Raw genomic sequence first — 260,222 nt, 5'->3', positions numbered from 1 at the left:
GAGAAAATAACTAATTGCACTTCTGATAAGGACTAATACAATAATCTTAAAAGTCATTGAAAACTGATTGTACAAAGGTCAAACACTGAAAGAAAACCAGTAACAATAAACTAACGTAAGAGCAGATTTTGCAATAGCATCATTAAAAGAGCCGGGGGGGGGGGGGGGGGCGACAGGTTCCCCCCCCCCCCATCTGCAACTGGTAGCGGTAGGCCTATATCAGACTATTCAGTCTACTTAGTATTCCTGAAGAGAGCTGCAGTAGACGTACATCGCAGTTTAGAAACAAACGCCATCTGCGGTGTGATCGATGCAGCACAGACTTAGCGTTGTCTTTGTCATTACTCGTCATGTACTGTTTTGGGGTGTCTTTTGCAGTGGCGGGTCCAGAATGGGGCACTCCAGGCGCGCCCCCTCTTTATCTTTTGTTAAAACAAAAGAAATAAGAAAAAGAAAAAAAAATGGGGGGGGGGGAGGGGGACGTGCGCCCTCTTTAATTTTGTAAAGGCGCCTCCCCTTTACGGAATTCCTGGATCCGCCCCTGTTTTGTATGTGTATTATGTGCATGGGTGTGTGTGTGTGTTTTGTGTGTGTGAGTTTGTGCGCGCGCGCGTGTGTGTTTGTGTTTTAATCTGTTCTCTTTTTGTTTGTTTGTTATTTTTAATTGAGCCATTCCCGTGTCATGCACGTTGTATTGAAAAAAGAGAGACGCTATGCTGCATCGAGAATCTTCTCAGAATCCTTATAGTTGCAATATTTACAATAACAATATTTTGAAGAATCCTTTACATTTTCTTAGTATCTTTAACAGTCAGCCATCAGAATGAGTGCAGTGTATACTGACTTAAATCATTTAAAGAAAATAGAACCTCGTAATTACAGGTCCTATATACCTAAGGCATTACGACCCGAAAAAGCTCCACAGGTCAGATAGAAAATTATCTCCACCGGACGTTATGAATTCGGCTGTTTCATTTCACAAAATACCTGCCTAAAGTTAAATTTGGTAAATTATCCTATACGAACGTTAGGATTGCCTTATTACAAGTCCTTGAGACCACCCAAAACAGGCACAATGGAACAGAGATGAAAAAAAGAGGCAATAAAAAGAAAGCAATAAGGTGGAAGAGGAAAACGAAGGAGGCTGTGGTGAAGAATAAGAAGAATAAAAGTAATGGTAATCATAAGGAATCAAACTATTGACGAATGATTTGCATGATTAAAGTAATAACATCACAGAACATCAAAAATAACGTTAGTGGAGGAAAAAATAAGATTAAAGTGAGAAAGAAAAAAAAAGTAGAAACCACAAAAAAAAAAATCCTACCCTGAATTGAATTGAATTGATACTGACAACATGCAAGAAAAGAATAAAGGTACATTGTAGGAGAATCAAAGACAAGGTGAAAGTACGGATTTGACATGGGTTATCTATGAACTATTAACTCTTTATGTGCCATGGTGGAAACCCCCTGTGTGCCACGTTATTCTGAGACACGAAGGTAGTCATGCTTTGAGAAAGAATTCTGTGTTTCCAATTTGTATAACTTCTTCAAATTTCTGTTAAGCTGTACATAATAGTGAGCAAAGTGTTTAATAGAGGAATGCCAAACTTTGCTTCGATATACATTGTATGACAAATCTATTTTCAATATTTCTTTTAAATGACCAGTTGCTACATTACTGTAAAGGCATGACTTTTGCACATAAAACCATGACAGAAACTTAGAATGTAAACGCAAATCTAGTTAGGAACACCGCTTGATAGTTAATCACCACATAGACTGCAAGCCGTAAGTGAGAGGAACAAAAGTGCCAGAAACGCTTTCATTGTACCGGGGGATTAGCGATTTATCGATCGGTTTCGGCGGCTTTGTTTATTGAGCAGAATATGCGAAGTTGGCACGCCGTCGACTGAGTCGGACGTGCGAACGTGGCACACAAAGAGTTAAGAATGGTTTAGAGGAAAATGAAGACTGAAAAAGCGGGGGGGGGGGGGGTGGACCAAGAAGAACAAGACAACAGGGACCTCCCTTTGCCAATTTGGCTAGAATGACTATGACGCACTTGTGACTCGAACATTACATCTATACACTATGAAAATATTATGCACAAAGACGACAATGACATCACCTTCTACAATGCGGTGTGCATGTTATGTCAAAATCTACCATAGAGGTAAATATTGGGATTCCCGCCTCTTTACACTTTGATGGGATGAAGCCAAATTGATATAACTCAGACTTTCTGCTCAGATACTTCCTTTCTTGTGCCAATGAGTCAAAAAATAAAAGGAAATTTGCAAAAATTTCACACACAAACCTGCTACAGACAGTGATGAACAGGTGTATAATAATCTGTGGCACACAATAGGTTAATATACTCGTAGGTTATGCCTACAGGGCGGGTTTGGGCGCCCATCGAGCAAATCACAAGGACAATACCCTGTTTTCCGAAGCCATGCACATCCAGACACTAACACATCGCAATAAACGCTAGAGTGTAAGCACGGACGACAGGGTAATTTGGTATCCCAAACGATTTCAGCGTCGCTGTGTCTGTGTGTATGGAAAAGTCAGGCCTACAGTTTCCGTGATCAACAATAATGGCATTGAATTTGTAAAGGAATGTGTATTTCAAACTCTGCTGAATAATGCTGTCGATGTTCATGCATGACATATCCGAATGTTTGCTAATTGCAGAAATGCTTCTAGCATATTTAGCACGATTGAAAGATCATAATCTACTCAGTTGCAATGATTGCCGACATTTCTCTATACTTTGCAACACAAAAGCCCCGTATAGTTAAGTCATCATCTTTTCAGAACGTGTTTTGATAGTGTTCGGTATAGAAATTTACATGACATATACCCTGAAATGATAAAAATGACAATATTTTCTTTAACACGTCCTCCCTCGGCAAGTTTTCTTTCACATTTTGAATGATTTTCGTCCTTTGCCACACCATACAGTATGATAGACCCGGCATATTATTGTATGGGGAAGCAATGTAATCATCTTTAACCCTTTCTCTCCCATTAACTTGAGACAACTGTAGGTAAATTTCACACACAAACCCAAGGGATATTCATCGCAATGTGGCACGCAGTGGGTTAATGACGATATGAGAATATCATTGTCTTTCTTAACGTGAATTTGAGCGACTTTATTCTCATTCTAATTCTTATTCTATATTGTTACGTTTTTGTGTTCATCAATTCCCCCGTGTGTCGGGCCCCTTGTGCCACCACCGTCTAGTTGCAGGGGATACCCTGATGTATGAGGAACGGATACACTACGACTGTATTGCTAAAAGCAATGCCATTTCCGTGTTCAACCCTGCTTGCAAAATGCAATCAGAAATATAACATATTATGATATGAACGATCACGGCAGAAAACGACGACGTGAAGTATAAAGAAGGATGCGCCTAGCTGCGAAACTAAAACTCGGAGACCGTCGCACGACGATCTGGCCCCACAATCTGAGTCACGTTCCATATGGAAGCCGGTTGCAGGAAGAACCATTTTACCCTCACCTCAAACCCCTCGCAGGAATCGAAGCCCCCTCCTTCCACGGGCCAGACTCCAGCGCGAGTTCGAAACAAGGGGAGGTCAGAAGGGGGGAATCCCCCCTTAGCCGGTAGACAGTGATCCTCCTACAGTGTGACACGTTCTGTGTACAGCTTTTAAGTCACAAAATGTTTACTCTGGCACCTAACAACTTTGCGTATACACGTTAGACCGCTGGATTACAAGAAAACACTCTTGATTCATCTTCAGCAACCATCTATTAGGTACCTTACGTTTGTACAGGGCATGCAGTTCCGGACCAGTTAAAAAGGATAGTTTAAAAAGAAAGAAAGAAGCAAAAAAAAAAAAACAAAACAAAACAAAACAAAATACAAAAAACAAAAACAAAAACAAAAACAAAAACAAAAACAATCCTATAGACAAAGCGATGAAAATTTGATCAAAAACGCATAAAAATGAGAAAGCTATGCATTGTGAACACACTGGTGAAGTTTCGCTGATTTTCGCAAAATAGTTCTCGAAAATAGTTCATCATTTGCATATTCATATGATTATGTAAATGAATGAACTGATGATGCCATCTTTTGATCAATTCTTCATTTATTGCGTATGCAACAACAACAACAACAACAACAACAACAACAACAACGACAACAACAACAACAACAACAACAACAAAGAAAATTTAATTTTTAGGTCATAAAAGTGTAACACATCATCATAATCCCGGCCGAATAACTTCAAAATATTGATCAGTCAGACAACATAATTAGGATTTGACACTAGGACGTAATTGTCTTTGAGCAAAATAAGTGTAGATTGTGTCTACAAACTATTACTGAAAGTCAGCGAAAGTACGGTCGTCAACGCTCGTTACAATCTCATTGCGGAATTCAACTCAATACTGGAATGAATGAAACACTATGGCGGGCACAAATTTCTTGTCAATAACAATTATTATTGGCCATTATTTTGCTGATAGAAAGATATAGTCCTAACAGTCTGGTTAAAGTTATCTTGCGCCCTACGCCATACGATGTTTTAAGATGTAACCATTTAAACGTTTTCAGACCTTTCTCCGCCAAATACCCTTCAAAATGCTTCACAAATGAATCATCTGCAAAATATTGTAAGTCGAAACCAGCAATTTCACACGACATGCAGATCAACTGAAAACACATTATCGAAATTCCAAAGAGAGAGAGAAAAAATCTGTAGCAACACTTTGATTAGACTCCGCTTGATTTTCTTCATATTAGACGTACCTATGATGTCTCGATTGGAAATTCTGGTACAAACTTGTATTTCTGATTGCTTCTTCTTACGACATGCCATACTTTGCTTTTATGTAGGTTTTGCACCCCACGCCCAAAGAAAAACACCAAAAACATTTAGCGTAAGTAGGCCTATGTGCATGCAATGAAACGTAGCATGCACTTCTCTGTACAGAAGACGGAATGTATTTGCGGAAGTTCTCCACTTCTCGTTTAATTGTTTACAATTCTATTACGGCGGGAGTGATAACCAAACTTTTCTGAAAATCATGTAGGCTGTAACTTGTATCATACCGGTAATTATACCGACTAGTAAAAAATATGACTCCAAAGCAAAAAAAAAAAAAAAAAAAAAACGTGAGAAGAAATGCCTTCTGAAGGTTATCATTTTAAATGCGCATCGCGCATGCGCTCGTAGAAATGAATATAAATATAGGCCTATTCATGCAATATGAATAAGACAGTATTGTATACAAAAGCAAAACAACGAACGATGTAGATCATAAATTATGCTTGATGGAAGTATGTGACTCATCCCATGCTCTAACAATGTTATCGAGATCGCTAATTGATTTTGGTCATAATCGTAAGAGTGATATTTGGAGACAGTGATAAGAAAAAAAAAAAGAAAATGAAAAAAGAAAAAAGTTTTGTATCCTGGTCTGAAATATAAGACTAATGACCCGACCAACCAGGAAATGTCGACTTAGAGCCTTTGGTTAACCCCCTCCCTTACACCCCGGCTCCCCCCTCTCCCATCGGCGGAAGCTGCCTGTCTTGCTTCACCCCGAAGAACACAAGTCTCGCTTTTTTTCGCGTCAATACGTTCATGCACCACCCTCAGACGAACTGCGTACATGTTTCAGTTGCCTTCACTGTGCATTGTTTGCAGCCAATGAGAGGATATATACATTGACTTCCATCCTGATTGTGTGAAATGTTCCACCCTGTCTTATTGGACTTAACAGATTGCCCAAAACCATGGCCGATTCCTCTAGAAAGTGGAGTACTTACGGGATCTTACTTCTTTCTCTGGCCGTCCTCCAAGGTAAGGACCAGTAAAAACTTAAATTCCTATAAATGCGAATAAACGCTACAATCATTATTTTATGAATGTCTCCTGTAATCTAATAGTAACTTTATGGAGTGAAGTGACAAGATTCATTGCTTGTTCGTGGGAGATTTTTCGCTTAAATTTATATCACAGAGGTTTAAAAAACACAAACACGTTGTTTTGCTAGTCATTCAGGTGGCTTCCTCTGTTGTATTCGCAAACAATAGATTAATCACATCATATTATAAGCAGCAGTAACAACGAAAATCGGAGCAGAAAATGTCACCGACAGAATAATATGGGCAAAGAAAATGAAAAGCCATTGTTACTTGGCAGTTATCTTTCACTTTGAAAACAAAACAAAACGAAACAGAAAACGCGTGCAGACATTCCTCATAGCCTTATATTCTACACTGATTTGTAGTTTTATGAGCATTATTTCATTGGTATTTTATAAGTCCTTAGCTGTGAATAAGATAGTTAACTGTTGATCAGATAGAAAATGCGAAAACTCCGAGTTCAAACCCTTCACTCTTTGTAACCAGCTCTTTGTGTTCAAAGCTACTATACATAGATAGTTCATATGACCAGCAGAGACCATGGTAGCTCATCGCACACGGTATGGACAAACCCTCTACATAATACAGGAAAAGGCCAATTGCAGAAACTAAATCCAGCTCCCTTATTTATTTCCAACGTATCCACTTGCCGATCAGTGACAGTGTTAGCCCACGCAGTATCATGTGGTCATCACCGTGTAATCTCATAGGCGACAAGACCAGAACGCATATATGGAAACTAATACGCGGTATCATTTCAGAACACTATCAATATCTCGACTTTCCGCTCAAATTACTCGCAGAGATAGCCCAACACACCAAGACGTTTGTCGATATTTATCTTGAAGAAGAAGTGTAGAGAAATAACACTGTAAAAACATCGGTGTTAGATTTAACACCACGGGTGTTAAATCTAACACCGATCAAACTTCAATAAAGGACCACACCCACAGGTGTTAAAAATGCACTGTGATGGTGTTGAAAAGTGTTCACCTGACACTTCGTGGTGTTAGTTTGACACTGTACCTTGTGTTATTTTGACACTGTACTGGTGTTAATTCAAAAATGACACCACATGGTGTTGATTTGATATTTATTGGTGTTAATATCAGTGGTTTAACACCCGTCCAGCTTCAATAAGAGACCACACCAGCTGGTGTTACTTTGGTGTAAATTTATTTTCACATTTTTTCAAAAATCTAATATTTTAATGTAAAATTCTTGATCGTCTTGTTTAAATTAAAAATCAACAAGAAGTGCAGTTACTAAGAAACTCTTCAAAAAACAGTTTAAAATTTGGAAATGACACCCGGAGGTGTTAATTTAACACCATAAATGAGCACCGAAAATTTAACACCAGCTCGGTGTTCACTATTTAACACCGGACTTTTTGTAGTGAAGGCAAAATATAAGTAGGATATACTTTATCTCGACGGCAATCACAGGTTTTAATTCACAGTAGTTCTTTCATACGTATGTTGCAACATACATCCCAATAAAGAAGATTACAGTCACGAAAGTAAAATTTCCAGAAAAAGAAAATTAGGCGCAGGATGGAAATTTTTCTTACCCCTCCATCCCTCCCTATGAAAAAAAAAAATGATATTTGAATAGGTAACTTTTAAGAACGACCAGCCCTGTCTATTCATTATATTGCGCGTGCTTTCTACAGGGTGTGACAAATGACGCAGCCTCTTACGTGTCTTATATCAAATAGTAACCGTCGACTCACTTAAACGTGACCTCATGGCACGCTGCTGTCCAGCAGATCAAGTCATGTGATCTGGAACAAGGCCATGTTGTCCGAGAGCTAGGACCCTGACATATGGACTGGCCACGGCTGGAATCTGGGTCGAAATCCAATTTTGTTAGTTGAAACGTAACTGCGTTATAAGCTTTACGGAGGGCGCCGCGGTGTAGTGGTAACGACCCTGATCTTGGTCTTAGGTTCTATAATTCCATCCCGTAAGTTTATCCTCGCAATATTGGGGTTTGTATACTAGTATATGGCAGGGGCCTTTGGGAAGGCAGTGCTGTCACCGAAGAAGTGTTCCGAGATATTTGACCATATTATCATGATAGTATTGTGGTTTATTGTGCCTTTATTATCAGAATGATTATCAGTATTATCAAAAGATGACGGGATCATCCTAGGAGACCGACACCCATGAGTCATACAGCCCACGAGTTCGACACTAGGTGGAAACAGCCCACGAGTTCGACATTACAGCACGGGGCTAAATGTGTCGGTCTCGTGGGCCTTGTTTGCTTTAAATTTCTTAATTCATTATAATGTTTTTACGAATTCTCAATTTGGGTTTCGTCAGAAACATAGCACCATTCATGCTCTTTTGAAGTTTATTGATAACGCCGCACATACTATAGATGACCATTCCCATCTTGTTGGTATCTTCCTGGACTTCTCCAAGGCCTTCGATACAATTAATCACGAAATTTTACTTCATAAATTGTCTCATTATGGTATACGAGGGAAGGCCTTGGAGTGGTTCAGGAGTTACCTGCAAAACCGAAAACAACATGTATCTTTGAACGAGCACAGCTCTAGTCTTGAAGTTATTAAATGTGGCGTCCCTCAGGGTAGTATATTAGGACCTTTACTTTTCATCATTTACATAAATGATTTTTGCAGATCATTCGATATACTTTCTTTTATACTTTTTGCCGATGATTCAAATTTTTTTTCTCCCACCAAAATCCAGTCACTCTTGTCGATACTGTTAATTCTGAATTTAAAAAAGTGACTCAATGGATAAGAGCCAATAAATTATCACTGAATCTTCAGAAAACTAACTATATGTTATTCAGTAAGTCTATAGAAGTTTTACGCACAGATATCATCTTTGATGACGTTCACTTAGACCGTGTATCTCATACAAAGTTTCTCGGTATTACAGTGGACGATAAACTTTCGTGGAAGCCTCATATTATTAATATTAGTAAAATAATTTCGCGTAATATTGGTATTATTAATAGACTTAAATCTCATATCCCGTTGTCTTCTTTGCTGACGTTGTATTTTTCATTAATATTACCTTATCTAAATTATGGAATCTTAGCATGGGGTAGTGCCCATCAAACTTTATTAGATAGATTATTGTTATTACAAAAAAAAGGCACTTCGTATTATTTGTGGCGTTTCTCCATGTTCCCATGCAGATCCATTATTTGTTAGATATAAGATTTTAAAAATCAAAGATTTGTTTTTCTTTCAGCTGGGTCAGTTTATGTTTAATTATAACACAAATGCACTTCCCAGCATTTTTGATTCAATGTTTCCACGAAATCAATCTTTTCATAATTATCCCACCAGGCGATCAAATGAGTTTCATTTACCCCTTCTGAGAACGTTATTGGCTCAAAATACATTTATATACACTGGCCCTAGATTTTGGAATTCTTTAAGTTGTGATATAAGACATTCTTTATCTTTGAATTCGTTTAAGCGTAAGTTAAATTTTTTTTTTGTTGAACTCATATTAAGATATATACGATTCATTACTTAGCTGGTCTTTACAGCCAAGGGTTCATCGTCAATCATTGATTTCATCATTGTGTACTTTTTACACTATCTTATTTGTATAAACTTTGCTCGGCTGATCGAGCTGAAACACCTCAATTCCCTCTTCCGATCCCGATGTTCAGCACCTCAATTCCCTCTTCTGATCCCGATGTTCAGCGTGTTGGCTTTTCCTTTCATTTCCTTTTTCTTTCTCTCCTTTCTTTCCATTATTCTTTTGTGTTTTATTACTGTCATGGTATACCCTACTGTAAAGTCATGTAATGTTGTTGTGTTTCTACTGTCTTGTTCTGTCCTGTCTTGTTCTCTCCTGTCTTTGTAAAAAAAAAAAAAAAAAAGTTTAATGTATTCACAAGAATCCTTTGAGTGGTTCACAATTTACAAGCATGCTTTTCAGTGAACCTCTCAGTTCTTTCTTTTTTTTATCCTCCAAACATAACTTTGTATTTTGCCGGTATGCATGTATAATTTCGTATTTGTTAAACATTATCTACCATGTAAAGTCGAATACATGCCTATGTTATATCTTCTGATTCATTTCGTGTTATGTTTGACGAAAAAGAAAGAAAGAATGAAATAAATGAAATGAAAAAATGAAAAATGCTTACTGTCGAACTCATGGGCTGTTTGACTCGTGTGCTGTATAACTCGTGGGCTGTATGACACATGGGCTACTCGTGGGCTGTGTGATTCGTGGTCGTCGAACTCGTGACGGGCACCAAAAATAGCTTCCACTGTTATATTCATTGTTGTTATCATCATACTGTTATTGTTATCTCTGTTGGTACTAACACAGTCACACAGATATCAAATCCAACATTGACTGTTTCCATGACAAAACAACAACGAAATAAATCGGGATCCTTTCCCTCCTTGTTAAAGCCTTTGCTATGCAAAGAAAAAAAAATGAATTAAATAGACAAAAAATGTTCATAACATAACATTACTTACACCGGATTGAAGACATTGCAAACAACATCACAAATTTTATTGTTGGATCGGGAATCGTTTGAACTATTACCTATTGCAAACAGGTATTGAAAACTAGAGACACAAATGAACATGTAACGCAATTGAATTAAAATTTTAATTAGTGTAGTTTTATATAGAAAGGAATAGGTAAATTGTACATGCCTTTGTGAAAGTGGTTAGTGTAAAAAAAAATAAAATAAATAAACACGTTCATTGAAACTATGATGTAAGTTATTCAACTTTTCGTCCCCGCGCGGTTCCCCTCTGTAATTTTTACCAACATGTACACGAGTTGTCACCTTCTAGAGAAAAGTGTTAATATTGGAGAGGCTGAACCCTAGGTGGCTAAGGCCACATCAAAGTGCTATTACTGCATGTTCTTGTTTTCGTTATCATTGTTATCATCACTATTATCTTTAGTTATATCATACTGACGATAACCTTCACAACTATCAGATGTAGTAATACAGTTGTTGACGCACAAGGCTAAAAATAGTTGTAATCGTGCGAAAGGGTAAAGAGACCTCATAACTTGAACCCCAGGTGAGGAATACGTTTGTTTCAATGACGTCAAAGAGAACATAATGCTATAGTCATAATTGAGATCCCGTATTCCACTGGTAACACCATTTTCAACCTTTTACACTACAGAGAAACTTCCAAGTGTTCAATTAGTGCATAAGCTGGGAAAAGAACGGAAAACACCTCTTAGCTTCGGCATATCTGAGCAATGGTATCAGCAAACCTTTGGCGCGAAACCGCCAATTGTTTTATCGTGCACTTAATCACAGTATGTCTGGAAGTACCTGGGTATTTTGTTTTGTGGAAAAAAAAAATCATCCCTGGATGTATTGTCATGTTGCCAAGCTGTGTTACGTTGGAGCTAACGATTACGAATATAGGGGGGAACCAGAGCAGAAAAGATAGCCCCTTGTTACAGCTCGTGTCGGAAACTTGAAAGAGAGAGAGAGGGAGACAGACAGACAGGTAGACAGACAGACAGACAGACAGACAGACAGAGGATGTATACCACTAAGCTGCCTTATCATACACTACCAAGGAGGAAATATGTTACTTACATTTCAATTCTTCCGATACTGTTGTCGCTGGCACTTTTAACATTAGGTATGATTGTATGGCATATGCAGACATGTGTGCCCTCCATCATAATCCTAAATGAATGATATCAACGAAGACCTCAGTTAGGAAAGAAGGAAACACATTGTTTTCTACTATATTGTGTATATATTTTACATGTTATTCTATTGATATCTTAGTTTTCTCAATACATATCTCTGAAATTGAATTGATGTTTTTCATTGGCATGATAATGTAAACCAGCCGAGAGATGCATAGACACAAGTCACACACACACACACACACACACACACATCCTTAGTCTCTCTGACCTGACAATTCGCTTCTTCGTTAGTAATATTATGACGATGTTTATGATGAAAGTTAATGTCATATTTTCCCCTGCAATTACTAAACCTATGGTTAAAAATTCCCGTGAGGTTAATCTCATTCATTTTCCATTGTGCCATTAGCGTTGCAGTCATAGTAGCATATTAAGCGTCCTTTTGATATCATTGTGTTGAATGTAATGCTTATGAGTATGAATTTACATGCATATATAATAATGTATGCATACATACGCATAATTATATTCATAAATAATCTCTTTTCAACGATATATATATATATATATATATATATATTATATAGATATAGATATCATATATACCCCGTTTGTAGTAGCTGTGTTGTCATTAACCTTCATTGTCAATTCTTTCCTGATGTTAAATGTTAAAAAAATCCTCACTCCGTACTTCATTTGACTTTTGTAAGTAGAGAATTCTAAAACAGACTACACCGAAACAATAGTCTTATGAAAATCCTTCAAGGGTCACTCCCTCAACCCTTAATATAGATATTGCTCATAACACACACAGCTTCAATAAAAAGATGATATCATCTAGGACCTAATGCCTTGCACAGTTAACTGTTTCGTCGAGAAGATTCCGCGATTTAATGCGTTGTACCGTATGTCCCAAAAAATTACGAGAACGTTTGCAATGATAACTTTAAAGAGAGAAAATAAATCCAAATACGATTTCAGGGTATGAAATTGTGGCTTATTACCAACATCTTTAATACAGAAAACCCCATCCGATGTGCTTCAATGGTCAACGAGAAATGAGGAATTTTGTAGAGCATGTCAGGAATCCCTTCCCTAAGTTCCGTCCATTGTGTTCACACATTACTCAGTTCCAAGAGTATCCAAGTGCTAAACTTGGAAGAATCAGACCCATGACATTCTGCATAACAGTCCTCATTTCTCTGTATTAACCACATGACCAAACTGAATGGGTTTTTCTGCGAAATATAGCAAAGATGTTATACTTTAAGACCCTAAAGTAGCATTTAGATAGTTTGATCATATTGATAGTTATCAATACAAAAATCTGATTGTAATTTTTTTTTGGACATACTGTACATACAGTTGTAAAAATCAAGCATTAATACGTAATTTTACTTTTTACAGTGGTGCTTCCGTTTAATGATTATTGACAGAAATGTCAGTAATTATACAGAGATGGGGATCGGTTACATCAGTGCATCATCTAGTTGCCATGTTGCGACCGTGCCCGCTATCACTAATTCGCAAAACGACATGTTTTATCATTATTGCTATTTTTACTTTTCGGTCGAATCTGTACGTAGTTTCACTTGGTCTGTTCTTTTGATTTTACTTTTTCTATCAAGGTCCTCCTTGACATTGAGTGGAGTTTCCATGATAATGAGCATTATGACTACCGTCCTGCGTCTAAAGTTTTACAATATCCGTTGAGACATTACTTCTGTTTGTCTGCGACAACGACTTACTTTGAGCTTAGATAGACAGTGGCAAGGCCTTATAACATTTTAATGCATTTTGAAGCTCTTCACAAATACAAATGTAATTTACTTGTGCCAATTCGCCATTGTGAAGACAGGAAGTTTGCTTTAATTTACAGTAGGACCTATCCAAAGATTGGAAGTTTTCCAAGGAATTGTTTAGGTTTGTGTCACTATGAATTGCCCTTTTTGTATACATTGGGAAAGGCAAATAAAGATGCTGAGCAGTTTTATTTCTTATTTTTTTATATTTTATTTTATACCGTTTCTCATCTATCGTTTGAAATTAAAGATATGCTTTGGTCTGGAAGACAATTAATTCTATATTCTGTTTCAAGGCACTTATAACCATTTCGTCTCTGTGGGTTCGTTTCAAAGATCATAATTTCAACTAGTAATGATTTGAATTTTCGGTTTTTCTTTAATTTGAAGTCAAGAATGACAAACCCTATTGATTATTGAATAACGTGTGATACGAGGAACTTACTTAAAAGCAGAAGTTTGTAGAATTTAGGCTCCATAATTTTGATTTTTTGGGGGGTATATTTTGCAATGTATTAATGACGAAAAATGAAAACATGTCGAAATCAACATGTCGGTAATGTAATATGATAAGGTCACGCAATGTACTAAAATATCATAGAGTGTTCATTATGTTCATAATCTAACATATAGGTTACGAAACTTAGTAACTATCAACTTTGTCAAACAAATTTAGTAGCCTCATAGAGACTTATTGTGAACACACTTCTTTGAAAGGATAGTACAGTTTCGGTGGAGATTGGGCTTCAGGTTTTGGCAGCGTTTTTTTTTTATGATGGTTTTTGAAATGATGAAAAAGCTTTTTGAAATATAAAGCATACTTTTCCAAAAAGGAATTCAAATAAATGTTTATTTGATGAAAACTTGGATTTAACGGCTAAAATATCCAACACAACGCGATCCTAATACAAGATGGGACCCGCTTTTATAAGATTGCTTTGTTTTAATTTGTTTTTGGATATCTCAGTCATTTCAAAACCTATTTTCATTTAAAAAAAAAAGCCCTGTAAATTTCTCTTAGAATTGTATGCTCTTCAGCATTTCATAAAGTGATTTGTAAGTATTTCGCACAAAGTTAAAAGCTGAATACTCTCTCTAACCAATACCATACCATTCCTTCAAAGATAATGACATGGAGCTATGCAGTATATAATTATGACATGTTGGTAGGCTATTCTGCCAGCTTTAATGCACGTAGGGACACCAGTCCTCATAGCATACTAGTCCTACAGTAACCTATTTCTAGATGTTTCGTTAGTTTTTTTTTTCTTCATGTTATTAGATGATGTTGCAAATATAATCAGTATAAACGTATCACTTACCACCATCAAAGATAAAGGATGACGAGAACATTGTTGGATGAATATTTACATTATTTTGATTGATTTTTATTTCCATGGGCTTATTTGATTAAAACAAAAATGTTCACAATTTCTCCGACGAGATGAATGATAATCATCGTTCGAACTTGTTTTCTTCTTTCTTAATAGATTGGATGAATTTGAAATTATGTTTGAAATTTCTGTTTATGTTAGAATTCCAAAAACGACCTATAAAGAAGACTTGTTTAGTGCTTATGATACGTTGACAGTAGTAGCAGTAATAATTATCATCATTACTATTATTATTCTCATATATTATTCTTATATAGATATCTCGTTTTATTCTAGTTTAATTATCAGTTTTATTGATATACCGCAAAAAAAATTAAGAATAGATTTTTGTTTACTGTTATGATAATGATGGTGGTGATGGAATTTATTTGATATCTTTATCATTTTCATCATTTTTAATTGTTTCCCCGTTACCAAGAAGGTCTATCCCGATTTACCCACTGGGTATGATTGAATGACTTCGATGACGTGATATCTTGTCTGAGATTATCAATACCGGACAGGATTTGAATTCCGGATCTCCCGCACTTCTGTGCGCCAAAGCATATAACTAGCCATCATACCACATTTTTCTCCCTCGTACTATTATACTCCATGTATACGTTTAGTGACTCCAAACGACCTGGCACCAATTATAGGTTCCAGAGGCTCTCAATTCACCTGATCCAGAGCCTGCCAAAGTTTGCTGTACAAGCTAATCTATAATAGTTACCATTGCATTTTGAGGGAACCGAATTTAGCTCTGGCTGTAACACGTGTTGGATGACTTGACTGGATACTTGTTCCCAACGTTGGCTGGTTTTTGGCAGGGTTAAAATCCTCCAGCTTTCAAGTGATAAGATGTATAAATCTCTGGTACAGTGGACTACACACTACGATTTCAATCAGGTCATACCGATTGTACAAAATTGATACTGTATTGTTAATGTGATAAAAACCGGACTTACAAAACAAACTTAGCTAAGACATGGAAACATATTATCACTAACGCTTAAAGAATACACCCTATAGACAAGTCCCTACACTAAGTCGTCGTCACGCAGTAGAGAAGGAAGAAAAAAAGAGTGAGAACTGAACTGATTACGTGATGTGAAGATAAAAATATTCAATTAATAATCGGAGCCGCTGAGCAATTGCTTAATTTTAAAAGAAAATAAGTTTTATGAACAGGTTCTTTTTTCGATCATAGAAGAATCTTAATTGAGATTTCATAATGTTCATATTATATAAAACATTAGCTCTGATGATGATGATGATGATGATATATATATATATATATATATATATATATATATATATATATATATTCATATATATATAGGTGATCTTTCACTTGGTCTACTCCTACTTCGTCTAACATCCATTTTATAGTGTCAACCCACATGGTTTAATCTCTTTCCGTCTACAACCAGTTCGTTTAATGACCACTTAGCCTCATTACCAGTTGGTGCACTTCCAGATGGGCTATCAAATACCCACAGTTTAAAAAACAAACTGGGAAAAAAATCCAAGGAGGCAAAATCGCACGATCGCACGAGGCACGATCTGGCCATTAGACGAATTTGATATTAGACCAAATGAGTTTAACCGTAGTGATGGTAGACGAACTTGGAAGTAGGCCATCTGATATTAGACCAAGTGGCAATATATATATATAAATATATATATATATATATATATATATATATATATATATATATATATATATATAACATATATATATATATATATATATATATGTATAACACATATATATATATATATATATATATATATATATATATACAATATGTATTTATTAGACCAGTTCTTCGAATTATTTTCAAAAATTGACATTTTTAACTATCACAGAGACTATTCCGAAATTTGAGCCCAGCAAATGTAACTGTAGATAGAGTGAAAATTATCCTAGTTTGGCGCAAATGGTATTCATTAGAGTGACGATTTTGGTATTTATGGAAGGAATACCTTTTTTTTCGCAAAAATGCTAGCGACTTTGGATGGTAATGAGGAATTGCTGAGTCTGTACACGTAGTGACCAATTTGATAATGATTATTAAAGATCAGTCATCTGTAACATCTTGTTCATAGAGAATAACACATCAGTATAAATTCTTCAGGATACGTTGCAATTCATATGAATTAAGGGTTTAAAAAATAACTAGAATGAGTGTTTCCTTAAGCTGATATAATACCACAATCAAAAAAGCTTAGGGTTAAAGCTGATTATAACATTAAGAGTGTAAAATAGAACTCAACTTTGTTGATAAAAGTAATGTCACGAGATATTGTATGAGAAACATTACATATCAACAAAAGCCACGAAAGTTTATCATCGATTATCAAACCTAGGAACTTCATTGATGTAAATTCATCTGTAAATATATCGTCTTATACCACAAAGCATTAGTGGGGAGACTATCTAAAGTGTTACTACTCAAATAACGTACACTTAATACTGATAACTTTTCGAGACAAATTCTTTAGTCTTATTCAAAAGAACAAATCTTAAAGTTCAGAAGTTTCGGTATATCCAACTTAGTGTGGAGATCCTGATACAAAAAAAAAAGGAAAAGAAAAAAAAAACACCTTTGAGTAATCTGCAAGCAGTAGAAAAGATAAAATATTGGAAGCATTTTTTTCAGATCATTTATGTACGATATGTACAAAAGAGATCACAGTAAACTGCCTTCAGGAACATCGCAGTTGACAGATTGTCTGCTAGAATTCTGACCATTTAAAGAAACATATTTTTGCGATCGGAAAGGTATAGATCCTGAACCACGGATACCATGGCGACACTATCTATGAAATGTTATTTTATGGTCAATAGTGTCGAAGGCCTTGAGAAGTCCAGGAAGACGGCTACCATGCTGTATGATGAAACCTGTGTACTAGCTGCTTTAGCGACTTTTTTAACAAACACAAAGTAGAGAAGTTTATTGCTTGAGACGTGCTGTAATCTTTGCACAGTCCAAATTGCGAAATCAGGGAAGGATAGGGGTACAATAGGGACTTCATCCCCCTTTTGGCCTGCAGCTTTTAACACCCCTCTGATAAGTGATACAGTAGTAGAATTAAAACATATTTACTGTAGCCTAGAAATAGAAAGGTTGTCATCATTATGGGCATAGGCCTAACTGTTTACCCCTTGGCATCTTATAGTGCAAACCCATCCAGCAGTTTAGCTTATTATAACATTTCCGCACAATTTTGCATTAAAATTTACTTCAAGGATTTCATAAACTCACTTTAAAAAATACAACTTTTATTTTTCTTAAAGCCTTGAAACAATACATGATGTTGTTTTTCGACATCACATTTGTGTCACTGTTTGCATGCAGCATGTCATGGAATGCAAGGAAACGAACAATTTGGACACCCCCCCCCCATCGCACGCACGCGCGCGCGCACACACACACTTGCTCATGTACACATGCACACATACCGCAAAACACTCGTAAAATGCGTCATAATGTGCAGGGTCTAATACGCAAAGCGGAAGTTGTAGTAAAGTTAGCCAAAGAGATTATAATCCATATTCGCAGAATATCACCTCAAGTATACGTTATATACTATTAAAACTATAAAATGAATATTTCGTTGAATTAATTCCAGGTTGTCTAATTATTGTTTTCCCAGCGTCTGAGTCGTGCAGTGACTACTTCCTTCAGACACGTCGATTATCGTGCGATTCATGTAATGGCGGTGACTAGGAAGAGCCCTGATATAGTGCCACACACGAATTGTATACGGGCTGTCGAATAGCGAATCATATCCTGCTTTGCTTTAAATAGCGTCATCCCTCCCTATTTTCAAAAGCTCGCGGGGCCTCTCTAGAAATCCAAGGGTCTCTCCCTTCACTCCGAGCATCGAAAGTTCGACCTCGCTTATTTTGTGCCGGTTAATCGCCCAGAAATATCGTGTCTTCTCGCGGAAACCGAGCTTCGTTCCTTTGCCAAGGTGTACTAAGTATTCCAACACCACGAATTATTATTTTCGGGAAATATCTAGCGATCAATTTCCAATATAAACTTGCTCTTAAGGAAATGAATTCATGACTAATTAAAATTTCTACAGAAAAAAAAGCCTGTATTCTTACATTATTATTTAGTGTTATCGCACATCCTAACTGTAACATTTAATAAAAAAAAAAAAGGAAATGACCTCAGAGTGTCATGGATGCCTGTAATGGTGCTTAAAGCATCAATGTTAATAATAATAATAATAATGATAATAATAATAATAATAATAATAATAATAATAATAATGATAGTAATAATGATAATAATAATAATAATAATAATAATAATAATAACAATAATAATAATAATAAAATCAATGCATTGCATTACCTCGTGTGGTACACGGAGCTCTGGTGTATAATCACGTGAAGGACGCCTATATATTCCTCTTCAAATTTACATTTTCATGAATGCAAATCTCTTGCCACGTCCGGGAGATTTGTATTAAACTTAGGATGATTCTTCAGTTGTGAGCTTCTTCAATTTGTCTCCCTCTTTCTTTCTTTCATTTAGGATAATTCTTGTTTGACTTTGCCAATAGAATGAAACAGCTGATATAAAACAAAATAAAACCAAAACAAAACCAAAACAAATCCTGTAAGTCTGATCCTAAGTACAAAACTTATATTCACTTCGTTGATTTGCAGTTCGGCGGAGGTAATTATTTCACATTAAAGGTATTCATATTTACCATTGGGAGCAGTGATTTTAAATATGTTCAAGTTATTACATTTGATGCATATTATGTGTAGGTCATTTGTATCGCAAAACATCTTAACATTTAAAGATTTCGCAATAACGACTTAAATATAGGGAGGTATCACTTTTTTTTTTCCTCAACAAACTATAACTGTAGACCGTTTATTCTAGAAACAATGTTATCATAACTATGGATAACATTTTGCATGTTTGACAATACTTAATATTGATTATACTGAATACAAATTTTACATTGGTTGTTTCTATCCCTAACTGACATTTTAGAACTATTTTGAAGCACTCAAGCTGGATTTTTTTATTCATCTGCAAACGGTAAACAATGCCTTTGATGAAGTGATATTGGTTATTGGCACACAGTTTGGAATGCAAGGCTTTCAGAACTTATTAAATAACAAGATTTTTTTTTCACCCTTCAAAATGTTTGCGTGTGTGTATGGGTGTGTGTATGTCTGCGTCTGTGTGTGAGTTTTGTTTTTGCGTAGGCCCTATTATATATTTTAAGTCATTCTCATGGAGGTGTAGCTCAGGGATTCATTCAGCAAGACGAAGCCTTTGCCTTTGTATATCAGCTGACTAACACTACATAACCTCTGTATCTTGCGGGGAAACAGGACAGGTGTCCCTCGATACCCGTTCATGTTATTCAGGTCGCACCCTCGGGGGAGATATATTAGTCATATGACCGCCTGCCAGTCATTAATGCCATATCCATTGTAGCGGCAGGAAGTATTATTTCCATGTAAATCAGTTACCAAATAGGGGTCCTACCCCTTGGTCGCCCTCAAGAAAAGTACTGTGTTTAAATAGGTATGGCACCCCCAAATCCATTAGATAATCCCTCTGAGGAGAGGGGTAACATTGTGCCACACCAGCAGTTGGCACATCATCCTTTGTGAGGCAAGGACCACTTGCACCCCAGCAGAGATGTGTAGTGAAAAAGTCTGTGAAGTCAGGGACGGATAACAGTCGGTAAGTTATAACTCTGTCCAAATTTTTATATATTTGAGATGTGGCTGATCAAAGGCAGTTGCACGAAACATCAAATGTTATATTTTAGTCAATATTATTGTCTGTATATAGTATCTGTGTTCCTCATGCACAGAAAGGTTACATAGCAGAGGAGAGAATAAGAAGAAAGACATCTCGCAGATTGGTATGATTCGTTCAACCTTTCTCTAGTAAATATTGGTTGAGTATATGAGTGATTTAGCTGCTATATCTGTTTGCAGATATATAGGCAGAATCAAAAGATATGTTATGTCTTATATTGTTGCAATGAAGTGTCCTACTGTAGATGTAAGTTTGCTCCGGATACTATATGAAATGTGAATTGGCTTGCAGGAGCAGAGTGTAGTATATAACAAGTGCTGTGTGAACAGCTCCTAGCTGTAATCTCAGCTTTTAACCTTGTGTGTGAACATGACAGTATGAGTCACAGTGTATTGTATATAGCATGCTGTAAGAACAAAGAGAATACGATGCCCAAAGTTTGATACAAGTTCAGGTGTATGGGGCAGTGTAGGTGGACAATGTCATTGTCCAGCCAAGTGGCAGTAAAACCCTCTGTACATAAATCGAGATTAGTTTAGCTTTTCAGACCCAGTTGCAGCATACTTTGCTTGTGGAGTTGGGTAGATGGCATATATCTTACAATTTAACTTACGACGTAGTTGTGGTATAATGAAAGGATTCTTCATTATGCACTGTTTATTTTCTATGAGCATATAAGCTCAGATGTAGTGAAGAAAAAGGCGAATTTTACCATTCTATCGTGTTATGGGTCTGTGGTGTAGAATAGTTCACCTCCTACAGAAGTTGTGTAGGAGCATCTTAATTGTATGTGCCTCTTCCAATGTTTGGGTTTGTAGCAGAGCAGGAAGGGATTAGCTCACTACGAAAAGAGGGCTGAACGAACAGGCTCTTTGTTTTATCACAGTTTTGCCTCTCCTCCTATGTTCTGTACCTTGCTTCAGCCTTCTCTCTCTCTCTCTCTCTCTCTTCCAATTAATCCTCCATTTCCTTCTTTATTGCACTAAATGTAGTGTACTGTAGAAGTTGTTATCTAATTCATGCAATGCTGGAAGAAGCTTGCAAGTTTCGATGTTAGTGAAAGAATACACTGACTCAGTTGAGCCAGGAGTATTTAGGCTATGTATATACTGAGCAAATTGTATGTGTACTGTTGAATAAGGTAACAGAATTAGTTGAATTGAAGAAGAAACAAAGAATTGTAGCAAAGTACAAAGAATGCAAACGTTATTATGTATTTGTATTGTATTTTTTCTGTTCACTTGCAGTGAACCACGCTTATGTGCAGCCGATGCTTACACATGCCAGCTCGACGCTGCTAAAGAAGAACGCCAATAAAGATGCTATTAGTGTTTGAATAGTAAAGAAATTGGTGCCTGTGATCATTGGGCTCGTCGAGTGGAGAGTCTGATTGGTGCACGCGTGCGTTTGGACTGAATCTTAACCACTTCTGTGTAGAAGGCTCGCTTGAGTGCGAGATAACGCTACATAGAATAAGTTCACGACTTGCTGTTTACGACTACGAGATGGATGATGCGGCAACTCAATCGCTGAAACAGTCATGGTCAGCACACCAGGGATGGCTGTCGAGGCTATACAAGGAGCTCGAAGTGTTGATGGCTGACTTTGGAAATAAAGATGCGGTGAATAGAAAGTACCAGAAGTTGATAGGGGTATTTGTGCAGTATGAAGAAAAGTACCGCCAATATCGTAGCATACTGTCTGGAGCTGAAGCAGAAACCGCAGAAGCAAAGTTCAGTGCCAGCGTCAACAATAAAGAAGAGTTCAACGCTAGGTTACAAGGTTGGCTGGAGAAGGCGGCAGGACATGGAAGTGCTGACAAGGATGACGACAGGGCATCGGTCCATTCATCTGCGACATCGGTCCGCTCATCGACGTCATCGAGCATCAGGTCGTCGAAGAGGTCGAACTCCAGTTCATCGTCGGCAAGGCTGAAGGAAGCTAGGGCCAAGGCAGCTGTAGCACGACTGAAAAGAGAGCAGCTTCAGCGAGCTCAACAGCTGAGGGAACAGGAGCTGAAACTTCAGCAGCAGATAGCGGCGATGGAGGCTGACAATGACATTGAGGCTGCCGAGGTGGAGCTGCAGATTCTCGAGGAGGAGAGTGATGACGACGTACCTCAGGTGGACTCAGTACAATTTAAATGTGACATGTCTCATAGTAGCCCTGTGAGGGAAGTAAAGGTAGACCAATCAGGGGGTCATGACGTAAAGAGGGAGACAGTTGGTCATGTTAGGGAAACATCTAATCTTGAGAACGCTAACGAAGTCAGTGCTAGCTCGGGCTTGAATCCCACTGCTCCTGAATGGTTTCAGAAAGATAGAAACGATGATGTAACTGGGGCCGGTATTGCTCCTGTAAACCAAATGTTCCAGGCAATTGATTTGGCTTTAAACATGCCTAAGCCAGAAATAGCAGTGTTTGACGGTAATCCACTAGAGTACTGGGGATTTATCAATCAGTTTGAGACTACCGTTGCATCCAAAACGAGCGATGAGAGAGTCAAGTTGACATATTTGATTCAGTACTGTAGAGGAAAGGCCAAGGATAGCATTGAAAACTGTACTTTCTTGGGTAAGGATGGGTACCAGAAGGCTAGGGAAATACTAGCAGATCAGTTTGGGCAGTCGTACCAAGTGAGCCACGCCCACATGAAAAAGGTGCTGTCTCGGCAACAAATCAGGCCGAATGACGGCAATGCACTGTGGGATTTGGCACGTGACATGAAACGGTGTCACATGGTGTTGTCTCGAAGGGGGTATGGGGCTGACATGAATAGCTCAGACAACCTTCTAAGCATACAACAGTTGCTCCCACTACACCTACAAGCAGAGTGGGCAAAGAGGGCGCACTCAATGATGTGTAGGGGGGTTGTGCCCAACTTTGAAGTCATGACTACATTTGTAGAAGAGTCTGCAAAGCTTGCCACGAACATGTTTGGTCAGAATATTGGAAAGGCATTAAAGCCAAACGCAAACATCAAATCTCCAAAACCAAAGATGGGCAATAAGATGATGTCATTTGCTACACAGGGATCTGGTAGCAAATTTACACCTCCATCCTCAACTAGGAGTGAAAAGAAATTTGAGAGAAAATGTCAGTGTTGCCAGGGCAGTCATGACATACCTTTCTGCCCAGTGTTCAAGAAGAAGTCCTTTGAAGAAAGGAAGGCATTTACTAGACAGGCAAAGTTGTGTGATAATTGCATGCATCCAATGCACATGGCCGTTGGCTGTCTTGCAAAGCCAGCATGCCAGATCAAGGGATGTGGGAAAAGGCACATCTCACTGCTTCATCCTCCTGACAGAGAAATGAGACAAAGCCAGGCTAATAGGCAGAATGTTATTGAGCCTCAAAACGCTGCTCACGACAATCAGGGTGTCCAGAAACAGGATGGTCCGGTTGCTGCGGACGAAGTAGGGAACAGGGGCGGTCAGACATACAGCGCTCATGCTTTCAGACAGAAGGTATGTTTGCGAGTAGTGCCTGTTAGGGTAGAAGGTAATGGGCGAAGCGCAACAACGTGGGCATTGCTAGATGAGGGTAGTGATGTCACATTATGTAGCAAAGGTCTAGCAGATGAGTTAGGGTTAGCTGGGAAGGAACTGGATTTTCAGTTAACTACAGTCAATCAGCAGGCTTCGTCAAAGAAAGGGATGGAAGTAAGTCTCTCTGTAAATGGTGTTGACGATGATGATGTTATTCACTTACCTCATGTATGGACTGTTGATTGCTTACCCATATCTACCTCCTCATTCCCATGTAGTCAAGATGTGAAGCAGTGGCCGCATCTTGAAGATTTACACTTGCCATCAATCGAAAGAAAACAGGTGCAGATTCTGATAGGAGCAGATATTCCTGAAGCATTCTGGGTACTGGAGCAGAGGCGTGGAGAAAGGAAAGAGCCGTATGCTGTTCGCACTCCACTTGGTTGGACTCTCTTCGGGCCAACATCTTCTCAGCAGAGATCCCCACATGTGAGTGTAAACTTCACTCAGCTGCAGCCAGACCCACTGCAAGATCAGCTCAAGCAGTTTTGGGAGGCAGACTTTGGTGCATATCTTATAGACAATAAGGTGGGTGACTCTGTAGAAGATAAGAGAGCTCTCTCTATGATGCAGAATAGTGCCATGCTCAGTGATGGCCACTATGAGATTGGTTTGCCATGGCGATCTTGTCCTCCGAGTCTTCCGAACAACAGGGGCCTTGCAGAGGCTAGACTCAGGTATCTTAAGAGGAAGCTTGAGAAAGATGATGTCCTCCGTGAAAAATACACGTCTACTATGTCAGAGTACATAGACAAGGGTTACGCTGAGATTGTTGAGACTGAGGCAACATCGTCAGAGTTTGAAGTAGAGGCAGAAGATGTGGTGTGGTATCTTCCACACCATCCAGTTTTTCACCCACACAAACCGGGTAAGGCTAGAGTGGTGTTTGATTGTGCGGCTCGGTTTGGTGGTACATCTCTCAATGAGCAGTTGCTACAAGGTCCTGACTTAACTAACAATCTTGCAGGTGTTTTGATGAGATTTCGACAGGATCACATTGCTGTCATGGGTGACATAGAATCCATGTTTCATCAGGTCAAGGTGTCGACGAAGGACAGAAATGCCCTTCGATTTCTGTGGTGGACAGACGGTGATCTAAGACAGGATCCCCAGGAATATCGCATGACTGTGCACACCTTTGGTGCGACATCATCACCAAGCTGTGCTGGCTTTGCGTTGAGAAAGACTGCTGCTGATAACAAGGGTGATTACGATGAAGAGGTAATCAATACTATTCAGAGAAACTTCTATGTCGATGATTGCCTGAAATCTGTCGACTCAAAGGAGGCTGCTGTGAGTCTTGTGCAAGGTTTGAGAAGTTTGCTTGCCAAGGGTGGATTTCACTTGAGAAAGTGGATTAGTAATGATCGTGACGTGTTGACCACAATTCCAGAGGCTGATAGGGCAGCTTCAGTCTTGAGTCTAGACTTGGAAGAGATGCCTGTAGAGCGTACATTAGGCATTCTGTGGGATGTGCAAACAGACTCCTTCAAGTTCGAGGTTCAGGTAAAGGAGAAGCCTGCGACAAGACGTGGGATCTTGTCTGTCGCGAGCTCTCTTTATGATCCTTTGGGTTTTCTAGCTCCGTTCGTGCTTCCGGCAAAAATACTCCTTCAGAACCTATGCAGGCGAGATTTGAGTTGGGATGCGAAGGTTTCCCCAGAGGAAGAAAAACAGTGGCGTGAGTGGTTGGATGACTTGTCTTTGCTGACCCAAGTTCAGATAAGTAGGTGTCTAAAGCCTGAGGGATTTCAGGAAGTTGAATCTGTTCAACTCCACCACTTCTGCGACGCATCGGAGGTTGGCTATGCTGCTGTGTCTTACTTGCGCCTGACAGACAAATCAGGCGAAGTACATTGTGCGTTTGTTCTAGGGAAGGCAAGACTAGCTCCCATGAAGGTGGTGTCGATTCCAAGACTGGAGCTGATGGCTGCCGTCCTTGCAGTGACTATGGACCAATGCATTAAGGGGGAACTCGAAATCAAAATCGACGAGACTGTCTTTTGGACTGACTCTACGGCCGTGCTGCAGTATATACGCAGCGAAAGCAGACGGTTTAAGACATTCGTCGCCAACAGAGTCGCTCAGATTCACAATGCATCAACACCTGAGCAATGGAGGCACGTTGACACGAAATCGAATCCGGCAGATGACGGATCTCGAGGTCTGAGAGCATCAGAGCTTCTCAGCAATCAACGGTGGATCACAGGACCAGACTTCCTCATGAAGGAAGAGAAGTTCTGGCCTGCGCCTCCAAAAGTGCTAGAGCTTGCGCGAGATGATTCTGAAGTGAAGAAGGAAATCTTTGTGTTTGCTACTTCACTCAGAGGTACCATGCAAGATCTCCTTGGTCGATATTCCTCATGGAATAAATTGAAGCGGGTTGTGGCATGGCTTCTCCGCTACAAGAGGTGGCTTCTTGCCAAAGCTAAGGGCGAGCAGATTGGAGAGCTGAGGTCTTCCTTGTCAGCAGAGGAGCTGATGCAATCTGAGGAAGAAGTCATCAAAATTGTGCAAAGAGGTGCGTTTGGTGATAATCTTGATGGCGAAGAACTGAAGGGCTGTGCCATGAAAAAGCTCAATCCAGTTGTAGTTGACGGTATCCTTCGAATCGGTGGCAGGCTCGGTAATTCTCCCCTAGATTATGATGCGAAACATCCAATTATCTTGCCTCATGAACATCATGTTACAAGACTCCTCATCACGCACCACCATCATTTGGTAGGACACTGTGGGTCAGGTTTGACATGGTCGTCCCTAAGAACAAAGTACTGGGTGATGAAAGGAGGTGTAGCAGTAAGGAAGGTAGTAGGGAAGTGTTTCAGGTGTAAGAGGAGGAATGCACCGAGAGCGGAACAAATGATGGCAGAGCTCCCATCCCACAGAGTAACGCCAGACAAGCCTCCCTTTTCGTATGTTGGAGTTGACTACTTCGGGCCAATTCTAGTCAAACAAGGCCGTAGCAGGGTGAAAAGGTATGGTTGTTTGTTTACCTGTATGAACAGCAGAGCTATTCATATTGAGGTTGCCCATTCACTTGACACAGATTCCTTCATCAATGCACTGCGACGATTCATCGCCAGGAGGGGCAAGCCAGAGAGAATTGTGAGTGATAACGGGACGAACTTCAGAGGCGCAGAGCGCGAGTTGCGAGAGAGCATAAAGACACTCAATCAGTCCAAGGTGAGTAACTACCTTCTCGATCAAGGTATAAACTGGGCTTTTAACACCCCAACGGCAAGTCACATGGGTGGGGTGTGGGAGAGAATGGTGAGGTCGATTCGGAAAATTCTCGGCAGTCTCCTTGGTCAACAGACAGTGCATGACGAAGTCTTGTCTACTGTGTTGGTAGAAGTTGAAGGCATTCTGAATTCACGCCCCCTCACTCAGTTGAGTATGGATCCGCAGGACAGCGAACCCCTGACTCCCAATCACTTGTTGATGATGAGACAGAGTCCCAGTCTTTCACCTGGCGAGTTTGATAAGGATGATTGCTACGGGAGGCGCAGGTGGAAACAAGTCCAGTACTTGGCGTCGGTCTTTTGGCGGAGATGGCAAGCAGAGTACTTGCCTTTGCTACAAGAAAGACAGAAATGGCTGACTCCACGTAGGAATTTGGCCATAAATGACTTAGTCCTCGTGGCAGATGACAATGCTCCGAGGGGACAGTGGCAGCTTGGAAAGGTAGTCGAGGTGTTCCCAGGGAAGGACGGGTTAGTCCGCCAGGTAGAAATCAAGGTTGGATGTAGATTCCTGAAAAGACCAATCTCCAAGCTTTGCCTGCTAGAAGCTGTAGATGGGAAATAAATCTACATCACTTTTTATTTGAGATCTCAGTTGAACATGAGTGTAGTATATTGTTTATCTTGCGTGTTCGACCTGAGGTATTGTTATAATGTAAGTATGAATGATTGTTAGAATGCCGCTCCTAAGTAATATTGAAAATGACCCCTCTGTAGTAGGCTCATTGGGGCCGGTATGTAGCGGCAGGAAGTATTATTTCCATGTAAATCAGTTACCAAATAGGGGTCCTACCCCTTGGTCGCCCTCAAGAAAAGTACTGTGTTTAAATAGGTATGGCACCCCCAAATCCATTAGATAATCCCTCTGAGGAGAGGGGTAACATTGTGCCACACCAGCAGTTGGCACATCATCCTTTGTGAGGCAAGGACCACTTGCACCCCAGCAGAGATGTGTAGTGAAAAAGTCTGTGAAGTCAGGGACGGATAACAGTCGGTAAGTTATAACTCTGTCCAAATTTTTATATATTTGAGATGTGGCTGATCAAAGGCAGTTGCACGAAACATCAAATGTTATATTTTAGTCAATATTATTGTCTGTATATAGTATCTGTGTTCCTCATGCACAGAAAGGTTACATAGCAGAGGAGAGAATAAGAAGAAAGACATCTCGCAGATTGGTATGATTCGTTCAACCTTTCTCTAGTAAATATTGGTTGAGTATATGAGTGATTTAGCTGCTATATCTGTTTGCAGATATATAGGCAGAATCAAAAGATATGTTATGTCTTATATTGTTGCAATGAAGTGTCCTACTGTAGATGTAAGTTTGCTCCGGATACTATATGAAATGTGAATTGGCTTGCAGGAGCAGAGTGTAGTATATAACAAGTGCTGTGTGAACAGCTCCTAGCTGTAATCTCAGCTTTTAACCTTGTGTGTGAACATGACAGTATGAGTCACAGTGTATTGTATATAGCATGCTGTAAGAACAAAGAGAATACGATGCCCAAAGTTTGATACAAGTTCAGGTGTATGGGGCAGTGTAGGTGGACAATGTCATTGTCCAGCCAAGTGGCAGTAAAACCCTCTGTACATAAATCGAGATTAGTTTAGCTTTTCAGACCCAGTTGCAGCATACTTTGCTTGTGGAGTTGGGTAGATGGCATATATCTTACAATTTAACTTACGACGTAGTTGTGGTATAATGAAAGGATTCTTCATTATGCACTGTTTATTTTCTATGAGCATATAAGCTCAGATGTAGTGAAGAAAAAGGCGAATTTTACCATTCTATCGTGTTATGGGTCTGTGGTGTAGAATAGTTCACCTCCTACAGAAGTTGTGTAGGAGCATCTTAATTGTATGTGCCTCTTCCAATGTTTGGGTTTGTAGCAGAGCAGGAAGGGATTAGCTCACTACGAAAAGAGGGCTGAACGAACAGGCTCTTTGTTTTATCACAGTTTTGCCTCTCCTCCTATGTTCTGTACCTTGCTTCAGCCTTCTCTCTCTCTCTCTCTCTCTCTTCCAATTAATCCTCCATTTCCTTCTTTATTGCACTAAATGTAGTGTACTGTAGAAGTTGTTATCTAATTCATGCAATGCTGGAAGAAGCTTGCAAGTTTCGATGTTAGTGAAAGAATACACTGACTCAGTTGAGCCAGGAGTATTTAGGCTATGTATATACTGAGCAAATTGTATGTGTACTGTTGAATAAGGTAACAGAATTAGTTGAATTGAAGAAGAAACAAAGAATTGTAGCAAAGTACAAAGAATGCAAACGTTATTATGTATTTGTATTGTATTTTTTCTGTTCACTTGCAGTGAACCACGCTTATGTGCAGCCGATGCTTACACATGCCAGCTCGACGCTGCTAAAGAAGAACGCCAATAAAGATGCTATTAGTGTTTGAATAGTAAAGAAATTGGTGCCTGTGATCATTGGGCTCGTCGAGTGGAGAGTCTGATTGGTGCACGCGTGCGTTTGGACTGAATCTTAACCACTTCTGTGTAGAAGGCTCGCTTGAGTGCGAGATAACGCTACATCCATCATATAATACAAAGAGAAACCATGTCCGTCCTCGACATTTGCGTCATTTACATTAAACAGGTCGGATTTGTTGATGTTTATGATACGATACTGATACCAATATTACATGAAGAACGATGCAATTGTAATCCCTTCTTTATTGCTGCCATTTTTACCTCTCATGGGGATTTATTCCCATACTATAATGACATGAACAGAATGCACATAATGGACTATAAAAATGAATTACAATGAATACAATGGAAATCTACGATGATATTTCCTGGTGGATTTGGTGTATCTTACTTGATATCATATCATATAACTTCAAAGCACAGTATAGCCTTTTCAAACTATAATATACTTGTGTATAGACACGGGACAAAAACACCTGCCCTCTGCCCTAGTCCCACCTGTTGAGTTTCAGTGGGGGCAGATTGGGATTTTAATTGGATTAAGCACTGACTTCCTAAGTTCAACTCAACTCATACCCTATATGTGTAGGCTTGGTCCGTCTTCCGCTCGGAAGAGCCTCTTCGTTAATGAATTACTCAAAAGAGTGTGGTTGAAGGGACCCGTGGCGAGGCAGCTCCCATCATTTCAAATTGGGTTATTTATGTCACACAGCCAGCAGCGTGCCATAAATAACATGTCCGCCATGATTATTCGCTTCTTACCATCGTCATAAAGTGCAATTATGCTATTGCTTCTGATTCTATTTCGGTATTACGATGCTGATTTATAACGTGAGGACGTAATATTGGTAGCAACCGATTGCAATTAAGAACGCATCATAATAATTTATGCTCGAAGAAGTATCACTCGCCTACCTTTAGCTTTGTCTGTTAATTTTTTCTTTTTCTTTGAGCCATCACTCGTGATTCTCCTTTTTTTTATTAGACTCATCGAATCATGATATCTGTCTGTCCTTTTATCTTTTTAATCTTCCTGTCTGAATTAATTATTGAAATCCAAGAACTTTGATACGAGAGAAGAAAATACTTAATAGATAAAAGGGCCACGCGAAACGCTTCATATCTAGTTGCATAATCTTGAAGCCACAAATATTATGCTCCAAGAAGGTTTGCGCTTAGAAACTCGCAGGGCCCACATGTCCCTATTCGAGCATATTCTATTATGTAGCTGGAAAGACTTCGTTATGGCATGTGTAAAGTTATCAAGCATAAGTATCAGCTATTGGTGAAAGCTGTCTAGCTTATTTTGTTTCTGTTCTTGCTTGTAATGTTTAAATGGCGGGATTGAAAGTCACGTGTGGTCTGCATGTTATTTGAGTAGTATACGATGTATGATATACAAGGTATAGAACGGTCTTTTAAGATATATAAGCTTTCATCGTTCATAATAGAACTGTAATCATGAATAAAATGCGATGGAAATATAAGGTGTGAACTAGTTGCAACGCTTGATATGTTGCAGGCTCATCTAAACTTGGATACACTTTCAACTTCTTGGAAAAGTGTTGCTATGAAAGTAACTACTGTTGTATTGTAATCAGAGGTACTTATGTTTTTCCCTAAGCTTTAATGTGGTGGCGTTGCGTTACGACAGTTCTACTCTTACGTCATGAACTTAACCCGGACAACACAAATGACACTTTTATCCAAGCGAAACAATTCTTTTTGTGTACATGTGTTTGTTTTCTTCCATGTTTTTATTTTTGTTCTTCAGTGATAAACTCTCTTTTAAAATACACTAAGTCATTTTTGCTTCTTTCTTCAAAACGAATGGCAACCATTAAGTCAGGTTGTCCTTTTATACTGCACTCTTTCAAGAAGGAAAATATTTGTGTTCTTATAATTGTTTGCAATACACTGTTGCCATATTGGGTAGGTGCTATATGTATTTATTAGTTATCAGCCTTTAATATAAAGAGTTGCAGCAAACATGGTAGTGATATACGAGTGGGATCTGCATTAGCAAAAGTTCATAAAAAGTGTGCGAGCACGTTTGAGCGTGTGGGTATGTGTGTGTGTGTGTGACAGAGAAAGAGGGTGATGTGGGAGAGATTTACTTACAGACTATTCGAACGTGATGATTGTTTTATTCTTTATGCTTATAAAAAGTGTGTCAGGAAGTTATCTACATAACTCAGATGCCACGCTGACACATAGATCATCGGAGTCATCGTGAAATCCATACCCTTCCTCCCCACCCCCACACACACTCCCCTCCCCCTCTCGCCTCCCTCTTCCCCTACCCATCCTCCAGTTTTTGCCTTCTCCCAAGGTAACGTGATTGTGCATGGTTTTCATGTGTTCCGGGGAGGGGTGTCTGCTTCCCCATAATGTATCACACATCTCGACTTCCTCGTTCCTATATTCAACTCTTTCTGTGCGTGCATCTAGGACTAAAACTATAAAACATTAAAAACGGCTCTCTGATGTCGTTTAGTTCAATCCTGAAGTGAAGGGGATGGTTACTATACATTAAATAAAATGGGCTAACCTTCCTTGGGTATAGCCCTATAAGGTTGATTATACAGTACAGTATGTCCCTCCAAAAAATTGCAATCAGATTTTCGCATTGATAACACCCAATATAATAAAACTGTCTAAATGCTACTTCAGAATTTTAAGATATTCCATTTTAGCTCTATTTTGCAGAAAACCCAATTCAGTTGGTTAAGCGGTCACAGAGAAATGTGGATTGTTGTAAAGCATGTTATGAGTCTGATTCTTCCATGCTCTGTGTGTGAATACAATAGACAGAACTTGGAGGGAAGAGATTTCTGACATCCTCTACAAAACTCCTCATTTCTCTTCGACCACTGGAGCAAATCGATCGGGGTTTTCTGTAAGATGTGGGCAATGAGTTATAGTTTCATACCCTGGATTTGTATTTTAGATTTATTCCCTATTCTTAAAGGTAGGGAATCCCATTTGCATGCCTTAAATGAAGAGTTGTATAAATACAGTGGTATGTTGAAGAGAGTATCATTTTAGAAACTCCCATAAAGTATTGAAAGTGGAAGGTAACATTTAGTACATTTTTATTGACCGTTAGATTTTGAATTGATTTTTTTTTCGGGGCTCACCGTAAATTCCAGTACATTGCTAGGCTACCTTTGCAGACCCATGCACTGCATGTGTGTCCATCATGTATATTTTGTGAAGAAAGTTCATCAAAACTTACAAACATTTCTATATACATTCTTGCCACACACTCTATTATGCTATTACATCAGCTCTTATACTTTTAGATTTGTGTTTATAGATTAAAAAATACAGAAGACTGCAACAAAAAGGCTAAGTGTGGCTGACACACAGAACTACTGAGTAGAGTTTTGTGCATTATTCAAATTGTAGATAACTGTTGACTTCCAAATTTCTCAGCAGTGGCCTAAACAAGTCCCCTGAGGTTCATATTTAATGTTTTGCTGCATTTTGGGAGGTCTGTAAAAGGTATCCCCTACCTTTAAAGATATCATTGCGGAGGGTCCCGTTGTAATTTTTTTTTTTTTTTTTGGACATACGGTAGAGCGGTTGTCCTAGAACTGCTCACAGAGAGAGAGACAGCATGAACCAAAACAACAAAATCTGGTATCCAGTGAAATTGCCCACATAAACATAAGACAACAAAATAAGTTCTTATGAGGAATATGTAATCACGTATTTCTTCTTCTCCTTCCCTTCCTCTTCCTCCTCCTCCTCCTCCTCCTCCTCCTTCTTCTTCCTCCTCATCTTCTTCTTCTTCTTCTTCCTCCTCCTCCTCCTCTTCTTCTTTGGTAACTTGTTACTTCAGCTCAACATTTATTTTTTTTTCTCTCTCCCTCTCTCCCTCGTATCTTCATCTCTCTCTCTCTCTCTCTCTCTCTCTCAAAATTTCTTTGTATCACTTACTGTAACATCTCTACAAAGCTACGAGAAGCTAATCTCTTCAGGCTTTGGTCAATATTTTAAGCTGAGAGATCATAATAATCATTATGATTTCAATTAATGTTCAAGTAAGTGCCGGACATAGCCCTTAGGCTACCATGGTCAAAAACGGGGAAAGGATGTATTTGTGACGGCTAATCAACATTCATGACGTAATCTCTTTATCCGTTCGATGTTTATGGGGTAAAAATGAATCGCAAGAAGGAAATTGATGATTTGATGAACATGATATTCACCATAAGATAAAACCAAAGTTTGTTTCTGTCCTTGTTATCTAGTTTTATCTTTTAAAATGACAGTTAGGCATGCTGATTAAATACTTTTACAACAACTTGCTTTAGACGCTGTGCACTGCACTTATCTCAATTTTTTGTATCATTCTGTGTACTAGCTGTAGATTTGGGTTCCTTCTTCTTGGTTCGTCAACGGCAGAAAACATGAAGTATATGCTAAATGAACTCTCTCTCCCTCGAATGGTGCAGAGTACTTATCGAGGCAGATATTCAGAAGGGGAATACTAAACTCACACTCTTAAAAGCTGAGAAGCCAGAACTTGACTTCAAGATTGTGTTATTTTAATCTTTTCATATGAGGAAGTGATGGATAATTTGGAATCTGCAGTCGAGAAACCATCAATTCCTTGTGGTTATACACACTTCCACCCAAGCTATTAAGATTCATTTAAGATTAAAGAGCAAATCGTTTTTTTTTTTCAATCTTACAATGCTTAATCGAATGTGGGACGTAATTACTTGTTTATAATCTTTTTTAAGGCCCTTGGTCGAATAATATTCAGCAAGATAAAATTCAAATAACTCAGAGATAATTTGATTACATGTTGTTGGTTTTTTTGTCATTACAAATTTAACAGCAGTTGTCATGTGAAAAGGGGAGAGCGTTGCTTTTCTTCATATCTATACTCTCCTTTTTGTTTGTTTTGTTCTTCTGCTTTTCATTAAGGGTAGCGATATTTTGATCTTTTTCTTTAGTGATAATTTCCGTTAATCCTTATCATCCATCCGTATTTCAGTTATGCTGAAAATGATCTACAGCCTCACTTGTGTGATGTCGTGAGTTAAGGTCGTTGAACCGTTCCAATGGGAAATTATCATTGGAGCAATACATAAATTAGTGTAAGGAGGGCTCTGCTAAATTGCTACTTCCAATACATCCTAAATCATTCTTTTTATGAGTCACATGGACAAAATTATATATAGATCAAACGTCGTCACAACCGGAAACTCGTATTTTACGTCCGGGTTAAATAGATCTGCTTGTACCGAAGCCATCTTGGAAGGGTAGGGAGAGACAAAACAAAACAACAAGAACGTCTTTAGTTCTGCATGCGTTACGTTGCAGCCCGCGTACTCCCCATGCATGCTTTGCACGCTCTACTATCACTGACTATGTATGTTCTGTGGTTTGCGCCCTGCTGCAGATAGATACAGGGAGGGATGGATGGAGGACTTAGAGAGAGAAAGCTTTTAACAGAAAGACGGACTGACAGACAGACAGACAGACAGACAGACGAAGAGAGACAATTTCATAGACAGACAGACAGGGCCATTAGGATCAGATTGAAAAGAATGATACCATGAATCCATGTCCCCTAGATAGAAAGGGGGAGGTAGAGAGCGAAGCCAATTTCCTCCGGCTACATCATGGAGACAGGAATTACAACAGGTACGGCCTAATGGCCCAATGGGATAGCGGGGGAAGGGGGAGGGGAGGGGTCTATGGAAGCTGATGGCTCTGGAAAGGAGAGGGGCAGTGGCGTATCTAGGGAAAACGGCGCCCGAGGCAAGCACGAAAATTGCGCCCCTAATTTCTGAAAAGTGTTCAACCCCAACCCCATCCCGGTAGGGACTTTAAACAAAGTACAAAGTCCATATGATGCTTTTTCAAGCACTTAAAAGGGATCTTTTTGAGGGTGATTTAAATGTAATGAATTTTGAAAATTTTTGTATTTCAGCTTACAAAACATGGAATTCTTGTCATTTTTTGCTTACCAAATCTTACAATTTTAATCAAGATATAGTGACAGCCTTATAGATATCGATTTATACCAAAAAACTGAGGACTTTAAAAAATACTCTAAATTAGTGCGCGCGAGTGAGCTGAAATTTGTAAATGTTCTCGTCATCATCACGTATTGTTCTTATATTCTTTTATATAAATTTTGGCGAGCGAGCGCAGCGAGCGAGCCGAAAATTTTTGTATTTCAGCTTACAAAACATGGAATTCTTGTAATTTTTTGCTTATTAAATCTCACAATTATAGTGACGACCTTATAGATAACGATTTATACCAACAAACTGAGGACTTGAAAAAATACTCTAAATTAGTACGAGCGAGTGAGCCGAAATTTGTATATTTCTGCGTCATCATTACGTTTTTTTCTTATCTTTTTTGATTTTTTTCTTGCGCCCCCTTCCCCGTATGTTCGAAACCGTTGGCGTCCTATTTTGATCCAATCGGCGATCGCTTCAGAACGAATAAAATTGCAGTCGCTGCTCCGTGTAACATTTTTCCTGCTAAATATAAAATGACATGAGTGAACACAATAGATATTATCATTTTGTCCGCGTCATCGTCACGTTTTGTTCTTCTCTTTTTTATACAAATTTTGGAGAGCGAGCGTAGCGAGCGAGCCGAAAATTTTTGTATTTCAGCTTACAAATCATGAAACTCTTGTCATTTTTTGCTTATTAAATCCTACAATTCTAATCAAGATATAGTGACGGCCTTATAGATAACGATTTATACCAACTAAGTGAGGACTTGAAAAAATACTCTAAATTAGTACGAGCGAGTGAGCCGAAATTTGTATATTTCCGCATCATCATTACGTTTTGTTCTTATCTTGTTTGATTTGTTGGTGTTTTTTTGCGCCCCCCCCCCCGTATGTTCAAAACCGTTGACAATGGTCTTTTGATCCAATGGGCGATCGCTTCAGAACGAATGAAATTGCAGCCGCTGCTCCGTGAAACATTTTGCCTGCTGAATATAAAATGATATGTGTGAACACAATACACACTGCCATTTTGTCATCATCACGTTTTGTTCTTACCTTCTTTTTTATACAAATTTTGGCGAGCGAGCGCAGCGAGCGAGCCGAAAATTTTTGTATTTCAGCTCACAGAACATAGAATTTTTGTGTGAACATAATAAACATTGTCATTTTGTCCGCGTCATCATCATGTTTTGTTTTTATCTTGTTTGATTTGGTTTTCTGCCCCCCCCCCCCCCACCATTCTCCCTCCCCCTTCCCGGCGAGTTTTTTTTTTTTTTCTTCTTCTTCTTCTTTTTCTTCTTCTTTTCTTTTTTTCTTCTTCTTCTTCGTTTTTTTTTTCTTTTTTTCTTCTTCTTCTTCGTTTTTTTTTTCGTTTTTTTTTTTGCGCCCCCAAGGAGTGGCGCCCGGGGCACGTGCCCCCCTTGCCCCCCTCCCCCCTAGATACGCCACTGGAGAGGGGTAGGGTCATTTTGGAGCTTCGTGGCTCCAGTAAGCTCACTCCGCAAAAATCTTGCCCGTATGGATGCATCATACTGCTTTAACAACCACCCAAGTATGCTATAGCAGAAAGTTATAATAACTATATTATTACGTAAATGTGTCTTCAATTTATTTACTGTCACGCGGTGTCTGGTGATGGAAACATGAATACAATGAGAACAAAGGGCAAGATGTGCACTTTTTGTCATGTGTTTACCCATGAATGTGTATCTAGACATTGTTACTATATATATATATATATATATATATACGTCGCCGGGTCAGAGTATATAATTATGATAGTATTGACTTTTGAGTCTGAAACAGCGGAGAGGTTTAGATAGAGGGGCCCACATTCTACTAGCTCTGTCTCCATTTTTCGCGCTTTAAGCAAGGTTATGCATGTGCTTCACTTCGACCACTTCTGTTTCTTTTTTACTACAATGTATAATTACTGTAAGGTCCTCAAATATTGTACAGTCGTTGCATTTCAAAATGATCTGTTTACCGTATTCTCTGTCATCAAATGAAGTGAAACATATATGTTTTGTCGAAAAATGAAATAAACTTTGAATTGAATAGAACCTTTGTTGTATGATTAATATAAAGTGCAGATTTTAATTAAAAATTGAAGTGGTAGAAGACACAACATATATACAGAATATCATTTTCACGAAAAGAAATTCAAGGATGAGCGTTCATTCACTCAATATTGATTTTGTGCACAGTAATTAAGCAACATTAAATCATCCTGAAAGTTTGAAAACTAGGTATTAACACTTTATCATACAGAAAAATATCAATAATACTACTGATTTTACTTTTAAAGTTTTCATGTCCGTTGCTCTTTGTCTCATTGCTAAAAAAACAAAGAGATAATACAGAAACATATTGTATGTATGTATGTATGTATGTATGTATTTCTATATAAATTTCTATAATTTCATAAATATTTGTAGGCCTACCCTTTTCATGTTTTTTACATCTCCCTATCAGAAATGTCCTTTGCCTCTGACAAGGAATAGAAAAGCTCTGAGTATGTGTATCACATGATATATTTCAATGAGTATTATGATAAAAAAAAGTTAAAGACTAAAACATGCACCGTCACAGATACACAAAGATACACAAAATATTTCGATTTAATATAAGAACTAATGAAAAATATCGAAATTTCATATTCATTGTGAGTGTAAAGAGATAAATACCAATTTATGTATTTTACTGTTTTATTTTTCATATAAAGTGAAAATGATGGTCACGTGATTTTTGAAAAAAATGTAAGTTTCAATTATGTCAACAATGAAATTTCTCTGCTTTCTCCTTCTCCTTGCATACGGATATCTATGATAGTTATCTTTTATGCGCATATTGTAGATGAATCAACAGTGATAATCATGATAATGGAAAGAAATAATACATATAAAAAATAGGGGGAAATATTTGAATGCGCCTGTGAGTTCGAAAAGAAACACGAACAGTTTGCCAAAATGTAATTAATCCGACAAATTGATGAGTGGCTGGAATACCGAAGTGCACCATTCAAGTTTTCCGCTGTATTTCCTGAATCGGTAATAATTTACACAGTTGAGAGATAAAAAACAACAACAACCAAACAGTCATGCGCTTTTGGCAATAAAATCTTCAGTGGACAGTAAAACCTTATCAGATTTATTTTTGTGTGGCGCGTTTGACAGGGAACTTAAATATTCGATTAATGCGTACGTCAATCATTAATTGGATAATGAAATCATGGAACGTGAGGACGAATGATACGCCTTACTTGGCAATAAAAATAAAAATGGTTCCAAACAATTTATTCAAATATTTATGGACATATGGATCGCGCATCTAATCTTTGAGTTCCTGATTAAGCAACAGGTCCAATAGCCCGCCTTACTCCATCATAGTCTCATAAATCTATTCTATTTTTAATTTCATATGTTTTTTTTAATAGCTATAGTGTTGCATGAATCCTGGTGAATCGGGAGTCATTCTCCAATGCAACTGAAATCTTTAACCAGACAGGACTTTCGTATTTCGCTTTTTTCGTTTTTCACTTTGTAAAACAGTTTCTTTTGTCACTGCAACATACACTCACCGAATTTACCTTCTGTTTTGTATGATATATATATATATATATATACACTCAGCAAAAAAAATATATATTTTTTTTAGTTCATAATTTTCTAAGAAGATTTTGACGAAAATCAATGTATCATATACCTTATTCAAGGTAATCTAATTGCCTATCAAATTACTATGTCAATATAATAATAGGGAAATTTTACGCATGAGTGAGTACTTGTTTTTGTTCTCCAAAGCACAAAGGTAAAAGTTGCAAAATTGACATATTGTCTTTCATTTGCAAATGCCCTTCAAGATAACCATGATAAGAAAAAAAAAAAAAACAGTTTAACACAATGAGAGACTTGAATGAAATAGCAAAAAATAAGTTTTCGTACTGTTTATCTCTTTATAACCTCAAACAAAATCAAAGCGGGAAACCTAAGGGGGAAATAAAAATTTTCTGTCAACTTAAACTTCAAATGACATAGGGAGTAAGGGAACAAAGATGATTAAATGAAGAGGACATCTTTATTTCATTCATGTAATTTAGTAATTTAAGAATTCGTGAGACAAACCCAACAACCAAATATGATTTACGATTTTCCTAATTTGAGAAATCAGTTCAGAATCCTACTATTTTGTTAGTATTGTTTCTTCTCTCATTTGAATTTGGATTTGACAGAAAATTCTTCATTTTCCTCCACTATTTTTAGCCTTTATTGATCTTTTGAGCTTCAAAGATATTATAGAGATCATAGGTATATTTTTGCCACTGAATTCATGCTTTTTATTGTTTTAAAGTTGTCTGTTGTTCTTATCGTAAGATGAAAGAGCATTTACGCATGAATGACAACTTGTTCACTTGCAACTGATTGACAAATTGCCCTACATCGACGTAAATAAGCACTGAATTGATCAGTGTTTTAGTAGTAGCCATGATAAAAAATCATGGGCGTACATACTCGAGCAGGATTCGAACCTACGACCTCCTGATCAGCGGACAGGCGTCATCTCCACTAGACCACCGAGCTTTCGCCCGACAGCAAGTGTTGGTCGGTGGTCTAGTGGAGATGACGCCTGTCCGGTGATCAGGAGGTCGTAGGTTCGAATCCTGCTCGAGTATGTACGCCCATGATTTTTTATCATGGCTACTACTAAAACACTGATCAATTCAGTGCTTATTTACGTCGATGTAGGGCAATTTGTCAATCAGTTGCAAAGAAAACATCTCGACGGAAGAATTTCATGAATTTGAATAACTCGTTCATTTTTGCAATTTTTGCTCTTGTGCCTTGGAAGAGAAAAACAAAAGTGTTCACTCATTAAAGTTTCTCTTTTGAGTGACTTACTACGTTGATAGCCAATTACCTTTCATATGGTTTATAATACATTGATATGTAGCCAAAAAGTCTATGAGAAATATAATCTTGAAAAAGTGTTTACTTTCTTTTTTGCTGAGTGTATATGTGCCACGTATGCGTACGCTGTGGTGAGAACGAGAAAGCAGAGAAACTAACATTTTGTTTAAAAAATCGAGAACTTTTCATCAATCCTTAACAAACTATGTATTCCCGACGGATACATACTCAACGTATATATATATATATATATATATATATATATATATATATACAATTATGATTTATACGAATAGACAGTCAATGGTGTACCTGCATCTTGATGAAATATATATGACGGTACTATTCAATAGAAAAAAATTTCAGGGAGGAAATGCAATTTTAAATTTCATCATTAACGTATGTTGAAGTAGGATTTTAAAGAAACGCAAGTACTTGCGCGTGCTTGCTTCAGGCTTCCTTTTTATGATAAAAACACAGTTAAAATATGGATTTAACAGACACTTGATAAAGGGCGCTTTCAAATCTTGACACCCAAGAGATAGATAGCGTACCATAAAAGTTTTCTATTTGCACCATTAAAAGGTTAAATATCTATTTCATTCCAAGTCTCTGCTGTGTGCTGTTATCTATCGCATCTTCTAACATTGGCTGGCATTGGACAGGCAGATGACGTAATTTACAGGCCAAAAAGTTGTTATTTCCTCTGATCTCAGCTTGATTATGCTTTGGACTGGTTTGTTTTTCTTTCTTTCTTCGAAGCCGAAAGGGAAAATTTAAATTATTTACTATTTTGTAAATGAAACAAAAACCTAGCTATAAAATACTTTCAAAATACTTTTTAAATGTGAGTTAGGGATAGAAACAACCAATGTAAAAATTTGAATCAGTATAATTAATGTTAAGTATTGTTGAAGATATATAATGTGAACAATATAATAGTTATAATAAAAAGGTTATCTATAGAATAAATCGTCTACAGTTATGGTTTAATGAAAAAGAAATGTGATATCTATCTATATTTGCGAAACTTTTACATGGAGGCTGTTTTGTGATACAACTGACCTACACATATGCATCAAAATAAATGTGATATCTCGATCACTTTTTAAATGTAAACTGCTCCAAATGGTAAACAGTATACCGTTAGTGATTTATCCGTACCCACTCTCTTGGCACAAGCAGTGAAATTCAAGGTGGGAGAATTCTCTTTCTAATGTCATTAATGACTTCTGAATATAAAATCACATATCTTACAATATCTGATGGATGTTTGTCTGAGTGTGCGTATATGTGTTTTGCTTATGTTTTGACCACTAACTTTGAGAAAACGTGTACTAAGAATCTTGTCACTCTCTAACCTAATGAATTTATTGTATAGATATAAGTCGTGATCATGCGTGTGAAAATTATGTCATCTCCATTCTTTGATTTTGCTATCAATTCACAGCTTCTTATCCTTTTTCAAGTACTTATTTTTCTCCTTTTTTTCCAGCTACATTATTTTCTACACCGTGAGGAAGTATGAGTTGTGTGTGCTCTCTATAGATACCAATTTAGATAAAGCGAAACAAGTACTTGAGATAATATGTTCTTTTTTTTCTTTTTCTCCTTTATTTTCCTTTACCTCTCATTCTTGTGTTGTTGCTTTTCATTCTCTATGTTTTACTTGTATGTAGAATGATTGTAAGAACATTTTGTATCGCATTCGATTTGAAGAAAAAATGTTGGAATGAAATAAAGAAATACAAATGTAATTAAATGGTAAGTTGTTCTGACTTATACTATTCTCCTTCTTTATGTAATACTTGTAGAACGCCTGCAGAAACATACAGCTTCGCATTCCATTTAAAAACAATTTTTTTGTACTAAATTAAGTGGTTTTGTTCTGACCTTTTTCCCATAGTACATGGAACAGTCGTCGTGACTACAGCGCCCTCGAGCGAGGCGTTGCCGATAGGGGCCGATGTCCTCCTCTCCTGCCGCGACACAGTGACAGTGGCCGAGCCGTCTGCTTTCTCGTGGTACCACGACGATGCTCCTATGGTTGAGGGCGGGGTAAGTCTTTTTATGTAACCGCACTTCCGGAACGAACACTCAAAGATCATCAAACAATATACTTGATAATTAACTGACCTATAATACTCTTGGTCAGAGAGAGAAAGAGAGAGAGAGAGAGAGAGAGAGAAAGAGACAGAGTGTGTCTGTGTGTGTGTGTGTGTGTTGGGGGGGGGGGAGGACGAATATGAGGTTTCCTGATTATACAAGATCCTTAAAGATTTGTGTCCGTGTAGGTAAGCTCTTTGCTTATCAGGCGACTCGTACCTAACCTTGCAAAGGCTTACCTATAAACGCACACGCACAAACATCCACACACTCTCACACACACACACAAGCTCATTATGAGTGTGATTGTAGTGTGACTAAAGACCTCATATAATGTATATACATGATAAGTCACACAGCAAGTCTTGGTCATAGACCAGCACGGAATGCTAATGAGAAAATTTAGCCATGACATTGCTCTCAGGCTCTGGAAGAGTGTTCACTCGTGAAGTCATTCGATGACTTTGATTGGGAGCTGTGAATATCAGTTTGGATCCTATATTAGGGGAAAAAAAATCCAATAAGGCATTTGAAACTCAATGTAAATCTGCAGAAAATCAGAGAGATACTTGCAACAATTTTAATATTCTAATTACCATGCCAAAGATTATTTTACTTACTACCTTGTGAGAATATACTGATTGTTTATATAATGTGTGTGTGTATTTGCGTGCGCACATGTAATATGCATATGATAAATGTTTTTCCGGCCAGTTTTGCAAGAGTGTCATTTATTTTCATTTTATCTGTATTCAAATTCGTATGTTTGAAGCGGTGCAGTGACTTTGATCAAACGATTTCATGTTTAATGCTTTTATATTCGTTTTTAGGCTCCCAAATTAGTGGTCACAAGTTCAAATTCTGATATGAGCATTTACTTTCGTGTTTTGGCATGGATTTCCAAGTTTGTGCATTCAAATTAGTGCGATGGGCTCGATAAGCACTTAACATCACTGTCAATTTCGTTTTAAAGCGAGCGATTTTCACATCGATTGTGAACATTCATTTTCGACTATGTTACTTGAAGTCATTTCAAGAAACAAACTTTGAAATAAAAAAAGTAATTCGTCTAATTACATGTAGTAAGTATAAATATCAAATGTAGCATTAATAATGAGGTGGACACAAAGGATTATGAGTCTTACACCCTATGATTTTTTAACTTCATTAGCTTGTTTTAGGTCAGCAATCGTCATCAAACAAGAATTGCACACTGGATAGTCTTTCAAATTTCTAGAATATTCATTCTTACAATGGATTGTGTGTGTATGTTTATTTTTCTACGTGCCACTTTTTCTTGTCCACATTAGGGGAAAAAATTAACATGAGTTTCACCAGAAATATAATTCGAAACTACTGGGTTTGAAGCACAAAGTTATTTCATTTTTATCTCTAGTACACATTTGCAGTATGACAGTATGAAATCATTACGATAGTATGCTCAATTATTTCTATATTTGAATCTGAAGTGTGGGGAATCTCTTAAGTATTGTAGAAATATCATTGTAAGTTATGAGTTTGTGTTTGTGTTTAATACATTTCGATACAGTCACTCACAAGTCGGTCTATGGCTGGTCTTCAGTGAATCCGTGAAGTGACAAAAAAACAAAATAGTATAATGCACAACTTGTAAAGAGTATATACATAAAGCAAGAGCAAAATAGTAATAAAATGCCATAGTATTATCAAAAATACATCCATTAGTAAGTAGAACATAGTGCGAATTAATTGTTTATTTTTTAACAGATAAGAATCACCAACCATAATAAAATTCATATCAGAATAATTTCATTAACTTAAAACAATTACGCGTAAAAAAAAAAAAAAATCTGTCAGGAAAGTTAATAGCAAGCCATGTGAAAACAAATGTGGTAAGCACTGGAACCATTTAAACGTTAAACTAAGAACGAAAGCAAACAGCATTAAAAAAGAATAATTAATGATTATCTTAAAATCATAGCTTAGTGTATTATATATTATATTATTTCATGAACCATTGCACATTCGAATTCAGCCAAAGAAGAACTTTGTTTGACATCACGTGGACAGAGTGTTGTATATTTTTGCGGCACGATTCCAAAGACTTTTTTTTTTCTAATTGGTGGTTGGTTTGGGTACATCTAAAGCAGGGTCTTTTTCCACAAACCATACAATTATTGTCATTGATTGAATGATTAGTTTATAGATATAGGCAAGTTTCATATACTTTTTTTTTTATACAATCTACATTAAAATGTTTATTGCGTCAATCTGAGAATCGGTCGATACTGATGTCATTACAATTTGTTTGTATCATCGGACAAAATATGGCTTCCCACTAAATGTCTATTTCAAGATATCCATATATGGATTATGTATATATATATATATATATATATATATATATATGTGGTATCTTGCACTTGGATGTTGGATGTACAATAATTTTCTGTCGACCATAAACAGGTGTTTTCTACACTCAATAAAGTACCTTCATGATCCGAGAAAGAACACACTGTTCTACCATCTCAACGTGGATTGTACAGTTGGACATTTTCATAGAAATAGAACCAACATTAATTTGCCTGTTACGTTTTACTTCTTCAGTTGAGTATCGGGAGAGTTTGATAACAGGAAATCCGCGATTATGAAGCACAAGTGAGCCATCGCTCGTAATCAGTACGAAGTCGCAGTGACTCGTTCACCAGCGTCACAATGCGCCGAGCGTAGCGATTTGATTTCACCACGTTAGCTGCTTCAGATCACGGCTTTATTTTTCTTGCTCAGATGTATTTTTGATGATGATAGATTACGAGCGCTTCTTAAAATAGATGTTTGGTGCTAAAAAATCTTCGAAGGGGAAAAAGGGCATTTTAGGTACTGATGCTTAGGCTTCTATTAATCGTTCTTCCAGAAATCTACTGCATTTTTCTGTCGAGATGGTGGCTTTTTCAAAGCGTCTGAATATCATTAAGTGATTCTCGACAGGTTTACGTGTCCAAGATGACTCTGTTTCAACCAAAAATTGGAATCACTGCCAACTTATACAAAACAAATCCACTTCCAAAGGTTTATCTCTGAAAAAGAGTCAAATTGAGAAGGTTAATTCCTCGACCTAGTATTTTATATCTTGCTTTTCTAAGTTGCCAAGTTTTCCGATATTTCCAGCATGCTTAATTCTTGCCTAGCGCTGTTAACATGTTGTACATCATATTCTTATGCTTGCAATTATGTCATGTTTACGGGGGATTTAACCCGTCAGCTATGAAAAACTGATGAAGAACTGAACGTAGAAATCCTTAGCGAGTGTTTCAAAAATTTCCAGTCGCCATAGAAACTTCCCAATGATGTACACTTTCCAAACGTTTCCCCTCAGTACCCCCCCCCCCCGCCTCTTCGAAACATATAAACTTGGCTTCTAGACTGCAACAGTTTAATGAAAATGAACTGAATTTAAAACGGATGATTGCGTGGGAGATGTCATCTAAACAAAATATGTTTGGCTTATATATATATACTTATATATATTCGACTTTTCCTCCACCGAGTACAACGTATTTGGCACCTTTTCACCTTACGTATTTTATTCTTCATCGGGACTAATAAAATGACGGATTGACTCACATTCTCAACTTGCTCGTCAAATCTGTAATGGTCCGTTAAGATTATCCGTATGATAAGAGCATGCCGTTCGTTCCTTGAAGGAGCTTGGTTCCCTGTTTCCACCTAATCAATTCAAAAGGATATTCCATTATGATAAAATGTTGCTCCATGTGAAAATAGAAATATCAGAGAAGTAGATCTGTGAGAGGTTTTGGGGGAAATCAGACACACACACACACACACTCACACTCACACACACACACACACACACAGTTATGATTTGTCAAGCAAATAACATTTGACAACTCTACGTGATGTAGGAGTTCTAGAACACGATTGATTCTGCCCGTGCCCAAATATTTGAGAAAAGAGAAACTTACCGAAATTTTGTATAAAAAAAAAAAATAGAGAGCTTCTCATCCCCTATACGTTACACATAGTTACCAATATGTCTTACTCTCTTAAACTTTGAAAAGCTTATATCTTATGTTAGTGGGTTTGAGTTGTCTTTTTTTACACAGTTTCTTTGATCTACTTCTCTGATTTTCCCGTTTCCCAGAAAGCAAAGGATGTATTTTCCCTCTAAAAGACCAATATCCCCATCCCTGTCCACTTGTTACACAGGTCAAAACGAAGAAGGCAGAGGCTAGAGATCGATATTCGATGGACACATCAGTCAAGGGTCAAGTGACCCTTGAAATAGTCAACGCGCAGGTAGAGGACGCCGGGGTGTGGCGATGTCAGGTCCAGACATCGACCGCCACCAAGCAGGCGGTCGCCCAGCTTAGAGTAGGGGGTGCGTATAAACACACGTTTTGTTATTTTGATTTGATTTGATTTGATTTGATTTGATTTATTCCCTGTATGGCATCGCTTTGCAATTACATTAATTATCAGCAATTTCATTGACATGTAGATTTAGACATTCGACAGTAATACGGCTATTGTGTACAATTTCATCAAGTTTCGTGATATCTTTGAATGTAACAACATCCGCACGCGTTTCATCTTAATTTCCATACAGAACGATTGCCAAGACAATACACAAGGCTGAACTGTTTGGCAACTGATAGTGAACAGCATCAATACAATTAAACAAATCAAGGAGGTCGAACACGAAGCTGCTTCCAGTTTTCCTTTCTACCCCTTATCCCTAATGGCTTACAATAAATATGTTAATTGGGATGACGGTGTGGTACCGTATAATCCCGAAAATGTTGAAAACGAATTGAAAATGATTGTTGTTCCGAATTTCAAAATGTGCATATTGTGATTTATGTTGCATGGTCGCTGATCCGGCTTTCGAAACACATAAATCTACTATACTCATTGTTAATGCACAAAGTCGCAAGACATTGTGTGGGACGGTTACATGCACTTAATAATGTAACTGGGAAAGGTTTTACTGTTTAGTGTAACGTTTCAGTCTATTCCATTCGGTCGGTTTGACTACTAGATGTGAAAATTAATATCAATATGGCCTGGCCGTCATGTGAACCGTATAGTCAATACTCAATCCTAATCAAATGGTTACAAGGGGAATCAATGTGTAAATATGCCATCTACTTGGTTCATAGACGAATTAGTCAGTTTAAAGCCTTCAATTTTCCCTACAACAGTTTCTAATTGATCGATTATCAAGCATCGTCATAGCAAAACGCAGCTGTAGACATATGCTGTCCACTTTATGTAAGCTGGGCACCGATTTACAAAACGGATATTCTATCAACACATCGTGGCGAGTAACCCTGCAACAGAGCTATGCGATGATCATTAGTCATACACTAGCGGTCTATTCCTTACCAATTATCTTTGCTGTTCGAATAGTTACACAAGGTATGACAGCAGTTCATTGTAAATTTTGGCCGAAGGACGTAGGCATACTAAATATCATTCAGAAACCTTGCAAACGTATTTCATGCCCATGTAGTAATCATCTTGATGCTTCATTTTCATTGTTTCCCTCAAACACAAATTTCCTTTGAATAGAGATATTCCTCTCAGAGCCACTGCACATAAGCCAATCAATTTCACTGCTTCTAAATTTATAACCAAAACCATTCGGCTTCCAGGTGAATATTTGCGGTTTTGACTTCGGTGCTGGGTTAACTATTCACGGCGTATTTAATCATGGGGAACTAATTAACCTTCGCGAGGATCTATTTAATCTGCACAAATGAGGCCACTCATCCACAACCTAGCGTATCACGTGGCATTGAGCATGCGCACAAAATGTAATTGATTCATTGTTCTTTATACATGTTTTTCTCCGTCTGTATTTTGTAGCTGGTGTTACTGCTAGGTAGCTATAGCGTTAAGTTGCTGCTGTTCACGGGTAGGCCCTACCGCAGGGTTAGAACTACAACTCAGAAAATATTTGTAGGAGAATTGTTATTATATAAAAAAATAGAAATATCAGATCACATACTTTGATACTTACCAATCCGTTGAGAGATGGAATATGAGCAAGTTACAAAACACCGCACGGTAGCGAAAAGTGTGAGATGTATAAAGTGATATGCAACAGACTGCCGTTGGTCAAAACTCAGTACAGCTGAGAATATTGGATATAAGTTATTGAGAAAGCAACAAATGTCTTTTTGGTGGACAATGTTGTTTTCATCAGATTATTTAATTTGATTGTACCTATATTTGTTTGGGTGGAGGAGGAGGAGGAGGAGGAGGAGGAGGAGGAAAAAAGTTTGTGCTGTTCAGAAGACTATATCAACGACCCAAATATTATCTTATTTTAAATCAAATGTAAAACTTTTTATATGAAAAAAAATCGTAATCTGTAAGTTATAACTGGTATCTAATTTTGATAAGTTGTACATTATTGCAGAAATGTAATGTGGCATGTAATGTCACAAAAAAGGGTTATTGGCAGTGAGTGATAGAGTACGTGTTTTACCTTCATAGTTATAATGAAATTGGATTATGATAACAGGCAATTGCAATGGTTGACAAATATTTTGGTCTTTCTTTTTCACGTGTCTGAATTGATGACGCTGAGCAGCCCCCACCATAAGCTTCATCACACAGACAGTCACGACGAATGTCGGCTCCACAGTGAGTCTGGAGTGCAATGCCACGGGCGAGCCAGAACCCAGGGTGTCATGGCGGAGAGCACTTCCGGGTCAACTTCTGCCTGGCGGCCGTCGGAGAGTGGATGGCCAGCAGCTGCATCTGTCCATCCAAAGCGTGTCTCAGGGAGGCACGTATATCTGTGACGCCACCAACGCTCTGGGCAAGGCGTCGAAATCGCTTGGTGTGAACGTGAGACGTAAGTGATCATTCATCGTAATAAACTTATTCACGCACTGTTCACGCTGGGATGGATTCTACTGATTTTATAATTTCAGAGATTGCTTTATTGACTATTAGCTACCATCAGATTCCATCACATTCAAGACTTAATTGAGTATAAAGTGGTAGCAGAGACATACGAACAAAATGCTAATTCATAGACTTTACTCTGTCACAAACGTTAACCATTTCGTCGAAACTGATAATCGATTTTAAGTCCCGGGAAATCAATGATAACTCTCCTAAATCAATCATAAGTCCATACAATCAATGGTAACTTGCAATTAACTATAATGTTATATCCATTTTATCAAGAGACCTATAGAACCTAATTGATGAAATCAATTACTGAGTATAACTTCCTCCCCGAATCAACTACAACTTTGCAAAATCAACATTATAACTTATCATTTAAAATCCAAAATCAACTATGAATAGAGACCGTATGGGTAAAATCAGTTGTACGGCAATTTACCGACAAAAGTTTGCTGTGAGTTAAAGTAAAAGTTTCTAGTCTTATCACAAACGTACGTCGGTCTAACAGCTAATTTTCTGTATCGTCTAGTTTTATTTCTAGCCCCTAATACGGTTGGTTCCTCCGATAAAGAAGCATTCCAGACAATTTTCAATTTTTATTTCACATCATGTAGTACATAAATCAACAGCTCCATGTATAGACTTGTTGAATTTATTGTTTTTCTTCAGCAGAGAAACCAATAATGAACAACGTTGATGGCATAGGAGCCTCACATATTTCATAAAGCATGTAGCAATGTATAATGCCAATACAATACCGCTTGCTTAACAAGTTCACCAGTGTAGAATCTTGCATGCTTTTTTCTTTTGTTCTGCTTCCTTGAGCCCCAACTCATGCATTCTTATGGTGAGGCTGCCATGTCATTATCCTTGCGGACACAACGCGGGCAGCCCAGCAAGCCAGTAAATGCCGGCAATCGACCACTTTGTTAGATCAGCGTGTACGTGTGTATAGTGCTATTAACATGCGAAGAAAACATTATGAGAACGTGTTACAAGTTTACGTAGTTTGACATTGTTTGTCATTTTTACTCTCATAAACGATAAAGGCTTAAAACAATGCATGCACGACTTTCATCTTTAGGTACACTGCAGATATCCTCTATTACTCATGCATTGTATCAGTTGGCAAATGTGCACGCATGCCCGCTGCGCTCCATGCAAGCTGTGCCTGTGCGAGCGCTTTGTGTTGTATACGTTTGTTTTGTTTTGTTTTGTGTGTACTGTATCGTTGGTTTTTTTTTTTTTTAAGCAAACCGCGGAGTTCTTTTTGATTTCTCAAATCAACGATAGCTCTTGCTTGATAAAACGGGGCCCAGGCGATCTTATAATTCTGATGTATCTAGACAACTTTCTTGCATACTATCATCAGTTCTACCAAGGAAATAGCTCCATGGTTTACCATGGTGTTGGGTTTTGGGTGTTGGGCGTTGGGTGTTGGGCGTTGGGTGTTGGGTGTTGGGTGTTGGGTATTGGGTGTTGGGTGTTGGGTGTTGGGTGTTGGGTGTTGGGTGTTGGGTGTTGGGTGTTGGGTGTTGGGTGTTGGGTGTTGGGTGTTGGGTGTTGGGTGTTGGGTGTTGGGTGTTGGGTGTTGGGTATTGGGTATTGGGTATTGGGTATTGGGTATTGGGTATTAGGTATTAGGTATTGGATATTGGGTATTGGGTATTGGGTATTGGATATTGGGTTTTGGATCGCAATCAGTTTGTTTTGAATATTTATGCTAGACTATGAATAATCCTTATTTTCACCCATAATTGATTTGAATAACAGTTGCCTAGGACTTTGGCAACTGTTAGTTCTTCAAGTTCAGATCGCGGTTGGTGCACGCAACCACCTGCGTGCAGACAGCTATATACAGTACACACACGATTTGCACACGCGTACACCTACACACACATACACATAACACACAGTATCGCTGTGTGATCACACACAGACAATTCGAAGCAGCACGTAACTAACTGCCGAATACATATTCAGGAGATAATCTCTCTCTTGGTTACGAAAAAAAAAAAAAAAAGAGGCGCACTCCGGTCGATTCTGACCCCCATTGGGGTGCTGTTTACCCTCTCTCGTTTCTTCTTCTTCTTCTTCTTCTTCTTCTTCTTCTTCTTCATTATTTTGTTCTTTTATCGCCCTCCCTCCTTCTCTCTCTCTCTCTTTTTTTCTCTCTCTGCCTCTTCCGTTGATTCCTTGCCTGTCTCTCAGCACTTAAACTTCGTGAACATTATTAACAAGAATTGAATTCCGTCACGTTTCACAGTCATGATAACAAGCATGAGGTCGAAATAGTTTGAATGGTCTTCTTCAGTTCATTTCCTGTCGAGTGTGCAACACTATACCCAGTCTGTCTGATTTCACGAGGAAGCTAATCGTGACAGGAGTTATCTTCCATCAGTTTGGTTTATATTTTCACCCGCAGCTTCTGTAAATCATAGACAAAGCCTGCAAAAGTTATTGGGGGTCAAACCTGCCGCCGTGAAACAGCGTTCTTGTCATCAATTACAAATGAATTTGAAGTTAGAATTCCCACGAAATAGTCTTATTTGGCTAGCTACCCGATAATTTGGCAAAGAATCCGATAGCTGTTGTTGAATCATCATTCTCACTTTTCACAGACTTTTTTGCGAGATAATGCTAGGCGCGTGCTTTAAGTCATTATGTCGTGGGGTAGTATTGAAGGGGAAATTGCCATCATACTCTCACTGAATGGCAAGTTAAGATGTATACTGTAATCTATGTGAAACTGGTTACATTCATTGTTTTAATTGATTAATAGGGAGGTTTTTTTATGATAATATACACAAATCTTTCACTTTCAGGGAATAGCTTTATTATTCTGAATCGGGCTGTCAATTAAAGGATCAGTTATTTTCTTAGCGATTTATATAAATTCTGATAATTCTACAATTGAAACAAACATAATTATGAGACGAGGATATTGCTCAAATGACAAAAGATTGTACTATGTTATACCTTATGCCATGTTTGAAATGAATAGCGCAAATCATAACAAAACGATACACAAACCACACTATTCCCGAAAGTTTCTGTTTTTTGTATACATTGTAGTTACAAAGTGAATTTACGTAAACATCCCGAAATATTAAAATGCGAATAAACGAGTATACATACTAACAGAATGGAGATGTAACTAACAACGGCAGATCATGAGATGTAAAATGTTTGTGATGGAAGAAGGAATACATTTCCTCAGTGCACTAGGCCTATATTTAAATTGTGGACATTTCGCAAAGTCACACTGCTTCGATAAAGCCAAGAGCTGAACCGAATGGGAGGAAGTTGCAGCTTATAATTCCATTGTATGCCTACAGCCGCATTTTCTCCGCCCTTCCCCCTCCCCCTCCCCCTCCCCTCCTCCTCCGCCTCTCTTAATGTCGACTCAGGAGCTATTGGTCAATTGTTTTCTATAGCTTTATAGCATAAATCTGAAAAGTCACGCCAGTTGTAATCAGTTCTGTTTATGCGGGAAGACTATGATTACGTGCCACTGCGGGATACGTTTAAACAAACAAACAAACAAACAAACAAACAAACAAACAACAACACAGTTATGGGTTAACCATCAAGCGCCTACCTCCATTACACTGTCGTTATTGACGCACATGTTAATAAGCGAAAGATTATAAAGAGTTACATAAGATATAATTTATCTGTTTCACAAGAGGTGTTATCTCATTCACGTAGATTCATCGCAAAAAACCAAGACAACACATGCATTTGAAGATACTCTCACTGGGGGAAATACATATGGGCAAAGTTATTCATTGAGCTGCATTAAGTTATGTCTGCTTGATTGAAGTTTTTGTTCTATCTTAATATGTATGTCTATATTATACATGTATAAATAAATAATAACCATATATGTTTTTTTATAGGGGGCAATTTGTACACATATCAACACTGTATTTGAAATGATTTGGCATTAAGGTTTATTCTTCATGATGAGGAATACGGTTTTTCTTTCTTTCTTTTTTTCTTTCTTTTTGGATCTGCACCTACATTATTATCGGTATCGCCTGGATTTCAGATGGTTTCAAGCCTCTAAATTAGTGTAAATCATATCGAGGAGTTTAAACTGTGTTTTTTTTTTTCAGTGTGCGTGTAATACCGACACTGCACGCCATGCAATTATCATAGCTATGTTAATAAGTATACTCCTGAAAAAAAAAAATATTTATGCTGTTTTTTCCTTCAAGGGATGAATCAATTTGATGGAAGATTTAGTTTATACAACGCGTTACACAGACTAATAAACGAATAGGAAAGAATCTATATCCATCTTCCTTGGGCATGTCCGGCAGATTCCTCATTTCCACCCCATTATGCAGTTCTCCTCCTTTCTGGGGGTTTGGGAGGGGATAACGTTAACGTTATTTTTAGCTTGCATTTACGGTCAATATCAGACCTGTTACCCACGGGTCCAGCGAGTCCTGACTGAGCTTTGAACTGGTTTTCTGCAGTCGCACAAATAAACATCTAGCTACCTACACCGGACTATGAGACTCTTCTTGGTCATTATTATGCACATATGTGATACTAGTTTATCCTTATGCTTTGTTTCGTAGGGATGACATTTCTTTTTTGAGATTATGTAATAATAATTTACATGGCGACGCATCTGAGGGATTTGATAAAACATGTACTCGCAAAAATGCATAATATACACTCACACCCTAACAATTCCTATTCACACAAAATATATCAAACCTAATTATTGTAGCTAGAAGAGAAGCTATATTAAACTCTTACAACCTGTCCGGACTCGGACCTAGCAGTAACTCGTCGTATGCATCTTTGCATAAACTATTTAATTCAATTAAATAAACTATTGAATTGAATTGAATTGAATTGAATTGAATTGAATTGAATTGAATATGCATCCATCCATATGTATAAAAGTATCTAAGATATTGCCTTCTCACAATATGTGTGGGATGAAGATTGGATTTCATGCTTGCCATTCTTTGAAAATGAAGTTTAATAAAGGGAAAGGGTTTCTTTTAAAAGGGGTGATATTAAAATACCAATTGTCAGTCTTACCACAGTATACTCTCGCAAAATGAGGAAGAAGTAGGGCCTTGATAGCGTTAATGAACTGAGGACAGCCATCCTAGATAGACAGGTTTAGATTATGCAACTTTATGGACCCGAGATGGCATAGGCAGAAGCTAATTCATTCCCTCGAATTATCATTATTATTATTATCATTGTTATTATTATTATTATTATTAGTAGTAGTAGTAGTAGAAGTAGTAGTAGTAATAGTAGTGGTATAGTAGTAGTAATGTTCGTGTATCTAATTTGAATGATTTGAGTGTACTATACGCAAGTTTGGTGTATACTTGAATAACTTTATAAAGACGAGATGTTCTTTTGTAATCCATGCTCTATATTCGCACTAAGAGTCCAAAGTTTTCTTCATTCGTTATTTTCTATCATCATGCCACTTTGTTCTTGTCCACGCAGATGCTCCGTTCCTCAACCCAACACTGTCAGACAGCCAGGTATATGGCTTGCAGACTCGTGCCGTCAACTTGACGTGCGCTTGGAGCGGCTTTCCCCCTCCCTTTATTACCTGGACGCTGAACGGAAGATCTGTGACCCGCCGGGCGAAGCGGAAGTATTTGGATGGGATCAGCACACTGTCGGTAAACAACAAACCACAAACAACAAACAAAATATAAAATTAATAAATCAACAAGCAGACAGACAGACACACAGACAAAGAAACAGGCAAAAACTTGAATCACTCCGGAGTCTGTAGACATTCCTGTCTTTTAAAAATCTGTTAATCATAGTGATTCTGATACGAATTCGGAGAAAAAGGTCCTTCTCAATCGACCAATCAATCAATCAATTAACCAATCAATCAATCAATCAATCAATTAATCATCACTCATTCACTCACTAACTCACTCAATCACTCAATCAATTAATCAATCACAATTATAGCTTAGCAATTGTTTCCTTGACCATAGTAATAATATGTCAATGATTTATTTGAATCTGATTGCCACTGAAAAGGACGAAATGACAGGCAACCAATGACATACCTGTATTATGTCACACCTTTCTTATGAATGCCAATGACACAATAGCAAGCCGCTTATTACACCCCTCTTTACAAGAAGGAGATAACAGCTGAAGATGACACCAATCAGGCCTATTTCACTCAGGGTTTTTTTTCTGTCTCATTTCCACTGGGGGTCTGAGGAGATACTGTTCAGTTGTGCCAGATTTTGTTTGTTTTGTTTCTGTCTCCCTTACAATCCTCTTGAATTTTCTGAGCAACATAGGGAAACACTCCAGTGAAAAGAAAACATCATGTTCATCTTAATGTCCTATATACAAAATTTATGATTTGTGATTTGTAATTATACGTTTGGATCAATTTTATTTACAGGTGGAGATGATTGGCTAAACTTAGTAGCATTGGCAAAAATGGACGGAGTACCATCATTGATGAAGTCAACTTCAGTAAAAATACTTCTTTGGTTGACTTACACTCGTCTTTTTGTTATTGGTTTATTGATTTATTTTGTTATGTGTATGTATGTGCATATGTATATTTAATCATTATTTAATTTATCTATTCATAGTACATTTATTTCTTTATTCATTTATTTGCAAATGCGAGCAGCTAACTCCACTTGCCACAGACTTTGGGACGTACCGTTGCCACGCCTCTAACAAGCTTGGAAGGAGCAGTCACGCCATCACTTTAAGAAGAGCACGTGAGTCGCTTATCACATATTTACTAGACAACAAACTTGTCTTCCCGATATGACTCTCAGTTACATACACATCATGCAGCACGTGGCAGATGATAATTGCAGGCTGAGAGACACTGAATTACATGCACATGAACATTAAAAAAATATCATTATTTAAGTCCACTGCCTATATGGTAATACAAGTGCTGACGTGCGGGATTAATGGTGTTAAACCAGAATCTCACGGAAGACGTGTTGATGAAACGGTTACTTAGTATTGAAATTCAAGAGTAGGGTTGCAACTAGAACATTCTTCGTCAACATTATAAAAGGGTCGTTGCGAACATGACAGGATGCGTGCCGTGTAAGAACTTTTTTGTATTGCCACACTTTGATGTTTGTATCATTCCGTATTGATGTTCCGTGCAAATTGAAGGGATTGTTGATGAAAACACGAAATCCAACGCGAAAATCATGAGCGAAAGAAAATCTATGCTAGCCACAAAGTAGTTCATAAAAAGGCGGTATTTCCGATCATGCCAATATCTTTATAATCTCTTCATCCTGAAAATGAAAAAAAAAGAAGAAGAAGAAACACCGTTATAAATGCAAAATCCTTTCGGCAGGGCCACCATCAGCTCCACTGCGCGTGCGCACGGGGGCCATTTCCCAGACCTCAGTACAGATCATCGTGGAACCACCATCCACTGAGATTCGGGGATTTCCCGTGCTCTTCTATCACGTGGTATACCAAGAGACCGCCCCAGTAAATCTACGGACGGATTCGCCGCTCCAAGGGGGACAGCAGCGCCAGCCGGGGCATAGAGAGCGGCAGCCGGCTTCGTCGGGAAATACATTCCAAGAGCAACAACTGAGGCAACAAAATCAACAACCTTACGTCGCACGGCAGGAAAATTCTCGACGTTTTAATATAGGTACTCAGACTATGAAAGCATGAGAAATTGATTCCGACCTGAACATGCGCAGCGTCCTATGTTAAAGTGTAGGCCTACAAGTGAAAGAAATGAGAAGTGAGGCAGACGTAGCTCTCAATGATACTAGTCCCTTTTTATAAATTATGATAGGCTGCCTATATAATTATGATAATATGATGATGTTATAATCATTGACATAAGGGAGCAAAAATATAGAGCTACGTCCGTCTCATACCTCATATCTTTAGCATGTATAATCAAAATTCATATACACACAAAATATGATCTTACACGTATGTGAGTATGCACATGCATTGTTGCCGTAGTCCTTATAGTATATGTGACCCTGCACCTCAAAACAAACAAAAAGTCGCCAGACATGAATTTTTAGTTAAGACCATCTTCTGACAAAGCAGACTTTAAGCTTTAAAATGATGTATAACTCAAATCAAATGGACTCTCCTAACCTATCTAAATATTGGAAAGAAAGCACAAACTCAGGAAAAGTGTGAACTGAGAAAAGAGGCTCTGAAGTACAGTGTCTATTCAAGCGCTTAATCTTTACCAAACCGTGCTGGCTTTGCGATGAATGGGACAAAAAACAGGAAGTAAACCACCAGAGTAACAACAATGAAGGGATTATTAAATTAAACTGAAATTAAGCATGCCTCATTAACACATTCTGTCAATAATTTATGCCAACTGTCAAAGCAGTAGCACTATCCTTTCAAAAGTTATTAGAGTTGAAAGTGAAGAGTGTCGACAAGGTTTTTCAGAAATGAAAAAAAGGATTCTAAAGACACACATAATCACACTATTCTACCAAAAATGTTCGAGATAAACTGCTAAAAAAAACCACTTTCCTGCCCGTTTTATGATACCAAATTTTAGTATAATGTAAAAGAAGACCCGCTCTTTCAGAAAATATGAAAAAGTCAAGTTCGGCTAGGTTGACCCATTTCACTTTTTTCAGTCCTCACGCAAAATTACTGTGTGCGACTTTATGTTCGTTTTGAGGTGCACAGTCACATATGGTTTACTTTGACCCAGAAGGCTACTGTTTGCCCAATCTCACTGAACATTATTTCCTTCTGGCAAGTTCAATAACGGACACGTATAGAAATGCAAGCAAACCATGATGTGGACTGCTCGGTACAGTAGATGCATGTAAAACAATACTATTAATAATCACACAAACTTTTATATTATTCAAAGAAACTGACACTACATATATTTTACACATTTTAGTGGATTGTGAATGCAAATATCAATATAAACATTCGGAGCTGCAACAATGCACTCACATACCACAGAGAAAATATCATATCATTCGTGTATTTCAGTGTGTGAGTGTTAGCGCGCGCGCGCGCGCGTGTGTAATTCTGTGCTGATAACAAACTTTAAAGTGTACCACATACTTAGGGTTTGTGCAAAGACGAAACAGCAGATTTCGATGAAAAGCAATATGGCCTAAACTCACTCTTATTAAAACCGTCATGCCTTGCAGGGTCAAATATCGAGCTTACGGGGTTACACCCTGGGAAGACTTATGCCGTCCGCGTGGCTGCAGGAAACGAAGTCGGAGTAGGCAATTTCTCAGAAATTCAAGTCAGTACAGGTGAGTTTACAGGAAATAACAGATGTAACCCGTTGTTCTAATTCTTTTCCGATTCCCAGCTTTGTTCATATCTTTGTCTTCATATAATTCACTTTACACTTTATCCCTGCCTCAGCTTTGTTCTTTAATTCGCCTTCTAATGTTTTCTAAAGTTGTCGTACTGCTCTGAGCTATGAAACATCTCGCATGGTGTTCCAAAGAAACAAAGACACAATCGGTGTTCGTTTCTGTGTGTCCTTGTCTCAATATGGAGAGGAAGAAAAGATATTCAGATAGATGTATAATATGATATAAAGGGTTTGGTCGCAAAACGAGTTAGCTCCATTCTCGATATAGGTTGAAGCATTTGCTATTAAAGCTGCTAAAAACAAATTAAGAAAAACAAAGAGAGTGTGAAATGTTTCTCATCATAATTTAAAGCTTATTCCTTGTTGTGTAAAAAGTGAGGCATCACTTGAAAGCTTTTATTTTGCTCTATCGGACTTCCTTTAAGATATTTGAGAATGGGTTAGCCCAATTTGCGATTACACTCTTCATATATGTTGTTCTGCATGCCTACCGTTTGGTTCTACTCTTTGAACTAATCTTCTTACAGCATGCTAATGTAGACTGTGAACCCTAAATTTCTTATAGTATAGAGTTTTGAGGTCGTAGACATGGTAATAGAAGACGAAAGTATTACAAGATTAGTAATAATCCCCTCAAATTACCTGCATAATTCTATGTTTTCGATTGATTAAAGCCCTCAACGTTGTCAGCTCTCTTTGAATAAAATACGTACAAATATAGATTCACTTCATTATAACCCGAATTCATCAACATTGAGTTTGAATCTGTAATGGCACTGAATGTGAAATGTATACATGCCCTTCCCATTTCTTTAGAAAATTAAGGATACAACCACCACCCAATGTGTTCCATTGTCTTGTGTTTGTGACAATGTTTAACGATCTCCTGATTTATATGATCTCGTAATAGCATGCTAATAGAAAACCTAATCCTGTCTCACTTTACTCCGGTGAATGGATTGTTTTGTTTCGTTCTGTTTTTTTTTTTTTCATGTTTGTATGTTTTGATCATGTTTGGATCAAAACGAGAAAGAATTTCATTGAAATCGCCGAGGCCTTTATTGATGCGGCAAAGACAAGTGTAGGACGCGGCCTTTAATGTAATCACCGTGAGAACTTTGAATTTGATATCTGTGAATCTCCTTTGTTCTTTTCTCTAGCTTCATCACAAAGTGTCAGCAAGATACAGCGACGCACTAAGCCATTAGCCGTCCCCCTCCTCTCTACGGGTATATTCCTCTCCTCGATCTTTGTATACAGTATTCTCCTTTCGCGCGGATTACACGAACGCGGCACCATTTTTTGTTTGTTCTGTTTGAGTAAAATTATTTTGCATTTATGTGCAGTCTAAGAGGGTTGAAACCGGAAGCATATTCTTTTGAAAAAAAAAAGGAAATCTCCCAGTCGACTTAGGTAGAGGATGAGAAAACAAGCAAATGACTTGCTTAAATCAGTTGTATTTTTAACTCAGGCTGCAACAGATGGCCTTCATTTTTTTTTTTTTTAAGATATCAAGAAATTATTATTTTTTTCCATTTCATGGACCGCAGACGGATCTTAACATACTTACATTATGTCATCAATCAGAATGTTTCAATCACAGAAAGCGGTGGACGAGTAGCCAAGGTTCACCAGAAATGAATGTTGGGCCAACTATTTTTTTTTTTTTTTTTTGCAGTCATGTAGTCCAATTGGGCCATGAGATATTTGTGAGTGTGGACATTGTTTTCATGTCTTTTTCTCATAGAAATTACAGGCGAATAACTGGCTGCTTGATGCTTGATAACTGCGGTGGCGGATCCAGCGAGGGCCCACCGGGTGCGCGCCACCTTTAACCTTTTTTTTTTTTTTTAAATTAAAACAAAAGTAATAAAAAAAAATCGAGGGGGGGGGGCGCATATACCCCCTCTTTACGGAATTCCTGGATCCGCCCCTGTAACTGCATGCGTTTCGTCTAGCTGCTGCGACCAGGGTTGCCTGATCGCTGCTAGTCTTTTTGTGCAAAATTCGGTCGAACTGTTCTGATTTTTGCTCACGGCAATTTTTTTTTTCTGTCCAATGATAAAACTAGAAGTAAAGCTATGTTAAATATAATGTTTATATCATGTTCATGTTTATATCTCGATTAATTATTGGATACTATAATCGAGTAAACCTAGTCACAGTATAAAGTGCGGTATTTGAAGCCCCGCCAATTCTCACATAAAATGTATATCTTAATGTTTAATGAAATGTTTTTATTTCCTTATGGGTTTTCTGACTTCTTAGTCAGAGTACGTGATATTTGAAGCACTTTAGTATTATATCTGCCATTTTTTTTTTTTTTGGTAGGATTATCATGATTTATTTGATTATTCTAATGTTATTTAAATTAGTTTTTCCTTTTTTCGGGGCACCAAATTTTATTGTTAGGCCACTAAAGACATGAAATTCGGTAATTGTCCTGGCCCAAGTGAGCCTCAAGTCAACAACCACAACAAAGATATAATGTCGAACCTTGGTATAGATAATAGACGCACTACAGCAGTAACTCGTTTTGTCTACAATTGACTATAGAAGACAACAGCATACTTTGTCGTTTACTAAAACAAAAATAGTAATGACTTTATTTGCCATCTTCTCAGAATTATGATAAGAAAACCAGTATTTATAGCCAGGGGTCCCGGTAAACGCCTAGATATTGGTTAAAGAAAGAAAGAAAGAAAGAAAATACAAATCGTTCAATAGACGTGTACAGGTCAGTCAGCAATTAGATCTGTGGATGTATTCATATATCATATCAAAGATAATCTAAATACAATGTGAATGCTTTAGGTGCATTTCACAGAGTGAAACCATGTTTCAAAGTTTCTTGATATAACTAATAGTCAGTATGATGCTTAGAGAGCATTATAACTCAGAGAGTCAATTAAGATTAGAACTGCAGCATCGACTCAGCGTTTAATAGTGACAAACAGATTCGCGCCTACCTTATGTGACGCACAGACAAAAATGCAAAATCTATACAAAGATGTCCAGACCACTGTTTTGGTTTGTGTGCTTTAATATTTCTGGTCAAAATTATGGAGCACGAAAACACGCAATCGTCCTGGAATGTTGCACTTCTACACGCAGAAGGCAAGAAGAAAACACAACATGATTTTTCAAATGGAAGAGATTATTTCGAACGCGCTAATGTGACTGCGCGTACCTGTGTTTGTGTGCATGCGTGTGCGTGCGTGTGCGTGTGCTTAAGTGCCAATGTATTTTGGATTTGATTGTGTTTCTGTGCTTTGACGCTTCAAGCTCCTGACAGAACTACCTGCCTGCGTTATGCCCATGTCCAGCTTGTATCAAATCGCTTCAATCTTTACATTTTGCGTTCGCCACCCTGCATGCAAGTTTACGAACCATTTTTTTTTTTTTGGTGCACTTGCTAACATCTTTCTGTTTATGTATCTAACAACTTAAATCAAGTTTCCCATCCATTTCCGTAACTTTTCCGGGTTGCCTCTTCCGTTCACATGTTATAAGTGTGTGTAGTCATGAACATCAGTTCCATCATCAACTAAAACATAACTCGATTAAAGACGCCAAATGAATAGTGCCAGGAACAAACTAAAGGAAATTATTGCGCACGGTTACCATCCAAAACTGCTTCAAGTTAAAACCAATCAATAATGTGTGAAGATGATGGCGCTTGTAAGTGCAAAAATGCTTAAACGCTGCCCAATAATATCCATCAATTTTAAGGAATCGATTTTCGTATTTCCTGTTCAGCAGCAGGTCCCAGTGCACCTGTTAAGCCCACAGGGACCTCGACTCCCGCCTTAAGCCCCGCCCGCCCAGCTCGAACGTCAATTGCTCCGGCCTCTTTCCCTAGCCCTGGTACATATTTTTGGGTCACTTTCTCAATTTCATTTTATTTACTATTTGACAATAACCATTATTCTCCTAAGAAAAACAAAAGCCTATATATTGTTTATGTCTAGAATAATCTTTTGTTTGTTTAATGTACACCTCTGACTGGAGAGCCATTGGAATTTTGTAAGACTTCTTTTATGCAAGTTTAGCGTCAATATACAGAGTAACAATTAGGTGACTATCACATGCTGAGATTGTGTCCTGTTTTCAGTGTTCGTGAAATTCCAGGTCTTTCACGTATTTACTTTTGAATGCGTGTTTGATTGGGATATATCAAAATTTATGTATTCTTCATAATCACTGTCACAGGTTTACACCCTTTGTCCTCCAGCAAAGAGTCAAGTGAATTCTAGCTGATTAAAGGGATAATACAGTATTGGTGGAGATGAGATTTGGGCTTTAAACTTTTTGCGAGATACCAAGAAAGTACTTATGATGTAGTACAGAGCATACCATTTTAAGAGGAATTCAAAGTTTATTTGATGAAAATCGGGTTTGGAATGACTGAAACATCCAAAAACAAAGTAAAACAGAGCGATCGTAATAAAGTGTGGGTGCCACACTTTATTAGAATTGCTCTTTTTTGGATATCTCAGCCATTTGAAAACCAATTTTCATCAAATAAACGTTGAATTCGTCATTAAATTACATCCTCTTTCATATTTCATAAGAGGTTTCTCATTATCTCACCAAAAAATGTTAGAAACCTGAAATTAGGTTTCAACCAAAACTGTACGATCCCTTTAATGTCTGTATCTTCATTGGTAGATGCATGTTTCGCACTAGATAATATAGCAAGTAGAAGTAACCAACTCTTAATGTGCCGACCATCCGCTTTTAGGGAATTGCTTTAAGAAAATAACACACGTCAATACCCATTTATTTCTCGCTGTCCAATTTTGCACCTTTTTGAACTTAATCAACTAGCTGAAGCATGACGAATTCCTTAAACGTAGTGCACAGGAAGAAATGTGTGATATCTTTAGCAACAGAGAAAATGGTCCTATATTGTACGCTGCGCACATATCTAAAAACAAATGAAATAGGAGAGAAAAAGAAGAAGTGTCAGATTTTCTTAAATGTTTTCCACCATATTGTAATTTTACCACTCTCTAGCGCGTGCACCGGTCAACCCGTCTACTCCACCCACGCCCAACATGGACCCAGGAGTGCGTGCAAGGCGGCCCGAGAGCTCTCGTCCGTCCACCCCGTTTCCGACCTTGCCCGAGGGTGGTAAGAAGAAGAAGAAAGGCATGTCACCGTTCCCAATCATCGTCGGCGCCATTCTAGCTATGTTCCTGGGAGGCCTTCTCATTTTCTTCGCGTCGTCCATGCCACTTTTTCGCTGGCAGAAAAGGCGACAGCGCAACCCACCAGACGTAAGTGTGTATCGTCCTCGTTCTGGCCTTTTTCCATGTATCCTCTAGCGAGACAAACCAATGCCTTGCTGTGACTGAGAATATGATAATCCTTTATTAATGAGCTTATCCAGCGCATCACTGCTCCTGAAAAAAGAAATAATAATCATTCAGGCATTTTCTACCAATGGAATTCCTACCTTTGCCCACTGGTCGTCCTAGCGACCTTTATATCCATGAATTTGATTGACTGGATCTCTTTTGATTTTATACGATTTTTTAAACTACATTTTAAACTACATTTTGGCTAGGAATTTCAGTGGTGAGATAATGGAACAGGACCCTAAAGGTCTTCCTACTTAGGCTTGACCCATTTAGCATTACGATTACATCGAATATACGTTAAAAGATTTATGATTGCGATGAGGTGAAGCTGGACACTGTTACATTTTCAATTTCTAACATTAAGTAACAATCTTTCTTTCTTACGCCATCCGAAATATCTGCCCTGACAAGTTGTCAGTCTCTTACAATTTCAGTAAAATAATTGGTTTTGACTGGCTTAGCAGCTCTGGTCACTGACTGTAACTCTGGTAAGTGTCAGAGACTGACAACTTCTCAGGGCTGACAACTTTCATGAAACGGTGCCCTGAATGACGAATAAGACCAAACCTGCTGGAAGAGTCCGACTGTGATATTCATATCTATACAAGCACAGAAAAAAAAAATTGCATGTAAGCATATGGTTTAGATTAGCCTTGCTTCGTTTAAATGCGCAATGAAGTTAAGATTTCTTTTTTTTGGGGGGTCTATTTCTAACATGCCCTGAAACCCTCACAATAGAACCGTCGACTCTATGTGAGCAATTGACTTATTTCGTCTCTCTCTGTCTCTCTTCTCTGTCTCTACACACACGCAGGAAATGGAGGAGGAGTTATACAGGTTCAGTGGCTCCATCTACAGCGAGTCTTCGTCTTTGCAAATGAGACCAGTCAGTGTGGTAATAATGGTGGACTGTCCATCCAGTGGGTCTGTCACGCCAGTCTCTTTTAACCCTCTCTGTGCCATCCACTCAAATACGTACGACTTTCATACACATACTTATTGAAAGAAAGTGAATGTGGCACACAGAAGGTTAATATTCAAGGGATGGTACAGTTGGGGTTGATTTATGTCTTGATGTTTTCAACGTTTTTTATGCCTTTTTTTTCTAGATAAAGAGAAACCTCTTATGAAATATGACCTAGCATAATGATTCTATAAGGAATTCAAATTTATTAAATGAAAATCGGTTTTGAACTGACTTGAATATCCAAACCAAAGCAATCCACAGGATTGCTGTGTTTCACTTCGTGTTTAAAATTGGCGGCCATTTCAAAATCGATTGTCATAAAAAACACACTGAATTCCTCTTAGAATTGTGTGTTTTTTCAATTTCATACAGTGGTTTCTAAGTATCTCGCAAAAAGTTAAAAGCTGAATTCTCACCCCACCCAATACTATACCATCCCTTTAACTGCATGTTCATGACGAGAATATCAATACTCCCATTTAGAATTGAAAAACGAATCAATTAGAATATAATCATGCAGAGTTTAAGAATATACTTGGATAAATAAGTAACTTTTGATCATTTTTTTTTCTCTATAAGTCAGGTAACGTTAAGCAAGCATTTCAGACTGTTCTTGATGACTAACTGGTTAAGAGGAATCACTTTAAATACTTGTTTAATATGCTAATAAAAGATCTACGTATGTACCTTCGTTTCTTTTCCCTATTACGACTTCCCTCAACTTGGAATACTTTGCTTAATATGTAGATGAATCCTGTAAGTTGCTTGATTCTAGCGAGTTGGTTTCTTGATACCCTGCATGCCAGAACAAGATTATCATCATAATTGTCACCATGATTAAGAATTCTATGGCAGGTAATAAGAACACATGTTATATAGAATATTGTCGAGGATGGGATTATGTGTTTTTTCTTTTTTTTTTTATAATAGCACCTGAAATGTAAAATAGTGTTGAGTATGGATTTCTTTTTCTTCTTCACTTTCTATATTCATACTTTCCTATATCCTGCAGAAAACATCAAAGTTGTACTGAAGCTGATCTCAATGTCTTTGTATGCTAATGTACATCGACTGTTGAATAGTATCATATTCATATCTTTATACACGAATATTACAGTAACAATCGAAAAAAGAAAGAAAAAGAGCCAAAGCATTACCTGTCATTAACATTTTTCGTTTTTACATGCAGCACTACGACTCGGGTATTCACTCTGGATCCATGGGCAAGGAATTCGAGTTCCCGCGGGAACGCCTGGTGATCGGGGCGGTAATCGGTACGGGTTCCTTCGGGAAAGTCGTCCGCGGAGATGCAGAAGGGATTATCAAACCGTCGGCGAAAACGGTCGTGGCTATCAAAATGTTAAAAGGTAAAAGTGAAAAATAATTCAGTGTTTTGTTAAGGAAATAACAACTACAAAATAAGTTATAATGAATTATAAGATCTTGGTTTTTTTTTTCTGTAAGGAAGAAAAACATAACGTGTATATTTGACAGCTATAATTCAACATAACATAATCAAACATTGTAATAACTTGCCAACAGCAAACCCAGATGAAACTGCCGAATCATTGATGGTGCATTTAGTTTCTGTATTTAGTTTATTTTTTTGTTTATATATATATATATATATATATATATATATATATATATAAGCGTATTCATTTTAATCAAAACATCTACATTTCGAGTACATTTTCTCCAATTGAATATCAGGACATTTTAATAAATGTATATATATATATATATATATATACATACACACACACACATATATATATATATATATATATATATATATATATTTCCTGATGAAAATAAAATAGAATTAAGAATATTTTTTTTTTGGATTAAGAAAAAATGGAAATGTAAGTGAACTTCAATCTCGCACTGAAACTGCGTCATTATGTTTTTTTTTCTGTTTTTAATTTTATTTGGATACCTTTAAAATGTTACCTTTTGAAACCAATTTCAAAAATTTTGTAAATTAAACTGTGTAAGGAAACGTATCCTTCTCTTGGACACGCGAAATATAAAGGTTAAGTCCACAGATGCTATGTGTCGTTATTTTACGAGAAATGATTCGTCAAAATTTAACGAGCAATCATATCTCTCCTCATATTATTCAGATACCGCGTGATCTCGAATGATTCGTTTTAAATGTATGTAAAGAGCTTTCCATTTTTATATTCGTTTTATTCAGCGGAGCCAATCCAGTCTCCAAGAATGTATTCTTTTTTAAAATTATTTCTGTAAACGATTCATTTCAAAAGAATTATTATGGTTCATATTGACGGGAAGATACAGAACTTAAAATTTGGGAAAGATATGTCATCCAGCATCTTCACGAACGTCATTATGATTTAAAGAGACAGGTAGCATGCTCCACGCAGTGAAAAATTCTGCTCCGATTTCTAACGTGAAGTAACAATACTTCTTTCTCACGTCATTCGAAATATCTGTCCCCGTTGAAGAGGACGCTACCGGGCTAGACCACCAGGATCTGTTGAAGGAACTTGCAGTGATGAAGCTTTTGAAGCCACATCCAAATATTGTTACTCTCTTCGGCTGCTGCACCAAGGATGGATGTGAGTACTCAAGCGGTGGGACCCGTGGCTTCTTGTTCAGTGTCACGCTAAAACGAAGCGAGGAACTGGCGAAATCCCTCGCTAAAAACACAATGTATTTAGATTTGATTTAAAAAAAAGAGTCACAATGTCTTAAAAACACATAGGCCTATGTGTGTTTGTTTGTGTGTGTGCGTTGTGTGTGATTGCATCGTCAGGGTCATCATATTGATTATAGATTATCTATGATTATGATCACAATTGCTTTACCTTAATCACTTAGACATACTTCTGACCCACCAATGTCATATTTGGTGACATGATGGGGTTGTCCACCCGGGTCGTTCTCGAATTATCTTTTCCTTTCATAGATGACGAAAATTTGAATATTCGTTATTTCAGAAAATCATGACATAAGTAAATAAACACTCAGTTTTGCTATTCTTACTTCTTAGACGAATCTCCTCTCATCATTATGGAATATCTTCCAAACGGCAACCTTCTCTCGCATCTGCGCAGTAGCAGACAACGTGTGGAGGACTTTGAGATGCACAGAACGAGCATGCGCACAACCCTGTCGCCGACGGACCTTATTCGATATGCTTACGAGATAGCCAATGGAATGGCGTATCTCGCTTCAATGATGGTGACTATCACGTTTCGGCTTCTATTCTCATAGCGATTGTCTTTCACCAATAATTACTGTAACAAGACATACGCAAACGCGATTGGTTGAACTTTTATGAATGGTTGATTGAGAAGGTCTAAAAAAAAAACCCAACAACAACAACAAAAACTCTTGCAGGACTTTAGTAGAACGCCTTCTTTGCGCTTCACCTCTAGAGTTGGTGTGACACCAGCCCCGTTAAGGCCCGTGGATGCTAGAATGGGTATATATAACAGTCCAACTATACTCGTACGAACAAATGAACGTACAAACACACAACAAAGCACGCCCTTTCCACAGCTATAAGATGTCCCCTCAAACCCAGCTAACTATACTTACCTGTACCCATAAACTTCGTCTGTCGGTGATAGGATATATAAATTATATCCGTACCATAGTAACAAAATAGGAAATACCTCACATACCAGCCTACACCCACAGTATCTAGTCTGAGAAAGCCGCGTGTACGTTGAGGAATAATGATGATGAAAGTGTAGTTTGTTTGTTCAAATTTCCATCTGAGAAAATGGCAAGATAGCCAACATTCAGCTGCCCTACCTGATCGTCTACCAGTGTCCATGGGGTCCAGTTGGCTGTATAGAGGTGAGGCCACTTCACCGGGTTATGTACCCTGCTCTCTACGATGGGTGAATGAATGAAGGAGGATCTTTCACGAGCATGAGTTGTGACTCTCACACACACGGCACCTCCATTTCATGTCCTATCCGAGGGACAGAATGTTTTAATTGCCTCTTACTATAGGGGACGCTACAATTACACACAGCATTGCTCAGTTGTACTCGTGAATCGAACCCGGGGCCCTTTGATATGGAGGCAGACATGTCACAGATTGAGCCAGATCACCGTCATTAGTTCTGCAAACAAGATCTTATTTTTCTCTCATCTCCACAGTGCATCCACAGAGATTTGGCAGCCAGAAACATCTTGCTGTCCAGAGATGGCGTCTGTAAGCTGTCCGATTTCGGCTTAGCGCGTGACGTCATGAATGGTGGAGTGTACCAAAGAAAAACACAGGTAATACCCTAACATGTCGGTATTTTAACGCTACTCATGAACTGTATTCAGTATTCGGAGAATGAGCATTTTGCATTTCCTATGTTATACTATAAGTGAAGTGGCAAGAACGGATTTCACAAGTAATTATATCATACATTTCTTGGTATTCTTCTTTTTTTTTTTCTAGGGAAGGGTTCCTATTCGGTGGATGGCACTAGAGTCATTATTAGACAATGTCTACACAATCCAGAGCGATATCTGGTCGTTTGGAGTTCTTATGTGGGAGATTGTCACGATTGGTAAGTTCAGCTAAAAGTAAGCAGGCAACACTTTTGCAGTCAAAACTACAATGTTTTAGAAAAGGCACTTCGCTCGGATACTCAGTGCCAGTTTGTTATGGTTTTGTGACGTAAAACAGTCAGTTGTTACGAAAGTGTTTTGAATGATATACGTATGTGGCAATGGATTCAGCATAGTTCACAATACCAGTACAGGCAATACAGCAACCTGTACAGTACACCGTATTGCTATGTGTCAAAACGAGTACATTGTCATTTCTAAACAAATTTTACTCACATTATTTTGATATCGTTTTCTTTTCATTTATTTCATTTCCAATTAACAAAAGTACAATCACAGGAAGACATTTGAACCTATATGATTACACAAAATCAATATATCATTGTAATGAGAGAAAATACAATGAATTTAAATACAATGAATATTGATTGTTAATGAGTTATCTACGAACTACAAGCTGTGCTCTATAGCAGCTTCTTCTATTCCCCACAATTTTCATTCGTATTGTCAGAAAAATCACATAAACTGTATTTCAGTTTATTACACTTTCCTTTATTACAATGTTGCATTGATTTTGTTCCAGGAATTGTACACTTGCTTGTTGGAAATTGAATGAATGAAATGAACTCTAAGAAGAATCATGCCGTCTACAAGATAACAGAGTGTCAAAATGGAAATGCTTTTATTCCAGGAAGACGACAGGATACAAAATTAGGAAACATTGCAGCAGTCCACCTAGCCCCAGTTTTATCAAGAGATGAAATTACAGTTGAAATCAATATTATAGATAATTCTAACTCTTCATAAAATGGGACCAAGGTGTGATAATATAGTTACTGCACATTCGTTGATAGTCCTGTGTGTAGTTGGTAATATCAATCATGCAACTATGATTGTTGCAAAACTTGTATTTTAGTCATCTCTACCTATGCCGCCTCCAAAGCTGAAAACCAAATTATTTAGTGCATGCTAAAATATCTCATCACGCAGGCCTACATTCCTGTAGCCAACAACTGCGCAATCCTTCAAATCACGTAGGTATGATAATCGTGTGTTTTCTTCTTTCCAGGTTCGTACCCTTACCCGGGTGTTCCCAGTAAGAAGCTTATCAAGGATTTGCAGAAGGGCTTCAGAATGCCCCGGCCAGAGCACTGCAGCGAAGACATGTAAGTCCACATTATATCTTACCATTTGCGTGTCATATTGATTTTACTGTTTCCTGGGAATGTGCGTGAAATTCGTGAACACATCTACTCATTAATTGGCATAGATTGAGCTGACATAGGTGTACAGTCGTGTCATATTTCATATGTGTGTAACACATTAATTACGTATATATATATATTTATTATATAAGTGCGCGGGCAGTTTTATTGTGTGTGTGCGTGTGTGTGTGTGTGTGTGTTTCTGTTGTTACGGTTGTTGCTGTTTACTCTTCTTTTGCCTCCACTGATACATTCAGAAACTCGCCAATGGAAGAAAAAAATATCTTACTTGACTTTTGTTGAGAGGAAGGACAAATGCCAAGAACGGTAAAATTGTCACAAATTTTGGATAGAAATTAGACAATATTGTGGAAGTTTGAAATGATGTCCGTTTCTTTTAGCATGCAAATCTGTCACACTGACGTCATACCTTAACATTATCATTCTGAGTACAAAATATGTTGAATGGAACTTAAATTATCTTTTTACTACCATACAACCCCATACTTCTGACAAAGTACAATTGTAATTTTCATTTACTGTGGGATCATGTAAAACATAAAAAAGAAAGAAAGAATAAAATGTGAACAGGAAACTTTTAAGGTCTATTCTTTTATTATGATATTAGTTTGGCCTATTGTAATGTTTAAAGAGAGCATTTGGAATGTCATTGATACTTTGTACAAAGTTAAGTAAAATATCATAGGTTTGTCTCAATCTATATTGAAATTGTCATCCATTTTCATTTTACAAGCATTCAATGTCGCATGATTGAAACAGTAGAGTGGTTTTGGTCAATTTCAAGTTTATTGCTTTTAACTTTGATTTTAAAGGCACCAAAATCAATGCTCACAAGTTCACATTCGAATGTACGCACTCGCTCAATTTCATGTTTGATCATACTTTTTGTATTTGAACATTGAAATAAATGAGCTGAGTGAGCACTTCAGAGCATTTGCAATTTCGTTTTAGAGCCATCAAGTAATCATACAATCAAGTACCAATTTTCGTTAGGTAAATGTTGTTTGCTAAGTGTACTGATAATTATATTATATTTTCATTTGGTATGTGCTTTCTCATGTCTTTCAAGAAAATACAAGCTTTCAAAGAACATACACCTACCATTAAATTAGGGAGGATGGAAATCTAGTGGCTAAGTGGTTCTAAAATTTATTTGAAGTAAATTCGAAATATAGAGAAGTTTTGCATCCCGCAGTAATATGTTACTAACATTTTTGAGATGTGGTGGGTTTTTTAGATGGAGCAGAGTTGTTCGAACTGTCTCCCACCTCCAATGAGTGAATGTATATTGAAGTTACAAAGCATGTATCTCATTTGACCAATTGTGCCTATTTTCCAGTATGTCATTATTATTTTTTTTTTTTTTTTGGTTTTGGGGAAACTAAACCGAAATGTAAAATGAAGTTGTTGTGCTCGCAGATAAAAGCAAAAACAAACACATCAATAACATCAAACAGGACGCGTTTCAATCTGTTGCATCTGTGACAACGATTATGTGCTTAGTTTCATATCATCTCTATATCTCTCTCTGGTAGCTACACCATAATGTTGGAGTGCTGGAGGGAGGAACAGAGTCAGCGGCCGACCTTCGAACAGCTACGGACGAGACTCGAAACTATTCTCATCGAGTCCGGGGTTAGTGTCCATTGTCGCGGATGGGATGTCTGTGTATATATTATCAACCTATGACTTTTTGACAAAATCCTGCAGGTCAATGACCCTTCTTGCTGCTTCATCCCACGACGTGCCGTTTAATCAATCTTCAATTTTATTTTTTAATCAGATCATCATGTTTGAACAATTATGTCATAATTCCTATGTGGTAAGTGGTCACGCACACAGACACACACACACACACACACACACACATATATATATATATATTTATATATACATAGAAATAGATATAGATAAATATAGATATATGATAGTACACGTTTTGGTGCAATGATATAAATCAATATTACAGAACTCATGCTGTCAATTCCAACAGTCTATTTTGACACACAATTTTTTGGGCGATTGGCCCTTTCTCAAAATAATGTTCTTGATTCTGAGAGAATATATCAGAGTAATGTATAAATGCATATCACATATAAGGGTAAACTATGCATTTTTGGCATTCTTCTACTTTAAATGAACTGACACATCGACCGTTACGTACTATGTTCTCTCTTTTTTTTACGGTGCATATATCTACAATGAGCATTACGTATTATCATATTTGGATATATTCTATGTATTTTCCATCGAGAAATACGAAAATAAAATTGAAATATGAAATACATTAACATACACTTCTATTGCAACTAACCGACAAATACCATTATTGTTTTCTTCGTCGATGTAAATGAGTACCGATCCTTCAGTATCTCAGTAAAAGCCATGATTAAAAATCACTAGCATACATGCATACTTGCGTTTGACTCGAACCAACGCCCTCCGAATTGCTAGATAGGCGTCATTTTCACCAGACTTCCGAACTGCTTGTTATGCTTATGTTTCATTTTTATCTTATTGATAAATTAGTAATTGATAGATTAGCCTTCATCATTGCGCTATTTCATCTTGTCTCTTTCATGTTTTTAGGAATTTTCTTGTTGTTTTTCTTCAGCTCAAATTTAAGATGCAAAAGTCCAGATGTCATGCGTCAAATATGCGTAACATTATATACATGCATTGCGGAAATCTATCCGATTTTCTACAGCTCACACTTTCTTATTTCTCTGTGCTGCAGAACTACCTTGTCCTGGATGACTTCGACGAGCGCCTGTACGAGTACACGTACGATGGAAATTCCACACCCGACGAGTGACGGATCAGCGATGCCTGCCGGTAGTTCTAGCAAGTCCCCTTGGATGGCACACGAAAACAAGCTAGACAGAATTGGATAACTCAGTAGAACACCTATTACGCCAATAGTCTTTCACAGCTCATTTTCAAACTTACCCTTATTTGACAGTGATCGAATGCGAGGGTCTCTGCCCTTGACAGTCTGCAAGGGTGCTAGGTGAAGCGAGCAAGTCCACCAAACTGTCAGTAAAAGAGCTGCTTTTATGTCATCCCATCTCCACATTCTGTATATCATCTGGCAACACACAGAGCTCCCCAGTGCCCTTCCTTCATTCTCTGTCTTTCTTCGGGGCTTTTCATGTTTATTTGTCAACGATGTGCCTGAGTGATGTGTCTCTTAGTGGAATATTGCGATTTGGACGAACCGCGAGAGATCGGCATGTTCTAACAGCTGTTCCAGACTATCCACAGTAATTAAACTTTATATTACATGTAGTCCTGATAGTTCTCTAAATAAAGTTTTCATAAGTGAACAAGGACACATCTGCAAATGGAGCACTGGTGGACACCCAACAGTAGAAGCGCCTGCTCTTTTGCTTTGCCAGTTGCCTCTTTAGATCGTCCCTCCAATTTTGATACGCGGACGTGTTGTTATTCACTTTAATAGACAGTGTTGTATCACACAAAATTTAATGTGTATTTTAATAATGTCGATGGCTTTTGGATGCCGTGATTGGTTCGGATCTGGTGAATTATGTAGGAAAATATATACGATTTAGCCATGGGTATTATTTCCTCAATGTGTTTGTTTGTTTGTTTGTTTGTTTTAAAAGAAAACGTGCGTATGCTTGTATGTTAGTTGCGAATCTTTAATGCTTAAACCAAAGAGGTCCTCACTTTGACAAGACAGCACTGGACTGTACTCAAACGCACTCAGTCTCCCTGGTACAAGGTCAAAGGCTACATCTGTTCGGCTAACGCGTTTTTCTTTTCCTTGTCTTTCTTTCCTTTTTTCTATCTATGTTTCTTCTCATTTTTCTCATTTTTCTCTCTTTTGTATCCTTTGTCATTTCATGTTTCTTTCCTCCTTCGTTTGTTACGTAAAATGATGATAGCAACTTGGATCCAACGGTCGACATTCTGACTGAGATTTTATCTAAACCGGTTAAGCAACTGTGAAGGTAATTGATGCGTATACTCTTGATGTTTTGTGGAAATTGTTATCAAACTTTATTGACATTAGATGAGGCATCATCATTATAACACGTTGTATTCCCGCCAAACGTGTTGTAGCGTTTGGTTGAATAGTAAAAAGAAGTATTCAGATGCTATATATCTGTGATGTACTTTGTCCCTTTTTTCCCCCGATGGATTTAAGCCTTACATAGTAACACCAACATTAATGAATCCTGTATAGCTGTCTTAATGTTGTCTGCTCCAGAAAGAAAGTCTTTTATTTCGATATAAACACTGTCTTGATGGATAATACTGACGGTTATGAAAGCGATGATAATAATGATGATAGTAACATGTTAGTTAAAAAGATATTCTTAAAGTAAAACGTTAGAAAAACAAAAGAGTCGAAACTGTTCATTGTACTTCAGTAGTCTTTTTGCGTGATAGGCATTATCCTTTCAAACTATTGAAATTCTTGCGTCGAGTTGTTTTTGTTGCAACAAATATGTCTAATTCGTCTTTAATCTACAAAAGAAAAAATGTAAATTTCGAATCCTGCTCTACATTTGAAACCGTCATGTCGGGGAAATAAGAACCAGTAGCAATCAAACCTGTCATCTGCTGGGTAAAAAACAGTTAGTTAAACTGACCCATCACTGCGGACTTGAATAGAGCAAGTCATGTTGGACGTCGCTACATTTTAGTAGTCCAAATGTTCTTCAAATTTTGTTTAAGCTATTCACTGAATTGCTTTTTTTTTCGGCGTAGTGGTATTCTTATCGATGAAAAAGCACACTACACATTCATCACCCTCCTCTGACTCGAAAGAAAGCCGATTTGTATTGCAAGTGTCATGCTGGCGGCAGCTGTGGGATATCCAGGAAAGCCCGTTTTGAGTACATTGAAGACGCAGTGAAAGATAATCTCTACCACATTTCCCCACTATTAGGATTCAAGACTGCTCTATGTTTTCCAGCAATTTACGTTGAATAAACTGCACCAAATTTTGGAATTATGTTTATCTTCGATAACTATTCTCATTATTGCGATCTACTGTCTTTAAAACGAGAAAAAATATCAAGTGTTTTTTTTTTTTTTTTTTTTTTTTTTTTTTTTTTTTTATAGCTCTGATGGTAATTAAAGGGCAAGAATGTAAGGTGTCTGACGAGTGTACTCTTTAAATGTGTACAGTTTCTTATGTATTTATCGGAATATAATTATGTAAACTGTTGTAAATATAGACGTTGGGAAATGCCGCTGCCGAAACCGGTGTAAGAGTGAAATGTTTAATATGAGATGTAAATATTATTTGTAGAATCATAAAAAATTGTAATGTAGAGTTATAATGCCAATTTTCATCAGCCTTCAGTATTCGATAAGTGCCTCATGATTTTTGTAGATAGTGACAGATGCAGATAGTGGAGGGTAATAGGGGAAACAACCAACTCCTGAATAAAATCATATTTTCGTATGAAGGATTTCATTGAAGATCCGCTGTCTCTGGATACCGCGGAATGACGAATATAGTTTTCTTATTAAAAGACAAAAAAGCAAAATGAAATCCGAGGCTCACTATGTGTACAATGTATCAATTTTCAAGCAATAAAATTCCTCTCAAGTTACATTTGTCTTGTATTGTTTTCGGTCTTCCTGAAAAAAAAAGACGAACATATTTTAATATAGCAATCGCGCTAAATGTCTTCTTATGTTTTTTTTTTTACGTAGTAGAAAACGTATTCAAAATAAAAAATTTATATTCTACTGCGACTATTAAACTAAAGAATGCCAGTGCTGAAATAAAATGCTAGTGAAATCATTGAGCTTCTTAAATGCACAGTAAACTAATATGAGTTTGCCCGCTTTCCCTTTTACGCCATAGTAATTTCTGCTATTATACCTTTTTTTCCGTTTTCACAGGACACAGACACATTTTACAGAGATTGTATAAATGAAAACAATGAAAACAGAATTGATACAAGCGTTGCAAGGGGTAGGGTAACTACGACCAGAAAAACTCTATGCATACAATTTCTCTCGATGACAAATCTTAAATTTGTGTCTGTTGCATTGTTGTGAAGTGCTCCTTGGAGCTTTATAATAAATGCAAACGTACATTCAATTTTAATGAAAAGCCGTTATGCATTAAAGGGATGATATAATTTTCGACGAGTTTGGTGTTCAAGATTTTACTTTTTGCGAGATGATTAGAAACCACTAATATGAAATATTCTAATATGAAATATCAAGGAGCATACAATTCTATGCGGAAATATGAGTCGGTTTTGAAATGGCTGAGATAATCACAAACATGGAGCTCCTAATGAAGGTTGGACCCACCTTTTATTAGGGACAGCTTTTATTAGGATCGATTTTGATCAAATGAACTTTGAATTCCTCTGTATGCTCTGTAATATTTCACAAAGGTCGTTCTAATCATCTCGCAAAACGTGAAAACCTGAACACCTAACCCAACCAAAAGTATACCGTCCATTTAAACCAAGATGCATGTAGGAAAAAAACAACGACACATATATAATATGCTGCGACTGATCAACTCTGGGAAAAACAGATAGCCTTGGTAACTATCTCGCAGTCAAGACTTTTTTTTTTTTCGGATGGACAGTGTCAAAATTACTACGGCTTCGTGCTAAGATATCCTTGAAGATTTCGACACACTTTTGTAGCATTTCGATTAGTTGCTTCCATCGTATCGTAAGGTTTTGTTTTTGTTAGTGCTGTGATACATGGAAACATCATTCTGACGTTTTTCTTCCTAATATTTTGGGATACGAAATATTCAAAAGAAAGTGAATCGCAAACAAGAATAAAAAAACAAACAAAGCAAAAAAGAAATATATTACAGGTCAACATGAAAATATTCAATTAAATATACAATTGAGTTAAATAAACATATTGTCAGAATATGGAAAGGTGTTCTACACTTACGCTTTCAAAAGGGATATTGTTTGTCACCACATAATTTAGTGTATATATATAAGAAAGTTATGAAAGAAAGGTATTATTCAGAGGGATGAAGGTCCAGGTGCGTGTTTCTTCACCTTGTCTCCCTCTAAAAATTAGATTTGTTAAGATCGCAACTGCTGATCTGTAAATGAACAAACATGTCGGAAAAAGTGAACCAGCGGGACTCGAACCTGTCATCTACTGCTTTCCGGGCAGCGACACTACCACCAGGCTGTCCCTGGTTGCCGGCAGCGACACGATGAACATGGAACAAATACTCAAGCTCCGAAATTCCGACATTGTAATGTTAAGTGGTCCAAGGTGAAAGAAAGATATCAGGGGTGAAGGTTCAGGTGCGAGTTTCTTCACCCTGTCTCCCTCTACAGCCTGGTCGTAGTGTCGCTGCCCGGAAAGCAGTAGATGACAGGTTCGAGTCCCACTGGTTCCCTTTTATCTGACATGTTTGTTAATTTACAGATCAGCACTTGCGATCTTAACAAATTTAATTTGTACAGGGAGACAGAGTGGAGAAACTCGCACCTGAAAGAAAGTAATGTTAGTCATTATGATAATTAACCATAAGCCTTTCTGACTGAATGTCATCATTACTGGATGATTGCAAGATGATAACTTGATGAATAGGACCAAAATTCGATACATGAATTCACGTTCAAAATTGAAATTAAGAGATCATTGTGTAAAGGTCATTAGGATAACTGTGATATCATAGTACCATCACGTCACCTTTGATACTTCAACGTACAACTTACACCTTCAGAACGTTATTTAATAGCACAATGTATCTGTGAAACTGTGATTTTTTTGTCTTTTTTTTCCAATGTCTATTACGAACTGTGCACTTTATCTCTTTCGTTGAAGCTAATGTCCAAATTACGTAACTTCGTACATTAAAAATGGTTTCGGGAATGGAAAATAAGGCATTACCGATAGGCGATCCTGTAGTTCGTGAAAATGGTGACGATTTCCCTCCTTCATGACCTTAATACTCGCCGCGGATGTAGCCGTTATTGTTCAGAGCAACAACAACCCTATGACGGAACAGGTGCATGCACCTTAGCTTTTAAGCGGGAAAATACTTCTGCAGGTTTTCCCGTTGTTTTCAAGACAGGCTTGAGCCGTCAGGTGTAGTGATTGATTGATCTCTTCAACACAGAACCGCAGATCGCTACCACGAGTCGCATGTCACAGGTTCGTATGTCGTGTGGGACGTACAGTACCTCATTACAAACCCCACCCATGGACATGGAAGCCTATAGACAAAGACGGACGCACGCACCGGGGAGGCAGACAACGTGACATTATACACCGAATAATGAGGTTCCTTTTTTTACTTTTTTACTTTTATTCAGATTTTGATGCGCGAGGCATGAAGAAATAAAATGTGAACAATACTCGCACTAATATAACATTGGTGTTCTGTATTTGAAACGACACATGTTAGATTTGTTTTGTTTTGTTTTGTTTTGTTTTCGGTACTTCGATCTTCTCCAAGTAGGCCTACAGTGACAAATTGGTGCAAATTTTGTAAAGAAAAAAAAAAGGTGCTATTTTTGATGCGCTTTCCCAATTTCTAGCGAGAAGTTGGACAGGATGTAAGTTTTCCCCCTTTTCTTCCTCGCTTCATTAATCAAGTAGGCCTTATTAGATATCCCAGCGGCATGCTAAAAACTTCTTGAGTTCAATTTGTATTACAGTGTATCTCTGTAGCTATGATGTATGACATTCAATGGATACAAACGATTTGTATCGCAGTGATTAACCTCGATTTTTGGCTTGTTTGTAAAATCATTATCCTGAAACTGTACATTTTTTTTTCCATGAAACAGAATGTCAACTGTTACAAATAAAACTTTAACTCGCAGCAACTGTTACGTACCAACTGGTACGGAGTGAGACTCTGAACTGGTAACAACTGGCCACCAGTAGAATTTTACTGGTTTCAACTGGGAAGCAGTGCAACTTCAACTGGTATAAACTATAGTACCAGTATGACTTAAACTGTGTTCATAAACACAACAGGACGTGACATTATACACCAAATAACAAGGTTCCTTTTTTACCTTTTTTTCCTTTCATTCAGATCTTGATGCACGAAGCATGAAGAAATAAATTATGAACAATACATGCACTCTTACAATATTGGTATTCTGTATTTTTGAAACGACACATGTTAGATTTGTTTTGTTTTGTTTTGTTTGGGGTACTTTGATCTCATCCAGGTAGGCATACAGTGACAAATTGGTGCAAATTTTGCAAAGAAAAAGAAAAGTGTTATTTTTGATAGGCTTTCCCAATTTGTAGGTAAAAGATGGACAGGATGTAAGTTTTCCCCCTTTTCTTTTTCGCTTCACTAAAGAAGTAGGCCTTATAAGATATCCCAGCCGCATACTAAGACTTTTGAGTTCAATTTGTATTATCTCAGTAAGCATAATGTATGTACATTTTTTTTTTCATGAATCAGAATACCTGTTTTCATGGATGCATTTTCTTTTTTTTTTCCGAATCCTGAACGGTATACCTTTATAGACGATCACGTTATTTTCTGTGAATTTATACTAGCTCAACACCATCGCAGATCTACGCCCCTCCAGATCATGTAAAGCAGGTGTACACGGCAACATTGACCATTTTGTGAAATACATGTATTTCCATGTAAACTTTATCTTACTGCGGGGTATTTTTCTAGTTGGTTATCTGATTAGCTGCATCATTTTATTAATCTATTTTTCTAAGTAGGTGTATTATGTGTTTTTGCGGAAAGGGAAACGAGTGTGTTTGGGCATTTTTGAAATCAATTCCAAGGTCGAAAGACCAGGCGGCAACTGGTACTGTTACCAGTTAATTTTAGTTTAGGCAACTTGCTTCAATTTGAAAACTGAACATGTGACTAGTATCATCTGGTATAAACTGGTATTTATTCAACTGGTAGCAACTGGTATTCGTCCAACCCAACTGGTGCCAATTAGAATCATCTGGTGTCAACTCGAATCATGTAGAATCCAACAGACTTCAGCTGGTATCAACTGGTACCAAGTACGACTCAACCTGGCATCAGCTGACACCAGTAAGACCTCAACTGGTGTCAACAGGCACACATTAAAACGTGTACTGTTATCACCTGGTTCCAGTAAGACTTCGCCTCAACTAGCTGGTATCAACTTACATTTTGTAAACTAGTACCTTGCAAATGGTATCAACTGGTACACAATGAAACTTGAGCTGGTATCAACTGGTACCAGTAAGACTTCAACTGGTATCAACGTATACCAGTATATTGTAATTGGTATCAATTGGTACACATTGAGACTTGAACTGGTATCAACTGGTACCAATAAAACTTCAACTCGTATCAGCTCTACTTCGATTCGTATCAACTAGCTGATACATAATGAGAAGTGAACTGGTATCAGTTGGTACCAGTAAAACTTCAACTCGCAGCAACTGTAACGTACCAACTGGTACAGAGTGAGACTCCATTGAACTGATATCAACTGGCCACCACAAGAATTTTGCTGGTTTCAACTGGGAAGCAGTGCAACTTCAACTGGTATAAACTAGTAGCAGTATGACTTAAATTGGTATCAACTGGTACCAGTACGACTTCAGCTGGTTTAAATTTAATACAAAGGCTTATTTTGTTACTGGAAAGTTGGAGTAATGTTGCCTTCTGGTTTCAACTGGTACCATTTCAAACCAGTTAAGACCAGTTAAAACCAGTAAAGACCAGTTAGAATGCTTATACTGGTTTCTACTGGTACTTCGACCTTGGAATGTGGACAGATTAATGGATACTTTTACTGAATTTCCATTATTTTTTTTTTCACAAACACTCACATGCACGCAAACAAAACTAAAGGGACTGTACACTTCTTGTTGAGGTGAAGATGTAGCTCTGAACGTTTTGCAAGATATTCAGAAACCACTCTATGAGATATCAAAGATCATGCAATTCTAAGGCGTATCAAATCTTATTCATGAAAACCGGTTTTTAAATGGCTGAGATATCCAAAAACAAGGTGAAACAAAGACATCCTAATAAAAGGAGTTGCCTGTCGCCTTTTATAATTTTCACTTTCTTGGCTATCTCAGCCATTTGAACTCAGCCATTTGAAAATTAATTTTCATCACATAAACGCTGAATCTTTCTTAAAACTACATGCTCTTTTCACATTTCATAAAAAGTTTCTAATTATCTCTTTTATTAACCCGTTCCATACTGGATTCTGAAATGCCCATAGACTTAATACGCAGGTCACCAGGTTCCCGTACTTAAGAGAGAGATGAGATTTTTTTTTTTTTAATTTCATATTTCATATTTCCATTTCTCAGTGATGGGATTACAAAATGATTGACAATAAAACAAAAGTACAAAACATATACAACCATATCTTATGTTTGAAGAAAAAAAAAGACAAACAAACATTACAAACAAATATAAATGGTCATTTTCATCTGAGTATATCACAAATAAATGTCAGAAATATGATGGGGCCTACATAAAAGCAATGATGCTTGTAAAAACTGTGATGCTTGTAAAAACAATGATGCTTGTAAAAACTTAACAGGTTAATGTTATAAGCCTGAATTCCCACCTCAACCAGTACTGTACAGTCCCTTTAACTCAGTCATGCATGGATTATTAAAATTGGGTTATGCATCAAATGAAAGAGGAGAAATTTATATTTGTATTCATGTACATCTCATAAGCACGTTCATGATTGTGACCGCAAAGAATCGCAAATCCGGTTTAGTTCTTTTTTTTTTCTGGGACACGCTGTAGATCAGGCTTTATTGCAAAACCTTCAATATGGTACGATTTTGTTTTATACAACGGATATACTGATGATGATGATGATGATGACTAAAATAAAAAAAAATATATATATATAAATTTTGATATCACTGGGGACTTGGCTTTTTGAAGGCTGCTCATTCATTACTTTTCCTTAATGTCTTTAACTTTGTCCATTTTTTTTCACAATCTTTATAATATATTATTCATATAATTATAGTCCACATCTCGATAACACTAAAGTACCATGTGCCTTGGCATCGACCCTCGAACTCTTCCTCTTTGCTTCTACCTCTGTCCACTTGCTGTCCCTCTTCTGGCCTTTGAACTCCTGTTTAGTCTTTCCACGCGTATGTAAGAGAGCTGTGTCTGTGTGTGCGTTTGTGTTCATATTTGTTTTATATTCTACTTCCCAAGGATTATGTCTAATCGTTCCGTTTGATAATTACGACAATTTACTACTCACAACGGGACTGCATTCTACAAGCTAGGCTTTTTAGCGTCCCCTCTGTTTCCGACTTTTTCTTTGTTACGATTCAGTTGCACTTTATCAATGCGTTTCTTCATCGAAAGTATGTTTTGTCTAAATGTAATCATAGTGACGTGCATTTAAATCTCATTTAAATATGCAAAACTTACATTGTACTTTACTGTGTTACATGCAATTGTCATATTGTATACTTGCGTCGGAAATTAAATAAAATGAAATGATATACACATATGCATCAAATGTGATAACTCAAATATTCTTCGAAAATAACTGCTCTCTATGGTAAACAATACCTTCAAAGTCTCATATTAAGGCAAAAATGCTGAGGCAGAAAGTTGTATGGATCGAAAACAACAAATATTTATTAGGAAGCTTCGTCATTCATTATCGAAACAGTCATACATAAATTCAACTTGACTATATAGAGCATTATCCCAGCGACTTACAAAGGCTATTTCATGTCAAATAGATGACAAGACTGTTAATTTAAAGGGAGGAATCATACCCCCCAAAATAATTCTTACACCTTATTCTATCTCCCATAAACGTAGAGTAAATTACCACGCATGGCTCTCAAGTATATCATGCGTTCAGTCACTTGTGAAGAATATAAATTGTCTGCTGACATGATTATAACAAAAATATGACTATTGTCAAAAAGGACTGAAAGAGTGATTAGCACAAGAAACACAGCAAGAAAGAGATATATATTGTAAATTTGAATGCTAATCGAATAAACTATAGAAACAGCACCTTCGCTTCAGCACATGCAAAAATACAATGAAATTTAATGAAACACTGTACTACAAAACGCGTTTGCAAGAGACCTTTTCATCTAACTACTTATTATAATTCAAGACTATAATCCTTAAATTGATACAGGAACTTTCGCCAAAATTCATGAATTATGTCACTGTTTATGCTTTATAAAAAAACCCCACAAGAGATACAAAGAGAAAATACAGCACCCATCATCACGCTGGAGGTAAAATAAGAGTTCTATACAGTTGTTGAAACAGCCATGATTTTGTAACAGTAAAATGCGCCTTAATAGTTACTACACTTCTTGCGTCTTAATAGGAAAATGATCAATATTTCACTGATGTACCTTCCAATAGTAGGTAGGTACTGCAACCAAAGCAAAAACTCTCATCAACAGTGTCAAGAACACACGTTCAGAAAGAGATCCAGACTTGAGTTTGCATGTCAGACCACATAGGCACATTCTGAATTATGATGATATAAGACGCAGTTCTCAACTTTCTGATGCTCTTACTCTAGCGCATGGAGACGCCACACACCACTCACTGGTAGGCCTCTAACATGCACTGTTGTTGACTGACAGCGTATAACCTGTAATAACGTACCAACTTATAGTAAATAATTATACTTTGTCCCTTCGAAAACGCGTAGCGTACTTCTGTATGAACACTGGAATCGTGGTGTTCATGACATTGACCCACGTAAAGTTATTGTTATTACTTTTTCAGTATATTTTGTTGCTAATTGCTATCATGAATATGCATAATTGATTATTATTGTCAATGACTGGAGTCGATAATTTGAAGAGGTTCACGACATACCAATCTTGAAAAGCAACAAAAAAAAAACCCACAAAAAACAAACAAACAAACAAACACACAAACAGACACAAAAACCCCAGAAATTACGGCTTAATACTGATTATCTCACAAAGGGTACAAGTCTTGTCGTGAGAAAAAAAAATGGGAAAAGTACCCTAAAGAAATTAACCTCACTTTCCCCAGATGAAACGACATGTTCAGACCTTAAAACTTCTGAATTATTACTTGATAACATTATTGCGAAGAGAAATTGGGTTTATCAGCTGTGTATAAAGAATTGTAGCAAATCATGATAACAATTTCGAAAAGATTAGTTGTGAAGAAGTCTCTAGTTGTGCAGTCAATATCCACTGACACAATTATTACAAGTAACAGTTATTCAAAATTTAATTACTAAACTGATTTTAATTCTACGAGAAAGGCTAAGAAATTGGAATGTAAGTTGCAAACTTCAAAGAATAGGATCCCGCCATTCTACACCATTGAACACAAATTATGAAAGTCACCAAAATATTTCATAATGAGCACCAAAGAAAAGGTGGGGGAAGAAAATGAATAGGTTTTTGTAATTGCATGTTACACAAAAGTATTGGGCAACCATTAACATTTATATTATATATATATATATATATATATATATATATATATATATATATAATATATATATATATATATATATATATATATATATAATATATATATATATATATATATATATAGATGCAAATTCATTTGTTTCACTTTGTTTTTTTCCCCGATATACCAAGATGGATGTGTGGTGCCATTGTTTTATTGTGTAGTTCCTCCACTGTCAGTGGTTACTTCCCAGTGAGAATCAAAAGGGGAAGCTATCCCAAAGATCTGTAGTGGTACCCCAAAACAAATTACTCGCACCGCCTCCGACAGCAGCTGTTTTTCGTAGAGTCGGGGTTGGTTCGCCGTGCAATCGCTTTGAGCAGAAGTATGCTGATCAGCAACAGAGGGCGTTCTCGATGTATGTTGACCTTCTTTAACGGATAACTACAGATCTTCACTTCAGAATTCACTCAAGGAGAAGGAGAGTGATTCTGAGTTTGAATAGTCGTTGATCCTTTCTACTTCTTCACCCTCGGGCAAACCTTCGTCACAAAACACGTATTTTGACAAAAAGCATAAGGAGTATTTTTGAATAAGAACGATAGCTCAAAATGAAGCAAATATTCGGACATATTATGATTGTCCCGAGTGATTCATGACTTCTAATATCAAATCAGTTTCAATAAGTTTTATTTCTCCACCTGTATAAAACAAAGATAACCATGATAGTATCAAGCACATTAACAAGTCATGGACATATTAACAGGAGTTCTCAGTACAAAATCATATGGATAATACAAATATTTCATGACGAGGAGAGGGGGAAAAGGGTGGCGCTGTATCACTACTCAATGTTATCTTCTCTTTATAGACACAGAATTTAATGAAAATAAATAACATCATAAATTCATAATGCATAAATATCATGAAAACAAAAGGCAGGCAAGCGGACTTTTGAGGGAAAACATGTTGATTCTAAACGAACAAGAACTTACATAATGGTTCTCTGCTTGGGATGAACAAGATACTATGAGAAATATCCATAAACATACCTTTTTTGTCTTTATTTACAGTAAAAATAGGAAAATTACACATTCTAACTGTTAAGTCACACTCTGTGGCAAATATGATTCACACTGAAATACATTGACAAGCATAAGCAGGTTCATGTCAAACAAAATGAATGACAGCAATCTTTTGTTAGAGAGATCTTTGTTAAGAGAAATCAGAAAGCAAAATTTTAAAGTTTCACATGTTTTACTGAATGGTCACAATGTTCGCAACTGCCTAATATATGCAATTAAGCCTATCTGTTGTATGATGATATCAAGTTAGACTCTCGCACTGGTTTGTGCGTAAAATGTATCATAAAAATCAAGACAGTCGATTCTGAGCAACATATAATCTTTCCAACCTTATGGTAATTGCCAAGTGATTGCGAAAGATGAAACTTTGATGCAATGGACAACGCTTCATTCATCTTAATCCAAAAATCTATCGATAGATTTTTTTTTCTCTCTATATCAGTGGGACACGTGTGTAGCTATGATATCATGCTGCCATGTGATCTGACATGCGTTTGCTATAACAGGGAGGTTAGACACCTGCCTTGATAGAATTTGTAATCGCCGTTGTAAGAACGTTACGTAAACTATAAAGGTCCGATCTTTACTATGTAAAGTTCGCTTTGGTGAAGCTTAAAGGGATCATACATTTTGGTTGGGACCTAATTTCAGGTTTCTAACATTTCTGGAGAGATAATGAGAAACCTCTTTTGAAAAATGAAAGAGTATGTAATTTTATGAAGAATTCAACATTTATTTGATGAAAATTGGTTTTAGTTGGCTGAGATATCCAAAAAAGAGCGATTCTAATAAAGTGTGGGACCCACACTTTATTACGATCCATTTGTTTTACCTTGTTTTTTCGATGTTTCAGTTATTCCAAACCCGATTTTCATCAAGTAAACTTTGAATTCCTCCTAAAATGGTATGCTCTGTACAATATTATAAATGTTTTCTTGGTATCTCGCAAAAAGTTAAAAGCCCAATATTCTAATCTCCACCGATACTGTACTATCCCTTTAAACCACTCTGTCGGAGTGAGATTATTGACGTCGATTTAAACATTGTGCTGACTGTACCTCAATGTCGGTTTAAACAAGCTTTGGTATGAAAATTGGTATGAAATGGATTCTAGACATACAGACACTTGTATAATTGTTTTTTATGGTTCTAGATAAAAATTTACGTTTGATGACGTTAAAACAGCAAGGGGATGGAGAAATGAAAAGGGATACAGTAACTAACTTTCCAACAATTCGTGAGAGAGCAATGGTTTCTCTTTCAGACTTACCATAAACACAGACCGCATTGTCAGCAGCAACTTCAACAATGAGACGGAGCAGGCACGCCCTGGCTTTCAGTTGGCAAACACTGGTGTAGTTCCTACCGTCTGTTCCACAAATTATGCCAGCGTCAGGCTCGTACGGACAATCAAATGGATTGATACACGTGCATGCGGCCTCTCCCGAGTACAGAACCCTGCACCTCTTCCATGACTCCTCGCACCTCACAGATTCGCATGGCGAGTGAGGACGAACCGGTTCAGCTAAAAATCAAACGTGCATGCACACGCACACGATATAAACAAGTCATAAACACGCGACAAAAAGTAACAAAAATCAATGAGATACATAAGAAAGCTTTCTCTTTATATAATGCTTTGAATCACTAATTGATGTGAGGAAAGAATGGAGCGCAAATATCAGTATAAGCTTCACGTGTATCATTTCTGCGTGTTAAATGAAGACTTGTTTGCATGAAAATTGGATTAGAAGACAAATCTTTGGTGTATTGTTCTATTTTGGTAATCTCAGTATCCTGATCGCACTATCGTTCTCACTGGGAAGGCGGGGGGGGGGGGGTCACCTCGTCACCTGTTCCAATGTACATGCTATAATTATGATATACACACAGTGTATAATGTATAATTCATGACAAATCTAAACGGATTTTGCGATGTACGCCATGCCCATAATTAGGTGATCCGAGTATCCTTCGGACCACCTTCTGTATCTGTACGGATTCTTTGTTGGTTCTTCTTCTTCTTCTTCTTTATTTCTGGACAAAATTTGTGTAGAGGTTAGCTCAGAAAGTCCTCTTGCTATCAATTTCAAAATTATACCATATATGTATCATGTCCCAAAGACGACAGATGTAATGTATAATACTGATCAGTCGACCGTGACGTCACTATGACGTCATTATATGAAAACACATTCTCAATCATATCTCATTAATGGAATGGAATTTTTCAATAAAATTTATGTCACATATATTTCAAGTTATACGCATTCTACTCATATTCTAAAAATTCATATTTTCTCTTAAAACGTGCGCGTACGCGCGCGTTGAAATATTTGTATGCTCAAATCGAGCTCAAATTTTTTTTGCACACGTTTCAGACCAATTGGAGCATTTTTTGAAAAATTGAAAAAATTGGACGGACGCGTACGCGCGCGCACACATACGCACGCACACCTCATATGCAATAGAAATTTCCCGTTTTTTCACACTTATCGGATGCCTGAAATGTCAAGGAATATTTCTACCAAGTTTCAAGTCAATCTGACTCAATATGACGTCACACGGGCCCGTCAAAGTTGAAATTCCGCGCGCGCGTCAATGGCGATATACAGCGCAACAATGCAAAAAACCGCCAATTTTGAATCCGATTTTACTCGTCAGGATGGACGGTGACCCCCCATTTTTTTACATATTCTGATTCTGAAAGCTGATGAATTGTACATGTCATTTCATGGGTTGGCGATGCTGGAAAAATGATGAAAAGATATCAAATTTCTTAATAAAGTAAAAAAGAGTAAATTTTCAAAATGACGTCATCGAATTTTAAGTTCACTTAAGCATATCTCACTTATTCTTTTGTTGATTTTCGTCCAAATTTCAATATGTTGTAGCTCATTAAATGATCTTTCAGTCATATGATAACAACATTTTGATTGGATGACGGCATCACCTCGTAAAAAGGGATTAAAAGTAACATTGTCAAATTTGACCAGTTTACGTGTTATCTCTATGGGAGTGCAGTTTTCCTGGAAATGAAAACTGACATGACTATCTTTATCGAGCACTAGCTCACTTATGCTTCGGTGAATTTCTCCCATATTTTAATATGTTGTAGCTGAGACTTTGGGCTATCGTGAATGTGTCCTTCGTTTTTTCATACGACGTCGGCATCACGTCAAAAAAAAAAAAAAATGGTTGAAATTAAAGCTTATCTTCGATGTATTGAGATATTTCTTTCTTTCTGCAACTTTCTTTGCAATAACTCGAGAAAGACAGCCCCTATCACCCCCATATTTTGCACATGTTTAGTTCATGTTACGTACATTATTTCATGAAATAACAACTACTTGATCGGACACCATCTTGGGTATGTAAATTAGGGTCAAAGGTCATAAATATTTCATCCGGTATCTTAGTAAATACATGTCCTATCTTTCCCATATTTTGCACACGTAAAGACCATGTTACAAGAATCATTTCACAAAATAACTACTTTTTGCTCAGATGCCATCTTGTCTGTGCAAAGTGGGGTCAAAGGTCATATGTACTTTTTTTCTGTACCTTCGTTATGACGTTTTATCTCTATGGGAGGGAATTTTTCTAGATGTGAAAGTTGACATGATTGTCTTGTTCGAGCACTAGCTCACTTACCCTTCGGTGAATTTCTCCCAGATTTTAATATGTTGTAGCTGAGACTTTGCGCTATCGTCATTGTTCTTTTTGTTTTTTTCATACGATGTCGGGATCATGCTAAAAAACTTGGTTGAAATTAAAGCTTATCTTCGATGTATTAAGATATTTCTTTCTTTTTGCAACTTTCTTTGCAATAACTCAATAAAAACAGCCTCTATCACCCCCATATTTTGCACATGTTTAGTTCATGTCACGTACATTATTTCATAATTCACAACTACTTGATCGGACACCATCTTGGGTATGTAAATTAGGGTCAAAGGTCATATATGTTTCATCCTGTATCTTGGTGAATACATGTCCTATCTTTCCCATGTTTTGCACACGCAAAGACCATGTTACAAGAATCATTTCACAAAATAACCACTTTTTGCTCAGATGCCATCTTTAGTGTGCAAAATGGGGTCAAAGGTCAAATATACTTCTGTATCTTCGTTAGTGCATACGGAATTCGGTACCAAAGATGGTAGGTCTGACTCCCTTTTCTAACTGAGACTCCAAACATCACATGGCCAATGTCCCCTCAACACAGATGAAACCTGTATGGTCATGCCTATTGGGATCAGGACTCAAATCATTGATTTCCCAATAGATCGGATCACCTAATTTGTCAGTGTTGACAAATTCCGAGTCTAGTTTCCTTTGAAATTATACGTCATTTCTTGTAAATAAAGGAACACTACTGAGTCATCGTCGCTGGTTGACAACAAGGCTAGTTTAGTATTCGCACCATTTTTATCAAGAAAGTATATATATATATATGTGTGTGTGTGTGTGTGTGTGTGTGCGTATCACCAAAGTAAAATTGAAACCAAGTTCATGCTGTATTCACTACCAACATTTTGTTTCGGCACACGTACAAATTTTCGAGCTATTCGCTCTCCCGCAAGTGTTCTTGATACACTTCAGTAGGCGAACTTGAGAAAGAGCGAATCGCTCAAAAATTTGTTGGTGATTATAGCATAAACTTAATTGGTTTCAGTTTTATCTTTTGACGATATTATTACACCGATGCGTGGACAACCTACCCAATAAATATATAACATATATATGTATATATATATATATATATATATATATACATATGCATATATTAGTTAATTTAGAACTGTGAAATGATGACGTCGCAAATTACAACACGCATGGCAAATACTGCAGTTTCTGTGTTTATATAATATATACATATATATATATATATATATATATATATGTATATATATTGGTTTCAGTTTTATTTTTTGACGATATTATTAATATAAATAATATATATATATATATATATATATATATATATACATATATAGTTCGATTAGTCCGATGTAGGTCAGAAATAACAAACTCTTCAGGCCAGGATTTGTTGAGCAGAAATCGTATACGACAATAAATGTCAATATATATATATATATATATATATATATATATATGTTGATAAGGTAGTCCACGTGTTGGCAAGATAAAAAGATAAGTAACAAAGCTGCAACAAAGTTCATGCTGTATTCACCAACGGTTTATTTCTTCACACAAATTTTCGAGCGTCTCGCCGCCCTTTCTCAAGTGTTGATACTGAGAGCAACACTTGAGAAAGGGCGGCGAGACGCTCGAAAATTTGTGTGAAGAAATAAACCGTTGGTGAATACAGCATGAACTTTGTTGCAGCTTTGTTACTTATCTTTATATATATATATATATATATATATATATATATATATATATATATACATATAGTGTGATATCTACATTGTCTCAACTATATATATATATATACATATATATATATATATATGAAAATGGCAGACTTCCAATGATATTCAGCGATTTCCTCTTTGCTATTTTGATCACGCCTATACCTTCACAAGTTGGAAAATCGTCCGACCACTGAGCGTTACTTTCACATTCTCGCTCGTTGCTTAGGCCGACCAGATTGTAGCCCGCGTTACAAAAGAATTCCAGTCGTGCGCCAATTGCTCGTCTGCTGCTCGTCACTACGTGTACGCGCCCATTAGAGGGTACCTCCGGCTCGGGACACAAATAGGCTGTGATATGGAAATCGGAAGACCAACAATGCAGAATTCGCGTTTAATGATGGCAGAAAGCTTGTAACTACAAGAAAGTGTCATTAAACAATACAATCGTTCTAAACAAGATTAATGTGCGTCTGTTTGTGTAAAGACAGTTATATACAATTAATGAACAGCTTTCAAGTCTTTTTGAAGATAATTTGTTTGTTTTTTGTTTGTTTTTTACTCTTCGAGACATGAAATGAGTCTAGGGAACGAACTTTTCACTTTGTTTTACATGTGTCACATATACAATTTTCTTATTTATCATTTTGGCTTTAATTGTTGAATTAAACTAATGGAATTACTGAGATGATGACACTGAGAGACTACTACGCATTACGGAGACTGGGATTAGAGCTGGTAAACACTATCATTTTACAGTGCACAGTATGATGTAGACTTAATTGACATTCAGAGAAACTGCTACAAGAAATGGTTTCCTGGAGAAGGGGACGAATGTGGCTATCAAATTGAGCGAGCTTTAGTAACGTTTTGTTTTGAAAAGGAGGACGAGATTAGATTATGTCATTTCGTTACTTGATGTCAATTGTAATGTGTTATTTTTTGTCTCTTTTCTCCTCTACTTGTGGTTTGGTGAGGGCGGGCTTTATTACGCTAGGATTAGGGCTAGGGTAGTCACAATATCTCACTTATCATGTATGTTATTTTCTGTAATTCCGATTCAAGGTCGTGTATTGGCTTTAGACTATGTCATCTCGGACTACATGTTACATCTTTACACCTGTTTATCTTGCATGACAGACTGTCCTCAATTTACCAATGCATGAGCCTGCATCGTTCTTCAGTACATTATACACTGATGTAGTAATGAATGTGGCCAGACTTCTCTATCACCTTGTCTGAGTATATTGTTTTGGCTACCTGAGATTAGTAGACCTAGGAAGGATATCGGCCACTTTCCCTGCATGACTAAGTCTCGCTCTTCTCCCATTCCTGTGTCTCATTTCGCATGTTTATAGACGCACTCTAAAACAATGTCATTTATTTAAAAAAAAATCCAATCATGCGAAGTCCTGAAGAACAAAACTATATTTTGTACATGTAAACATGTTGACTGCCAGTACTCCATAACACATACTGGTCGATCGGTGTACTCCGTACACTCTATTCGTCTGTGCCGATGACAGTCCTTTTCACGCTATTATAAGATTTCCTTATTACTTTACAACACTGAAAAATGGGTCACCTCAACCACATGCAATAAGAATGCCTTCTTCTTTGCGTGGTTAAAATCGGGGCAGGGTTAAAGGGATTGTATAGTATTGGTGGAGATGAGAATTGGGCTTTTTTTGTGACATACCAAGAAATCACTTATGAAAGAGTACAGAGCATACCATGTCAAAGTTTTTCAGATGAAAAGCGGTTTTGGAATCGCTGAGACATCAAAAAAAAAGTAAAACAAAAACATTCTAATAAAAATTGGGTCACGCGTTTCATTAGGATTTTTTTTTATATATATATCTCAGCCATTTTAAAACGGATTTTCATGAAATAAACGTTGAATCCGTCTTGGAATAAGATGCTCTTTCATATTCTATTAAAGGTTTCTCATTATCTCATTAAAATAATAGAAACCTGAAGTTAGGGCTCAACCAAAACTATACGCTCCCTTTAATAGGGACAAGACGGTTCGTTACACTATGCGTTAGATATCAATAATCATGTACTAATATTTTAACCGGTCTTTAATATTTGTTTAAATTTGCATCTTATGTAAGCAGTATTGCTGAGGAGGATACTTTTGTATGTGTGTATGTGTGTGTGTGTGTGTGTGTGTAATTGGCTCATTGTGAGTCTCATTTGCACAATTATCATTGAATAAAATTAGAATAACAGAGTTAAGAAGTCTATAAACAAAAATACCTGTGTGTTTGTGTGTTCCAGTAATGTTACCCAAGCCCCCAACTTTGCATTCATGGAGTAAATTCCACATCTAACTACCTCACCATGAAGACACCATGGAAATGAAAATGATGCTCTTAATGGGCCGGATGCATAAACGCTAGCAATTGCTTGTACTAGCCTTTTACTGGAATCTGTATGCATAAAAACAAGCAATTGCTTGCGAGCAGAAGCTTTTGCTAGGAAGCACAAGCATTTGCTTAAAAACGCATGCATAAAGCATACCTCTTGCTTGTTCTTGCTGGCAATTGCTTACGATTTTCCAAGCTCTGTAAAATGAGCTTGAGCTTTTGCTTAACTGGGACGTTCCCTTTTAAGTATCATTTTTCATATTGAAAAAAGAAAGACCACACTTGTGCAGAAGTGGTATAAATCTAGAAGAAATTACTCCTAAGTAGTTTAAGAAACTTTTTGTTTCAACAACGGGAATGTCCAGTGGTTAGCACGCAAAATGTGATGAAAAACAGGTAGGATGTCTGACTTCGGTGGAGAACAAGGAGACCTCGCTCCACGTGCGATCTGGAACATCCGGGCTACTATAAGCAGTGATGGGAATCAGCGCCAGTATGTGTGTGTGTATAGATGTGTGTGTGGGTCTGGGTGCGCATTTATGAGTGTCATTTCATAGCTCCTTTGCTATGTCAGGAAATGTTTCCGTACACACATGCACTTTCAAATACATGCTGTCACACTCGCCTTTGTTCTTGTGTTCGCACAGGCGCGACGTCCTTTAAGTTGAAAACGCAAGCAATTGCTTGTGCGGGACAAGCAAAAGTTACAAGCAAAAGTTTATGCATATGGATTTAAGCAGTTGCTTGAGCTAGACCTTTTGCTAGACGAGCTTGTGCTTTTGCTTGAAGCAATTGCTTACAAGCAATTGCTTGTTTTATGCATTCAGCCCAATGTACTGAGTTAACAGTCTTGATAGATATCTCCCTACAACTGCAAATAAGGAACCAGATGCTCACGTTCACATCGAGGAATACTATTCTCATCCGACCATCGGCCCAGGACACACGTATGATAAGCCGTGTAGACCTGAGGTGGTGTTAAGCGGTGTTCGTCGTCACACTCAAACGTGATTCGCTGCATGATAGGGTACCGACCAGGAATCCACTCGAATGATTTCACTACACGGCCATGATCAATAACTGGTTCAGGACAGTACAGCTCTGTAGGAAGAAATGCAGTGAAAAAAAGTAATGTACATGTAAAAATATTTAGCATAATGATGTCAGGTTTCATGACATGACATTGTCTCAACACGAATCATTGTTAACTTTTTCAGATGATGTCAAATTTGTTATCCTGCTCAGTTTCGATGAATATTTCAAATTGTTGTGAAATTCCCGTAAAAAAAAAAACTCACTTGTCACTTGCTTTATTTTAATACATGCCTGGCTGCATGAAAAGGTAACCAAAAAGTAATACCCATTCGAGATAAGAACTGAGCACATACGTGGTATACAATAATATAAAGTTGACCTTCATGTTAAGATCATCATAAATCCTTTTTGAAAACAAACATTACCGTATGAGGACGTAATAATAATTATACAAATACAGGATGTTAATACGAGCAAGTACATTTCTTTCTTTAACTGTTTAAATGCCATAATATAAAAGCTGTATATCTTTCAAAAGGTAACGACAACCTCACATTCCTCACCAGATATTGTCAAAAAAAATAATGTACGAACACTTTTAAGAAATTGATCAAAATCATATAATTTAGTAATCTATACACAACAGTTTTAGACCCCTCTCAATGGGAAGCGACTGTAAGAAATATGACTAGGGCTTATAACTGTAGTATCAAAACAACTGCGCAAGATGATACATACGCGCATAGTCTCACACTTCGCCTCGGTTCTTGCAAAAAAAAAAAAAAAAAAAAAGGTGAAAGTTATTATGAAAGATGCATACCATTAAAGAGTACTTCGACTGTATGGGAACTGCCATCGAGCGTACATGTGAAGTTTCCAGAATCGTTCCAAGTTGGCGAATTCAGTGTGATGTCTCCTTGACCCTACATAAACACGTGGGGATATTGGAAAAGAGGAAGGAGGATTCCAATTAGTGGTGAAAATAGACAAGAGATCTTCATTCTCTCAAACTATGCAGTGAATGGATAAAATTCACACTTGCTCAAAAAAAAAAATGCTGAAAATCATAATTCATGCATTCAGAATATTGTGCTAAACTGTTAGAGCGTAGGACCTACATACTTATCTAAGCAAACTTGAACTGAGATGGGTCTGCAAACTACTATGAAGATTGTTATGGCTCTTGTTCAGAACAAACGTGTTGTGAAACACATTATTCGACCCATAACTTTGAGAACTTTATAAAAATCATGACATGAAGCTTACAATAGGGTGCTAAGACCATGTTTCATGAATTCATAAAGGAAAAAAGCATCATCGATTTTACGTTATAGGCCTTATTTAATTTGATAATGAGGTTACACTGGTACTATAGGTAGGTCACACAGAAGCTCCTTGGAGTAAAAGATTGAAATACACATGTTGTTTATGAGTTCCTTCCTCCAAAATGTATTTTTACCGTATGCCGTGTGCGTTCTCAATGGTTACTGGTCTTTACCAATCGGATCTATAGTTGTATTAAAATTGAATGACGGTTTACTAGGTCATCCGTACAGTTATCAATCACCTGAACATTTCGAAGGAGAGAAAAGACTACGTTGCTACTTGATTCAATTAAATTTGATTTGATTTATTGGTTCCTGCATTATATCATTGCTCATGCCGATACATACACATGTATCATAAACATTGTTGGCGCCATACACACACACACATATATAATTATGCACTATATGAATAAACATTGATTGTTAACAAAGTAAGTTTCTTCACTGCCTTTACAAAATACAACAAAACATATCAGCGATGCAATGAATACTGAAGGGCTACAGCTTAATCATTGCTTGATTTGCATGCAGCCCTCGTACATAATACATAACAAATAGGACAATAGGAGGGCGGGATGACTTGCAAAGAGATAGGATAGAAGAAAGGGGAAAGGGAGAGGTCTGTCTGCTTTCGCTAAAGTTTAATTACACAAAGTTAGATTACCTGGATTACTGAATAGTAAGGCATGGCAAAGTATTTTTCTCACCGAGGTACAGGTGAACAGTTACAGGTCGATCACGGTCAAGTACATACTTTACCTGAGATGTAGTACCACTTGATGCTGTGATAACTGGTTGTGACCATGACCTCATCTGATTCCGGCAAAAGACCCTCAGTCTGTTACCCCAACTACTGCCAGGCCTGTTGATAGGGAATACTACCACAGTCCCGTTTGATGCCACCTCGCTACGTAAACCGCGCATAAGGACAGCAGCCGCAACTCTCTCTGACGACATGAACGAGTTGAGAAAAAGAAAATCGCTACAAACTCCGTTTTCAATGATCAGGGAACAAAAGAATCACAGGTGCTGTGGTACACAGATTGTAGTAGAAACCCGCAATCGCACATATTATGAAGTGCCACGTTGGTTTAGGAAGCAGGGGCGGATCCAGGAATTCTGTAAAGGGAGGCGTGACTAATATTTCTGGTGCCACTTCCGGGTTTCATTTCAATTTTTTCTTTTTATTTCTTTTGTTTTTAACGAAAAATAAACTGGGAAGTGTCACACCTTTCCGAGCAAGCCTTGCGTGCGACTTGCGAAGAACAATTTTTTACTACCCGGAGGTTCCCGCAGATGAACCTGCACATGACAATACCTAGCACGTGTCTCACTGTAGTTGCCAGGAGGTGCGCATACAAATCCCTTTACCTGCAACCTTATTTTGGCCCTGTCACATCTTTCCGGGCAAGCTTGTTGCGTGTGGGGATTTTCCAGCATACCAGAAAATTTCTGAGGGCGGACAAGAATTATGGATAGTTTTGCATGTGTCTTACTTGATAGACGCGTTCCACTTAAGTTCTACTTGCGGGTATTCTGTCTGACCTGCGTGCCAGGCGCGTGGAGGCTGACAACTCAGTGAAGGAGTACCTCTGAAGGAATGACAGAATTCCAACAGAATGTCATTATCTTGGCCGCATACAATACGGGGACTGCGAAGTACCTGGGAGTTGCCTGCGAGGTGCTGCTGCTAAGGACCTCCTACTGGCGTTCTCCCTGGACCTCTGCGGGCAATCCCCGCGACTCACTCGGAAAAAAGTTTCGGCCATGCTCAAAACTTGGCTGCGGGTAAATCCGACTTGCATGACCAAAACTTTTTTTTTTTTTTTTTTTTTTTTTTGCCGGTTCATCTGCATAGAACTCCGGGTAGAAACACGGCAAGTGCCATAACGTGTCTCGCCCATTCGCGTAAAAGAAATTGTACGCGAATGGGATATAACAGATAAAAAAGATATAACAGATTAAAAAAAAAAAGGTATAACAGATAAAAAGAGATATACAAGGGTAAAAATCTATGGCAAAAAAGAAACGTGCCATAAAAATTCAATATTGGGCTCTAAAAGTTCGTTGAACCCTGCTTGTGACCGTTGACCTTGTGGTGATCATCCACTCCCCAAGGGACATCTACCATCCAAGTTTGGTTGCAAACGGACCGATGGATCAAAGTTATGACCCATAATAGAAACGCGCCATAAAAACTAAAAGTTCGTTGACCCATGCTTGCGACCATTGACCTTGTGGTGACCATTCCCTCCCCAAGGGACATCTTCCATCCAAGTTTAGTCACAAACGGACCTATGGATCGAAAGTTATGACCCATAATAGAAACGCGCCATAAAAACATTGGGCGTTAAAAGTTCATTGACCCCTGCCTGTGAGCTTTGACCTTGAGATGACCTTCATATATGATAACATTTGAAACTTTGTATGACTTCCCTCGAAGTTTGATTGCAATTGAAGCCCAGAGTAAAGAGTTATTGAAGTTTTTGTGGCGTTACGGACAGACGACGGACGGACGGACGGACGGACGGAGGGACGGCGGACGGACAGACGCCGCAGGCGATCCCTTTAAGTCTCCCCTCACCTCCGTTGGGCTCGACAAAAAATTGTTTCCCCGCAAGTCAATCAGCAAAACTTCCCCAGATACGTATGACAAGGCCTTGAGCATACAAAATATGCTCAAAACTTGTTTCGAGAGGGTCTCATGGGTTTGCCCTTAGAGGTACACGCAGAACACAAGTAGGAGACACTTACCGGCAGCACCTCGCAGCCAACTCCAACGCAGGTACTTCGCAGTACCCGTGAGTCGCTCGTAACAGGAAATGGATCGGTGCCAAAGCTCTCACGCAAGTCACACGAAATACACGCAAGTTGAAGGTAAGTAACACGTGTTTAGCAGGTTAAAGACACAAGTGCGAAACTCGCAAACATTTTTGTCCGCCCGCAGAAAATTATCTTTCTTGCTAAAAAAGAAGAAGAAAAAATCCTACTCGCGGCAGGCCCGCGTAGCTTGCCCGGAAAGGTGTGACACGGCCTGTACGGGCTTTACTTATCGTCGGTTTGGCGCCATGTATCATATCAGAACTATTGCCACATGATATCAGTGAGGTATTTTTCAAAGTTGTAACTATCAAAATACATATCAAGCAGCTACAGTACAAATCCATCTAAATAAAAATTAGCAACGGCAAGAAGCTACTCGAGTTTATGTTCTTAGAATTAATGAGGGGAATTATGGAGAAATACATGGCAATTCACGAATCAATATAAAAGGTTTTGCGTTAAAACGAAAGAAGCAAAAGTAAAACTTGACTATTGGATGGTGAGGAGAAGCCCTGGAAAATATTTCATGAACAAAGCAAAACATAGTCTAATAATTCAGTAGACATGAAATGGAAAGAGGTGAGTTAAACGCCCATAAATGAAATGTACAAAAGGAAGCCCTGTCGGGCATAGCCCAGAAAATATGTGAATGTTTTCCAAAATCCATTTGGATGTATAGAAAAATGCTTCTTTTTTATGGGTTTTTTGTTTGCTTGTTTGTTTGTTTGTTTGTTGTTTGGTTGTTGTTGTTGTTGGTGGTGGTTTTTTCTTCTGCTTCTTCTTCTTTTTTTTTTTGTGGAGGGGGCAATTCAAGTCACCACAACATCTTGTCTTCACTGTAACTCGCATAGAATATTTCCTGCAATTAAGTTACCACATCTCGGTGCTTCCCCGAGCCACTCTCCAAAGTCGCATTGCCTGCGGGAGTCACCGAGCAGTCGAGCTTTTCCTGGGTCAATGCACCGGGCCACCAGGAAGGATCCACCGGGGACCAAATCACGTGGGTGGAGCTCTCTTGTCTCTTCACCATTCAGGAAGAATCTCATTGGGATATTGCCTTCACTCTCCGGCACCGAGCAGGGTTCCTGTTGTCTCACTGTTGATGGAGAGAGAGAGAGTCTTCCCTTTGATACAATCAGTCATGTTAATAATGTGACCCTAACATCAATTATTAAGACGTGTTATCATGAAGATGTAACATAAGTCTCTAACCGTAGATCTTTTTAAACTCAAATATCTTGTGCTAATTTACTCTAAAATTAAAAAAAAAAGTTCCGGAAATGAAACTATGTTTCGATTATTTGGAACGAAAAGAAAAGAGGAGCACGGAAAATGTCCACCATGAAGATACAATTGATTAGTGAATGCAGTCAAGTTGTATTTCATTTTTGAATTCTAGGCCATTTTGCATTATTTAGCTAAATCAAAACATCAAAGTATCATGGCTAGGAACAATAAAAAAGAACAAAACACAGCCGCACAATTTGAGATTCAAATAGCAAGAATTGTGTTCTTATAAAGGTTTGCCATGATATCTATATTGCTTCAAATAGTATTTTCTTGGCCTTTTCTGAATGTTATTTTTTTCCAGAATAACACGGTGTCAGCTCACAAATATTGCCTTGTAGACTTTACAACCCGTAAAAACATAGAGATATTTTGACAATAACCCCTTTTCACATAGTAGACGAAGGAAAACTATTTCGAACAACTCGACGTGATTTTTCAACTGCCAGTCAATCGGAATGTTCCTAAAAAGTAACACAAGTTTGAAGACTTAATTTTATTGGATCTCAATGCCTTGCCGAGGGCGAAAAGAACAGAATCAAAGGATATTTCCTTCGTTTTCGTAGTCTCACCACAAGCCGGCCATGGTTGGTTCCACTTGCCGTTCTCACACGTCGGTCTCACGAATGGTTCTGCAAGATAGTGGTCATTGCACGTGACGGACACTCTCAGCCTGGTGTTGTGCGCGTAGTTCCCTTCCCAGACGCCGCCAATAGTTCCCCGTAGAATATCAATGGAGTACTCCCCGTTCTCAGTAGTTACTGGAATACACCGTCTCACATCCACTACGGGAATAATTGGCAGCCAGTAAAAGAATGAGGTAACCTAATACCAAATCATGTTATTATAAATATTTCATGTTCTTGTCCCTGTTCTTCTTGTGTTTCCAGTATTCCATACTATCATATGACCATGCCATACTTAGTTTTGCCGATCACCGTATCAGGGCAGGTACCCCACCCACCCTGACAGTTACCTCCGGCTATTATAATGGTTGGTGATGAGGTTAGAATAAAGATTGGGTTAGGGTTAGGTTTAGGGTTAGAATTTTGGGTTAGGGTTAGGATTCGGGGATCAGGATTAAAATAAGGGTTAGGGTTAGAGGACGGGTCTCGATTGCCCAGAGGGTAATTGCCTCAGGACCATGAATGACAATCAGATACGTTATACGAGCATCAATAACTTCTATGTTTTTCTTTCTTTCTTTCTTTCTTTCTTTCTTTCTTTCTTTCATTCTTTCTTTCTTTCTTTCTTTCTTTCTTTTTTTTTCTCTCTCTCAAATTTGAGTCCCCTGTAATAGTCTAGCATACCAACATGTAAGAGAGAGAGAGAGAGAGAGAGAGGAGAAAAAAAATACCCAGGCCATCACTAATGCTATCGGCTCATACGGGGCTTATAAGGGGTCATACAGAACCCCTATATGATCCATTACAGCTCTAGATACATATTCCTCAATGTACAAGATACAAGATTCGCTAAATTTTGCAAAACAGTTCTTGATCAATATAGATTTGAATATGTAAGCATAAAGTTTAATGAGTGAGCTACTGATGATGTCATCACCTCACAATTCAACATTGATCACGCTAAACAATATGAAATTCATTTTTCCTGCTATAAAGGTTTTAAACAATGTTATTCCTACATGGTTGAATAACTTCAAAGTAAATGTCAGCCAGATACTCTATCAGAATTTTTTGAGTGGGACATAATTGCTTTTGGAATTTAAAATGGTATATGCCAACTGTGTGGCAAGTTGTAAGGGTATGATATCATCAGTTCACCACTTGCATATTCATATCGACTTTTCCAGATATGAACATTAGCAAAAATTGACAATTATATGACTTTCTAAGATTCCTTCAATTTTGATCAACCTTTATGGTTTATATTGTTGAGCTCAGTGATTTTCACGCTTTCTTTAAGACTAACTTAAAACTGATTTACTAGTTTTCTTGTGAACAAATGGATGTTACTCATCCCCCTCCCCCTAAAAAAAAAAAAAAAAAGAATCTATTAGATAACCTCCATACCAAGACACCATGCAATGTTTTCTTCGCTAAAGGGGGAAGTTATTGACAGTGGCTTAACACTTAAAACGTTTTATATAACAGCCTATATTAACCCTTTCTGTACCGGGGAAAGAGCAAAATGTGCACAAATTCCACACACAAACCTTTGGACATAAAGAAATAAATGTGGCACAGAAAGGAGTAAAGATTTATTCTACACGTTTACATTCGATTTGATTATTTCGAGCGTCATCTGAGTAAAACTGCAAAATGATCTAAGCTGCATTGTAGTTGAGCACGGAGCTAATTTTTCTCAGCTCTGAGGTTAAAGTTATCGTGTTATAGTTATCGTTCCACACCATGTACACAATGAAGTTTCTTTGTTTTCGAGTCCTCTATCACTGCAGAAAAATAAAAACAACATCAAAACCCCATTTCGGGATTACCTATATATGAATGGCTTGAAAATTTCATGACGGAAGCCACTTGGTCTAGTACGCTCGCGTAGCCAGGTGACGGATTTTTTTCCCACCGTTTTTAATCGTTTTCCAAGACTTGTAAGTGAATAATAAATTAGAATGTTCATGTTATTGTCGCAATCAACTTCTATCCAACGTTCTGAAGAACATCTCCAATCGCAAGCAGAAGCTTGCAAATCCCATTTTATGTTATCATACATCTAGTTGCTTTTTTTTTTCAATTATTTTGCGGATCTGTATAGTTCTGAAATTATCATTATTTTTTATTTCATGTTTACCGTGTCGTCTTTTCCATTTCCATATACGTAACAAGAAACGCTAACGATGTTACCGTAGACCTGAGATTGGAAATACATTTCATATGGTATATCTTTTTGTATACGGTTTCTACACAGGCCATCCCCATAGTAGAATACAATATAAAAGAGATCAACAATGAACATTCTTTTTTTTTTCAGTTCTGTATATCGATATAATTACCACACTGAGGCCAGGAAACAGACCAGTCGCCATTTCTGCAAACTATGTTCACCGGCCGAGGAGGGTTTGGGCGATATCCATCGTCACATGTCACTGAAACGTTGACATTCGTTCCATGGGGGTAACCGTCCTCCGGAACCGGGTTCACCGTGTAGCTACCCCATCGAACGACTCGTGATGAACATGATCTAGCCTCAACTGTTGAAGGAGACAAATAAGAAAGTGAATCGGAAATACCTGCATAACAACTTAGCATGCTATCTGATAAGTAGTGACAGACACGCAAAATTTGATAACCATAATCACATAGTTATATATCAAACCTTGATTCCTGTTCTTTTGATGAATTCATCTTCACTCTTGTATTTATGAAATTTCCTTTTTTTTTTCTCCACCCTGTTTTTTTACCCTTTGTTTTCTTTGAGTTTCGGTTACAAAAACAACAACAACAACAACAACAACAACAACAACAACAACAACAACAACAACAACAACAACAACAACCCAAAAGGTTATCCAAAGTCCCCGGCACAGAAATGACTAAGCTGAATTACCACATGTTGGCCAGGACTCAGACCACTGCCCATCACTACACCTCGTCCTCACAGGTTCCTCGCGAAGAAAGCCCGATGGGCAGGTGACTTCGATCTCGCTGCCGTGCGGATAGTCCTCATCGTTACCAGAGTGAGAAGAAGCTATGTTATTCAGTGGCTGCACAGTGACGCCACTCTGTCGCGAACATCGTGCTCGCTCAACTGAAAGAGAGAAAGAAAGATAGCATTAATATGAACTAGAAATTATGATCATTTTAGTATCTACAATACTGTTCGAAGATGTGTGTTTGTGAACACCTTAATAATGGTTTTGACGGTTGGGACCTGTGCTGATCTTTGCTACCAGGGGTTCTATCGGAGCTCTCTTCATCCTTGTATCCTTGATATTCTGACACTCTGCCTCAGCTCAAAGGATAACGGAAATCTCGTAGGATAGAGGATAAATCTAGCTTAAAGGGGAAGGCTAGTAACTGATCAGTGGGAAATCAGTGGGAATGCTGGGGGATAATTGTTCCAATCCTTGTGGGATTCATTTAAGAGTACATTGTATATCTATTATTGTGTGAAAATTATTTGCTTCAGAATGGTCTCATAGTCAAGAAATGTGCAGTTTAATGTTTCCAGGCTAGCATGCCTGTACAGTGACGGGGTATGAAACTGCACATTACTGGAATATGAGACCGTTCTGAAGCAAATAATTTTCACACAACAATAGATATATAATGTACTCTTAAACGAATCTCACAAGAATTGGAACAATATCATCCCCCAGCATTCCCACTGATTCCCACTGATCAGTGACTATAATAGTCATCCCCTTTAAGGGACAAGCTCAATCAGATATATGTTGCCTCTTGAATGTAGCTATGACTACCGATATGTAATTGGTGAGCTGTTGATGTCATCACCTTACAATTTTTCATTACAACATCAAGCATGAGAAAATGATGAAAATTCTTTTTTTTTTCTTTTTTTTTTGGGGGGGGGGGGGGCTATAAAAGTGGAAAACGTAATGTTTTAATATAATTGATTATGACCCGCCTCTTTCAGACAGCAGGGAGAACAAAATTACCATCAACATATATATGTCAGTAACAAGTCGTGAGAATGTGTACCTTTCCTTACTATACAGGGCGTATCAAAAAAAAATCGTCTAAATTACATTTCAAAATATTTGGAAGATTTTTTTCATATTTATGGATGCCCAAAAGTCTCATCTATCAAGTGCAATCAACAAAACAAATTTTTGTTCACGCTTGGCTGAACACTGACGCTCTTTGTCCAGAGTGTGAAAAATGACTTGCACCAAACTGAAAGAAAATGGAAAATTCAGCCAGAAGTACAAATAAGTGTTCTCATTCAAACAAATTGCTCTTTCGTTCACAGTTTTGATTATGTTATGATAGTTTAGGAATTTTCTGGCGATTTTCTGTTACATTTTAAATGATTCCATTGTGTTATGGAAGGTTGATTAACAACATCCAGATCTTTTAAGCACAGTTATCACGTCACAAATCATGCACAGACATATCAAAGACCACATTCATTTAATCAACCCACCACGACGTTAGTTATATACAAAACGTTACCAGTGGCGTATCTTGGGGGGGGGGGGGGGCACGTGCCCCGGGCGCCACTCCTTGGGAGCGCCAAAAACGAACATGATGATGACGCGGACAAAATAACAATGTTTATTGTGTTCACACAAGAATTCCATGTATTGCAAGCTGAAATACAACAATTTTCGTCTCGCTCGCCAAAAATTTATATATAAAAAGAAGATAACAACAAAACGTGATGACGACGCGGACAAAATGATACTGTCTCTTGTGTTCACACATGTCATTTTATATGTAGCAGGCATGATGTTATATGGAGCAGCGGCTGCAATAAGCCAGTTCGGGGTTAGCTCATGTACAGGATGGGTACAAATGACCTTTCTTCTTTCTCAGTCGATTAGGCACTCCACTCGTCTTCAAGCAACAGAATGCATTGCTTACCCAAAGTAACAATACATGGAATTCATCAGTCATGTTCAAACAAAGGATGAACTCGCATAGACCAGGTGACCAGAATGATCCATCAATTGACACTTTGGAAAGCATCCATTTCATTATTTTGCATTGAATTTAATGACAATAATTTTCTATTGATAATGCCAAATACCACTTTTGCTGTCAAGTGGATGTGATGGCAAGCACCACTTACAAGGATTACTTGAAATAACAATTACATCACAGATGCTCATCTCATACTTGCCAACTCTACCGCTTTGGGCCGTAGACTACCGCTTTTTAGAGGTTTTGAAAGGCTACCAATTTTCTCTTCTGATCTACCGATTTTGTAGCAAACCTACCATAAAATGAAATTAAAGTCATATTTTCCCTTCATTGTGCGTTGATTCCCTAAAATAAGCTAGTAATTAGAATACTAATGATAATTTCAAGGAACTCGTTCCTCAAAAACGCCGTATTCAGTCTTCTAATATGCACACATGTATGCACACTGCAGTGGCGCACTAGTCTCTATCATACGTGCGTGCAAGACTTACTGTACACGTGTGTAGCTAGAACCCCTATTTATATCTGTGCTAGAACCACGCATAATACTCTAGTACATGTACGTGTAGTAATGTTTTGGTAGCTCACGTGTGCGTGGTGCGGCCGATGCGGCATACGGCGTGGCATGATCCCGCTAAAAGCCGGCCGTGTACGTACGAACGTGATTGTATCATATCTAACTTGGATCGCATGTCGTATACTATTGACTTCGGTTTTTATGTAGACGTACGTACGCATAGTGGCTGACTGTTCTAGTTGTAGGTCTGTAAACAATACTGCAACAACTTTGTGGAGCTAGTTTGTATTGCCTATGAAAGTGCTTAGATTATTAGTTTTGCTCAATTTCGCGATCGTCATGGCGGCCTGCGAGTCATCTGGACACAAAAAGAAGAAAGCTAGGTATGAAAACACCTTCAAAAGTGAGTGGAGCTCTCAGTTTGATTGTATCAAATTGTCAAGGCTGAGTGAGTCCCATGCGTGTTGTACTGTGTGTGTGGCTGATTTCAAAGTGACTCATGGAGGGATTAACGATGTGAAAAAACATTTGCATACAGAGAAGCACCTGAAGACTGTCAAAAGTTTGGAAAGCACATCAAGAGGTGTATTTGACAAGTTCAAGGTATCAACTGACCGTACAGAAAAAGTGAAAAACGCTGAACTATTGTTGCAAGGATTTGTTATTGAGCATAACCTTCCAATTGCTGTGAGTGGACATTTCACAAAACTGGTAAAACACGTTTCCAGATAGCAATATTGCCAAGGATTTCGCATGCGGCAGAACAAAGTCAACCCATTTGATTTCCGAAATTGCTGCAACTTCCTGTGAAAGCATTTGCAAACAGCTTGAAAGGCCAGCATCAGAAATGGGATCATCATCAGATTCTAGTTCCAAACCTTCCACATCCAGTAGTACTGCGTCAGTTCCCAATGCAAAAGATGATCCGGAAAAGTGGTATTCACTTGCAACTGATAGCTCTAGTGATGAGGAGGACAAATTCTTTCCAGTTTTGTTAACTCATTGGAACCAAGGAGAGGTGGTCACATCATTTCTTGACATGCCTGTTGCAAACAATGCGGATGCAAAGAACATTTTCCAGGCTGTCAAGAATTCTCTTTCAGCAAAGAACATTGGATTCGATTCATGTGTGGCGTTTGCCTCAGACAATGCCTCCGTGATGATAGGAAGAGACAAGGGTGTACTTACACTTTTGAAGAAGGAGAATTCATTAGTGTATGGTATGGGCTGTCCATGTCACCTAGCAAATCTGGCTGCTAAACGTGGTGCAAAAGAACTCCACTTCAGTCCCGAGGATTTTGTACTGGATTTGTACTACCACTTTGACAAAAGGTAATTGTTTTGAATTTGATCTTTCCTTTTATTTAACTTTAAAAAGTAATCAATTTAAAGAGCTTTTTTTTTTTAAATTTTGCCATAATTTAGATGTCATTATTATCTCGATCTCCATATAATTGAAAAAAAAAATTCATTGATATCTATAAACAGTTGTGGAACGATAAAAATTTGTCATATAGGTAAAAAGAGAGACTTTATATAGGACAATTGGTTCAAAATTTTTGATAAGCAATAGATTATGAATACTCAATAAAATCACACAACTCTTAATTTCTTTTTTCCCCATCACGTTTTTTCTTAAATGTTTAGCACCAAGCGAAAACAACAACTGAGGGACGAAATAGGTTTCAATGATCTGGAAACCCTAAAAGTACTCAAGCATGTGCCAACAAGGTGGCTGAGTCTCTCGCGGTGCATGGAAAGGGCTCTTAAGCTATGGGATGGCTTGAGGTCCTATTTCTTGACAGAGTTCTATGATGATGATGTTCCTGAAGTAGCTTCCGGGAGTAGAAAAAGGCAAAGGTGAGTTTGTGCTTCAACTTGACTGCATGAAAGAAAAACTATAATATTCATTCATGTATGTGTGCATTATCCCGCCTTGCATATGATACATGTTTTCCCCTTTTTCTCCAGAAAATAAATTGAACCCATGTTTCATATGATGATCACTTCAGATACATGTATGTTGAATAACTGATGTGATAATCATGCATACATTGTGACATATGACTGAAAAGACTATATATTTGGTGAAAGGGCTATTTTTGAAGTCTTTCTAACTTCTCATACATCATGTACACTGTTGTGACTGTGTTAGTGTAGGGGTTCACATATTTTGCTTTGTTTATTTTTCATATCAATTATTTATTTTAAGGTTGGTTTCCATTATCTTGTTCAAGGTTTCAATCATCATCATGTCACTATAATAAAAAAAAAAAAAATGGCTAGGGTTTTCTAAGATCTGTTAGCTCATTTATTCATAATTAATTTGTTCAAGATAGTATCATGTGCATTAAATTTATTCAAATTTTTCAGCAAGAAGATGCAGCCACGTGAGGAACGCCTGGTAGAAGCCTTCACAAAGCCAGAAACCAAGCTGTATGTGCAGTTCCTCCATGCTGTCTTGCCGTGCTTCGACATGTTCAACATTCTCCTGCAGACTGAGGCGCCCGTCATCCACAAACTACATCCATCTGCAATGAAACTCTACAAGGTGGGTTAAGAAAAAGAAAACAAATCGTGTTATACTTGGGGAAAATGAATTGAATCTGAAAAACCATGTGTAATTTACAAATGTTCCGCTGCATTAGACTGAAATATAGACAAATTATTTTTTTTTCCAGTAACAGGATACAGGTTTATCTTTAAATCTAGACTGAAATATAAATAATAAATTTCAATATGATTTTTTTATCTGATACAGCTTTATCTTTCACTCTATTATTCTATCATAAAACAAAAAGCATGATTTTATTTCATACTGCATACAGTAAATTTCAGGAACCAATGCATATACAATTTCTTTCATTAATTCCTTCTACACCTGTAGACTCTGATGAGCTACTTGATTCTACCTGAAGTCATGCATTCAGACGCTGCTGACCTTCTGAGGGTGGATGTAGCAGACAGAGAGCTTCATAAGCCTGACAAACACCTGCACATTGGCTTCACTGCTAGCCAGCAGATAATAAGAGAAGACCTTGAAGGTACACACACAGTATCAGCACTGAGGAGAGATGTTCGGGCCTTCTACATTGCTTCTCTTCAATACATGAAGGAAAAGTTTAACTTGAAGGACCCTGTCGTGCAAGATGCGAAGTTTCTTGACCCCAACAATCGAGCTGCAATAACACCAGAGTTCCTCACAAGGTTCACAACCAGATTTCCTGGAATTTTCACAGACGACCAACTTGACTTGTTGTCATCTGAACTATGTGATTTTCAGTGTGCCACTGACTTGCCAGAAGTAAAGGATGACCGCATAGACAAGTTCTGGCATGAGCTTAGCCTACTCAGGAATGTAGAGGATAATTCCCTAAGGTTCCCTAAGCTGTCAAAACTAGCGAAGTACCTTCTTCTCATTCCTCATTCAAATGCCAGATGCGAGACCATTGTCAATATGGTCAACAAAACGGCAACGAGCATGAGATCGCAACTTCGTAAGGGTAAAGAAGGACACTCAAGAGATGGTGTGTATGCATCAACGACAGGAATCCGCAACACTCTCTGTGCAATCTTGGCAGCTAAGATCAATATATTCTGCAAGAGTGAATGCTATGAATGGGAACCGTCACACGCACTGCAGAAGAGAGCAAAATCTGCCACATACAGGAATCTGACAGCCAGGTCATCTGTTAATTAATTTAGATTTGGTGAGTGCAACATTATGTCTTATTCATCAAACTAGCTCCACAATAGAAAGTACACTATAAGGGGATAAATTATTTGCCAATATGTTTGATCACTTTTTCACATATGCTTAGCCTACAAAAATTATTTACCAATGTCTGATTTTATTTCTATATGCATAATCTACAAAATAGTTCATAGATTTACATGGATTATATTCTTTTTATCAATATCAAGAACCCTTTAAAAAGGTTAAAAAACATGCACCAAATCTCATATTTTGATATTGAAAAACAAAAAAAGTCCACACCGTGGGAGGGGGGACACCCCCCTCCCACACCCCCCCCCCCCCCTCGCGCGCAAACGCGCTCGGGCTCGGTCGCTTCGCTCCCTCGCAAAATCTACCTCTTCAGGATTCCAAAATGTTGGCAAGTATGTCATCTCAGTGAATTTAAAAACTGACATGCTCTCCTGGTACAAATGACCTTTTTCTGCTCATGGGCAAAGTGGAACCCCGAACTGGCTTATTTCTTTCGTTCTGAGGCGATCGCCGATTGGATCAAAAGAGGGCGACAGCGGTTTCGAACATGGGGGGGGGGCGCAAAAGCCAAATCAAACAAGATAAAAACAAAACGTAATGATATCGCGGACATATTAAAATTTCGGCTCACTCGCTCGTACTAATTAAGAGTATTTTTTCAAGTCCTCGGTTTGTTGGTATAAATTGTAATCTATAAGGCCGTCACTCTATCTTGATTCGAACTGTAAGATTTAATAACCAAAAAATGACAAGAATTCCATGTTTTGTAAGCTAAAATACAAACATTTCCGGCTCGCTTGCTGCGTTTGCTCGCCAAAATTTATCCAAAAAAAAAAAGAACAAAGATAAGAATAAAACGTGATGATGACGCGGAAATATACAAATTTCGGCTCACTCGCACCTACTAATTCAGAGTATTTTTTTCAAATCCTAAGTTTGTTGGTACAAATCATTATCTATAAGGCCATCATTATATCTTGATTAAAATTGTAAGATTTATTCAGCAAAAAAAAATATCAAGAACTCGATGTTTTGTAAGCTGAAAGACAAAAATTTTCGGCTCGCTCGCCAAAAATTATCAAAATGTATTACATTTAAATCACCCTCAAAAGACCCCTTTTAAGTGCTTGATAAAGCATATCATGTGGACTGTTTTTAAAGTCCCTACTTGGAAATGGGTTTGGGGTTGAACACTTTTTCAGAAATTAGTGGCGCAATTTTCGTTATTGCCCCGGGCAACGTTTCCCCTATAGATACGCCACTGAACGTTACTTACGTTAATTCTCTGTAAAGACCGATCTAATGTTGCAACATAAGACCACAAAATGCAACTAATTAGTGACGGTGGAAAATATCATCCCGTTCCCTGCGAATGAAGTTATCAGTTCATCCTGCAAATTGGCCGATTCTTCTGCAATTGCTACCTCCACTAGCCGTGTTATTATGAGTGATGTTCAAGGAAATGGCTTCCTAATCATTTCAATTAAGAAAATACAACTACTATAACAACAAAAGAAAATTGAGTAATTATTTCTTTCTTGACTCTTTTTAAGGGGATCATTGAAAGGCAGCAAGATTATAAAAAAAAAAAACACACACACACACACACACCATTTAACGACTATTGCTTTGAATTTCTCAGAAATTTTCCATTTTCTGTGAACACTCTACATGAAAACCTCACGTGATCTCTGTCACTTCCCGCGCTTGGCAACACACTGCTTCTCTTGAGCAAATTGAAAAACAAGTATTGCATGCTGGCCCTTTTCCACTCAACTCTTGCATAAACCTGAAGTCATTTGTCACAAGACAAATTTATGAAACATCGCGTGGTTGGGCACGACGGAATGCCTGATTATTAAAGACAGGTTAATAACCGACTATAGTAAATGTGTCCATTTTGGTCATTCATACAATTACAACCCTCTCTGCTACCTGAAGACAAGTGCGAGCACATTTCCATATCTCGGAAACATTTTATTAAGTCTGGCATTCGGTAAAACACAGTTAAGCATCTCTCTATAGTCTTACCGCACGTCGGCCACGGTCGCGACCAATTACCGTCTTGACATGACACCCACGTGTACTGACTTTGGGTGGATCGAGAGCGATAACCTGCGTTGCACTCGATGCTCACCCAGAAGTCTTCGCTATGTGTGTACCCTTGATCCGAAGGTGCACGTTGGTATGGATATGTCGAGAATGAAGCCCTGTACTTTCCAGCGGGTGTTGTGGGAGGCATGCATTTCAAAATCTCTGCAAAACATACAGAAACAAAAGGTGTACCACAAATGACAAGAAATTACTGAAATAAACATGAAAGGATCCTTCCATAACATCAAACATGAATATTTGGAATTGATTTCTTTTTTTCTTGTTGCTTGCTTGCTTGCTTGTTTGTTTGCCAAACATTTTCGTTAAAGTGCTTCAAGGACCGAGTGGGAAAGAACAAAGGTGGAAGGTTGAGAAAATCCAATCTTTTACTAGAAATTAGAAAAATAAATGCAAATGATGAAGAAGGTGGAGAGAGAAAGAGAGAAAGAGTGTGTGTGTGTGTGTGTGTGTGTATGTATTTGAATGACAGCAATTATGCTCTGTAGATACTTCTTTCGAAAATTAATGTGTAGTTCAGAATTCGGTTCTCTACTTGTCGAGGTTATTCTAGATGACATTCTCCATGATAAATTATTGTTTGTAATTTGGTTTATGTTTTTAGACCATTCCTGTCACTATTAAAGAGCTGTAAATTCTCAAACGCAGTAAGTTTTAGAATTCATCCTAGTTTTGTGAGCACATCAGAAGCATTGGTGATGAAAATATGTTAAGAGGATTTTATAGTTGTGGTTGAGACCTAACATTAGGTTTCTTTATAGTTTTTGTTAGATAATGAGAAAACTCGTATAAAATTTGAAAGAGCATGTAATTCCGAAGGAATTCAACGTTTATTTGATGAAAATTTGTTTTGCAATGGCTGAGAAAAAAAACAGAGCAATCCTAATTAAAGGTGGACGCATCTATTACTATACGATCGCTTTGTTTACCAAGGAAAGGTAAAAAACAAAGACAAGAACAAAACAAAAAAACAAAGCAAAATGCAAAGTAAAATACAAAGCAAAACCAAAGTAAAAACAAAGTAAAACAAACGATCATGTACACACACGCAAAAAGATTCTTGAGTTTCTACTGTTGTACTTTATTTCTGGATATCTCAGTTATTCAAAAAAAAAAGAAGATTTTCGTCGAATAAACTTTGAATTCCTCTAAGAATAGTATGCTTTTCATAAGAAGTTTCTTGGTATCTCACAAAACTTACCTTTCCAATCCTCATTTCCATCAATACTATACAATCCTTTTAAGGGAATTTTAGATGGGTTATAAATACCTTCAGTTGTAAGTGGGAAGAGACTGAAGTGAATTCACTCTAACCGAAAGACGATTCCTTGGATAACCTTTTCTCTATAGGGATATCGGAAACATTTTCTCGTGCTATACATTGTTTTATTCTAAGGCCAGAAATCAAAATTAACCCACTTCTTACGATTTTTTTTGTTCAGTCCCTGTAGACATGAATGATCTTATGTGGAGGATCCATTAGGTGACCGTTTACAGCGGACTCATACCAGACCATAAGACATGAGTATAGTATACTCATTAGCGAGTCGCGTAAAGAATACGAAGTGCTGTCCTCTTGCTGATAGTGAAATTGCAGATAAGATAATAATGAGCTATAGTTGGAACTTCAGCTCATTAATGTCTGGATGAATTTAGATAATCTGCTATATCTGAAATTGCAGTTAAGACAATAACGAGCTATATAGTTGGAACTTCAGCTCATTAATGTCCGAATGAATTTAAATACTCTGCTATATTCCATCACATCCTGCAACACGTCATACAGTGTCATGAAGTGACACCTTTCTGTCTGAAGTACTTCCCGGATGCTCTTCTCTATATCGTTTTTCTTTTAGCTTCCTCTTACTGAATACATGTACGTCCAAATTAGTCTGGAGTGGAGGTGTGGGCTCTAGTGGTCTAGTGAATTTCGCTCTGTGTTTTCAATAAGAAGGTTCAGGGTTTAAGCCTTGAAATGTACCGCGCATAATAGAGAGACTTAACCCAAAACAATCTTCGATCCTCACCTAAATTTAGTATACTACGAGATTTATGAGTACTCGATGATAAAGCGAACATAAATATAATTCAATATCAACAATTACTGGACTTACACTTTTGATTTACAATATGAATCAAAGTAAGATATGCATATTTGGAACATAAACTTACCAACGTTACACTGGGATATATTTGCAATCAGCTGCTTCATAGAGAATTAAATTTACAATTGGGAATACCATATTAAAATTCACCAAATATCAATACAACCCATACACATGATATCAGATACCATCTTCAGTGACTTGATGTTGAAACCCCAAAGAGTTGTCCACAGTCCCTGGCACAGAAAGGGTCAAACTGACTCACCACATCTTGGCCAGGACCCAGACCACTGCCCATCGTTACAGACCATCCTGACCTGTTCTTTGGGAGTATAGCCCAATGAACACGCGACTTCGATCTCGCTGCCGTGTCGATAGTCCTCCCAGGTACCAGACCAAGAAGAAGCAATGACGTTTCGTGGCTGCACAGTGATGCCATTTGTTTGTTCATGTTGTCGCGAACATCGTGCAAGCTCAACTGAAAGAGAGAAAACGATTATGATCAATAGATTGTAATATTGTATTGATAATATGTCTTGGTTTAGAAGGAATCATCCCAGGAGCTAGACGACCACGAGTCATATGGTCCACGAGCTAGACGACCACGAGTCATACGGTCCACGAGCTAGACACTGAAAAAAAAAGTCCATGAGTCATATACCCACCAGTCATAACGCCCACGAACTACACACCAAGCAGGCCTATAACATTCCCACTATAGCTAGACACTAGGTAAAACAGGTTCATGATCTAGACACTATTTGTGGCAAGTAAGGCCAACGAGCTCATATAGCGACTGTTTAAATGCGGAGTATGTACTGGAAAACTAATGTCTCCTGCCATTATAGACAAACTAATTTCTAGTCTATCCCCGCTTAAAATGGAAAAAGAAAAAAAAAAAACCGAAGTTCGACTTTCAGCACATTTCAACCGTTTTGTATAGTGCCTGATACATGTAATGGACACAATTCTTTAGGGCATAAGCAATCACACAACTTTCGGGAATACATGTATGTCTTAATGATTGTATCTCATGGAAGAAAAAATGGTCTCCTTGCCTCAATTTTAGCTTCTTCCTTTTCAAGCTTGCGGGAAAGAAATAGTTGAACATCAATCGCAATCATAAAGAGAGACACATCCTTAAAAATAAACACAGGAGTACTGAGACACACTACGAAATAAAAACGGGCCTTTTATCACTATTGACAAGGCATGACATTAAAATGCTCTTTTTTTTGGGGGGGGGGGTAATACAATTGATTGTTCTGAAGGTTCGTTAATCACACAATGAAATATGGTTCGCTATTAGCTTAGGTTCGTTAACAAGAAAATCAAATGCGGTTCCTTTTCCGGTGGTTCCTTTACCCGAAAGTAATCAAGCAATCATTTTTATTTTAGTAAGGTTTGTGAATACAAAACGAAATGAAGAAGGCCTAAGTATTAATTCCGAATATTTGTCAGTATAATAGAAAGATTAAATGAGAACTTACCTGTTTGAAATTTGATCTTTATTTTACGAGGGAGTTGTAGGAAGAGAATACATTGAGAGACCCGCTTTGCGCACGCGCAGTCATTTTTCGAAGCATCAAATGTGGCTGCTGGATATTTGAAAGATTATGGAGAACTTAGCTTCACGTTTGAAACTTTGGGAGGGAGAGGAGGGAATGTATTCTCTTCCTACAACTCCCTCGTAAAATAAAGATCAAATTTCAAACAGGTAAGTTCTCATTTAATCTTTCTATTTTACTTCTGGAGTCTCCGAAAGAGACTACATTGAGATTTTGAAGCCCAGTAGCCATATTTGTAAGAAATATAACAGAAATGACTATGAATTGTCATTTACCAAAACGGTAAATTGTTTACCTTGCCTGGTCATTTTAGTAGAGCAGTTGAAAGACACTTGCTCCCATCCAGCAAAGGTTTTCTGTAGTACTTTCTGAAAGTCTTTTCATTCGTCCAGCCTGCCTTCTCAAGGATAAACGAAACTGGCAAGTCTGCTCTGTGTGCAGCTGACGTCGCAGCTGCTCTTGTTGAGTGAGCCTTATATTTTGAAGTGTCGATTCCTGCCGCTGTCATAACATCTTTGATCCACCTGGAGATGGTTTGTGACGTAACTTTCGCATGGGGTCTGCGAAAACTAATAAAGAGCCGACGCTCTTGGCCTCGAATTTCCTCAGTCCTCCGTATGTAGGCTTTGATGTAGTTGACAACGCACAATCGACGATCTGGAGGGTAGGCTCTCATGCTCAGTGTGTAGCCAGCGTTTCCAGGCCTATTTTGTTTCAGTAGCTCGCTGAAATGAAATGTAACTGATGATCCCTTGAGTATCATGTTGTCCAAATTCAGGAGCTGCAACGACTGTGCTCTCTGTGTTGAGATGAGAGCCATGAGCATGCATAGCTTTTTGGTGAGATCTTGTAGGCTCAGTGCATTTGCCGGTGACAGCTTTCTGAGATAGCAAAACACAATATTTACATCCCAAGTATCTACATAGCGAGGTCTTGGGGTTCGGAGATGGAAAACTCCCTTCATAAATCTTGATATCAAAATGTTGTTCCCAACTGTAGAGGCACCATCCTCAAGAACTAGGAATGATGCGAGCGCACTTCTTGCTGTGTTGAGTGCATTGTATCCAAGACCTCCTACATGAAAAAGCTCACTAAGAAATTCTAAAACAAACTGAACACTAGAGTGAAGATGGCTTTTCTTCTTACTCTTGCAAAAGTCTTTCCACTTCTTTATGTACACACAATATTGCTTCTGGGTAGAGGCTCTCCAAGAAGCGGCCAAAATGTCCACAATTTCCTTCTTTAGTCCTGTCCTTTCGAAGGGCTGCCGCATAACCTGCAACAGAGAAGATCAATTCGATCATACAAGGGATGTGGTTCATGCGTAACAGGTTGCGTTAATAGGTTCCTACTCCTTGTAATTAGCACTGCTTCACCCTTTAACATCCTTTTCAGCTTAGGAAACCATGCCTGTGTGGGCCAATTTGGCACTACCATTATGCCTTCAGCTCTATCTGTTCTAATTTTTTGAAGACATCTTGGGATGAGACAGAATGGGGGAAAGGCATAGAATTTGAATTCTCCCCAATCCAACGTAAATGCATCTACGGCTTCTGCATTTGGATCTGGCAACCAAGTGACATATCTCTCAAGTTGGTTGTTTAGTCTGGACGCAAAGAGATCAATGTCTGGAAGCCCAAAAACTGAAACTAGTTTGTTAAAGGCTTGCTTGTTAAGCATCCATTCATTTCGGTCACTGAACTTTCTAGACCTGCTGTCTGCCTCAGTGTTCTCACTCCCTGGAAGGTGTGCTGCAGTAACCCAAATATTACGTTCCATGCACCACCTCCAGATGTCTCTAGCTGCACTGTCACAGTCCTTGGACTTAATACCCCCCATGTTATTCAAATAAGCAACTGCTGTTGTGTTGTCTGACCTAAGGAGGACATGAACATCATGTAAAGAAGAGCAAAAGGACTTCAGTCCAAACCCGGCTGCCAATGTCTCCAGGTAATTGATATCATTCTTTCTAGCTCTTTCCATTTCAAGATCGTTCCATCTGCCTCCTGTTTCAATGGACAGATTTGTGGCTCCCCAACCAAGCCCACTAGCGTCTGTACGCAGCTCAAGTGTAGGTCTGTTACGCTTAATTGGTGCACACTCCTCAAAGACATGATTAATCCACCATTTGAGCTCTTCTTTCCCTTCTAATGACAGCTTCATAGGTCTGTCAAAATGGCCTTTGTTAGCTTTAAGGGCGGCAATTTTGTCACGTTCTAAGCATCTGTAGAAAAGAGGGCCATGTTGGACTCCAGGGAAAGTAGCTATTATCTTCCCGATAACATGTGACACCTGCCTGATTGTGGGTCTAGTATTGTCAAGCAAGTCTGAACAGACTGTGATAATGTCCTGCATTTTCTCTTCTGGCAAGGAGATAGTCATATCACCAGTGTGCAGCTTAAACCCTAGGAATGTGAGCTCTTGTTGGGGTTCTAGCATAGATTTCTCCTCATGGACTACGAAACCTAGCTCAGACAGGAGATTTGTGGTTGCACGTACAGCCTCCTTTGTTTGTTCTATTGACTCTCCGATAATGAGAGTATCATCAAGGTAGCCTAATACTATGTGCCCCATTTCTCTCAGTGTAGCGAAAACAGGTTTCATGAGCTTGGTGAAAAGTCTGGGCGCTGTGCTGAGCCCATTTGGTAGGACTTTGAACCTGTAAAATTTCCCTTGCCATGGAAATTTCAAGAATTTTCTGTGTTCAGTGTCAATTGGAATGGAGTAGTAAGCATCTCGGAGGTCGACTGAGGCTAGGAAATCTCCTGGGGAGATTAAAAGGGCAGCTGTATGAATGTTATCCATTTTGAAGTGTTGTACGCTCACACACTTGTTCAAATCTGTCAAATCAAGTATTAGTCGAACACCCCCATTTTTCTTGGGTCGTGTGAAAATGTTTGAGAGAAATTCTCCTTCTTCATGACCACATTCTTCGATAACATTCTTAGTCAGTAAGCTTGCGATCTCTCTGTCAATACAAGCTGAATTGTGCTGGTTTGGTTTGTATTGAATGAAGGGCTTATCCCTCCTAGGGGGCATACATGCTTCTTCAAATTCAATTTTGTAACCCCTGATTGCTGCCAAAATAAATGGATCAGCTGTGATTTGGCACCATCGCCTGTAAAAAAGCCTCACTCGACCTCCGACTGCCACTGGAGCTTTCTTTGGAATACATTGCACACACGTACAAATACATTGGGGAATGCAGGTATGATCATGATGTGAATCGAAACTACCTACCTCTTTGGGTATGCTGGTAGTTATTTCTTGCGCTGCATTGGAGGCCTGTGCTGTGGAGCCTGTTGTGGGGGGCGGCTCGCTGTGCGGGGTGGTGGCTGCTTGCTGTGACCCCACTGTGGGCGCTGACCTAAAAAAGGCCTGCTACTACCGCCGGCTGTTGGTCTGTGTGTTGAGGCAGCTGAACTTGCAGTCCAGCCAGCACTTCTGTATTGTCGCTTGGAGAAAGCTGCTCCCCTGTACGGGTGGTACGTACTAGACTGTGGCCGCGAAATTGGGTTTCTCATCACCCCTGATGCAGCTTTCTGCTCCTCTTTGAGGTCTTTCATTCTCTTTCCCAATTCATCCCCGAATAGGAATTTAGTGACGGGAGTGGAAGGTTTGCAAAGATGAGAGTATTAAAGTGGCTGCCATGTCCGGCTTGATAAGTTCTTTCCTCAACGAATTGAGTTCAAAATTGGCATTGCACAGCAACGCCAATGCGTCCTGCTGTGTGTCGGTCAGCCGAGGTGATGGGAAGGACTGTATTAGCGCGCTCAGGCCCTTCGTCAGCGACTTCTGCACACGCTGTAACTTGGCATCTCTACTGCGTGTGTGTTGCGGTAGGTTATCCCAGATCGGGCCGTTCACCTTCGGTGTAGCGAGGTAAACACAGTTGCTCGGGGCTGGATACTTAGATGCCGTCTCTTCCAACACTTTTTCTTCTAGAGGGTGGCTTATGAGGTAAGTAGTAGAGCTGGCTAAGTCCTCGTCTACCGGTAGCCCTGTATCACCCGGCTTGGCAAATTTTGCTGCGAGAACGGGGATTTCTAGCACGTCTGCCGCGTCTGACGCAAATTCGCCTTCTTCTCTGTTGGCTTCGCCCGTGTCACGCACGTGCGGCTCCCCGCACTGTTGAAAATCAGTTTCCATAGGAATTTCACACTGTCCGGCGCTGTGCGCCTCATCGTACGCCACAAAATGGCGCGATGCCGGTTTCGGCGGCGTGGAGTTTACACTGGGCAGCGCGTCGACCACTTTACTCAGAAGACTTTCCAGTCTCGATAGTCTGTCCTCGACATCCGAGGATTTTTCGGCCGTCTTTGGGCCCTGCTTCGCTTGCGGCACTTTACCCGCCATGTTAGTACCGGAAACCGTGACCGACTTAACTAGTTTCTTTTTCGGCTTGACTTGTTTGCCTGTCGGAGGGGAACGTTCTTCGCAAACAACGTTGGTGTTTGCCACTGCGCCGGGCTTAGCCGGATGATGCAGCTGTTCTTGGGGCTGTTGTACCTCCATCACCGTAGCCACCGCGTGACTTTCGTGGAATGAGGCCGCTAGAAAAGGCTGTGCTTGCCGCCTTGCTAAGCACCGAATAATCGTTGTACGATATAGGAAGATAGCGGAATCTAAATTCCACTAACTGCTGGTTTCTAGAACCGTTAGTACCGCGAAATGCGAAAAAAGATCAGAATTTTCGACTGCGATAAGGGAACTGCGTTCGAATACTCGTGCGTAGAAAAGCGATATGACTGCGCGTGCGCAAAGCGGGTCTCTCAATGTAGTCTCTTTCGGAGACTCCAGAAGTAAAATTATCTATCTCAAATGCAGAAAGATTGTAATTGTAAATGTGATGTAAAAACATTAAGCTTAAGCCACAAGTTAATATAATGGTTCTTTATATGCTATGGTATTACAAAAGTGACCGAGAATAAGAAGTATATTTATGATACAATCATATAAACCCAACGTGAAGCTGTCAGGCCTACATCAATCTTTGCTTCTGATACGTATAGTATGTGCAGCATTGGCAAGTGTGATAAGCGATAATTACTGTGGACGCAACGTCTATAAAGGAATGTGCCTAATATGGCGGGAATTCAGAATGTTACGACTGTATACAGCTGCAGCAGAACAGACGCGAAAGCAGTCTTTGATGCTCTGCAACATTACGACCATGTGCATAATTTGAGGGTTTTTAATACATGCAAAGAACACAATCTCAAAAGACGACTATCGTTAATTAACTTCATTGATTTTCTCTACCGATGCTGTCTTTTGAACTCCCGCCTACAATGGGTTCACAGGTTCTATTTAGCCATTAGTACTTGCTAAACGTTTCCATTGACAACAACATGGGAGGAGAATGGAAGCGATCAACGCCCTCACTAAAAGACGCTGTTGCGACACGGATTGTCGCCCCTACACGGATTGTCGCCTCCTGCTCGGGGCGACAATCCGTGACGGGCGTTGGCGGCACGGATTGTCGCCCCCTACACGGATTGTCGCCTGGCGACAATCCGTGTAGAGGGCTGGCGGCACGGATTGTCGCCCGCCCTCGAAGCACATTTTGCTGGGTAATATCGTTCTGGACATAATCATTGAAATACTAACACATAACTTACATGGCTACATCCATGCAAACATGCCATGTAAAAAGTCATGGTGATGTTTCAAGGAAGTGTGTATGTGCGCGTGAAAATGATAATTTAGTGTCCGTTTGTGCGTGTGTGTGTGTGTGTGTGTGTGTGAGATGGAAGAATGTGTTTATTATGTCAGTTTTTTGCGTATGTGTTTTTTAGCTGCGCGTGGGGAGGGATAACTAGTAAGCTGTTGCTGGCATAAACGTTGATATTGATTTTATCAGCAGCTTTGAATTTGATGAGTTTGTTTGGCAGATTTGTATAATTATGAATTCGGAGTGGAGCTTGCGTGCGGGCAGATGCTGCTTTTCTGCATACGGCCCATTATGTCTTATTTATCAACATTGGGAAATCGTTTCATCAGGAAGGAATGTGGTATCGGTTCCGTGTGCGTCGGTATGTGGGAAGGGGGTTACATTTCGTTATTGCAAAAGTTTGTTACTCTGAAGGCTCATTCTTCCGAAGGCTCATTATTCCGAAGGTTCGTTATTCCGAATTTCATTTTTGGATCAACGAACCTCTAGGTATAGGGAATTGTGTATTTCGGATATTAGAATGAAGCCTCGGAAAAAACGAAACTTCGGAATAACGGAACCTTCGCGTGTGTGTGTGTGTGTGTGTGTGTTTGTGTGTGTGTGTATGTATTTGGGTTGGTGAATGTGGGTGTGGGATGATGTAGGTTTTGTTTAATCAGTGGTTGGTGGGTTTTGGGATTGGATTTGAAGAAGGATAGTTATGTGTAAATGGTATGACAGATGTTGGTAGGATTTAATATTTAGGATAGATGTAGGCCCTAGATTTGTTTCGGATGGGGAGGGGAGGGGGTGGTCGGGTTTTTTATGACTGATTTCATTCTAGATTCGTGTAATGTATTTGTGGTTTTTTTTTATGTATATGCCCTTGTAAGTAAGAAGGTGTTACATCATCCAAACCAATGTATTCAAGGAATATAGGTTTGGTAGGGCCCTACATGTCAAAACTTTCTCGTGAAGAAATTGTTAGTAGGGTTGGTCTATAATCGAGTTATCTATGTTGAAGTGAGATTATTTGTGGTATAACTTGACAAATGGATTTGTTTCTGTTTCGAATTGCCATTTGTAACTTTTTTTTTTCATGTTACACCCAGAATGAGTTGATTTATGAATGATTTGAATGAAATCAATGAATATCAAGGAAAAAAGTGTTGAGTTGGTTTATTTGCATTATGAGGATTTGTTTGAGTGTTTGTTGGTGTTTGTTTGTATTACGTATGTATTAGCGGTGTGCAATGGCAGTTCGTTTGTGCTAAAATCAACTAACGATTGACAAATTTTTTACGGCGTGTGGAAATTATTCGCTCATGCATAAAGCATGCCAAACCTATTCTGGGACAAAGAATAGTGGTATGGACGTTCTAGTTTATAAGACTGATGGAAGAAAATGACTGCAGTGAAAAATGAACAAAGACAAATAACATTTGGGGAGGGGTTACGCCATTTCCTGACTCCCTCGGATGTATTTTCTCTCGGTCTCTCTCTCGCCTATAGCCTGCCTCACCGCTGATATTGGTTCACACACCCATACTATTTTTAGATCAACGCTGGTGTGAATTTTTTAAACACGTGCTCATACACTCTGAAGGCGTTTGTATTGCCACAGTAGCGCCGCTATATTCCACATACACACGTAAGCATACAGGCACACGTATACACACAGACAAACAAACCACTACCACTATGACCACCACACATGCACAATTTCTACATATTGTATTATTATACTCCAAACACACACACATACACACACACACACACACACACACACACACACACACACAACAAATCATACACATCACATATCATGCAGCTCACAATACACACACACACACACACACACACACACGCATACGCATACCTTACCAGTCATACCCTTCCCACCAAAGCTTAACACCGGAGGAACCATCCCGAGCCCGGGGCGACAATCTGTGACGGGGCGACAATCCGTGTCGCAATAATTTTTTTTTTGCCAACACGGATTGTCGCCTTCGAGGTCAAAAACTGGGAACTGCACAAGCGTCACAGATTGTCGCCAGGCGACAATCCGTGTAGGGGGCGACAATCCGTGCCGCCAGCGCCCGTCACGGATTGTCGCCCCGAGCAGGAGGCGACAATCCGTGTAGGGGCGACAATCCGTGTCGCAACAGACGCTTCTCGTAATACGCATTGCGTGCCTTTTTTTCTTTCTACTGTTTCCTATTGTTTGTGAGTTCTAAACTTGCGGCAAACTACACCGCAGCCGAAACACAACGCGTACCGACTCATTCATGCGGCGGCAGCGGCACGGACATAGACGCACCGAAGTTTACATTCGGGCTGCCGTATTGGTCAGAATCGTTAATGATAGACCTGTCCTGCGATTGGTTAATTATCTTACACACCCAAGCTATCGCCTTATATGATAGTGCGTGCGATGGAGCGTAAACGCCGTCGCTAAGCAGGACTGATAATTGTATTGTTTCGTCCCGTGAAAGAAACAGGTCGTGAGCTTGAACATAGCCTGAACTTTGAGAGCGATTTTCTCCGTTATTTAGAAAATGGACTGACATCATAAGCGTAGTTAATATTCGTTTTTATGATCTATAGGGATGTCGAAATGAGTTGTATTATATATCAGTGTAAAGCTTAGAGTCTGTAGAATTCACATATAGGCATAACTACGATTTCATTTTTTGCGACTTTTGACTCATTCCGACGGAGCGCATCACAATAAAAAAAAAAAAAACAACACACACACACACCATTTAACGACTATTGCTTTGAATTTCTCAGAAATTTTCCATTTTCTGTGAACACTCTACATGAAAACCTCACGTGATCTCTGTCACTTCCCGCGCTTGGCAACACACTGCTTCTCTTGAGCAAATTGAAAAACAAGTATTGCATGCTGGCCCTTTTCCACTCAACTCTTGCATAAACCTGAAGTCATTTGTCACAAGACAAATTTATGAAACATCGCGTGGTTGGGCACGACGGAATGCCTGATTATTAAAGACAGGTTAATAACCGACTATAGTAAATGTGTCCATTTTGGTCATTCATACAATTACAACCCTCTCTGCTACCTGAAGACAAGTGCGAGCACATTTCCATATCTCGGAAACATTTTATTAAGTCTGGCATTCGGTAAAACACAGTTAAGCATCTCTCTATAGTTTTACCGCACGTCGGCCACGGTCGCGACCAATTACCGTCTTGACATGACACCCACGTGTACTGACTTTGGGTGGATCGAGAGCGATAACCTGCGTTGCACTCGATGCTCACCCAGAAGTCTTCGCTATGTGTGTACCCTTGATCCGAAGGTGCACGTTGGTATGGATATACCCTGTAGTTTCCAGTGGGTGTTGTGGGAGGCATGCATTTCAAAATCTCTGCAAAACATGCAGAAACAAAGGTGTACTGCAAATGACAAGAAATTACTGAAATAGACATGAAAGGATGCTTCTATAACATCAAACATGAATATTTGGAATTGTTTTCTTTTTTTCTTGTTGCTTGCTTGCTTGTTTGTTTGCCAAACATTTTCGTTAAAGTGCTTCAAGGACCGAGTGGGAAAGAACAAAGGTGGAAGATTGAGAAAATCCAATCTTTTACTAGAAATTAGAAAATAAATGCAAATGATGAAGAAGGTGGAGAGAGAGAGAGAGAGAGTGTGTGTGTGTGTGTGTGTGTGTATGTATTTGAATGACAGCAATTATGCTCTGTAGATACTTCTTTTGAAAATTAATGTGTACACGTAGTTCAGAATTTGGTTCTCTACTCGTCGAGGTTATTCTAGACGACATTCTCCATGATAAATTATTGTTTGTAATTTGGTTTATGTTTTTGGACCATTCCTGTCACTATTAAAGAGCTGTAAATTCTCAAACGCAGTAAGTTTTAGAATTCATCCTAGTTTTGTGAGCACATCAGAAGCATTGGTGATGAAAATGTGTTAAGAGGATTTTATAGTTGTGGTTGAGACCTAACTTTAAGTTTCTTTATAGTTTTTATTAGATAATGAGAAAACTCGTATAAAATGTGAAAGAGCATGTAATTCCCAAGGAATTCAACGTTTATTTGATGAAAATATGTTTTGCAATGGCTGAGAAAAAACAGAGCAATCCTAATTAAAGGTGGACGCATATTTTACTATACGATCGCTTTGTTTTACCATGGAAAGGTAAAAAACAAAGACAAGAACAAAAGAAAAAAACAAAGTAAAATGCAAAGTAAAATACAAAGTAAAACCAAAGTAAAAACAAAGTAAGACAAACGATCACGTACACACACGCAAAAAGATTTTTGAGTTTCTGCTGTTGTACTTTATTTCTGGATATTTCAGTCATTCCAAAAAAAAAAAAAAAGAATTTCGTCGAATAAACTTTGAATTCCTCTAAGAATAGTATGCTTTTCATAAGAAGATTCTTGGTATCTCACAAAACTTAACTTTCCAATCCTCATTTCCATCAATACTATACAATCCTTTTCAGGGAATTTTAGATGGTTATAAACACCTTCAGTTGTAAGTGGGAAGAGACTGAAGTGAATTTGTCTGCCCGAGATCCACTCTAACCGAAAGACGATTCCTTGGATAACCATTTCTCTATAGGGATATCGGAAACATTTCCTCGTGCTATACATTTTTTTTTATTCTAAGGCCAGAAATCAAAATTAACCCACTTCTTACGATTTTTTGGTTCAGTCCCTGTAGACATGAATGATCTTATGTGGAGGATCCATTAGGTGACCGTTTACAGTGGATTCATACCAGACCATAAGACATGAGTATTTATTTATTTATTTATTCAGTCTTTTTTCAACAGGGTAGCCCCATCAGTAGGCAAGTACTGTTCTTACTGGGGGCCCTGCACAAACAAACATTACAGTTGACAAGACAGAGACATATACATCAAATACAACACAATGTGGACAGGTACAATTCTTCCACTGAGTCCCCTACATACAGTCACACAATAACTATATACTGACAATTACACGTTTACTAGTCAGACAAGCAATAATAACATGGTGATGGTCCTATTAAAACTTTCACTGAGAGTGATAAATACCCCCACCCAAAGCGGGAAGAAATGAACCTAACCAGCAACCATCTTATTATATTCTTGCTAATAACAAACTTATGAACATAATAATATGTTACTCAACATAAAATAAGAATACGAATACACTGCCCAATGGCATTCACATATACAGCTGTATATCATATCTCATATCTCTTGTCTAATGCCCAAAATCTGAGAAAATAAATATATCGTCAATTTCTGTGTTTGTCAGTGAAAACGCTGTTGCCATGGTAACACAATGTATAACTTAAAAAAAAAATCTACACAACTATGATATCATGAGATCATATCATATCCCAAATTTCAAATCCAATACTCAAAAACTAAAAAAAAAAGGCAGTATTATTCTATAATTTTCATTCAAATGATGTTGTTAACATGGCAACGCACTTTTCAACTACATATATAACATAAGAAAAATTCAAACATCTAAATCATATAATGATCACATATGCCAGATTTCAAACCAAATACTCCAAATCCATATTTTTAACATAATTTTTCATTCAAAATGTACTGTTACCATGGCAACACATTGTGCAACAGTTAACCAGAAAGCCTATCTCATCTAATGGCAATGTGAATGACCTTCAAAACAGAGAAAGGAAAAAAAAAGAGAGAGAAAAGAAGAGTAAAGAAAAGAAAAGAAAAGAAAAGGAAAGAAAAGAAAAGAAAAACAAAACAAAACCTGTCACCACAGCACATACTCTCCGACAACCACCAAAGGTGGGCCTGCACTCCTTCAAACATGTACATACCATAGCAAACACATGTGTGTATATAACTTCAAGTCATTACCAAAACAATATTGCTTGTGAAAAAAAAAAAAAAAAAAAAACATATACCAAATTATCAAATGTAATCATGTATATGATAATCACCAATACAGCGTCTTAATATTGCCGACTTTTCAGAAACTGAGTACAAAATGTTTCCTTTGTTTGAGCATTTCTCACTTCACTTGGAAAACTATTCCAAAGTATTGCACCATCAAAAGAAAATGCCTTTCTGCCACTTTCAGTTTTTACTTTGGGTAGAACTAAACCTCTACTTTGAGCATTTCTCGTACTGTATTGATGTACACTCATGGCAGCTGAAAACATACTCTGCAGATATACAGGGGCAGAATCATTCAGAATGTCAAACATAAGTTTTCCTTTCTGAAATTTCCATCTCTTCTCCATATCTATCCATTTTAGACGTGTGAACATTTCATTGGTTGAGGTTCGAGTGTTTGTCTGCAAAACTATTCTTGCTGTTTGTTTGTGTTGCTTGATTAGAATATCCTGTATTCTTTGACTTGAGTTTGTCCACACACTTGAGCAGTAATCATAGTAAGGTAATATCAGAGCATTTGCTAATAGCTTAGCGCTCTCAACAGTCAAATACTTTCTTACTCTACGCAGCAAAGCTAGCCTGGACGCAATTTTGGCAGATACCTGGGCAACATGTTCATTCCAGGTCAAGTGTTGATCCAACCAAACACCAAGATATTTGACCGTCTTCACATGTTCTATCGACACACTTTCAATCTGAATATCAATGTTTTCCCTGATACCATTTACTCTCTGTGGGGTGCCGACTAACAAAAACTTTGTTTTTTCAGTGTTGAGTGTTAAACGATTCGAGTTCAACCACGACTCTACTCGCCTTAGATCTTCATTCAATACAGTCTCTAATTCTTTGGGACTCGAAGCGCTATACATAATAGCAGTGTCATCTGCATATAAAACGATTTTGCTGTGTTCAACAACAGAGGGTAGGTCGTTAACAAAAAGCGTGAAGAGCAGGGGTCCTAAAATAGAACCCTGCGGTACTCCTGATTTGAGTACCAGTGTATCAGACTTTTTCCCTTGGATCATTGTGCTTTGTTTCCGACCTATCAAATATGATTTGAACCATGATATTGCGTTATCACCTATACCGTATGTACGTAGTTTATGTAACAACAGGCCATGATCCACGGAGTCGAAAACTTTCCTTATGTCTAGGAATACCAAACCTGTCAGTTTCCCGCTGTCCATATTCCTGAATACATAATCACTGACATAGATTAATACTGTATTTGTTGAGTACCCTTTCCTAAAGCCTGATTGCTGTGGTGTTAACAGGTCGAGGTCAGCCAGATAATCATGTAACTGAGTGTGAACAGCTTTCTCCAGTATGAGTATAGTATACTCATCAGCGAGTCGCGTAAAGAATACGAAGTGCTGTCCTCTTGCAGATAGTGAAAATGCAGTTAAGACAATAATGAGCTATAGTTGGAACTTCAGCTCATTAATGTCTGAATGAATTTAGATACTCTGCTATATTCGATCACATCTTGCAACACGTCATGAAGTGACACCTTTCTGTCTGAAGTACTTCCCGGATGCTCCTCTCTATATCGTTTTTCTTTTAGCTTCCTGTTACTGAATAAGTCAAAATTAGTCTGGAGTGGAGGTGTGGGCTCTAGTGGTCTAGTGAATTTCGCTATGTGTTTTCAATAAAAAGGTTCAGGGTTTAAACCTTGAAATGTACCGCGCATTTATCACTAATAGAGAGACTTAACCCAAAACAATTTTCGATCCTCACCTAAATTTAGTATACTACGAGATTTATGGGTACTCGGTGATAAAGCGAACATAAATATAATTCAATATCAACAACTATACTGGACTTACACTTTTGATTTATAATATGAATCAAAGTAAGATATGCATATTTGGAACATAAACTTATGAACGTTACACTGAGATATATTTGCAATCAGCTGCTTTATAGAGAAGTAAATTTACAATTGGGAATACCATGTTAAAATTCACTAAATATTAATAACAACCCATACACATGACATCAGATACCATCTACAGTGACTTGATGTTAAAACCCAAAAGAGTTGTCCAAAGTCCCTGGCACAGAAAGGGTCAAACTGACTCACCACATGTTGGCCAGGATTCAGACCACTGCCCATCGTTACAGACCATCGTGACCCGGTCTTTGGGAGTATAGCCCAATGAACACTTGACTCCGATCTCGCTGCCGTGTCGATAGTCCTCCCAGGTACCAGACTGAGAAGAAGCAATGGCGTTTCGTGGCTGCACAGTGATGCCACTTGTTTGTTCATTTTGTTGCGAACATCGTGCAAGCTCAACTGAAAGAGAGGAAACGATTATGATCAATAGATTGTAATATTGTATTGATAATATGTCTTGGTTTAGAAGGAATCATCCCAGGAGATAGACGACCACGAGTCATATGGTCCACGAACTACACACCAAGCAGGCCTACAACATTCCCACAATAGCTAGACACTAGGTAAAACAGGTACATGATCTAGACACTATTTGTGGCAAGTAAGGCCAACGAGCTCATATAGGCAAAAAAAAAAAAAAAAAAAAAAAGGTTCACGAGACATAACTTATATTAAACCTCGTGATGTCATGTCGAGCTCGTATTTGTATAGTGTCGAATTCATGGACCTTATATTTGCATAGTGTCTGTTGCTCGTGGACATTACAGCTCGTGGGCCTATCTTAGTTGATGTCGAGCTCGTGGGCCTCATTCTCTGCAGCCCCGTCTTAACCAATGAGTATAGAAGCTACGTCGTGCGCTCCTACCCATGGGGCGTTCTCTGGTGTAGCGGTACATAGCGTTCCGCGGCCTATTTTGCTTTAAAAAAATCGACAAAAACTTATCGTTCTGGCGCAAAACAATATCGGCCGCCACTGATAACGACAGATAATAGTACTGCGGCAGATTTTGTCCGAGCAGTAAGCACTACTTTAGTGTATTGCTGATTTTTTTTTTTGTTCTCTCTCTCTCTCTCCCTCCTCCCTCCCTCTCTCTGCCACACTCACGTGGTGATGGTCAGTGACTGTCAGACAGTGGTTCCGAGGGTTAGAAACCAGAGGAAAGAAGCACGTGCTGGTGAAGCGCCTGTTCCGATATGCTTTTCTCACCACGATTTGACAATTTCCCCAGATCGGGAAAAATCACGTAATAAATGAGCCGATCTGGACACAGTACGATGTTAGAACGTTCTATGAAGGCTATATTTACGACAAGCCATGCTTACTACGCTCTTACTACGATGATCGGGAATGCGACACTACAGTCTCTCCCGCTGCATTTACGCTTTAGAACGATGCAACTACACTGTTAATGCAATGTTGCCGATGTTATCTAATCTATGCAAGCTTTTTTACGCTCTGAGCGATCTATACGATCTTATCATGCTGTTCCCCCGTCCAGAGAGCTGAAAAGTGCCAGAGCCCCGAAATACCCTATTTGACTGCCGATCATCAGTCTGTCAACTAGCATGCAGAACCAAAGAGACCTCGGACCTCGGAGAGCCTCCGAAACTCACGGTTCTTCAGCAGCAGTTTATCATTAATCAATCACGTGCTGAATTCCTTGCTTTTATAGTCGTCTTCTTCCTGTTGTACAGTATTTCATATTCTTCAAAAGTATATCATGTCCTCTTGTTCATCTTTTGTTAGCACCATGTGCAGTTTCTCTTTCTTCACCTTGTGGGTAGCTGCTTTTCTGCTTTCTTTTCTCATTTGACTTCATCTCTTCTTCTTCTTTGTGGAAAATTTGCGCTCCTTCTCCTTTATATTCTGCCTTGACAGGTGCAGCGACAACGTCCTCCTTCTAAACAGTTTTTCCTCTCGATCTCTTCGATTTTCTTCTGGCAGACATTTTGACTGCAAATTTTCCAGCGTTTCAGCTGCGGCGAGAGTGAAAGACGCACGTAAATAAGTCTGGGAAAACGTAGGAGCTAAAGCAGACAAATCGTAATTAAAGCGGGAACGCAGCGTACCGAGAGTGTAATGAAAAAAAGAGCCTCATATACCTATTTCTATTCTTTAACGAAAGTTGAGAACGTATTGAAAGCAACATTAGAGCGGAAGGTTGTGCTCTGATCAGAGAAGAGCAGAGCAGTAGCCGGACGCGATTTTTTTTTTCCGTAACCCTAACGCGTCGAAATTGCCAATTGTGGCACTTGAGCAAAGACTATCAATGTACTAGTTGGTTGCGATACTTGTGTTGCTTTCTTGTATACAGTACCATGGTCGTCTGCTAACCACAGAATCAGATTAGAATGTGAGAATGGCACGCCGCCTTGTGAACTGTCATAACAACGGCTTTGTGTGCGTGCGTGTGTGTGTGTGTGTGTGTGTGTGTGTGTGTTGTGTGTGTGTGTGCGTGTTTCCACTTCGCCATCGGCATCGCGTTCTGCTTTGCCGTCTGCTTACACTACTAGTATTCCTGTGGTTTTGTTCGCCGTCTGCTGACACTTTTCCTTTGTCTCGCAAGACTTGCGTTGTTAATGATAATAATAAATATCATTTATAAAGCGCTTATTACAATGTTTCTAATGCGTTTCAATGCGTCTCGATGAAAACATTAGAAAAGAGAAATTCAGTCATGGAGTACAAATTGTTGTTAAGATGCAAACTCGAAGTTTTCATCAATATCTTGCAAAGGTAAATTGGAAATCTAAGCTTGGAATTAATCATGATATAAGTATTATACATAGGCCTATATAGGCGTACAACTGCAGCAATTGCTATTGTTAACATTGATCATGTTTATTAAGCCACGCAGAATCAGATTCGAAGTGGGCATTAGGTCTAATTGGGTAACATGAATACGCTACTTGGTTAATTTGGGTTTATACTTCTCCAACCTCACGATGATTGTGCTTAAAAAAAAAAAATGATTCAGAAAGGCGTAGTAGGCTCCTTTTTAGTTCAGGTTCATGTAGATCAAGATATATATGATTAAATTCTCATGCACTAACATCCAAGATGAAGATGGGGAGGGAAGAGAAGCTGGGGGAGAGTAATCATCGATTTCGATCGATAAAATCTCTATATATTAATTCAATCAGCTTTATAAAGGCATTTTGAAACAGCATTTATAAAGCAAACAGCCACTCATTTTCATTCTAATATCACGTACGGTTTGAATTGATCTATCAATATAGATGATAGGTCTATATTTTTTGATGTTCACTTTATCATTGCAAACCCTATAGTTCTCCTCATCAAGTGCCTCGTTACCTCTACCAAAACGACCATCAGTGAAGGAAACCCAAACCCAAATGTGGATTGAGTGAAAGCAGCAACATTAGTAAAACACATCAGTGACAGTTAAAGGAAAATTACACAATTGTAAAAGATGCAAAAGTTATGCATTTTTAACGTTTTGATGTTGGTACAACTGGATAAGGGGATACTATAAAAACCGCTTTCAGAAAGTAGGGGGAATGATTACTGCCTTTAACATAACTTATGTCAGTATCAATTATGTTGATGGAATGTGTAATTTTCATGAAAAATGATTTCTTTGTGGAATTCTCTTCATGTTTTCTTTACATTGTTGTCCACACATGACGTCATGGACTCTAGTAGTCTCCTTATCCAGTGATTACAACACCAAAACTATAAAAATGAATAATTTTTGCATCGATAGTCGGATTTTCCTCAAACTTTCACTAATGTTGCTGCGTTCACTCAATCCATATTGCTCTTTTGGGTTTTGGTTTCCTTTAATATCAAGCAATCATCACTACCGTCATTGCTTCAATTAGATTATAAAACTGAGGGATCGATCACAGAAAAGAGTTCTGTGGGATCGACCATAAACATCATTACTATCATTTCACAACTGGATATCATCTTATCATCATCATCATCACCATAATTGCTACTCGTATTACCATCGTATACAAATTACCACAAGCAATCTTCCTCCACCATATTGCACTTATCAATACATTTTTTTTTCATGTCACCAATCCATCAACAACTTCACGAAATCTCTTGCATATTTTCAGCTTCATCATTTTCATCAGTCTAAATAAGCATTGCGACTATCAATATATTCCTACTCGATCCCTCCCTTCAATGCCCACATGGCCTAGCACCCTTATTGTAAGTCGATTCAATGAAATGATGAAGATAAATGATTGAATATTAAAACACTGATTTGTTTGTTTGTTTGTTTATAAGAACACTAGCCGCATTCACACGTGTTAGCTGGTTACCGGGCGCGCTCCAAAACTCGAGTTCTTGTTATACTCGTAACTTTTTATGAAACTTCATGATCGATATACAATAGATATAGAAACAATCACCTGGCATAAACTGGTATCAGATTCCCAGGTGGGTTCATGAGTTTATGAGTAATACACATTTGTGGAAGCGATTTGAAACGATCGTTTTATAATGTGTTGTTATTTGGCACAAATTAATTTCATTTATTCTAATAGTGAAGGATAACCAAAAGAAAATTAATCTACCCGATATTAGCCAAATTTAAGGTCTTTTCATTAAGTTGGAACATCAAGCATCTGTGCAGAGTCACAGATGCTACTTACGCGTTTTTATAATATGCATTTACATGTATAGGAAACTGATATACGTTTAAACGATGATAGCCATCATATTATGGTGTCCTATATAGCTCCATACCAAGCCTGGAAAAAAGTACGGAATCTATCAGCAATGTTGCAATGTGTGTGTGTGTGTGTGTGTGTGTGTGTGTGTATGTGTTTTCTTTACACCGAAAACTCGACGGCGGGCGCCTGAAAACCTTCCATGCACTTTGTGTGTGTGTCTTTGTGTGTATGCGCGAGTGCGTGCAATGTGTGTTGTGTGTTTGTGTGTTTATGTGTTTGTGTGGGTGTGGTAGGTGTGCAGTATATCGTTACTTGCAAAGTTTCGTGTATGCTAACGTAAAAATCGTAATCAAGAGTTATTCTGAAAGAAAATGAAAGCGAGGTCACAGCTTGTCGTTGTTCACGTCTGAAAAAGTAAACATTCTGGTTATAATCATAAAAGTGTCAGAAATTGTGCACTCTATTGTTAAAAAATGCTTGCTATTCAAACTTCAGCGTGTTTTATGAACACATATTTATATATTTCAAGATTGAGCCTGCTGTGACCTAGTTTAGCAACCATGTCATAAAGCATTACAATTTTTCCCCTTAAACGTGATACAACAATGCTAGCAACTATGAATAGGTGGTAGACGTAGATATAAGGCTTAGGACATTAAGTTGCAGGAGTAGGGTAGGTTAGATTTTTATCATGATTTGTACCTTGAGGTGCTCACAAGCGCTTTATTAGATCTTAAACTGAAATACTGATAAACCTACTGGCCACGACTTCAAAATGACGTCAAAATCACGTCCATTTCCCTTGATCTTGAAGAAAAGGCGTCTTTCAGATGTATTCCTTGTTTTCTTTTCCAATATACGTTAAAAAGTCATAAATTGACGTGTAAACGACGTGCTCATGACGTTCTGACGTACATCTTGTCTTTAGAATTATTTACACGTCATTAAGAAGACTCTTATATGACCACCAATGACGTCTTTTGGACAACTTCCATTTCAGCAAAAATACGACATATTGACGTCAGTTTGAAACGTTAATATGACGTCCAGTATCTTTGTTTATTTTCGTCTAAAAGATCTTTTTGACGTCAGTCTCGTCTTTAAATTAGTAATTTACACGTCTTTATGACGTCTTTGTATAACAGCCCAGACGTCAGAAAGACGTCACAAATATGTCGTCTTTTAGACGTCATCCATTTGGGCAGAAATACGACTTTCTGGCGTCAGTTTAAGACGCCTAAATGATGTCTGCTTTCTTTGCTTATTTAGGTTAAACAAACGACAATTATTGCGCCTTTCTGAAGTCTAAATAATGACGTCATTTTTATATCTTCCATTTGAACAAAAATTCGTCTTATTGTTGACAGTTTCGACGTCTTTCTGACGACAGTAATGACGTGATAATGTCGTCATTCTGACGACAGTATGTCATAAAGCAAACTGATATAACTCTATAAAACTCTATAATTAGTAGGCCTTATTATAATATGACGTTATAAAGATGTCGAAAAACTTACGTAAACAAAACGTTAATATGTCGCTAATATAACGTCATAAATACGTCGCAAAACAACGTAAATTTAACGTCATAATACGTCATTGATATGACGTGATAAATACGTTGCAAAACAAACTGATATAACTCTACAAAACTATAATTCGTAGGCCTAATTATATGACGTCATGAAGACGTCGCAAAACTGACGTGAACATAACGTTCATATGTCGTTAATATAACGTCATAATACGTCACAAAACAACGTAAATTTAACGTTATAATGCGTCATTAATATGACGTGATGAATACGTTGCAAAGCAAACCAATATAACTATAAAACTATTTGTAGGCCTAATAAAATGACGTCATAAAGACGTCGCAAAATTGACGTGGACATAACGTTAATACGTCGCTAATGCAACGTTATAGATACGTCGCAAAACAACGTAAATTTAACGTTAAACACGTTGCAAAGCAAACTGATATAACTATAACACTCTATAATTCGTAGGCCTAATTATATGACGTCACACGGACGTCGCAAAACTGACGTGAACATAACGTTCATATGTCGCTAATATAACGTCATAAATACGTCCCAAAACAATGTAGCCTAAATTTCACGTTATGATACGTCATTAATATGACGTGATAAATACGTTGCAAAACAAGCTGATAAAACTCTACAAAACTATAATTCGTAGGCCTAATTATATGACGTCATAAAGACGTCACAAAACTGACGAGAACATAACGTTCGCATGTCGTTAATATAACGTCATAAATGCGTCCAAAATCAACGTAAATTTAACGTTATGATACGTCATTAATATGACGTGATGAACACGTTGCAAAAAAAAAACTGATATAACTATAAAACTATAATTCGTAGGCCTAATTATATGACGTCACAAAGACGTTGCAAAACTGACGGGAGCATAACGTTCACATGTCGCTAATATAACGTCATAAATACGTCCCAAAACAATGTAGCCTAAATTTCACGTTATAATACGTCATTAATTTGACGTGATAAATGCATTACAAAGCAACGTAAATTTTACTTCACTTATGCGTCGTAAATACGACATGAATAATACGTCACAAAATTGACTTGAATTTTACGTCTTTAGTTCGTCGCTAATATGACTTCATAAATACGTCGCAAAACTGAAGAAAATTTCACGTTAATACGTCGCTGACATGACGTCATAAATGCGTTGTAAAACAAAGTATATATTACGGTATTAAGACGTCATTTAAATAACGCTATGAATACGTTGCAAACCAACGTAGATTGCGTCATTAATACGTGTTTATGACGTAAAAATTACGTCGCAAAATTGACGTAAATTTTACGTCATCAATATGTCACCAATATTAGGTAATAAATACGTCGCAAAACTGACGTAACACATCAAGAGATCCATAACATGACGTGATAAATTCGTTTCAAAGAGACGTTGAAATCACGTCATTTTCTGGTCATTTTCAGACTTGCGACAACTTTGACCATGTACTTGCGACCAAATTGAGACGTCTTTTTGACCTCCGTCTGCTAGCTGGGATGTTCATAAAGTTTGTTCCATCCCTTTCTGCCAATTCAACCGTTCATATGACTACTTTAGGTGATATATGTTTTTCCTAACCAATTTCTGTGCATTTTCTGCACGCATCCTAATGCATCCAGGCTGTAGAAATCGACAACTTTTGCTGATCTGAGATACAACGTCAAACGTTGAAATAGATGAATTTACAGGTCTGTATTTGAAACCTAAAGTAAGGGGAAGTCCAAACTAAAGATAACTTCTTTAAAAAAAAAAACCCTCAAGTGGCAAATAAGAAAATATTATTGGTTAAAGATTGAGGAAAACTTTCTTAAGAAAGGTATCATTCTAATTTTCAACAAATTATAATCGATCAAGAAAATCAGGCAATCTATGACGTTTCCAGCGACTTCCTATACAAGAGAATAGAAAAGAAAGTACATGTATGCAAAATTTCATATTCTAACGTAAAGGCATCATTTACCTTTTGCATATGAAACAAAAACCTAGCATTGGTGCTTCAAAGTAGTTCTTAAATGTGTGTTAGGGATAGAAACAACCAATGTAAATATTTGAACCATTATCATCGATGTTATGTATTTTTAGATATACAAAATGTGTACAATAGTTATAATAAAAATGTTTCCAGATTAAACCGTCTACAGTTATGGTTTAGTGAGAAAAATAGTGATCTCTCCTTATATTTCATGCTTTATTGAAAACGTTTTATATGGTGGGATGTGGAATGACCTACACATGCATCAAAAGTGATATCTTGAACATTACTTTTTAAATCACTGTTCTCAACGGTAAACAGGACCTTTAAAATACATGTTTGTATTCCATTTTAAATTCATCCTCTTTAGTAATCACTCCAAATATTTTACAAATAACCTCTGTGACATCAGTTCTATTACTTCATCAAAGCATCATGGAAAATACATTTCAAATAACTTTCTCAATATCTTTACAAATTTAATGCCTACGAAGGAGAAAATTATCAAAATACTCTTCATAAATTAAGTGACGAGCACATCAAAACACCACTTTTCTGCGGGGGAGGGGGGCAGAATGAATTTTTGAACACTGTGTAGGTGATTAATTCCTAGTGGAGTCAACATCTTGGTTTCGAACCAATGTTGGCTCAACCTTATACATGCACGTAGTTATGTCGTGCCACGCTGGACTAACCATTCATGTAAACGTCACATGGATGTTGGCACAATGTTTCATTGAATACTGTCATTGCTTTTAACATCTTTAAACCGTATATTTTTAATGTTACACAAATGCGATCCTATACACTAACCCTTCACAGACAGCTGTTAACGCCATCCTAACAGTTGACTAGCAAATCACTATTATCTCAGCTGTTGTAAAAAAAAAAAAAAAAAAAGAACAATCGTATGGATGTAATTTATACGGTTTTGTCAAAAAACATAGACTTACATTTTTGTACGTTCACACACATATACACGCACATATACACGCACACACACGCACGTAAATAGCCTTCGAGATATATACAATCACTTATTTAGACGTAAAGATGTATTAATTCATATTGTTTAAAAGTTTTTTATACTTGTTATAAAATTTAATCTGATACATACTTTACACACTTGTGTATGTTAATGCACACCACACCCAACACAACGTTGATTTATACAGATTAATATTTCTTTAATGTCATAAATATTTCTGACAATGACATTGACATAGTATTGCTGTATATCTCTTGTGTGTTTATCATGTCTATGTATCTATGTTAAACGTGTGCTCTGTATATATTGTATGTATCGATGTAACTTGTGTGCATGCTAACAAAACAAATTTCCAGAAACGGACAATAAAATCGAATTGAATTCAATTGAATTGAAATGAAATTTCTTTTACCTCACGGCCTATGTACACATCATTATATCAAGCAGCACTATTATCCTACCCCCCCCCCCCCAAAAAAAAAAAAAATCATTCGTGGCTTGTCAACGGACACCACCTGACGCTCACTCCACTTTTGAGGCTGCCGCGTAAGGCAGCCCATAAATAATCTGAACACAAGTGATCGCTGTCAGTGAAAGTGACCAGTGATTTGTAACTTTGATTGGAAAAGGCACCCTCCCGTGTACCATGGACCTACGTAGGTCCATGCGTGTACCAGGGAGGTGAGAGAATTTTAGTCTCACCTCCCTGCTAATATACCAGCAAGGTGAGTCACCTCTCTGCTTATGTTGTACCGATACTGAGTTTTGTAAAATGATATACTTGCTAAATGGCTTGCTCATGTGAAACGTCTTCGAATAAAGCTCCAATTTACCATGTACGACTTGTGTCCTCACTTCTCATTTTCCTCTGGAACTTCGATTAATGGGAACGTGTTAGTGTTGAGTGTATACTTGCAGTGCGAACAAAATAATACAGAAATGATATTCTTCATTAGAATTTCATCCATATTTCAGGCCCATGTTTGCAATGAAATTAATTTGAACAAAAATAAGCAGCTGAATTCTTATCCCTTGTGCTTCTAAATCATATTTTTCTTACACACAGTACAATATAGGCCTATATATACACACATCATACCATGCGTAGCGTATTACTTGACATAGAATTCTGCATGAATATCTCAGAAAAGGCTTTCTGATTACTTAGTAACTTCAAGCCAATCCATATCTGCCTTACGCACACACTTGTGCTGCTGAATCACCTTCTTTTTTAAACACACACACACACACACACACACACACACACATATATACGCACACACACATACACACACACGCACACACACACACACCTACACACAAACCCGTTGTTATGTTTGAAGGGCGTGCCATTCACATTCGAATCTGATTCTGTGTTAGCAGACGACCATGCCACTGGTTAATGTGTACATACTGTACAGTATAAGTCCAAGCGCATGCGTACAAAACCAGCCAAGTACACTGATAGTCTTTGCTCAAGTGACACAATTGGCAATTTCGACGCGTTAGGGTTACGGAAAAAAAAAATCGCTAGCCGGACCACATCGGTGTCTAGTTGTACTTTCTGATCTTGTACCAATGTTACTAAGCTCAGAGCGAATTTATTACGCTCATCCCCCGGTGTTTACACAGTCACCATGATCTCCCCTTCACTATCATCTTGCTTCGCGACTTAAAATGGGGCAATTTTGGTTGGCAAGATCGGAAGATTTTTTTTTTTAATTTGTTCCCGATCTAAAAGATGCCCACTTTAACCCCGATCTACAAAGGCTGCTGCTACGATGTTTCTGATTTAAACCAATCCCTGTACGCTTTTGCCGCGTGTGTGGGTATGCGTTTAAGGCCCGGTCCCACTGGCCGACGGACACAAAGCGTATGCAGAAAGGACACAGCGGACGAGCAAAATTTCGGGGATGGCTTCATCCGCTTTCATCCGCTCCAGAAATTGACAAAATTGGCGAAAATTGGCGGTAACAGAACGGAAATAGAACGGACGTGGGTAGTATGTAGCGGGGATGTTAAACGGATGTTCATCGGAAGCCTAGCGGATGAAAGCGGATGGAAGGGGATGACAGCTCCGATGGGGTTACCGGAGATAATTGCGAAACGGACGCATAGCAGAAAAAGCGGATGCAGAGTGGATGCAGAACGGATGCAGAGCGGATGTAGAGGGGATGCTTTCGAAATGCTTTATATACGAGATGCATACGCTTACATCCTTTCTATTAACGTGCTATTAACGATGTAAAGACGTTCCACGTATAGTAAGGGTACAAGGTCTCGCGCAGGGACCTAATGATCGCGCATAGCGTAACTGCGTATAGCAAGCGATATTACGCGTAGGACTAAGCGCAAAATTTGCCGATACGCCCATGGAATAAACATACCTGACTTACCGCTCAACATGAGAAGGATGCAGGTAAGAAATTTTGATTTCCAACAAATTTTCCACTAAATTTCCAATTTTTTACCTTGTACAAACCTACCTTCCCTTAAAAATCTGTTCTAAGGATGTTGTAGCCTAGACGTGTCGTCTCGCTTGTCTCGTTCGTAGTCGATAGAATTCGTAATTTGTTCGATCGATCGTTTACCACGTGACGTAATCATACACAAGAACAATGTATGCTGCCAGCAACGCTGAAATACTGTTAATAAATGTTGTTTTAAGTCAAATTTTAACACAACGATTATAATATTACAAAGGAATAAATATTTCAGCCTATCGAAGTTGAAGTGTGATTTCAATTTGAATTTGCTTGTGATTTTTTGCGCTAACTTGTGATATATTTGTGACAGGGGAGGGCCAATGATACTGAAGAAAACAAATTAGATGAGAGTGTGACAAATGGGTGACAAAAATGAGAGGGTGACGAATGGGTAAGCACACACACAAACACACACACACACACACACACACACAAAATATATGTTCATATTTTACTTTTTCCATTTTATATTACGTGTATATTATTGGTTAAAGTGATTAGAAATATTGTAAGAAAACTTTATAAATGAAAATCAATAACGATTATGAAAATATCAATGATAGAAATAATGATAATAAGAATGATAAAATGATGGTGGTGGAAGTGATAATAATAATAATGAAAATGATAATGATGATTATGATGATCGATGATGGTGGTGGTGATAATAATGATAATAATAATAACAATAATAATAATAAGAAGAAGAACACATATGATAATAATAATAATGATAATAATAATACATATAATGATAATAACAATAATATACACAAGTTAGGTAAAACTGCTGTTGCTTATAACAGGTGCAAATTCAATATCAAGTGAAAAATATTCTACGAAAGCCGGAGCACGTTACAGCCGCAGAGGGGCAGACACTTTCACGCATGAAACTACAGAGGGCAGCTGCGCGATCTTTACATACCCCGAGAAATTGAACGCATAAAAAAAAGTCCGACATACAAACGGCGACAGCTCACTACTCCGTCATCGTATCATCAGGAGATTCTGGGAGGTGATTTTTCTGCATTTTTGTGATATTCATTGAGAAATTCAGGTACGATTATGGAATAACTTCTATTATAGGAGCATTTCAAATTTTCGTGCGCGATATCTAGACCCCTCAACCTACCATATCTTTCCTCCCTCTTTCCGTTTTTAGCTGCAGCGGATGTGAGTTGCGAGGATGCCCAGAGGATAGCAGTGAGGATGCAGCGGACGTTTAAGGGATGCCGCACGGACATACAACGTTTGTTGCTCGTATGTCGCGGATTTACATCGTACACAGCGGAAAGTTCATCCGTTCTAAAAGTTTTAAGCAGCTTAAAACTTTTTGAGCGGATGGAATCACAGTGGACGGATGCTCGATGGATAGAGCGGATGAAACACGTATGCGATGGGTACACAGCGGATTAGTAGCGTTTTCCAACGGATGGCAGGATTTCTTGTACGCTTTACATCCTCTTTGCATTCGTTAGTGCAGTGGGACCGGGCCTTTAGGTGAGTGCTGGTGTACTGGTGTTGAGATGAATGTGTGTGTGTGTGTGTGTGTGTATGAGAGAGAGTTTTTTTTTTTTTTTTTTCAATCTCTCCCGGAATTTATTGTTATAGTTTCTTTTTTTTTCATCGGCTTGTGATGTATAAACGTTTCATTAAATTCTGTAAATTATTAATTACAGTATGTTTTGTGATGAGATTGTAAAGCGCATAGGGAACATTCATTTGTTATATGCGCTATAGAAATTTCATGATTATCATTATTATTATTATTATTATTATTATTATTATTTCATATTATATCTTTCTCATTATCTCAAAAATGATATTCAAATAACGCTAGAAAGGTGAAGTATCATCCCATCCGAAGCAATCCTTACAAACTACGATAGGATTTATTGGATTTAATGGTTTAATGGATCAATTCTGTAAGTTTTTTTTTTTTTTAAGATTATGAAAAGCTACAGGGTTTGTCTTACCACATGTTGGCCATTGTTCCGACCAAAGACCGTCTCGACAAGTCGATGACACCGTAGACTCCCTGGGTTGACTGCGGTAACCTGCGTCACACTCGACGCGGACCTGAAGAGTAACATCGTGTACGTACCCGTCAGCTGAAGGGGTCTGAAATGCGCTGGTTTCATCGACAGAAACCCTGTAGAGTCCAAATGATGTGACAGGTGGCGAGCATTTCAGGACGTCTGCAGAGAATAAGAATTAAGGGAAGGAATTTTCTTGTAGATATGGAACGAGAAGTTATCGTTTTGAAAAACAATGGAATTGATATCCCAGAAACTTGGGAAGGAATATCGTTTGCCACGCCAGCTTTGCAATACGTTGAACATTATTGTTGAGGTAACACTGAGGGATTCTAATTCTGTGAGAAAAAGTTGAAGAATGACGTTACAAAAATTGTAAATACGTGTGTATGAGGAACTGAATGAACGTGCCATCAACATCAAATCACGTGCACCGCGAATAACAACCTTACGCGGAGAAACTTCACAGTCCTCCGCTCCATCACCCCCGTGCACCTCCCCACGACGTGAAAAAACAAACAAACAAACAAACAAACAACGAACACGATAGAGCAACAATTAGGAACGATGTTACCAAAGGAATATTAACTCAAGTGCTCTAATTCTACATCTTGCTGAAAAAAAAAAAAAAATCCCGATACATATTTTATAGGTTCCACTGTACCTTGAACGTAAAATTGTATTTATATCATATGTTTCATATGGGTATGTAAACAAATCGGCTTGGCTTGCCTTCCCATTTACCTTCTCTTCTTTTATTTTATTTTTTTTTACCTTTTCACCTTCTCCCTTGCTTTCTTTCTTTTCTTCACTTCCTTAATTGGAAACGTGTGTGTGTGTGTGTATCTTCTTGTAAAATTTGAGTCATGCATTAAATTTTGCCAATTGAATTTGTGAAATTATATTATTTTGATATGTAGAAATTGTTACGTTAATATTTGTTCTTTTTTTAGTCGTAACCCAAATTGCCATAATGTACATGTTACTGACATTATACTTAATTTTGTGCATGACAACAAAATTAAATCGCCTACATCTGCCTTACCACATGTCGGCCACTGTCGCGACCATTCACCGTCGTTACACCGCGACCACACTCTGGGCTGACTTGAGTGAATTTGATAACCTGGATTACACTCGATCACGACGACGTATGTGCCCCCGTGTGTGTACTCGTTGGTAACCTGTTCGCTGGAGTGAGGTAGAAAAACACTGTAGATTCCTGATGGTGTGGTCGGTTGGGTGCACTTACGAATCTCTGCATCAGATTGAAAAGAGAAACAAATGCCGTAATAAAATCATCATCTTTTCTGTCTGTTCCGTCCATGCTTTTGTTCTTGTCTTTGTCACAGTCTTTTTTTTTTTTTTCTGATTATTTCGCCTGACAACAGGATAATATATCACAATTTTTGTACATGGAATCGTTGACGGATCTTGAGATGGCCTCCCCTTCTAGTGTAATTCACAAATTTTACAAGCTATGCTTTTGTTGTGAATTCCTCTTTTCCATGTAAAGTTATGAAGTTATTTTTGTCAGTTGTTCATACTCGTAAGATGACAAACAGCCCCCAGAGAGGATAGTACCTTGTACGTATGATATTTACTTTATAGACTTTGTGGTCGTTTTGTACGGAGGGAATAAGTATTAATACCCCCAGATGGAGCACGTTTCCCCTTACCACACGTCGGCCACGGTCGAGACCAATTCCCGTTTTGGCAAGTTGTCAGGCGAAGTGGCTGATTACGGTAACCCTCATTACACGTGACTCGAACCCTAAGACTACTTCCATCAGAGTATCCTTCTTCATCCGGGGCAGTCCAAAATTGGTCAAACCGCTCTTCCACCGTATACCTTCCCACCGTCGTACTTTGGGGCATGCATTTCGGAATGGGACCTGAAAAGAAAATGGAAATATAAAACGCATTAAGCAGCAGAGATTGCAGAGATTTCGTCAGCATCAAAGTCATTGTAATCGTTGCTTACAACCCAATTTGACCGTGCACCACAAAGCGAACATAAAGTCGCACACACCGTGAGGACTGAAAATAGTGAAATATACTAACATTTGGTATCATAAAACGGGCGGGGAAGTGTGTTTTTTAGCAGTTTATCTCGAACATTTTTGGTAGAATAGTGTAATTAGGTGTGCCTTTAGAGTCCCTTTTTCATTTCTGAAAAACCTTGTACACACTCTTCACTTTGAACTCTAATAACTTTTGAGAGGATAGTGCTACTGCTTTGAAAGTTGGCATTGATTATGGACAGAATGTGTTAATGAGGCACACCTAATTTCAGTATAATCAGATAATCCCTTCATTGTTGTTACTCTGGTGGTTTACTTCCTGTTTTTTGTCCCATTCATCGCACAGCCAGCACGGTTTGGTAAAGATTAAGCGCTTTAATAGACACTGTATTTTAGAGCCTCTTTTCTCAGTTCACACTTTTCCTGAGTTTGTGCTTTCTTTCCAATATTTAGATAGGTTAGGAGAGTCCATTTGATTTGAGTTATACATCATTTTAAAGCTTAAAGTCTGCTCTTTCAGAATATGGTCTTAACTAAAAATTCATGTCTGGCGACTTTTTGTTTGTTTTGTGGTGCAGGGTCACCTACGGTAAAGTATTCTCTGCGCGCCCTTCCTACAAAACATTTATGGCTACGCAACTTCATCAAAAGCTTGATTGAATCCCGTATGCAGAACGAGTCAGTAGACCGGAACTCAAATTACCTCGGGATGAAGCTAACATTAATGAAATGTCACAGTCTCAATGAAAGTTTTTCAGTTCCCCACAAGTCTCACGGCTAGTTTTAGTTAACAAAGCTATACTCACTGTTGGTAAAAATACATTGTCCCACAGTGTAAGCACACTGCTAAATCTCGCCGCTCTTAATTTTGAGCGTTTTAACATTGAGAACATATTGTGAATCATTGAGAACATAATGTGAATCATTGAGAACATATTGTGAATCATCTATTCACAGTGTAAAACAGAACATTACTTTGTGAATTCTTCGTGAAAAAAAAAAAACACACCACAATATGACATCATCTTCACTCTGTTGAAATTCGGACCTTTTCACATTGTCGATTATGTGAACACATTGTGGAGCATGTGTTCTTTCCCGCAGGACTGTTATCTCACTTTAGCAGCCACAGAAGGATCGTTAGATTTGATTTTGAAACTGAGTGTCTATCAAGTGCTTTTTCACGTTCTGTGTTTAACGACCCTATAAAAAGAACACTTATAGATTGTTTTGGGTTGCTGTTTTTTTTTTTTGCGACTTGTACACGGCACTTGCGTTCAATCACCGCGTTGTGCTTTGAAAAAAAAAAGAGCTTGGGACCAATTTTGCCTAATTAATTGATAAAACAGCAACAACAGATAAAACAACAACAACAACAACAACTTGGACTGTAAAATGTCAAAATTTTCAAGCTCGCTCGCTCCGCTCACTCGCATTTAATCCCTATGCAATTCTCCTGATGTTGCTGCCAGTAATTGCCAGCAGTTGTACCCGGTGCGCCCCCCTTAATTTCCATGCACAAAGCGAAAAAATATAACTACAAACGGCATTTGTATTTTACTGTAAAATGTCAAAATTTTCAAGCTCGCTCGCATTTAATCGTTATGCCATTCTCCTAACGTTGCTGCCAGTAATTGCTAGCAGTTGCCCCCGGTGCGCCTCCCTAAATTTCAAAAGCGAAACAAATATAGCTACAAACTGCAGTTTGGGGACTGTAAAAGTTTTAATGTCAAAATTTTCAAGCTCGCTCGCTTAGCTCGCTCGCATTTAATCGTTATGCCATCCTCCTGATGTTGCTGCCAGTAATTGCCAGCAGTTGCGCTCTGTGCGCCCCTCTTTGAATTTAGCTACAAATGGCAGTTTGGGGACTGTACAATGTCAAAATTTTAAAGCTCGCTCGCTCCGCTCGCTCGCATTTAATTGTTATGCAATTCTCCTGATGTTGCTGCCAGTAATTTGCCGTTTCACACGGTCATTCCTTAATCCATGTAAGGAAAACTTATAATGCTGCTCAACGACTGTGCTATGGAATGTATCACATTCCGTTATGTATTTTAGTGCCCATTAAGTTTGCAGACTGACAGCGCACGCACACACGCGCACACACAATATATCACATACACACGCACGCACGCACAAGCATACACACCCTCAAAATTACTTTTCCACGAGGTCCCCCCCCCCATGTCTTGATCCACGGTACGCAACTGCTCAGAAAGGTCCATTATTTCCAATTTTGAACCCCCCCCCATAAAAATCCTACTTACGGACCTGTACTATACACACAAAGGAAACCAAAACTATTACTGAGTGTGATTGATATGCCATTTAAACCTGAGAGTGTTAGCTCATTCAACAGAACTGGAACTTGATGTGTCTTTAAAAAAAAAGTTAGCATGGCAATACATTGCCATGTTTGATTAAAGATGTGTTCTGCTCATTCAAAATTGATCACATTTGCCAAAGCTTCACTTAGATGGTCAAAGACTTTTTTTTTTCCTTTTACCGTGGTAACACATTGTTTGACAATGAAAAAAAAAAAGATGAAGTTTGTGCATATTCATAGCAAAGCAGTCACTTGTATCAACTTTCAAATCATAAGCTGAAAAACTGAGGAAGATGCCCAATCCACATTTATCTGCATTTTTTGATGTTAAGAAATATGATGACCATGGCAACGCATTGTTTAACACTGAAAAGTGAAAAAGTTCACACATCTATACATTGTAAACTGTTCTGGTCATACATACCAAACCTCAAGCCAAATGTATAAAGCTGAGCTAACTCAATCCACAATACAACTGTACTTCTATAGGCTCTACATTTAAAAAAAAAATACTGATTTCATGACAAACGTTGTTCAGCGTTGATGTTACCGCATTATGAGTAATGCCGGAGAGAGCTAGAGAGAAAAAAAAATAGAGGGAAAGAGAAGATAAAAAGTATATAAGATAAGAAGATCGTGGTTATTGAGTACAGGGAGAGGTACAGCTCTAACGACAGCTCTGATAATTTGACTTGTATCTTCACTCTATACCACCAAAATGTGATATCTCTCTGGAGCATATATATCTGTTACACCTGGAGAATGAATTGTGGTAGTTTTTTAACCTTATCTCGAATCATCTGCCTCATCTTGCCATATCCTTCAATCTTCCTGAACTGGGTGTCACTGGAGTTACTCGGCCACTTCTAGTCCCACGAACTGGATATCTTGCTGGGCATTTTGTAAGTTGAACAGTACCAGTACCATTTCAGTGCATGTTCCGTATGCATACTCACCTTATTCGCTCAACCATGCCTTGAAGATCTTTGTATCTAACAGACTTCGAATACTGTGCATACCAGAGTACTTACCTGAATAGCAGTGTCTTTCAATGCATCTTTGATGAGGTGAGTGTCACTGAAAACATCTAGGCCAAATGGCGGTCACAAGAACAACAAAGAACCTTGTGAAAGAACTCTTGACAGATGACGAAGTCTGGTCCACAATCAAGGAGGCAGTGACCGAGATAATCTCAAAGAAACTATGTGAACTTAGTGATCGTCTGGAAAAGCAGGAGGGACTCATCATGGACCTGCAAACAAAAGTGGTGGAATCTGAGCAAGAAATTGCAACATTAAAGTCAAAGGAAGTGCAAAACAAAGATGCCATCTCAAATCTACACTCACAGTTGAATAACCTGGAGCAGTATTCTCGCCGGAATTGTCTCCGTATACACGGTGTCCCAGAAAATGCACAGGAGAGGACAGACGACGTTGTTCTTCGCATCGCCAATAACAACCTGGGAATTGGCCTTCAACAAGGAGACATTGATCGATGTCATCGCATCAGTCGCCGTCACCCACCACCTGCTGGTACTACACCCAAACCGCGTGCGATCATTGTAAAACTGGCATCGTATCGTCATCGTCAGGCCCTGCTGAGAAACAGAAAAAAGCTAAAGGAACAAAAAAGCGGAATCAGCATATATGAGGATCTTACTGACACAAATCGTGCACTTCTCTGGGATGCCTTCGCTGAAATGAAAAGACCAAATACCAAGGTCCTGTCAGCTTGGACCATAGATGGCAGGATCATCATTTCCATGAGGGCATCAAATGGGAAAACAATCACAAAAAGAATCTACAGCAAGATTGACTTGCAAAAGCTCTGAAGATCCACCAACATATGAAGTGATTAATAGATTATTGATTCTATGTAAACTGGGTTCTGCTGATTGATTTCTTATACAGTATATCTGACAATATAAAAGATCCGAATTTCAATACTACCACTCATATCTCACAAGTTTAGTGTCTAATGAAATAATCGAAATGTGTTTTCTCCTGGTGTTTCTTTGCTCTTGATTACAACTAAAATACGATCTAGGTTTATACCATTCTAATTTTTGCATTGTTTTTTCTTTGTTTTTCCTCAACTTGCCAATTGTGTGATAGTTATTTCAACCACTCTGTAGTTATGTTTGTGTGTATTTTCGTTGTTTCATTGTAATGTCCAGTAAGAATGATTATCGTCATTTTCAGCGCCTTGACAATGTTGATTTAAGTATTCTTAAGGATTATCTAACCCCTTCTGACTCTGAGGAGAATGTCTTCTCGCAGGGGTATTTGACAATTAATGAATTTAATAAGTTTTTAGATAGTAATTTTGAACTCAAACAATTTCATGATAAGATATTTTGTGTACATGTGAATACCCGCAGTTTGTGTCATAATTATGATGAGGTTGCATTGTTTTTAGACTCTCTGTCTGTACAGCCCTCTATCGTAGGCATAACTGAAACATGGTTTCATGATAATATTGCATTGTCTTTGTATAATATTGATAATTATAGATTTGAGGAAAATCATAGAAAAACTAAGCGTGGAGGAGGAGTTGGTATGTATGTATTAAATGATATTGACTGTAAGAGACGCATTGATCTAGATGTAAACAATGATTTCATTGAAAGTATTTTTGTAGAAATTGAAAATTATAAGAATTCGTCAATAGTTGGCGTTGTTTACCGACCTCCAAATCAAAGTACTGATGAGTTTCGTTTTTATCTATCTCATATTTTAGACGTTGTACATAACGAAAAGAAAAAATATATTTGATGGGTGATTTTAATATAAATTCATTGAATGCCGGGAAAGTGCAAGATGTTAATGAATTTTTAGATATGTTGATGTTGTACTCCATGTTCCCTTCTGTGCAGTGCCCCACGCGAATCACAAAACAAACTGCCACTCTTTTAGATAATGTACTTACAAATGATACATGTGTTATTCATTCAGGAGCCCTTTTTACAGATATATCTGATCATTTACCGGTATTTTGTATTTCTGATAATAGCATTAAGTCCCAAAGCAAGACAAGTTATGAAAAGCGGGATATCAACGAGACCACTATCACTCTTTGTGTACGTATGATGGAGAATATGGAATGGTCACCTGACGCAAATGATGTTAATAGTATGTATAGTGATTTTTTGATTAAGTTTTCAAATGTTTACAATATTTGTTTTCCTAAAAAAGTTTGTTACAAAAAAGAATTTAAGAAAGGTAAACCATGGATAACAAATGAAATTCGCAAGTTGTGTAAAAGAAAGTGTCGTTTGTACAGATTATTTGTAAAGAATCCGAGTGAACGTCATGAGACTGTGTATAAGAAATGTCGAAACAAAGTTACAAATATGATCAAACTTGCCAAAAAACAATATTATGTCGGACAGTTAAACAAATGTAATGGAAGTACGAAAAAAACTTGGAATGTTATAAATAAAGCAGTGGGCAAAGAAAATAACACATTCAAGTGCAATGGAATATTAAAGAATTGTGAGAAAATATCTGATAAGAAAGAAATATGCGATGTTATGAATAAGTACTTCGTTGATATTGGATATGATTTGAATTCAAAGTTTACACAAGATCTTACTGATAATTTTATGCAATACGTGAAAGCAAATGAACGCACTATTTATTTTAACCCTGTTACTGAGAAAGAAATCATAGACATAGTCTGTAACTTAAAATCAACTACCGGTGCCGGATATGATGATATTCACATAAAAGTTGTAAAGAGAGTTATACATGTGATAGCAAAACGTTTGCGTTTGATATTTAATAAGTGTTTTGAATTTGGTATTTTTCCAGAAAATATGAAAATTGCTAGAGTGATTCCTGTGTTTAAAAAAGGAAGTCCGGAACTTGTTTTTAATTATCGGCCAATTTCAGTCTTGCCAGTATTTTCAAAAATATTAGAAAAGTGTATATATAATCGTCTTTTTAATTTTCTTACACAGTGCAATATAATATGCAGTACATGAAAATCAATATGGTTTTAGGCCGGGGCACTCCACATCATCTGCAATGGTGAATTTTGTGCATGAAGTTGTAACTGCGATTGAGAATAAAGAATATATGATTGGTGTATTTCTTGATTTAAGTAAGGCGTTCGACACGCTTGATCATAGTATATTGATACGTAAATTATATGCATATGGAATTAGAGGATTACCATTACAATTACTTAAGAGTTATTTGTGTGAACGTAAACAACATGTAAGCATCTGTAATGATAAATTGATTAATTTAGGCATAAGATGTGGAGTGCCCCAGGGCTCTATTTTGGGACCTTTACTATTTTTGTTATATATCAATGATATTTTCAATGTTTCTGAAACTTTAAAGCTTATTCTTTTCGCCGATGATACGAGCATATTTTTTTCACACAAGAATATTTTAGAGTTACAAATTATTTTGAACCAAGAACTTACTCTGATGACAAAGTGGTTTTATTCAAATAAACTTACAATTAATGTTCAAAAAACTAATTATATGTTATTTACCAAGAGAAAATGTAATATTGATAATTTTTCTGTCAATATCTGTGCCTCTCAGGTAAAACGTGTGTCGGCTTTGAAGTTTTTAGGATTAATACTTGATGAAAATGTTACCTGGAATGCTCATGTAAATAACCTTTGTAATGTGTTGGCAAAGAATATTGGTGTTATGTATAAATTAAAGTCAATGCCTAAAGTGTTTTTAAAAATGATTTATAATTCAATTGTTTTACCACATTTGTCATACGGGATCATAATTTGGGGCAATGCATCAAAAACCCAGTTGAACAGAGTTTGTGTCTTACAAAAACGTGCAATACGTATCGTACACCATGCTTCATATCTTGCCCATTCAAAACCAATCTTTCATTTGTATAAGATGCTGCAATTTTATGATATTTATCTTTTACAGTTGGGTATTTTTGTGTATTTATGTTACAAAAAGTTCCTTCCAGAATCCCTTTTAGATTATTTTTCGCTGAACAGCACTATCCATAATTACGAAACAAGAAATTCTGCAAACTATCATCTATATCACATGCGCACCTCATTTTTCAAAAATTCAGTTATATATCAGGGCCCTCATATATGGTATTCTATCCCTAGAGAAATTAAAGCATCAAAATCCATAAATAATTTCAAAATTATATATAAACACTTTTTATTGGAAGATTACAAACATAATTAATTCAAGGCGTATTTTTGTTGTTGATGTTTTCTGTGTTGTTATCGTTCATACCTCCGTAGTTTTCTTTTGTAATTATTGCATTGGTTTGACTTGTTCTGTTTTGTCAACTTCACTGACATTTTTTTTTTCTTAGATATGTCAAAGGTATGTATGTTACAGTAATATGGGTCAGCTACTCACAAGGGCTTTTCCTTTCTTGCTGCTTCCCCCACCAATGGCATTGTCTCTGTATGTAGTCATACCGCCACATTATTTTTACTTTTATGTCGTAATTCTATGTCCTATGAAATTTTCTCTCTTTGTATCTCATTTTGTACACTCATGTTTTATTGTATGCTCTGTATATTTTTAATGCTTGGTGCAAATAAACTAAACTAAACTAAACTAAACTAAACATAATCTCAAAATATTTGTGTTTCAGCATGTTCAGGGAAAGGAGACGGGGGGAGGGGGAGGGATCCCTTTAATTCCCATCTTCCTGACGATATCTTCCCTCCCCACTCACCTGGGAGCAAAGTTAACTTACGACATGTTGGCCACTGTACGGACCATGCCTCATTCACACACGTGGTATATCGTTCACTCTCAGAGCGGAAACCGGTATCACACTCCACTCGGACGGCAATCTCGCTTCCATTGGTGTAGCCCATTGATGACGTATTCTGGAATTCCTCGTCCTTTGGGAAAGCTATCTGGTACTAGTAATATATATTTGTCGTGGAGTTTGGCATACAGCCACCTGTAGAGATCATTTTTGATTGAAGCAGCATTTTAACATGACCATATTGTTATCATTGCTAAAATATTAGAAAAAAATGACTTACGTAAAACATGTGTATACAAGATATATCTATATATATATATATATATATATCTATATGTATATATATATAAATACATAAAGAAAAAAACTAGTAAAAATGCATTTCCAGTTTTTTTTTTCTTCGTAAAGTCAATGCGTGAAATATATATATGTGTATGGACATATATGAATGTATATGACATCGAGAGCCTGCTTAACAACCACACACGCACTCCTCACGACCTCCTTCGCAACATCCCACAGCATCCAATCCACCTTTGTATGTCCCTGCCAGATAAGCTCTAGGACCAGAAAAATACATCCCTAACAGCTTAGAAATCGTTTTATGCATCTTATCCACTGACTGCACCCGTCCGGTTATGGGCTTGCAATAGTGATGATGGTGACTATCGCCGATCATCCCCCCACTCCTCAGCACGGATTTACGCCGTTTTTTCCAAGTCGATATAAAACACGCAAAAACATACATCGAATTGCATCATTTACAACATCAAAATGCAAAAAAATTCTCTCCCTGAGGGGGCGCAACCCCCCCCCAAATCAAATAAAAGAACAAAACATAATGATGACGCGGAAATATACAAATTTCAGCTCACTCACTCGCACTAAATTAGGGTATTTTTTCAAGTCCGTAGTTTGTTGGTATAAATCGTTATCTATATTGCCGTCACTATTATTATCTTGATTAGAATAATTGTAAGATTTAACAAGCAAAAAGATGACAAGAAATTAATGTTTTGTAAGCTGTAATACAAATTTTTTCGACTCGCTCGCTGCGCTCTTCCGCCAAAATTTACATTAACAAAAAGTATAAGAACAAAACGCGATGATTACGAGGAAATATACAAATTTCGGCTCACTCGCGCGTACTTATTTTGAGTATAGCTACGTTATCTATTATCACTTATATCTTGATTAGAATTTTAAGTTTAAATGAGCAAACAATGACAAGAATTCCACGTTTTATAAGCTGAAATACAACAATTTTCGGCTCGCTCGCTGCGCTCGATCGCCAAAATTCATCAAAAAATAAAAAAAAAGATAAGAACAAAACGTCATAATGACGCGGACAAAATGGCAATGTCTATTGCGTTCATACATATTTTTATATTTAGCAAGCAAAATGTTACACGGATTATGCAGCGGCTGCAATTTCTCGCCGATTGGATCAAAAGAGGGCACCCACGGTTTCGAACATACGGGGGGGGGGGGAGCGCAAAAAACCAAATCAAACAATTAGATAAGAACAAAGCGTAGTGATGACGCAGAAATATACAAATTTCGGTTCACTCTCTAGTACTAATTAAGAGTATTTTTTTCAATCCCTGTGTTTGTTGTTATAAATCGTTATCTATAGGGCCGTCACTATATATCTTTATTAGAATTGTAAGATTTAGTAAGCAAAAATAGAAAAGAATTCCATGTTTTGTGGGATGAAATACAAGAATTTACTACATTTAAATCACCCTCAATAAGACCCCTTTTAAGTGCTTGGAAAAGCATATCATGTGGACTTTTCTTTAAAGTCCCTACTGGGATGGGGCTGGGGTTGAACACTTTTTCAGAAATTAGGGGCGCAATTTTCACGGTTGCCCCGGGCGCCGTTTTCCCTAGATACGCCATTGCTGCTACCTTAAACATGTGTGACTCTTTCAAGTCGATGCAAAAAATGCATCAAATTGCACCATTTACAACATCAATATGCAAAAAGCTTTCACTGTGGAAGGGGGAAACCCCCTCCCCCATCTCACCCCCCCCCCCTCAATCGCTTTGCTCCCCCGCATCTAACCGCTCCCCCTAAGATCAAATGCTGGCTACGCCGTTGATAGGCCCCACTATTTTGTAGGCCTTCACAGTAGGCGGGGCAAGAGCTGAAATACCACGATGTAGTCATTCAATTATTTATGAATATTTCTTTTTAGGTGATCCGAGTATCCTCTCGGATCACCTTCTGTATCTGTACGGATTCTTTCTATTTTCTCCTCAAAAGTTGTGCAGAGGTTAGCTCAGAAAGTCCCATGCCTATCACTTTCAAACTTAGACCATATATGTATCATGTCCCAAAGATGACAGATCAAATAAAATCATAGTGATCAGTCGACCGTGACGTCACTACGACGTCATTATATGAAAACACATTTTCATTCATATCTCATTAATGGAATAGAATTTTTCAATGAAATTTACGTCAAATATATATCAAGTTAAGTTAAATTAACTCATATTCTCAAAATTCATCTCAACCCTTCGTTCGCGTACGCGCGGGTTGAAATATTTACATGCTCCAATCGAGCTCAATTTTTTTTTTTTTTGCACACGTTTCAGACCATTTGAAGCATTTTTTGAAAAATTGAAAAAATTGGACAGACGCGTACGCGCGCGCGCATATACGCACGCACACCTCATATGCAATAGAAATTTCCCTTTTTTTTCAGACGGATCGGATGTCTGAAATGTCAAGGAATGATTCTACCAAGTTTCAAGTCAATCCGACACTATATGACGTCATACGGGCCCGTCAAAGTTGAAATTCCGCGTCAATGGCGATATACAGTGCAACTATGCCAAAAAACCGCCAATTTAAAATCCGATTTTACTTGTCAGGATGGACAGTGACCCCCCCCCCCCCATTTTCTTTGCATATTGTAAAAGCTGATGAGTTGTACATATCCTTTCATGGGTTGGCGATGCTGGAAAAATGATTAAAAGATATCAAATTTCTTAAAATAAAAAAAGGTAAATTTTCAAAATGACGTCATCAAATTTAAAGTTCACTCGAGCGTATTTCACTTATCCTTTTCCAATTTTCACCCAGGTTTCAGTATGTTGTAGCTTATAAAATGTTCTTTCATGTTGTCTTACAACATTTTGATTGGACAACGGTATTACCTCTCAAAAATGGATTGAAAGTAATCTTGTCAAATTTGACCAGTTTACGTTTTATCTCTATGGGAGTGCAGTTTTTCTGGAAATGAAAATTAACATGACTATCTTTATCGACCACTAGCTCACTAACCCTTCGATGAATTTCTATCAGATTTTAATATGTTGTAGCTGAGACTTTGCGCTATCGCCAGTGTGTCATTGGTTTTTTTCATACGACGTCGGAATTACGTCAAAAACTTGGTTGAAATTAAAGCTTATCTACGGAAGCTTTAAAGTGCCATTCGACTTGGAGACTTGGCGAGATAATTTATCTTTTCAAGTCAACATAATAGCTCTATCATGTCGACTTATCAACTTTATAAGTTGACATGGAGACAAAAATTATCATGTCAAGTCGATTTCTAAAATTTTAAATGTCGTCATGGCAACAAAACATATCTTGCCAAGTCACATCTAAAAAGTTACATGTCGTCATGGTGAGATAAGTATCTTGCCAAGTCGACATCTAAAAAGTTACATGTCATCATGGTGACATAATGTATCTTGCCAAGTCGACATCTAAAAAGTTACATGTCGTCATGGTGAGATAAGGTATCTTGCCAAGTCAACATTGAAAAAAGTTACATGTCGTCATGGTGACATAATTTATCTTGCCAAGTCGACATCTGAAAAAGTTATAGGTCGTCATGCCTACATAACGTATCTTGCCAAGTCGACATCTGAAAAGTTACATGTCGCCATGGTGACATAAGTTATATGTCCAAGCTGAATAAATTTGCATGAATTAGCATAATTTATGAATTTCACTATTTCGTTTAGAAGTTTAGAAGCCCTCACCAAGCCCTATCAGATAAAATAATCAAAATCAAAATCGGCCATGAAATAACGGAGAAGTAGCATTTTCTAACATTTGAGCACACACGGACAGACGCCGGGACGCATGGACGGACACACACACACACGCATTCACTTGTTTTTGATGGTTTTGATTTCATTTTTTGGTAAAATATATACCATGGTATTAATTTTGATCATCTTCCTCCTCATCTTCTCTCACCCTTTTTATAGGTCCTCATCCAGCAAAAATCACAAGGATTGTGTGGGATATGCTGTGATAGAAAGAAAGACAGCTTTTTCATTCCATGTGGGCACACACTTTGCCTTCCATGCAGCTTATTCCTTGAAGAGAATGAAGGAAGAGATTGCCCATTTTGCAAACAGAAAATAAAGTCTGTTCGCAGTTTGTATTATTAGCTACCTTAGATCCTTAGTTTGTGTCGGAAAGGGGTGCATTAATGCATAATGATCTCCCAGTTCATGCCTATGTGGCAGTCCTCGATAAAAGGGGAATTCAACCCAAGTCAGTGCGGTGTTTCTACAGTGTGTTCCTAAGAAAAGGAAACCAAGCCTCAAATGTAAATTATATCACAAATGCATAGTTTTTTTTTTTTTTTTTTTGGTAATTTGTGTGCTGGATTAAAAAGTAGCTCATTAAGTTAAATTTGACACCTTGCTTGCGTCAACATTGCCATGGGTTTTGTCACAGATCGAGTAAGGTTTCTTTATAGGAAAATGATACAACATCTACTTTTTCCAAGTTTCAAAGAACCCTAACTCTCTAACTCATGTCAACGTTGACGCAAGCAAGGTGTCAAATTAAAGCTGGAGAGCTACTTTTTATTCCATTATACAAATTACAAGCGAAAAAAAAATATGTATTGTTCAGCTGACTTTTGAATTTGCCTTTCCTTTTTAGGAACACACTGTATGGAAGACGATGAATTAAAAAAAAATAATTGATCCAATCATGAGTGAATAAGGAAACTCCACTCATTAACATTATTTAGTACTTCATTGTCAGTTATGCAAAATGGCAATGCTGATGAAATCACAGTATTTTTAGGAGAAGTTCTCCATTTACATTTTACACAAAATTTCTCATTTTTCAGAGTATGTATTTTTACATCTTAAACTCTGAGTATATTTAGAACAGTTGTCACTCTTTGTCAAACAGCTCCTTAGAGTATAGTGTAGAAAAAATGTGGCTTTCAAGAAAATTTAGAAAATGGGAAATTCTTATGTACAGAGAATGCAATGGAGACTTGATGACCCATGCACCGTCATGACGACATGTAATATTTTGTAAGTCAACTTGGCAAGATACCTTATGTCACCATGACGACATGTAACTTTTTAGATGTCGACTTGGTAAGATACCTTATGTCATCATGACGACATGTAACTTTTTAGATATCAGCTTGGGTAGATAACTTATGTTGCCATGATGACATGTAACTTTTCAGATGTCGACTTTGCAAGATACGTTATGTAGGCATGACGACATGTAACTTTTTCAGATGTCGACTTGGCAAGATACCTTATGCACCATGATGACATGTAACTTTTTAGATGTCGACTTGGCAAGATACATTATGTCACTATGACGACATGTAACTTTTTTCGATGTTGACTTGGCAAGATACCTTATCTCACCATGACGACATGTAACTTTTTAGATGTCGACTTGACATGATTTTTTTCTCCATGTCAACTTATAAAGTTGATAAGTCGACATGATAGAGCTATTATGTTGACTTGACAAGATAAATTATCTCGCCAAGTCTCCAAGTCGAATGGCACTTTAAAGCTTCCGTACTTATCTTCGATGTATTGAGGTATTTCTTTCTTTCTGCAACTTTCTTTGCAATAACTCAGGCAAAACAGCCCCTATCACCCCCATATTTTGCACATGTTTAGTTCATGTCACGTACATTATTTCATGAAATAAAAAAAATTACTTGATCGGACACCATCTTGGGTATGTAAATTAGGGTCAAAGGTTAAAAAATGTTTCATCCTGTATCTTGGTGAATACATGTCCGATCTTTCCCATATTTTGCACACGCAAAGACCATGTTACAAGAATCATTTCCCAAAATAACCACTTTTTGCTCAGACGCCATCTTGTCTGTGCAAAGTGGGGTCATAGGTCATATGTACTTCTTTCTGTATCTTCGTTATGACGTGTTATCTCTAAGGGAGGAAATTTTTCTAGATGTGAAAATTGACTCGATTGTCTTTATCGAGCACTAGCTCACTTACCCTTCGGTGAATTTCTCCCAGATTTTAATATGTTGTAGCTGAGACTTTTTGCTATCGTTATGTGTCCTTCGTTTTTTCATACGGCGTCGAAATCACGTCGAAAAACTTGGCTAAAATTAAAGCTTAGCTTCGATGTATTTTCATATTACTTTCTTTTTGCAACTTTCTTTGAAATAACTCAAGGCCGTATCAGCCCCATATTTTGCACATGTTTAGTTCATGTCACGTACATTATTTCATAAAATAACAACTACTTGATCGGACACCATGTTTTGGGTATATAAATTAGGGTCAAAGGTCATTTATATTTCACCCTGTATCTTGGTGAATACATGTCTTATCTTTCCCATATATTGCACAAGCAAAGACCATGTTACAAGAATCATTTCGCAAAATAACCACTTTTTGCTCATATGCCATCTTGGGTGTTGAAAGTGAGGTCTAAGGTCAAATATGTTTCATTTTGTATTTTCTTTAGTGTATGCGGAATTCGGTACCAAAGATGGCAGGTCTGACTCCCTTTTCTAAATGAGAATCCAAACATCACACGGCCAATGTCCCATCGACACAAATGAAACCGGTATGGTCATGCCTATTGGGATCAGGACTCAAATCATTGATTTCCAAATAGATCGTATCACCTAACTTGTCAGTGTTGACAAATTCCAATCTCTAGTTCTTACTTGTTTTTGATAGGAGAAAAATCCCAAATTTCACCAAAAGTGTGCACCAGATCGCTGAATTTCAGGTCTGAAAATGCAAAATCTTCCTCGTGTGGGAGGGAGGGATACCCCCGTCCCACACCCTCCCCCCGTTAGGTCGCTCCACTCCCTCACACAGATATTCCAACTACAAGTCCCTCCCCCACCCACCATCCTTAAACCGGAACGATGCCCCTGGGATGATTGCTTTATTGACTTAAATAAGAAAACTTGAAGAATACAATTAATAGCTACAGGAAAAATATTCACTATACGTTATGACATACAAAGAAATGGATATCCATATTATCATTTTATTGAATTCATTTTGGCATTATTCAGGGCTGCGCTACGTTTTTTAAAGGGGGGGGGGTGTCAAAATCGCCTGTCAGTTGATAAGAAAGAACATCAAAAGACAAGGGAAACACCCCAAAAATGTCGTCATACTTTTAAGGTGTGATTTTTCGCCGAAAGTCGGCTGGCCGAAAGTCGGCTGGCAAGCAAAAAACAACCAACAAAACAAACAAAAACAAGAACAAAAAGTCTTTATATCTTTGCTGCCAGAGTGCCAGAGTGCTGCAAGAGTGGGACATTCGATCCCTGTAAAGTGTGTGCGTGTGTGTGTGTGGGGGGGGGGGGGACCAAACTTCTCTCCCCCTCCCCCCCCCCCCCCCCCGAGCTGCGCCTGTCTGGTTATGGGCTTGTAATCGTGGTGATGGTGACTATCGCCGATCACCCCCCCCCCCCCCCACTCCTCATTACGGATTTACACCGTTGGTGTGTGTGTGTCTTCTTGTAAACTTTGAGTCATGCACTAAATGTTGCAAGTGAATTTGTGAAATTATGTTTGATATTTAGAAATTGTTACGGTTTATATTTGTTCTTTTTTAGTTGTAATCCAAATGTAAAAATGTTTTTAAAAAATCCAAACTGTACATGTTAATGACATTTTTTTTTTATTTGTGCATGACAACAACATTAAATCCGAATCTGAAAGGCGCCTACATCTGTCTTACCGCATGTCGGCCACTGTCGCGACCATTCACCGTTGTTACACCGCGACCACACACTTGGCTGACTTGAGTGAATTTGATAACCTGGATTACACTCGATGTCGACGACGTATGTGACTCCGTGTATGTACTCGTTTACCTGTTCGCTGGAACGAAATAGAGAAACACTGTAGCGTCCTGATGGTGTGGTAGGTGGTGTGCACTTACGAATCTGTGCATCAGAGTAAAAAACAAAACAAAAACAAAAATAATTGTGGTTTTAGAGTCGTGTCAATTCAGTTCTATTCGTTTCAGTTTACCTTACTTCAATTTAATCAAATTCAAAGACGTTTTCCAACAAATGATTAGACATAAACATAGTATACATTTCACAATTCATTGTTAACAATCTGAAAAAAAAATGCTCAAAGAAAAGCGACAAAAAACTACGTGGAAGTCTTTGCTGTATGTCTCATTAGTACGTTGGGTTGTAATGTTGTTATCAAATTGAAAGCGATCGACGAAGAATAAACCAAACAAGTAAACAATAAAGCAACAAATGTAGAGCCAATAACATTATGGCCTCAATTTCAATTTTGTTGTGACGTTATTTATTAGAACATGAGTGCACTGTGTGTATGTATAAAGATTGATGCATTAAAGAGTTCCATAAATAATACATCTGAACATACAATGCAAAAAAAAAAAAATGAGGCACAACAGTTTCGTGATCAACTCACAGTATTGTTCTTTGGCAGATCCATTACAGGTCAGTTGCAGGTTAGGTGGCAGCGACATATATGGCAGCAGACCTTTCCGGACTTTGCGAAATGTTGGCAAGGTTTATTTCTTCCTTGGCGTTGTAGTGTTGCGATTCCTGCGTTAAATCTATTAAGTACAAAAGTAAACCAAATACATGGTATGTCATCTTTGATAATCCAACTAAAAAACAACAGTAATGTAGAGCTGTGCAAGAAAGAATTGGATGCTATACATATGGCCACAGGAACCAGGGGGACTCGGGCCCCTACTTTTTCGGCACCATACAAAGGAAAACATTATAAGGTGTCCCCACTTCGGGTCCCAATCCCCCCCCCCCAACTTTCTTTACCCGAAAGTGTGTAAGTGGCACTAGAAAGAAATACATGTAGATAAAAACCTCGAAGTGTGAGCACCATAAGGATCTGTTTTTGCGCTGAATACTTTTTTGTTTTGTTTTGTTGGTTTTTTTTTTTTTTTTTGCTTGTAAGCTGAAACCTGGAAGTGGCACCAGAAGTTGCATTCGTGGCCTTTTTTTTTTTTTTTGCTTGTTAGCTCATGAAACTAGGAAGTCCCCCCCCCCTTTTGAAAACCTTCCGCCAACAGTGATACAAAGACTCTGCATGGCATACTGCAATTAATCTTACAAGATTAACCATTCCATCTTTGCAACTCTTACAGATAATTAATGCTGCATTTGCAACATTCATAAGAAAACAGTTTTTATATCAAAGGGAGCAAATGTGCATTTTCCTGGCCTGCAGAGAAAACTCACCTTTGCCTTGGTGTCACAAGTAGAGAAGAAGCTTTGACATCAGGTTTCATACCGAGAATACTCCCAGGGAGTAGGATGCAATTCAGCGCAGCATAGTCCATAATGAAACAAACAACATCCTTCATTTGCTGTAAGGACAAGGATGCTTCAAACACCTTTGACCTGAAGAAAAAAAGAAAGGGGAAAAAGAAAGAAACTTGCAATGACAACACAGAAATTTGAATTTATATTGAACTGTTCATGTGCAGTAGGCCCTATAACAAATCTGCAGGTAACAGCGCCGTCAATGCAATACAAAGCACAAGAGTCTGAGTAACGTACATTTGTTGTACCAATTGTAACCTCAAATTTACCACCACCCACCAGTTTAATATGTAGATCAATGATGTCTGCACAGCGCATGGCGATGTCAATAGGCTATTATATAGATTGCCCACACTTAATACTAGTCTGCTACATGACTTACAACACTGCTGGCAACTTGTATTTTCACCTCGAAATCAGTATAATTTGACTGTTGTTCACCATGTCCATAGATATAGAGTGTATACATGTAATGTAGATCTACTTGAAATATCTCTTCTTTGTTGTTTTTTTTGTGTTTTTTTTTTTTTTTTGATAATCAGTACCGGTATCGCGCGCAGCTTCACATCCTTGCCACACTGACACAGCTAAACCTTTTTAGTCTAGCTAGTCGGCCACTACATACCGTACAGGAAACTTTTGTACTCAGTCTGCACTGTGTACTGTAATTGGTACTGACTGCGGCACTGTACAACCAAACCCAAGTAAGAAGGAATTTCTTTCACACTGATGATTACTAGCTGTACCTCCTCTGCCTTAGTACAGTTTGATGCACATTCTCTCATTCAGTGTTTCAATCACCGGTATCCCTCCGTATCATGTCACCGCGGACCGCGACTCTCACACAGCTTATCATGCAGACTGTATCAGGGTACAGGGGCATGCAGATATATGACTAGTGACAGTGCGCGATCGAGTCTTAGTCCCATACACAGTTGTAAAAGAGCCCGAACGCTTCGAGTTCAGGCAGGTCGCAACAGTTAGCTTACTGACTCTGTAGACTGTACAGTAAGTCAGTCTCGACTGTCTCATAAGCACATGCAATAGAAGACAAAACAGTATCACAAATCACTATACATTAAACTACCATTAGATTAAACAATGCAAACTGGTTTGCCTTATTTCTTGTCGATCCCTAAATGGCAGTAGTATAGTAACCGTATAAAGGCCCGTATTACTCCCCATTACTGCATTAGGTCATGTGATTTTACATACAGTGTATTAATACACGCGTGAACGTGGTAACAAAGAACGGCACGACAAACGATTGAAATTATTACCGAAGAAATGAAAGATCTAGCCGCACAGAAGCGCAACCCAAATAAGTCATGATTTGTGATCATTTACTCACCTTAATCTTGTATAAATCAGCAAGTCTTGCAACGAGAAAGCCCCGCTTCAATGCAATTGCATGGGAGTTCTAGAACGAATGGAAGTGAACTGTCGCGACGCTTTGCTTTGTGACACGTATGTACACATAGCTAGCTCGCTGTATGCGGTGGCAATGCGAGCTTACAAAAGAACGGAGCCTCGATCGTCTTCTCTGATGTGATTGGTTAATTTCCGGGATTGGCGTGTTAGTCTTTGCTCACGTACTGTTTATGAAACTGGCACGAACAAAAAAATGCTATATCATTTTATCAAACACCAACAAACATCTTTATATTGATTGATTTGCAATCTTAAAGATGAACATCATCCACAATTCAAATCACTACTGATACTGCATTACAAATCCTAACATGTTTGAACGCAACAGTATGATCTAGATTTTTGTAGCAGACTAACTCTTCTATTTGGAGGTTCAAAAATTAATCTTTCTCAAAAGTGAACCCCTTTCGGAGTAAATAGCACCCATAGAAGTTAAATATTCAACCCTAGTACACGCAAGGGTGCATTGGGTCAAACTCAACCCAAATTGAACCCTGATTTCTTAGTGTGTAATGTTGGAGTGATGATGCTGCTCCATCAGAAAATCATGAGAGATGCTGAGGTGGCCACTGCCTATCAACTTATGGTGGCCAATCCTGAAGAAGAAGAGCCTCGTAAGAAGAAAAGGAAGCACACATGGTGGTTTAGACCCATGCTCCACCCACAGCTGAGGGCCGAACGTGGACAGTACCATACCCTCATGAATGAGCTGAGGGAGAATGACAAGAGGAAGTTCAAGAACTACACCAGGCTGTCCCCAGAGATGTTTGATGAGCTATTGATCAGGCTTACACCCCACCTGCAGAAGAAAGACACCCACTTCAGGAAGGCCATTCCCCCTGGTCTCAAATTGTGCGTCTTTCTGCGCCATCTCGCCACTGGGGCCACCTATGCCGAGCTGGGTTACAACTTCCGAGTGGGCAAGGAAACCATCCAGAAGTTTGTCCCTGATGTAGCTAGAGCGATAGTGGATGAGTATGCTGCAGAAGTCATCTCCCTCCCCACAACCAATGAAGGCTGGCTTGAGGTTGCAGGTGATTTTGAAGCCAGATGGAATCTTCCTCACTGTCTGGGAGCCTTGGATGGAAAGCACATCCGTATTCAGAAGCCCAAGAACTCAGGCAGCCTTTACTTCAACTACAAGCAGTTCTTCTCGGTTGTCCTGATGGCTCTCGTAGATTCAAAATACCAGTTCCTGTGGATCGATGTGGGTGGGGTTGGCCATCAATCTGATGCCCAGATCTACAACAACAGTGAACTGAAGGAGCGCATTGATGCTGGCACTTTAGGCATCCCAGATCCAGCTCCTCTACCCCATGATGATGACGACCACCCTATGCCGTACTTTTTCGTGGGAGACGATGCCTTTGCCATGAGGACGTACATGATGAAACCCTATGGCCGTCGTAACCTTGACCAACAGCAGAAGATCTTCAACTACAGGCTGTCTAGGGCAAGGCGTGTTGTTGAAAACGCCTTTGGTATTCTGGCCTTGCGGTTCCAGTGCTTCCTTGGCCAGATGAGACAGGAACCAGACACAGTCCGCCTGCTCGTTGAAGCTGCCATCATGCTGCACAACCTCATCAGGAAGCGCTATCAGGCGCTGGACGTCCGCATGTTGGACCAGGAGGATGCCCAGCACAACCTCATCCCTGGAGCTTGGAGAACTGCCGCCATCACAGGGGATTTGGACAGGCCCATCAGGGGAAACAGGGACACTGAGCTTGCCAAACGCCAGAGGGATACGCTCAAGTATTACTTCAACAGTGCGGGAGCGGTTGCATGGCAGGATAAGATGGTCTAGACAACATTTTGTACCATGGTAGTACTAGTAGTAGTAGTAGTAGTAGTAAAGACTGTCTTAGAAAACATTGATTGTGATATTGTATTTCACTATGGACTGGTGTGATGCACTAGTCTGGTTATAGGTATAAATAAGGAGCACCTGCACTCTGAATTCATTTTGACAGACACTGCTAGAAATCATTCTTTTATTGCTCATTTCAAATAAGATGACATTTTGGTACACATTGATGATGTTGAGAGCTAGAGAACATGTTAGAGTTAAAGAAATGTCAAAATTATATAAGCATGTTGGCAAAGTAGCAACACAGAAAAGCATAAACATGGGGCTGTATAATATTTGCCGAGTGGCGAACACAAAAAATAAGGCCATGCTTTAACTTCGAATTCTACAAATATTCAGCACATTTTAGTTGAATTATTTTCATAGAACAACATTAAAATAAGATGCTTTTAGGAGGGAAGCAAACAGATGGGAACTCTATTGAAAGATTTTTCACCCATTACCGTGATACTCCAGATTACCTTTAACATAGTGCTCTTTGTCATATTGTATTGTTGTATGAAAATTTTTGTCATATTGAATTGTGTTATGAAAAACTTAGCTTTACTACATTGCAATAAAGCCCAACACTCATGACAATTATTTCTTTGTGTCAATATGTTCTATGAATGATAAAGGTCTAGTGCTGACATGTTATTTGTAGAAAGTAAAATTTACCCATGTTTAGCAGTTAAAAAATAGAATGTATATCAAATATTCCTAAACTACTAAAATACTTTTGCTGTTTTGGTAAATTATCAAATAGCAAAAGTAAATAGTAATCTAAGGAAAAATACATGCATTAATATTTGGCAGTATTTAGTATTTCACTGTTAAACATGTAAGCCATTCTACCAAATGGCCCAGAACAATATATTATTCATGTCAACTTTGTAACAAGACAACAATAAATCACAAATTACAATTTTATGGAATTTCATTGACATAAGGAAAATATGCATATATCACAAACAAAAACAACCATCCAACTGTCCAATAATATCCATAAACATATTAAAGGGACTGTACAGTACTGGTTGAGGTGGAGATTCATGTTTTGAACATTCCTAAGTGAGATAATGAAAAGCCTCTTATGAAATATGAAAGAGCATGTAATTTTAAAAAGGATTCAACGTTTTATTTGATGAAAATTGGTTTTCAAATGGCTGAGATATCCAAAAAAGTGCTAATAATAAAAGGCGACATGCCACAACTTTATTAGGATCTCTTTGTTTCACCTTGTTTTTGGATATCTCAGCCATTTCAAAATCGATTTTCATCGAATAAACTTTTGATACCCCTAGAACTGCATGCTCTTTGACATCTCATAGAGTGGTTTCTGAATATCTCCCAAAACGTTAAAAGCTAAATCCTCACCTCGCCCAGAACTGTACACACCCTTTAAAGCTTCATGAAAAGTGTCAACCATAGTAAAAACACAATGCTCATTAAGTGTCCAAAATAGTGACAAACGCAATGATCCAACCGTCAATAAAAACACTGCTATTCCTGTTCTATAAGTCCTTACTGGGGGGTTCTGCCTGTGTGGCTGTGTACTCTACTAAACTTATATACAACACCTCTATAACAAGACAACAATAAATCACAAATGACATTTTTTATGGAAGTTTCATGACATAAGGAAATATGCATACGTCACAAACAAAAACAATCATCCAACTGTCCAATAATATCCATAAACATATTAAAGCTCCATGAAAAAGATAGTAAAAACACAATGCTCATTAAATGTAAAAATAGTGACAAACGCAATGCTAATTAACCGTTAATAAAAACACTGCTATTCCTGTTCTATACAACATGTAAGTTCTTACAGGAGGGTTCTGCTCGTGTGGCTGTGTACTCTACTAAACTTATATACAACACCTTTATAACAAAAAGACAACAATAAATCACAAATTGGAAAATTATGCGAAATCTTGTAGAAATTGTGAAGAAAAAACAGGAAGGACAAACGTCTACAGAGGTGTTGTCGAGTCTAATACAGAAAGTTATGTGAAAAAGTCCTGCGATGCAGTCATGCTTTCATAGGCGGCAAGTGGCGCCGAATGGCGGAAACCAAGTGGTATTTGGCGGAAACCAAGTGGTATTTGGCGCGAAATAGTCACCAATCAGGTGCCGTTTGGCTCGCGCCACTGTTGATTTGGAGCGCTTTGGCGCGCACTATCCGCCTCTGTGGCGCCAAGTGGCGCCACGTGGCGCAAAATCTCGTTGGCGCAACTTGGCGCGCGCCATTACATTCCAGTGGATTAAAATAGGCGGATTGTTTGCGACATTTGGTGCCACTTGGTGGACACTTCGAGCTGAAAGTGGCGCGACGAAGATTTCAAACATTTTGAAATTTTCTTGCCGCCAAATTCAATTTTTGCCGCCGTTACGGGCCACCGCGCGCCAGTTGGGAGGCAGTTTGAGCCACTGCACGCCACTAAGCACCTTATTGGCGACAATAGGCGCCACAGCAAATTGCACTGGCGCGAACTGGCGCGAACTGGCGCCGGCCCAGTGGACTCCTAGCATTAGAGTCGTGTCAATTCAGTTCTATTCGTTTCAGTTTACCTTACTTCAATTTAATCAAATTCAAAGACGTTTTCCAACAAATGATTAGACATACACATAGTATACATTTCACAATTCATTGTTAGCAATCTGAAACAAAAAAAGTCTTTGCTGTATGTCTCATTAGTACGTTGGGTTGTAATGTTGTTATCAAATTGAAAGCGATCGACGAAGAATAAACAAATTAACAACAAAGGCAATCAGATTAAATGATAGAAGTGCCAGATATCACTTCAAACAAAGTAATATCTACATAAATATAAGATACACGACACAAAGTGAAAACAAATTACGCTTCAATAAACAATTGCTGAAGGGGTGATAATGTCGGAGATTCATGTCTCACCGCATGATGGCCATGGAAATGTATGTGATCTGGTATCCCGACATAATGTTAATGATTATGTTATATTAAGAGGTTCATGTCACGTACATTATTTCATAAAATAATAACTACTTGATCGGACACCATCTTTTGGGTATATAAATTAGGGTCAAAGGTCATTTACATTTCACCTTGTATCTTGGTGAATACATGTCTTATCTTTCCCATATTTTGCACAAGCAAAGACCATGTTATAAGAATCATTTCGCAAAATAACCACTTTTTGCTCAGATGCCATCTTGGGTGTGGAAAGTGAGGTCTAAGGTCAAATATATTTCATTTTGTATTTTCTTTAGTGTATGCGGAATTCGGTACCAAAGATGGCAGGTCTGACTCCCTTTTCTAAATGAGAATCCAAACATCACACGGCCAATGTCCCATCGACACAAATGAAACCGGTATGGTCATGCCTATTGGGATCAGGACTCAAATCATTGATTTCCAAATAGATCGTATCACCTAACTTGTCAGTGTTGACAAATTCCAATCTCTAGTTCTTACTTGTTTTTGATAGGAGAAAAATCCCAAATTTCATCAAAAGTGTGCACCAGATCGCTGAATTTCAGGTCTGAAAATGCAAAATCTTCCTCGTGTGGGAGGGAGGGATACCCCCGTCCCACACCCTCCCCCTGTTAGGTCGCTCCACTCCCTCGCACAGATATTCCAACTACAAGTCCCTCCCCCACCCACCATCCTTAAACCGGAACGATGCCCCTGGGATGATTGCTTTATTGACTTAAATAAAAAAAACTTGAAGAATACAATTAATAGCTACAGGAAAAATATTCACTATGCGTTATGACATACAAAGAAATGGATATCCATATTATCATTTTATTGAATTCATTTTGGCATTATTCAGGGCTGCGCTACGTTTTTAAAAGAGGGGGGGGGGGGTGTCAAAATCGCCTGTCAGTTGATAAGAAAGAACATCAAAAGACAAGGGAAACACCCCAAAAATGTCGTCATACTTTTAAGGTGTGACTTTTCGCCGAAAGTCGGCTGGCAAGCAAAAAACAACCAACAAAACAAACAAAAACAAGAACAAAAAGTCTTTATATCTTGGCTGCCAGAGTGCCAGAGTGCTGCAAGAGTGGGACATTCGATCCCTGTAAAGTGTGTGCGTGTGTGTGTGGGGGGGGGGGGGGACCAAACTTCTCTCCCCCTCCCCCCCCCCCCCCCCCCGAGCTGCGCCTGTCTGGTTATGGGCTTGTAATCGTGGTGATGGTGACTATCGCCGATTACCCCCCCCCCCTCCCCCCACTCCTCATTACGGATTTACACCGTTGGTGTGTGTGTGTCTTCTTGTAAAATTTGAGTCATGCACTAAATGTTGCAAGTGAATTTGTGAAATTATGTTTGATATTTAGATATTGTTACGGTTTATATTTGTTTTTTTTTTAGTTGTAATCCAAATGTAAAAATGTTTTTAAAAAATCCAAACTGTACATGTTAATGACATTTTTTTTTTTTTATTTGTGCATGACAACAACATTAAATCCCAATCTGAAAGGCGCCTACATCTGTCTTACCACATGTCGGCCACTGTCGCGACCATTTACCGTTGTTACACCGCGACCACACACTTGGCTGACTTGAGTGAATTTGATAACCTGGATTACACTCGATGTCGACGACGTATGTGACCCCGTGTATGTACTCGTTAACCTGTTCGCTGGAACGAAATAGAGAAACACTGTAGCGTCCTGATGGTGTGGTAGGTGGTGTGCACTTACGAATCTCTGCATCAGAGTAAAAAAACAAAACAAAAACAAAAATAATTGTGGTTTTAGAGTCGTGTCAATTCAGTTCTATTCGTTTCGGTTTACCTTACTTCAATTTAATCAAATTCAAAGACGTTTTCCAAGAAATGATTAGACATACACATAGTATACATTTCACAATTCATTGTTAACAATCTGAAGAAAAAAAAAATTGCTCAAAGAAAAGGGACAAAAAACTACGTGGAAGTCTTTGCCGTATGTCTCATTAGTACGTTGGGTTGTAATGTTGTTATCAAATTGAAAGCGATCGACGAAGAATAAACAAATTAACAACAAAGTTAATTAGATTAAATGATAGAAGTGCCAGATATCACTTCACACAAAGTAATATCTACATAAATATAAGATACACGACACAAAGTGAAAACAAATTACGCTTCAATAAACAATTGCTGAAGGGGTGATAATGTCGGAGATTCATGTCTCACCGCATGATGGCCATGGAACCATCCAGTTACCATTTTGACAAGACGTAGAAACTGTGGCCTGATTAGGTTGGATGCGATAACCGTTGTTGCACGAGATACTGACATTGAGGGCGTCCCCATGTCTGTACCCGTCAGTCGGAGGGGTCCGCATGTTGCTACCAATGGTGGAAACATCATAGCTTCCAGCTGGGTTAGCAGGTGGCCGGCATTTCAGAACCTCTGCAAAGGCAAAATGTGAGCATGAGTGAAAATGTTGAGAAAATGGACTGATGGAGGGAAATCTGTAAATTGGTAACAAAAATATACGTAATATAGTGATATCAGTATCAAAACTACTGTGCTTCTATCGTATTATTTTACCATGCATTTTTTTCTCTTTTTTTCTTCTTCTTAGTCCGAGATCTCGTCTTCTCCCCTACTCGTTCCGAGAAAACGAGATTGCGCGATATGCCTATAATATACGAGATAACCAAAATGGTACAGAGAATCAATTACTCTATCTCCTTATACCTACCAGCTCCCCTATATCCAGCTAGTGCAAAGTCAATTTATCTTCTTAAGGAAATAATAGACTAAGTGAGCTTTCTTGCTACTTTTGTAGAGTTTTGCTTGTTTGGTGTTTCGTGTATTTCGTTGTTTGTTGTTGCATTTACTTTTCTGTCATCGAACCCAGCATCTAAGTCAGACATGAAGCTGCCTAGGCCTTCATTGTTATTCAGTGTATCTAGTATAGACACATTGGTATAGAGTCGTTCAATTTAATTTCTACAAAGTACGTAGGCCTTTAACTATAGTCCTTTTGCAGTGTAAAATTTGATTTCGTTTTGCCGTTTTTGTCGCTCGCAGGATGACAAACAGCCCCTAAATAGGATAGTACCTTCTACGTATGCTGGTATTACTTCATGGACTTTGTACGGAGGGTAAGTATGAATAGCCCAGATGGCGCAAGTTACTTCTTACCACACGTCGGCCACGGTGGAGACCAATTCCCGTTTTGGCAAGTTGTCCGGAGACGTGACTGACCTCGGTAACCCGCAACACACGTGACTCGAACCCTGAGACTACTTCCGTCAGTGTATCCTTCTTCATCCGGGGCAGTCGAAAATTGGTCAGACTGCCCTCTCACCGTCACGGTGTACCATCCTACCGTCGTACTCTGTGGCATGCATTTCGGACTGGGACCTGAAAAGAAAATGGAAATATAAAATGCATTAAAGGGACATTTCAGACGATTTTCATAATTTCACATCATGTAGTACATAAATCGACAACTCCATGTATATATTTCTGGAACTTATTGTCGTTCTTGAGCAGAGAAACAATACTTTGAAAAAACTTAAACAAATTACACTGAACAAGGATGATGACATAGGAGGTTCACATATAGTTCAGAAATGTAGCAGTGTAATTTCATTACAATACCGCTTGCTTGCGAGTGCACCTGTATATTATCTATGCATGCCTTCTTCTTTTGTTCTGCTTCCTTGAGCCCCAACTCATACATTCTTATGGTGACACTGCCATGTCATCATTCTTGTTCACTGCAATGTATTCTAAATGTTGAAAATATTCATATTCTTCTTTCCAATTATCACAAATTCTGAAACTCTGTCCTCAACATAGATAATTTATAGTTGTTCAAATGTAAAAATCTGAAAATCACCCGGAGCTCTAGCTCCTTTAAGCAGCAGAGATTGCAGAGATTTCGTCAGCATCAAAGTCATAATAACCGTTGCTTACACCCTATGGTATAAAGAATTCTCTGCGCGCCTTTCCTACAGAATATTTGTATGGCCGCGAAACTCCATCAAAAGTTTGAGTGGATCCAATGCAGCACGAGTCAGTAACCGGAACTCAAATTACCTCGGGATGAAGCTAAAATCTATAAAATGACATAGTCTCAATGAATGTTTTTTTCAGTCCCCCACAAGTCTCACGGCTAATATTGAGAACATATTGTGAGTCATCAATTCATAGTATAAAACAGAACATTAATATGTGAATTCTCTGTTGAAAACCACACCACAGTGTGAAATCATCGTCACACTGTAGAAATTCGAACCTTTTTACATTGTCGTATATGTGAACACACTGTGAACACATTGTGGGATACTGTGTTCTTTCCCGCAGGACTATTACCTCACTTAAGCAGGCACAGAAGGGTCGTTAAATTGGATTTTCAAATTGAGTGTGTAATAGTAGAGTCACACCCGGTCGGATTTCGTACCGGGTCCAATTCTCCTGATGCTGCTGTCAGTAATTTGCTGTTTCACACCGTCATTCCATAATCCATAAGGAAAAAATGACTGCGCAGTGCAATGTATCACATTCCGTTATGTATTGCAGTCCCCATTACAGTTTCCAGACTGACAGCACACGCACATACGCGAACACACACATACACACGCACAAGCATGCATACACACCCTCAAAATTACTTTTCCACGAGGTGCCCCCCCCCCTCCCATGTCTTGACCAACCCGCCACGGTACGCCACTGGCTGCACCCGTCCGGTTATGGGCTTGCAATAGTGGTGATGGTGACTATCGCCGATCATCCCCCACTCCTCAGCACGGATTTACGCCGTTTTTTCCAAGTCGATATAAAACACGCAAAAACATACATCGAATTGCATCATTTACAACATCAAAATGCAAAAAAAATTCTCTCCGTGGGAGGGGGCGCAAACCCCCCCCCCCCCCCAAATCAAATAAAAGAACAAAACGTAATGATGACGCGGGAATATGTGACCCTGCACCTCAAAACAAACAAAAAGTAGCCAGACATAAATTTTTAGTTAAGACCATATTCTAAAAGAGTAGACTTTAAGCTTTAAAATGATGTATAACTCAAATTAAATGGACTCTCCTCACGTATCTAAATATTGGAAAGAAAGCACACACTCAGGAAAAGTGTGAACTGAGAAAAGAGGTTCTGAAGTACAGTGTCTATTCAAGCGCTTAATCTTTACCAAACTGCTGGCTGTGCGATGAATGGGACAAAAAACAGGAAGTAAACCACCAGAGTAACAACAATGAAGAGATTATCAAATTAAACTGAAATCAAGCATGCCTCATTAACATATTCTGTCCATAATTAATACCAACTTTCAAAGCAGTAGCACTATCCTTTCAAAAGTTATTAGAGTTGAAAGTGAAGAGTGTGGACAAGAATTTTCAGAAATGAAAAAGGGATTGTAAAGACACACCTAATCACACTATTCTACCAAAAATGTTCGAGATAACCTGCTAAAAAACACACTTTCCTGCCCGTTTTATGATATCAAATTTTAGCATGATGTAAAAGAAGACCCGCTCTTTCAGAAAATATGAAAAAGTCAAGTTCGGCTAGGTTGACCCATTTCACTTATTTTAGTCCTCACGCAAAATCAGTGTGTGCGACTTTATGTTCGTTTTGAGGTGCACGGTCACATATACAAACTTCAGCTCACTCACTCGTACTAAATTAGGGTATTTTTTCAAGTCCGTAGTTTGTTGGTATAAATCGTTATCTATATTGCCGTCACTATTATTATCTTGATTAGAATAATTGTAAGATTTAACAAGCAAAAAGATGACAAGAAATTAATGTTTTGTAAGCTGTAATACAAATTTTTTCGACTCGCTCGCTGCGCTCTTCAGCCAAAATTTACATAAACAAAAAGTATAAGAACAAAACGCGATGATTACGAGGAAATATACAAATTTCGGCTCACTCGCGCGTACTTATTTTGAGTATAGCTACGTTATCTATTATCACTTATATCTTGATTAGAATTTTAAGTTTAAATGAGCAAACAATGACAAGAATTCCACGTTTTAAAAGCTGAAATACAACAATTTTCGGCTCGCTCGCTGCGCTCGATCGCCAAAATTTGTCAAAAAATAAAAAAAGATAAGAACAAAACGTCATAATGACGCGGACAAAATGGCAATGTCTATTGCGTTCATACATATTTTTATATTTAGCAAGCAAAATGTTACACGGATTATGCAGCGGCTGCAATTTCTCGCCGATTGGATCAAAAGAGGGCACCCACGGTTTCGAACATACGGGGGGGGGGGAGCGCAAAAAACCAAATCAAACAATTAGATAAGAACAAAGCGTAGTGATGACGCAGAAATATACAAATTTCGGTTCACTCTCTCGTACTAATTAAGAGTATTTTTTTTTTCAATCCCTGTGTTTGTTGTTATAAATCGTTATCTATAGGGCCGTCACTATATCTTTATTAGAATTGTAAGATTTAGTAAGCAAAAATAGACAAGAATTCCATGTTTTGTGGGATGAAATACAAGAATTTACTACATTTAAATCACCCTCAATAAGACCCCTTTTAAGTGCTTGGAAAAGCATATCATGTGGACTTTTCTTTAAAGTCCCTACTGGGATGGGGCTGGGGTTGAACACTTTTTCAGAAATTAGGGGCGCAATTTTCACGGTTGCCCCGGGCGCCGTTTTCCCTAGATACGCCATTGCTGCTACCTTAAACATGTGTGACTCTTTCAAGTCGATGCAAAAAATGCATCAAATTGCACCATTTACAACATCAATATGCAAGAAGCTTTCACTGTGGAAGGGGGAAACCCCCTCCCCCATCTCACCCCCCCCCCCCCTCAATCGCTTTGCTCCCCCGCATCTAACCGCTCCCCCTAAGATCAAATGCTGGCTACGCCGTTGATAGGCCCCACTATTTTGTAGGCCTTCACAGTAGGCGGGGCAAGAGCTGAAATACCACGATGTAGTCATTCAATTATTTATGAATATTTCTTTTTAGGTGATCCGAGTATCCTCTCGGATCACCTTCTGTATCTGTACGGATTCTTTCTTCTTTCTCCTCAAAAGTTGTGCAGAGATTAGCTCAGAAAGTCCCATGCCTATCACTTTCAAACTTAGACCATATATGTATCATGTCCCAAAGATGACAGATCAAATAAAATCATAGTGATCAGTCGACCGTGGCGTCACTACGACGTCATTATATGAAAACACATTTTCATTCATATCTCATTAATGGAATAGAATTTTTCAATGAAATTTACGTCAAATATATATCAAGTTAAGTTAAATTAACTCATATTCTCAAAATTCATCTCAACCCTTCGTTCGCGTACGCGCGGGTTGAAATATTTACATGCTCCAATCGAGCTCAATTTTTTTTTTTTTTTTTTTTTTTGCACACGTTTCAGACCATTTGAAGCATTTTTTGAAAAATTGAAAAAAATGGACAGACGCGTACGCGCGCGCGCATATACGCACGCACACCTCATATGCAATAGAAATTTCCCGTTTTTTCAGACGGATCGGATGTCTGAAATGTCAAGGAATGATTCTACCAAGTTTCAAGTCAATCCGACACTATATGACGTCATACGGGCCCGTCAAAGTTGAAATTCCGCGTCAATGGCGATATACAGTGCAACTATGCCAAAAAAACCGCCAATTTAAAATCCGATTTTACTTGTCAGGATGGACAGTGACCCCCCTCCCCCCATTTTCTTTGCATATTGTAAAAGCTGATGAGTTGTACATATCCTTTCATGGGTTGGCGATGCTGGAAAAATGATTAAAAGATATCAAATTTCTTAATAAAATAAAAAAAGGTAAATTTTCAAAATGACGTTATCAAATTTAAAGTTCACTCGAGCGTATTTCACTTATTCTTTTCCAATTTTCACCCAGGTTTCAGTATGTTGTAGCTTATAAATGGATTGAAAGTAATCTTGTCAAATTTGACCAGTTTACGTTTTATCTCTATGGGAGTGCAGTTTTTCTGGAAATGAAAATTAACATGACTATCTTTATCGACCACTAGCTCACTAACCCTTTGATGAATTTCTATCAGATTTTAATATGTTGTAGCTGAGACTTTGCGCTATCGCCAGTGTGTCATTTGTTTTTTCATACGACGTCGGAATTACGTCAAAAACTTGGTTGAAATTAAAGCTTATCTACGGAAGCTTTAAAGTGCCATTCGACTTGGAGACTTGGCGAGATAATTTATCTTGTCAAGTCAACATAATAGCTCTATCATGTCGACTTATCAACTTTATAAGTTGACATGGAGACAAAAATTATCATGTCAAGTCGATTTCTAAAAATTTAAATGTCGTCATGGCAACAAAACATATCTTGCCAAGTCACATCTAAAAAGTTACATGTCGTCATGGTGAGATAAGTATCTTGCCAAGTCGACATCTAAAAAGTTACATGTCATCATGGTGACATAATGTATCTTGCCAAGTCACATCTAAAAAGTTACATGTCGTCATGGTGAGATAAGTATCTCGCCAAGTCGACATCTAAAAAGTTACATGTCATCATGGTGACATAATGTATCTTGCCAAGTCGACATCTAAAATGTTACATGTCGTCATGGTGAGATAAGGTATCTTGCCAAGTCAACATTGAAAAAAGTTACATGTCGTCATGGTGACATAATTTATCCTGCCAAGTCGACATCTGAAAAAGTTATATGTCGTCATGCCTACATAACGTATCTTGCCAAGTCGACATCTGAAAAGTTACATGTCGCCATGGTGACATAAGTTATCTGTCCAAGCTGAATAAATTTGCATGAATTAGTATAATTAATGAATTTCACTATTTCGTTTAGAAGTTTAGAAGCCCTCACCAAGCCCTATCAGATAAAATAATCAAAATCAAAATCGGCCATGAAATAACGGAGAAGTAGCATTTTCTAACATTTGAGCACACACGGACAGACGCCGGGACGCATGGACGGACACACACACACACGCATTCACTTGTTTTTGATGGTTTTGATTTCATTTTTTGGTAAAATATATACCATGGTATTAATTTTGATCATCTTCCTCCTCATCTTCTCTCACCCTTTTTATAGGTCTTCATCCAGCAAAAATCACAAGGATTGTGTGGGATATGCTGTGATAGAAAGAAAGACAGCTTTTTCATTCCATGTGGGCACACACTCTGCCTTCCATGCAGCTTATTCCTTGAAGAGAATGAAGGAAGAGATTGCCCATTTTGCAAACAGAAAATAAAGTCTGTTCGCAGTTTGTATTATTAGCTACCTTAGATCCTTAGTTTGTGTCGGAAAGGGGTGCATTAATGCATAATGATCTCCCAGTTCATGCCTATGTGGCAGTCCTCGATAAAAGGGGAATTCAACCCAAGTCAGTGCGGTGTTTCTACAGTGTGTTCCTAAGAAAGGAAAACCAAGCCTCAAACAGGCGCGGTGGAGCACCCCAATTTGCATCTCATTATCGCCCCGTTCTATTTGAATTTCCAACGGGCATCCACGGCTGCCCGAAACTGAGTGCATGAAAAAGTCAAATCTTTACCTTCTCCTTGTGCCGCTATGCGTGCCGCTAGTAAACTCAAACTTCCCACACTATCTGAGTTTTTAAAAATCTTCCTTTTGATGAAAAAATTATGAAATTTGCTGCACTAGAACTTGAGATATTAAAGCTTTTTGAAAATCACCTCTCGCAAAACATGCTCTCTGTTTTTTTTCGACTGGACCATGGCCGGGCTCCAATGTGTCCGAAATTGGCAACATAAGTTCATCAGGCCTCAATCCATGTATGGTGAAAGTTTTCGCTTGATTCCACCTGTACTTTTTGAGAAATCAACTTGTTTCTACAGGGTTTGGAATAGAAAATTGTAGTCAGCGAAACATTTGAAAATGACGTCATTTCTTTTCCCGTAACATGGGGATGCGTGCGTGGATACGTGAGATTCAGGATTTCGTGCGTTGTTGTTGGTTTGCATGTGACGCTGTGCGGGCGCAGTCAATTTTGCCAGCTGGGATTCTCGTGCTGTGTGATTTGGTAAGTAGGAAGTTTGATGAAATTTCATTCGTGATAATCATATTTGAATGTTGTATTTCTTACAAACATTTTAATGTTTCGTTTAAATGAGTAAAATAATCATAACAATGTAACGGTCTGACATGATGTGGTTTTGATCGGACTCTGCGGCGCGTCTCTGTCGAGGCCGAGCTCGAGGTTCGGCCCGGCCAGGCCGGCCCGGGCGGTGGACCTTAGCAGTTGGTAAAAAGCTGAGCGGAGCCTGTGATTGTGTTTGTGAATGTGTGAGGCCCGGGTGTGAAGCTTGTGATTTTGCGCGTTGTTTTTGCGATTTTGGTAGCACATGCGATTAACTTCTTCATAAAAATCATAAGCAGGAATGTGTTTGTTATGAAATTTTCTATTCCTAGTTATGAATTCAGCAATGACCATGGCCAGCAAAGCTGAATGAATAACACCGTATTTAAGTAACACTAACATTTAAACTCTAAATTATAATAAAATTCAAGTAGAAATCAAAGCACTCAATCATGCAGATCATCCCTCTGTTAACTTGTGAACTAGAATCTAATATTACTTCTCTCGGAATTAAAGCTACAGTCACAGATATCCCTGCAAATGCCGTACAAAGATTTTTGTCCATTTGGGGCTGTACAAATCGGTCATTTTTACAGTGTGCGTAAGGACTTCTGTGACCGTAGCTTCAGTGGGATGCATACTTCTGTTTATGCGTTTCTGTACGATTGATGTGCACCGAGTTGGAAGAGGCAATCATTGAGGAAAGTGATGCTGCTATTGGAATGTGTGAGAAGGATGCAGGGCTGCCAACATTGGAAACTACTTGAGAGTGAGACTCCCATAGGCCAATGCTATAATTTCGGAGTCAAAATGAGTGAGATCAATAGAAATGCATGCAAATTAAATAAAGTTTTAGAGTGAGAAAGGACCAAAATGAGTGAGTCTCACTCTCAATGAGTGAGAGTTGGCAGCCCTGAGGATGATACATGATTTTGTAAATGTGGACAACAACAGAGAGGAAATATGGAAGGATTTGTTGGAAGAAGGTGCATACACATAATTGTAGCAAAAATTACTAGTACTTAATACATAAACACACTTTTAAACAATGTACATAGGAAGAAAGACAGTACCACACACATGATAGTGATAAACACACACACACACACACACACACAAAATTAATGCCTACCTGCATATACATCAATAAAGAACATGGCCGCTGAAAATAATTCAGATTTACATAAACTAGCCCCCATCTGCTTTCGTCCAACTATGCCATCCACCCAGTAGAAGGTAATCAAAAAAAAAATAATAATTTAAATAATAATCATATAAATAAATAAAAAAATGATAAAGATTGGATTTTCTGTGTCATCGAATATTTATGAACAAATAGTTTTTCCTCCTCCCCCCTCCCCCTTCCCTAGGCCAAATTTTCTTCTTCCTCACACATGCCATGTAATGTGACACAGGAGTAGATTTTTTGCATTTAGATCTATATTGTCTCAGAACACAGTTCTCAGTTTTTAGATTAACATGTCAGCTCAGTTCAGTCTGCATACTTCTACTTTCTCGTGTTTTTGTTTCTGTTAAAATATCTCCTTCGTAGAAGGTAAGAAATTACATTTATTCAATGAAATAAAAGTGCAGTGGCCGAGTGTCGCACGGCGGTGACTGCTGAGCTGCTGCCGCGCACGCTGCATGCAGCAATGCGTTGTGTGTGCTGTGACATGCAACGCTACAGTGACGCGATTATATATACATGGGACCGACCTGAACGCTTAGCGTTCGTGTCATTTTTGACATCACCTTCTGGTTTTTTCCGACACAACCATGGCCGGGAATATTACGGTATGACATTTAAAATGCAAGCAGATAAATAAATGTCGGTGTACTTTGTCCGAATGGCGCTTTTGTTCCGCAATCACACTTCGTGAATCTTAGGATGATTTTCGAGGCATATTTTTGGTAATTTTGCTCGCCAGGTTTTCGCTAAAATTTCACATTTTATCATTGTCAAATCCTTTGATATGTTATATGTGAATATTCGGACATGTTTTCAAATTCAAACTAACTCAATTTTAATCCAAAAATAGGTTTCCTTAAATTGTTATTAGCTTGAGAAGTTGTTTACTTTTTCTCAACTACGCGAGTACATATTGTTTACTTTATGCAAATGAGGCTCGGCTGCCGATGGATTTCTGCGAGATAATTGGGGTGCTCCACCGCGCCTGCAAATGTAAATTATATCACAAATGCATAGGTTTTTTTTTTGTAATTTGTGTGCTGGATTAAAAAGTAGCTCATTAAGTTAAATTTGACACCTTGCTTGCGTCAACATTGCCATGGGTTTTGTTACAGATCGAGTAAGGTTTCTTTGAAGGAAAATGATACAACATCTATACTTTTTCCAAGTTTCAAAGAACCCTAACTCTCTAACTCATGTCAACGTTGACGCAAGCAAGGTGTCAAATTACAGCTGGAGAGCTACTTTTTATTCCATTATACAAATTACAAGCAAAAAAAAAAATATGTATTGTTCAGCTGACTTTTGAATTTGCCTTTCCTTTTTAGGAACACACTGTATGGAAGACGATGAATTAAACAAAATAATTGATCCAATCATGAGTGAATAAGGAAACTCCACTCATTAACATTATTTAGTACTTCATTGTCAGTTATGCAAAATGGCAATGCTGATGAAATCACAGTATTTTTAGGAGAAGTTCTCCATTTACATTTTACACAAAATTTCTCATTTTTCAGAATATGTATTTTTACATCTTAAACTCTGAGTATATTTAGAACAGTTGTCAGTCTTTGTCAAACAGCTCCTTAGAGTATAGTGTAGAAAAATGTAGCTTTCAAGAAAATTTAGAAAATGGGAAATTCTTATGTACAGAGAATGCAATGGAGACTTGATGACCCATGCACCGTCATGACGACATGTAATTTTTTGTAAGTCAACTTGGCAAGATACCTTATTTCACCATGACGACATGTAACTTTTTAAATGTCGACTTGGTAAGATACCTTATGTCATCATGACGACATGTAACTTTTTAGATATCAGCTTGGGTAGATAACTTATGTTGCCATGATGACATGTAACTTTTCAGATGTCGACTTTGCAAGATACGTTATGTAGGCATGACGACATGTAACTTTTTCAGATGTCGACTTGGCAAGATACCTTATGCACCATGATGACATGTAACTTTTTAGATGTCCACTTGGCAAGATACATTATGTCACTATGACGACATGTAACTTTTTTCGATGTTGACTTGGCAAGATACCTTATCTCACCATGACGATATGTAACTTTTTAGATGTCGACTTGACATGATTTTTTTCTCCATATCAACTTATAAAGTTGATAAGTCGACATGATAGAGCTATTATGTTGACTTGACAAGATAAATTATCTCGCCAAGTCTCCAAGTCGAATGGCACTTTAAAGCTTCCGTACTTATCTTCGATGTATTGAGGTATTTCTTTCTTTCTGCAACTTTCTTTGCAATAACTCAGGAAAAACAGCCCCTATCACCCCCATATTTTGCACATGTTTAGTTCATGTCACGTACATTATTTCATGAAATAAAAAAATTACTTGATCGGACACCATCTTGGGTATGTAAATTAGGGTCAAAGGTTAAAAAATGTTTCATCCTGTATCTTGGTGAATACATGTCCGATCTTTCCCATATTTTGCACACGCAAAGACCATGTTACAAGAATCATTTCACAAAATAACCACTTTTTGCTCAGACGCCATCTTGTCTGTGCAAAGTGGGGTCATAGGTCATATGTACTTCTTTCTGTATCTTCGTTATGACGTGTTATCTCTAAGGGAGGAAATTTTTCTAGATGTGGAAATTGACTCGATTGTCTTTATCGAGCACTAGCTCACTTACCCTTCGGTGAATTTCTCCCAGATTTTAATATGTTGTAGCTGAGACTTTTTGCTATCGTTATGTGTCCTTCGTTTTTTCATACGGCGTCGAAATCACGTCGAAAAACTTGGCTAAAATCAAAGCTTAGCTTCGATGTATTTTCATATTACTTTCTTTTTGCAACTTTCTTTGCAATAACTCAAGGCCGTATCAGCCCCATATTTTGCACATGTTCATGTCACGTACATTATTTCATAAAATAACAACTACTTGATCGGACACCATCTTTTGGGTATATAAATTAGGGTCAAAGGTCATTTATATTTCACCATGTATCTTGGTGAATACATGTCTTATCTTTCCCATATATTACACAAGCAAAGACCATGTTATAAGAATAATTTCGCAAAATAAGCACTTTTTGCTCAGATGCCATCTTGTGTGTGGAAAGTGAGGTCTAAGGTCAAATATATTTCATTTTGTATTTTCTTTAGTGTATGCGGAATTCGGTACCAAAGGTGGCAGGTCTGACTCCCTTTTCTAAATGAGAATCCAAACATCACACGGCCAATGTCCCATCGACACAAATGAAACCGGTATGGTCATGCCTATTGGGATCAGGACTAAAATCATTGATTTCCAAATAGATCGTATCACCTAACTTGTCAGTGTTGACAAATTCCAATCTCTAGTTCTTACTTGTTTTTGATAGGAGAAAAATCCCAAATTTCACCAAAAGTGTGCACCAGATCGCTGAATTTCAGGTCTGAAAATGCAAAATCTTCCTCGTGTGGGAGGGAGGGATACCCCCGTCCCACACCCTCCCCCCGTTAGGTCGCTCCACTCCCTCGCACAGATATTCCAACTACAAGTCCCTCCCCCACCCACCATCCTTAAACCGGAACGATGCCCCTGGGATGATTGCTTTATTGACTTAGATAAAAAAAACTTGAAGAATACAATTAATAGCTACAGGAAAAATATTCACTATACGTTATGACATACAAAGAAATGGATATCCATATTATCATTTTATTGAATTCATTTTGGCATTATTCAGGGCTGCGCTACGTTTTTGAAAGGGGGGGGGGTTTCAAAATCGCCTGTCAGTTGATAAGAAAGAACATCAAAAGACAAGGGAAACACCCCAAAAATGTCGTCATACTTTTAAAATGTGATTTTTCGCCGAAAGTCGGCTGGCAAGCAAAAAACAACCAACAAAACAAAAAAAAACAAGAACAAAAAGTCTTTATATCTTTGCTGCCAGAGTGCCAGAGTGCTGCAAAAGTGGGACATTCGATCCTTGTAAAGTGTGTGCGTGTGTGTGTGTGGGGGGGGGGGACCAAACTTCTCTCCCCCTCCCCCCCCCCCCCCCCCCCGAGCTGCGCCTGTCTGGTTATGGGTTTGTAATCGTGGTGATGGTGACTATCGCCGATCACCCCCCCCCCCCCCCACTCCTCATTACGGATTTACACCGTTGGTGTGTGTGTGTCTTCTTGTAAAATTTGAGTCATGCACTAAATGTTGCAAGTGAATTTGTGAAATTATGTTTGATATTTAGAAATTGTTACGGTTTATATTTGTTCTTTTTTAGTTCTAATCCAAATGTAAAAATGTTTTTTAAAAATCCAAACTTTACATGTTAATGACATTTTTTTTTTTTTATTTGTGCATGACAACAACATTAAATCCGAATCTGAAAGGCGCCTACATCACCTTACCACATGTCGGCCACTGTCGCGACCATTCACCGTTGTTACACCGCGACCACACACTTGGCTGACTTGAGTGAATTTGATAACCTGGATTACACTCGATGTCGACGACGTATGTGACCCCGTGTATGTACTCGTTAACCTGTTCGCTGGAACGAAATAGAGAAACACTGTAGCGTCCTGATGGTGTGGTAGGTGGTGTGCACTTACGAATCACTGCATCAGAGTAAAAAACAAAACAAAAACAAAAATAATTGTGGTTTTAGAGTCGTGTCAATTCAGTTCTATTCGTTTCAGTTTACCTTACTTCAATTTAATCAAATTCAAAGACGTTTTCCAACAAATGATGAGACATACACATAGTATACATTTCACAATTCATTGTTAACAATCTGAAAAAAAAATTGCTCAAAGAAAAGCGACAAAAAACTACGTGGAAGTCTTTGCTGTATGTCTCATTAGTACGTTGGGTTGTAATGTTGTTATCAAATTGAAAGCGATCGACGAAGAATAAACAAATTAACAACAAAGTTAATTAGATTAAATGATAGAAGTGCCAGATATCACTTCACACAAAGTAATATCTACATAAATATAAGATACACGACACAAAGTGAAAACAAATTACGCTTCAATAAACAATTGCTGAAGGGGTGATAATGTCGGAGATTCATGTCTCACCGCATGATGGCCATGGAACCATCCAGTTACCATTTTGACAAGACGTAGAAACTGTGGCCTGATTAGGGTGGATGTGATAACCGTTGTTGCACGAGATACTGACATTGAGGGCGTCCCCATGTCTGTACCCGTCAGTCGGAGGGGTCCGCATGTTGCTACCAATGGTGGAAACATCATAGCTTCCAGCTGGGTTAGCAGGTGGCCGGCATTTCAGAACCTCTGCAAAGGCAAAATGTGAGCATGAGTGAAAATGTTGAGAAAATGGACTGATGGAGGGAAATCTGCAAATTGGTAACAAAAATATACGTAATATAGTGATATCAGTATCAAAACTACTGTGCTTCTATCGTATTATTTTACCATGCATTTTTTTCTCTTTTTTCTTCTTCTTAGTCCGAGATCTCGTCTTCTCCACTACTCGTTCCGAGAAAACGAGATTGCGCGATATGCCTATAATATACGAGATAACCAAAATGGTACAGAGAATCAATTACTCTATCTCCTTATACCTACCAGCTCCCCTATATCCAGCTAGTGCAAAGTCAATTTATCTTCTTAAGGAAATAATAGACTAAGTGAGCTTTCTTGCTACTTTTGTAGAGTTTTGCTTGCTTGGTGTTTCGTGTATTTCGTTGTTTGTTGTTGCATTTACTTTTCTGTCATCGAACCCAGCATCTAAGTCGGACATGAAGCTGCCTAGGCCTTCATTGTTATTCAGTGTATCTAGTATAGACACATTGGTATAGAGTCGTTCAATTTAATTTCTACAAAGTCCGTAGGCCTTTAACTATAGTCCTTTTGCAGTGTAAAAATTTGATTTCGTTTTGCCGTTTTTGTCAGTTGTTTATGCTCGCAGGATGACAAACAGCCCCTAAATAGGATAGTACCTTCTACGTATGCTGGTATTACTTCATGGACTTTGTACGGAGGGTAAGTATGAATAGCCCAGATGGCGCAAGTTACTTCTCACCACACGTCGGCCACGGTGGAGACCAATTCCCGTTTTGGCAAGTTGTCCGGAGACGTGACTGACCTCGGTAACCCGCAACACACGTGACTCGAACCCTGAGACTACTTCCGTCAGTGTATCCTTCTTCATCCGGGGCAGTCGAAAATTGGTCAGACTGCCCTCTTACCGTCACGGTGTACCATCCTACCGTCGTACTCTGTGGCATGCATTTCGGACTGGGACCTGAAAAGAAAATGGAAATATAAAACGCATTAAAGGGACATTTCAGACGATTTTCATAATTTCACATCATGTAGTACATAAATCGACAACTCCATGTATATATTTCTGGAACTTATTGTCGTTCTTGAGCAGAGAAACAATACTTTGAAAAAACTTAAACAAATTACACTGAACAAGGATGATGACATAGGAGGTTCACATATAGTTCAGAAATGTAGCAGTGTAATTTCATTACAATACCGCTTGCTTGCGAGTGCACCTGTATATTATCTATGCATGCCTTCTTCTTTTGTTCTGCTTCCTTGAGCCCCAACTCATACATTCTTATGGTGACACTGCCATGTCATCATTCTTGTTCACTGCAATGTATTCTAAATGTTGAAAATATTCATATTCTTCTTTCCAATTATCACAAATTCTGGAACTCTGTCCTCAACATAGATAATTTATAGTTGTTCAAATGTAAAAATCTGAAAATCACCCGGAGCTCTAGCTCCTTTAAGCACAGAGATTGCAGAGATTTCGTCAGCATCAAAGTCATGATAACCGTTGCTTACACCCTATGGTATAAAGAATTCTCTGCGCGCCTTTCCTACAGAATATTTGTATGGCCACGAAACTCCATCAAAAGTTTGAGTGGATCCAATGCAGCACGAGTCAGTAACCGGAACTCAAATTACCTCGGGATGAAGCTAAAATCTATAAAATGACACAGTCTCAATGAATGTTTTTTTCAGTCCCCCACAAGTCTCACGGCTAATATTGAGAACATATTGTGAGTCATCAATTCATAGTATAAAACAGAACATTAATATGTGAATTCTCTGTTGAAAACCACACCACAGTGTGAAATCATCGTCACACTGGAGAAATTCGAACCTTTTTACATTGTCGAATATGTGAACACACTGTGAACACATTGTGGGATACTGTGTTCTTTCCCGAAGGACTATTACCTCACTTAAGCAGGCACAGAAGGGTCGTTAAATTTGATTTTCAAATTGAGTGTGTAATAGTAGAGTCACACCCGGTCGGATTTCGTACCGGGTCCAATTCTCCTGATGCTGCTGCCAGTAATTTGCTGTTTCACACCGTCATTCCATAATCCATAAGGAAAAAATGACTGCGCAGTGCAATGTATCACATTCCGTTATGTATTGCAGTCCCCATTACAGTTTCCAGACTGACAGCACACGCACATACGCGAACACACACATACACACGCACAAGCATGCATACACACCCTCAAAATTACTTTTCCACGAGGTGCCCCCCCCCCCCCCTCCCATGTCTTGACCAACCCTCCACGGTACGCCACTGGCTGCACCCGTCCGGTTATGGGCTTGCAACAGTGGTGATGGTGACTATCGCCGATCATCCCCCCACTCCTCACGGATTTACGCCGTTTTTTCCAAGTCGATATAAAACACGCAAAAACATACATCGAATTGCATCATTAACAACATCAAAATGCAAAAAAAATTCTCTCCGTGGGAGGGGGCGCAACCCCCCCCCCCCAAATCAAATAAAAGAACAAAACGTAATAATGACGCGGAAATATACAAATTTCAGCTCACTCACTCGTACTAAATTAGGGTATTTTTTCAAGTCCGTAGTTTGTTGGTATAAATCGTTATCTATATTGCCGTCACTATTATTATCTTGATTAGAATAATTGTAAGATTTAACAAGCAAAAAGATGACAAGAAATTAATGTTTTGTAAGCTGTAATACAATTTTTTTCGACTCGCTCGCTGCGCTCTTCCGCCAAAATTTATATTAACAAAAAGTATAAGAACAAAACGCGATGATTACGAGGAAATATACAAATTTCGGCTCACTCGCGCGTACTTATTTTGAGTATAGCTACGTTATCTATTATCACTCATATCTTGATTAGAATTTTAAGTTTAAGTGAGCAAACAATGACAAGAATTCCACGTTTTATAAGTTGAAATACAACAATTTTCGGCTCGCTCGCTGCGCTCGATCGCCAAAATTTATCAAAAAATAAAAAAAGATAAGAACAAAACGTCATAATGACGCGGACAAAATGGCAATGTCTATTGTAGGCCATGGGGTGAAGCGGAAAAAGAGGCTTAGAAAATGGGTTTCGTTCCAGCAACACTGGCACTACTTTTTGAATGCGGAAATGTGATGTTTTGTACATCCTAAATATACAGTAAAAAGTTCTCCTCGAAAGATCCTGTAGTTTTTGCGAAAATCCATATTTTATAAACTGCGACCAGCAGCCCAATACACATATCGTAATGGGGCTGCGGATTGTAGCATTTAGGATCATGACAGGCTAGTATTGCGGACAAACGTCAACCTTAAATTGAACAAAAATTTTTCAATTTGAAGACTTGCAAGTAAGGTTGAAGTATTGACAACAGGGTTCGTGCAAGGTTTGGTTCTACAAATAGTCATTTTCTGTTCAAATTGATGACTTGATATGACTAGGTCGAGAGGAATCTGGGAGAGCTACGCTGAATTGACGGTCAGCGCAGGCGCACACATCACTGCGCACAAATTTCGAATCCATTGACTGGATATGATGTCTGTGTGCGCATGCGCTGGCCGTCAATTCAGTGTAGCTCTCCCAGTTTCCTCTCGACCGAGTCACATTTAGTCATCAATTTGAACAGAAAGGAACTATTTGCAGAAGCAAACCTTGCACGAACTCTGTTATCAATACTTCAAATTTATTAATAAGTCTTCAAATTGAAGATTTTTTCCCGATTTTAAGTTGATATTTGTCCGCAATAAAATATCCGTCATGATCCTGTATGCTACAGTTCACAGCCCCAAGACGCTATGCGTATGGGGCTGCTGACCGCAGTTATGCGTATGGGGCTGCTAGCCGCTGTATAGTTCCCATAGTGTTTCTAAGCTGAAATACATATACACATTTTGTAAAGCACTGCTTTTAGCCATATAGTACCTAGAAAAAAAAGTGAAGTTTTGGTTTAATAGTTGCATTATATCTCATGTTTCAGCTTTTCCTGATGTGTATCAGAGGTCAAGGCAAATGCCTTTCAATTCTGTTCAAAGACATGTTATTAATCAAATGACTAATCATTCAAGGGCCGGCAAAAAAAAAAAAAAAATCAGAGCGTTTGTTTGTGTGTGTGTCCGCGTGCATGTGGGAGAATCTTCTTGTACACACACACACACACACACACACACCCTCACATGCCACACACATACGCACACACATAGTTATGAAGATAGACAAGTGTATTACAATATTATTCTACATATGCCTTGGCCATTTATCACATCAGCATCATAAAAAAGATCATCTTAAACATGAACACACACACTGATATAATACATGTATTGATCAGTGCATTACACATACACAGGTGCATAAAAACGCTGACATATTATATACACTCACACGCACACATACAAACTCAGTTACACACATGAGACATTACTATTAAACAGATCATATTGTTTATCAGTAAACATGTTTTTCTTTTCTTCTTCTTAAGAAGCTTTAATATATTTAGATCACATAGCAATCACGTTGTTCATGAAATATTACAGTACTTTAGAAAATTTAATCTTCATAAGATTTCCTGAAGTTGTCATTGCTATCATTAGGTTGGTGGGACACTACCTCCTTTCATGTAAGATAGCTCAAAATGATAATCAGTCAAATTTTCTAGTTTTAATAAATTTTCTGGAACATTCCATGGTCCAAATATCCTTGAAAGGGTGTAAAAGTTTTGAAAAATGCCAATATATAAAATAAAGGCAATATTATAATTTACCCATTCATGAGTGAAATCTGCCGGATTCTGTATTGGAGGCAATGTGTACCTGAAAATCTTGGAGAGAGTAAAACAGGTTTGGCATTAAAAATTATGATAACATTGCAATTAACTTCGAATATCAGAGGATCTGTGCAAACCTGACTCAACTTATGCACAATTTTCATTTGACTGGTATTAGTTTTAGCAAACTGATTTTGTACTCACACCTACATTGTACTGACCTTTCTACATGAACATTCTGTTTCAGTATTAATAATAGTTACATATTTTTTTCCCCCAGAGTGGGAGAAACAAATTTTAATCGTAGTCATTCAGTTTTATGAAAAAAACCACACTTAGGAAAACATCTTTGTTCTTAGAATAATTCAACCCTAATCAAATCATAATAGTGGGCAGAAATGTTTGCTAAAGGGCGAACAATCACATACTGAGGCAAGGAGTCAAAACATGTTGCATAAACATTGGCATTCAAAATAAAGGAAGCAATCTGTATTACAAAGACATTTTATCATGCACAACTTTGGTAAGATGTCAATTCTTGAACATTAATCACATTGACCAAAGCATTGGTGCATATACAGTACATTCTGTTGTTTCTGAACTTTGCACTGAAGTTCTTTGTGTATGTGTGTGAATGTTTCAGTGGTGTATATAATGCTCCATTTTATCAAGGACAACTTATAGTAACATGATAATGTTTTCATGCTTCAATATTAATCATATTGACCTATTTCCCTTGGCAAGTAATGAGCAGGTTGACTCTGTTGCAAATGATGCATTTTACAGGCAACACAGCAGAACCTGAAGAGCTTCCAGAAGAAAATCTTGATCTTGATGTGAGCGTCTTAGAGGAGGAAACAGATGCTCCTGCTGACGGACCAGGCTCCTCCTTCAGCTTTCGTTTCCTAGCGAGATTCAGGCGTTTGCTATCTATAAACCTCTTGTAGCACGTTTCATGGAATCCTATTTAAAACAATGGAGAAATGAACAGCAATGATTAGCCGTTGGATTTTGTTAGGGGGGAAAAAAGGCTAAACGCTAGGGGGAGGGGTTGAACATTACACTCAATATATCATTAAATGTACGGTAGACTATTGACTGCCAATATTTGAATCTTGTAATTACCAATAGGCCCTAGTACTATGCCAGGTAATCATTAACACCTCATGATCATTGTCATCATCAACTACTTCAACTTGTACTTGCAGTGCAATTACTGATTTTGAATGACATCTACAGCTTTCAGCACCTGATCACATGCAATATCAATTATCATAATTATGAATACAACTGCCTTAATTATCATCATTAATACTAGTAATCCTTGGCCTTTCACTATCACCGCCACCCAGTGCCACTGCTTTATAATTTGGCACAACATAATGGTAATCATATGTTTTAGGGAGTTCAGTTGTTGAAATTATGTCATTTTAATATTGTCATTGTTGGTTTTTTAGACCTATTTATATCAAATATTAATAAGTTAATTTAATGAGATGCTAAATGTGTGTTTTGAGGGGGGATTCGCCGATTTCGGGGTGAGAGAGACAGGATGGATTTTTAATATTAATACTCCATGGCAATTTGATTATGAAAATATAAATTTACATGCAGTTTAGACCTTTTTCAATCCAGTCCTGTGTGTCAAGATTTTTACAAAACAATATCACCGATCAGCTACATCAACCTAACCTGGGCTGTACATAGAACAACATGTAAAATTCATCTAGAGTGTAGGCTACATTATAACGGCGCTATGCCATGCCAAGGTGAAATTCAAGATAATTTATCCAAAATGTAACAGACACGCTAACGGCTAAGCTACAACATTAGCGTCCATTATAACATACACAAGCAACGTTCATAACATAGCTAACGTTGTACTTGTAGTCATTACGCATATATGAGACTGCACTGCAGTGTCGACTGCTACGACTGTACGCACGTAAACTAACCTGTAAATTATCCTACGTGCATGTAGGTTGCAGCAGTCCCCCTGAGCAGCTGAATCACTTCGTTCTGGTCTGCGATTTCACGGTCTCCCCCACTCAATTTGATCCACTCTTTGGCACACAAAATAGGTTTCGTCTATCTTAATTTTCGGCAGAGCAGACGACGTAGACGCGTCGACAGGCTCACAGGGGGCGGCCATTTTGACTCGTAAACAATAATTCTCGATTCGGATTGGATAACATACATCACATGATCGTTCGCGAATGAATATCGTGCACGGCAAAGTGTACATATTCAGCTCCTCAGTGACAAAAAAGTTCACTGTTTCCCCCTAAATTACCAAAATACTGCAGGAGGGTTTGTGTCGAACTTTTTCCTGTAGCCTTTTTAGTTATTTGTTTACACGTAGCTGTGGAGAAATTTTAGTGCCGCAGTTGTCGGAACGAAGCAAGCGAAAAAACCAGCTCACCCCATGGCCTATTGCGTTCATACATATTTTTATATTTAGCAAGCAAAATGTTACACGCATTATGCAGCGGCTGCAATTTCTCGCCGATTGGATCAAAAGAGGGCACCCACAGTTTCGAACATACGGGGGGGGGGGAGCGCAAAAAACCAAATCAAGCAATTAGATAAGAACAAAGCGTAGCGATGACGCAGATATATAAAAATTTCGGTTCACTCTCTCGTACTAATTAAGAGTATTTTTTTTTCAATCACTGTGTTTGTTGTTATAAATCGTTATCTATAGGGCCGTCACTATATCTTTATTAGAATTGTAAGATTTAGTAAGCAAAAATAGACAAGAATTCCATGTTTTGTGGGATGAAATACAAGAATTTACTACATTTAAATCACCCTCAATAAGACCCCTTTTAAGTGCTTGGAAAAGCATATCATGTGGACTTTTCTTTAAAGTCCCTACTGGGATGGGGCTGGAGTTGAACACTTTTTCAGAAATTAGGGGCGCAATTTTCACGGTTGCCCCGGGCGCCGTTTTCCCTAGATACGCCATTGCTGCTACCTTAAACATGTGTGACTCTTTCAAGTCGATGCAAAAAAATGCATCAAATTGCACCATTTACAACATCAATATGCAAAAAGCTTTCACTGTGGAAGGGGAAAACCCCCTCCCCCATCTCACCCCCCCCCCCCTCAATCGCTTTGCTCCCCCGCATCTAACCGCTCCCCCTAAGATCAAATGCTGGCTACGCCGTTGATAGGCCCCACTATTTTGTAGGCCTTCACAGTAGGCGGGGCAAGAGCTGAAATACCACGATGTAGTCATTCAATTATTTATGACTATTTCTTTTTAGGTGATCCGAGTATCCTCTCGGATCACCTTCTGTATCTGTACGGATTCTTTCTTCTTTCTCCTCAAAAGTTGTGCAGAGGTTAGCTCAGAAAGTCCCATGCCTTTCACTATCACTTTCAAACTTACACCATATATGTATCATGTCCCAAAGATGACAGATCAAATAAAATCATAGTGATCAGTCGACCGTGACGTCACTACGACGTCATTATATGAAAACACATTTTCATTCATATCTCATTAATGGAATAGAATTTTTCAATGAAATTTACGTCAAATATATATCAAGTTAAGTTAAATTAACTCATATTCTCAAAATTCATCTCAACCCTTCGTTCGCGTACGCGCGGGTTGAAATATTTACATGCTCCAATCGAGCTCAATTTTTTTTTTTTTCTGCACACGTTTCAGACCATTTGAAGCATTTTTTGAAAAATTGAAAAAATTGGACAGACGCGTACGCACGCGCGCATATACGCACGCACACCTCATATGCAATAGAAATTTCCCGTTTTTTCAGATGGATCGGATGTCTGAAATGTCAAGGAATGATTCTACCAAGTTTCAAGTCAATCCGACACTATATGACGTCATACGGGCCCGTCAAAGTTGAAATTCCGCGTCAATGGCGATATACAGTGCAACTATGCCAAAAAACCGCCAATTTAAAATCCGATTTTACTTGTCAGGATGGACAGTGACCCCCCATTTTCTTTGCATATTGTAAAAGCTGATGAGTTGTACATATCCTTTCATGGGTTGGCGATGCTGAAAAAATGATTAAAAGATATCAAAATTTCTTAATAAAATAAAAAAAGGTAAATTTTCAAAATGACGTCATCAAATTTAAAGTTCACTCGAGCGTATTTCACTTATCCTTTTCCAATTTTCACCCAGGTTTCAGTATGTTGTAGCTTATAAAATGTTCTTTCATGTTGTTTTACAAAATTCTGATTGGACAACGGTATTACCTCTCAAAAATGGATTGAAAGTAATCTTGTCAAATTTGACCAGTTTACGTTTTATCTCTATGGGAGTGCAGTTTTTCTGGAAATGAAAATTAACATGACTATCTTTATCGACCACTAGCTCACTAACCCTTCGATGAATTTCTATCAGATTTTAATATGTTGTAGCTGAGACTTTGCGGTATCGCCAGTGTGTCATTTGTTTTTTCATACGACGTCGGAATTACGTCAAAAACTTGGTTGAAATTAAAGCTTATCTACGGAAGCTTTAAAGTGCCATTCGACTTGGAGACTTGGCGAGATAATTTATCTTGTCAAGTCAACATAATAGCTCTATCATGTCGACTTATCAACTTTATAAGTTGACATGGAGACAAAAATTATCATGTCAAGTCGATTTCTAAAAATTTGAATGTCGTCATGGCAACAAAACATATCTTGCCAAGTCACATCTAAAAAGTTACATGTCGTCATGGTGAGATAAGTATCTTGCCAAGTCGACATCTAAAAAGTTACATGTCATCATGGTGACATAATGTATCTTGCCAAGTCGACATCTAAAAAGTTACATGTCGTCATGGTGAGATAAGGTAACTTGCCAAGTCAACATTGAAAAAAGTTACATGTCGTCATGGTGACATAACGTATCTTGCCAAGTCGACATCTGAAAAGTTACATGTCGCCATGGTGACATAAGTTATCTGTCCAAGCTGAATAAATTTGCATGAATTAGCATAATTAATGAATTTCACCAAGCAGTATCAGATAAAATAATGAAAATCAAAATCGGCCATGAAATAACGGAGAAGTAGCATTTTCTAACATTTGAGCACACACGGACAGACGCCGGGACGCATGGACGGACACACACACACACGCATTCACTTGTTTTTGATGGTTTTGATTTCATTTTTTGGTAAAATATATACCATGGTATTAATTTTGATCATCTTCCTCCTCATCTTCTCTCACCCTTTTTATAGGTCCTCATCCAGCAAAAATCACAAGGATTGTGTGGGATATGCTGTGATAGAAAGAAAGACAGCTTTTTCATTCCATGTGGGCACACACTCTGCCTTCCATGCAGCTTATTCCTTGAAGAGAATGAAGGAAGAGATTGCCCATTTTGCAAGCAGAAATTAAAGTCTGTTCGCAGTTTGTATTATTAGCTACCTTAGATCCTTAGTTTGTGTCGGAAAGGGGTGCATTAATGCATAATGATCTCCCAGTTCATGCCTATGTGGCAGTCCTCGATAAAAGGGGAATTCAACCCAAGTCAGTGCGGTGTTTCTACAGTGTGTTCCTAAGAAAGGGAAACCAAGCCTCAAATGTAAATTATACCACAAATGCATAGTTTTTTTTTTTGTAATTTGTGTGCTGGATTAAAAAGTAGCTCATTAAGTTAAATTTGACACCTTGCTTGCGTCAACAGTGCCATGGGTTTTGTTACAGATCGAGTAAGGTTTCTTTGAAGGAAAATGATACAACATCTATACTTTTTCCAAGTTTCAAAGAACCCTAACTCTCTAACTCATGTCAACGTTGACGCAAGCAAGGTGTCAAATTAAAGCTGGAGAGCTACTTTTTATTCCATTATACAAATTACAAGCAAAAAAAAAAATATGTATTGTTCAGCTGACTTTTGAATTTGCCTTTCCTTTTTAGGAACACACTGTATGGAAGACGATGAATTAAAAAAAAAATAATTGATCCAATCATGAGTGAATAAGGAAACTCCACTCATTAACATTATTTAGTACTTCATTGTCAGTTATGCAAAATGGCAATGCTGATGAAATCACAGTATTTTTAGGAGAAGTACTCCATTTACATTTTACACAAAATTTCTCATTTTTCAGAGTATGTATTTTTACATCTTAAACTCTGAGTATATTTAGAACAGTTGTCACTCTTTGTCAAACAGCTCCTTAGAGTATAGTGTAGAAAAAAATGTAGCTTTCAAGAAAATTTAGAAAATGGGAAATTCTTATGTACAGAGAATGCAATGGAGACTTGATGACCCATGCACCGTCATGACGACATGTAATTTTTTGTAAGTCAACTTGGCAAGATACCTTATGTCACCATGGCGACATGTAACTTTTTAGATGTCGACTTGGTAAGATACCTTATGTCATCATGACGACATGTAACTTTTTAGATATCAGCTTGGGTAGATAACTTATGTTGCCATGATGACATGTAACTTTTCAGATGTCGACTTTGCAAGATACGTTATGTAGGCATGACGACATGTAACTTTTTCAGATGTCGACTTGGCAAGATACCTTATGCACCATGATGACATACTGTAACTTTTTAGATGTCCACTTGGCAAGATACATTATGTCACTATGACGACATGTAACTTTTTTCGATGTTGACTTGGCAAGATACCTTATCTCACCATGACGACATGTAACTTTTTAGATGTCGACTTGACATGATTTTTTTCTCCATGTCAACTTATAAAGTTGATAAGTCGACATGATAGAGCTATTATGTTGACTTGACAAGATAAATTATCTCGCCAAGTCTCCAAGTCGAATGGCACTTTAAATCTTCCGTACTTATCTTCGATGTATTGAGGTATTTCTTTCTTTCTGCACCTTTCTTTGCAATAACTCAGGAAAAACAGCCCCTATCACCCCCATATTTTGCACATGTTTAGTTCATGTCACGTACATTATTTCATAAAATAAAAAAATACTTGATCGGACACTATCTTGGGTATGTAAATTAGGGTCAAAGGTTAAAAAATGTTTCATCCTGTATCTTGGTGAATACATCGTCGGTGTTTTCACGAACCGACGCTATTTCGATTTTGGTCAAAATTTTCAAAATCGAGATATTGGTACCAAATGAAAGTGCTTTCAAAACTCTACCAAATCCCCAAATTTTAGATTACAAAATTAATTATTCTTAATTCTATCAAAGAAAGAAAAAAACGACGGTACCCGAAATATCGAGAAATTGAGAAAAAGGGGTTTCACGAACCGACGCAGGAAAGATACGCCGGTTCGTGAAACCCGAATTGCTAGGGTGAAGAGCAATGCGGGTTTTACGAACCGTCGCGGTTGCATTATTTTGAGCGTTGTTCAACTTACTGGCCTAGAATTAGGTTTTGGCCCTAATCCAGATATCAGAGTGAGAACCAAACCTTCTGAAAGATGAATGACGGCCTAAGCCAGCCCACTGTCCACAAGTGAAGTGAATGGTAAGCTATAATCCTGTATCTGTATCTGTATGGTTTAGTCAGCAAAATGTCCAGGAAGACACATCCATGATCCACGCTAACTTGTAGAGAGGCACTACGTGTGGATAGAGCGCGACTATTGAAATTGCATCAAATTTTGCTTGAACAGGGACAATGATGGGCATTGAACCACTGCGTTGGGGAGTTGGTTCCAGTCTTTAACAGTCGTTATGAAGAAGGAATCCCGGAAAACTGTAGCTCTGTGTCGTTGTTGAATAAATTTTTGATTATTGCCTCTGGTGTGACGTGCGTTAGGTTGAACATAATTATATAGGGGGACGTTGACTAGACCGTTTTTCATTTTGTACAACATGCAAAGCCTCTGATGCTTTCTCCTTGTCTGGAGCGATTCCCAGCCCAACTCGGATAATGCCCTTGTAACAGATCCCTCTTCCCTGGTGTAGGTGTTCGTGCAGAATCTGGCTGCCTGCCGTTGGATTCGCTCGAGAGAATTGATGGAGTGTTTGGTGGTAGGGTCCCAGACGGATGATGCGTATTCGAGTATGGGTCTCACTAGGGCCACATATGTAGCAGATTTCACTTTCGTATCACAGTTCCATAGGTTTCTGCGGATGACATTCTGCACATATTGGGCTTTCTTAAGAACTTGCTGAACATGGGGGTTCCAGTTTAAGGTGTTGGATAAGGTGATGCCCAGATAGGGGTGGGACGAAACACTCTTCAATTCGGAATTACAAAATTGATATATGTTGTGGGGAGGATTTCTTTTGCCAAAAGTAATAGTACAACATTTAGATGGGTTGAAGTTCATTAGCCAGGTATCCTGCCAGTTTTCCAGTGATTTTAGGTCATCCTGAAGAATACCGACATCTTGGGAAGATGAGATGGGTGAATAAAGCAGACAATCGTCAGCAAATAGTCTGGCTTTAGAAGAAACAGCATTTGGTAAGTCGTTTATATATAACAGGAACCATAGAGGACCAGTGACTGTGCCTTGAGGTACACCTGAGGTGACGCTCGCAGATGAAGAGGAATGACCGTTCAGGACAACTCGTTGGGTGCGATTGGTGAGAAAATTCCGGACCCACGTGGATATCTCACCGTCAAGTCCATAATATTTCAATTTAGAGATGAGTCGGCGGTGTGGAACCTTATCAAAGGCTTTGGTGAAGTCTAACAGTGCCGCATCAACCAAGTTGTTTTTATTCAATTCATGGCTGATATCATGTATGGTTATAAGATGAGTTGGGTTTCAGTTGATCTCTTGGCCCTAAAGCCATGTTGGTAGTCCGAGAGGATATTATGGGATTCAAGGTGTTTCATCACGTGACTATGGATAATGTGTTCCATAACTTTGCACACTACCGATGTAAGTGAGATGGGACGGTAATTAGCGGGACATCTTCTGCTGCCCTTTTTAAAGACAGCAGCAATATTTGCCTCCTTCCATCCCTGTGGGACAATGCCGGAGTTGATCGATGACTGGAAGAGGTCTTGTAGTGGCATAGCTAACTGTTGGGCACCAATTTTCAGGAACCATGAAGGTATGCCGTCTGGGCCAGGAGATTTGTTAGAGTTCAGACCTTTGAGTAATTTAAGTACTCCATCTTCAGTAATAGTAAGATGATCAATCTGTTTGTGTGGACTGTCGCCAAGCAAGGGGACGTTACCGTCGGGTTCAACCGTGAAAACACTTTGAAATTGATCACTAAGTATATTGGCTTTTAGGTGATCTTCGCTGACTAATCCTATTAAAATCATGCTCAAAATAACAGTTTTAGTTGGACTACCATAACCATTAATTGCGGTAGAGTGTAGTCCCATGTATTCAATCGCGTGATGCTTATGAAGCCTAGTCTGTAAACGCCATCCAATTTCAAATTAGATCCCAAATCATATTATTTATAGTTTCTTTTCAACTTATGTCGTTACTTCTGAGAGTACTGAGTACTGTAGTCGTAACGTCTGTGTGCAAGACATGCAAGATGTCAAAGTCTCGAAGACACTCATGGCTATTCAAAGCCTTGACTTGGGTTGAAAATGAAATCATGAGATTGACAAAGTAGGCCTACTAAACTAAAAAAAAAAAAAAAGGAAAAAGTCTTAGGCCTAAAGTAAAACTCAAAGGAAGAGTAAAGAATAAAGGTAGACATGTTAGACTTTGACTTTCAAGTCTAACTATTAAGTCTAAGTTAAGACTTTACTTGTTATACCAGTTACTAAAACTAAGATCAGCTGAAGTCTAAGACCAAGTCAAATTAACACAGAGTCTATCATAGTCTAGCTCTAGATCTACATCTAGACTAGTGGTAATAGTAGGTAGAGTCCACCCATTTTCCCCCCAATTTTTATTGGTCCATTCCTGAAAAAGTTACTGGTCAGTGTCCAACAGTGATTTTTCCTGGTCAGGGACCGTCGGACCAGTGCCAGTGTGCAGCGTTGGTGTAGATGTCATCTATGACAGTATGTGGTCTAGTGATACTACCTAAACACTACGAGTACTCTACAGGTTAGGTGGCTTTCCTGTACAGTGCAGTGTTATAGTATACTTGTGAATTCAGCCTTAGTACCGTACTGTGTGTAGATATGTGACATTATGTCTAACGTTAGTTCGAGTGGAGTACCTTTGAAGCACAGCGGTGGGGCTTTTTTTCCCTAAAACTTGTGAATGCGGCCCAACCAAATGGCGTTTACATATTTACGCGTGATTGATAGTGATACAGTAGCGCTGTAGATTTCCACAGCAGCCATACATAATCTTTTGTCCTTTCTTCTTTCCTTTTTTCCGTTTGTTCTTTCACCCTTTTTATTTTTGGGATCGAAGGACTTCTAAGAAATGTCCCTCGACTGATTTAACCAGGACTCTTGAGTCCTGGTAAACCTAACCTAACCGAGTAACCGTTAACGTTTGTTAGGCCTAAAATAACAGTAACACTGACTTAGCCCTGTATTGACTTTGTCTTTGGCAGACTTACTGAGATGGCGAGTCTAACTCTTTAACGTTAGTCTAAACGTAGTCGTTAGATCTGTCAGTGTCAGTGTCACCAGTTATTGTATATGGTGCCATCTCTAATGTACGTTAAATGTTGATGTTAGTTATCTATGTCAACTTACTGATTCAGTAATAGTGGTACTGTCATTCTGTTGGATATCGCCGCAATATCATCCGTGACGTGTTAATTTCGTGTCACAAAGACAAAAGTTGCCAAGATCTAATAGTATTAGATGTCTAGATCTAGATGTAGTCTAGATCTAAGTAATATAAATTCTGTGTAACTTAAAAGTGAAAGGTCTAGACTTCACTTAGTCTATAATTAGACCAGACATTCATGAGGGAAAGGCCTATTTAGTAGATCTATTCTTATTCTATTTTAACGTCAATTCCTACTAACTCGCCACGTGTTATTCCTAAGGCCAAGGACTTCCGGGTTAGTGATTTTTTTTTTTCATAAATACCAAACAGCAGACATGTTTCATTTGCATTCTTGCACAGACTTCATGAAAATAATTACGTATTATGTGCAGTATCAAAGAAATATGATGCACATGCCAATGCCAGTGTTTTATAGGTGAATGGTTAATACCTTTAAAAGCTGAATGATAATGTAGAGTCTAGGTCTAATTAAGATGTTACAGTCTCTGATAAGAAACAGGTTTGATTGTCATAGACTGTTTCCCAAATGCAGGTACATGTAGTAATATTCAGCTATTTCAATGCAATGCCTTGTTTACAAGTACATGTAGATTTATATACATGTGAATGATAATTCAATTTCTACATGAGACTTACTAAGTGCTAAACATAATATCTTGCATCAGTAAAATGTGTAAATGACGAGACAATTTGAATATGCATCAAAGACGAACAGCAGCATTTTTTGACATTCTTTGATCCTGCATAGGCTTACCATTTTGTTTTATGTTTAATATAAATAGAGCAAAATAATTTCAACTTCAGTTTTGTTGGCTGATTTTTTTTTTCTTCTCAAAATTAAAGTTGTATCTTGTACCATGATGTTTGATTTTAATCAAAAGTTCTTAATTTCTTTCTTTTCTTTCAGATGACTGGTGCCATGTAGTAGCGAAGAACTGGACTGTCTCAGAAAAGAAACGGAAAAGTACAAGGTCGCGTACATCATCAACGGATGTGAATACAATGGTAATGTAGAGTCTAGGTCTAATTAAGATGTTAAAGGTATTAGCCCACATTTGTAAACCTGCAGCAATTGGTCTCATAGTTAGCATGTGTCAGGAGAGAAATTTATCTTTGATTTTGCCAGTGAAGTAAAATCGAATTTGTTTGAGTTTGCAAAGATTTAGAGTTTTAAAGCTGTCCTAGAAAGCCACTAGGTCAAACTGCGAGAAAGTGACTGTCTGGAAATTCACATTAAATGAGACAAAGTAAAAGTAAAAGAATAAACTGACATAGCAACAGCATGTCTAAATCAGTCAAAATTCAGACAGGGCAGTCGCATGAAATGAGACAAAGCAAAAGTTAAAGAAATAGCATGGCAACAGCATGCCCAGTTTGCAGTATTATGTATTGACTCAGACTATAGAAATTGAGTGAATAGAGGTGTTATGTAATAGCTCCCATCCAGGTGGTGGCTAGGAATGTTCTCTAGCTCGGTCGAGACTCAGCTATGTCAGTGTCACTAGGGTGTTGGTCGTAATTTGTTGTTCACAAGTTCATGAGTGAAGATGTTATGTAACAGCAGTCTAGACGACGGCTAGACATATTGTGTACAGTTTCAATAGGGCTATATTTAAGCAGGATGATTGGACGATTTCTTTGATGTAGGAAAGCCATGAAAAGGCAAGTGTATGGGAGTGTAAGGGACTTTAGTGTTAATCTCTATGGCTAGGGGAGCTATTAAAAAGCTGAGTAATGTAGAGGATCGGGGAGAAACACTTTAATCAGACATCCAGCATAGATCTCCGCTTAGGCAGCAGTCGTTTTTCTTGGGGTTTTCCACGTCGGTGAGATGCGAGCTCCAGCTGCCGTTATAAACTGAACTTGGACAATTATGATCCGAACTTTGGTACGGAGCTCAATCTCCATTTGCCTGCTCGTCGTCGCTTGAGCTCGGGCATCGCGGGTCAAGGCAGGAGTCTGCGTGGTTGCAGGGACTAGTGAAGGCCGAGGAGCTGAGAGGACCGCCGATAGGGTAGCGTCTAGCTGAGTGGCCAAGTCAAAGGGTGCTTCCAAGAGACAAGCCAAGCGACTGTGCCGAGGTCGACGACGAGTGTATCCGGCATCGATGACGACTGAGCCAAGTTGAGGGGATCACCAGTTCGGGTCATCCAAGATAACCCAGTTATGTATTTGTGATTTGTTTCATACTATCTTTTATGCTCAATTGTGATATGCTGTGAACGAGAAAGCTACAAAGACTTGAAAGATTAAACTCGGGCATAACCGTATACGAACAGCTTGAATTTCCATTATTTCGGTGTCAGAGTAGCAGAGAGAGAGAAAAAAAAGTCACTCACGTGACAATTTGGAGGTCCCACCGAGACATTCTGCTACCTGATAAGAAAACATTATTCAGATACTCTTTTAACATGCTTTAGGCTTAAACGCGATGTTTGTGTTTGATGGAAATTCCATTGCTCAATCATACACATTACTGTCATATATTACATGTTATTATTGTCGATATAATAACTGTTTCGTACGTTTGATCGGAAACATTACCCCAGTGTGAATCGTACGAATATGTCGCCTTACGTGACAGTTTGATTGAAGTTTTTCTCCCCAAGGTTATGCCCTTGGTGTTGCCTACTAGAGGCACATGTGTGATGTGGATTCGGGTATTGAATCTGTGTGGAGTGTTGCTCCGTTTTCAAGGTTACGCCCTTGGTGTTGCATGTTATATGCATGTTTGATAGATTCGGGTTTGTGTGCATGAGTCTATGTGGAGTGTTACTCCTTTTTCAAAGTTACGCCCTTGGTATTGCCGGTTAGAGGCAGTGTGATAGATTCAGGGTTTGCATGCATGAATGAATCTGTGCGCGAGTCTATGTGGAGTGTTAGGCCTACTCCTTTTTCAAGGTTACGCCCTTGGTGTTGCCGGTTAGAGGCAGTTTGATAGACTCGGGGTTTGCGTGCATGAATCAGTCTGTGCGGAGTATTACTTTGTTGCAAGGTTACGCCCTTGATGTCGCCTGGTATAGGCATGTTTGATGGATTGTAGTGTTGGGTTTGTAGTTGTACAGTCCCAAATCAATTGAAATAATTTATAACTCAACCTCGGGCTGCACTGAATTATCTGTTGGCATGGCTGAAGTAAAGATAATGTTAATCAATCAATCTTTCATGACCATTCTGTTTTTTTTTTTCAATGTATATATTCATACACTCGTCATTCAGATGACATCCAATGGGTATAAAAAGAAATTAAAAATACCATTAAAAAGATCAACTTCGTATCGATCCACAAATATAGTGAAACTCGTTCCCCATCATCCCCTGCCTATTCAAAGGAATCTGAAATGACCTGAGCAGGACAAGGACAATGCAACGTTTTATTAACAGATAAATGAGGAATAAACACACTAAACGAAATTTCGATACAACGAAAGAAAAATCGTCAGTTCTGAGGACTTCATAATAACGGGAGAGCACTTTGCAGACAAATGAGGCCCAACAACAGTGAAAACCAGATTAATAAGAATCAAAATAAAAAATAGAATAAGATCTATACATAAATCATTGCTGACACCTTGAAAATCTCTTTCCCATTTGAAAAAAAAAAAAAAACGTTTATCAAATGAATGATTATATCTATAAGCTTAAAGGACAAGTCCACCTTCATATATACATAAGGATTGAGAAGATGCAGCAATATTAGTAGAACACATCAGTGAAAGTTTGAGGAAAATTGGACAATCCGTTCAAAAGTTACGAATATTTTAAGTATCTGCGCAGTCACTGCTGGAAGAGAAGACTACTACAGTGTATGAAGGCACATGCGTACAACTATATAAGCAAAATAAAAAGAGAATTTCACAAAACTTTACTTTTTGAATAAAGTGCACAGTTTTTCGACTTGCTACTGACGTATGTTAAGGGTAATATTATTCCCCCTGCCTTCTGAAAGAGAGAAGTCGAGTGTTCTTTTGTTATGGGAGAAAAATGGGAATATTTTGAATTTTCTTTATTCTTTCTTTATATCGTTGTACTCATGTGATATCACAAGCTATAGTAGTCTTTTCATCCAGCCGTGACTGAGCAGAAACTTCAAAAATTCATAACTTTTTAACGGATTGTCCGACTTTGCTCAAACTCTCACTGATGTGTTCTACTGCTGTGTTCACTCAACCCACATGTCTAGTAAGGTGAACTTGTCCTTTAAGGTATGCCTACCGCATGTTGGCCATGGAACCGTCCAGCTACCATCTTGGCAAGACGTCAACACCGTAGACTGATTGGGTTGAATGCGATAACCGTCGTTACACACGGTGCTGACATTGAGGGCGTCCCCATGTCTGTACCCTTCAGTCGAAGGGGTTCGTAAAATGTTGGTACCGCTGTTTGAAATACTGTAGCTTCCTGATGGGTTAGCAGGTGGCAGACATTTCAGTACCTCTGTAAGGATTGAGTTTGTGCAAGATTGAAAGGGTTGAGAACAAGTGGGGATCTTTAAATCGACGCGATAATAGAGAGAAACCAGTATAAAATGTGCTACCAGCATAATTTGAGTGGGTCTCTTCTGGCAAATGAATCGTTCCTAGCATGGAGGTACAAAGTACCTTCATGTTCCTAGCAATCCGACCAATCCGAGATATGTAAGCGTTGGACTATTTAATAAGCGTTGGACCATTTTTCTGGGACGATTTAGCTTCTTCAAATCACATTTTGTTGCTTGGGCAAAATAACACACAATATTATAAGTTAGAACACTCTCAATGATGGAGTTGTAGAATAGAGCAACGAGTCTGTCTTCCACATGGAGCTTTTTCAGGGTCCTAACGAAGTAAAGCCTCTGATTTGCTTCTTTCTGCAATGATTCGTTATTTTTTAACCAGTTTAGTGAGTTGCTTATGGTCGTATACCCAAGTACTTGTATTCCTGGACTGAATTGTTCCACTACTACCCCGTGAATTGTAATCCCTCGATGATGTCTATCAAGAGAGAGTTGCTTCCATACTGTGGAAGATTATGCAGGACCCCACCCACCCACTCAACGAAAACTTTACCTTCAACCGTTCAGGAATTCGCTTGTGTGTTCCACGTACTCAGAAAACCCGTTTCAGGCAATCGTTCATCCCTAACGCCATACATCAATATAATGCGCAAGTCCGAAGGTCAGTGTCACACCCGTCATGAATTCCTTACCCAGATATCAATTGATTGTAATAATTATGGATAATCTCATTTTTCTTTTGGTGTATCAGATGTAACATTGATGTAACATTACATTGATGACGTAATTCTAAAATATTTGCGTGTAAGAAGAATTTACTCACACAAACACACACACAAACGCGCACCCATACACACACTCACACATACAAGATACATACCACCTTTACTCACACTATATCTCATATTACTCTCAAATGCTATAGCACACACATGCATCTCACCATGTATATATATATTTTCGTAACTCATATGTTGTAATTAAAGATCATATTATATTGTTTTTTTTTCTTTAAACGAAAACATTATATGAGCTATTATTGACAGTTTTCTTTTTATGACTTATATGATACAGAACTTTTTGGCCAAAATTGATTTACAAGACAGTTGTATATTATCCATACTTGGTCTATTTCATATGCTATCCTTAAATGTATACATTGGGCAAGCAGAATTATATGTTATGCAATATGTACCTTTGAATTATGATGAATTTGTCAATTCGTAATATGTAATGTAATTTTTTGTCTTGTTCACTATGTAGTCCATGGACTACATGTAAAAAAACCGGTGAAAAGAGAATATCCTTCATGGACAATAAAGCAATTCATTCATTCATTCATATCATAAACTCTACTACCCGTTCAAATGAGAGAAAATGACTACGAGATGTTGCTTTCTCGTCACCGAAAGAAATAAATGGGAGGACGAGAGCTTTTAAACTTTAAGTCGGCCTTGTGCAAAATCTTTTAATCCGTCGAATTTTGTATTTGCTCCTTCTGCCGCTTTTTCCTTGTTTGGTGTTTGTTATTGCTTATTTTGGGTATTTCAAGGACCTCGGTAGAGTAGAATAGACGGCAAATATCATTTCATTTCTATCAGATAAAGCACTGCAAAAACAATCATTGCTGTACCGTGTCCACACTGCATACACCAATCAGATGTCCGTATAAAGTCATTTATTTTTAACACCTATATATTGCAACATTCTTTGCAGCCATGAGCTTAATTTGTTTTGGTTGTTGTTGTCGTCACACTTAATTCTCATGCAGAAAAAGATCCCTAGAAAACACATTACGCTATAAATATTAAAGGAGACATCACCCTCTTCGCTGCTTACAATAGACGGCTTTAGACTCATAACAAATAATAGAACATGGAAGAAAGGAGGAGGAGTCGGATTTTATGTGTCACAGAATTTAGATTGTGTTTTTTTGGAAAAATATAGCGTGATGTCAGAAGTTTTTGAGAGTGTATTTATTGAGGTCAAAACCTTAAATAAAGGTAATATTATAATTGGGGAGATTTATCGACCACCCAGCTCAAACCCTGCTGAATTTTTAGAGTCATTTTGCGGCCTTATTTCAAGCAGTTATTTTGATAGTAAGACATGTTTTGTCATGGGTGACTTTAACCTCAATCTTCTTAATTACAACGATAATCTTATGTGCGCAGATTTTCTGAACCTTATGTTGTCGAAATCATTCATTCCCCTTACAAGAAAACCGACTCGAATAACCGATGATGTGTCTACTCTTATTGATAACATTTTTGTAAATGACTTATTTTCTGACATCACATCTGGCATAATAGTTTCTGACGTCACTGATCATTTTCCAATCTATGCCCTTGTGTCAAATTTTATGACTGCTAATGTTTCTCACACCCACAATCCGGGTATTCGTGTAATGTCTGAATCTAACCTTAATAAACTTAGGGAGAAATTAAGTTCAGAAGATTGGTCCACTGTATACTCTCAAAGCGATACTGATTTAGCATTTGAAAATTTTATGAATATTTTGACCACTAACTATGAATCTAGTGTTCCTCTTCAAAGACCTCACCATTCAAATTATAAAAAAGTACCTCGACAACCATGGGTAACAAAATCTCTACTCAGGTCCATTAACCGCAAGAATAGTCTTTTTCATAAATATCGCAAAGATCCATGCCCTCAAAATAAATCAAGATATACTCGATATCGGAATATATTGACATCCTTAATACGTGTTGCTAAGCGGAATTATTTTTCGCGACAGTTTGTTAAATATAAACACGATGTGAAGAGTACGTGGAAGGTGATTAACGAGACACTCAAATACAAAACCAATACTGATCTTCCCAAATATATTTCGGCGGACGGCCGGCAGATTAACGATCCGGTTAGCATGGCGGAATCTTTTAATAATTATTTCGCAAGTCTTGGTCCACATCTTGCCAGTAAAATCCCGAAATCCCCAACTGAATATCATAGATATTTAGGTAATAGGAATCCTCAATCAATATTTTTTGAACCTATTGTTGAAGAAGAAATTGTTGATATCGTCAAGAATCTAAACGATAAAAAAAGTTCAGGATATGATGGAATTACAAATTTTCTTTTAAAAAATGTTTTGAATCAAATCATTTCTCCTTTAACATACATTTTTAATCAATCTCTAGTTAATGGTAAAGTCCCCAATAAAATGAAAGTTGCAAAAGTTGTCCCTATCTTTAAGAAGGGACAGAAAGATTTGGTGAATAATTACCGACCAATTTCTCTATTGACTTCGATCTCTAAAATCCTTGAAAGGTTAGTTTACACGCGATTATTGAAATTTCTCACAAATCATAATATTTTATCAGATTCTCAGTTTGGTTTCAGAAAACATTATAATACAACCCATGCTTTACTCACTTTTATAGACAAGGTAGCTCATGCTATAGATAATTTTGAGCATACAATTGGAGTTTTTCTTGGTTTCTCTAAAGCTTTTGATACGATAGATCACGAAATTTTATTTTCTAAACTGTATCATTATGGAATTCGCGGGCCACCTCTCGAATGGTTTAAGAGTTACTTAACTGATAGAAAGCAATTTGTTAACATTAACGGCTATGATTCGCAGTTAAAACTTATTTCATGTGGAGTCCCACAGGGCTCCCTCTTGGGCCCACTTTTATTTATTTTATACATAAATGACCTTCAAAAATCATCGCCAATTTTATCATTTATTTGTTTTGCTGATGACACAAGTTTGTTTTGTTCTCATCGAGACCCTAATACATTAATTGATATGATGAATACTGAGCTTAGGTCTGTGCAATCCTGGATTTATGCCAACAAATTATCCCTGAATATAGAAAAAACTTATTATATGGTATTCAGTAATTCTTTGAATGTTGTCCCACATGAGATCAAAATAAATGATATATGTTTAACGCAGGTCAATAACGCAAAGTTTTTAGGGCTTTGGATTGACCGAGAATTATCTTGGAAAACTCATATTAATTTTGTAAGTAAAATTTTGTCCAGAAATATTGGAATTTTAAACAAGCTTAAACATTTGTTCCCTGTTTATATTTTGCAGAGTATATATTCTTCTTTAATATCTCCACACTTTAATTATGGAATTTTGGCGTGGGGAAATGCAATCAATTTACTATTAGATTCCCTTCTTCGTATTCAAAAGCGTGCAATAAGAATTATAAACCACGCCGGATATTTTGCTCATACCAACTGTTTTTTTCATCAAAACAGAATTCTGAAAATTCCAGACCTATTTCATTATAATCTTGGAATTTTCATGTATAAACTAACAACTAATGAGTTACCATCCGTTTTTATTCACATGTTCAAAAGAAATCGCTCTATTCATTGCTACCCCACTCGTCAGAGTGACGCTTATCACCTTCCCCGTACTCGCACTATTTTTGCAAAGAAAACAATTATGTTTACTGGACCCAGATACTGGAATGACCTCCCTCAAGATATTACTTCTTCCTTATCCTTATTCACCTTCAAACGCAAACTAAAACGGCTATTACTTAGTGGATACACACTACCCGGCTCTTAGCAACATTTTTTTAATACCCCCAGTCTTTTGTCTTTGTCTGCAGCTCCAAGTTATTTGACGATACCGTTATAGCACTTTTTGTGTGTGTGTGTGTAAACACGGCGAAATATGTACAGTCTCGTTTAAGCGATACTAAAGTATTCATGTGGTTCGATAGTTCGTTTTTAATACTGATTTTGCACTGGTACAATTTAAGTTGGTCGAGATGAACATGTCCGTTCTCCGTATAATTTCACGCCTATAAACTCGGGAACCTACAGTTTTTACAAGCATCTTTGCTTTTATGTAGGCCCCATCATATTTCTGACATTTATTTGTGATATCCTCAGATGAAAATGACCATTTATATTTGTGCGTAATGTTTGTTTGTCTTTTTTTTTCTTCAAACATAAGATATGGTTGTATATGTTTTGTACTTTTGTTTTATTGTCAATCATTTTGTAATCCCATCACTGAGAAATGGAAATATGCAATAAATAAACTTGAAAACTTGAAACTTGAAATATATAAATATTTCTTTATAAATTTTATCTCTATTTGATATCGAGGGGAAGTGTGAATATCCGGCCTGTCTTGCTAGGTGGGCCATGGTTGAGACCAAATCTTGTTATAGCATGTTGTCAAGCAAGGTGACTGACCGCAGTAACCCGCATCACAACTTTCATTAGTGAATCCATCTACAGACGGGACCTGGTACAAGTGGTTATGTAGTCCTTTCACAATGTACGTTCCTACCGGCGTAAATTGTGACATGCAATTTGGACCAGAAATTGAAAAGAAAAAGGAGATAATATACAAGTAGCAGCAGAAACTGCATTGATAACTTCAACATTATAACGTCAATTTGATTGTCCATTAGAACCTATATTATGGTCAAGTATTCTGAGAACCTTTCTTATACCTATGAATTCCAGCAAGAGTTAAATTTGAGCTAAAAATACACCAGGACGAAACTAATGAAATGTCATAATCCCCGTGGATTTCTTTCAGCCCTCATAAGAAGTTAGCTGCTGTTTTTTCTTTACAAGACGTTACACTGTCTGGTACTTTAGGAGGCAGAGGAGGACCGATTAGACTTTTATAATAAAGTAAATTGCCTTCACACTCTCTCATGTTCTGTGCCCCTTCGAGCAACATCACATAGCCGACCATGTGAACACGCTATAGGGCACTATGAGCTGTCTGTAGGGTTGTTCTATGTCAACCCCAATATTCAGTAATCGGAGTCAACCAGAGTGTAGTCTAGTTCTGGACTTTTTATTTGAGTAACCATGGACATAAATTTGATTTATTTTTTTTTATACATATAAACGGGAGATCGACAAATACAGATCTACTTGGTCGCAACTAGTGGTACATTTACTGATACAGGGCCGTGTTGAACCTTAATGGATTATTATCATGATACATTTCAAATCTCTTTCGATTCTATTATCTGCTAATTGGCAATGGAGGGTGAAATGACACATAGACCAATACAAAGTGTTAAGGCGAGCGTCTTAAAATTCGATCTGTGAAAGTAACGCAAAATATTATATCAACTACAAACAACAACATGAAGGACTTGACAATACACAATTGACAATTGTGCCACACGTATCATCTTACATGAAAAATTATTACATCATTTTACTGATTAGATGGAAGAAACAGAGAAGAAGGATGAGGAGATTACATAGAACACAGTTTCTCATACATACGGTTAGATGGATATTTCGAACATTTCAGTAATGCTTCTAGAACAAAGTAAAGAGCAATAGCTTCTGGAGAGCAGCTTTGAAACAATCAAGATTCGACATGTTCTTTAGAATATCGGATACGAGGCAACTGATTTCATCTGTGCAATCGACCGATCTTCCATGATTTCCTAATATTTGGAACAACAAGTAATTTCATTACAGGAAATTGAATTAATCATGAGAGCTACAGCTGCAATGCCCTGATTAAGTGAACAGCATTGTACGAAACAATAGAATAAGCTTAGGTGTCACAAAGAAGTTTCTTGGGCAATTTTTTTTTTCATTAATAGGCCATCCATTTGTTATGCGCTGTGATAGTGAACGTAAATATTATAACCCCCCTGCCTTGTCGGCCCTATAGGGTCCTACTTAATAAATGTAAAATTTAATTGGAGTTCTTGTATTTTTTTAATGGAGCATGATTTTATGATGTGCTGTATTCTACCAATAATTCGTTCTTGACCAATCTTGTTAATCTCATGAATTTGAACCTCTTCTGCATTTATTCTTGTGTCAGTGTCAGTATCACTGTGAAGCTATTAACAGTTATCAAACCCTCCAACGATCGATCGGTCTAACATTTAGCCTATCAATAGTACCATAGCATGCCTACAATTCATTTCCAAGCAAGCACTTCACATTTTGCACATTGCACTGCTGCACCTTTTTTTTTCTTATTTTTCCCTCCTTATTCTTCCCTTTCTCTCCCTTTATCGCCACTCAGTGACTGGTCATTTGAATGTTATGTTTTTACTTTGTCGCATTGTTTAGACAATCATTTCTGCACGAGATTGTCCTCGTCAAGCGGTTGATTATGATGTTGGCTTTCCTAAGATTCTCGGCACATGTATCGCCAATGCGCAGAAAACTTCTGCGCACGCTGAAAAGCGCTGTCACAGATGCACTGTGGGTTTCCTCGGTGCCCTTGTTCGCTTCCGGTTGTCTCACGCGAGTCGCAGTTCCCATACGATTCAATGGAGTTATTTGACTGCTTTTCTGTTGTTACCTTTTTTTTTTTTCTTGGCTATAATTCAGTTTAAAAGAGTTGAAAGTTTCTAAATTTTACTGATTTGCGGTCACTAAAGTCATGGTTCACTACTGCAAGGCTTCAATGTGCTGTTCACACGATGGAAAGTGAAGAAATTTTCAACAACAACAACAACAAAATACTGTCATGGATAAAGACAGAGTGTGGTCTGAGTGTGTTTGCCGCCTAAACCGGGGCAAGTTTGTCCCGTGAGCAATCCGAAAATGCATCTAAAACGCTGCTCTGCGCACAGCATCCTTGCTATTGGAGATACCGAGAATTCTGTTATATTTAGAATTGCTCAATTTGTCTTTGAACGACAAACACACAGGATCCTACGTTTGCATAAATATATGCATGAAATAATGCCTGTTTGTTTTCATTTTGTATTGTGTTATAAAAGATGTTGAACATTTTGAATTTATCATTTATATGTTTTAACTGTCAGGTTCAAATTAAACTGCGCTTAATTAGTTCGTGAATTCAATTGACTTTGTATTTTATTTATGTATGAAAAAGAAATTCAGAAATCAAATCAAATTTAAAAATTAAGGAAAATAGAGAAAGAAACAGGTAATATTTCCTTTATTTTCATGAATTTTGTTCATTTCACCAATGTCAAGCCTTTGTTAGGATGTATTCTGGCACGGCGTCATTGTTGAGAAGTCCAGGGTCCTGGGGTTGTTTTATGAAGCTGTTCGTAAAGTTACGAACAACTTACGAGCGACTGGTGATCAGTTCTTGCGGTGAATTTTGGAAATTCTAATAAGTATAACAAATCAATAGTCCTCAGTTCTTCACATACCGACCATAGAACTCATCTCAGCTCCGTACATTTTGGGGGCAGAGAGCTACTGTGCACAGACGGTTCACACGCGTACATACACACACACACACACACACACACAGACGCTCGCGCGCGCATTATACACTGTATCATACTCATAATCAGTTGCAGGGGCTTTGCGTCCTGCGTAATAAATATTCATAAAAGACTCCCACTCTAGCCGAGGAGAATGGTATATTTGTGGCTGCGCGTAATAAATAGTCATGACTGAGATGATATCTCGCTTGGTTACGGAAAAAAAAAAGGCGCACCCTGGCATGGCCGGAGGCGTGTTTTTTTAGACGGCACAGATTGGGGACCCTAACCCTAATCCTAACCCTATTCCCTCAAACCCTAGCCCTAACCCTAACCATCAAACCCTAACCCTAACCCTAACCCTAACCCTAAATCCTGACCTTAACCCAACCTGTTTCCCATAGGTTTCATACGCGCCATGCCCCAATCTGTGCCGTCTAAAAAAAAAAAAAAAAAAAAAAGAAAAAAAAAAAAAAAAAAAAAAGCTGGCCGGAGTGAGGGCTGCTCTTGATGGCGCTATACTATGGTCTCAACGAATATAGAGAGGGCCAACATAAGAGAAAGAGAAGGAGTAATCTCTTTCCCACCTTCCTGATGATGACATCTTCCCTCACGACTCGCCCAAGCAGAAGCTTATATACATACAATGCATTAGCAATACTATTATATTTATATTACTTTTATTATTATTATTATCATTATTATTATTATTATTACTATTATTATTATTATCATTATTATTATCAACATTACATTCATATTATCATGATACTGTTATATATTACTATACAGTTGTAAAATGTACCTCTGAGGTCCTTTTATCTTTGTTTGTTTCTTGGCGAGTAGATATATTGTATTTCAGTAAGTATGCTTCAATTGCCAGAATATGATAATCATGTTGCTAACTACTAAAGAAAAAAAAATACACTGAAAAAAAAAAAAACAATCTCCCTTCAGCGTGCTCAAGGGTCAACGGTCTCTGTACGTACCACAACTGTTATGATCTACATACTGAGTAGCTCTGTCGCAAAAGTAAAAGTTCACTTACCACATGTAGGCCACATGACGGACCAGGTCCCATTCACACACGTGGCATATCGATCATTCTCAGGACGGAAACCGGTATCACATATCACTCGGACGGTAATCTCGCTTCCATTGGTGTAGCCCATTGCTGACGTATTCCGAAAATCCTCTCGCTCTGGGAGAGCTACTTGGTAATGACCATTTGTCGTAGAGTTCGGCATGCAGCCACCTGTTAAAATCACGCTTAATTGATTCAGCAATTTAGAATGGTCACGCTGAGATTATAAATTACATGAAAGTATAACATATACTTTTTGAATTATGTTTCTGTTCACGTAATTGATTAATCCCCATCTAAATCTTTAACTCGATTTTAACTTGGACCTACGCTCAACAAGCTCGCTTTTAAGTAGGTTCTTTCATATTTCTTTAAGCATCCATTCACAGATTCCAAACTTATGTTTTATATATTTGCAATATTCTACACATGTATGTCTCCTAGCTGGATATCATGTATTTCATTTAATTTTGTTATATTTGATGTATTTTTTCATCGAGAAATATGAAAATGAATTGAAATTGAAATGATTATGATCAAGATATATGTATACACCATATCATACACATACCGCACACACACACACACATATGTTGGTGTTAGTGTTTGGTACACTCGCGCGTGTATTGGATAGTTATTCGAGTTTGAGTGAAGGAAGTTTGGTAATTCATCAACATAGATATTATCTTATAGTATTCTTTTTTATGAGCTCTTTTTTGAGACATTACTTTTACTTTTGGTGCTGAATGATACTACTCGAATTATTAATATTTGCATAAGCTCGTTTCTTGAGTTAATTCGGATGAGCTCCATCGTGGAGACGCTATGAGCTCCCTCGTGGATACATCATGATTATGGTGTATCTAACATTCTTGTTTGGTACCTGTAAGATTTATTCTGTTTGATTTATGTCAGTATCGTCCGGGGCAAATAATTTGTTGTATAGGGCACCATTTTCCCTCTCTTTATTCTTTAAAACACAACAACAACTACTGATCTTTTATTGGAATGAATAAACGAAACAAACGAACTTTTTACCAGGAATTAACGTCGGTAAGGGGAAAAGACCAACCACAAGAAACCCAAAACATTTTGCTTGAGACGTTAGAACATCGGTCTCACCTGGCGAACAAGTGGGGACTTCCGGGAGGAGGTTGCCACGCCTACATTCCACGCGGCCTGATGGGGCGCCCTCGTAACCGTCATCGCAACCATATTCCACAATGCTTCCATGAGAAATGATGTCACCGACTTCGTAATGCAACAGGTGTCCATTTTCAATAGACAGGGCCGTGCAGTTCTCTGACAAATGTAAGGGGAAATAACAATGACACTTTCAATTCCTGACACTGACGCTAATGAAGTGAGAAATTGTCTATCTTTGTCTAATTAAACTGTGTCATTTATTGTTCTTAGGGACAAACTGTCATAGAAAAAAAAATTGACAAGGGATTGGAATATACCGAAATAAGGGGGAAATAGAAATAACATAAATAAGATTTCAATCATGATTATATGTTTGAAACGAGAGCATTTAAGAGTAGTATGTCATTCGTGTCCATGTCTTGTCCTCCTTGGCTTCATAATGCCTTTCAAATCAACATATCTCCTAAATTATCTGTTGTCCTCAATACCACCCGACTTTATAGGAAACTCTCTCTGAAGAGGTGGGAGGAGAAGCTCTTTTTTTTAACACTGATCCATAACTTGCTGATTACACCATTATGGGCCAACATAGTGATCACCATGAATTGTCTACAGGCATAGAATATTTGTTACTGGATTACGATGTCCCCCAAAAAAATTATTTATGGTGATTGAAATTTGGTTTAGGTTATGGAGCACATCACTTCTATTTATCTTGAACTAAAAGTAAAAGTAAAAATAAGAAAAAAATGTGATGCAGAAGAACTTTTTTTCCCATTTTGTACGAATATGATTTTACAAATATCGGTTCGATTTCTCTGATTAATGAACGTTTGATTTCTGTATTAAAGGACCCTTGGATATTTATTTTTCTTTTTTTTTTCATACAAAATTTTCCAAATGTTTATCGAAAAGTGCACACCTGATCGTTTAGGGAGGTGTTTTTCTTCTCACCTCCCTGCGTCCCTGATTTAAGTTCTAAAAATGCAAATGTCAAATATCACAGGCTAATAAAAAACAAGTAATTACAAAACAACTTAGTCCTAATGTGCATCATAACAGAATTACGGTAATCATGCTTTTGGTCGGCTATCAAATGTAACACATAAATGTAATCAAGTTATCAAAATTATCATTTTACAACCCCTCATACGACTCGTTGTGTAGGCAACTCTACTTGTACACTGCCTATACAACGAATTACGTCTTGAGTTCTGTCAATGACGTCACATCAAGGAGATTCGAGAGATGGAGAAACAACAGCCGTGTTCATTTTGATCCAACGATCGTAGCCTCCACTAAAAAAAAAAAAATAGAACTATGTGTCAACTCGATCTGCCCCACATATAGGAAGCTAATGGATGCACGTCTCATTGCATAATGACCAGCCATTCTTTAAAGGGAAGGTAAACCCAAAGAACAATGTGGATTGAGTGAAAGCAGCAACATTAGTAGAACCCATTAGTGAAAGTTTGAGGAAAATCGGACAATCGATGCAAAAGTTATGAATTAAAGTTTTGGCGTTGGAACCGCTGGATGAGGAGACTACTAGCGGATATGACGTATGAGTGGACAACAATACAAAGAAAATATAAAGGAAATTCAACAAAAATTCACTTTTCTAGAATTATGAAAGAGCAATGGACCAACCGCTTTCAGAAAGCAGGGGGAATAATTGCTACCCTTAACTTATGTCAATATCAAGTTGATGGAATTTGTAATTTTCATGAAAAATTGATTTTTCCAGAATTTTCTTTATATTTTCTTGGTATTGTTGTCCACTCATACGTCATAACCTCTAGTAGTCTCCTCATCCAGCGGTTCCAACATCAAAACTTTAAAAATTCATAACATTTGCATCGATTGTCCGATTTTCTTCAAACTTTCACTGATGTGTTCTATTAATGTTGCTGCTTTCACTCAATCCACATTGCTCTTGGGGTTTATCTTCCCTTTAAGGAAGATATGTCTTTATGATGGTAATTACTTTTCGCTATCCCTACTCACAAACGTTGGGCGGTAGAGAATTGTAAAGATACGGGTGTGCACGAATAGAAATTGCTGAGATATTGCAGAAATAAATATCAAAATCACTCGACTGGACACATCTGGACACTAATCTGATGTACCTATTCATAAAGAACTATATTTGGAGATAATACCATAGCCTCATTTGTCGCAAATAATTGGAGAAGTGATGAATCCGGCTTTCTATGAGGGTTGAATATCAAACATTTCTACAACATACAGCTCAGATTTACACTTTTGCACATATTTTTGGACGGGATTAATTTTTCTTTTATATGCTTTATCATTGGGGAAATTTTGTTCCATTTGATGATCGAGCAGCAAATACTCGATATCTTTTTAGCGTTAAAATGAATCTTCAGATTGCTCTGGAAGACGACGGCTTCAAGCATCAAACGTCAAAGGCACAAATGCACCAGTGGAATTCCTTTGTCCATCCATAGAAAACTAACAGGTTATTGATCAATTATAAACAGGTGGGAGTCCATCTCTTAAACCGCCGATAGGTCGCATCAAGTATGGACAGCATAGCCTACTTTGGGATTGACAAGGAGTGTTCGACCAAGGAGGTTTAATACGTTGGAGTTCCAACTGGCTGCGATTATTCAAACAGTTGTCAGATTTCTATTGATGTACAAAAGAATTCCACAGGTGCACTTGTGTCTTTGATGATCGATGTTCCAAGCCGCCGTCTTGCTGAGCAATCTGGAGATTCATTTTGAACGTTATCATAATGTTGGCCATATTTTGCTTATTTATTTATTAAATGAAATGAAATTTTACGTAATGATAAAGCATGTAAAGCAAAAGTCAATTCCGTCCAGAAATTTGGGCAAAAGTGTAAATCAGAGCTGTATCATGTGAAAATGTTTAAAACTGTACCATCCTGGAAAGCCGCTTTTATCACTTCTCCGCTTAATTTCCACAAATGAAACTAATATGGAATAATCTCCAACTATAATTCTTTATTGATAGATATATCAGATTAGTGCCCGGGTATGCCCAGTCGAGTAATTTTCATCTTTATTTCAGCATTTTAGTTGCGCAATTTCTATTCGCACATCCTCGTGTCTGTACCACCTACCTTGTATAAGAAGGGATAGCGAAAAGTAATTACCATCACAAAGACATATCTTCCTTAGAAAGTGGCTGGTGATTATGCAATGAGACACGAGTCAATTGTCTTCCTATCTGCGTGGCGGATCCTGTTTGGCACATGCTTCAAATATTTCTGAGCGGCGGCATCGAACATCTACCAAAGGAAAGAAGACAGTTGTGACTCCATTCTCTTGAACCTCCTTGGTTCGACCGACAGTTAGACCCCGTTTACAGTGCGGGGCTGGGCCGAGCCGCGGCCAAGCCCCGCACTTTTTTCCGTTTACTCTGCCGGGCTCGGCCCGGGCTTTTAATTCAAACCTCTCAATATTTTTTCGTAGTGGCGCTCTGCTTGTAAACAAACGCAATTTGGTATAGTCTGGTTTCCAGACCCTTTGCCAACTGGACTCCGCGGCGGCCTCCTTGGCTTGATAATGCCTTTCAAATCAAAATATCTCCCTGGTTTTTCAGGACAAAACCACCTTAAACTATAGGGGCCTACTAGTTTTCGACGTTGAGGGCGTTAACATCCTGAAGAGAATAATAGTACGGACAGGGGGTCTGGAAACCAGGCTAAATTTGGTACCGCATTTGGCCCAGTTTGCGTTTACACTGAGAAAAGGCCGGACTCGGCCGCGGCTCGGCCGCAGACCACCTCCAGAGCGTGGCCAAATGCGCGGTCATTTTTGGCCCCGTTGGCCTTTTCGCTCAATGTAAACGGGGTCTAAGATAGTTATAAGCCAAATAAATTGGCTGTCAACTTCTTTTTCTTGAAGAAAAAAGGTGCATACAAAGAGTTGGCTTATAAAAATTTAAGATCCCTAGACGCTAGAATGAGGGGGTTTAAGATCTCTAGACGCTAGAATGAGGGGGTTATTTTGTCCACTTTAAAGTTAGATGTATGAAAGAGTGACTTCCATGATAATTATGCAAATGTACTGGTCTTGAACGTGCTTTATAAGTAAAAAATACAAGGGGAGGGAACTGCTGGATAGGGAAAAAACTTCTTTCGATCTCAATCTCATCTGTGCGTATTTGAGTGTGTGTGTGTGTGTGTGTGTGTGTGTGTGCGTGCGTGTGTGTGTGTGAGTGTCTTTTTTTTTAGGGGGGGGGGTGGGGAGTGGGTTACTTCGAACTTACCATTGGCTACGCAGCTCCATCCACAAACACCATCACAGATACAAATTTGGTCCCGAGGACACGCCCTTTCAGGTTTATTCAAGCACGCAGTGCTGCAGGTCCGTTCGAAGTATTCGACGAGAAAATTGTTTCTTCGACACCTCCGGCCTACACGGAGTGAAAAAAAAAATGGGGAGGGGCTAGAGAGATTAAAAGTACATCAGTGTACCACTTAAGCCCGAGCTCACGGTTGTGTTGGAAAACGTGGCAGCTGGATCTTGTAAAAAAGTATAAGAAAAAGGTCTTTATCTCGTCTTTTTTCTTTTTTCCCGCAGGTGAAGGACGCTAAACACTTTCATTTTCCCTAAGATATAACAAATTCTTTTCTTTCATCCTTTTTTGATGAAAATTTTACTATACTCTTTGTCACTGCAGCAGTGTGCAGTGAGAATTTGGTGTAATTCTGTTTTATAAAATGGGTCTAGGATTGAAAACTAGTAAGTGTTAAACAGGTCTAAATTTGCAGACTACATGTGTTCAGTGAAAGATAAGACCCCTACACCAGGAGGCTAGTGTAAACATTGAACAATTACCCCCTTGTTTTAGAGAAAGTATTAAGAATCCACCATTCACTTTGTACAGCAATAGGGATTTGTGTGTTGTACATGTATGCAGTATTATGGGTGGACGTGGCAAGCTGTTCAGTGACAGTATTCACAGTTCCAGTGAAAGCTTGCGAAGTTGCAGCAGTCTAACAAGTTTGTTCAAGTTTTGTGGGAAAACAACAGGCCCGAATTTGGTAAGAACTTATCTTCTTTACAATGTTTTATAGCTTATGATGATGTGTGTAATCATGTTAGTGAATGAGAAGATTGTAAGGAATATTTACAGAGCAGGATTTGATTTGCCAAATCTTTGTAGACAAATGGGAGTAGACAAAGAAGAAGCCAGTGATGCCCCATGCACACTGGTCTCTCTCTCCCCTCTTTCTCTCCTCTCTCTCTCCTCTTTCTCTCCTCTCTCTCCCCTCACACACACACACACACACACTCTCTCTCTCATTCTGTGAGCATTATGTGTTTGTGCCTGAGGTTGAATGTATAGCGGAATGGTAGGGATGTACTATACCCTTTTGCTGTTGCTGTAGATAGCTGTGGTTAATGAGTTATATTCTCACAAGTGTTGTTAGAGAAGTACAGAAGTACCGTGTACTGATACCGACAGGCATTATTATGTAACATGATTTCTGTGATATAAGTAGTGGATGTTTTGTAGAAACAAATTTACACACATTCATAATGATTGGAGATGACAATTTAATGCAATCAAAATAGTTTTGACATTAGTTGGTTAATCGTTAGCTGGCGTATATGTTTTGTAGCTTAGGCTTTTATATGACAGTTTTATGAAGTTATAATAGATGTTTTAAGATAATAATTAGTTGTAGTTAATAATTTTGAGTTAATAGAATAAGTTTATTTTGTATACTCTGTTATGGTCAGTGATACATAAGGAAAAAGTTTGAGAATTTATATTTCCGTGTTGATTTATGCAACAATAATTTTAATAATAAGTTAAAATATGGATAAAGTTATGAAAGATTAAAAGTGAATAAGTTTTGGATGATATTGGAAGTGAATGTTAATAAAGTATATGAATAATATAAATAGTTGAGGTTTTAGTTGATTATAATATAACAGTTAATTCAGAAAATTATGAAATACGGATAAGTTTGGTTTATGATTAAAGAGTAAAGTGAACGGAAATATGTATTATAAGTTAGTGATATATAACATAGATTATTGGTAGATTATGTTATTAGACTTTAAATGAGGTAAAATGGTGTTAAACCATGTAATGTTTTATGAAGCTATTCATGTACATTTTAAACGTATAATTGTAAAACTTTGTTTTTGTGTATTATATTTCAGATTGTTATCTGAAGGTCCGTTATGAACTGAAGGTGCATATGAACCGAAGGTCGCTAACTAAAGTGAAGCTCCAACTGGAAGTCCGTAACTGAAGAATTGACTGGAATTTCATATTGGAAACATCAGTGTGTTAGCGTAATAAACAAGTATTTGTCACGGTAACCGGATGTCACCTTGTTTCATATTTGACCTTGTGAATAACAACTAAGGAGGGTTGTTTGAATTAACAGTGGAAAGTCCTCCGTGGTACGAGTTGTCCCGGAGGCAGTCACACTCTTTGTTTGGCTGCATTTGTACAGTTAGCTCAAATATTTCTCCAGTGGAAGGCTCAAATAATATTGTCTTCCCCCCCCCCCTCGTAGTCTCTCTCTCTCAGTTTTTCGATGAATTATCTCCACAGCGGTCCCTATGTAGATGGTTTTTCTGTGCAGTTGCAATCACGTTGAATTGACAAGTGTTCTCTCTTGTTTAAATTGAGGGAAAACGAGGTATTCTTAAAGGGATACTTAATAGGATACTTAGAAAGATATAGTATTGGTTGAGATAAGGATTCGGCTTTCAACTGTTTTTGCGAGATACTCAGAAACCACTTTATGAAATATTAAAGAGCATACAATTCTAAGAGGAAATCAAAGCTTATTTCATTTAAATCAGTTGTGAAATAAACAACGTAAAACAAAGCGATCCCATCCAAATGTGTATGTGTCCCACCTTTTACTAGGATCGATTGTTTTGGATATTTCAGCCGTTTAAAAAATAAATTTAATCAAACTAAATTTAGATTACGCTTAGACATTGTTTGCTCTTTCATATTCTATAAGACGATTCTCGTCACCTCAAAATAGTTATCCTTAAAAACGCTGGAAACATAAAGCCCCATCTCAACTGAAACTTTACCAACCCTTCAAAACCCCATGGTGTATGTTTGCTCTGTTGTTGCGGGCAACGTTTGATGGCAAAATGCCTCATATATTTTTTTTCCCTTACACAGGGTGTTTTATTTATACACATATTCAGAAAGTGACATTTACAAAAATTTTTTTAATACAAAACAGGATAAGAATTGAATGATAATTCAATCATCGACAAAAATGCCTCATATTGCCTTGGTCGATTGTTGATAAAGGTGATGGGTTGTACCTAAATAATATGTGAATAAGCTGTTAATATCCTTTGTTTATAGAATAAAATGGTATGTTATCTTGCACACTGAGTCAACCGTTTGGTATTACGTTTAACTGCTAACCGCCTTCGGTTTAGACTCTTTTGTAGCACTACTACAAAAGGCTTCAGTTCATCTCGACTGGGTTCTGAGAGTCGCTGTAGGCATTGCCGTACTGAGAAGTCTGCTAAACACCACATCGAGCCACGACGGCAAAAAATACGTTTCATAAATCTGACCAGAGCTCGATCGATAGCTTGTAGCTTTGAATCACAAGAAAATGTGAAAACATAGTTATAAATATCTGCATATTGCTAAAGTAAAATCAGCTTGAAATAGAAAAAGAAAAGAAAATTGTTTAGCGAATGCCTTTCAACGTTTTGGCCTACATTTTTAGGCTAAATGAACAACGTTATACATGTATAGCCCACAAGCAAACTTATAAAGAATCAGCTCCTTATGTTAATGAACATTCCTCCAAGATATTAAAAATCCTTGTGGACCTTTGAGGCAGTGGGTTACTACTTTTGACGCACAGACGCCAAAGTGACATAATTATTCTAACAATATTGATTTTCTGGCCACGGCACGGACACAGTTGAGTATTTTTTGTTCCATCCTCACAATTCTTCATTCCTGGAACAGTGAAATAGGAAATTAAAGGAAAGACGTAATTATAGAGTTGTATGGTTGATTATACTTATGTGTCGACAAGTGTTCCTAGGACCGCTCCATGAACCGTCAACGCATGTTCTCTCGGCCGAGGAGCGAGGGAACACGGCGTACTTGTCGTCGCACTGTGTCCTTGCTACCGTTCCTTCAGGATAAGTGTCGGCCCCAGCTGAAGCCGGAGGGTCGTATATGATGTTTGCGAAAGTTACCCACTCAAGGGAGGTGCAGTTTTCGGCTAACACTCCTAAAACAAAGAGACAAACCAGAATGTGAAGAGTCTAAACGAACCGAAAAGAGTTCGTTTTGGTGTTCAATCAAAGAGTTGCTAGGTTTTATATTGCCTAAGATGTCAACCAACGCTTTCGTGTTGATCACTTTGCTGAGAATGAATGTAAAAGAGTCCAAGAGAATTCAGTCGAATTCTTGGCTGTACTCAGAAAAATAATTTAATGAGGGTGCACAAATATATTCAGTATTTAGGAGAACTCATAAGAGAGTCAAGTGTTGAGGAAGGTACTCCCCTTCCATGTAAAGGGATATTTTGTATTTTAGAATTTCAATTCAACTGTCTTATTGCAAAATTTAGATGGAATATTCTGTCACCTCTCATTCGGCATGTTCTTCTCAACTACTGTACTGTACTGCGGTAATTAGCCCCGCGAAAGGGGGAAGGCCGTGCCCCTCCACTTTTTAACATAATATTATAGAGTTTATGTATATCGCAGATTTTGCAGGGAAAGAAAAAGAGGAAAGACCAGCCGAAGGGGGGGGGGGGGTAAAGGAGTGTTTCTCCAGTCCATGATCAAGTTAGCTTGAGCCTGATCCGGGTGCACGTCACGAGACTGACACTCATGAGTCATAGAGCTCACAAGTTATAGAGCCCACGAGTTTTACAGCCTATTAGTCACACAGCCCACTAATACAGGCCACGAGTTCGACATCGGGGCCCACGAGTTGCACAACGTACAAGTACAACGGGGCCCCCGAGTTACACAACCAGTGAGTTCGACACTTGACAAATGAAGCCCTCGAGTTCAACACGCAAAAGAGTCTCACGAGACCGACACTAGGCAAAGAAGGCCCACGAAACCGGCACTATACACTAAAAAAGGTTCACGAAAACGACACTACGCAAACCAAGCCCATGAGACCTACACAACGTAAAGAGGCTCATTAGACCGACAGCGCCATTTATAAACCGATTAGAAGTGCGTGATTGTACATGGTGTGGCTATAGGCCTCACGCTCCTTTTCCGGGCTCCCATAGAAACCTGTGTTAAATGTAGCATATTCCATAAATCAGAAAAAAATCAATCGAATCATAGAATTTTTTTAAATTGAAGCAGATGAAGGGGAATTTTCTCTACTATCAAGCAAACAACATATTTTGGGATGTTTTCCAGCTCTAAAAAAAGTTAAGAGCCTCCATACGAGACTAGTCCCCCAGTCACTCTAAAAAACGATAAAAATAGCAAATTACATTATAAAAATTCATTCAACTTCTTCATAGCCTGCAAAAGCTCCTGTCCTCAAGCAATGTCAAACACTACCAAAGGTGGCAATTTTCCACTTGACTGATTTTTAATGATTTTTTGGTAAAATATAACATTACATCATCTTTGTACTGCCTTCCCTGTAGGCAATGCGCGAGTTGAATTAGGAGCGTGAGGCCTATAGTAGCCTATAATCTATAATCGTGAAAAAAAAAGTTGACAATAAAGTATTTCACATTTATGGTCAATGTTGCAGTGGACACCTGCTTTACATGATCTGGAGGGGGATGTAATCATCAGCGAAGGAGGGGATTTTCTTCTATTCATTCACAGCAAATACCGTAATCTTCTATCAAGGTATCTGAACTATGAATCAGGGAGAGAAGATGCATCTATGAAAACAACAATCTATTCCTTCAAAAAAATACCGTTTTTAGGAGAATATTACAAACACATGCCTTACATCGAGGATGCATCACTGCCATTCAGGTCCTAAACAGTTTTCATCACTTGAACCCGGCCGCTGCAATGCAACAGAGCTGTTTCTAAATTGTTCAAATTCATGAAATTCTTTCGTCGTGATGTTTTCATTGTAAATGATTGACAAATTGCCCTGAATCGGCGTAAATAAGCACTGAATTGATCAGTGTTTTGGTAGTAGCCATGATAAGAAATCATAGGCGTACATACTCGAGCAGGATTCGAACCCATGACCTCCTGATCTCCGGACATGCGTCATCTCCACTAGACCACCGAGCTTCCGCCCGACAGCAAGTATTGGTTGTAATCCTTATGGCATGCAGCGGGTACTGCGTAATATTCAAATTCAATGTCAATGCAGGGCAATTTGTCAATCATTTGCAATAAAAGCATCACGACGGAAGAATTTCATTAATTTGAACAATTTGGAACCAGTCTGTTACTCCGTTGTATTGCAGCGGCCGGGTTCAAGTGATGAAAACGGGTATAATAAGGTATAGTCTGGGTGCCAAAGCCACTTTCTGGGCCTAACCTTGTTTTACCGTCCACCCAATGTTTTTTGATGGTTTTACCCTATTTAGAGGGTGCTGAATCCGAATCTAGATGATGCAACTCTTGCATCCTTGAGGGTTTTGAGATATTCAAGATGGCCGCCAAAATGACCGCCAAAACCGGAAATTCGCATGTATTTCCTTTTAAATGGTGAGAAATCAAAAACAATTCATGGTTTTACCCTATTTCGATGGTGCTGAATCCGAATCTGGATGATGCAACTCTTACATCCTTGGGGGTTTTGATATATTCAAGATGGCCGCCAAAGTTGCCGCCGAAATAACCGCCAATTAAAACCAGAAATTCCGATGTATTTCCTTCTGGTTTTACCCTATTTCGATGGTGCTGAATCCGAATCTGGATGATGCAATTCCTGCATCGTTGAGGATTTTGAGATATTCAAGATGGCCGCCAAAATGGCCGCCAAAACCGGAAATTCTCACGTATTTCATTCTCAATGGTTTAAAATTGAGAACAATTGATGGTTCTATCCTATTCCGATTACAAAATGGCCGCTAAAACCGGAAATTTCCACGTATTTCAATTTTAATGTTTCGCAATAAATAGAACAATTTTATTGATGAATCTACCCTATTTCGATCACTGTGCTGAATGCGAATCTGGACGATGCCACCCTTGCATCATTGAGTTTGGAGATATTCGAGATAGCCGCCAAAATGCTCGTCAGAATGGTGAGAAATTGATAACAATTGATGGTTTTACCCGTTTCAGGTTTTCGTCGATGGCAAAAGCTAAACCTAACCATACTCTGCTGATAAACCAACGCATATTGTACATCCCAGTTTGGACTTGCTGCACAGTGAAACCAGCTTTATCGGATATCCTGGAGTTTGTAAGATACAGCTGTGCCAGGAATGAATCCTGCAAGACTACAGATGCGGTTGAATATTTGAAAGACTACACTGTTTCATCTACATATCATGAATATGTTTTGAACACTAACAATCAGTGGACAAGACATACCCATCTCGATCACATTGTGATAGTGATGTGAAGAAGTTTACTGAGATTCCCAATATTACCTGTTTTAATCCATGAACAGTTTTAATCGTTTCATCCATGAACACTCACATTGGTTAATTGGTTTATATTGGTGGTCTTGATGACATTGTTGAAGATAAGAGTTGGACATTTTTCTAGTTCTGCTTCAAATTTTTCTTCAATATGATGTAATATTATATATATATATATCAGGGCTCCACACTAACTTTTTTTTTTTTTGATTTTTATTTTTGGTGGCCCGAAATTAAAATCTGGTGGCCAGAAAAAAATATCAAGAAAAACATAAGAAAAACTAAAAATGTCCTATTAAACATAAAAAAGAATAGATATTAAGTATTACTGAAGTGATACAGGTACCCATGTCTAAAATAAATGAATAGAAAATTCAATCATCTTACTGTTATTCCGAGTTGTAGGATTTAGCAAATGGGCTTATATATTAGTTTAAAAGTTGATGCCAATTTAGGTGGTCAAAACTTATGTTTGAAATGATAAAGTGGGAGCATTTGCAGACATTTGTAAACATCCGACATTTGCTTTAGCATTTTGTCTTGGCATTTTGGTAGCCCAATCGGGCCACCAAAATCTTCATTTCTGAAATTTTGGTGGCCCGACGTGCGTTTTTTGGTGGCCCTGGGCCACCGGGCCACCGTTAGTGTCGAGCCCTGTGTATATATGGTGCGACAAACCTCGTATCTACAAAATGTCACATGTTCAGGAGAGAAAAAACAAAACAAAAAACAAAAAGCAAACAAACATGGCAGCCAAAGCACTAAAACAAATGAAAGAACCTTTCCTTTGACATGCCATGGTAGCTTCATTTTTGCGGTCAGGACATCATTAACTGATTATCTGACTGTTTATTCAAAAAAGTCATTTTCACTAAAATTTCAGATACAAGGTCTTGTCGCCCAAGCGACTATATCATAGGTGCACACGAGGGGATGGAAAAATCACAGGTAACGCGCAATAAAAAAAGAAAAAAAAATAAGAAAACAAACAAACGACAACATGTAAAGGTAATAGTTGATAGTCCAGTACTTACGAATATCATAATCACGCGGAGTGCTTTTGAAATTACCCTTATATTGGTATCTTAGTGGTCATGGATGCAACCATTTCTAGTGACGTAATCAGAATACGCCACAAGTTTCATAAGAGTACGCGCCGAGACTCCTAAGAATACAAGACAAATTTCAACACCAAATACCAGCAGGCCATAAATGAACATTACTCTTATAGCCAAAAAGGATTAACTTCACATCAGTCTGCGGAGTCCTTACAAATACAGGGGAATTTCCGGTTTTGGCGGCCATTTTGGCGGCCATCTTGAATATCTCAGAACCCTTAACGATGCAAGAGTTGCATCATCCTGATTCGGATTCAGCACCGTCGAAATAGCTTCGAACTATCACTTGTTTTCAATTACTCACCACTGAAATACATAGGAATTTCCGGTTTTGACCGCGGTTTTGACGGCCATTTTGGCGGCCATCTTGAATATCTCAAAATCCTCAATCATGGAAGAGTCCCATCAGCCAGATTCGGATTCAGCATCCTCGAAATAGCTTAGAACCATAAATTGTTTTGAACTTCTCACCATTTAGAAGGAGATACATAGGAATTTCCGGGTAATTTGGCGGCCATTTTAGCGGCCATCTTGAATATCTCAATATCCTCAATGATGGAAGAGTCGCATCAGCCAGATTCGGATTCAGCACCCTCGAAATAGCTTAGAACCATCAATTGTTTTCAATTTCTCACCATTTAGAAAGAAATACATAGGAATTTTCGATTTTGGCGGCCATCTTGGCGGCCATCTTGAATATCTCAAAATCCTCAAGGAGGCAAGAGTTGCATCATCCAGATTTAGATTCAGCACCCTCGAAAAAGTGTACAACCATCAATTATTTTCAATTTCTCACCATTTAAAAGGAAATACGTGGGAATTTCCGGTTTGGGCGGCCATTTTGGCGGCCATCTTGAATATCTCAAAACCCTCAAGGATGCAAGAGTTGCATCATGCAGATTCGGATTCAGCAACCCCGAAATAGGGTGTAACCATCAAAAAGCATTGGGTGGACGGTAAAACAAGGTTCAGCCTTTGGCACCCAGACTAGTATCTAACAGGGCGTACTAAACTATTTTGAAGAAGATAGAAAAGGGGAAAATCTTACATCCTGTCCATAGTGTATAATATATGTATTTCAGCTAAATATGCGGAAAGCATATTGAACAGATGTCATTATTAAAGCTTGAAACTTACATCGGACTTGTCCTCCATAATATGTTTGTTCGTTTGTTCGTTTTTTTTGTGTTTTTTGTGTTTTTTTTTTTTTTTTGGGGGGGGGGTCAATCAAGTATAAAATGTTATCATGAAATACAAAAAAGTAATTAGTAACAATGTCGCTCCCGATAAAGCGATAGAACTGCCCCCTAATGCCACTCATGTAGACCTACAAATTTTATCCTTGTCGAAGAAATGGCGCTGACCATTTAGTTACAATTTCACCTCAGAGAATTTCAACCGGGAGTGTGATATTTTCCCCTTTATGTCGTCAATGCAACAGTCTGTACAGATACATACTTGTAGTTGACAAACAGATGGAGCTATTCATCCGGTAGGTCTCGTGGGCCTTTTTTTGTCTAATGTCGGTCTCGTGGCCTTTCTATGCCTAGTTTCGGTCTCCTGCGCTTTAGTCTATGGGCCAAGACTCGAAAAATGGGTTATTGGTACCACCTGAGGTGGCAAAACCTTTTTGGTGTCATTTTGTTTGTTGGGCATAGATATGCTTATCAAGCTATGATAGCATTTCCAAATGAGTAGCTTAGTCGTAATAAATGAATTTTTAACCAATTTGGCCTCGTTTTTATATCCCTGTACTTCTGAATCGAAACTAACCGCTATACAAAGAAGAGCACTGTCTTTTGTATGTCAACAGGTGTTCTGTCGTAAACGCGGTGCGCTTAGTCTTTATTCAAGGCAGCGAAGGGAATATCCAAAGGGTTAAGATGTCCACAGCTGTCAAGCGGTGCGCTTAGTCTTTATCTAGAACAATGACCCGTTATCATATCGAAAGTTCCTAATAAAATGAATTATCTAAACTGTTTTCATATTACCCTCTCAGCAAATACATCAGTTTAAAACAAAAATCACTCTGTTCATTTACAATATTATTCATTATAATGTATTGTAGTGTACCGGTACATTGTTATTGCATTATCTTTCATTGTTGGATGGAAATAAAGCGACATTGGCGTGGTATTAGCGTTTTCACCGTTGCGTTTTCACCGGAAAATGACAAATAATTGAAAAATACGGTAAAATTCACGAGGAACGCTTTTGTTGTTGTTGTTGTTGTTTTTAGATAAAGTGATATACACTGTATCATAGCTTTGGATATTCCCTTTGCCGTCTTGAATAAAGACTAGGCGCTGTGGACATCATAATCTTTGGATATTACCTTCGCTGCCTTGAATAAAGATTAAGCGCACCGCGTTTACAACAGAACACCTGTGAACATACACCTGTGCTCTTCTTTGTATAGCGGTTAGTTTCGATTCAGAAGTACAGGGATATAACAACGAGACCAAATTGGTCAAAAATTCATTTATTATTACTAAGCTACTCATTTGGAAATGCTATCATAGCTTGATAAGCATATCTATGCCCGACAAACAAAATGACACCAAAAAGGTTTTGCCACCTCAGGTGGTACCAATATCTGGCCTGGCCCATGGACTACTTGGTTTGCGTAGTGTCTGTCTCGTGAGCACTGTTTGCCTAGTGTCGGTCGCGTGAGCATTTTTTAATTCGTACTGCCAAACTCATGGGTTTTATAAGCATAGAATGGAAGTCAGGAGCTGTATAACTCGGTGGCTGTGTGACTCGGGGACCTATTTTCAATGTGGGTCTCTTGGACCGTATGACTCGTGGGTGTCGGCCTCGTGGGATGACCCAGACTATACCACATTAACCATTCACATCGTCCTTGATCTTGTATTTTTCTTACTTTTTGATCGACAACTTTCCATAAAATTCTCGCCAATTATTCACCGGATCGTTAAATTTTAGTATTGATGACCTTCTGTGTACTTACGAAGAACATACCAGTAAAAGTTTGAGGGAAATCGGGCTGTCGATTCAAAAGTTCTTCCTGTTTTCACTCAGTCCACGTTTTTATGTTGGCTTTGATTTCCTTTTACACTATTAAAATAACAGAAAATATTTTGCATATTGTTTATACCAAATCATTCACGTGATTACGTATTGACTCTACCGATTCTGTTACATGTATTTAATAAAATAAAACGACAAATACTCTACCATCTACGTAACCTACATCTTTATAATCGCACTTATATTCCACAAAGGAATCGGTCACCCCTCTTAACCTCCTCACCTCCCCATCGTCCAGACATTCAGTCCAGACACTCTCAGGCGCATGCACGATACATGTACACGATATATAAACGCACAAAATATACAACCAAACGCACACACACATACACACACACCAGAAGCTTCTAAAGAAGATGAAAGCTTATAAAATGGTGGTATGGTTCCATGATTTGCTAAGAGCAGTCACGTGACCAATCCTCCATTTCGCCTAACATGTCATGTAACTGTTTGTCATCACGTGATCAGTCCTTCATATTGCCTTACATGCCTATGACTTTTTGCCAATGACTGCGTAACATTAATGACTGGTACGTACAACTGCTTGACACGTATCATTTCTCAGATACATGACTGTGGCTTGCTTTTATCATGCCCATTAGTTAACATCGCGTTTATTGATACTTCCACCTTTAACAGTCACGGGTACGCAATCGGTTACAAAGCGTTCTCAGACACATATTTGCGGTAAACAATATTTCAAAGTTTGTGTTTAGTGTGTTTCGAACCCTTCTGCATAGTCTGGACATCTTAGCTTTTGAGCAAGTCTTACATGTAGCTGACTAGTATTTCCCTAAGTATAGACAGCCTAGTCGCTGTAAAAACGCGACAGCTTCTTTTCGGGCTAGTATGTACCCATAAATGTAAATCAAAAATATTTCATAGAACCATTCTATAAAACAAGTAATGTCTTAGTATAAGGTCAAGATGTTAGTTGAGATGCAGCTCACTTGAGGGTAAACATAATGTGTGGGATGCACATGTGCTTCATTTGTATACTAATCTTAAATACACTGCATTATATTTCTGACTATATCTCCGAAGTAAGTATGAACGAAGAAAAGGGGTATAATACCTGACAAGCAACACAGCCAAGAGCATAACAGTATGACAGCAAATACCGGTGACCGTTGTTTGCCCTTCATGATAGCTGGATATTCGATGCGTGCAGTCCCCAACGTTCACTCTTGGATGTGTGCAATACACACTGCAGCCTTATCCATCTCAACTCATGAAGTGATAATTGGCATCCAGATGTTAAGACATCCCGAGTCGGTCATAAGATCGCTGATTGGATGTGCAAGTCGGACCTTGGAACGATATACACTTCATTCATTGGTTACTTTGTTCAAACTTGAGAGCCAATGAAATGAGGATACAAGCTGCAAGGTCGTTGATCGTACAAATAGTAGATTGACACGGTATGCCTATGAGAGGGTATGCATTTAACTTTTTCTTTTACATTTTTTTTTTCTCTCACTTTCTGTTCTATCAGAACTTTTTGCCCTTTCCCACGTCATACCAGGAATTCAGATCTGGGTAGACCGAGACCGTTTAATGTTTCATAATATATGTTTCATAACAAAATTATGCAGCGGTAGGCTGTCTTTTTTAATAGATACAAAATGTTTTATTCAATTTGTTGGCAAATGTTTGTCGTGGGTGTTAAAGTTGAAGACATTGTTTACCATTTGCAGATGAAACAAGAACCCAGCATTAGTTCTTCTGACTAGTTCTAAAATATGAGTTACAAATAGAAGCAACCAATGTAAAAATTAGAAATAGTATAATCGATGTTAAGTATTGTTAAATATACAAAATGTTAACAAATGTTAAAATAGAAATGTTTCCAGACTTAACCGTCTACAGTTATGATTTAACGAGAAAAATTGTGACATCTCCTTATATTTTTGGATTTTTTTTTTGCAAAGAAATAATATATATATATATATATATATATATACATATAATACATGTATATATATGTATATATATATATATATATATATATATATATATATATGTATATATAAATATGGTAGGATGTTTTGTGATACAACTGACCTATACATATGCATCAAATGTGTCATCTTGAACATTCTTATTTAATTACTGCTCCGAAAGGTAAAAGGGACCTTCAAGGGTCAAATGTAGGATGCTTCCAATTTTAAGATGACGAATTTAGTATGTGTGGCATGAGGATTTATTATTTTTTTTTTGCATAATATCTGTTGTTCTTTGACAATTTTCGACCACGAGTATAAAAACAAATATTCCAGTTTGCACTCACCGTGGAATGATTAAAAACAAAATGATGATTTTTTTTTTTTATGTTGTCTCAACTAACCTCCCACAACGCCTTTAATGAACTACAGCTACGTAAAAAAAAAAAAAAAAAAACCCAAAACAAAACAAAACACAAAAATACTATACGCCTCTATCTGGTTATATTTCTTGTTTCAATCTTTCATTCTATGTGACCGCAGTTTACGTGACAAAACTTTTTTTTTTTGTTATAGGGTATTTATCATTTTTTATTATTTATCTTTATTATATCAATAAATAATGTAATATGAAACCCTATAGGTTGTCTCCTGGATTAAGCAGGAGGCACAAGGCAAAGACAAAGGACAATAGAGAAAAAACATGTAAATACATTTTTAATACATTGTAAAAAACACGCTCAACAGGAACAGTTACGTACTCACAAAAAAATAAATTGTTCTCTCAGTATCAACATTTGAGAAAGAGCGAGTCGCTGGAAAATTTGTGTGCAGAAATAAACCGTCGGTGAATACAGCATGAACTTTGTTCCAGTTTTATTATCATATATATATATATATATATATATATATATATATACTGAAAGGCGGACGTTGCTCTCGATCTTGTTCTCCCTTTTAATAAATCGAGCTATCTCTCGCAATATATATATATATATATATATATATATATATATATATATATTATGTATATGTGTGAATCTCTATATATAGAGAGAGAGGTAGATAAAATGTAGATAATGCATATTTCACGCTCCGATTCTATCTGAAAAAGATCGGTTTGAAGAGGTTAAAAGAATGAAAACAGATACTATGCAAGGTTGTTGCAACAGTGCTGGCGCGTTCCCTTACATGCATCCGTGACAAAATAATTAGGAAATAGAAATTCTAATGGTCTTGAAAACAACAATATGAAGGAGAAAAACTGCAAACAGAGAGACATACATTCGGGGAGGATAAAGAGAAAGAGATAGACAGAAAAAAAAAAGAGAAAAGAAATGAGAATATCAGGGTGAACATTTGTAGATATGTTTTTATTTATCTACCAGCTCCCTATAAGTTCGCAAAGTTTGGATTCCATGATATCCAGGTGAAAAGCATCTGTGTTGAACACAAAAACAGGAAGAGATATAATGGCAACATGAAACCCACTTCCTGCCTCTTCTCCGGCATGGTGTTGTTTTGTATCTTTGTTCTAAGTGCTGAGGTCAATCCAGGAATCCAGGACTCGAGAGCTTTGCAGGACTGTTCAGGGAAAACACCCGTCGGTGTTCATGAACTCACCTCTGAAACTTGTGAAACTCGGAAAGATGTGTTGATATGATAATCATCAGTTAGGAGCAGCGGTTAGCTTCCGTGTAGGGATATTGATTCTATATTCAACTCAATTCAAAGTTTGTTTGTTTGTTTGTTTTTTTCAACAGAAGATACAAAGTGTACAAAATATATCGAGGGAAAGTAGACATGTAGGGCTTACGTTGTATTTGAAGAATACACAGGAAACACAGAATAACAGCTCGTTCATGCCTATGATCAATACAAAAATAGGCAAATGTATTATGCACCTATATGCTCTGTGAAAAATATTACGGAAGAATCTACTCAAGAAACTATGTTTGAGCTATCTGGGCACCTCAGAGGAAAAAGAATTGTAACTGAAAACACCATGCTGTATGTTCCCATCTATTGTTTAAAACTTTAATATTAGATACATGTGGCTTGAATGAATGCAGCAATATCTAATAGGAAGACACATTAGTCAAAGTTTGTGGAAAATCGTCGAATGGGTTATTCGTCCGAAAGTTAATGATGTAATTATAATTATTACCTATACGAGGGAGTTTTGCGAGGCAATTCCGGTTGTTATTTTGCAGGGTTAAAGGTCAGGAGTTGTTATTTTGCAGGGTTAAAGGTCAGCAGTCAATATGCTTTTCGCCACGTCGCTGCGTAACAGTAACAGTATGTGCAAACAGTGGTATCTTCCGGTTTGGGGAGGTGGGAAGAGAAAGAGTGGAATCTCTCTCCGGCCACGAAAAGAAAACATGCCAGGACGTCCAGGGTGTCAGTTACACGCACCACCGAAGAACGCTGATAAATCAACTCATACAAGGTCGACCACTTACAGCAGCACTAGGCAATGACTAGTCCATTTGTGATCAGTAATTGCACAGTGACCATCAGTTTTACAACTCTCAAACTTTTAACAGAGAAGTAAAAAGAAAGTGTAAGAACGTTCAGAAGTTTGAAGTTTGCCTGTTATAACTACATGTATCTTTGAAGTTGGAGTTGAATGATATACATTGAAGAACGATTTTGAAATTATTCAACATGTTGATGGTCTACAGGTAGTCAAATGTGGCTTGATCTATATCATAGTGTATAGCCGTATTTACATTTTTTCTTAATTTACCTAGGGGGATAGGTAATAATTATGATATTGACTGGCCTTTCTTTCGGGAGGTACCAGATAAATATTACCCGCACTGAAAACATATTGCCCTCGTCTTCGACTCGGGCAATATGCTTTCAGTTTGGACAATATTTTCTGGTACCTCCCTCAGGGCCAGTCAATATTATATAAGTATTACCTATACGAGGTAGTTTTCCGAGGCAATTACACTTGGTATTCTGCAGGGTCGGGAGTTCAGCAGGCGACATTAGAGCATATCTCGAGCATCCGGGTGTTTTACATACACAGTGGACTCCTGTTATAACGAAATCCTCGGGACAGGCAGTTTTCTTTCGTTAGATCGGAATGTTGTTATAACTGAACAAATAAACAATAGACATACATATAGTGGATGACATTGCAGTTAAAATTTTTACTTCATTATAACCAGAATTTTGTTATAACCGTGGTCGTTATAATAGGAGTGCACTGTAAAACAGGGAGGTGGGAAGAGAGAGAGTGGAATCTCTCTCCCCACCTCCCTGCTTTAAACGTAAACATTCCGATCGACCACAAAAAGAAAACATTCCAGGACGTCCGGGGTGTCAGTTACACGCACCGCAGAAGAACGCTGATAAATCAACTCATACAAGGTTGACCACTTACAGCAGCACTAGGCGTCAAACAATGACTAGTCCACTTGTGCTAAGTAATTGCACAGTGACCATTAGTTTTACAACTCTCCAACTTTAAACAGAGAAGTAAAAATAAAGTGCAAGAGCGTTCAGATGTTTGAAGTTTGCCTTTTACAACTACATATGTATCTTTGAAGTTGGAGTTGAATGATGTACATTGATGAACAATTTTGCAATTATTCAACATGTTGATGGTCTACAGGTAGTCAAATGTGGCTTGATCTGTATCATAGTGTATAGTCGTATTCACATATTTTCTTAATTTACCTAGGGGATAGGTAATAATTATGATATTGACTGGCCTTTCTTTCGGGAGGTACCAGATGAATATTGCCCGCACTGAAAACATATTGCCCTTGTCTTCGACTCGGGCAATATGCTTTCAGTTTGGGAAATATTTTCTGGTACCTCCCTCAGGGCCAGTCAATATTATATAATTATTACCTATACGAGGTAATTTTGCGAGGCAACTGCTGTTGTTATTTTGCAGGCCTGGGTTAAACGTCAGCAGTTGTTATTTTGCAGGGTCAAAGGTCAGCAGTCAATATTCGTTTCGCCACGTCGCTGCGTGTCGGTTACACCATGGACCTACAACAAACCCGTTTTTGTTGGAGGTCCATGGTTACACACACCTTACCGTACACAAAACAATGTGTGCAAACAGTGCAATCTTCCGGTTTTCGCCATTCACTTTACACAGGGAGGTGGGAAGAGAAAAAGTGGAATCTCTCTCCCCACCTCCCTGCGTTAAATGTAAACATTCCGATTGACCAAGAAAAGAAAACTTTCCAGCTGGGTGTCGGTTACACGCACCGCAGAAGAACGCTGATAAATCAACTCATACAAGGTCGACCACTTATACAGCAGCACTACGCGTCAAACAATGACTAGTCCATTTGTGCTCAATAATTGCACAGTGACCATCAGTTTTACAACTATTCAAATTTAAACAGAAGTAAAAATAAAGTGTTAAAGCGTTCAGGTGTTTGAAGTTCGCCTGTTGCAACTACATATGTATCTTTGAAGTTGGAGTTGAATGATATACATTGAACAATTTTTCAATTATTCGATATGTTGATGATCTACAGGTAGTCAAATGTGGCTTGATCTATATCATAGTGTATAGCCGTATTCACATATTTTCTTAATTTACCTAGGGGATAGGTAATAATCATGATATTAACTGGCATTGAGGGAGATACCAGATAAATATTGCCCGCACTGAGAGAATATTGCCCTCGTCTTCGACTCGGGTAATATTCTTTCAGTTTGGGCAATATTTTCTGGTATCTCCCTCGAAGCCAGTCAACATTCATATTATGATATGATATAAGATATTACATTGTAATTTAAGAACTTTTGCTCTGCCTCATTCAGAGAGAAGGGGGAACGACATTTATATGGTCAGTAACAATTAAAGGTTATGTATATTTTTGTCATTAAAGATATTTTGTGAATTTTCCATCATTTTCTTTATATCGTTATATGTATTCGACTTTACAAACGGTTGTAATTTTATCCAGCGACGGTTAAACCAAAATTATCAAAATTCAGAATAAAATAAATAGTCTGTGCCCTTTGCATCAGATCATCACCGCTTTACAAGAACAGTTTGAATGCAATTTGTATATATTAATGTTAGAGCTGCTTATATATGATTTGTGTCACTGTTTTTTTCAATATGATTTGAAAGTCAATAAACTTTCAGGGAGCAAGGCGGATTTAGATGTCTCTGTATGATAAAGGAATGATTAAAAAACAACAACACATTATTTGAAGAGTTTGTTTGCAAAAACCGATAAGTCCATTTTTGAAGATTTTGAAGTACGGTCTCTGTCATAAAGTACGAAATAATACCTTTTAAATGATATATTGGTCACTACATATAAAGGTACGTTTTTGAAGTTATGGTCAAAAGAAGCAAAAATTTTCTTATTATTCTCTTTATTTTTCTCGACCTTTAATGGCAAATATCTCCATTTGACAAATATGGACTTATCGGTTTTTGCAAACAAACTCTTCATTTGTTAATAAAACGATCGTCCCGTGAAATCTGCTAAGCTCTCAGATCGCACATTTTCTTATTTTATGTCTCACTTTGATGAATCCATTTTGTAGATGGCGGGGTTTCCATTTTGAATATAACGTGGAAAAGTTCGAACAATAAAATAACAGAAGAACAATCGCTGATCTCCCATATATTGGGATCTTTGATATCTGAGCTTTTTACATTGTAGTCAGAGCAGAGTACCAACGCTTGCCACGTATTACAAGCAGTATTACGTAGATCACAAAGCTGCAACAGGGTAACTGTATATTTACGGATAAGGTTTATGGCCAAAATATAAAAAAACAAAACCCATGCCCTACTGTGATTGTAATTAATGTAGTGATATTTCAAAATGTGGGACTTACAGTTGGGTACTTTCTTTGAGGTACTGGTGCACACACACACACAAACACACACACGCGCACACACATACACACACACACGCACATACACACACACACACACACACACACACACACACACACACACACAAGGAATACTATACATAGAACATTTTTCTTGGTGCTTTAGCGCCCACACTTAAGATATGTACCATGGTTCAGAAATGTTTGATAGGCTTTTATACCATGGCCATATTGTATCGCTGCATGAGGGGATAAGGATATGCCAATGACCGACCAACTATAGAACAGTTTTACAAGCAAACATCCCCCCCCCCCCTCTCTCTCTCTCTCTCTCTCTCTCTCTCTCTGGTTATAGCAGGATACGTGGGACAAGCGTGGCTCTCGCCATCGCGCTTCTTTGACGCAGATGCGTTAGTGGCAGGAGGTGTACTGGAATTGTGTGTTCTGCAGTCAGCAGTATGAGGTGGGTGGTATGACATTGTCGCGATATGTTCACAGACTAACAGAGAAAAAAAAAATAAATATTATGAAATATTGTAACAAAAAAAGCACCTAGTAATGACTGATTGGTAGATTAAAGTACTTATTTAGGATTATTATTCTTTGTCAATTTTTTATTGTCAAACGTTATTACATTAACAACTGATCACACAGTGCAAATAAGAGGCGTGTGAGTGAAATATCAAAAAGTGATGTCACCCAGGCATAGGCATCCCTTCACTTTAACAGTTTAACAGCGCGATATTCGATGCAACGCTGGAAACTGAATGATGATGAGGAGTCGATCATTTTACAATGATGCTACAAGTACTGAAATCTGCAAGTAGTGCCACAACATGTGCGTATGATCTCGTCATATGTACATGTGATAATACGTCGGATACATCAACTAGCCAACCAAGAAAAAGAGCAAGTAAATAAAAAAATAGAATGAAAGCAAACATTAGATGGCATTCCTATGGATTAATAAGAGATTACTAGATGGTTATTCGTCCTCTGCAACGATTTTAGTTTATTCACGCTCTTGACGCCTTCAAAGGATGAAATTCTTCTTCATTTTTGAAATATTTTCATGTTTCAGGTAAACATACCTTCAATGCCGTCAGAAGGCAACAAGGGAAGAAAACATAAAACAAGGTATACTAAGTTACTCTATGATAATTATGTTATCTGGTGCTCCAACGCATTGCCTGACTTTGCAAAAACTACAAGAGCACCTACTATGGCAATTGTTATTCACAAAGAATGACAGCTTTCAATTGCACTTTATTCTTTGCGTTATATCTTGTGCTTGCCTGTCTTGGAAGACATCACATAAGCTATGAATAGGACAAACATGGTGCATCCTAACTCACAGCGGTGATCTGTGATAAAGTTCCCGAGACGCTTCCGACGGTCAACAGACGTCAAGACTGTTCTTACTATTAAAAAGTGCGCAAACTGTACACGAGAACTTCAGTAAGTAAATTAAAGGGCATCCAGGCCATTGGAAATCAGCTTTGTGTGTGTGTGTGTGTGTGTGTGTGTGTGTATGTATGTGTATGTGTGTGTGCGTTTGTGTGTTCATGTATTTGAATGACAATAATTACGCTCTGTAGATACTTCTTACAAAAATTAATGTGTAGTTCAAAGTTTGGTTCTCTACTTGTGAGGTTATTCTAGATGACGTTCTAAGATTATTGCTTGATAATTTGTTTTTTGTTTTTAGACCAATCTTGGCGCTATTAAAGAGCAATGAATTCTCAAACGCGGTATGTTTTAGAATTTATCCTAGTTTTGTGAGCACATCAGACGCACTGGTGATGAAAATATGTTAATATGATTTTATAGTTGTGGTTGAGACCTAACTTCAGGTTTCTATATAGTTTTTGTTAAATAATAAGAAAACTCGTATAAAATGTGAAAGAGCATGTAATTCCCACGGAATTCAACGTTTATTTGATGAAAATAGGTTTTGGAATGGCTGAGAAATAAAAAACAGAGTAATCCTAATGAAATGTGGACGCACCTTCTACCATACGATTGTTTTGTTTTACCGTGGAAAGTAAAAAACAAAGTAAAACAATCGATCTCGTACACATACGCAAAAAAAAAAAAAAATCTTGAGTTTTTGCTGTTTTACTTTGTTTCTGGATGACTCAGTCATTAAAAAAAAACAACTTTGAATTCCTCTAAGAATGGTATGCTTTTCATAAGAAGTTTCTTGGTATCTCACAAAAAAAAAAATAACTTTCCAATCTTCATCTCCACCAATACTATACAATCCTTTAAGGGAATTTTATATGGGTTATACCTTCGGTTGTAAGTGGGAGGAGACTGAAGAAAATTCGTCTGCCCGAGATCGACTCTTACCAAAAGACGATTCCTTGGATAACCTTTTCTCTCGGGATATTGGAAACATTTCCTCGTGCTATATATTGTTTTATTTTAAGGCCAGAAATCAAAATTAACCCACTTCTTTCGATTTTCTTTCAGTTCTTGTAGACATGACTGATGTTATTGTGAAGGATCCAATAGGTGACCGTTTACAGTGGACTCATACCAGACCATAAGACATGAGTATAGTATACTCATCAGCGATTCGCGTAAAGAATACGAAGTGCTGTCCTCTTGCAGATAATGAAATTGCAGTTAAGACAATAATGAGCTATAGTTGGAACTTCAGCCTTCCCAATTACTTCTTTTATTTTTTTCTACCTTTTTCACCTTTTCCCTTTCTCTTTCTCTCTTTTCTTCACTTCCTTCACTGGACACATGTGTGTGTGTGTGTGTGTGTGTGTGTCTCTCTCTTCTTGTAAAATTTGAGTCATGCACTAAATTTTGCAAGTGAATTTGTGGAATTTTATTTGATATGAAGAAATTGTTATGGTGTATATTTGTTCATTTTTTAATCGTAACCCAAATTGCCAGAATGTACAAGTTAATGACATTACAATTCTGTATATTCTATTTTGTGCATGACAACAGAATTAAATCTGAATCTAAAAGGCGCCGACATCTGCCTTACCACATGTCGGCCACTGTTCAGACCATTCACCGTTGTCACAATACGACCACCCACTGGACTGACTTAAGTGAATTTGGTAACCTGGATTACATATGATCACGACGTCGTCCCTTATAAAAAAGTACCATGGTTTTATCATAGTACTTTTACAATGGTAATACCATAGTATTACCATAGGATGGTAAATTGACAGATGAAGGCAGTACATTTACCATGGATTTACCATGGTAAAAATGCCATGGTAATACCATAGTATTACCATGGCTTTACCATAGTATTTTTTACAATGGTAATACCATAGTATTACCATAGGATGGTAAATTGACAGATGAAGGCAGTACATTTACCATGGATTTACCATGGTAAAAATACCATGGTAATACCATAGTATTACCATGGTTGTACCACGGTAGTACCATTCATTACCATGGTACTTCCATGCCATGAGTACCATTCTTTCATGGTAGCACTTCCACGGTAGTACCACGGTAGTACCACGGTACTACCACGGTACATCCATGGTAGTACCACGGTAGTACCACGGTACATCCACGGTACTACCGCGGTACTTTCACGGTACTACCACGGTAGTACCACGGTACATCCACGGTACTACCACGGTACTTCCACGGTAGTACCACGGTACATCCCACGGTACTACCACGGTAGTACCACGGTACATCCAGACGATAGTACCACGGTTCTTCAATGGTGGTACCACGGTCCTTCCATGCTAGTACCACAGTACTTCAAGTATCACATAGTATCACATCATCCACAGAACTACACTAGTATATAACTGTACTAGCACAAAATAATACTTAAAGTTCAACCCACTCACCTCATATCTTATCATATACCGGTATGCTTTGCATGGCTAATTGTGGTAGCTTGAATGAAATGCTCATTATAAGCAATAATCTATGCCATTGCACGTCTGCATGACCTTGTGGAGATGAAGTACAGGTAATATGATTTAGTGGGTTTGGTGTTGTTGTATTTCGATGTACTATGAGATACCTAGCAAGTATTAAATGAGTGTGTGATGTCAGATGAAACGTAACCAAAAGTATTGATCACTGACTTCAATAAATTCACACACACACACACACCATTCACATGAATGTTTTCTCAGTGCAGCTCAAAGTAAAAAAAAAAACAAACAACTAAAATCCAAGGACTCCACATGCCCATTCACCCCACACTTTTGATCACGGGATTCACAGGTAGATTTCTAGGCTTTACACTAAATGTTACACCACGCAAACGAAGGCTTTGGTACTGGTCGGTATACTGTTCAAGATATTTGGCTTAAACCATTTTTATTTATGAGGCATCAGCCATCAAAAATAAATCCAGAGAAAACACAGCGTGTCTACAGAGTTCTTAAATTGTGGTTGACAAGTAAGCTGTGGCTCTGTTTATATAGCGGAAGGCCGCCGCTTAACCTTAAAACTGGTTGACAAGTATACAGCTGTGGCACTGTTTATATAGCGGAAGGCCGCCGCTTAAAACTGTAACATTAACGTACATATGTTCTAATCACAATGGCCGACAAAACTGAGACTAAAACAGTATAGACTAACGTTAGATAGCCTATCCTATACCAGTATACAGACTGTAGGCCCTACACTAGAGTGTCTACAGTACGCGCGTTAACCAGCAGGGACTGTTACTTTTTCTAGTAGGTAACCTACAGCTTAACTACAGGCACTGTTTATATAGCGGGAGGCCGCCGCTGTTTACAAACATGGATTGTAGTACATGGTTGTACCAAGTATAAATCTAAGACCTAATAATAAAAGCTACCTGCTAGGATAGTCCAGCACTAGCGCGGTAGTCGATATGTCGGTAGCAGTCCCGTCGACAGTTAGATCTGACAGTAACACAGCCACAGGCGCTAGAAATCATCCGTAGAATCTTGGAAGAAAACTCTTGCCGCTGACGATGAAACTAGGAGGGTGGTATTCACTGTTCACTGATGTTCACTGCCGTGCTGGGCGCCCGCGTCGTCGAAAGAAACAGCTTGAAACCAAGAAGGGACCCTGCTGACGTGCACGAGTACTGCAATGATGGCAGGTTCAGACGTCAGTGTAGGGACCAATGCGAGGTTAGCTCCCTACGCCACGGAGATAGCCTAGCCTGATGTGATACTGCATACTACTGTCAATGTCCAATCAGGGGGGCGTTTCATCAACGAGTTCGTCGGAGGTTTTCACCGACGAATTTGCTATCAGCCAATCAGACGCAAGGATTTACACTGACAACTGTTAAAAGCTAATGAAATCCTTGGTCTGATTGGCTGATAGCAAATTTGTCGGTGAAATCTCCGACGAACTCGTTGGTGAAACGCCCCCCAGAAGTCTACGCAGTGCGTAGGCTAGGGCGATGTACGACTGATAAAAAACCTTGGTAGATTCTAGCAGTAATCTAGCGTCACAGGAGTGCCTGCTATTCCGGGGTTGGAATTATCCAAAAATAATGCTCAGTCCAAAATATGAATCCACCATCAGAATCAGTATATAGGCAACTGTGCAGAACACAACTGAGGTCTACGTAGACCGATCGAGTAGGTGACCTACAGTGAAGTAGCTAATCTCAAAGTCAATAAAAACTCATCACTGACAGTATCGTGTGCCCGAGTCACAAGCACGTGCCAGATCTAAGCAGAATAGAGACACACTGGTGATCACTCTATGAAAGTTGCAGGACTGACTAAATTTTGGGGCCTAGCGCGCGCCTGCAAACTTACCCTGCAAGCGCAGCTCTCAATGGCCACAAAGGCAAAACTATTTTGATTGGCTAAAGAATACTGAATATATTACGTAACTTAAAATGATTGGCTGTCATAAAGATAATTATTCATTATTACTCATTTGCATAAAAACCAGACATCACATGACATTGCAGACAGGAAGTGACCTGGGCATCCAGGGTACGTCTAGCCTGCAATGCCTGTACAATGCATACACACAAATAAGCAACTATCTACAGTAGATGTTGAAAAGCTATATACACTTGTAACTGTGTATGTGTGTGTTAGAAAAAACCTACAGCAGTGTACATATGCACACTGCATATCACACTGTATATTACAACTACAACAAAAAAATATACACTGTATGCATATCCTCTTCATGCATTATCAAAATAGATACTAGTAGACAAATGTTGAGCTACTACAACCTTAAATCATGCATTCATCAACCTCATGCAGGTCCACTCATTAGGATTCTTTGAGGAAAACTGGCATTTCGAACTTAATAATTCTTTTCTTAATGTAAAGTGCACAAAGGAGATTGGCGAATGAGGTGGATGAAAGCACTGTACGATAAGATATGATGGTTTCACCAACATCACACCATGAGCCGTTTCAAAATCAACACAGACAGCAACAGTCCTTAGGAATCTGCAAAATAATCCACAAACCAAAAAAAAAGTAATTTTCTGTTTTTAATAAAGACTTACTTTAACGTTGTAATACAACTGCAGAAAAACAAGATTTGATATTTTGAATGATTTCATGACAAATAGAACACAGTGAATACTTTGGTGGCACTTGGCAGTTGGCACATAATACTGGTGTTTCATTTAGCACACAAAGTTACAATACTCATGGTAATTCCCGTAATCCTGGCCTTAAAATTACACACACACATACATATTAAGAAAAGTGCATTTCAATTATGCAACTGTATCTAAGCAACAAATAACAAGACTCTAGTGGGTCTTGTACTCATACATTTCACTCAAAGGGGAAAACTTGATTTCACGCATCCAAAGCCCAGTTGATAAAGTACAGTAAACCTTGCCTAAGTCAAATCGAAAGGGACTTGAAGAAATCCTTCGAGTTGCGCGCATATCTTCAACTATATATTTGAAGTAAAACAGGGCCTGACACAATCACTTGCACACTTTCCCGGGGCTAGTAAAATCTTATGTCGGGCAAGTGAACAAATTAAAATGAAGAAATTCACTTACCCATAGGCAAGTAAAATGTTATAAAAAAAATGAGGAAAAATGTGGAAATCTTTAGGCTGTTTAATGCCTAATTCATATTTTTTGCAAACTACAGAATCACTTGTAACAATATTCCAATGCTATGAAAGGCCAAGCTTAAGTAATTAGATTATTAAAGAGGAAATTATCATTTTCAATGTTTTTGACTTTCTTGGGGCAAGTCAACTTTGCAAGATTATGGTAGCAGTACCATATGCCAGTCAAACAAGTACCATAAGGTACCATGAAAGTACCATAGAGAACTGTGAAAGTACCACAAAGTGCAATGAAAATGTCCAAGAGTACCATGGAGTACTATGGAAGTATCACAGAGAACCATGAAAGTACTATGGAGAACCATGAAAGTATCACGTGTGAGGATGGCACTCTGTTCAGTATTGTAATTTCATTGTAATACCGTAACATCTATGGTACATTCATGGTAGTACTATGGTACATTACGGTACTTCTATATTTTCAAATAGTACTTTCCTATTCCGTACGGTACTTCTGTGGTAGTACTATGGTAGTACTATGGTACAAATGAATTTACCATGGTTACTATGGTAATACCATGGTAATACCATAGTAATACCATGGTACTTAATGGTACTTTTTTACAAGGGGTATGTGATCCCGTGTATCTACTCCTTAACCTGTTCAGTGGAGCCAGGTTGAAAAGTAATGTAGAATCCTGATGGTGTGGTCGGTGGGGTGCACTAACGAATCTCTGCATTAGATTGAAAAAAAAAAAGAAACAAATGCCGTTATGAAATCATCGTCTTTTCTGTCTGTTCCGTCCCTGCTTTTGTTCTTGTCCTAGTCACAGTCTTTTTTTTTCTATTTCGCCTGACATCAGGATATCAAAATTTTGTACATGGAGTCGTTGACCGATATTGAGATGGCCTCACCTTCTAGAGTAATTCTAGAATAATACAAGCTTTAAATGTTTTCTTGTGAATTCCTCTTTTCCAGTTATGACTTAAGATTGTATTGCTTACTTGTTTATTTATTCAAACTAGAGATGATATCATTATGATTATTGTATTCATGTTTTGTAAAAAATTACGTGGTTAGGTCCCTTTTGATATTATGTACTCATGTAAGCGTTATGTATATTACTTTGTATTACTTTATATGGAAATGAAAATATTTTGAATTTGAATTTTGAATTTGAAATTTATTTGATTTTATTTCAGATGCATTTAGTTCACTTTAATTTCAACTTACAACAATGCAATTCAATTCATTTCAAAGATGTTTTCCACCCAACAAATGGCTGTATACATACGAATACATTTCATAATTCATCGTTGGCGATAAAAATATACATTTCAAAGAGAAAAAAGAAATCTAACGTCAAAGTCTTTGGTGGAGAAACTATGTCTTATAAGTGGGTTGGATTATAATGTTTCTTAGAAAATTGATAGCAATCACTGATGAATAAACGTATGAACAGCACAGGGAATCAAAAGTACCTTGTAAGTGATATAAAACAAAGCAGTATGAAATAACACTTCAAAGTCTTTACATGCATCAAAAATTAGCAACAGAAAGTCAAACCAAAGACGCTTGATAAAAAAATTGCCAAAGGGGTATTGTATCGAAGATGCATGTTTTACCGCATGTTGGCCATGGAACCGTCCAGCTGCCATCTTGACAAGACGTTGAAACCGTGGACTGATTGGGTTGAATGCGATAACCGTCGGTACACACGATGCTGACGTTGAGGGCGTCTCCATGTCTGTACCCTTCAGTCGAAGGGGTCCGGAATACGTTGGCACCAATGGGGGACACATGGTAGCTTCCTGATGGGTTAGCAGGTGGCAGGCATTTCAGAACCTCTGCAAATATAAAATGTGAGCATGACTGAGAAGGTTGAGAATAAAAAGAAAAATCTGTAAATTTGAAACAAAAATCGACGTAAGAAAGTGACATTATTATAGTCTCAAACTAATATTCTACTATCGTATTAATGTTGCAATGCATTTGTTTTGTTTTTTTCTCGTTAATGCATTATTTTTAGTGATCCCTCTAATACGAGATCTCGTCTTCTTAACTACTCGAGATTTCGTGATATGACTATATATATGAGATAACCAAAATGGTAAAGAAAAGAATTTTTTCTCTTCTTATACCTACCAACTTCTCTAGTTCGCCTTTGGGCCAAGTCAATTTCTCCGCTTTAGGAAGTGAATAGTGAGCCTATACTACTTTCTGTCTAGTTTTGCTTGTTAGGTGATCGGTGTACTTTGTTATTGTTGTTGCATCTTTTTTTTTTCTTTTTCCGAGCCCAGCATTTACGCTAGACAGAAAGCTGCCTAGGCCTTCATTGTTATTCAGTGTTATACTTACACCATATACACCATTCAGAAATTCTAACTTCTACAAAGTATGTAGGCCTGTAACAACATTCCTTCTGCAGTTTAACATTTAATTTCTTCTTGTTGTTTTTTGTCAGTTGTTCATACTCGCAGGATGACAAACATCCCCCCAAAAGGATAGTACCTTCTACGTATGCTAGTATTACTTCATGGACTTTGACACTATTTTGTACGGAGGGTAAGTATAAATACCCCCATAAAGTGGCGCAAGTTACTTCTTACCACACGTCGGCCACGGTGCAGACCAATTCCCGTTTTGGCAAGTTGTTCTGCGAAGTTGCTGACTACGGTAACCCACATTACACGTGACTCGAACCCTGAGACTACTTCCGTCAGTGTATCCTCCTTTATCCGGGGCAGTTGAAATTTGGTCAGACCGCCTTCTCACCGTCACGGTGTACCATCCTACCGTCGTACTCTGTGGCATGCACTTTGGAATGGGACCTGAAAAGAAAATGGAAATACAAAACGTATTATGCAGGATAGAGATTGCTGAGATTTCGTCAGCATCAAAGTCATTATAATCGTTGCTTATAACATATGATAAAGTAGTCTCTGCACGCCTCTCATACAGAATATTTGTCTGGCTACGAAACTTCAACAAAATTTTGTTTGATTCTCATGCAGTACGAGTCAGTAGACCGGAACTCAAATTACCTGGGGATGCAGCTAAGAGGAATGAAATGTCACAGTCTCAATGAATGTTTTTCAATTCCCCACAACTCTTACGGCTAGTTTTAGTAAATAAAGCTATACTCCCTGCTGGTAAAAATACAGTGTCCTACAGTGTAAAAACACTGCTAAATCTCTTTGCACTTAATTTTGTGCGTTTTAACATTGAGAACATATTGTGAATCATCAATTCACAGTGTAAAACAGAACATATTAAACTTTGTGAATTCCCCGTGAAGGAAAAACCACACCACAGTATGAAATCATCTTCACGCAGTTGAAATTCGAACCTTTTCACATTGTCGATTATGTGAACACATTGTGGAGCATGTGTTCTTTCCCGCAGGACTGTTATCTCACTTCAGCAGCCACAGAAGGATCGTAAGATTTGATTTTGAAATTGAGTGTCTATCAAGTGCTTTTTCACGCTCTGTGCTATGAAAACGACCCTATAAAAAGAATACCTATCGGTTGTTTTGGGTTGGTGCTGTTATTCCTTCTTTTTGAAACTTAAAACATGGCACTTGCGTCCAATCACGGCGTTGTACTTAAAAAACCCCCAAAACAGATCTTGGGACAAATTTTACCTAATTATTCGGTATTCATGATAACATCTTAGTACATCTTATTATCATCATTCATTTATTTATTTACTTATTTGCCATTTTAACACAAAGTACAAACATAACATCACATTACATGACACAAAGATTGCGATGCATATACTGCTTGTTGCCAGGGGAGGAAAACGGAAACTTAATCACCGAGGCTCGAGGCCTTCCTCCCGGACCAGTGCATGCACCCAGAATCATCTATCAAGGTAAAACTGTTATAAGCAATAGCAAACAATGCATTATTACACAAAAGAACTGTGCACTTTAAATGCCATAAATACAGAGGTAAATAAATCTATAAGTATGATTGATACCCCCACCTAAACCTGAGGGTATTAGCCCATAAGCAAAACTGGAATTTGATGTTTCTTTAAAAAAAAACAGTTAACATGAAAATACATTGTCATGTTTGATTAAGATGTGTTCTGCACATTCAAAATTGATCCATTTGCCAAAGCTTTATTTAGATGCCCAAAGACTAACGGAGTGAGCAAAATACACGGATAATTGGTATTTTTTTCCTTTTAAGAATACAGTTACCGTGGTTACACATATTTTGACAATGACAAAAGATGAAGTTTGCGCATATTCATAGCAAAGCAGTCACATGTATCAACTTTCAAAGCATATGCTGAAAAACTGCGGAAGTTGCTCAATCCACATTTATCTGCATGTTTTTGATGTTAAGAAATATGATGACCATGGCAACGCATTGTTTAACACTGAAGAGTGGAAAAGTTCACACATCTACACATTGTAAATTGTTCTGGTCATACATACCAAACCTCGAGCCAAATGTATAAAGCTGAGCTAACTCAATCCACAATAACTGTACTTCGTTAGGCTCTACATAAAAAAAAAATATATATATATATATATATATATATATATATATATATACTGTTATCCTGACACATGTTGTTCAGCGTTGATGTTACCGCATTATGAATAATGCCGGAGAGAGTAGGAGAAAAAATAGAGGGAAATAGAAGATAAAAAGTATATAAGATATTGATAATATCAATATCTTGTATACTTTTTTCTTCTCTGTATATTATCATTATTATGATATAATGATGTTATAATCTCAAAATATTTGTGTTTCAGCATGTGCAGGGAAAGGAATCTCTTTCCCATCTTCCTGACGATATCTTCCCTCCCTACTCGCCTGGGAGAAAGTAAACTTACGACATGTTGGCCACTGTACGGACCAAGCCTCATTCACACACGTGGCATATCGTTCACTCTCAGGGCGGAAACCGGTATCACACTCCACTCGGACAGCAATCTCGCTTCCATTGGTGTAGCCCACTGCTGACGTATTACGGAAATCCTCATTCTTCGGGAAAGCTACTTGGTAATAGCCATTTGTCGTAAATTTCGGCATGCAGCCACCTGTAGAGATCATGTTTCATTGAACCAGCATTTTAACATGGTCGTATTGATATCATTACAAAAATATTGAAAAAACATGACTTACGTAAAACGTGCGTATATATATATATATATATATATATATATATATTATAAAGAAACAAACTATAAAAAATACACTTCCACTTTGTTTTTTCTTCGTGGAGTCAATGCATGATATACTATAAATCCATATACATATATACCACTCGACAAAAAAGTAAGTTCCCCCTAGCAATTTTGGATAATTGTATTATATCTCAAGAAGTATTTTACCGATTATCATAATTCAAACGGAAATGGATAAGGAATTTTATTACTCACAACATGAGTGGCAAATCATTGCCACCAGATATTATTGTTGGTGTGAAAAAAAAAATGCATTTTATGTCAAAATGCATGGAAACAAAAGTTGCACTTTATTGATTTGCAATGACTTTTACACAAATAATCAAACAATCACTCATGATTCTGAACATTTAAGCATGGTTTATTGCATATTTCTCTATCGCTTTCTTTTCATGAGCATACATTGAAGTAGTTGATAATTGATATGTCCACCATCCGCTTCAATGACCAGTCGACATCTCTTCCTCATACTGTTAACTAAAGTTTGCACTTGACGCTGCTCAATGTTGGCCCATGCTCTCTGCAAGATGCGCTGAAATTCTTGCAGTGAAGTGTCATCTTTCACCTTTTTGTTCGCTTTCCTCTTAATGATATCCCAAAGATTATCTACTGGATTACAGTCAGGGGATCTTGCAGGCCACTCCATACGTTCGATCTACAACTTGAGCGCATGATGCAAAATGGCCATAGGCACATTAATGTGATCAACCCAAATTGGAATTACAAATCACATGGCTTCTACAATGTACCATTTTTTATATTGAAAAGGCCTATTGTCTAAAAATTCTGCATAACATCTGTTTAATAGGGGTCTAGGAACACTGCCCCCTGGAAAACCACCCTCCGGATAACTACCACCCGGATAATTACCCCCCGGACAATTCCCCCCCCCCCCCCCTAGGGCAACTACCTCCCCCCACCCCCCCGGACAACTACCCTCCAAGGGCAATTACCCTCCAGGGTAATTACCCCCTAGGACAACTACCCCCCGGACAACTACCCTCCTAGGGCAATCACCCCCAGGGCAATTCCCCCTTAGGAAAACTACCCCCTTCATAACTACCCCTCGGATAACTACCCCTGGATAACTACCCCCTCGGATAACTACCCCCTGGACAACTACCCCCCGGAAAACTACTCCCTGGGTAACTACCCCCCGGAGAACTACCCCTGGGTAACTACCCCCCGGAGAACTACCCCCTGGGTAACTACCCCCAGGATAACTACCCCGCGGATAACTACCCCCCGGATAACTACCCCCCCCCCCCATAACTACCCCCCGGATAATTACCCCCCCCCCCCACCCCGGATAATTACCCCCACCCCCCCCCCCCCGGATAACTACCCCCGGATAATTACCCTCCGGATAACTACCCCCCCCCTCCCATAACTAGACGCCAGATAACTTCCACCCGATAACTACCCCCTCCGATAACTTCCCATTGATGATTACCCCGGATAAGTAGGCCTACAACTTCCCCTCCCCTATAAATATCAAGAGGAAAATTACCCCCAGGACAGTGCACCACGTCAATTACCCCCTGAGTAACTACCTCCCTGGTCATTGCCCCCCCCCCCATCTTACTTTTAATAAAAAGAATATCATTACTACAGGAAACGAAGTTCTTTGTATTATTTGCCACGAATCACGGAGATGCCATACTGATACATCATCTTATGAAAACAACATCTTAAGGATTTACGATTTGTATCGTTTGCATTTAGGACGATTTATGTACAAGCTTAATTTCTCCCTCTGTATTTTGACTCAATGTTCATAAAAAAACGAAGCTGTCCCTTCATATCCTACCTGGTAATCCAGTAAATGTCAATGCCTTTAACCAAAACTATTTTCGCTAAATCTGTATTTTCTTTTACTGTTCCGAAATTTCGGATTTTTCTTGATAGTATAGTATAAAAGAAGTTTTAAGTTTGAATGCCTTTACCATTGAACTAAAGACATTTTGAAGAAATGTTACACTTCAGAATGAGTTAAACTTTTTGCAATATTCATCTATCGTTTACCACAACTCCATGTAACACTTCTTTATTTTGAGGAGCTTATATCGCATGCCTCACGTGCCCTGGTTTTGACCCATCATCTTCCTCTTCCCTCTCGCTTTTCTCTGTCCACCGTGAAGGTAGTCTATTCCTGTCATTCATTACTCACCTTTCCTCTTTCTCTCATTACAACGGATTTATCTCGTGTGTGTACATGTGCAGTACACTCCCGTTAAAACGAAATGCTCAGGACCGGCATTTTTTTTTTTCGTTTTAACGAAATTTCGTTATAACCGAACAAATATAACATGCAATGTATAACGAAAAGAAGGAAACCACGCATAAAAAAATTCTGTTTATTGAATCCTCATCATACGCTGGATAGCTATGTGAAATGGGAGAATACCTTTTTAATTTCGTTTAAATATTGCATTTTAAAAAGAGCATTAAGTTGTTCGTGTTGTCACACATTGTGTAGAAAATGACGGTGTATAGGATTTGGTTACAGTTCGCTATTCCAAAGGTTCTTTTCTTACTAAAGTACGTTACTCCGAAGGCTCCTTATTCCGAAGTTTCGCCATTCCCAGGATTCCGATGGTTTGTTTATCTGAAGGTTCGCATTTCCGCAGAATCATTATTTAGAAAGTTCATAATTTAGATCAAAATAATATATTGTTCATTTTCCGAAGGTTTGTTGATCTGAAAATGAAATGAGGTTCGTCATTCTGAAGGTTTATAAATCAAAAAAAGAGAAAGGTTCACTATTCAGAAAGTCCGTTGTTCCGAAGGCTTTTTCATCCGAAAATGAAATAAGGTTCGTTATTCCGAAGAAATTTTGTTAATGAAAAAAAAAATGAGTTTCGAAGATTTATTTATCTTAAGACGATTATAAGGATTGCAATTCTTAAGTTTTGTTAGTGTACCCTCCTTTTTCCACCATGGATTAACGATACTTTTTGTAATGTTCCGATTAACGAACGTTTTGAATTCCTATCATTTTCGGATTAACGAACCCAATAACGCCAAAATGTGCTTAATAACAAACCCTCTTTCATTTCCGAACTAACGGACATTTAGTTGTATCAGAATCTTTGTGTTTTGTATTAAAGGACTTCGGAACAATGAAACAAAACCTTATTTGAATTCAGATTATTGTATTACAATAACGCAAGTTCCCCTCGGAAACTGTGCGTTATACACGGAGTGAACATTCAATGATGCGTTCGCTCATGCAGAGACGCTTTAAAAATGCTTGTTCCGCTACGCATTTTCGAATGCGATCCGCATTTCGTTAAAACGGAGCACATTCTTTTGTTTTTCTTTGTCAGTGGTGCTCAGAAAAGACTTCGTGATAACGAAAATTTTGTTATAACCGTCTTCGTTATAAGCGAATTTTGTACCATAGACTTTAATGGCAATAATTTTGGGACCAGAAGTTTTGCTTCGTTATAACGAAATTTCGTTATAACCGTGTTCGTTGTAACGGGAGTGCACTGTATCTTTATTTGTGTACTTCGTCTCTGTCTAAATTTGCTTTCTTTGCATTATTTCATCAATTTTGTAACTATTTTACTGTTATACCGTTAACGCTCATTTCAGAATTGCCCTACTGCATTATTGGGCATTAACAACTAGTATATCAAGGATGTGGGAAGAGATTGTCACCTCCTTGGTATGATCACCGCAGAGCATTACCTCCCTTGACAATTACTCCTTATTAAAATTAGGCTCCAAACAATCACCCCTCTTACAATAACTCTCCCCCAGAAAAAAAATCTCTCATTGTTATTTTCGAACAACGTTTGCTATTTGAATTGAAAAAAAAAAATCATATCGTCTGGTTTTGGTCGAGACCTAACTTCAGGTTTTAAACATCTTTTGGGTGAGATAATTAGAAACCCCTTACGAAATATTAAAGAGCATGTTATTCCAAGAAGGATTCAAGTTTTTTGGGGGACACTCTTGAAATGGCCGGGATAAAATAGAGCAGCCCTGTGATGTAAAAAGGATTCTGTCAACTACAACTCTTTATAGATCTTTTCAAATAGAGGGTGCAGGACAAAAGACTTCGTTAACAACTAGGGGTGTTTTGTTAAAAAAAAAAAAAAATACCGTTAAACTCGTAATATTTTACTCTTTCTAATGAGACTAACTTATATTTGAACTGGATTTCCCCTTTAAGTGGTTATGGGGGGGGGGGGGGGGGTAGTAATCCGGGTGGTAGTTATCCTGGGGGTAGTTATCCGGGAAGTTATTATCCGGGTGGTAGTTATCCTGGGGGTAGTTATCCAGGGGGTAGTTATCCGGGGGGGGGGGGGGGGTAGTTATCTAGGGGTAGTTATCCGGGTGGTAGTTATCTGGGGGGTAGTTATCCGGGGGGTATTCATCCAGGGGGTAGTTACCCAGGGGTATTTATCCGGGGGGTAGATGTCCTAGGGGTAATTGCCCGTGGTGGTAGTTGCCCTAGGAGGGTAGATGACCGGGTGGTAGTTGTCCTAGGGGGTAATGGTCCTGGAGGGTGATTGCCCTAGGAGGGTAGTTGTCCGGGGGGTAGTTGCCCTAAGGGGGAAAAGACCTGGGGGGTAATTATCCGGGTGGTAGTTATCCGGAGGGTAATTGCCCAGGGGGTAAGTGCCCGGATACGGTTTAGGGTCCCGGATACGGTTTAATAGGGGAGCACATTGTACTTGAAGAAATTCCTGAGAATCACACCATTTAAAAAGGTCATTTGCTAACTTACATAGGAAATGTATACAATATGCTTCATTATTGCCTGAAGTGCAACTTTTTTCCCATGCATTTTGACATAAATGCGTTTTTTTACACCAATAATGATATCTCGTGGCAATGATATGCCATTCATATTATGAGTAATGAAATCCCCTATCCATTCCCGTTTGAATTATGAAAATCCGTAAAATACTTTTTGAGATACATCCAAAAATGTTAGGGGCAGCTTACTTTTTAATGCTGTGCCTTCTTTTCTCATTTCCCGCACACTCGTAGTAAAGTTATTCACCTATTTGTTTTCCCTATGAAGTGCCCACATAGTACAAGCACATTCTTTTGGGTGGGTACCTCCACTTTTTTTTCTCTCACGGAATGTATAAATATATGTTTGTATGAAAAATGTATATCACTTCGTAATGACTACGGAAAAATGCTATTCTTTGCTATCCATGTATCATTCCTTCAAACGCATGTCGAACTTATACTTTTCTTACATTCTATTGAAAGAAGTGAAAATGAAACCTTTGAATTGAATAATTTTCTTCTTATCTAACTTCTACCCACACTTTATCGCAGATTAAAACTTTTAGAAATCATGAATGTCAAATTTTCCACGGCTAATCGCATTCTCTGCTTGATTTGCAAAGAAGACCGATCATTTGGGGAGTGATTAAACATGAAAACACATGTACCAGTACCGACTTGCCACACGTAAACGAGCATTACACATGTAGCTGGCACTCACAGCTGCATAGACAGACAGGAGTTGAACACACTTGCACTCCTCCCTTGCTCTGCAACAACATTCACAGTACGAGAAGTTTGCAACGAAAATCAGACCATTCACCAGCTCCATAATTTTCTTTTCCTCGGTCACTTCTCGAAAAGTAACCCGAGGTTCTACGTGACTAGCGCACCCAAAGAGACGTGTTCATTTCGGAAAACGCCTGCGTGTTGGAATAGCGAGGAATCGATAGTCAAACCACAAAGTATTCTGAAGACATATTTAAATGTCCATAATATTGCTCGAGACTGAGCAAGTGTAAGGTTTAATGTAAAATGTGCATTACAAGCACGCGTGTTAAGCATACACAGCATGTACGTACATACACATTGTGTGTGTCAATTGTGACCCTGCACCTCAAAACAAACAAAAAGTCGCCAGACATGAATTTTTAGTTAAGACCATATTCTGAAAGAACAGACTTTAAGCTTTAAAATGATGTATAACTCAAATCAAATGGACTCTCCTAACCTATCTAAATATTTGAAAGAAAGCACAAACTCAGGAAAAGTGTGAACTGAGAAAAGAGGCTCTGAAGTACAGTGTCTATTCCAGCGCTTAATCTTTACCAAACCGCGCTGGCTGTGCGATGAATGGGAAAAAAAACAGGAAGTAAACCACCAGAGTAACAACAATGAAGGGATTATCAGATAAAAACTTAAATTAAACATGCCTCATTAACACTTTCTGTCTATAATTAATGCCAACTTTCAAAGCAGTAGCACTATCCTTTCAAAAGTTATTGGAGTTGAAAATGAAGAGTGTGGACAAGGGTTTTTCAGAAATGAAAAAGGGATTCTAAAGACACACCTAATCACACTATTCTACCAAAAATGTTCGAGATAAACTGCTAAAAAAACACACTTTCCTGCCCGTTTTATGATACAAAATTTTAACATAATGGAAAAGAAGTCCCGCTCTTTTAGAAAATATGAAAAAGTCAAGTTCGGCTAGGTTGACCCATTTCACTTATTTTCAGTCCTCACGCAAAATCAGTGTGTGCGACTTTATGTTCGTTTTGAGGTGCACGGTCACAATTGTGAATGAGATGTGTTCTTCTGTTTAATCGGGTATTCCGCTTAATCGGGTAAGAAACGCTCTGCCCGAGCCTACCCGATTATGCGGATAGTACTGTATATACACATAATATATTTATAAAATGTCCAATAATGTAAAGTCCTGAAGAATAAAAAAATATTGTACATGTAAACATGTTGACTGCCAGTACTTCATAAGACATACTAGTCGATGTATATTGGTGTACTCCCTGCACTATATTCGTCTGTGCCGATGACAGTCCTGTTCAGGCCATTAAGATTTCCTTATTACCTTATAGCACTGAAAAATGGGTCACCTCAACCACATGCAATAAAAACGTCTTCTTGTTTGCTTTATTCAGCAAAAACAGGTTTCCACGGTTTATATCGCAAAACTGAGGAAAGCTTTGTCTATGAAAGTGAATCGAATGATATGATATCAACCGAAATAAATATCAATATTGCAGGAGGTCATTTCCCTTGATCTTATCTCTATTCAACAAAAGAAGTAGATACATGTATTCCTCTCCTCCCTATTCGCTTCAGGCGGAAAGAGGGGTGGTTAACAACGGGACAGGGTTAAAGGGATCGTATAGTAAGAATGGAGATGAGAATTTGGCTTTTAATTTTTTTTTTTTTTTGTGACATACCAAGAAACAAATTATGAAACAGTACAGAGCATACCATGTCAAAGTTTTTCAGATGATAAGCGGTTTTGGAATCGCTGAGACATCCAAAAACAAAGTAACACTTTTTTTTTTAACTTTTGAAACGGCTGCAGGGCTTTTTATTGACTACAACTTCATGTACTCACAATCAGAGACAAAACAAAACATTGCTAATGAAAAGTGGGTCCCGCGTTTCATTAGGATTTTTTTTTTTGATATCTCAGCCATTTTAAAACCGATTTTCATCAAAAATTTTGAATCCGTCTTGAAATAAGATGCTCGTTCATATTTTATTAGAGATTTCTCATTATCTTTTTAAAGATATTAGAAAACTGAAGTCAGGTCTCAATCAAAACTATACGCTCCCTTTAATGGGGAGAAGACGTTACACTATGCGTTAGATAACAATAATCATGCACTAATATTTTAACATTTTTAAATATTTGATTCAATTTGCATGTTATGTAAGCAGTGTTGCTGAGGAGGATACTTTTGTATATGTGCGTGTGTGTGTTTGTGTGTGTGTAATCGGTTCATTCTGAGTCTCATTTGCACAATTATCACTGCATAAAATTAGAATAACAGAGTTAAGAAGTTTATAAACAAAAATACGTGTGCGTTTGTGTGTTCCAGTAATGTTTTACCCAAGCCCCCAACTTTGCCTTCATGGAGTAAATTCCACATCTTACATGTCTTAGATATCACCATAAAGACACCATAGAAATAAAAATGATGCTCCTGATGTAGTAAGTTAACATGATATGTGACCGTGCACCTCAAAACGAACATAAAGTCGCACACACTGATTTTGCGTGAGGACTGAAAATAAGTGAAATGGGTCAACCTAGCCGAACTTGACTTTT

General features: G+C 38.1%; 6 protein-coding genes, 1 long non-coding RNA gene and 1 other non-coding gene across 9 annotated transcripts; 3 read left to right on the top strand and 5 right to left on the bottom strand.

Annotated features, from left to right (window-relative positions):
- The first annotated feature begins 22,067 nt into the window (after nucleotides 1-22,067).
- Nucleotides 22,068-27,917, top strand: LOC140229598 (uncharacterized). Its single transcript, XM_072309843.1, has one exon. It carries the CDS (start codon nucleotides 22,068-22,070, stop codon nucleotides 27,915-27,917), a length of 5,850 nt encoding a protein of 1,949 aa, XP_072165944.1.
- A 12,379-nt stretch (nucleotides 27,918-40,296) lies between these two features.
- On the bottom strand, nucleotides 40,297-40,369 carry Trnas-gcu (transfer RNA serine (anticodon GCU)). The gene has a single exon. It is a non-coding gene; the product is annotated as a tRNA-Ser (tRNA).
- A 2,355-nt stretch (nucleotides 40,370-42,724) lies between these two features.
- On the top strand, nucleotides 42,725-74,270 carry LOC140229597 (uncharacterized). Its single transcript, XM_072309842.1, has 19 exons — nucleotides 42,725-42,754; nucleotides 47,009-47,180; nucleotides 49,401-49,667; nucleotides 55,220-55,401; nucleotides 56,394-56,487; nucleotides 57,093-57,401; nucleotides 58,909-59,019; nucleotides 60,248-60,316; nucleotides 62,847-62,954; nucleotides 64,107-64,369; nucleotides 65,268-65,357; nucleotides 66,610-66,793; nucleotides 67,892-68,005; nucleotides 68,440-68,630; nucleotides 69,564-69,686; nucleotides 69,856-69,967; nucleotides 71,038-71,134; nucleotides 72,730-72,829; nucleotides 73,932-74,270. The coding sequence occupies exons 1-19, from the start codon at nucleotides 42,740-42,742 to the stop codon at nucleotides 74,007-74,009; spliced, it is 2,679 nt and encodes an 892-aa protein (XP_072165943.1). The 5' UTR covers nucleotides 42,725-42,739; the 3' UTR covers nucleotides 74,010-74,270.
- An 11,532-nt stretch (nucleotides 74,271-85,802) lies between these two features.
- LOC140229596 (complement factor H-like) lies at nucleotides 85,803-252,005 on the bottom strand. The gene is given in 26 exon segments (XM_072309841.1): nucleotides 85,803-85,856; nucleotides 85,858-85,956; nucleotides 85,959-86,131; nucleotides 87,945-88,199; nucleotides 92,218-92,403; nucleotides 95,322-95,525; nucleotides 96,280-96,382; nucleotides 97,547-97,734; nucleotides 100,485-100,706; nucleotides 101,470-101,682; nucleotides 103,869-104,066; nucleotides 104,423-104,623; nucleotides 112,758-112,982; nucleotides 115,209-115,421; nucleotides 125,347-125,559; nucleotides 130,175-130,387; nucleotides 171,128-171,337; nucleotides 171,808-172,026; nucleotides 172,768-172,989; nucleotides 186,884-187,098; nucleotides 215,220-215,430; nucleotides 216,382-216,561; nucleotides 224,441-224,656; nucleotides 248,550-248,771; nucleotides 249,534-249,755; nucleotides 251,786-252,005. Coding segments are annotated over 26 exon segments (5,097 nt in total).
- Nucleotides 116,736-121,302, bottom strand: LOC140229995 (uncharacterized). 2 transcript variants are annotated; one of them, XM_072310194.1, is made up of 2 exons: nucleotides 121,261-121,302; nucleotides 116,736-118,691 (listed from the first exon to the last, which is right to left on the bottom strand). In XM_072310194.1, the coding sequence occupies exon 2, from the start codon at nucleotides 117,782-117,784 to the stop codon at nucleotides 116,816-116,818; it is 969 nt and encodes a 322-aa protein (XP_072166295.1). In that variant the 5' UTR covers nucleotides 117,785-118,691; nucleotides 121,261-121,302; the 3' UTR covers nucleotides 116,736-116,815. The 2 variants fall into 2 exon arrangements, with proteins under 2 accessions (XP_072166295.1, XP_072166294.1); XM_072310193.1 differs by lacking the exon at nucleotides 121,261-121,302 and adding an exon at nucleotides 119,752-119,867 and having other exon boundaries at nucleotides 116,736-117,787.
- LOC140229994 (uncharacterized) lies at nucleotides 119,772-121,296 on the bottom strand. Its single transcript, XM_072310192.1, is given in 2 exon segments — nucleotides 119,772-120,149; nucleotides 120,151-121,296. Coding segments are annotated over 2 exon segments (1,254 nt in total). The 5' UTR covers nucleotides 121,027-121,296.
- Nucleotides 162,550-164,823, bottom strand: LOC140229399 (uncharacterized). The gene is made up of 3 exons (XR_011901294.1): nucleotides 164,708-164,823; nucleotides 163,273-163,434; nucleotides 162,550-162,626 (listed from the first exon to the last, which is right to left on the bottom strand). It is a non-coding gene; the product is annotated as an uncharacterized lncRNA (long non-coding RNA).
- LOC140230106 (uncharacterized) lies at nucleotides 166,175-168,685 on the top strand. Its single transcript, XM_072310308.1, has 2 exons — nucleotides 166,175-166,467; nucleotides 168,649-168,685. Exons 1-2 carry the CDS (start codon nucleotides 166,175-166,177, stop codon nucleotides 168,683-168,685), a joined length of 330 nt encoding a protein of 109 aa, XP_072166409.1.
- Nucleotides 252,006-260,222: the final 8,217 nt, after the last annotated feature.

The sequence above is a fragment of the Diadema setosum genome, chromosome 6, assembly GCF_964275005.1.
Source record: "Diadema setosum chromosome 6, eeDiaSeto1, whole genome shotgun sequence".
In the NCBI taxonomy this organism is placed as follows: Eukaryota; Metazoa; Echinodermata; class Echinoidea; order Diadematoida; family Diadematidae; genus Diadema; species Diadema setosum.
This window is presented reverse-complemented; position numbering and strand designations above follow the sequence as displayed.

Coding starts and splice junctions, on each gene's coding strand:
- LOC140229598 (XM_072309843.1), top strand. CDS start 22,068: ATGGATGATGCGGCAACTCAATCGCTGAAACAGTCATGGTCAGCACAC.
- LOC140229597 (XM_072309842.1), top strand. Junction 66,794..67,891: donor CAAAATGTTAAAAGGTAAAA/GTGAAAAATAAT, acceptor TCCCCGTTGAAG/AGGACGCTACCGGGCTAGAC. Junction 69,968..71,037: donor GTGGGAGATTGTCACGATTG/GTAAGTTCAGCT, acceptor TCTTCTTTCCAG/GTTCGTACCCTTACCCGGGT.
- LOC140229995 (XM_072310194.1), bottom strand. CDS start 117,784: ATGCGGCAGCCCTTCGAAAGGACAGGACTAAAGAAGGAAATTGTGGAC.
- LOC140230106 (XM_072310308.1), top strand. CDS start 166,175: ATGAAACCCTATGGCCGTCGTAACCTTGACCAACAGCAGAAGATCTTC. Junction 166,468..168,648: donor TGGAGAACTGCCGCCATCAC/AGGGGATTTGGA, acceptor TACAGAAAGTTA/TGTGAAAAAGTCCTGCGATG.